Source organism: Squalius cephalus, assembly GCF_949319135.1.
Source record: "Squalius cephalus genome assembly, chromosome: 4".
Classification (NCBI taxonomy): Eukaryota; Metazoa; Chordata; class Actinopteri; order Cypriniformes; family Leuciscidae; genus Squalius; species Squalius cephalus.
This window is the reverse complement of record NC_137125.1, coordinates 46169840-46458197: the sequence shown is the minus strand read 5'-3', so window position 1 is coordinate 46458197 and position 288358 is coordinate 46169840. Positions and strand designations below refer to the sequence as shown.

Sequence of the window (288358 nt, the reverse complement as noted above, 5' to 3'; positions counted from 1 at the left end):
TGAGCCGTTGGTGCCAGTTCCAGTGCCTGAGCCGTTGGTGCCAGTTCCAGTGCCTGAGCCGTTGGTGCCAGTTCCAGTGCCTGAGCCGTTGGTGCCAGTTCCAGTGCTTGAGCCGTTGGTGCCGGTGCCAGTTCCAGTGCCAGTTCCAGTGCCTGAGCCGTTGGAGCCAGTTCCAGTGCCTGAGCCGTTGGAGCCAGTTCCAGTGCCTGAGCCGTTGGTGCCAGTTCCAGTGCCTGAGCCGTTGGTGCCAGTTCCAGTGCCTGAGCCGTTGGTGCCAGTTCCAGTGCCTGAGCCGTTGGTGGTGGTGCCAGTTCCAGTGCCAGTTCCAGTGCCTGAGCCGTTGGAGCCAGTTCCAGTGCCTGAGCCGTTGGAGCCAGTTCCAGTGCCTGAGCCGTTGGAGCCAGTTCCAGTGCCTGAGCCGTTGGTGCCAGTTCCAGTGCCAGTTCCAGTGCCTGAGCCGTTGGTGCCAGTTCCAGTGCCTGAGCCGTTGGTGCCAGTTCCAGTGCCTGAGCCGTTGGTGGTGGTGCCAGTTCCAGTGCCAGAGCCGTTGGTGCCAGTTCCAGTGCCAGAGCCGTTGGTGCCAGTTCCAGTGCCAGAGCCGTTGGTGGTGGTGCCAGTTCCAGTGCCTGAGCCGTTGGTGGTGGTGCCAGTTCCAGTGCCTGAGCCGTTGGTGCCAGTTCCAGTGCCAGAGCCGTTGGTGCCGGTTCCAGTGCCAGTTCCAGTGCCTGAGCCGTTGGTGCCAGTTCCAGTGCCTGAGCCGTTGGTGCCAGTTCCAGTGCTTGAGCCGTTGGTGCCGGTGCCAGTTCCAGTGCCAGTTCCAGTGCCTGAGCCGTTGGTGCCAGTTCCAGTGCCTGAGCCGTTGGTGCCAGTTCCAGTGCCTGAGCCGTTGGTGCCAGTTCCAGTGCCTGAGCCGTTGGTGGTGGTGCCAGTTCCAGTGCCTGAGCCGTTGGTGCCAGTTCCAGTGCCTGAGCCGTTGGTGCCAGTTCCAGTGCCTGAGCCGTTGGTGGTGGTGCCAGTTCCAGTGCCTGAGCCGTTGGTGCCAGTTCCAGTGCCTGAGCCGTTGGTGGTGGTGCCAGTTCCAGTGCCTGAGCCGTTGGTGCCAGTTCCAGTGCCTGAGCCGTTGGTGGTGGTGCCAGTTCCAGTGCCTGAGCCGTTGGTGCCAGTTCCAGTGCCTGAGCCGTTGGTGCCAGTTCCAGTGCCTGAGCCGTTGGTGGTGGTGCCAGTTCCAGTGCCTGAGCCGTTGGTGCCAGTTCCAGTGCCTGAGCCGTTGGTGCCAGTTCCAGTGCCTGAGCCGTTGGTGCCAGTTCCAGTGCCTGAGCCGTTGGTGCCAGTTCCAGTGCCTGAGCCGTTGGTGCCAGTTCCAGTGCGTGAGCCGTTGGTGCCAGTTCCAGTGCCTGAGCCGTTGGTGCCAGTTCCAGTGCCTGAGCCGTTGGTGCCAGTTCCAGTGCCTGAGCCGTTGGTGCCAGTTCCAGTGCCTGAGCCGTTGGTGCCAGTTCCAGTGCCTGAGCCGTTGGTGCCAGTTCCAGTGCTTGAGCCGTTGGTGCCGGTGCCAGTTCCAGTGCCAGTTCCAGTGCCTGAGCCGTTGGAGCCAGTTCCAGTGCCTGAGCCGTTGGAGCCAGTTCCAGTGCCTGAGCCGTTGGTGCCAGTTCCAGTGCCTGAGCCGTTGGTGCCAGTTCCAGTGCCTGAGCCGTTGGTGCCAGTTCCAGTGCCTGAGCCGTTGGTGGTGGTGCCAGTTCCAGTGCCAGTTCCAGTGCCTGAGCCGTTGGAGCCAGTTCCAGTGCCTGAGCCGTTGGAGCCAGTTCCAGTGCCTGAGCCGTTGGAGCCAGTTCCAGTGCCTGAGCCGTTGGTGCCAGTTCCAGTGCCAGTTCCAGTGCCTGAGCCGTTGGTGCCAGTTCCAGTGCCTGAGCCGTTGGTGCCAGTTCCAGTGCCTGAGCCGTTGGTGGTGGTGCCAGTTCCAGTGCCAGAGCCGTTGGTGCCAGTTCCAGTGCCAGAGCCGTTGGTGCCAGTTCCAGTGCCAGAGCCGGTGGTGCCAGTTCCAGTGCCTGAGCCGGTGGTGCCAGTTCCAGTGCCTGAGCCGTTGGTGCCAGTTCCAGTGCCTGAGCCGTTGGAGCCAGTTCCAGTGCCAGTTCCAGTGCCTGAGCCGTTGGTGCCAGTTCCAGTGCCTGAGTTGGTGGTGGTGGTGCCAGTTCCAGTGCCTGAGCCGCCAGTTCCAGTGCCTGAGCCGTTGGTGCCAGTTCCAGTGCCTGAGCCGTTGGTGCCAGTTCCAGTGCCTGAGCCATTGGTGGTGGTGCCAGTTCCAGTGCCAGTTCCAGTGCCTGAGCCGTTGGTGCCAGTTCCAGTGCCTGAGCCGTTGGTGCCAGTTCCAGTGCGTGAGCCGTTGGTGCCAGTTCCAGTGCCTGAGCCGTTGGTGGTGGTGCCAGTTCCAGTGCCAGAGCCGTTGGTGCCAGTTCCAGTGCCAGAGCCGGTGGTGCCAGTTCCAGTGCCTGAGCCGGTGGTGCCAGTTCCAGTGCCTGAGCCGGTGGTGCCAGTTCCAGTGCCTGAGCCGGTGGTGCCAGTTCCAGTGCCTGAGCCGGTGGTGCCAGTTCCAGTGCCTGAGCCGGTGGTGCCAGTTCCAGTGCCTGAGCCGGTGGTGCCAGTTCCAGTGCCTGAGCCGGTGGTGCCAGTTCCAGTGCCTGAGCCGGTGGTGCCAGTTCCAGTGCCTGAGCCGGTGGTGCCAGTTCCAGTGCCTGAGCCGTTGGTGGTGGTGCCAGTTCCAGTGCCTGAGCCGTTGGTGGTGGTGCCAGTTCCAGTGCCTGAGCCGGTGGTGCCAGTTCCAGTGCCTGAGCCGGTGGTGCCAGTTCCAGCGCCTGAGCCGGTGGTGCCAGTTCCAGCGCCTGAGCCGTTGGTGCCAGTTCCAGCGCCTGAGCCGGTGGTGCCAGTGCCAGCGCCTGAGCCGTTGGTGCCAGTTCCAGTGCCTGAGCCGTTGGTGCCAGTTCCAGTGCCTGAGCCGTTGGTGCCGGTTCCAGTGCCTGAGCCGTTGGTGGTGGTGCCGGTTCCAGTGCCAGAGCCGTTGGTGCCAGTTCCAGTGCCAGAGCCGTTGGTGCCAGTTCCAGTGCCTGAGCCGTTGGTGCCAGTTCCAGTGCCTGAGCCGTTGGTGCCAGTTCCAGTGCCTGAGCCGTTGGTGCCAGTTCCAGTGCCTGAGCCGTTGGTGCCAGTTCCAGTGCCTGAGCCGTTGGAGCCAGTTCCAGTGCCAGTTCCAGTGCCTGAGCCGTTGGTGCCAGTTCCAGTGCCTGAGTTGGTGGTGGTGGTGCCAGTTCCAGTGCCTGAGCCGCCAGTTCCAGTGCCTGAGCCGTTGGTGCCAGTTCCAGTGCCTGAGCCATTGGTGGTGGTGCCAGTTCCAGTGCCAGTTCCAGTGCCTGAGCCGGTGGTGCCAGTTCCAGTGCCTGAGCCGTTGGTGCCAGTTCCAGTGCCTGAGCCGTTGGTGCCAGTTCCAGTGCCTGAGCCGTTGGTGCCAGTTCCAGTGCCTGAGCCGTTGGTGCCAGTTCCAGTGCCTGAGCCGTTGGTGGTGGTGCCAGTTCCAGTGCCAGAGCCGTTGGTGCCAGTTCCAGTGCCTGAGCCGGTGGTGCCAGTTCCAGTGCCTGAGCCGGTGGTGCCAGTTCCAGTGCCTGAGCCGGTGGTGCCAGTTCCAGTGCCTGAGCCGGTGGTGCCAGTTCCAGTGCCTGAGCCGGTGGTGCCAGTTCCAGTGCCTGAGCCGGTGGTGCCAGTTCCAGTGCCTGAGCCGGTGGTGCCAGTTCCAGTGCCTGAGCCGGTGGTGCCAGTTCCAGTGCCTGAGCCGGTGGTGCCAGTTCCAGTGCCAGTGCCTGAGCCGGTGGTGCCAGTTCCAGTGCCTGAGCCGTTGGTGCCAGTTCCAGTGCCTGAGCCGTTGGTGGTGGTGCCAGTTCCAGTGCCTGAGCCGTTGGTGGTGGTGCCAGTTCCAGTGCCTGAGCCGTTGGTGGTGGTGCCAGTTCCAGTGCCTGAGCCGGTGGTGCCAGTTCCAGCGCCTGAGCCGGTGGTGCCAGTTCCAGCGCCTGAGCCGGTGGTGCCAGTTCCAGCGCCTGAGCCGGTGGTGCCAGTTCCAGCGCCTGAGCCGGTGGTGCCAGTGCCAGCGCCTGAGCCGTTGGTGCCAGTTCCAGTGCCTGAGCCGTTGGTGCCAGTTCCAGCGCCTGAGCCGTTGGTGCCAGTTCCAGCGCCTGAGCCGGTGGTGCCAGTTCCAGTGCCAGTGCCTGAGCCGTTGGAGCCAGTTCCAGTGCCTGAGCCGTTGGTGCCAGTTCCAGTGCCAGTTCCAGTGCCTGAGCCGTTGGTGCCAGTTCCAGTGCCTGAGCCGGTGGAGCCAGTTCCAGTGCCAGAGCCGTTGGTGCCAGTTCCGTTGGTGCCAGTTCCAGTGCCAGAGCCGGTGGTGCCAGTTCCAGTGCCTGAGCCAGTTCCAGTGCCTGAGCCGGTGGTGCCAGTTCCGTTGGTGCCAGTTCCAGTGCCTGAGCCGTTGGTGCCAGTTCCAGTGCCTGAGCCAGTTCCAGTGCCAGAGCCAGTTCCAGTGCCAGAGCCGTTGGTGGTGGTGCCAGTTCCAGTGCCTGAGCCGGTGGTGCCAGTTCCAGTGCCAGTGCCTGAGCCGTTGGTGCCAGTTCCAGTGCCTGAGCCGTTGGTGCCAGTTCCAGTGCCAGTTCCAGTGCCTGAGCCGTTGGTGCCAGTTCCAGTGCCTGAGCCGTTGGTGCCAGTTCCAGTGCCTGAGCCGGTGGAGCCAGTTCCAGTGCCAGAGCCGGTGGAGCCAGTTCCAGTGCCAGAGCCATTGGTGGTGGTGCCAGTTCCAGTGCCTGAGCCGTTGGTGCCAGTTCCAGTGCCAGTTCCAGTGCCTGAGCCGTTGGTGCCAGTTCCAGTGCCTGAGCCGTTGGTGCCAGTTCCAGTGCCTGAGCCGGTGGAGCCAGTTCCAGTGCCAGAGCCGGTGGAGCCAGTTCCAGTGCCAGAGCCATTGGTGGTGGTGCCAGTTCCAGTGCCTGAGCCGGTGGTGCCAGTTCCAGTGCCAGTGCCTGAGCCGTTGGTGCCAGTTCCAGTGCCTGAGCCGTTGGTGCCAGTTCCAGTGCCTGAGCCGTTGGTGCCAGTTCCAGTGCCAGTTCCAGTGCCTGAGCCATTGGTGCCAGTTCCAGTGCCTGAGCCGTTGGTGCCAGTTCCAGTGCCAGAGCCGTTGGTGGTGGTGCCAGTTCCAGTGCCTGAGCCGGTGGTGCCAGTTCCAGTGCCTGAGCCGGTGGTGCCAGTTCCAGTGCCAGTGCCGTTGGAGCCAGTTCCAGTGCCTGAGCCGTTGGTGCCAGTTCCAGTGCCTGAGCCGTTGGTGCCAGTTCCAGTGCCAGTGCCTGAGCCGTTGGTGCCAGTTCCAGTGCCTGAGCCGTTGGTGCCAGTTCCAGTGCCTGAGCCGGTGGTGCCAGTTCCAGTGCCAGAGCCGTTGGTGCCAGTTCCAGTGCCTGAGCCGGTGGTGCCGGTTCCAGTGCCTGAGCCGGTGGTGGTGCCAGTTCCAGTGCCAGTGCCGGTGGTGCCAGTTCCAGTGCCGTTGGAGCCAGTTCCAGTGCCTGAGCCGTTGGTGCCAGTTCCAGTGCCTGAGCCGGTGGTGCCAGTTCCAGTGCCTGAGCCGTTAGTGCCAGTTCCAGTGCCTGAGCCGTTGGTGCCAGTTCCAGTGCCTGAGCCGTTGGTGCCAGTTCCAGTGCCTGAGCCGGTGGTGCCAGTTCCAGTGCCTGAGCCGGTGGTGCCAGTTCCAGTGCCTGAGCCGGTGGTGCCAGTTCCAGTGCCAGTTCCAGTGCCTGAGCCGGTGGTGCCAGTTCCAGTGCCAGTTCCAGTGCCTGAGCCGTTGGTGCCAGTTCCAGTGCCTGAGCCGTTGGTGCCAGTTCCAGTGCCTGAGCCGTTGGTGCCAGTTCCAGTGCCTGAGCCGTTGGTGCCAGTTCCAGTGCCTGAGTTGGTGGTGGTGGTGCCAGTTCCAGTGCCTGAGTTGGTGGTGGTGGTGCCAGTTCCAGTGCCTGAGCCGTTGGTGCCAGTTCCAGTGCCTGAGCCGTTGGTGCCAGTTCCAGTGCCTGAGCCGTTGGTGCCAGTTCCAGTGCCTGAGCCGTTGGTGCCGTTGGTTCCAGTGCCTGAGCCGTTGGTGCCGTTGGTGCCAGTGCCTGAGCCGTTGGTGCCGTTGGTGCCAGTTCCAGTGCCTGAGCCGTTGGTGCCGTTGGTGCCAGTTCCAGTGCCTGAGCCGTTGGTGCCGTTGGTGCCAGTTCCAGTGCCTGAGCCGTTGGTGCCGTTGGTGCCAGTTCCAGTGCCTGAGCCAGTTCCAGTGCCTGAGCCGTTGGTGCCGTTGGTGCCAGTTCCAGTGCCTGAGCCGTTGGTGCCGTTGGTGCCAGTTCCAGTGCCGGTGCCGTTGGTGCCAGTTCCAGTGCCTGAGCCGTTGGTGCCGTTGGTGCCAGTTCCAGTGCCTGAGCCGTTGGTGCCGTTGGTGCCAGTTCCAGTGCCTGAGCCGTTGGTGCCTTTGGTGCCAGTTCCAGTGCCTGAGCCGTTGGTGCCGTTGGTGCCAGTTCCAGTGCCTGAGCCGTTGGTGCCGTTGGTGCCAGTTCCAGTGCCTGAGCCGTTGGTGCCGTTGGTGCCAGTTCCAGTGCCTGAGCCGTTGGTGCCGTTGGTGCCAGTTCCAGTGCCTGAGCCGTTGGTGCCGTTGGTGCCAGTTCCAGTGCCTGAGCCGTTGGTGCCGTTGGTGCCAGTTCCAGTGCCTGAGCCGTTGGTGCCGTTGGTGCCAGTTCCAGTGCCTGAGCCGTTGGTGCCGTTGGTGCCAGTTCCAGTGCCTGAGCCGTTGGTGCCAGTTCCAGTGCCTGAGCCGTTGGTGCCGTTGGTGCCGGTTCCAGTGCCTGAGCCGTTGGTGCCGGTTCCAGTGCCTGAGCCGTTGGTGCCGGTTCCAGTGCCTGAGCCGTTGGTGCCGTTGGTGCCAGTTCCAGTTCCTCCGCCCTGGCCGCCCGAGGGAGAGTCTCCGCCCTGGCCGCCCGAGGGAGAGTCTCCGCCCCAGATGGACTGACATTTTCGCCATGGCCTCCCGAACTCTGTGGTCCGCCCTGGACTCCCGAACTTTGTGGGCTTCCCTGGATTTCTGAACTGTCCATTCCCCTTGCCCCGCCCTGGTCTGTCCATTCCCCTTGCCCCGCCCTGGTCTGTCCATTCCCCTTGCCCCGCCCTGGTCTGTCCATCTTCTCCGCCCTGGCCGCCAGATGGACTGACATTTTCGCCATGGCCTCCCGAACTCTGTGGTCCGCCCTGGACTCCTGAACTTTGTGGGCTTCCCTGGATTTCTGAACTGTCCATTCCCCTTGCCCCGCCCTGGTCTGTCCCTCCCGGTCTTGTGGAGCGTCTGGTAGCCGCTCCTTAAGGAGGGGGTAATGTCACATGTCTGTCCTGTTTTGTGCTGCACATGGGTGTTTGTTGTTTTGTGCCATGTGCTCTCCTGTCTATTGTCTAGCCCCTCCCATCTTGTTATCTAATTATTGGTTAATTTGTCCCACCTGTCTTTCTCGTTTCCCTCCTTTGTTAATTCCCCTATTTAGCCTCCCTGTGTTTGTAGTCCTGTGCTGGTTCGTTGTCCAAGTTACCTGTCCTCGATGTTCCTGTCTGTTGGATACCTGAGTTCTGAGTTTTTGTACTTCGTCTGTGTTTGTTTATTAAATCTCCTCTGCACTTGAATCCTCGTCTCTCGTTTAGTGTTCCGTGACAGTTATTACTTGTGTATTGTCTGAGAAACAATAAAAAATGCTGTTTATGTTTCTTTGCATGTGTGGTCAAGAAGTAATAGGTATAATAAATATAATAGATAATAATGAAAATTATAATAAATAAAAGTAATACAAAAATTATCATGTTACTTTCATGTTGAGGTAACTGGATACTAGTTACTACTCAGAAATAACTTACTCTCTTGCATATGATTAGATAAGAAGAAAAGAAAAGATGGAATATATTTATAAGTTAAACCTTGTCTTAATGTATGTAATGTGTAGCAAATTAGCTCCAAGCAATATTAATAATCAATAACTATTATAATTGCTTATGAATATTTGGATCAGTTAATAGAATTAACTTAATGTAATACAATTAATATTACAATCAGTTAACCTGTTTGTACCGTGAACACTCAGTGTTAATTGTTTATTAAATGAAATGTACATTTCCAGGGCATGGGAAATGTCTTTTTTACTGTACTATTCAGATCCTGTTGTCAAAATCTTTGATTAGGGACTCCAGATATGAGCTTGAGACACGGACATGAACAAGATTTTATTGACTATTAACTTACTCTAACATACACATACATGCATATACAGTTTACTAAGGGAAAGAGAGCTGAAGCAGAATACAGGAAAGCAAGAAGTTATAGTGTTTGAAATTCATCAGATCAACAGCCTTGAGCAAACCATCAGTTTACTTCTAACATGCCCGTCTTTAAAGGAGAACTCCGGTCAATTTTAACATTGAGCTCATTTTTTTGTACATTTGGAGTGCTGTCAATACAGAGAACAACGACAAAAATCGGTGTTGCCTACACCGAGTTATTCTATTTTTAAAATTTGCACCCTGTTGACTTCAATGGGGCAAGTACTAAACCTGCTTTTAGCCTCTTAACATCCCTGATGTGTCATTACAAGTGCACAGAAAATGTGAGTGATTCCTTCTGAGTGAACACGAGGGAGTCTGACTGCAGTAGATGTGAAAGAAATGTATAAAAATGATGTTATTTAAGCCAGCGCAAATACCTTTGTTTACATCCTGTTTTTCGGTTGAAGTCCAAAGTAGTCGATTGCAGAGTTCACACGCATAGGTTTAATACCTATGATCACTGAGCCGTTGGTGCCGTTGGTGCCGGTTCCAGTGCCTGAGCCGTTGGTGCCGGTTCCAGTGCCTGAGCCGTTGGTGCCGTTGGTGCCGGTTCCAGTGCCTGAGCCGTTGGTGCCGTTGGTGCCAGTTCCAGTTCCTCCGCCCTGGCCGCCCGAGGGAGAGTCTCCGCCCTGGCCGCCCGAGGGAGAGTCTCCGCCCCAGATGGACTGACATTTTCGCCATGGCCTCCCGAACTCTGTGGTCCGCCCTGGACTCCCGAACTTTGTGGGCCAAAGTAGTCGATTGCAGAGTTCACACGCATAGGTTTAATACCTATGATCACGCGCGTGAACTCGGCAATCGACTACTTTGGACTTCAACCGAAAAACAGGATGTAAACAAAGGTATTTGCGCTGGCTTAAATAACATCATTTTTATACATTTCTTTCACATCTACTGCAGTCAGACTCACTCGTGTTCACTCAGAAGGAATCACTCACATTTTCTGTGCACTTGTAATGACACATCAGGGATGTTAAGAGGCTAAAAGCAGGTTTAGTACTTGCCCCATTGAAGTCAACAGGGTGCAAATTTTAAAAATAGAATAACTCGGTGTAGGCAACACCGATTTTTGTCGTTGTTCTCTGTATTGACAGCACTCCAAATGTACAAAAAAATGAGCTCAATGTTAAAATTGACCGGAGTTCTCCTTTAAAAGGGGTAAGGATACTTAATGTATCAGATAATGAGAATAAGTTTGATACTGTCTCGCCCATTTGAATTAAACTGTCCTGATGCAATTTGTTGAGGCTCCAGTTGATCTTTCCTGATTGTCTTGATGAGAGAGAACCAGTGGTAGTCAGAGTATCTCTGGTGAATGGAAAGACAAGGCCGCAGCCTGGCACAAGCTTGGGGGTTGTATGAAGATTCTAGTTCAGCATCATCTTCACATCAGGATTTAAGGGACTAAGAGAGTAAGAGACCAAGAGGCTAAGAGACGTGATCTTGTGATCAGTGATTTTTAAAGCGTGAAGATGTTACACCCTCTGGATGGTTGTGAGCTAATAAGAAGTTTTTTCCTTTTGGAGGGAATTTTCGACTCTTTGTTCAAGCAGGCCTTTGAGCATGTAATTTGACTGGATGTTTAACAAAAGATTCTTATAATACTAATGTGTCACAAAGTTAGCAAAATGTAATGTAATGGGGGATGAAGATTGGAGTTTATAGAGACTAAACATGCCACACATATGATTTTGGTTAAGCGTATAGTGTGCAAGTCTGAAACATTAACCCAAAAGAGTTTAAAAGAGTACATAGGCCAAACCACATACAAGGAAAATCATGAGATGGGAAAATTAGATACATGTTTATACATTTCTCAAGTTTATATATATATATATATATATATATATATATATATATATATATATATATATATATATATATATATATTAAAAGGGTTTATTTCTCCTTCTCAGCAAGAATTAAGTGAGATTCACAACTCTCTGCAAATTCATTTTGGGGTCGTAAAAAGTCTTATCAGTCTTAATGTGTCCTGTAACAGGACACCAGGTTCTGCCAGTGTGTTAGCTTCATTTGTGATGTTAGTTTTGGGGGACGTTTCATAGACCTTTGTTGGGAGAGTGAGTTTGCTGGATTATTCATTAAATATAATGAATAATTTGTGTGTGTCTGATTGGTCCAGATGCTACAAATGTCATGTATATTCAGCAAATCAAAACAAAATCAAATCAAGTATATTTGTATAGCGCTTTTCACAATACAGATTGTATCAAAGCAGCTTCGCAGTATTAAATTAAAATAAAATAATACAACAAGGTTTGTTTCTAGTGGAATTTATTGATTGATAAAATAAAATGAAATATCCCCAAAATATCCCCAACTGAGCAAGCCAAAGGAAACAGTGGCAAGGAACCGAAAAAACTCCATCAAGTGACCTAATGGTGTCCTAAAACTCCATCAGGTGACCTAATGGAGAAAAAAAAAAACCTTGGGAGAACCCAGGCTCAGTCGGGGCCAGTTCTCCTCTGGCATTTATGAACTAGAGGCCGGATTGTAGTTTGAACTGTAAGATTAAAAATATTATATGAATGCCTGGCCGAAAAGATGCGTCTTTAATCTAGTTTTAAACTGGGAGAGCGAGTCAGAGCAACGAACAGTATCGGGAAGGCTATTCCAGAGTTTAGGGACCAAATGTGAAAATGATCTCCCTCCTTTGGTTGATCTGGATATCCTAGGTATGACCAAAAGCCTCGAATTTATTGATCTTAGAGAGCGCGATGGATTATAGGGCGATAGAAGATCCGTTAAATAGACTGGAGCTAAGCCGTTTAGGGCTTTATAAGTCAGTAGCAATACCTTGTAATTAATACGGAACTTTATAGGTAACCAATGCAGTGATGATAAAATCGGTGTTATATGATCATATTTTCTTGATCTAGTAAGAACTCTAGCGGCTGCATTTTGGACTAACTGTAGCTTGTTTATTGAGGATGCAGGACAACCAGCTAATAAAGCATTACAGTAATCTAGTCTCGAGGTCATGAATGCATGAACTAGCTTTTCTGCATCAGCAACTGATAGGATTTTACGTAGCTTAGCAATGTTTCTAAGGTGGAAAAAGGCAGTTTTTGTAACATACGAAATATGATTTTCAAAAGACAGGTTACAATCGAGTATAACACCCAGGTCTTTTACTGTAGAGGATAAAGTAACAGGACATCCTACGATGTCAAAGTTGTATTGTGAGAGGTTCTGTGGGTGTTTTTTTTAACCGATAAGTATTACCTCTGTCTTGTCTGGATTTAATAAAAGAAAATTACGCGTCATCCAATCTTTTATATCTTTAACACACTCTGTCAATTTGGATAATTTAGCGTTTTCATCCGGCCGTGATGAAATATATATTTGAGTGTCATCAGCATAACAATGGAAACTAATTCCATGTTTCCTTATAATATTTTCAAGTGGCATCATATATATTGAGAATAATAGAGGGCCCAACACAGATCCCTGCGGCACTCCATAGTTTACTGAAGTTATGATCGATTTTTCTCCATTCAAATAGACAAAATGGTGGCGGTCAGATAAGTATGATCTAAACCAGCTTAATGCTTGTCATTGAACACCAGTATAATTTTGTAGTCGATCTAAGAGTATTGTGTGATCTATAGTATCGAACGCAGCACTTAGATCAAGTAAAACTAGTATTGAGATACAGCCTTGGTCAGAAGCTAAAAGTAAATCATTTGTGATTTTAACGAGCGCAGTTTCAGTGCTATGATGCGGTCTGAATCCTGACTGAAACTTTTCATAGATATCATTTTCTTGCAAGAAAGAGCCCAGTTGAGCGGACACAACTTTTTGTAGTATTTTAGACATAAATGGTAGATTTGAAATGGGTCTATAATTTGCTAGATTATTATGATCTAATTGTGGTTTCTTAATGAGAGGTTTTATAACTGCCAGTTTAAATGTTCTTGGAACATGACCTAAAGTTAAAGATGAGTTAATAATATTGAGGAGAGGCTCTTCCACTACAGGTAACACTTCTTTCAGTAGTTTAGTTGGTATAGGATCTAATAAACATGTTGTTGTTTTAGATGAAGTGATAAGTTTATTTAACTCTTTTTGTTCTATAGTTGTAAAGCACTGTAATTGTTCTTGCGGGGTGATAATTGAGGCTGAATTATAAGGCGCGATTGAGGATTGAACGTTTACAATTGTGGTTCTGATGTTTTCTATTTTCTCAGTGAAGAAGTTCATGAAATCATTACTACTAAACTGTAACGGGATATTTTGTTCGGGTGACGTCTGTTTATTTGTTAGTCTAGCCACAGTGTTAAATAAAAACCTTGGATTGTTTTGGTTGTTTTCTATTAGTTTGCGGAGGTGCTCAGCCCTGGCCGCTTTTAGGGCCTTTTTATAACGTGACATACTGTCTTTCCACGCGATTCTAAAGACCTCTAAATTAGTTTGTTTCCATTTACGCTCTAAATTACGGGTTTCTCTCTTTAGAACACGCGTAGTATTATTGTACCATGGTGCTTTAATTTTCTCTCTGACCTTTTTTAATTTAATGGGTGCAACAACATCCAAGTTCTAGAGAGAATGGTGCTCATAGTGCTAGTTAGTTCTTCTAGTTCATCTGTTTGTTTGGGTTCAGGCAGCAGCTGAGACAGATTAGATAAGCAATTTGAGAAATTATCTATGGTGGATGGAAGGATTGTTCTGCCTGGTCGATAACGCGGCGCAGCATGACATATTACAGCAGTACGTAATATGCAAGTTACCAAGTAATGTGTTGCGGATGGCACCTCTGGCAACCTTTAGTAATTTACAGTTCGGTAGGCGGACAATTATGGACAGTGATTCCGGTAAGAGAATCAAGCACAGGAGAAGTATCTTCTTCAAACTTCTCTTTAATAACACTTGTCAGGCAGTAATGTGACATCCATTTACATCTCAGGAGGGTAGGAAGTTATGTGATATCACGTTGTGTTGTGGTCTGTAGAATATGTAAATAAAGAAATACAGTAAGAATACAATATAACTGTACACAAATTACCTCACCAAGTATCAACAACTGACTAAACAGTCATCACAATTGAATGCTCAACTGTCAGATAACAATAAACATTAAATGGAGTGGAATCAATTTCACGACAGGGCGTGTGTACAGCTTGCCTTTGACTTGAACTTTAGCTGTCCGAATCCTCCCATCAGCCCCGGAAAAAGTTTCTGTCACGGTACCCACAGGCCATAGTGCTCGCGGGAGTTGATGGTCGATTAGGAGTACCACTTGTCCCACTGCTATCTCTTTACCATCTGATCTCCATTTCTGTCTACCCTGTAGTCCTGGTAAGTAACAGCGAATGAAAGCAGTCCAGAACTGATCAGCCAATACCTGACTGTGTCTCCACCTGCGTTTACCCAAGAGTTCGTCTGGGTCATAAAGGACTTGTGGCAATGAAGCATCATGACGTCCCATGAGTAACAGGTTCGGAGTCACAGGATCAAGGTCTGCAATGTCCGATGAGACATAGCCAAGTGGCTTGGAATTGAGTATGCCCTCAACTTCCACAAGCAATGTTTGCAGAACAGATTCGGGCACGGATTGTTCCCGTAGAATGACTCGCAAGGAAGTCTTAATTGATTTCACCTCTCGCTCCCATGTGCCACCGAAGTGAGGGGCACTCGGTGGGTTAAAGCGAAACTGCATCTGCTGTTTAGCCAGTTGTTCCTGTAGCTCAGGGGCCATGCGACGAAAGGAGTCTTTTAACTCGTGATCGCCTCCAGTAAAGTTAGTGCCATTGTCACATAGAATCTCGAAAGGCTTTCCTCTACGGGCTATAAAGCGTCGTAAAGAAAGGAGGAAGGCGTCCGTATCCAGATGTTCAAGGAGATCGAGATGTAGACATCGGGTCGTCAAGCACTTATATAAGATTCCCCACCTCTTTTCCTGGCGCTGGCCTATCTTTACCTGAAAGGGCCCAAAGCAGTCTACGCCAGTGGAGTAAAATGGTGGCTTGAACAGACGTAGCCTACATGGTGGAAGGTCGGCCATCTGTGGATTCTGTGGCTTGGCGCGCCAAAACTGGCAATTCTGACAGGTATGCTGGTGTTTGCGCACAGCTTCACGGCCTCTAAGCACCCAGTATCTACGACGTAGCTCTGCTAGCACTCGCTCTGCACCTGGATGATGGAGTTGCTGATCTATGTCTTGGATGAGTAGCTTTGTGACCTGATGTTTTAACATATCGTACATTTCAATCGTTAGATTAATAATCTATCTAACAGTCATCGGTCAGATTCTTGTTTATATTGAACATTGTTGAACCGTTTTTCAATATTATTGAAAATAATTGTTAAAAAAAAGCGCTAGTGTTCTCGGCCTCATCAAAGTTCACACAGTTTTCACAGGAGCATACCGACTCTGAAACAAGACTTTGTTTACAAGATTTTGTTTGCATTTCTTCTGAAACACCCTGTTTTGAAATGGTTTAACATCACCAGCGTAACACTTACCGTACTGCCGGTTGTGATGTTTTTGTATGGCGTTTTCTTTATCTCTTTATCTCTTTATATATCTCTTTGTTCATACACGACGGTATTCGCATGAATTGGCTTGATTTGTATCTTGATTTGAGTCTTGATTTGATACGAGAGACATTTATTAGATTATTATACCATAAATAGCGCTAAAATGTATATTTTAATATTTTAATTATATCTCTGGTTCTATGTTTTTAAAGACAAGGACGCCTGTTTCTATAAGCGACCCTCAAAATCTGTGCATACAACAAAATTACTTTTGTTTGAAGAAAAACTCAGCGGGTGCTTGATCACTATTGAATCTATTAAACACCCCTGAATTTGGTAATGATATCACATTTTAATTTCAACTAACTTCAAATAACATCATGTTGGTCAAATTAACTTAAAAATGAAATACATCGTAACTACTTTCTAAATGTTTGTAAATCCAAAAATGTTGTCACTGGATCGAGTGAAAATAATAAACTTGTTCTTTGTGTTTATTCATCAAGTTAAATGTAAATTTGCAAATCCAAATGATAGGAAAACTTTATGATAGGAAAGTACGGACGGCGCCTTTGACCAATCCTCTACATATCGGGCACTTGCTCAGAGAAGGCGCACATTCTTTGCACACAACTAGGTGACCACAGGGGATGAAGACAATGTTCACTTCCTTATCCATGCAAACTTTGCATGTGCGCTCCTCTTGAAGTCTTCTTAACTGTTCCTCCATAGGCAAGTCTGAAAGATCTTGACTCGGGGATGCTGCTTCATTTGTCTGGGTCGTCAGGCCACACTCAAATTCCATCTCTAAAGCAGACTCCACCGCCGCATCTTCTGAACGGTCTTCTCCAGGACCCACAGCTGGATCAACAAATTCTCTCGTGTCTCCATGAGTCAATAGCCGCTCAAATAGTCTTGGAAATCTTGCTTGAATCTGATGAACAAACTCTTGGCCCTTTTCTTGCAGCAGGTATTCACATCTTGGAAACCACTTGGCATGTTCTACCCATGGATCATCACCAGACTCCCAACATCTGAGTCCACCATCGCAAGAAAAGCACTTCACGTCATCATTACGACCAACATAGTAAAAACCAGCCTTAGCCAATTGGTCTGGTCGAACAGTTATTCTTGAGGGCCAGTAGACAAATGTGAGTGACCTTTCTTCACACCGTTGCATTGCCGATACATTGAAAAGGCTAGATAAAGGTACATTATCTGCACGGTCACCTCGAACGAAGGGGCAGTTGGGGTAATGTCTCTGGTGCTCTGATACTGCACAATCTCCCGTTTCCCAGTTGCTAAGCTGGCCTCCACAACTGAAACAAGACACTCTGTCGCCCTGGCCAAGGTAGTAGAAACCAGCTTTGGCAAGCTCGGCCGGAGCTACTGGTGCAAGAGTCCAATTCTGAAAGGTGTCAAGGCGTTCCTGTTCCCGACGCATGCCAGGATTCTGACAAGCCGGAGGCCGCTGGTGCGACATATCCTGGTGAGACATATCCATGTTTAAGTAAACTCCTCCATTTGGCCTGAAACGGGTGTCGCAGGGGCGGAAAGCTCTGTTGCGAAGTGGGGAAAAGGGTGAAGACATAAAAATGGGACCACAGGGCGTGTCCATGACTAGTCGTCGAACAGATAGAATGTCTACGTAGGGGGTATGTGCTTCCTCTTTCTATGATGAATTTTGATGAATTCGAATTTCAACACCACAAAATGTCCTTTCTTCTGTTCTGGGCAAAATAGTTGTATCATTTGATATGATACAACTGTATTGCCGTCTCGGGAATACGGTAATTAAAAAACAAATATTGAAATATTGAATTATTCTAAATATTATGAGCTCAGACATTTTTTACCAGAATTTTATTTCAACCTTATACTTTCATACATTGAAGAAGAAATTTGAGTGAAAGACATTTACAGATGGTCTAACCAGAATAGAAAATCTCTGCAGGCTATCATGTTTTGCTCCAGGGTATAGTTGACCAGACTTTCAACTAATTCCCCAACGTCAGTTTTTGCATTTTTTGACACCAGTGACACACAGAGATCTGTTACAAATGTCCATATAGCGAGTATTTCAATGATTTCGAATTTGTCACAACATTCACGCAACACATCCAGAACTTTTCTGAGGATTACGCCGTTCGGCTCTTTGCCGTCAAAAAACATGGGCGTTACATCAGGCCATGGCTTTGTCAAGCCTCTTACGTCATCCATTTCATTTTTGAGATTTGTCACACGTTTGGTGTCCTGCGCACAATCTTTTTTCATATCACACGCAGCGTCGATGATCCTGTGCATCAAGCCAACCATTTGGCCTCTAAAATAATCTTAAAACATAGAGTCCAGCATAGCTCTTAAACGACACTCTTTGCCCGTGGCACACGGATAATTGTACCCCGTATCGCCAGAACTCAACGGGGAGTTGCTCTCCTTTAGGTTTTGCGTCGACATTTTTTCAGCTTTTCGAAGAGTCTCCTGAATCTCCTGCAATGTTCCTGGAATCTCCCTTGCGGTACAATCGTGCCTTGTGCGTTAATGCGCAGAAGTTTGTGGGTCAGAAGTTTGCGTCAGGTTCAGACAAACAGGACTTTCAACTTTTGTTGCAGTGGCGCAGCAGTCCGAGGCTAGTAGAGCTAGAGTAGAGCGTGTAATGTCCTGAAATATTTATCAGGCTGGGGTCCACCCACGCTGTTGTGTAGAATGTATGGAGGTTGGCCTCAGGAAAGCCATAAATAACTAGTTCCTGCATAACCAACAAGTCCTACATGTCGCCAGAGAGAAGTTTGAATCGTTTGAGTCATACACACAAGTGCAGCGATGGAGCGCGTGAACACGAGCAGTGTGAGAGGATTCCTGAGATCTTGCGACGATCTGACTGAGAAGATTCGCTGTTTAATACAGAAGAAACTCATCAAGAAGTACTTGAGCAGGTATAAAAACCTATTTTATTTGTGGATTAAAGAATAGAATAAAAAATAGCCATTTCTATAATAAAAGTATTTCTCTCTCACTATGGACAACCAATCCCATGCATGCCAAACTATCATTATCAACATATTTTTGATAAAAGAGTTCCAAATGGCACTTATTTTTGACCCCCTAAGTGCTCCAAAGTTCACTTTGTCCACAAAAAAAAGGAACTTAGTCTTAATTTACTTTATGGATGTTAGGTAAATACGTTTAAAGAAATTAGAAACAAGTTGATTATTTTTGTAGTTGTTTAACATTTCTCAAAACATTTGTCAAATATGAAATGTTTAGTTTAGCTACTTGCACCTTATCTCGCACTTTATGACCGTTATCAGCTATTATCAGATACTATTGTCCTAACATAGACTATTGTTTTAACTCTGGTTTAACCTGCTGTGCGTCTGTTCACCGTCCATCATGTGCCTTAACACTGCAGCATCAGCTTGTTCATTGACTTTGAACTGGTGTATGAATGTGTTTATTTTATGTTAACTTTATTTTTGCTGTACATAAATTTGATTCTTCTAACTGCTTGTCTTTGGTTAACACAGCTGGAGAAGAACAACAGGGAGGTTGGAAGACACAGTAGAGGAACTACAGAATAAATATGGAGAGAAAACAGCATTAAAAAGGATCAAGTCCATAGTGAAAAAAATCAGAAAAAAGAATATCAAACGTAGGAAAAGATTTATAATTTTACTTTGTTAGTAGTGAATATGTTTCTCAATCTTCAATCTTCCTAAAATTTTTTTTTTTTAACAGATGGTGACGTTCAGATGCTGAGCATTCAAACACATTCTGGAAACATGACAAACCAACAGCCTAACAACCATCTACAACGACAGCATAATAATACTACTAATAATAATAATTCTACATCATTCGGACGGCTATTAATTCAGATCCCTAATCAGCTTACCTTCACAATTGACCAGAAGAATGGTGGGACAATAGTTGCTCCAATCATGGTAGAAAAGACAATATATGGTGATGTTAACATCAGTGTGGTGAGTGTCTGATAAGTTAGTCCATAGAGTGTGGAACTTTGAATCGCTATGCTGTGTAAAGATACTCCCAAAGATTTAAGCACAACTACTTACATAATTAGGAGAATATCTAACAATGTAGATTGTGAACATTCCATTATCTGTTTATTTGGGGTTAGATGTTAGTTAAAAGATAAAGGTATTAGTTAATAACAAAAACTTTAAATCACCATAATCAATAAAATATGGTTAAATTACAGTTTGAAAATGTTTATTTACAACGTTGTTCGTCGTGAGTGAGATGTTAGAGAAATCTGGTTGCACTACGCCTGAAACTTAATCATCAACATCTAAACTAAACATTATCATGGTGAAAAATGTTTTTTCTTAAAAATTATCTTGTTTAATCGTGTATTCATATTTATCAGGTTTATATTTAGAAATAAGCAAAAAATACATTTATAAAACAAAAAGAACCGGTTAATGGCCTTGTGTCAGAACACAACAGGTTATTCTAACTTTGAAAAGTGTCATAAAGTATTTGATTTTGGGTGAAAATCTGGAAAACTAACTTACACATGCAGTGTTTTCGCCAACGGGCCTAAACCGTTGACCCCTGAAGTTCTGACTTCTGAAGGTCTCTCATGTGTAGATTGAAAAAATGGTATTTTATTAGCTAAAATCATTGTCTTTATTCATAAATATGTCCTCATGGGTGTAAAATGATCTGTGCCAATGATCTGATTTTAAGAAAGATCATTTCTTATCTTTTATTTACATGGGGCGGGTAAGTCCAAGGAGGCTTCCGTGTTGTTCCGCCATCTTGAAACACTATAATACCAGAGAGGTACAAAAAGCACTAGCAGGTTTCATCATCAACACTACTATAGTCAACAACCAAATTATGACTTAAAAAAACGTTTTAAGTATTACATTAAAAAGGCGTCATTGTAATTCTGAATTAAAAAGTTGAAGAAGGCCTCTCATGCGCAGATTCGCTCGGTTGAAAAATGGTAATTTTAATATGTGCTTAATATCTGCTAACTCTTTATTGTGATGCTCCCCAACATATATTTTATTCTAATATTACTTATTCTAACCCTACCAGTCCACTAATACTCTACTAACACTAATGAGAGTTTACTTTACACACTCTGACTCTCACAAGCGAGTTAGTGGACATGCAGGTGCAACACTACTATAGTCAACAACCAAATTATGACTTTAAAACATTAAAAAGGCGTAATTGACAAAAATTGTAATTCTGACATAAAAAATTTAAATTATGACTATGCGTCATGATAATGAGATGAAAAGTTGAAATGATGACGTACTAAATTGAAATTATGATAGATAAAGTATTCCATAGTGAAATTTTCTGAATTCAATATAATTGTATTTGTGAAAATGATTCAGTACCGAATCTTCAAGAAACTGCTTGTTTCTGCAGTTCGTGTAGGCCCCTAAGACTGTGAATAACTAAAAATGATCATTGATGAACTTGAATAACTTGAATTTTGTTGGCAATGTAAAAAATTGTCTTCCCATACCGGGAGTCGAACCCGGGCAGCCTGGATGAAAACCAGGAATCCTAACCGCTAGACCATATGGGAGACGTTGATATTTCCCGCGGCACATTTGAAAGGCTGCACTGCACGGTACAATATAATGCTGGATCATAGTTATGCCGAGCCACAGGAGAAGTTTTAATTAAATTCAAATTTTATTTATCGGTATGTAAATAAATATTGGGATAGCTTTTCCCAGGTGGAAAGAGCTAATGAAGGAGAAAGACTTTGAAAGGGAAGTTGCCTGCTTTCTTCTCGACGGGTAAGTCAAAGGTACGGTCTAAATGACAAGCTTGGTTAATCATTATATAGAACGGTAGAACATGTACGGTAGAACATGTAACAAGTACATCATAACGGTAGAACATGTACAATTAAACTCGATGAAGCGCTATCGGAAGACATGTTGTCATAGATTCTTGACACATTTACCAAAGTTGAAAAAGCGATTAGATGGGAGAACCGCTAGAGAGCACTATTCGTTTAAATGCAAAATAGAATTTCACCGCTAGATGGGAATCTTTTTAAATCTTTAACAAAAAGGCCTGCAAAATCGAGGAGGTCAAAGGGCATGCTTCCTGCTATAGCTCCCCTCCAAAGTCTGTTCATACGGCCACCATCAACAAATGCTAACATTTGAAACTTCTACATGTATTTTGAGTAGATGGCCGGTGGTATATTCTCAGTAAAGGGTTTCACCCTAGTTCGGGAGATACGAGTAAAAATGATCTTATACGATCTTATACTTATACTTTGAATTAAGACGATGTGTGATTTTTACTTTGATTTTCCTAATGATACAACTTTGTCTAAATAAGAGCAATGTAAAGTCCTAGGATTTCTTAAAAAACATTGTGACAAACTTTGACAACATGTTTCATGTTGTATGTTGTATGTAACAATCTAAAGTTTTTGGACAGACGCTGCTTAGTAACAATAATACATAAATCTTCTAAGAAGATATGATTTTAATAAAACTTTAAAGATTTGATTTAAACTTTTAAGGTTATGCTTTTAAATAAAATTAGTGTAAACTATGGATGTAGTATGCTCTGAAACGCAGACTAGACTTACTGCGACATTGTTCGCCGAGACTCATCTGGTTTGTTGCCCTATATCCTGAAGCTTCAGGTCACACTGTAGTTTATCTCTGAAGGGTCTGGGGCTGATATGTTTATGACAACTTAAACTATTTGCTTTTTTGGATCGTTTTTATCATTGCATAAAGAACTACTTCGCCTCTCTGGAAATGTAAGGTGTTTTTATTTAGCTAAAACTTTGTTTACATTTTATTAAATTATTTATTTATTTCGTTTTGAAAATGTAGTTTTCTGTGATGGTCGTGTTTAGGTGTGCGGGATAGCTATGGAAAGCCTCCCACCATAAAAATTGAAACCCCCAGATGGACAAAAAATGCTGATTGAATCTTTTTCATATAAATGAGATTTAAGACGACCAAGTACAGTTTTTGAACAGACATTGTTTAATAACAATTATACTTTAGGTCACCGTTAAGCAAAAAAATAATTTATATCATACATAAGTACAGATAAATAGAAGATGAGTATGTATTGAAACTTTAAAGATTTAATTTAATCAATCTTTTAAAATATCTAATGCAAACTTTTTAAGGTTATACTTTTAAATGAGAGAGAGAACCACTCTGTTATTTTGTATTATATTATATTATTTTAGATTATATAATTTATATTATATAAATTATATAAAAGGATAGAATATAAAGAATATAATGTTTTATGTAAGATGGAATTTATTACTTTTGTTTATCTAAAACAATTGGTTTCAGCAGATATTTTTTATATACTTATAAAGAACAGAATGTTTTTTAACTTTAGTTAGTGTGAGATAGACTTCACAGTGTCACTGTTACCTCTGGAAATGGAAGGAGAGGATGTCAGAATGCAGCATAGACACACAGACACACGCGCGCCCCCGTCGGCCTGCTGACAGACACGAGCGAGGGCCTCTGTTTGAGAGACTTTTTTATTAAGACTTTTAATAATGTATTGAATTTAATTTAAAAACATTTTATAAAGATATCATTTAAACTTTGAAATAAATTTAGCCCTAACACAATGTCTCATTCTGATCGCTGAATAAACCCTAGGAGTCAGAGACGCTGGTGTGAGAGAGAACCACTCTGTGATTTATAGCTCTCAACAGCTTCTTGAACACATAAGTTCAAGAGTCGTAACTCTCTAAACATGTGAGATGAATTTTATTCTTTTTACAAGCATTTCAGTAGATTTCTAGCAAGGTATTTATTTTATATTATTTTTGTGAAATTTAAAACATTATTATCACTTTCACTCAGGAATGCGAAGGAGCAGAGTCAGGAAAAAAACAGTCTTTTCTATTACAACTGCAATCTCATTCATAGGATGTATGGACATCTATATGTTATGAAACAAATATTTTTTAAAAAGATATCATTTAAACTTTGAAATCAATTTAGCCCCAACACAGCATTCAAAATGCCTCATCCCATCACTGAATACAACCCTCTGAGTCAGAGACGCTGGTGTGAGAGAGAACCACTCTGTGATTTATGTTTAACACATGCACACACACACACACACACACACACACACACACACAGAAACGCGCACGGCTCCTTTACTTTTTGACACACATACATTAGACGCGCTATGTTTTGAGACAGTGTGAGGTCATTCAGGAATGACTAGATGAATTCAGTTGTGTAAAACAATTTTGAACCCATTCATACATTGCATTTTTGTGGACATCCATGGTAGGACATACTTTAACTCTCTCTAACATGTAAGATGATTTTTATTTTTAGTAAGATATATTGTATAAGCATTTCATTATATACTTTTAAAGGATAGAATGTTTTTCAACCTTAGTTTAATTGTTTTAGATTATATCATTTATATTATATAAATGATAGAATATAAAGGATAGAATGTTTTATGTAATTTTTATCTAAAACTAAAACAATTGGTTTAGTAAGCCTTTTTAAATGCTTTTAAAGAACAGTATGTTTTTCAACTTTAGTTTAATTTGCAAGATTTCATTTAAACACTTTTAAAGGATAGAATCTTTTTTCAACTTTAATTATTTTAGTGAGATATTATTGTATATTATTTTTATAAACATTTATATACTTTTAAAAAGAACAGAATGTTTTACATATGAATGTGAAATAACTGAATGTGACATATATGAAATAACTGACCCCATTTATATATACTGTTCAGGAATGTGAAGGCAGGAGGGACCTGCAACTCCGTTTCATACATTGCATTTTTATGGACATCCGTGGTATACTTTACCTCTAACATGTAAGATGATTTTTATTTTTAGCAAGCTTTTTTATTTTATATTCTTTTATTCATCTAAAACTAAAATAATTGGATCAATAAGATATTTATATTATACTTTTAAAGGCATGTTTTCAACTTGTTAGTCTGATATAGACTTCACCGTGTTTCAGATGTCAGAGCTCACAGGAATAGGGGGGCGCGCATAGACACACACACACACACAGACACGTGTGTTTTACTTTTTGACACACATACATTAGAAGCGCGCTCCTTATGTTTTGAGAGTGTGAGGTCATTCAGGAATGACTAAGTGAATTCAGTTGTGTAAAACAATTTTGAATCCATTCATACATTGCATTTTTTGTGGACATCAATGGTATACTTCAACTTTCTAAAATAAGGTAAGATGATTTTATTCATCTAAAACTAAAACAATTGGTTTTAGTAAGCTTTTTAAACGCTTTTAAAGGTATGTTTTTCAACTTTAGGGTAATTATTTTTGTGGACGTCAATGGTATGGACATACTTTTCAACTCTCTAAAATAATTGGTTTCAATGTATGTTTTAGATTATATAATTTATATGATATAAATTATATAAAGGATAGAATGTGATTGTGTGACATACGCTTCTCACTTTCACTGCGGAGGGGGCGCAGGTCTCTGACACACGCACACACATATAACTGGGACAAAGTTCAAACAACCGGCAAAAACATCTGTTCTATTAATATAGGACAAAACTACCCGTCAAAATTATGATTTAGTCCTTGCTAGGTCATAGTTCAAAACTAACTGTCAAATAACATGATCGATAGGCTAGCAGGGTCAATAGGTTAATCCCATGACCGCATTCCGGAAGTTCACCCATCAATCATAAAGGTCACCGGAAGTTCAACCTGTCACAAAGGTCAAAGGTCAAAGTCGTAAATCATTTTGACACAAAGTCCCTCATAAGGACTACTAAGGCCAAATTTGAGTCGCTTTACCGTCACCTCGAGAGCCTTCAGGGAGGTGTGGTGGCAAACAAAATTCACTGAATAAGAGACAAACATTTCCAATAGTCTTTGATGAGGTTTATTTTCTTGCAAGAAAAGGCCAGCAGTTGTACAGTCACACAGAGTGGCTGCAGAGTGTGACAGTGAAGGGAGGGCATCCTTTCTCCTTTATAGTCTTGACTCCCAGAATGTTATCTTTCTAGGTAAATGATGGTATTTCAACCATATGTGGAACATTCTTAGACGTGTTCATCATATTGTATCCTTGAGTGGAGGCCCTCCTGTCACGTCCCAACACTCTTTACCATTCCAATACAATTCCATATTAGAATAAGGCTTGTGTGTGCTCTTTTACTGTCATATGATGGTCACACACATCTTAAGTAAATATTAAAAAAAGAAAAAAAAAGTAAAACGGAAAAAAAGTATTTTTTGTTTTGTTGTGTGTGTGTTGTACTGTGTAGAACATGAATGAATAAAAATGTGCCAATGTATCCACTGGTTGTGTCTTTTGTGTTCATCATGTGAAAAGGTTTGTGATGGGGGAACCACAAGCAAAATAACTTACCAGTTTTGGAAATGTTGTTTTGAATTTATTGCACCAGTGTGTTAGACTATGTTGTAGTGTGTGTGATTTTGAGGGCTTGTGTGTCCTGTCTGAGGGCAAAGTTTGGTTTTTCAGCAAGAGTGAATGGTTTTGAGAGTAGAGCTTCATTTTGACCTGAAAATAGGATGTTTGGGGAATTGGGTGAGACGTTATGGATTTGTGTTTGCAGTTTTGAGAATACAAGGCATAGTTTCAAGAAATGTGTTTAAGCAATCGAGAAAAACTGTAATAACAACATTCACTTTTAAATACATAGCATGTATAATGCCAATTAGTAGGAAAATGGCTAAATAAATATCGCAGGTTAGACACTGAACCCCAGCCGCCTACAAGAACATCTCCACTCTCCCAGAACACAGGTGAGACCCGTCCACAAGTCTTGACCTTCTGTAGTTTTTGGTTTCTGATTATATTTACACAACAGAGAACCCTTACGAAAAAGAAGTATACTTCAAGTTAATTTTATGAAGTATACTTAAGTAATGTTCAAGTATATTTTTAAGTATACTTTATGTAGTAAGTATACTAATATCAATGTGTACTTGTAGTAAACTTGTAAGAGTACAATTTCAATACTGCTTTGGACTAAATTGGCCCACTTTTACTAAAAGTATACGTTTAAGTGTACTATAAGTGTAAGAGTAGTAAACTTTAAGTACACAACTAGGTTTCTCATTTGTAATGCATCTGTACTACAAGTGAACTTATAGTAGTTTACTAATTTAATAAGAAGTATTTTTTTAGTTTATTAAAGTACACACTGAAGTGTACTCTCAGTAAATTACAAGTTTAGTTTAAGTTTTAGTTTAGTTTTCTTTAAGTGAACATAACATTATACTTACAGTTTACTATTTATATATTATTTTGCACTTGCAGTATACTACAATGTTCAAATGTAGGCTAGATATTATTTTTTATACCTGAAAAATACCTTTAACTGTACTTTAATTTTAAAAACATTTTATTAGCTTCATGCATCCTTTTTTAACAACACTTGAATGTCGGTAAGTTTGGTAAAGAAAGGCAACATTTTAAACAAAAAAGTTGAGAAAATCTAATTTTTGTACAAAGACTACGCCTTGATCAGATTCAGAACGATGATCAAAACACAGATGGAGGAGATCGAGTCCAACACCCCCAAAGCTTCACAGTCGTTTTCTCTTCATGGGTTACGCTTCATTTTATTTGGTAATATTAAGCCGTTTTGATTTACACGCTTTTTAATGTTTGATGATCACGTTATTTTACATTTGAGTGAGCAATCTTCTATCACTTGTTTCAACTTCTTCTGCTGAGTTTTGATCCGGAGATTCTGTACTAGAATATGTGCCATAGCGCCCCTACCGTATAACAGTGAAAACATGGATAGCTGGAAAATTCAGTGGGGAAAAGTAGAATTAGAGTAAATTCCTATACACTACCAGTGGACTAGCCTACACAAAAATTCAGATACGCAAAATTAGAAATATATCTGTTTTATATCAATATTCTAATCAATATTTTCAAATAATGTAAGTTTCATAAGACTGTATATGAAAAACTAAGTAAAAAAAGTATATTTAATAGGCTACTCGATCAAAAGAGTTAACACAACTACAAGCCAAGTATACTTTGAATACTTAATTATACATTTAAGTATATCTCGATCAAAAGATTGAGTTCAAGTACAGGCCAAATATACTTGGACTTTTCTCTCAGTATAAGTCAAGTACACTTAAGTGTAATTTTAACCCTTTCACGCATAGTGGTCACTACAGTGGACAGCTATTAAAAAAGCATTTTCTTGAATTTGCACGGGTTTTTATGGCAAAGTTGCACATCAATCTCTTCATTGGACCCTGGTGCATCATCCTATAAATTGCAACCAAGTGGCAAGCCTTTGTGTTTCGATTTTTTTCCCCCTCCAAACCAAGATGGCCAAGGGTCAGTCAGACATGCCAACTTGCTCCAGAATATCCATCCATTCCTTCTATCCTAGGAGACTCTTGTAGGTAAAAAAAATATTGCAGCATAAAGCAATATCTAATGAGTCCTATCACAGTAAAATTTTCCCAGTTTTGATTTTAGATTGAGAGAAAACTCTGATTAATCACATGTCCACTGTAGTGGACGTCATGCATGCAATGGCTATATTTCAGCTACAATTCATAATTATAATGTGAATATTGTTTTTGAAATTTAAAACTTAAAAACTTAATATGCATTGACTTTTTCTACTGTAAATAAATGTATTTGTATTATTAGAATGTAATTTTCATTGACATCGAAAAAAGTCATGTGATTACATAATGTATGACACTTGTGATGCATTACTTTACTTGTTAGATCAAAAAGTAATCTGATTTTATAATGCATGTTATTGTAATGCGTTTTTTTTCTAATAACATCAAAAAGTAATCTGATTATGTAATGCATGTTACTTTTAATGCGTTTCTTTACTCATAACATCAAAAAGTAATCTGATTACATAATGCATGTTACTTGTAATGCGTTTCCTTACTCATAACATCAAAAAGTAATCTGATTATGTAATGTGCGTTATTATAATGCGTTTTTTTACTCATAACATCAAAAAGTAATCTGATTACGTAATGCATGTTACTTGTAATGCGTTTCTTTACTCTTTACATCAAAAAGTAATCTGATTAGGTAATGCACATTACATGTAGTAAATTACTTGTTAGATCAAAAAGTAATCTGATTAGGTAATGCATGTTACTTGTAACACATTACTTTACTTGTAACATCAAAAAAGTAATCTGAATGGGTTATGCATGTTACTTGTAATGCGTTACCCCCAACACTGATCATTTCAGATGAGATTGAAAAAACGTATCGCTAGGTTTTCTCAGAGGAGGGCTATGATAGAAATGTGCATGTCCATCTTGGACATAATCAGAATTATCAGCTAATAAGGGTAAATCTCCATACTCTGGTGCACTGGAGGGAGCATCTGAGTGGTTTCCACAGTTGTACCTTGACAGGCTGTAGAAAATTCTGATGGAATCACGTCTGATATCATAGATACGCGAAGTGTAACTTGTATGAAGTTGTATGAAGCCATTGCAATATTTTGCATTTATATTTTTTGTATATATTTTATAGTTTTCACATGATTGTGATATAATTGTATTGATTAGTTTGTTAAATTCACATACTTTATCTGTTTGATTATTGTCTTATATTTAATACAGTATATCTTCAGTTTAAACCAACCGCATGCTGTCCACTCAAGTGGACATCTGAAGATCTCTTTGAAAAATTTGTAAAAAAAATAAATAAAAATCAATTCTTGTTTTTCATGCCCTAAGAGCAATAAAAACACATAGGAAAAAAATCCTGACTGAGGTTATCATAATTCATGCGTGAAAGGGTTAAGTATATTTCTGAGAAGTACATAAAGTATATTTTTGAGAAGTATATAAAATGTAGACTGAAAGTATGCTTTCTTATTTTTAGTTTAAAAGAAGTATACTAATAGCACACTTAAATAAACTGAATGATATGGACATAAAACAATAGTCCTTTCATTAATAATAGATTTTATAAATAAATAAAATGTAGTTGTTAAGACAATAAAATATACTATTCATCAATTAGTTGCTTATGATTTGCTCTGACAACAAATTACATTAAATTACATTAAATTGCTTATAAGATGTTTATCAATGAAAGTCTGATCAGTGATGTATTAACAGAGTGATGTATGGAGCCGCTCACCTGTGCATCTGACTCCAGCATCTTCATCATGACCACAGTTATGAACACCCCATCCGTCTGATCTACAGTTCTTCAGTGTTGACTCTGATCCACTACAGGCCACATAACTCATCCAGATTGGTCCTGATCCTGATCCAAAGCGAGCATTACTCACAGCCTCTAGAGCCTCTCCACATCCCAGCTCTCTACACACCACTGCAGCATCAGTCATATCCCAGCCATCATCACACACTGTTCCCCACTGACCATCATGATGAACCTCCACTCTTCCAGCACAGGGACTGTGACCATCAACTAACCTCACAGTCTCAAAATCTGTACATGAAAGAGAGAAAGGGATCGAATCATGCAAAGTCAATAAACATAAGATGTAATGTAGAAATATACACAAACATTTCGAACTGGACAAGTAAAGCTGGGCATGAGTGTATAACAAATTGATTTCCTGTAAAAGCTCAAATCATTTATAAAATTTAATTGATAATTAATGATCTAGTGTCAAGATCTTAGTTTCTAGATATTACAAAAGCTTCTATTCAGTTTGTAGGGGTATAATGCCATCATAGACAAACTACTTATTTAAAAATGTTAAATTTTACATCTTTAAAATCTATTTTGCACTTACCAGATGTGGTTATAGTGACTATAGAGGAGAGTAAAACGAGTGTCAGAAATCCCTCCATCTTCTTCTGCTCGTCACACTGTTTGTTTGACTCTGTTTCTCCTCTGCTCCCTCAAACACACTGAAGAAATTGGCTCCTGTCAGTCCCCTAAAGAGAGAGAGACTCTCACAGCTGCCAATGACACTCACTGTTCCCTTATTAGACACAACAGAGGAAATCATCAAACACAATCACTGACAAATCACACAGCAGCATTTTTATTTTCTCCATATATATCAATAAAGTGTGAGCGCTGATGAGCGGGACTCCTCCTCCAGTGTGAAGAGACACTTCACAGAGGATAGAATCGTATCTTTCATAAGTCAGGATGGAGAGAAAGTCACACTAAACTAGGAGATTGATAGAGAAACACTGCAGGTTATATTCAGCATCAAAGCCTGTATCTGCACACACAACATACAAGACTGATGACTGACTGCTCACTTACTGAAGCTTCATTTCGCACACAAAAATAGTTTTGCTGTAAATATATGTTTTAATAAGTTTCTTTTTGTGCATAATATTAAGTGTATTTTACTATGTTCTAACCAATAGCACAATAAACTGTGTTAATAATATATAAAATGAACTGGACTGGGTTGTGTACAACAAACAGAGGCTATTCAAATAATATATGTAAATAAACATTGGGTTCTGTTCCAAAGTTATTTCTTTGCCATCATATTATGCATTTGTAGCTGTTATGTGTGTTTAGTGTGTTTGATACTGTAATGCTTGATTCATCCTCCAGATGGAGACACAGAACTTGTTATTGTGAAGAGGAGCAGACAGGAGTCTTGATCTTGTGGACAAATTGACAGACATTTGGACAGAAATTGATCATTACTCTTTTTACAGCTACTAATCTTTTTATTATTAAACATAGAAATTATTTTACTGCACATGTATTTGAGTGATATTTGTATTTTCTTTAGGTTATTATAATAATCATTAACATATAACATATCATTATAAAGCTAATTATATATATATATATATATATATATATATATATATATATATATATATATATATATATATATATATATATATATATATATAAACCTAGTTGACTTCCTTTTGAAGTGTTTTACCTTCCCCAGGATCAGTGGTTCTTAACCAGGGGGTCAGGGCCCACTATAGGGGGCCTCAGCAAACTTCCATATGGGTCCGCAGGATGACTTAAAATATTACAATTAACATTTTATTATTATTCACAATATAATTGATATTAATAATAATATTAATGTGAATTATTTTTATTAAATGCTTGTTTTTATTTTACATTGGAGAAGTATGATTGCAATGGTAATATATTTATTGATTTGTTTGAATTTATAGTTCAAACAATAATAAAATTAATTGTGAATAATAATCATCATTATTATTGTTGTTGTTGTTGTTGTTATTGCAGTTATATTGAATGAGTGAGAAAATGGGGGGTTTCCTTATCAAATGCCTGAATCATAATCCATTTTCCTCATGTTCATATATGATCTTAAATAAGTTGAAGTTGCAGTGAATTGTTAAATACTGAGTTGTTCTGTTTAATAGTGATGTTCTGAACTGGTAAGAGGTTCAGTCACAGTCCTGTTGTATCATCATTTTTTGCCAATTGAGTACATAATTTCTCACAAGCCTCTGAAAGATTGCCCAGTAATATCACTTTGAATTACAAATAATATAGCAAATTAATTTGGCAAATGCAAAGAAAAAGCACACAGATGAAGTTAATAAGAAACATGAAAGCAAAGCATATTCTCTTTCTGTTTAAATGTAGAAAATCGGCTAAATGTAATTGATCTGGTACATTTCAAAACTAAGTGTAACATAAAATATTGATGGATTGCAACTAAAACTTAATAATATGCAGCAATTAAACTCTGCTCATATAAAAGCTGCATATAAAACAATGTGAACAACTCCTCCCTGTTTTCTTGGCTCCTCCCCCAAAAATCATAGTCTGTTGTTAAAAAACAAGAAAATATGAATGTATCAATTTATGTTTATAAAGTAACACATAAGCTCAGCTCTGCTTTGGTTACCGGGAAAACCAATATTATATTTCTTCTGTTCCATAAGCAGCACCTTCTGACAGAGAGTGGATTTACATTTTCATTCAGTCTGTCTGCGTTTTTTGTTTGTGAAACTCACTGAAAGTGTGAAGATCACATTGTTATGCTGTTGTAAATTTAACCATTCATAGAAGAAAAGCTAATGTGCATTTTCAAAATCTAAACAACTCTGATAATAAGGTATCTAGAACTATTCACTGATCTCATAAAATACCTATAATCATTTTGACCCGTGTCTATGTGGTGTTTTATTTTATTTTATTTTTATTGTTTGCCCACAGTTGAAAACTAATATTAACAGTATCATAATAAAGTTCTCTTCATGTTACAGGGTGTACAAAACCTAAAAATAATAATAATAAAACAACAACAACCACAGATAAACAATGTCATTAATTTAGAGCATCCTTTAAATAGGAAATCAAAGGAAATTAGCAGAGATTAAGAGCGTCTGATATGCATGTTAACAGAGTTCCTTTATATAGGCTATTCCTAAAGGGGAGATCATATCAACCATAATTTTAGATTTTTGATGTTAGTTGTAGGTGAGCTTTTTAAGTGGTATAGCGATCTGTGATGTCCACATTTTAAGGGATGGAGCTGTGATGCAGACCAAAGTAACTAAATGCATTTTTCAGCTGAGTATACCAGGACAACAAATAGCTGTAGCTGTATTGCATCTTTTTTAAACAGAGTGTTCACATTAAGATTCAATTAATACAAAGCTGGGGTATCGAAGTGTAGTCTAAGAATATCTTCCATTACACTGTACTTTCTTCCGGTATGACAACATTTTGTCACAGTACCAAAAATAATGCATTAATGTACTTTTATCTTTATTGCACTTAAGCACAGGCCTGTAGCGTTGATAAACATCTTCTTAATACACATTTGTGTAAGATATATCCTATTAAAGAATTTGAAATTGAGCTCATGGATCCCAAGGGAGGTACATTTAGGTTACACGTTATCATGTACAACATCCCAGTCATTCTCTTCAATGGTTTGACCAATGTCCTTCTCCCAGACACCCTTCAGTCCCGGCAAGGCAGAGGCAATTGCTAGACAAGATGTCATATGTCCTTAATATTGTTCCCTTTAAGCAGATTGAATTGAGTAAAAGGTTCAATCTCTGTTATTTCCATTCTTAACTCTCCTTTGTCTATCTTTAGTTTTTTTTTAAAAGTCGCAACTGAAGATATTTGTAAAATTTTGTTTTTGGAACTTTATTTTGTTTCCACAATCTGTTGGAAAGGCTTTAGAGTATCCTCTGAAGCTCTCATATCCCAGCATGCATCACACACTGTGCCCCATTTACTGAAGTACTGACGCTCAACTCGACCAGAACAGACGTCAGGACCGTTGACCAGTCTGAGGTCAGTGTAACCTGGACAAAGAACACAGAGTTTAGTTAAACAGTAAATTCAAATAAATGTTTAAAAAAAAGCTTCTTTGTGATTATCTCAATAAGTTGAAATCTTTTGCTTCATTAGCAAAACATAACATTGTCCAATATCCTTCTCATGGGTACAGTTGTTTTTGAGAGAAGATGATGTTGAACAGAAAGAAGACTCATTTCCTCTGCACTGAATCTCTTGTGTCCACATCTGAGCGTCTCCTTTGCCAAAAGCATCTTCTCCCAGCACCTGTACAGGAGCCCCACAGTCCAGCTCTCTACACACAACCTCTGCATCCTGCTGGTCAAAGGCAGCGTCACACACTGTGTACCAGGTGTTTCCATGAGGAAACTCTAGTCTTCCAGAACAGCGAGAACAACCAGCCTGACTCCTAAAATACAGGAGTGTTGATTAACCATTTAAAATATAACATATATTCCCCAAAATAAAAAAGCATGAGTATATTTCATTATATGGTAGAGGAGAGCATGGCATGTTGGACATTTCCTTTAATGTTTTTAAGTCAGCTTTTCTTTTTCTTTTTTTCAATATTTGATATCCACCAAATGTGTCTGCCACAGATTTACAGTTAAAGTTGTTTTGAAATCTGCTACTTATCCCAAAACAGTTTAAAATAATGTCAAGTACAAAGAGTGTTACAGACTTTAGAGGTGTTGCAACTAATATAACAGCAGTTTGAAATATTTGTATTAAAATGTACTTTTTTTACTTTTTTTTTTTTTACTTTTCAGTGAATGTTGAGTTTCACCAATTCTAATTGGTTAAACTGATCCGTCAGTTCAATTCATAGCACATTCATTTTATTCTTTGTCTGCCTTTATAATGTAGGCTATTGTAATACACAGTACACAGAATGACAATGATGTAAATATAAGCTATATGTAGCAGTGAGAGTGATAAGCTTATTTTATTTTCAGCAGGTTATCTTATCATAATAATAACCTAATAAGAAGAATAGTTTCTAAAGGTTAGTGTTTATTAATGAAACTGTCAAATGAAGCCATAAAGAAAGGGGCAAATTATAAAACGTCTTGTTTTTTTAAATGGGAAAAATAAAATAATACTTTTTAACAGTTAATATCTCCCCCTAGACCAACAAAACATCAAATTATACGTGTGCAGGTCAGTGATTTTATTGTAAATACATTTTATTGAACTCAATTTATCGCGCCTGCTCCACTCCGTCTGAACTTCTCGAGATTCCCGCTACATTACTGAGTTGATTTAGCATTTCAACAGTTCCAACTCAATCCATGTCCACGACTGAAATACAATGTATCCATTCATTACACCGAAACTCACCGTGTTTTATAGCGAACTTGGCATCACATCCATCTATCTTGATGCTGTTTGTTTGAAGGGTTCAATCCCTTCAGGTGTTCTTGCTTTATTATTGAGAGGTGCTCGATCTCTACTTCCAGTCTCTCTGAGTTTGGTCAATACTCCTGTTGGCAAATTGTGTTTTGCTTCACCCAATAAAATAATAATAGATCAGTCCGTAGCGTAGGCCTACAGGACATAACCACCAGTGACCGCTTACTGGAACAAGTTAGAAAGGCCTATATCTGTTGAAATAAAAGTGTGGATGCTTAAATCTCTTTCCTTTTTAACAATCACGAATGTTTTGGCAAGATGTTTCAGGATTTATTTGGAATGAAATTTATAATGAATGTCTGTTGTATTGGAAGGATGTGGTAGGCTCTTTTGATTATGATCAATCTAAAAAAATGCCAATTAAATGTAATTAATCTGATCTTGTTACGCGCTAAATTCCACATTCATAAATCTAAATGCTAAACCTCTCTTTCTTGTTTTTATGAAAGAACTTTAAAAAATACCTCTTTTCAATTATATATTGTCTGAGAACAAAAAAGTCTTAAAAACATTATCTGTTTGCAATTATTGTCTTTTTTCAGTGTCATGTAATTCTCATTATTTGTAATCCCCCCAGTTGTTGTTTTTTGTTTTCTGTTGTTATTTATTACTTTGTTTTGAGAATCAATACAAAAATGCTGTTCGTGTTTCTTTATTTGCATGTCTTGAAGTAATATAGGTATAATAAATAATAATAAAAATTATAATAAAATAATTCAGTATTATCAGTATTTCATGTTGAGGTAACTGGATTAGTTTACTATTTTTAATACGATTATATAAGAAGAAAAGAAAAGATGGAATATATTTATACGTTTACCTTGTCTTAGTGAATGTACTGTATTTAATATCATGTAAACATATTCAGCACCCTGTCAATTCTTTGGCAAATGATTGATGCATGTCTTATTATGTCTGTCTGTATGAATTTTTGAAAGATGAAATTTTGAAATTAAGAATTTTTTTTTAAGTTGTTGAAAAGAAAAAAACAAGAATGGACAGTACAACATCAACCTGCAGATGAGCTAATGCAAAATATTCAGTATCAATCACAAAATAAAACTAAAAAACTTAAAATTATTTAACACATTTAAAATTTAAAATGGACCATCACACAATAAACTGCAGTTGAGATCGGTGTTTAAATGTGTGTTATTTATTTATTGATGACCAAAATTATTCGTACAATTATCTTTGCATACCTTTTTGTTGTTATCACTAAAATGTATTAAATAAAATTGCATTGGGAATTGTTATGCTCTAAACTGATTTGAAATTGTGTCATTGGATAGTGCTGTCAACTGCCTAAAATACTGTAACTAAAAATTATTTCCCTACATTTTCTTTTGTCCACTATCCTGCAAATGTTCTTTAAAAAAAAATGAATTCATTAAGTTCATTCAAATTAATTCATTGATTAAAAAACATATCTTTTGAGTATCCGTTGATATCAATAGAAAAATAACAGAATGAATCTAATTTTGCGGCGCATGTAGCATTTCATACAAAAAGATTTGAAATAGCATAAAAACATAAGGCACTGATGCATTAGAAACAACATAAGAATCTCCCAGTTGCTCCAGAACTGTAATATGATTTGATGAAGAGGCAGTGGGTGTGGTCAGTGAGTCATATGGCTCCTCCCTCTTTATTTGACTCCTCCCCCACATCATCATAGTCTGTTTTTAAAAACAAAAGCAAACTCATATTTTCATTGTTATAAATGCACCAAGATTTAGTTTAAATGAGAAACATAACAAATAAAAATTAAATATGCTATAGAAATGTTCAATAACCTACCCAACAGGTTCTTCTCATCTTCACTGCTGTTCTTCACATCATCATACTCCTCCTGATCTCCCTCTGATTCACATGTGAAATAAAAACCTCACATTGTAGTTTATAAATCAGCTTGTGTCATTAATGATGTCATTGATCTCTTTCACCTCATGACTGTCTGAGATTATTAGATTTACTCCTGATAAAGTCGTGATGATTCATTAATGGTAGAAATGTTCAATATTAGTGGGTGAAGGTGATCATGAAATGCAGTTCTGTGTGACTCACCTGTAACATCTCGAAAGATCTGTCCATTAATGATGACATCATCATAATGCTCTGGTGTGTCCACTACATGAACATATAGACAGAACAAACATTGCAATAGCAAAAACAATACATAATATCATAAATCACTATAAAAGGATTATGGAAAATACACCAATAACATTAAAAAGTAAACACCGTTTTTGATAGAGTTCTGTCCACTTGTCATTACATCATCATAGCTCTCAGGTGTGTATTCTGTAAATTTAACATGAGAAAATATATTATGTATATATATTTCTATATACAGATTTTAATATATTTTAAATATTTCTTCCTATTATAGAATAACCGAACGACACCTGTCTCACGATCTGGTTTCAGTCCATCAGTGATGACATCATCATAGTATCCCGGTGTGATTTCCTTCATCTCTTCTGCATCAACACAGAATATGTTTGGATACAAAAGCCAAAATATGTTCTTGTTGCAGGTCATGAGAGCATTAAGTTATTAATCATCTGGAAATAAATCATGAGATCAATTAAAAAGGTCACTGACCTTTCAGGCCACTGTTGTTGGTGACATCATCATAATATACAGTCTTAAAATCTTTTGCTAAAATGGAGAACAGAATTTCTATCTATTAATAAACAGCAGTGTTTAAAGGGTATTGAGTTAGTCAAATATTTAATAGAATTTGTTAATTACATTTATTTATTTAGGTTGAATTCAATGAAAAAATATTTTGAGTGGAATGAATATGCGCTTCTGCTGTCTAACCTGAGAGAAGCTCATCAGCATCTTCATACCCAGAATGCAGTTCTTCAGAGACGAGACTTCCTGTTAAAGGAGAGAAAAACAGTCAGAAACATGTTCATCATCACAAACAGACTGAATCCTCATTTCCATTGGATCAAAAAGCATTACAGGCAGAAATCCCAAGTTTTAGGCCTATTAGCAAACACACATGTATCCTCACATGAACCCATTCCTCACTGCCTTCCAGAAATACACACAGGAAGAGACAAACACACACACACACACACACACACACACGCACAAACATATGAACTGCTCCTTATTACCCTCTAAAAATACATACAGGAAGAAACACACACACACACACACACACACACACACACACACACACACACACACACACACACACACACACACACACACATAAACATGCACCTGCAGCTCTGTGGTTTTCTGTGAGGAATTCTCTGGTTTGAAGCCGGAGGTTTAACAGGACTAATAATAGATGAACATCAAGTGTCTGACAGACTCTCTTATTAATCATATTAAATAAGATTCACGGCTCATGTCTCACCTCTCTGAGTGAAGTGATTGTGTCTGTGATGAATCTCCTCATAAACGGCCTCAGTCGTCGTCCTGTGTCTCCTCTTAGAGAGAGCTGTGAGTGTAGACAGACAAACCTGCTATCAGTTCACAACACATGACTGATCACACACTGAATAACACACAATATGACAGTCTCTGGATCTCTCCTACCTCTCCTCATCACTCGGTTCTGCTGAATCAGTATAAGCAGTGGCACTAAGAGCAGTAAGAGCAAAACTCCCAGTACAACCACAAGCACAGAGAGAGACACTGGAGGAGTTTGTGGAGGAGTGACTGATGTTGAGCGCACTGTCTGAGAAACTGGAGGAGAAGCTGATGTTGTTGTGGCAGGAGTAGTGGACACTGACTGATCTGTCAAATCTGACAAAACAGACACAGACAGATTAAAAATCATGCAAATACACAGTTAGTAGCACTAAAATGATGTGAAAATGACTGATATTGTTCAGTGTTTTGCTCTGACTTGCACATGTGAGTCCAGCGTGCTCTTTGTGGGAGCAGTCAGTGTGGTTCTTCAGGGAGAGAGGACAGTCCCACAGGTGAATCTCATTCCCTCTGCACTCGACTCTGTTCAGCCACACAACACCTTTACCAGCACCAAAGACTGAATTCCCATCAGCCCTCAGTGCTGCTCCACAACCCAGCTGCCTGCAGACCACCTGAGCATCGCTGATGTCCCACAGATCAGCACAGACTGAACCCCACACAGCGTTATGATACACCTCCAGCCTCCCAGAGCACCGGCCCAAACCTCCCCTCAGTCTGAGAGGAACATGATCTAAATCACACACAGCAACATCACTGACCAGCAATACATTTACAATGCATTTTATTACTATTTAAAGTTGTGACAAATTATGAATGTGGAAGGTGGATTCAGTGTACAAGTGCTCAGATATTATTAATTCAAGATACTGTGAATAAATAAAATACATCCTTATAATTATCTTACTTGAACACTGTCTCTGGTGAGGAGATTCTGAGGTAGAACATGTCAGACGACTCCGAGGAGATTCAAGAGTCTGCTCCTCTAAAATTAAAACATTAAAATTTAACTCAATACTGAATAGAAAAATTATAAATATTAATAATAATTATAATGAAACAAACATGACGTTTTCTTAAATCAGTTAAATATGATCTGACCTGAGCAGGTGATCTTGGCCGCTTCACAGTCATTCTGTCCCCAGGGTGAAGATGGACACTGCCATAGAGTGGAATCATGACGGCGACATTTAAAATAATCAAGCCAATTATGAGACTTCAGTCCCTCTGAAGAACTGGGTTCACTTCCAGATCTTCCACAGTTCAGCTCTTGACAGATCAGACTCGCCGTGTCTCTGTCCATCTTGTTGTAACACACATTACCCCAGGATCCATTGTAGAAAACCTCCACATTCCCTTCACAGCCCTCAGTTAACCTGATCTCTTTAAACTCTAGATGGAAAAGGATGAGATTGAGAATCAATGCATTTAAAACAATTAGCTCTTCTTCTTAATGTCTTTTTATAGAATTGGTCTCAACTTTACATATATAAAATGGAGGACACAAAAAATGTGGAAACATATTTCATGCATTAGTGTATAAATATATAAAACACTAAGTTTTTTCTTTAAATCGCTTGCACAACATTTCTGAAACTTAATTTTTTTAAACTCACAAAACCACAAAACATGAACCCAAGATGTAAAACATCACACATCTCTTGCAAAAGCAAACACTTCATTTAAATCTATATTACAGTTTTTTTTTTTATTGTTTTACACACTTTGTACTTGAGGCCCACTTAGTGTAACCATTCACTCATACACCTAATCTTCAGACCAAGTCTGCAAAACTGCAAGCAGTCAATGTGAAAAATGTAAAACACAGCTCTATTGCATCTTTTGCTTGTTCAGTGCAGTGGAGTGTACAGGAGTTTATCATACTTACATGTATGTGCACAAATACTGTATACAGCATGTATGGTCAATCGATAAACTTTACAGTTATTGAACTGAACTGACTTGAGCTGAATAATGACACTATTGGCTTGTTAGAGCTGCTTTACAGCAGAATTTAAAATTGTTACAATTGTGAAGCTTCTTTGAAACAATCTGTATTATATAAAACGCTACAGAAATAAATGTGAAGTGACTTATTCAGTATATATTTATAAAATAAACAGAAATCCAAGGGTCAAAAGTGTATTTGTTTCTCAAAAATTGAGTTTTAATTTCTAAGTGATCAAATTAGGTATATTTACACTAAAAGAAATGCAAGAGGGTAAAAATCATTTCTTTCTTTCGGAAAAACATTGCGTTTTAAATCCTAAGTGATCAATTTATGTTTTCACACCTGATCATTGGGTGTCGGTAATTGGAAAATGATTGTGGGATTTAAATGGCATGTGTTTTCTAAAATAACACAAGAAAAACACTAGTTTTGAATAATGAGAACTATGTTAAGCATTTTGCAAAAAGTTTGTTTTACAAATGCAAATAAATGAGTGTAAAGCAGATAATGTGTTTCTTTATTTACACTTTGTCTTCTGATCCAGTCAGTAATAGTACTGTACTTTCATTCACTAAAAAGAACCAAACCATTAGAGATCTCTGAGCTCAGAATGTGTCCCGAACCCAGAGTACTCCCCCCGTATCTCTGGTTAGGATAGTAACCAAGTGTGAGGAGACGGGGTGGTGGAGGGATGCAGAAAACACTGTCGAGGAACATAGGTGAGTCGGCTACGTATTTATAGGCCCCGTTTCATGCTGATTGGATAGATCATTTGAACGTGCTCCCCCCGAACTCTGTCAATACAACTTCAGTTAGTGCTGTAGATTTATAGTGTCATACGGCAGCTCAACTTTAGAAAACTCTGTCAGAGTATTTTAGTACAGTACTAGATTTGAAAAATGCACTTGTATTAACATATACACTTGATGTATATTTAACGTGTATAAGTACACCTGATCACATACATAGGTTATTGAAATGTTTAAAATATTGTCAAGTTAGTATTTAACATATTGTTTGCTGTTTACCTGAGCACACGACTCCTACATCCTCCTTGTGTTGACAGTCATGATTCCCCCAGCCTGGAGAAGAGCAGTTCCACAGGGACGTCTCATTCCCCTCACACTCCACCTCATCCAGCCATATGGGTCCAGAACCAGGACCAAACCAGGCTGGTACCTGCTGGTTACTGAGGGCCACTCCACACTGCAGCTGTCTGCACACCACATGGGCATCTTTAATATCCCAGGAGTCATCACACACTGTCCCCCATGAGCCGCTGTGAAAAACCTCCAGCCTCCCTGCACAGTCTCCCCCAGAACCCACCAGCCTGATGGACCCGCGACCTGATATTCAGAGAGAGAGAAAAACAGCACTTGTACATGAACAACTCATTAACAACTAAAGTATCTTCCCAGATGATGATTTTCTCACCACAGTTTTTGATTGACAGCTGTTGTGTGGAGCTGCAGTTGAGAGTTTGTGGAGAGCTGCAGTTCCCCAGATGAGCTTTACTCTCTGGAGAGTATTTATTTGTAATTCAGTATTTATCTAAAACAAATACAACATTTTAATCTGAAACCAATGACTTTATCACAGTGTGAATTTGCTCACCAGAGCAGACGACCCCAACATCTCGTCTATGAGAACATTCAGCTCGACTCCATGAAGAGACGGAACATTCTGAGAGTTGTGTTTCTTTCCCGTCACAATCAAACACATCAGCCCAGATTTCACCACTTCCCTCTCCAAACCAGTCTGATCCCACAACAGACACAGCAATCCCACAATTCAGCTGTCTACAGAGGACACTGGCAGCTCTCATATCCCAGCATGCATCACACACTGTGCCCCATTCATTGAGGAACCGAAGCTCCACTCTTCCAGAACAGGAGTCTGAGCCGTTTACCAGTCTGAGGTCAGTGTAACCTGTGCAGAGAAGTGACAGCTTATTTAAACATGAAACTAGAATAGATTGAGATAATCTATAATACCAGATAATTGAGCAACACAACATCAGTATATTAGAAATGTAATTTATCTAAACAAATGCCAAATGTTTATACTTAACCAGAACAAATCACTCCCACATCATTGTCATGGGAACAGCTGTGTATCTGTGAAGATGATCGTGAACAGTCGTCTATTTGAGACTCATTTCCTCTGCACTGAATCTCCTCTGACCAAACTCGACCCTTTCCTTTTCCAAAAGCATCTTCTCCCAGCACCTGTACAGGAGCCCCACAGTCCAGCTCTCTACACACAACCTCTGCATCCTGCTGGTCAAAGGCAGCGTCACACACTGTGCCCCATCCTTCTGTACGAAACATCTCCACTCTCCCAGAGCACAGGTGAAACCCGTCCACAAGTCGAAGTCGTTGCTCTGAGTCTTTGAATTATAAAGACAGATAATTAATTAAACATCTCTATTCACCTGGAACACTAGAAAAATCTTAATTAAATTTTGGCATTTTGTATTTCATTAATTCATTTAATCTGCACTTATTTTATCTGTAATTTTATTTTTCATCTGTAATTTTATAATCTTCATTAAATAAAGAATGTAAATAAGATCAAATCAGGCTGTGAATAACAAGACATTACATAGGCCTATTTAGTGGGGATTCTCTGCATCATATTTTATTATAAGAAAGAAAATAAGGAATGGGGATAAATATAATATCACGAACAAAATAATTAAACAGATTGCATGTTTCATAAGATTGACTGATGAAGTTTGTCCTCACCAGCATACAGAAATATTACATTGCTTGAGTGAGAATTATGAAAGAGTGATATGATAACAAGTTGAGGGGAAGCTTACCTGAACAGACGACACCAGCATCAAGACCATGATTACAGTTCCGTGCTATATCATATCGGCTATCTGAACTGCAGTCTTTCAGTGCAGTCTCTGATCCACTACAGAGCATAAAACCCATTGAAATTGGTCCTGATCCTTGTCCAAAGTGAGCGTCATATGTTGCTTTTACAGCCGTCCCACAGTCCAGCTCTCTACACACCACTGCAGCATCAGCAATATCCCACAAATACTGACACACTGTTCCCCACTGACCATCATGAAGAACCTCCACTCTTCCAGCACAGGGATTATTGCCATTCACCAACCTCACACTCACACTGTCTACACATGAGCGAAAGGGAGACAACTAGTAAATATACCAATGTAAGTGTAACATTACATGTAAATGATTTCAGCTCATATTAAAGTATAAAGTACATCTTTATGTACCTACCAGAGGTGCTGAGTTTTACCATATAGCACAGAAACATCAGCATCAGACAGCTCTTCATCTTCTGCTCGACACACACTCGTCAGCTCAGAATGCAGCACAAGTTTCTCCTCTGCTCCCTCAAACACACTGAAGAAACTGGCTCCTGTCAGTCCCCTAAAGAGAGAGAGACTCTCACAGCTGCCAATGACACTCACTGTTACCTTATTAGACACAACAGAGGAAATCATCAAACACAATCACTGACAAATCACACAGCAGCATTTTTATTTTCTCCATATATATCAATAAAGTGTGAGCGCTGATGAGCGGGACTCCTCCTCCTCCATGAAAAGACACATGAAAAGTAAAGTCACACTAAACTTAAAGGAGATTTATAGAGAAACACTACAGGTTATATTCAGCATCAAAGCCTGTCACTGCACACAGGAGATACAAGACTGATGACTGATTTTTGTAAGTCTGATCACTTCAAACACTTGTAACTTAGTAGAAAATATTTTTTTCATGAATTATTTGAATAAATGTAGAATTTTAATCTCATTGTTTCTGGATAAATTATGCATAATATTACTAAATGTGGAATATACTGCTTTGTTCTTTTATTCTAAAAATACAATTGTATTACACCATACTACAATTATATTGTTGCTAAGCTATTCAGATGTGTTTTTATTAAATAAATTAAATATTATATATATAGTGTAAACCTATTTAAAAAAATAACAGCAATGAATTTGTGTTTAGTGCTGTATTTGTCCAGTAGATGGCAGCAAAACACCTCTTATTGTAAAGACTATAGTGTTGCACATGAGGGAGAGTGAATCAATGGGTTTTCTTCACTTATAGCAACATTTATAAGTAACTTGTTTCATGCAGTAGAGCTCATTTCACTGCACATTGATTTTACACTTTATCTGCTGTTGGGCCATTCCACCGAATGGGTGACATTTGCTTGTTGTAACTTCAAAATTAAACTTTATTTTTTAATCTTTTTTAACACTGAATCTAATACTACACATATTTAACTCAGGCAACTTTATTTTTCATAAATCTCAGGCAACTTTATTTTTTACAAGGTTTCTAAGCAGAAGATGGACGCATGTTTTCTCAGTCCTGTTGCCGAAACTCATGTGCCGTTTAAAAAGCATGTCAGTTTATTCCTTTGTTTCCCCCACAGTTAAGTGTTTATTTTAAATAAATTGTTTGTTATATTATTAAATAATTAATATTTGTGACAACAACAACAACAACAACAAAAACAAAACAAAAAACACTATTAAGTCAAGGTGTATTTTAATAAAAAATACAAAGCCATTTTTTCATTTTAAAGAAGACCGAAGCCTCAAGTTATCATTTTTTTTAAATAATTTAATTTATTAAACAATTGTATAAATGATGGACCAAACAAAACTGATAAAAACAGTGGTTTACCTTTATTATTTTAGAAAAAGAAAAAAAAAATAGTAACAGAAATGAATGCCTGGTAACAGGAATGAGTGTCCATATGTGTGTGGATGAGAGAGTGTACATGACTGTGTGTGCATGTGTGTTTGAGAGAGTGTACATGACTGTGTGTGCATGTGTGTGTATGAGAGAGTGTACATGACTGTGTGTGCATGTGTGTGTATGAGAGAGTGTACATGACTGTGTGTGCATGTGTGTATGAGAGAGAGTATACATGACTGTGTGTGCATGTGTGTGTATGAGAGAGAGTGTACATGACTGTGTGTGCATGTGTGTGTATGAGAGAGAGTGTACATGACTGTGTGTGCATGATATTTCTGTGTTGAAGTGATGTATGTGCTATAGTACTTCACAGTGAAGGAGGTGGAAAGAGAAAGAAGGAGAGAGAGGAGAAGATCAAGTTTTAAATATAATTCTTTTGAAGCATTGGTGCTTAATGTGAAAATATATAGTGTAAACGATAAATCATGTTTGAGATTTGTGCTGGCTACTGTATACAGGCCACCAGGGCACCATACAGACTTTATCAAAGAATTTGCGGACTTTCTATCAGAATTAATATTGACTGCAGATAAAGTACTAATTGTTGGTGATTTTAATATACACATCGATAATGAAAAAGATGCATTGGGATTGGCATTTAAAGACATTGTAAATTCAATTGGAGTTAGACAACACGTGTCAGGACCTACTCATCGTCGTAATCATACTCTAGATCTAATATTATCACACGGAATAGATGTTGATGCCGTTGAAATTCTGCAGCAGAGCGATGACATCTCAGATCATTACCTAGTCTCGTGTAATTTGCATTTAGCCAAGGCTGCAAAGCCGACTCCGTGTTACAAATATGTGAGACCTATCACTTCTGCTACTAAAGAATGCTTTATTAATAATCTTCCTAATCAGTTTCATCATCTCAGCATCTCAGATAGCTTAGAAGAACTAGATATTACAACAGAAACGTTTAACTCTCTCTTTTCCAGCACTTTAGACACAGTTGCTCCGTTGCGCTTAAAGAAGATTAAAGAAAATAGTCCAATGCCGTGGTACAACGAGCACACTCGGGCCCTTAAGAGAGCAGCCAGAAAAAAAATGGAGCGCAACTGGAAGAAAACAAAACTAGAGGTATTTCGCATTTCATGGAAAGAGAGCTCAATTACTTACAGAGAGGCTTTAAAAGCTGCTAGATCTGCTTATTTTTCAACCCTATTAGAAGAAAATAAACATAATCCTAGGTATTTATTTGAAACGGTGGCTAAACTAACGAAAAATAAAGCTTCAAGCACCGAAGTTTCCAAGCAACACAGCAGTAATGACTTTATGAACTTCTTCACTTATAAGATTGATAATATCAGGGACAAAATTATAACTATGCAACCGTCTACTACAGTATCACATCAGGCAGTGCATTGTAGTCTCCCTGAGGAAAAATTTGATTCATTCGTTGCTATAGGAGAGGAAGAATTTACTAAACTCATTAAATCATCTAAATCTACAACATGTATGTTAGACCCTATACCGACTAAGCTACTGAAAGAAATACTTCCAGAGGTCATAGATCCTCTTCTTAATATCATTAATTCGTCTTTGACTCTAGGATACGTACCAAAAAACTTTAAGCTGGCTATGATTAAACCGCCTGTTAAAAAAACGCAACTTGATCCTACAGAATTAGTCAATTACAGGCCGATCTCGAATCTACCTTTTCTGTCAAAGATATTAGAAAAGGCAGTATCCTCACAACTGTGTTCCTTTCTTGAAAGAAATGATATCTGCGAGGATTTCCAGTCAGGATTTAGACCGTACCATAGTACCGAAACAGCTCTCGTTAGAGTCACAAATGATTTGCTCTTATCATCCGATCGTGGTTGTATCTCTCTATTAGTGTTACTCGATCTTAGTGCTGCATTTGACACCATTGACCACAACGTTCTTTTAAATAGATTAGAACATTATGTTGGCATTACGGGAAATGCACTAGCATGGTTTAAATCATACTTATCTGACCGTTATCAGTTTGTAGCAGTAAATGAAGAGATGTCTTATCGATCACAAGTTCAGTATGGCGTACCACAAGGCTCAGTACTAGGACCGTTGCTGTTCACTCTGTACATGCTACCATTAGGAGATATCATTAGGAAACATGGCATTAGCTTTCACTGTTATGCCGATGATACTCAGCTTTATATTTCTTCAAAACCTAACGAAACTTATCAATTCACAAAATTAACGGAATGCATAGCGGATATAAAAAATTGGATGACTTGGAATTTCCTACTTCTAAATTCTGAAAAAACAGAGTTTCTAATTATTGGACAAAAAACTTCCTCACGTAATAATCTAGAATACTGTCTAACACTTGATGGCTGCTCTGTTAAGTCTTCGTCGTCGGTTAGGAACCTGGGTGTGCTCTTTGATACCAATCTTTCATTTGAAAGTCACGTGTCTAGTATCTGTAAAACAGCATTTTTCCATCTTAAAAATATATCTAAATTACGCCATATGCTCTCATTGACAAATGCGGAACAATTAGTTCATGCGTTCATGACCTCAAGGCTAGATTATTGTAATGCTCTACTGGGTGGTTGCCCTGCACGCTTAATAAACAAACTACAGCTGGTTCAAAACGCAGCAGCTCGAGTTCTTACCAGAACCAGGAAGTATGACCATATTAGCCCAGTTCTGTCAAAACTGCACTGGCTCCCTATTAAACATCGCATCAATTTCAAAATATTGCTGATTACTTAAAGCACTAAATGGTTTAGCTCCGCAGTACTTGAGCGAGCTCTTAACGCATTATAGTCCGTCACGTCTATTGCGATCTCAAAATTCCGGCCAGTTGATAATACCTAGAATATCAAAATCGACTGCTGGCGGTAGATCCTTTTCCTATTTAGCACCAAAACTCTGGAACAGTCTTCCTACCATTGTCCGGGAAGCAGACACACTCTGTCAGTTCAAAGCCAGATTAAAGACACATCTCTTTGACCTAGCTTTCACATAATACATTATAGACTTCTATAATTTAATGTTAGGCTGCATATATTAGGTCAGCCGGAACCGGGAACACTTCCCAAAAATCCTGATGTACTCGTTACATCATGAGAAGAATGGCATCTACGCTAATTTTAGTGTCTGTGTTTATCCCGAGGTTTTCCTGCAGCCTGCCGGATCCAGGCCGTATCCAGATCTGACGAAGGACCTTCGCCTGGACCGATGACAACGCAGTGCTGAAGTGCCAACTAGTCTCTCCCTATGGAGGATCCCACTACCACTCTACAGATAAGGCGTTGTCGGGAAATTTTGTTTCGCGTTCCTACCCCAAAGCAACAAAATAAAATAAAATTCTTTATCAAAATTTACAAGGAAAGACAAGTACTTTGTTTAGGCTTGGCTTGTAGGGAATTCCAAACCTGCGTATATTCAAACGCACATAACTATAGAACCCATTCTAAATGCGCATGTGAACGCCATCAGTGTTTCTCACATCTTCGCGTTTAAAGTCTGTGTAGAGAGAACGGTGTCGTCTTAGCGGCCCCTAATTTAATAACAAATGATCATTGTGACGGAAGCAAATCAATCAAAACTAACTTTAGATGGAAATAACTTAACTCTGCTGTAAAGCCGAAACAATCTCTGTTACCTTAAATTATACGCTTATCTCTGTAAAGCTGCTTTGGAACAATCTACATTGTTAAAAGCGCTATATAAATGAAGATGACTTGACTTGACTAGAAGAGAGAGGGAGGGAGAGAGCGGGAAGTTAAGACAGAAAGGGGGGAAAGAGGGTTGCGGTGTGTTTCGCTCTTTCCCTCGACATGGGTGTGTGTTTCTGACACCTGAATAGTTTGGGTTCTCTCAATCTTCTACAAAATACAAGAAAGACAAAGACAAAAAGTTTAAGTCACTTCGTGGCGGACTGTCTCCCTGGAAGCATGATATTCACATTGTAAAACTAATACTAATTTTAATAAAAAAAATAATTTAGGTGAACAGTATTATATATCAACTAATATTTACGATATTAAATCAACAAAACAGGACTCTCATCACTCCTGTTACTTTAACTCACTCCTGTTATTTTTCACACGAGTAACAGGACTGAAAGTAACAGGATTGAGTTTTTAAGCAAAAAAGTTATCAAATACATGACATATGGCAACACAGCATTCATGCTAATAGCATGAGGACACTGAACAAATAGTGACTTACCAAATTAAAATAAACAAATAACAACTAAGAAATAATTTAGGTAATAGAACAGTACGTTGAGATTGACCTTCACGGTCATATTTACAATTTTATAAAATATACCGAAATTAAAATAAGAGGACTTACTTGTGGTCTTCCCATTGAAAAAAAAGTGCACTTAAGTGTACTTTTATAAAGTGTACTTATTACATAAATAATATACTTTAAATATATACACTTAAGTGTGAATTAAATGCCATCTTTTCGGCGCACTTAATGCACATTAAGTGTAATTAATTTCAAATATATCATATATTAAGTTGAAATAAAATGTAATAAGTTGCCATTAAGAGTGATTTTTTGGAACAACTTAATTGGTACTTTATTACAACTTTATATATACTTTCATAATTGCTTCTAGTGTTTTTAAAATATACTTAAAGTGCACTACAAAATGTAATGACATGCAATTAATGTGATTTAAAATATACTTTAATGTCAGTTAACAATACACTTAAGTGTGAATTAAATGCAATGTTTTCGACACACTGAATGCACATTAAGTGCAATTAATTTCAAATATATCACATATTAAGTTGAAATAAAATGTAATAAGTTGCCATTAAGAGTGATTTTTTGGAACAACTTAATTTGTACTTTATTACAACTTTATATCTACTTTCATAATTGCTTCTAGTGTTTTTAAAATATACTTAAAGTGCACTACACAATATAATGACACGCAATTAATGTGATTTAAAATATACTTTAATGTCAGTTAACAATACACTTAAGTGTGAATTAAATGCAATGTTACAATCAACAAAACTAAATGTAAAACCCTCTAAATTTACTGACAAAATAATCTCTAAAAGAAGTACATAAAAACCTTTCTGTTGATGCACAATAAAACCCCAAGAAACACTATGCATAAACACAAACAGTTTTGGAAAGAGACCTTTGGGTGATGCTTTACAAAAATATATTAGTTACCTACTTCAGTTAACATGAACTAAGAATGAATAATACTTTAAGCATTTATTAGTCTAAGTAAGATAATATTAGTCTTGGTTAGATCATGTTGGCTAAAAAATAAACTCATATTAACAAATGAGACCTAATTAAAAGTTACCGAACCTTGTTATTTAGCTCTTAAAGGGATGTTCAGCAGAAGAAAGAAATTCATACAGGTTTGAAACAACATGAGGGTGAGTATATGATGACAGAATTTTCATTTTAAAGTGGAGTATCCCTTTAAACCTTTACCAGCACCAACATTAAACAGGACCAAATGCTTACTCCAGCATTACAGTGAATCTAAGTTTGTCTAAAAAAAAAAAAAAACACTAAAAAAAAATAAAAAAACATTGAAGAACTCCAAAAGCACAAAAACCAAAATGATTTGTCACCCAATTTTTTAAGTTGTTGGAAAGTGCTGTTTATGTCAATGTCCCAGATGCTCTCCAGAGTATATGTGAATGGAAATGTTTCAAAGATGCAGGAAAGTCAGAAAAAATGCCTTGAGGAAAAAAAAAAAAAAACAGAAAATTTGTTTATAATACAGATCCAGTCCATTATTATATTTGGCTCAATTGAATGAAAGAGATAGATATACAGTTGCGCTTCAAAGTTGATATACACCTTGCAGTATCTGCAAAATGTTAACAATTTTATCAATAATAGGGATCACAAAAATGTGCGTTTTATCTTTATTTAGTACTACCCTGATGAAGCAGTTTATTCTGCAAGGTGTATGTAAACTTTTGACTGTTAACTGTTGATGAATGTGTGATGTGATTGATTACCTCAGTCACCAGGGCCACATCATAGTAGAAAGCTGGGCAAGGTTCCTTCTATTTCCCACAAACAGCAGGATTCCACTGACTACGCCATCTTTACTGACACTGGGCTTAAAGTGATTCAAAATAGAGAACCTTTTTATTGCTACTTTACAGGGAATTAAGCATAACTTTATCAATTACACAAATATAGATATATGACCCATGCAAACCCAAGACCAATGCAAATTAAGAAAGGTATTCTTACATTTTAAGCTTGCCCCACATAGCTATCTTCATGAAGGATGTTCCTGTTGCTGTATTTACCACGGTTGACACAGCAATGCTGCAAGCCTTCTTCCTTTGGTTTGTTACCTATAAAATATATGATGATTATAGGGCAGGTGTAAATGCACAGGTGGGAATTTATTACTTGCACATGCAAAAGATTCAAAGCATTTAAAAGCTATAGGGATAGTTAGAGACTTGAAAGTAGTGTTTTAGCTTGATCAGGATGTGCTGTCATGATAAATCTTGTAACATCACCTCATCAATACAGGTCTGTGATGCACCACCGATGCACTGTATCTCCAATAACAAATATGAACTGATCCTGCAAAATGAATGTTTAAATCCAGATAAACACAAAAATATTACATATTCCAAAACAAATAGTAATTGAACAACTCTTTAAATACAAAATGAAATTGAACACATTACAAGCATTTTTTATAGAGGTGGGTAATATATTAAATATTTATGGTGGTTATAAGATTGATTATTTGTATTAAATGTATATAAACGTCTTCGAGTGTTACAATATTGGATCAGCATTCAGCAAATGTTTAGTAGCTTGTTTAAAATAATTTAAAAAGTCGGTTTAGTTTTAAAAAATAAATCAGCAACCAAATTCCTCGAACACGACCACACACGCTTTCTTCACATTACAATGTAAGACATTATTAGAATGCAATCATATATAAATTATTGAAAACATGATTAATTCACCTCCCGAGTCTATTGAGTTTATAATATATGCGATTAAAATGCACTCAGCAACTGACATGTTACGGTGAAAAAATAATTAACCAAAGAAAGCATCAATATATACTTACTTGACTGATTATTTGCAGCATAACGTCTCATCTGCAAACAAACATCCAAACGTGGTGCTCCTTTTGTTCTCTTGTTTGGCTAGCTTCAGTATCATCACGCATCGCAAACGGATCGCAAAACATAGCGCATTTTTCAAACTCTAGTGAAGTAGAGCGTCATAATGACGTAGTATTTCTCGCGCATGCGCATTAAACAAAATATTCATATATCATGCATGGTTAAATGTTATTTCAGCTTTTCTGTTTAAGTTGAAGTTGTTCTAACTCATTGTGTTGTTAAACTCTGTAAGTTTACAAAACTTTACTCATTAACCTAACTAAAAGTCAATCTTTTTTATCAATGTAGTCTAGTGTGATTAAAATTAAATGTATTTTAACTGAATTTAAATGCAAATTCATTTTGTTTACATTTGTTTAACTTTTGCTCGCAATTAATACAATTTAAATGTGTGTTTAATTGACTTAGAACAACATAATGATATTGAAAGTATTATGTTCACAGATGTAAAGTAGCTACAACACATTACTATTAGACTCCTCTGTAACAACAATGAGAAGGAACCAACCACCGACTCATCTTCTTTTTGAATATTAATTCAAATTCTCTGCTTCTCGATGAATGAGGGGGGGGGGGAGACTTGTTCAGAACGTCTCATGATCCTCATCCATCTTGTCATCGGGGCCAGGCGCCAACCAGTCGGGCTGTTTAAAACTGACCCCCAGCACTAACGAAATAACTGGTCAATACTATCTTTGTTGCCGAAATTACTGATTGGTTAAGAGAAAGACAGAGACCAAGGTCTCACAAGAGTCCTCACGAACCAGAGCCATAAATCATCCAGTCTCCAGAAAGTCTGCTTACCAAAGACATTTTTATTGGTTAACTTAAGGAAAAACTGGTCAACGTTTGATAGTTTTGCAAGACGGATCAGTTCAGAAAATGGTACTGCTGACCCCTGCGGCCAACGGACCCCATCTTGGTCCCATGAGAGATGAACAAAACCTCTCTTCAGCAAGAACTATCCATGACCTCAGATTGGAATGTCTAAACTTTGCACACCAAAAAGACTTTACCTATCAAGATCCATAAAACTCATTCAAGAACAATTTTCAACGGACTTAAAAACATCATACATCATTCTATGTGTTTCTACGATATATATGTGTCCGTTTAATATGCTTTGATCCCATATAATTCATGTAATTGTTATAATTATAATTATTAGACGTGTGAATGTGTGAAGTGCGTACTGTTTCATATCAATGCTATCTTACGAACGCAAATAGCAAGATGACGGGAATTAAATCTGTTTAAAAATGTTCATATTCTGATAATTCGAAATCATGCCTAAACTGCATCTGGTCTTTTAGTTTCATTAGAAAAACCCCTCAGGGAATACATGATTTATGACTTTGAAAACAAAGAACAGTGTCTAATTGGTCCGCTCTCTTCAGAAGGGGAGGACAAATTTTAGTTAAAAACCTTAGACCCAAAACTCTCTAAGTTCTCTCTCGCTGCTCTAAAGGGCTCTCTCTCCAAGTTCGCTCTCGGGAGTCCAAAAGTTAGTTCGTTCAAAATGTTCTGATACAGAAGAGCTCTCAACGAGTGCAGAACAAAGACGGAGACGGCAGACGATGGTTTTAGTAACCATGTAACGTTAACAGACGAGCAGATCAACCCAAATTAAGATCAGATATGGGTTAGATTCAATTTCCAGTCATCTAGCTCCTTTCCGTATCTCATTTTCTTTCTTTCTTTTGTGTTATTCTTCTTTTCCGATTGAAAGTCTCGGTTTTAAGTTAAGTTTTGCTGCAAAGTTTCGTTCCACGATTCACGGCTGCAACGCACGCTTTCAACTTCAAAGACGCATCAACCATCCGCGACCGCCAGCCACACGTGACTGGTCCTCGCCCCATCTCCAGGCACAAGGAGACCACAGCCGACGAACGAACCCGGGGAAACCCTCTGTTACGCAACGAAGGGAATTCCCAAAAAGGAACGCAAAGACAAGCAAGTACCTCCAGACTAAAAGCTGCACTGGTGTATTTACATAAATTTAATAACCTGTCTAAGAAACGATAGAAGGGTTAAATTAATGATTGATGGTTCGTTCCAGGTCATGTCTAAGTGCATATGGAATCGTGAGATTTCATCCTTTCACTCTTAAACCCACTCTTTCCTCACTCTCTTCCTTTCTGCAACTCGTATGTGTGTGTGTGTGTGTGTGTGTGTGTTAGAGATTAGCTGTATGTGTTAGTATATAATCAATAAAGTATTGTTTGTATTTGAAAAGATATTGCTTGTGTATGTGCTTATCAAATTTATTGTCTTGAACTTCGATCAAAAGTTACCTATGCTTTTACCCTATTTCTTAATTTACTGTTAGGGGGTTATTCTTTCTTGGCCAGGAAGATATTATATTTCCTAGAGTTAATAATTGTTTATGCCTTCTGTTCATTGGATGAACTGATAAATGATCATATTATTGATTCTGTTACAGTAAATTTTGAAAATAATTAAATTATTAATTATTGATCATAATTCGTTATGAATAATAATTAATTATATTTATACGTGGGCGTATAAACGCTACACCTCTCATATATTACATTTTATTTTCAAATATTATGTAGAAAGCTGACACTAGTTGAGTTCATAGAGCAAGGGCTGGTGATAAAAATGTCAACAATAAGTTGTACTGGATTATACTGTATAAGCAGATGTATTGGAAAAATACATTTCAACTGCATAATGCACACAGTATATATTATAGACAAAACACATTTAAAATACATTAACAAATTAATTTTGGACAACACACTGTAAGAACAATGGGTCGTACATTAATATTAATATTAATATTAATATTAGCTCAAATGATCTATAGGGAATTTTAATAATTAATCATGAATATGATTAATATTTTGTATGTTACAGTTACATTAATTTATCGCAGCTGAACTAGATTGATATATGAACGATTACCATAACGGGTTATGGTTCGTCATTAATACATCAATTGTTCTTATTTCAGCTCGAAGTTATGGGATAACTTTAATGGAATTAATTTAGTTATCAAACAATCTGTTTGTCCAGCGAACAGATTGTACGTAAGATTAAATTAACTCTCAAGGAAAATTATCCTTCCTACAAACACGAGAAAGAGTATCTTTTCCAGGCCTTGAAAAGACACTCTCGGTGTCTGCAGACTAAAATTAGGTTACTTAAATCGTAGCCTACCAAGATAAAGCATATAGCTAAGATCGAACATTTCAGGGACTAAGTAACATGGGCAATTAAATCAGAGTCAGTCAATATGGAATTTAATAATTGGACCAATACATCGAACTAAGGAATATATCAAACTACACAATACACACGGATTATATGTCTATGTACATAAAATACAGTTAAACAATACAAGATAACGAATAACGAAAATGAGAGAGAGAGAGATAGATAGATAGAGAGAGAGATCGGAAGATGCGAGAGATGGAGAGGATGAGCGAGCGAAAGTGAAAGCAACCTGTGCGATCAGAGAAAGCACAGTTTTAGGCAGACTCACAGACAGCAACCTTTTGACAGACAACAAGGAATCAGATCACCTTGAAAAAGGGAAGATACAACCTTAAACAGCATTTAGATTTCGAGACTTGCATGTGGTCTGTTGTGGTGCTGAGGCAGGCGCGCGCGCATGGGCCTTTGTTCTCTCATGCGTCTTCAGGTGAGCGCGGCCGCGGGATTTTCAAAAGAGTCTTTTCTTTGAGTTGAAGTTGCTTGCTGCGTTTGCTTCGCTGAGTCCGAATACGAAAGAATGCTCCCTAAAAGGGAGCCATGGGTCTTCTGAAGAAGAGGGTTCGTAAAAGCAGGAGAGAGAGTGAGAGGATTTTCTGAGTCGGTCTTTTATGGACAATATGGGTTGACGCCTCTGTTCGCGCGAACAACCAATGAACGTCCAAAGGTCTGAAGCGGGAAAAATGTCTTTGTCTCTGGGGCCACGCCCACTCGGATGAGTCATGAGGAGATGAGCTTTGAGCTGTTCGGCTCCCGAAATATGAAAAAGTGTAAAATAATGCACATTACTTCATTCTGCTATCGAAATTCGACTCTGTTAGATTGAGAGAATTTCAACGATATCACACACGTCATATGAAGATTAAGAAAATCAAGTTACATAAGATATGCATATTTACAAGCATTTTAAAGTTCGTTACATGTCTAGAAATAAGATTTACCCAAAATGTGTTGTACCCTATAGGGTACAAATGGATATGAAGCTTGAGGAACTAAACACGGTACACACCTGATTTGTCTAACCTTATTACCAAAGTTTACCAGAATACACAAACTACACCACGTAAAAGAAAAATTATGAGATGGGAAATTACATCCATGTTTACATTTCTTCGGTGGTTATGCATATAGAAAATGTAGGATTTAAGTAGAAAATGTAGGATTTAAGTAGGAGTAAAGATTACCACGTTAATTCTGCTCCACTCCTAAAAACCCAGTTGACATTCCATTAGGCAATAAAACAGCAAAGTGGGGGGAAGGCAATTGCCAGAGAATATTGTTGAACATTCTCTAACTAAAACACTATTGATTAAAGAATACATTTCAAAACCACACCTTTATTATAAAGCCAAACTAAATCACACATGCCTAATGTAATTGTACATAAATTAAAGTATATTCTATCCTAATTTAAACACAAAGGGATGTTTGTGTGTGTGTGTGTGTGTGTGTGTGTAGAAAGTTTCAAGTTTCGTTATCTCTCTGTGGTCCAGAGAGGGAAAGGGGGGGGTTTGGAGTCCAGAACTTATCCTCCAAGGTGCAATTTAGGTCGTAAAAGTCAATTTGTTCCAGTCTTTATGGAGCCTGGCGTATGATTTGTAATTTCGAAGTCAGGAGGTTACAAGCTCTGATAAGCTTAGCAAAGAACGTTTTGGGCAGGAATGTGCTTAGAAAACACAGAGAGTCCGAATTTGTTAATTCAGAATCAAACGAGCGAATGATTCAAATAGCCAATGTTGTTACACACTTGAGTTGGAATTAAAATCAATTATTTTCCATGTTTTCCATTAAAGGACAAGTTCGGTATTTTACACTTAAAGCCCTGTTTACAGATCGTATCTGATGAAATAGAACGGGTAAGATTAAAATTTGGACACATGCTGCTGTTCCGAGAATTTTAGGTTTATTTCGCTTTCCCCCCCCCCACCCCCACAATGGATGTCTATGTGCACTCGAACATTCATTCCTAAAACACATTAAACTTTCATTTACAAAGACGTGAAACTCACCGAGTGGTCAGGGGTGTTCACTGGTATGTTCACTCAAAAATCGCTGAAAATGATGCATTCCAACAGGTTTTATCGTAGTTTTTGTCCAACTCCATTGACTTGTATTGAAAGAGCTGTGTGAGGTACGGTATTACTCCGCCACTTCTTCTTCTGCTTCTTCTGTGTATTCAATGAAATGCCAGTGGTTTGCTTGCAATTGGCAAAGGTGCATTATCGCCACCAACTGGGCTGGAGTGTCTATTATTCAAGCTCTCAACGGAAGAATTTACGGGTGTGAGACGTTTGGAAAAATAGATCCACAGTTTTACAACGAATGGTAAAACACCTGTTGGAATGCATCATTTTCAGCGATTTTTGAGTGAACATACCAGTGAACACCCCTGACCACTCGGTGAGTTTCACGTCTTTGTAAACGAAAGTTTAATGTGTTTTAGGAATGAATGTTCGAGTGCACATAGACATCCATTGTGGGGGTGGGGGGGAAAGCGAAATAAACCTAAAATTCTCGGAACAGCAGCATGTGTCCAAATTTTAATCTTACCCGTTCTATTTAATCAGATACGATCTGTAAACAGGGCTTTAAGTGTAAAATACCGAACTTGTCCTTTAAAACTGTTATTTTATATATTAGTCAATACATCAAAATAAATTCCCTTTAATAACTTATAACTTTAACTTTAATAAATTTAAAACACTATAAATCATAATTATTTAAAATGTATGTTTAAGTAAAACTTAGTAGACATTGCAAAGTGCATTTTTTAAAACATGCACTTAAGTGTGTTTATAAATATTGTCATGAAAGTGTTCTTTCTTTAAGTTAAGCTTAATTAGACATTATTACAAAGTGCATTTTTAAAAAGTGTACTTAAGTGTGTTAATAAATATTGTGATGAAAGTGTACTTACTTTAAATTAAACTTAATTAGATATTATTACAAAGTGCATTTGTAAAAAGTGCACTTAAGTGTGTTTATAAATATTGTGATGAAAGTGTACTTTCTTTAAGTTAAGCTTAATTAGACATTATTACAAAGTGCATTTTTAAAAATGCACTTAAGTGTGTTTATAAATATTGTGATGAAAGAGTACTTACTTTAAGTTAAACTTAATTAGATATTATTACAAAGTGCATTCGTAAAAAGTGCACTTAAGTGTGTTTATAAATATTATGATAAAAGTGTACTTTCTTTAAGTAAAACTTAATTAGACATTATTACAAAGTGCATTTTTAAAAAGTGTATTTAAGTGTGTTAAGAAATATTGTGATGAAAGTGTACTTACTTTAAATTAGACTTAATTAGATATTATTACAAAGTGCATTTGTAAAAATTGTACTTAAGTGTGTTTATAAATATTGTGATGAAAGTGTACTTTCTTTAAGTTAAGCTTAATTAGACATTATTACAAAGTGCATTTTTTAAAATGCACTTAAGTGTGTTTTTAAATATTGTGATGAAAGTGTACTTACTTTAAGTTAAACTTAATTAGATATTATTACAAAGTGCATTTGTAAAAAGTGCACTTAAGTGTGTTAATAAATATTGTCATTAAAGTGTATTCCCTTTAAGTACACTTAAGTGGTCTTTAATTTTAATTTTATTATATTATCTGCAAGTGCACTTTTCAAAAAGTATACTTTGATTATTTTAAGCACACAAAAAGTACACTTTCAATACAATTAAGCACACTTCTTTTTCACAAGGGTTGCCTTCAGAAGATCCAGATGATGCAACTTCCTGTTGAAAATGTGTCTTGCATGTGCCAAGTTTTTCAGAGGGGGGAATGTGTTAGGGGTAACAGGAGTGAAAACCCGGGGACACGACTAAAATGTGTATTTTATCTAAAATATTACATAAAATATTTTTTTCTCATAAAAAAAACAAACATTTTAAAGCATAGATTGGATATAAAGTCACACAAAAATGCAACAACAAAAAAAGATTTCTGAAGGATTTTAATAATTATATTTCATGGTAAAGTTTAGAGATTGGGGACATGCAACAAATGCTATTTTTTTAGTGTTCCATGTAGTTTTTATGAATGTTTTTAATTATACATTTTAAATTTGCAGTTAGCTTAATGTGCAGGACACTTTTCTTAATAATAAAATGTATTTTAGAGTAAATTTTTATACATATAATGTCGTGGGGACAGAAATGTGGAAGTTATTATTCGGTGGAATGGTTTAATAGCCTCCATAGCCTAGATGTATGGTGACCGAATGTAGGCCTATTCACTCTCTTTAGCAGGATTTTAATATAAGAATTAAGAAAGAATTAATATAAGAATTATGATTTTTCACTGACATTCTTTTAAATTTGCTCTGTAATCTTGATTATTTGGCCTTTTCATATGAGTTTAGCATGTACATGATGATGGTTCATTCTAGAAGAAATGGAAATGGAAACATTTATCACTACATCCGCTCTCCACACTTCACTCATTTACTGGATTTATTAAGTTAATACACTTTTTTTTTTTTTTTTTTTTTTTGGATAGACCTGGAAGAGTAACACTTGTAAGAGCTGTAAACACAGAGGAGGTAAATAATAGGACATGTCAACATTTATCTGTCTGTCAGTCATGTAAAAGTTCATTTTAATTGGTTCTTGCTTAAATAAAACTACTTGATACCCCCTCATTCAAACCTTAGCCAGTTCAACTTGAGTTAAGATCAAACAGGAAATTTCACCACTCTTCTTGTTCCCCTTGACATTGTGGTGGTGGGACATCAACGTAAAGTGACAGTTCTGCTCACCAATAACGTCAGCAGTGATGATGACTAAGACTAATCTGCATTTCACTTCTCAAAGTCTTAACATTCCTAAAGACGAAAAGGATTGCTGATGTGTTGCACTCTCTCTGTTTCTTTCAGCTGGGACCCACAGCAGGCATTCAGTACAAGACAATAAATGATGTTTCCTGAATTAATCAGCATAATTCCCTGTATTGGATCTAGCTTTGGATTGTACATGATCCTGAGCTGTTGAAGGACGGTCAAGGTAAGCAGCGCTGGAATCATGTCAGAGATCGGACACGTTAGAGACACACGGGTCACCAGCAGTGGCTCAGACCAGGATGAGAAGCAGCCGAAACCGCAGCCAAGGAAAAGTGTGAAGAAGAACGCAGGATGGGGACACATTGCTATGTTGGACAAAATAGAGGACTTCTTTCAGATCTGTGACAGCGAGGGAAAAGGCTTCATCACACGCACTGATATGAGGGTAAAGTAGGGGTCCTTAACTTTACTGGTCCTTCACCACTTGATATTTTCATTCTTTCATTATTATTATTTTTATATTATTTATTTTTTTACATCTGCCATACAGCTCTGTATGCAAATTATGTTTTTGTATTTTTTTTAACTTTCTATGGCCACAATTTTTTTATTAAAATATTAAGGGTGCTTATGTTTCTGTTACAGTTCAGGCAAGGAAAGAGGAGCGGAGGACCTAAATTGTAGTAGTCTTATTTACAAAAATGAAAACAAAGATAATCCAAAACACTGGAATCATAGAAATAGATAAATATAACAGTTTCTACTTCTAAAGACAACACTGGATAACTGAACTGAAACAATCTGAGATCTTAAATACACAGGCTAAATTAGGAACCAAACAAGACACAGGTGAACATAATCAATTAACCAATGAGTAACCATAGTAACAAAGGACAAGCAAACAGGAGCTAAACACAGGAAGGAAACACAGAAACCAAAGGAAACACAACATAAGAGTCCACAAACAGAACATAACCATAACAGTTGCATTATTTTCCCTCCTGTTTAAAAGGATTTGTTATTTACAATGTTACAATGTGGGTTCGGGCTATCAGAATATCTAGATGGCTGAAAATAGTGTTAATGATGTCATTTTTCCATCTGTTTCTTGAGTATTTAATCATATACCATCATTCTCTCTATCTTAGAGGCTACACAAAGAATTGCCACTCACTGCTGAGGAACTTGAGAACGTTTTTGACTCACTAGATCTTGACAAAAATGGATACCTGACCATGGGAGAGTTTTCCTCCGGATTCAGTGAGTTTATGATCATCTCCTTTCCAGTCAAGAGGATCTATTCAAAAATAATTTGTTATTTGGTACATATTTATAGCACAGCAAATTACACACTTTTACAAGGTGTATCTGTAACTGTTCCCCAGGTAACTTTCTTTATGGACGAAGAGTTTCCAAGACTGAGGAACTAATGAATACACCCTCTCAGAGCTCAGGGGATGAAGATGATGAAGAGAGACATTTTAGCGTGTTGATGGAGAGCTTGGGTGCTAGCAATGTGTTTGAGGAGTCAGTACTGATGTTTTACACTTGACATTACATGGCATTGCAATAAAACATTAGCTACAAGCAGTAACAGTTCTCTCTTCAATTCAGCCCGAGTGAGGTTCGCAGCCTGTGGACTCGGCTTAGGAAGGAGGAGCCTCACCTCTTGTCCAACTTTGAAGAGTTCCTGGCCCGTGTCACATATCAAATTAAAGAGGCACAACAAGAGAGGAAGGAGATGGAGAGCACCCTCAGAAGGTGACATGATCATTCTTTATGCAACATGAAATGAGAATGAATCTAAAGTCGTCCATGTTTAAGAGCCAATAATCTGCTTTGTTTTCTTAATTTCCCCCCATGTTACTTGTGCATAATCCCCGTTTAGAGGCTTAATGTAATTCCCTATAGAATGCTGTTTTATCCCAGTCCAGTGACCACCAAGCTGAGGAGTTACCCAGGTTTGTACAGTACTTCTGGTGGGAATAAAATGTATTTTGATCAAATCTAGGTCAGAATGATGTGATTTGCAACATGCATTGTTTAAAGATACACATTAAATCAGTGGTTCTCAACTCCAGTCCTCGGGACCCGCTGCTCTGCACATTTTGTATGTCTCTCTTATCTGACACACTCAAATCAGTTCATGGAGTCTCTCCTAACGAGCTGATGATCTGGTTCAGGTGTGTTAAATAAGGGAGACATACAAAATGTGCAGAGCAGTGGGTCCCGAGGACTGGAGTTGAGAACCACTGCATTAAATCTTATGATCCTTTATTATTACCTAACTGGATGTGCAGGTCTGAGCCAGTGTTTTGGAATGTAAATACTGTGAGAATTCGGAAACAATAATGTAATATGAAAGACTTGTTTGTGTTTTATCTTTTGATTGTATTAGGCTAAATGCATGTTTTAACATTGAATGCCATTGTCATTGCACAGGAAAGCAGCCACACATGACAACGAAATTCGCAGATTATATGAGGAAATGGAGCAACAGATCATTAATGAAAAAGATCAAGCAATTCTGAAGGTAAAAACATTCTTTAGAACTGTTGCATGTGCTTTTACACTATACAGTTGAGATTTTTTAAAAAAGAGAAATTAATACTTTTATTCAGCAAGGGTGCATTAAATTAATCAAACGTGTTATAAAGACATTTGAATTTTCTAGAATTATGATTTTTTTTTTACCACAGTTTCCAAGCAACACAACTGTTTTCAACATTGATAATAATAAGAAATGTTTCTTGAGCAGCAAATCAGCATATTAGAATGATTTCTGAAGGATCATGTGACACTGAAGACTCAGCTTCATAAATTTCAGTTATTTCGATTTGTAATAATATTGAAATTGACTCTCTTCCAGGACTCTGAAAATCTGCAGTTGCGCAGTCAGGACCTCCAGCAGCGGCTCCGTAGTAAAGAACAGGATTTGGAGCAGCTTTTCCAAAAACAAAGGAGGGTGAGTGTCACAAATGAACAGGCAGAATCATACAAAATCTTATACTTTTGTGGCACTCACACCTTTTTCAACTCACAGCTTTTTGATATCATTTTTTTTCAGTTAGAGCGCCAATGCCGTGACCTTCACAGCGAACAACAGGAGAGTCGACTGGAGAATGTGAAACTGAAAATGAGCAATGAGGAGTTGTGTCGTGAACTTGAGCACACCTGTCAGGAGCTGGAGTTGGCTCAGGAGCAGCTGGGCGTTCTGCAGGAGCAGGCCTCTCGACTACAGCAGGAGAGAGAGATGTCAGTCTGTGTGTTTATTACGTACACACACAAATCCCACCAGTATCTTTGTGTCTCTCATACACACACATGCTTTTTACCCTCACAGGGAGATGTACAGAATCACAGAAGGCTTGCAGAGAGAAAAACACAGCTTGATGAAACAGTTAGATCTACTCAGGTGAGCTTGGCACATCCTCACATATGCATAGACAAAGACAAACAACAAAAATCTCAAATTAAATGTTGTTCTTTTAGAGAAATGAATAAACATCTACGAGATGAGCGAGACATTAGCTTTCTGGTAAGTTTAACATTTTTAAATACTTTTTTTTTCTTTTTTTTTTTTACTTTTTAATTTTAGTTACTGTTTTTGTAATTTGGTTGTGCGTTTTTGTAATTTTTATTAGAAAAAAAATATATATTATATATAATATGTATATAAAAAAAAAAAATATATATATATATATATATATATATATATAATATAGTTTTCATTAATTTTAGTTTAGTTTTAGTTTAATACTTTAGTAACTTAAACTAAACAAAATGAACAGGAATGTTGCCCTAGCAGCAAGTTAAAAATCATTTAAAATTTAACTTTTATTTTATTTCAATTAACGTAAATGTTTTTCAAATTATTTTTAGTTTAGTTAATGATAACACTTATTCATGCTTCTCATGATCTTAAAAACATTTTGTTCTAAAGTTTAGACATTCTAAATTAATTTAGCAGACATAATTATGCCTACATATGAATTCTCTATGAAACTAAAATTTTATTTTATTATAATTTTTGTGTGTAAGTTTGTGTCAGTTAACATTTATTTTATTTCAATTAACGTAAATGTTTTTAAAATATTTATATTTTTAGTTGATGACAACTTTCCTTGATGATTTATGATTTATGTTTCTCATAATTTTTTTTCCCCTAAAGCTTAGACACTAGAAATAAATTGTATTATAATTTGTGTGTGTATAATATTTAATTTCATTGTTTATATTTTATTTTAATGTTTTACTTTGGTTTAGTTTGAAAAAGCTCAAATAAGACAGCTTGGGCATTTTTTGGTCATATAATAATTCCCATATTTGTGTGTTTTCATAGTTTTGACTTTACTGTTTTTCTAAAATGTGGAAAATATTAATAATCGAAAATGAGTGGGTGTGTCACAACTTTTGACTAATAAGAGCAATTGAAAAACAATATCTCCTTGTAATTTACAACAGAAACGCAGCAATTCAATGAAGAAATCCTCACGCAAGCACAGACTGAGCGCAGCTTCAATAAAATACACGGAGAGGAAACCATCTGTCAAAAAGTGAGACATCTTCACATATTCTCATGCGAATTCCTACGTACATGATTTAATAACATGGAAACATTTACTCTCGCCTCTCACTGTCACTTCAGAGAAGTTGACGAGGAGGAAGTGACTCAGCGCTCTAACAGGAAGACCAACTCTTTAACAAACAGTCAACGTTCACCCTTCACCGCAGGGGATGATGGGAAGCCGGAGGTAGATGTGCAATCTCAGAGGGTGTTTGGGGACTCAGACGGTGTCAATGACAGGGGGGATGTTGAGGATGCGCCACCGGATGGTTGGCCTCTACGCAGAGTCATATCCATCGAGGAGGACCACCTCCCCCACCTGTTACAAGGAGACCCTCACCTTCTTCTGCATCAGCTCAGTGAGGAAGAGGAGCGCGCCGGAGAGGAAGAAGGTCAGGGGGATCTAGAGACGAGCTCCCTCTACCCGTCCAATGCGTCTCTGGCCTCTGCTGACTCTCCACCACCAGTTAGAGTGAAGAAGCCGTCTAAGAAGAAATGGATCAGAGGAAACATGCCCTCATCTGCACGGGGTCAGCCTGTCGGGAAGGAGACCCACCAGCAGGTCAGTGACGGGGACATATAGTACCTCATTTCATATGTATTTGCAGATTAAAGGACAGTTACAAAATAATTCTTGATTTATTCAAAAATCAGAGACAGAGTGAAAGTGCAAGAGACTTTAATACACTTTACATGGGCAAAAGTCTTGAAGTCCATATATTATGTTATTTAGTGTTTTTTACTGTGTGCACTCAACACAACTAGCTGTTAGCTTTACTTTAAAGGTGTCACTGTGTATGTTTGGCTACAGGGTCCTGCAGAAGGTGCTGCCGCATCTCCTCAACGCCTCTTTAAGGTCATTCTGGTGGGAAACTCCAGCGTTGGTAAAACTGCACTGCTGAGACGCTTCTGTGATGGACAGTTTCATTCTGCCACCTCAGCCACTGTGGGTAAGATGCTCTCCCGCTCCATGTGCAATTTACAATTTAACTTCGCACAAGTTGGTGAGTGGACAGGTCAGTTCAAGTGGGTTTAACAGGAGACTTTGCAATGAGGGATTTTCAGTAAATGCAAATTGGTTGCCCTTTTACTGGAGTTTACCTTGAATCAGAAGGATGAATTAGCCTACTACATTTATTTAGTTTGTTATGATTTATATGGCTCTCGAAACTGATTTACCAAGTCTGTGCATTTTTATTGTGAATACATAGTATTACCACTTAAAGGTATTTCAGTGCATTGGGTTTGAATATGTGTGTGAGTGCTAATGAAAACCTACTATGCTATATCTGATGGATTTCTTAAAGCAGGAAACATCACATGAAAGGGCTTGGGAAGTCACACTCTCTGCATTTAAACCCTGCCACACATTGCACAGCAGATTATGTCAAACACCATCAGTTCACTTTATTCAAAGTTTCTAGCCTTTCACCCCTGGACTCTAGTGGGCCATAAACAACCTGGACGCTTAAATTCATTGTATTAGTTACAAGTAAACCAAAATGGCAATTAACGCTGGACTTTTCTTAGCCAGATTAGTTCCTTTCAACCAGCTGGTCCCAAGTTAATTTTTTAGTGAATGTTATTTTTACTTGGTTCGATATTTTGCTTTATAATTAAATGACATTAATAAGCATGTGGCTAAAGTGTTCAAAACGCCTGTATTCCACACAGAAATATTACTCAACAGTGACCTCTAGTGGCCATTATCCCTCACTGCAGGAATGGTTTGCTGTCTGTTTTGATTTCATAAAGTATTTTTTATGCCTTTATTTAGTTGTGTATATTTTTTGTTAACTTTATGTGTGTACTGCACATTTATGTATAACTTCAGTTGTGTTGTGCTGTTCAGGCATTGACTATAGTGTGCGGACACTGAATTTGGGGGACAGTCACGTTGCTCTTCAGCTATGGGACACTGCAGGCCAAGAAAGGTGAGGTCCTGATATGGCATACAGGATAGAGTTTTGCATTTATATCTTCTTATTTAGGATATTTACATTCAGTTTCAGTTTGTATGCTTCATTTTTGTTCCCCAGACTGTGCTGTAATCCTTTTAAGCATCTCTAAAAAGATGTCTAGAGTAGACATCTTGTTGTCTAGAGTAATCTATTGCGCAACCAAATCATGAACTCACTTGTCACTGATGATAAACATCCAGCATGAAAAAACACAATGTCACTGTGCTCTGCAGGTATCGCAGCATTACCAAGCAGTTTTTCCGCAAGGCAGATGGCGTGGTGGTCATCTACGACATAACAATGGAGGACAGTTTCAGATCAGTCCGCCCCTGGCTGGCCAGCATACAGGAGGCCGTAGGCGACCCTATCCCTGTCATGCTCCTGGGCAACAAATCTGACCAGGAGAATGAGCGAGAAGTGCAGACAAAGGAGGCTGATATGCTTGCAGAGGTGCTCTCTCACACACACAGTACATCCTACAATATTTACATCATATGCTTTGCTTTCATGAGTCTACATCACAATATCCAACACATTATGCACAGATTTTTGTTATATTTGGTAGGAAACAAACCTGATGTTCTACGAGTGCAGTGCTTATACTGGAGCTAATGTGTTGGAGGCCATGATACATCTGGCCAGGTAAGAACTGAAAAACACATGAATGCAATGTTACCAAACGTATTAAGTTTAGCTGTGATCTTTGTAACACCTCACCCAGGGGTGCAACCCACAAAAAAGAGACATTTATAAAACTGTGAGACAGCTAACTGTCTGCAAACATTATCAGATGTCGAATGTTGAGATCACATGACCAGCCCAATACTATTAAATACTACACAGTAACCCCACTATAATCACACTTTCAGCTGTCAAACAAATTAAAAATGGTTACATTTAAATGAATGTAAGTAAAATGTATGTAAGTGTTCAGTAATGATAATAAATATCAAAGTTGCATTTACAGAATCCAATAAAATATAAATAATTTTCTTAATGTTTTTGGTTGATTTATCTATCTATAAAATAAAAAATAAGAAGACTTATGTTAAAGAACACTGATGTTTTTGCAGAGTCCTGAGAGAACAGGAGGACAGAGTATGGGTGAACACGGTCATACTTGCAGATCAACCACTGAAGAAGAAATCCTGCTGCAAGTGACCACACACACATACACACTTACGGGTGAAATCACTGTGCTTTATGTATCATCATCAAACCTTATACTCAGTGTAAATAATTTAATGTTGGCTGCAAATTCACTTATACCTGAATCAAGCACTAATAGCGTAATGTGTAAAAAGGTTTATGTCCATTTGTCAAAGAGCATTGTAGCTCTGTGCTCATCTGATATGTGTCCAACTGTAGATTACGTATATCACAGGACAATTTGTCACACCTCATTTAAAATGATCTTTGTACATATTCTATTTTGTCAACAATACCAACCCATTCTTTTTTAATGGAGTGTAGTAAAACAAGTGTAGTGGCACTACATCCAACTAAACACATTCAACCAGGAAAGAACAAGTCATTTAGGAATAAATGTGATTGTTTGTTACTTCCCATTTATTTAGCATTACAATAGCCTCATTCAGTCCACCTAAAGTACTAGCATCATGAAACCTAGATTTCAAAATGGCCAGTAAAACCTCTCTACTAGAACAAGAAGTGTTTTCAGCAACCGTGTGCAGTTCAGTTCAGTTGATGACAACATCAATAAGCACTAAAATCTTCGATGTTATCGAGGGAAGAACATTTGCTGGAGTCGAACATGTCGTGCTTTCTTCTTTGCCTTCATCTGAACTGCTCTGTGACCATCTTGTTTTACACAAAAGAGCAAACTGGTGGTTCAAACAGGTTGTATGTGAGAGGGATCTGACATTTAAACAAGAACTCAAATCTTAAGTTAAAATTCTCACATTAAAGTTACTCTAAAATAATAAATCTTGTATTTGATAAGAATGATTTAATATAGTTTAGCTGCTCTTAGAGGTTCTTTAGAAAAATCTTAGTGAAACCTGAATTAATTGAAATAAAAGCAAAGGCAGAAAACATGCCAGTGGTCACTATATTAAACAACTCAACACTAACCCAATAAATATAACACCGTAAAATGCACTTAAACATAAGCAAAACTCTTCATTTATGCATCCAAACTGAAGCCTTTGTTCTATGAGGCATTGTACGATTTCACATTGGCATATACTGTTCATTAACACTTTTCTATCTTATGTGGTTGAATAAACACAAACTTTGACATTCTCAGACTCTTTAACGGTTACATTCAGAGTGATGTTTTCACAGTCTATTCTTTACGTGCATTTAAGAACGTGACACGCGGTGACTATTGCTTGAGTGCTGGACTCGCACTGATGACATCACAGAAGGGTCCTGTGGTTCGGCAGCCTCTCTTATCCAGACAGAGGCAGAGGAGAGACAGAGCCCATCTCTCTGCCGAATCTCCCTGGGAAACGGTGCCTGACTCAAGATGCCGCTCCAGTTTTACCGCATCTTGTAGTCATGGGAGATGGCTGCGTCACAGAGCTGCCCTTTGAAATCCAGCTCGAAGGTGAAGTCCAAGTCACGCTGAAAGAAATCAAGTTCTTATTTTTGTCATCTTATTTCTTTGAAATCTGCCTCCTACTTGTTTATAAACCAGTGGCTTTCAACAAGGAGGGCGAGAACCACTAGAGGGCACACTGGCTTAAAAAGTATCTAAAAATAAGCTAAAACAGCTCAAATGTATTTTTATTTGTTATACGAGGGAAATTAAAAGTGTGATTTCTATACCTGAGAAAGTCATGGAAGTTAATAAAAAGTCGTGGAAAATTTTGTAATAAATATATATATTTTTCTAGTTATGTCAAGTGCTAAAATATTTTATTGGGTAGAAATTGCTATTTGTGAGTAAAATATAATTTTGAAATCTTAGATTTAAAAAAAATATAATAAAACAAAAATAGAAAAGTCATGTAAATTTACTGGTAAGAAAAAGTGTAAACCACTGTTATTGGTTGAAATTTTATTGAAAATGAAGGAATTCTGGAATTTAATTATTTTATTTGCTGTGATATATTGCTACTAGTGCTGTCAAAGTGCATCTAACATAAAAGTTTGTTTACATATTATATGTGTGTGTGTATATATATATTATATTTAATAGTCATGTCTGTGTATACACACACACACACACACACACATATATATATATATATATATATATATATTTTTTTTTTTTTTTTTTTTTTTTTATGTGTATATGATGTGTATATATACATAGACAAGTACACACACATACAGACATATATTATATAAATGTACTGTATACACACACATATATATTACATAAAAGCAAACTTTTAAGTGAGATGAGATTAACAGATTTGACGCACTAATTGCTACTGCTAGTTTATGTAAATAATTTTGGAAATGAGAAGCTTTGTTATAACAGCAGAAGTAGTCCTACCAGAAATATATTGGGTGGGCTTTTAAATATTGTCTTGCAGTCAAAAATGTTGAGAACCACTGTTCTCCATTTCCCACCCCCACACACACTTCCAGCCTCACCTGGTTATTCTCGTTGGGCTTGACGGTGATGCTGCCCAGGATTTCCTCTCCTCTCCGCACCGTTAAATAATCCTCCAGATAAAACACTGTTTGCTTCCAGTGCGTGCTGGGAGCGTCAGGGGCTGAAAGGGAATGTGCAATGGCTCGGTCAGTACTGGATTTATTTGTAAGAGATAATTAGGTACGGAATAAGTGAAGGCTGAACCTGTAGAAAAGCCCGTCTTCTTGTGACACTTGGTGAACTCGATGTTGAAGTACGTGATGAGAGCGTGAACATAGTCGTTCCTCTGAATCTGCAGGCAGAAGGCTGAGGTGAACGCCAGGTCCTCCGGCTTCACCGTGTAGATGTCCACCTGAAAGCCATATGTCCCGTCTCACACTTAGAGATCATGTTTAAATAGAGATTACGATTGGCCCGCATACTTGCACTAACAAAGTCCTTTGATGATCTGCCATCTGTGATCTAAGCTTGAAGTGTAATGTGCTTTATGTCATATAGCCTTAATCCATACATCATCACAACAGATCCAGTTTCAGACTATATTGTTTAGCTGGGGCTTTATTGCTGAGAAGTTGACACAAGTAACAGCCTTGGTGAACAAAGATCTTCTTACTCTTTGTGTGAACAACAGATCAGTGGCAGCATTGAGCCTTTCATTTGTTCAATTCAGCCTTTCATTTAATAAACCTCACAAAGAGGCTGAAATCATTCTCCTCTTCAAAGAGTTTGATCACGCAGGTGATTCAGAGGCACATTGAAAGCACAGCCTTTCTTTCTTTCTTTCTTTCTTTCTTTCTTTCTTTCTTTCTTTCTTTCTTGCTTTCTTGCTTTCTTGCTTTCTTTCTTGCTTTCTTGCTAGCTCTCTCTGTCACTTACCTTGTCTCTTTTCTTTTGACATTCTTGACATTCAATATGTCTTCACTGACAAACGGATTTTTTTCTTTTTTTTTCTTTTTTCGCATGAAAAATGAAGCCCAATGCTCATAGGTTGCTGTTTTAGAGTTCGGGAGATTTAAATGAGATCTCGGTTCTCTCTCACTTAAGTATCATCTTTATACAGTCATCTTAATACAGTAAGATTATAGCGGTATGGCTATGGAAATATAGATAAGCATAGCATAGCTCAGATACTTTGAGAGTTAATATATTTAGAATTAATATCTAATTTTGATCATTCTTATATTATATTATCAATTTAATCGCATTCCTGTTTAGGTGAAACAACATTACAGTATTAAAGAAATCTTTCCTACTGTATGGGATAATACACTTTTATTAAGGGATAACAAAATATTTATAAATAAGGCTTCATATGACCTACATGATGATATTATTAGCATTATATTTCATGAGGACTTATTTCTGCCCTGCCAATTTAAATGAATGATTTGTGTTTGTGTGTTGAGTTGAACACACGTTACCACGCTGTCATCAGGCGGCACGTTACTGTGAATTATTCTGTTATGTAACACCCACACTACATGTGTTCCATAGTGGCCTATCGCACGGGCCATCAGTATGATTCAAATCTGATCTTGCTCACATATACATACAGATGAGCACATACTCATACCTTAACAAGGCAGGAGTTGGTCACGACTTGTTTAGGATCTACTATGTCCACCAGGGGCTCCATCATAGCAACGTTACGAATGCACGTCATGTCAAAACCATAGACGTTTTCCCACCCTGCAAGCACAGAGAAAATATATTTTTAAGACATTTTTAAATATCACGTGGGTCTGAAAAGTCGAAAATCTGTGTGGCTGTGTCTGGGAGTCTTCGTTTGGCCCTAAAATAGCCTCCTGCCTCCTCTGTGTCTGGCAGCATTTGATTACATCCCATCACATGAGTGTTAGGCCGAGGAGAATCTCATACTTTCATCCAAAACATGAAGGAGGGAGTGAAAGGGATGGAGAAAAAGCCAACGGCTTGCTGCGGGGGAGTAATGGAGCTCAACAGGATTTTTTTTTTTTTCAGCTAAATAAATGTGAGGGAACCAAAGAGATACAGTTTAAATGGTCATTTAATACAGGACATGTAGTTGCCTCATGTCAGTGTGTGTGTGTGTGTGTGTGTGTGTGTGTGTGTGTGTGTGTGTGTGTGTGTGTGTGTGTGTGTGTGTGTGTGCGTGCGTGTGTGTGCTCACAGTGGATTTTGAAGTCTTTGTATTGTCGATCCTCAATGGCGACCACATACAATGTCGCTCTGTCTGGAAACATGAAACCGCCAGGTTTCTGAAAAATGACAGGAAAGAAAATATTCACAAATCACCTATGAAAAATATGAATGGGTTGATGATGGATGCCCAACTTATTTATTTTTTTGTTAAAGTTCAAATATTATTATTAATAGTACAAGTATACTGTCACGATGTAGTTTTGTGTCCTGTCATGTTTAGTGGTTCCCTGTTTGTCTATTAGTCATCCCCGGTGTTTCTGATTAACCACACCCCCTTGTTATCTTGTTTAGCTTGTTTGTCTGTGTATATATACCTCTGTGCTTCAGTTGTTGGGTGTCGGTCGTTGAAGTTGTTTGCTGTTCTTTGTAACCGTTCCTGAGTTCCTTGTTCTGAGTTCTGCTGTTCACCCTGTTTGTTTTCATTAAATTTAGTACTTGCATTTGGATTCTCTGTGCTGTATTCCTGCCTCAGCGTAACAGAACGACCGACCAAAATTATGAATCCAGCAGTACGGATCTCGCCTGATCATAACAGATTGATCCGGGAGTTCGCTGGACAGATCGCAGCCTTGGCCCTGGAGAGCTTCGATCTGTTCCAGTACACATGGGGTTTTGTTCCTCTCGCTGTCTCTTGCTCTCTGGGAGACGAGGCTATTAAGATGTGTTACCGGCTGGGGGCTAAGGAGGTTGACCCGAGGGAGCTCCCCGATCTCTCCGGTCTGGATTGGAGAGAGGCACTCTCCAGATGTCTAGAGAGCTTCCTCCCCAGGCACGCAAGGTCAACACCTGATCTTCACGTCCCGTCCAGCACAGAGCCTTCACCGCTGGTCCCGTCCAGCACAGAGCCTTCACCGCTGGTCCCGTCCAGCACAGAGCCTTCACCGCTGGTCCCGTCCAGCACAGCGCCTTCACCGCTGGTCCCGTCCAGCACAGCGCCTTCACCGCTGGTCCCGTCCAGCACAGCGCCTTCACCGCTGGTCCCGTCCAGCACAGCGCCTTCACCGCTGGTCCCGTCCAGCACAGCGCCTTCACCGCTGGTCCCGACCAGCACAGAGCCTTCACCGCTGGTCCCGTCCAGCACAGAGCCTTCACCGCTGGTCCCGTCCAGCACAGAGCCTTCACCGCTGGTCCCGTCCAGCACAGCGCCTTCATCGCTGGTCCCGTCCAGCACTGCGCCTTCACCGCTGGTCCCGTCCAGCACTGCGCCTTCACCGCTGGTCCCGTCCAGCACAGCGCCTTCACCGCTGGTCCCGTCCAGCACCGAGCCCTCATCGCTGGATCCGCCCAGCACAGAGCCCTCAACGCTGCCCAGCACAGAGCCCTCAACGCTGCCCAGCACAGAGCCCTCAACGCTGCCCAGCACAGAGCCCTCAACGCTGCCCAGCACAGAGCCCTCAACGCTGCCCAGCACAGAGCCCTCAACGCTGCCCAGCACAGAGCCCTCAACGCTGCCCAGCACAGAGCCCTCAACGCTGCCCAGCACAGAGCCCTCTTCATCGCTGGTCCTGTCCAGCTCAGAACCCTCTTCACCGCTGGTTCCATCCAGCTCAGAGCCTGTTCCGGTGGCCCCGAAACGGAGGAGAAGGAAGATGTCCTCCATGACAGTTCCGGTGGTCCCAGTTCCGGTGGTCCCAGTTCCGGTGATCCCGAGTCCGGTGGCTCCTAACACGGAGACCATCCCGGAGGTGACTGCCGTCCCTGACGCGCCGCCCCGGCGGCTTGCTCTGCCCGCGCCGCCCAGGCGTCTTGCTCTGCCCGCGCCGCCCAGGCGTCTTGCTCTGCCCGCGCCTCCCAGGTGTCATGCTCTACTGGCCCCGCCCGAGCTGCTCGCACTGCCTGCACCACCCCAGCGATCCGTCACGTCTACCCAGCCAGAGACTGTTCACGTCACTTCTGCCCATCCAGAGACTGAGCTTCACGTCAATTCTGCCGATCCAGAGACTGAGCTTCACGTCGCTTCTGCTGATCCAGAGACTGTTCACGCCATGTATGCGCCGCCCGAGCCCTCAGTGACCGCGACACTGGCCATTATGGCCACAGCCATGTGGTGTGTGTGGGCTGCGCACACACTTGAGCCGGTGTCTGTTCTGGTGTCTGTTCCTGTTCTGGTGTCTGTTCATGAGCCAGGGTCTGTGTCTGTTCTGGTGTCTGTTCCTGTTCTGGTGTCTGTTCATGAGTCAGGGTCTGTGTCTGTGTCTGTGTCTGTTCCTGAGCCTGAGCCGGTGGTGTCTGTTCCTGAGCCTGAGCCGGTGGTGTCTGTTCTTGAGCCGGTGGTGTCTGTTTCTGAGCCTGAGCCGGTGGTGTCTGTTCCTGAGCCGGTGGTATCTGTTCCTGAACCAGGGGCTCCTCCGTGGCCGCCCGAAGGGTTCTCTCCGCCATGGCCGCCCGAATGGTCTTCTCCGCCGTGGCCGCCCGAAGGTTCTTCACCGCCCTGGCCGCCCGAGGGGTCGTCTCCGCCCTGGCCGCCCGAGGGGTCGTCTCCGCCCTGGCCGCCCGAGGGGTCGTCTCCGCCCTGGCCGCCCGATGGACTGTCTGCTCTGCCCTGGCCGCCCGATGGACTGTCTGCTCCGCCCTGGCCGCCCGATGGACTGTCTGATCCGCCCTGGTCGCCTGCACTGCCTGATCCGCCCTGGTCGCCTGCACTGCCTGATCCGCCCTGGTCGCCTGCACTGCCTGATCCGCCCTGGTCGCCTGCACTGCCTGATCCGCCCTGGACTCCCATCCTTCTGCAGTCTCCAGGTTCTCTGCCGCCCCACGGGCCTGGCCCTCCATCCCGCCCCCAGGTCCGCCTCCGCTCCACCACCCTCCTGAACTATTGTTTTTTGTTTTGAGGGGCGTCAGGAGCCGCCCATAGGGGGGGGGCTATGTCACGATGTAGTTTTGTGTCCTGTCATGTTTAGTGGTTCCCTGTTTGTCTATTAGTCATCCCCGGTGTTTCTGATTAACCACACCCCCTTGTTATCTTGTTTAGCTTGTTTGTCTGTGTATATATACCTCTGTGCTTCAGTTGTTGGGTGTCGGTCGTTGAAGTTGTTTGCTGTTCTTTGTAACCGTTCCTGAGTTCCTTGTTCTGAGTTCTGCTGTTCACCCTGTTTGTTTTCATTAAATTTAGTACTTGCATTTGGATTCTCTGTGCTGTATTCCTGCCTCAGCGTAACATATACATAATAGGTCATAAAACACCATAATAATATTAACCACTATAATATAATATAATTATCTCAAATATTTTAAATACTTTTGTAATATTTTTTATTAGTAGTATAAATCATATCAGGTCAAAAGACAACATTAAAAATAATATAATAGTTATAATAATTATTCATATAATAAACATTTTATGTAATTATTATCTAAAGTAGACACTGCTGAAACTGCTTGAAATTTAAACTCAACTACCCTCATATAACATTTTAATTGACAAAAACGCATTCCTGGCATATGCGTGATTATATTCCTATTATTCCAGTGACTTCACATCATTCTTTCTTTTCCTTCCCGTTCAGTGCACCATACAAATAACTCCAGGCTGAAACAATGTACTGGCACCAACACAATGGTTCTATAAAAATCCCTAACAAGCCACTTGTCCTCTGGACCAAATTGTCATTCAGTGGTAGACATTCATCAGCAGCCCAATGACATGCCACTCATTCCCATTATAAATGATAATTTTCAGCATGGACACACGCTCTTCACATTCTAATTAGTCAAATAACCTTGGCCTTGAGATAGCCAACACACACAGACAAACACACACTGACCAGCCATTTGTCCCTGGCGTAGATGACAGTATTGAGCATAGACTCATAGAAAAGACAGTAGCCCATCCACTCTGAAATGATGATGTCCACCTGATCCACGGGCAGTTCAGTCTCCTCCACCTTCCCTTTAATGATGGTAATAACTGCAAGATGCACAACAAATAGAGAAGAGACAGTGAAGCTTCAATTTAGCTTATTTTATACTATGCAATGTACAATTAAATTATATATATATATATAATATGAATATGTATATTTTGTTCTAAATAAATATATTTATAACAATAAAATTAACAATAAAATTAAAAATATTACAATTCCTGATGGATAAAATCAAGTCTCACCTGACTTTTTTTTTCTTTTTTTTATTCATAAATGTCTGATTACAGAAATCAAATGGGTTAGGAACCCAGCATTTACACACAAGAATGATCAGAATGTCACAAGAATGACAATATAAAGTTACATTTGATTGATGGGTTTCTTCATGGTTTTCTCTCTCTCCTTCTTCTTCTTTTATCTCATCCTCTCATTATAACCATTTTGCAAAAAGCTGGTTGCCAGTCTCCAATTTCCATGCCCGTGTGTGTGTGTGTGTGTGTGTGTGTGTGTGTGTGTGTGTGTGTGTGTGTGTGTGTGTGTGTGTGTGTGTGTGTGTGTGTGTGTGTGACTCCTCTCTCACACTGACTCAGGCTTCTCACCCGCCCGCTGCTCTCCAGTGTTAATGAGAGCTGCTGTGGACAACTAAGCAACAACTTCTGCCATCACACACCACAAGCGGAGAGTGTCAGCTACAGGAAGTGACTATGCTACTTCCTGTGTCATGGAACTCCGCTTGCCTAGAGGAAAATGTATGACTCTTCTATTCCACACAAGAATGAAGATCAGACCTATACACTGTGTAGTGTCCAAACAGGAATGAGCAGCAGAATGTCTTACCATTGTCCAGGTGATTTGATTTGATGATTTTTTCGGAATACTCTGATATACTGGAGCATTCAATCTACAAAACAAAATTAAAATTATATTAGCATATTTAGCAAGAACTGTATAAGAGGTATGCTAGCTGACTCAAGCCAGACGGAACCCTTTTTTATGCATAACATCAAGTTTTATTGGAATGGGGTTTGTATTTCATGAAAAAATATATAATTATAAAGTAATTGTGAAATATCCTGTTTGTATGACTCCACTTGTCTCAGTTTGGCCGTTCCAATGTCACCAGTTACATTGCTTTGCCAGTAGGTGGTGAAAAGTGACTCCCTTAATGAGTGAATCAATGATTCATTCATTCAACTGATTCGTTCAAAAACGTATCCATAAAGGAATAAAACTACTGTTATCTGCCAAATGCATAAATGCACATTTTAAATGTTTATAAACCTGTGATCCGTGGTACTTATATGTATCCGTGCTCTGGACAGAAACAGAAACCTCTTTCGCTTATTGTGGCATATGAAAGATAAGCGACTAGAACTGGACCTAGTGGGTGGATCAATGGAGTGTTATCTAATACAGACCAGAAGCACAGTAACACTACTGATATTATCAGCACACTCTCCCTCTCTGTCTCTCCAGATATACATAGATATAGTTTGGGAGTGTAAAAAAGAGTCAGATTTGCAGTAAAGTAAAGCCTGCATGTTGCCCTCTTACTCAAACCTATTGTATATGACAGTAAACACACTTGTAATGAGTAATTTGAGTCCTCACCCCGTACACATGCTTGGCTCCTGCCTTGGCAGCAAACATGGAGAGGATTCCGGTTCCACTGCCCACATCTAGAACAATCTTATCCTTAAAGATGTGTTTGTTGTGGTACATGGAGTTCCTGTAAGTCAGGGTCCTCACCTCATCCTTTAGCATTTCCTATTGAGAGAAAAAAAGAAGTTATAAACAGTAGCAAATATATATATATATATATATTATTTTGATGGTCCCCTTTAGACATTCTGTTGACTCTAAGTAACGTTGCACATACATGTCAACTAACTCTCATTAGATTATTAGTAAATGTTAGGGGTAGGGTTAGTAGATAAAGGGTTTGCGTTAGTAGAATAAGTTGATGTACTTGCAAAGTTACTTATAGTCAGTAGAATGTCTTTTGGGGGACCATTAAAATTATGTGGTAGCAAATGTTAAGCATACAGTCTAATACTCTAATGAGAGTTAGTTGACATGTAGGTGCAACATTACTTATAGTGAACAGAATGTCTAAAAGGGACCATCAAAATAAAGTGTTACCAAATAGAAAGTTAAAAATAAACTGCATTTAAATAGAATTTTATAACATTATAATTGTCTTTACTTTGACAATCCTTGCTGTATTAATTTTTTATCTTACTACCCCAAACATTTGATCGGTATATTGCTGCACATATTTGACTGAAGCATGTGAGATGTCCTTAGAGTTTGAGTCCATGACTTTTATCCCTCATTTCTGGACCATTTCTCTTGGACTGTGCTATGGAGGACAATATATAGGACACAAAGCGCAGTGTCTCCAGGATTCTTTTTATAGAGACAGGTCTCCATTTAGCCTGCTGGGATTAACTGATAGACATCTTCCCAAGCCCTCCCTCCCCCCGCTCCAATTCTCTTTCCTTTTCTTTCTCTCTTTCTCCATCTTACTCTTGTCCTTCTTCTTCTGTGTGTTATCAAGAACTGTTCTTTTATCTGTAGACAGATCCAATTCGACCCTCATGCTCTAAATGTGCCGGTATCAAAGGTGTTCTCTCACTTCTTCTTCAGTATGGTTAGAAAAGGGTTTCAGTGACAAATTTAAGTATGTTCTTATCATCAGCTGCGAGTGATAAAAGTTCTTTAGCAGAAACAATTTCCTGTACTTGATAGTGAACAAGATAACATTTTCATCTAGCATACTTCACCAACTCCCATACTAATGGTAAAACCATCCGAACAGGACCTTCGATTACCTCATGAATTCCAAAGTGGGCATAGGAGTCAAAGTAGTAGTCCCTTGATGTCATCTCCTCTGGGTTGAGTAGCTTGGCCATTTTGCCTCGTCCCGGACATGCAGACAGTGCAGAGACATGTGGCGTGTGTGGGGGGTGTGGAACATGATGAACGGAGGTCACTGGCTTTGGTAACAGAGAAGGTTGCAAGGCCTGGGACGAGGGAACGCTGGAAATATGCTGCTGATGCTGCTGCTGCTGCTGGCGCTGCTGGTAAAGTCAACAGTAAAATAATCTGCAATGCTCTCTGTCCTACATAAGCACTATTGGATTCAGTGAGTGCAAGTATGCGTTTGGCAGACAGTTTTTATCTAAAACAACTCATAATGTGTTCAAAGTATACATTTAATCAGTTTATGCACTCTTTAGGAATCAAACCCATGACCTTGGTATTGCTATGTCCTACAGTTTGAGCTATAAGAACAATTTATTCATTTATTTATTGAAAGCAATAAAAAATACCTTGAAAAAACACTAAAAATATTTCCTGTAAATACTTTTTTTTATGTTTGATTTGATGATCCAATGTTTTTTTTTTTTCAAAACAGTTTTGTAAAAATAGGCTATGTGTAGATGGACTCAGGAACATAAATGTGTTTCACCTTGTGATTTTTTTTACCTTGCTTTTCAGGGCTTGTAATATTTAGTGCACTAATTATCAACGTCGACGTTTAAATCAGGTATGCAAAGGTGAATATGCTAATTAGCCGGGGAGGGGGGGCGAAATACTGCAGCACCAAGGACAGCGCTCAGCCGTCTCGCGATGACCCAATAGACTATATAAAAGAGGAATTGAGTGCTATTCAGCACGCACACGACAAACTTTCCTGTCTTACTGGTCTACTACCTTACTATCGTATTGGTACAAATTTAGGCTAATTTATTGTGTTCGAGTTTCTAAAATGCATCTTGCATCCGATCCGCTTAATCTTTATGCAACCTACGCGCAGCATACATTTTGATAGCCTATAAACCTATATATGTAGCATTTGGAGTGGTGTGTGATCTCTATTCTTTCAGGACGAGGGAACTGGACGTGTTCTGCTCTGGATTTCGCTGTTCTTTACCCTGCATAGTCACACATCACCGGGCACTGATTTGTTTGACCTCCAAACCAGCGCGTCATTTTACGCGATCATGCACTTAAACACACATATGAGCGACTAGAATTAATCACGTGCGATTTACAAGTGTGCATATGAATGTTTGGACGAACATTGATGTATTATGCATAACTTAAAGAATCTTTGACTTACCTCCGAGCTCTCCGCATCCGCCATCTTTCTCCGCAGGAGCAGGCACCGCGATGAGTGCCTCAGTCCCATGCGAGCCAACGGGATCCGGATTAACTAGATAAGGGCAAGTGTTGGCACTAAATGTCCTATAAAAGTTTTAAAACGTACTGCAATAAGCAATACTCGGTTTGCGCTTTAAAACGACACATTTGTTAATGTGCACAGTTGTGTTAAATAAACAAGAAATAGCTAAAATAAAAACTAATAGGGAATATGTCATAAAGACTTCTTAGATAGTCCCTTAACTCCATGGTTCCGACTCCTACTGAAAGCCCATCGCGCAAAAGTTCTTCCAGAGGTGCTAAGCGCCACTTGGAGACCAGTTGAGCCACGACGCGTCAGCATCCACATCACCTGCCGCTGCGCATCGCCGCGTTACCTATAGTCTGGCAGATCAGAACGCATCTTTTATTTCAGTTTAACACGATGATCCATTGTTTTTCAGTTCGCAATAAGTCATCGAATCCCAGCTGTCCACTTGGTCAGTTTGAGGTCAGTCAAGTGCGTCTGGTTCGCGCTGAAAGTTGGAGTTGAAAGACTGTGCTAACTGAACTCGAGCGCAGCGAGTGCAGAACTGGAGAGATATCAGTATAGCTGAATTAGTGCCTCCCACATAAGTATCGCACCTCCACTTTCTCCAAATAAAGGACACAAGGCTTTCAATTCATTTCAAGGCTGTAATTTTTCAGAAAAACATGTACTTTTGCACTGTACAGGTGCTTTTATTCAAAGCTATTACATTAAGTATACATCTTAACCAATGACCTTGGCGTTGCTAACGCAAGTATTTAGGTTGATGAATATTCCTCGTTTTCAACACAAATTTTTAATTTCAAACTTAATAACGTGATTATTGTTAAATGTTCATTATGAACAATATATTGCATTACTTATTTTGGGGTCTCAAAGACCCAAGATAACTAAATGCAATGAACTTTTCATTTGTCACAATTATTTCAGCCATTTCTTATGAAGCCACAAAGTAGTCATAAAAGTGTTTATGATACTTCATGATTTAAGCTAATCTTATGAGAACTGATAAACATTATTTTAACATTTTATCCTAATTGGATTTGCTTTATACATTGTGCTTTTTTTAACTTACATGTATAATTACACATCCATTATATGGCCATTTGTTTGCTGTACAATACCCTACCTCAATAAATTTTGCAGGAAATCTTTATTCATACGGTTACCACAGACGAAACTTTACCAACAGCTGTTGTCTGTGCCAATCTAAGCTCACATGTGGTTTGAGTTCAAATGTGTCTATAATGTGTGGGATTCTAGTTTTGGAGTCGAACAACGGCCCCCTCGTTGTTTTTACATGCCACCCACTCATCTGCTTGTGTAATCCCTGGAGCTAATGTGGGAGGCAGTCCTGGCCAGAACACACACACACACACACACACTCATGTATGAGTTTAAAGGCCAGTATCCTCTCCATCTAAATATTTGAAAACATGTGGAATTAGCAAGGGTCATCAATGAAAATCATATTTTCCCAGCACTGAAATGTCAACAAGATAAACAAACTCAATCAGAGCACTCACAGTAATGGAGCTCGTGGTGTGATCTACCAGACCGAAATAAAGGTACGCTCTATTGTATCCTGCTGAGAGGACTTCCAACACGGGCTGCTCATGTATAACACTGAAGGACGGATGCCCACGCATGCTGAGTAATACCACACACTCGGCACCACAACACCATACACTGTCAATCACACGCACACACACACACAGGCTTAAAACATATCCAGGAGAAAATGTGGGCAGCGGACAGCAAAACATGAATTCTTCTCTGAATTTCCATAAGCCCAGCACTGTTTCTGCGGCACTGAGACGGTTTGCGTCAAGTGAATATCCTTTCAATCGCACATATTTCTGAGAATAATTTTTTAAAGAAAAAAACAAACACAAATAGTTTGTTTTTTGGTCGAAGGTCTTTATCTGTGTGTTGAAACGGTTCTAAAGCAGCAGGATCGTCCTTGGCCTTGTTGTCGGTCTGCTAAATGAAAGAGACTTTTCTGAGACTTCATGGAGGAAGTGTGTGTGTGTGTTTGTGTGTGTGCGTGTGCATTTATGATCTGTGAGTCAGTGGGTTTCTTTTGTCCTTCTTTTGGTCCTTTTCACTATCCAGTAAGTAATTTTCATGTGCCTGTACGCACATATACACACAAACTCTTGCCGTCCACCATGAAGGTGCCATTTATAGCTCAGAACTGAGGACGATAAGAGGACACAACAATAAAATAACGGGAGCGGCAGAGAAAACCAGACAGAACCAGGCGGGAATCACAATGAGTCAAATTCAAAAGGATAAACAGTTCAATAGGCTGAGTTTCTTTTCAAAGTTCTCTGTCATCTGCTGCATTGTTAATGTCATCTTTTCTTGCCATCTTCCCGATGCTTGCGTGTTTGTTGTCCCTGATGTCTCCGCTTGTATCTGGATTTCCATCTGATCTGGCTCAGATTTGACTCCCTGAATGAAACCTTTGCAGTCAATTGTCAATCAACAGACGTTTTATCAGGAAAAATCGAGATAGAAGATGCAGAACTCAAATCTCATTTTCAATGAGTTTGTGTTCATTTCCATTAGGAGACCTAACAGAGCCAGAATACAGATTAGCGATGACATTTCTCACTTTAAGTGGCTTTGTCGCTCTCTCGGTAGACTCTTTCCATTAATTCAGACATGATGGATAACATTTTCCTCTCTAACGCTGTTACAGCTGGAAAACTGTGTCACTGGCAGGTGACTGCGGCTCATATCCGCTGCCTATGGCGGCGTGTGTTCTCCTAATGGGGTTTTGACTTTATTAGGTTACTGGGATTGAGGTTGGAAAGAGAAAGGCACACAGAGGAACTTCTGTGTGCAAAAGGGCAGAGAGTTCGAACGGAGAGTCAACTGAAAGTCAAGCAGCATGCATCAAGAAATTGTCAGTATTATTTCCATATTGTGAAAGATTATGTGAAAGTGAATAATTGAGATGCATTGGGAAGCGTAATTTACTTTGTCCCTGCTTTGTCCTGGCTTTCATCACAACTGGGGGAAACTGACAGATGTACTTAAAATAATTAAAAGAAGATTTATTACAAATCTATACTTTGCACATGGCTCTAAAATAATGTTATAAACATGAACAACGTAGAAAAATCTTAATTTGTTAAGATTCTACAAAAATAAGAAACATGCAACAAATGTGATTGTTCATGCAGGGAATTCTGGGAATGGCCATTGTTATAAGATGCTTTTTACTTTTACAACTTCTCCATGTAAATTAAGCCCATTTATACTTTCTACTTTCTTTTTTCTACTTTCTTTTCTACTTTCTTTTCTTTTCTACTGTTGACGTTAACCTGACGTCAGGTTCTGACGTCAATCCGACTTTCAATTCCAACCAAAATGCAACCCCTGCAACCAAAATCATCCCCTGACTGACATTACTACTTTCTACTCAAGGACCTTGACAGAAATGTAGTGGAGTAAAAAGTATGATATTTGTCTTTCAAATGTATTGAAGTTAAAGTAAAAAGTTTCCAGAAAAAATAATACTCAAGTAAAATATAGATACTCAAAAAGTGTAGGCCTAGTACTCAAGTAAATGTACTTTGTTACTGTCCACCTCTGTTTATAAGTTATATTTTTGGCAAATGTAAAGGCCCCCCTTTACACTTAAAGTGTAATGAATAAGCTTCCGGCTGAAGGAAATGTGAATTCACATGCACTGGTACAAAAGAGGGCACAGCTCAAACAAACCTTTCAGTTGTGATGCCACTCTGGGTTGCAGAAGAATGTCAGCAGCAAAGACATTAGTTAATAAAGTGAGATTAAATAGGCTACATAAAGTTTATTCAACATATTTTAATTATTGCAGGTTTTGCATTAATTATTTGTATTATTTGTATTCATTTTTAGGAATACAGAATCTGTTTTTGTGCACATGAGATGAGTAAATGCATTCTCATATTTAGTACAATAACCATCATGTTCACATTAGCGCACAACACCTCTGTACTTTTTCCTGATTTCTCTCAACATGGGGACAGGAGTGTCAATAAATTGAAAAACAAAGACACTTCTGTTACTTATTTGAAAAACTAACTTAAGTATTTTGTTGTAAATATAAAATTAATGCGTTACTTTACTTGTTACTTGAAAAAAGTAATCTGATTAAGTAACTCAAATAACTTATGTGTTACTCCTGTTTATTTAAAATATAACACTTAAAAATATGTAGACCTAAATGTACTATTTATGTTTTTAAAGTATAAAACTTTCCATCAATATGAAGCAGTTTTAACATAAACTAATAAACTTAATCTGATGCATATTTACCTGTTTATTTATGCATATCATACATAAATGAAACAAGAAAGAAAAAGATTATTGTTTAGTTTGTTTATGTTAGAACTATAGGCTAATCCAAATGGCTTTAAATTCATGAAATTCAAATTATAGGCTAATTCTTAAATTTAGGCCTAAACATTTTTGAAGTCAACAGGTTTTTACAGTAGAATTCTGTTATAACGACTACGATTATTTACAGTAGCTTATTCAACAGCATTTGCAGTCAACAGAGTCCAGTTCAAATTCAACCCCAGGAGAGAAAAATTATTGATTTTTTCCCAGAGAATGAGACAACTTACTTAAAAGCACTAATAACAGTTATTCAGTCCACGGGCAGCCTTTGAAGATGAACAGCTCGCTGTATTTAATCTCATGAAATGAAGGGGCGGGCTGTAGTTGCATTTCCTCCTCACATCCTGCGCTGACCCTCCGGCTCCGACTGGACACACGCCTCCGGAGTCCGGAGCAACAAGCCTCGCTGGGGAAACAACCGCAATCTGCTGTTACGGTAAGTTTAAACACGATGTTTTCTTTTTAAGCAATGGAAAGTGACTTTGGTGTTTGTCCCAAACACGGCATAAGAGCAGGAGGTTTTATTGAGAAAAAAAAAAAAAAAAAGAAGAAGAAGAAGAAAAAAAAAGCGTAGCATGACACCACGCAGTTTTGATTTGTTTATGTTCATGAGCGCGCAATGCAACAGCGCGATGCGCTTTGCGGAAAGTAGCTTTATGGTCAATGTACGGGGGAGGAAAGAAAGAGAATCGTCTGGATTGAATCAACACTGTCCTCTTTTTTTCGGGACAACCACCATTGCTTTCATTGTGTGTGGGGTGTTGAAGGAGGAGCATAATAACGTGAAGAGGAGTAATTTCATGCGGTATTTAGTCACATCGCATCCGTGGCTTGATTGGCGTGTCAGTTGTTGGAAAGGAAACCACAACAAACTCCCCTGAACACCGTAAGAAAACCGAGCGAAAGTGAAACGCGGTAGAAATAGAAAGGTTTTCAACTTCCTTTCACCTTATACCTGATTATATGTTTAAAAATGTTAGTGTTGAAAAATATTGCCTTACTCTAATATACTTACTCTAATATATGTTGTGTTTAATTGGACAGTGTAGGCCTAGTTTTTGGTAATTAACTGTTTACATTTTTTTTTAAGTAAAACGTATTACCACATAAATAACAGTGAATGTCTACATTATATTCAAGAAGACAGCACCCTGCTTGCCGAAACCCCTTCTACAACCAGCCAGAGACCACCAAAAATATATAAAAAATATCACTTTACAGTTTTCTGCAAAATAATAAAAGGAAGTCCCTGCATGAAACATTACTTTTGATAATATGTTTTATGTTATGTTTTCTCTGATAAATCTTTCAATAATGAAACTTTTTAAGTGAAATTGTATGGTTTCACAATGGAGTAATAATAATTTTTAAAAAATCAGTATGGAGTATATAAGAAGACCAGGCTTACTTAAAATTCTTGAAATACTTTTTTGAATACTTGTAGTAACCCATAACAACACAAAACCTGCATGTGTCTCAAATCCCAGCCAAAGCCACTGGTCTGTCAACAGAGTGGATAAGAGGATAGTTTGTCTTTATCAGGCAGACCTTCACAATGAGGTGAATAATAAATGCAAATGCAATGAATAAAACATTATTTTCTACTATCATAATTCCAATTTAGTGGTATACTTATGTCTTCATTTGGAGTCCTTCAGCATAATAAATAATCTGTATTTACCGCTCAATACAGGTAAATAACCCTTTAAGAAAAAGCACTTTAAGTGATTACTTTACTGACACACAGCGAGGGCTTTCTCCATACATTTACATCACGTGATCAACAAATCAATATGTCCCCACAGTCATTCTGAACAACTTCTTTATGCCTCTGTATCCAAAAGAAATCAATGGGTCCTACAGTGAAAATCAAGGCAAAAAAAGCCCATTAAAGCTGGATTGTTTTATAAACCAAAGTCTGCAGTCAAATGTTGTGTTTTGGAACAGAACATGTCAGTCACCTTTGCAATCAGGTGCTGCATTCGGTGTCCTCAGGATTTCTAAAACCAGCCGAATGGGTTGGATTGTGTGTAGTTTTGTTGTGCTTGCCACCATTTCAAACCAAACACCCTCATTTCATCGGCCATACATGGCTGCTGTTTTGACATGTGACGCCTCCACACTGGGCCCTGAGATGGAGCGTGTCGTCTGTCTGTGGCAGAAACCCATGGGCCACAGCTGTTAATTAACATGTCATGGAAAAGAACAGTGTTTGACTGCCGTCTTTCCAAAAGCCTGTTTACGCTCCTGCCCACCTCCTCCTCTTTGTCCTTTTGACAAAGTGAACATCCACCAATTCATGAGAATTCATTTTGTGTCCCATTTCTTTTCTTCTCTCTTCTCTCTAACAGAAAAGATGGGCAGCATGTATAAGGATGAGCAGGACGATTGGGTCACAGTGTGTCTCAAATACCTCCTCTTTGTTTTCAACTTCCTGTTCTGGGTGAGTCTGAGATCCGCTTTGGTATTTAAACCCCTTTGGATAACTATCATGCAATGTGCAAAATGTGCTGCGTTTAACATGAAACATCAACATCAAATCAAAATGTACTTTCTCAATACACATTTCTGGTCTTATAATGAACAATGCATGTTGTTCAGAGGGAAAAAAAAGTTCAAGCTGTTGTTTCAACTTTGTCATGCATTAAACAATGGTGTTAGGAGAATGTTTCCAGATTCTGTTTTAGGCAGCATTCTTATTAAATATCAGATGTGACGAGAGACGGATAACAAGGCGATGGAAGTGTGTACGTGAATGAAAAAGTGCAGGGAAGATGATTTCATAATAACTTAAATCTGAGTTTTGTCCCATCATTCCTTCTCTCGTTCTCTTCCCCCTCTCATTTCCTCTTCCCACCCACCTGTGCCTGAGCTCAACAAGTACAGCGCCCTCTAGGGTTGAATTTGTTTCTTTCTGAGAGTAAATCTGAATGGAGAAAAATAAACCTGTCTGAAAAAAGCATCACTAGGTAAAAGTATTCTTTCATTGAATGTATCTTTGTAGGTAATTCTCTGCATTAAATAGATAAATCCTGGACAAGAAGAGAAGTTCAGGAAATGAGTCAGAAACCACACCTTTAACCAGAATGCACAATCCTGTGCATTATCCACTTTTTTCCTCATTGTCCTCAGAAATTCTTTCCTCATTTACTATCTTGTGTTGTTCCAAACCTGTATTGCTTGCTTTCTTCTGTAAAACACAAAAAGAGAAATGATGCAATTACAATGCTTCAGAGTTTCAAAAGGAAAAAAAAAACACCATTAAAGGGCTCCATACGTACTTCTGTCTGTATCTTACACACTTTCATTATATCACTTTTTGTGCTCTATGGGAAAAAAAGAGTCACGTGGGTTTAAAACGACATGGTTGAGTAAGTAATGACTCATTTTCATTTTCGGGTGAACTATTACTTTAAAGCATAACCTCTGTAATATATTCAGTATATACTCTAGTGATTCCTTCAATGCAGAACTTTTGTAAAGACACAGTTTCTCTCTCAAACACAAAGTCCTCACTGTGTGTGGTATGCAAGCAGCTCAGGGGGCGTGAAGGACAATGGGAGTCTAAAACATCTGTTGTTTGAGCTTGACACTGGAGAATCTCAAGAAAAGAGCTGGGAGTGTTGAAGGGAAGAGCCTTGTTGGAATTTCCTCTGCTTCTGACTTGGATCAATCTGAAAAAGCGGATAGTGCGGATTAGTTTGTATGTGCATAGATTAATGGAGTGTTTACTTTGCACAGCACCACACAGATGGATAATTAACCTGTGCTGAAATCTCAGGGTAAATGAATGATTATTTGAGTTGGTTAAATAGTGACAAGCCTGTCAAACAACATGAAATAGTTGTTTATCAATTGAAACAGGAGTTTCAGCTTGATATCTATAATTAACTCCATTATTTTCTCACTCCAGCTACTATGACACCACTGTTTGTCCTCAGCCATCTGTCTAATCCTAGAGTTTACATAATTGTTTGTCTTTAATTTGAAGACTTTAAAAAAATGTTTTTGCTGTCATTATTGCTTATCCAAGGGATCACATCATATTTTTTTAATGTAATTTTCCCCCTCAGTTCCACTTTCTACATTGTTAAAAATCAGCCAAAAAGTTTATTACAAATATTTTAATTTTGTTTTGGAGGTCTCTTACAAGAGGTTTACATGCATCCAAGGTCCAAAAACACATTAGCTTTCTCATAACATACATTGCAGCATCACCTCTTTTCTCACTGTGTCTGAAACGTTCGATAAAGGATTCGGTCTCTCTCAATCCTCCTTTCCGAGAGCCCACTCTGCTCTGATTGGTCAGATGGCCCAGTCTTTTGTGATTGGTCGACCACTTACAGCGTGTGCAGGATACCAAATGGCCATTAGGCCTACCATATCTGAATTTCAGCTGAAAGGCTTCATCAGTGTATATACATTGATACGAATAGTACTGTATTTTACTGTATAAATTCGAGCCTCATTCCTTTGGAAGTGAAAGCAAAGTGGATTTGCTTTCGCACACCTTAAGTTCTTCAGGGAGCTTCGTTTAGAATGCCCATCAGAATGTAGAATAACCTTAATAAAAGAGTTCAAAATAATACTTAAAGAGGTTAATGACCCCAGAAAGTCAGAACCTCGGTTTAATATCTCATCCAAAGGGTTGTCCTTCTTTCAGAGTAGTATCAAATCAGTGGTAGCACATCCTGACAGGCTCAATATGCCCATCAGAATGAACTAAAACCTTAATAAATTAGTTCAAATTAATAATTAAAGTCGTAGTTAATGACCCCAGAAACTCAGGACTTCCTGTGTGCCAGATGCCTATAATAAGAATTGATAGGTTACCAGTGCTGCCGACAACACAAACCAAACTCTTCCAGTCCTCAGCTACAACTACAGTGTTTGAGGGCTGGTCAAAGTAGACGTTGTTTGTCAGCAGCCAATGAAGACTATAGGCTGGCATTATGCAAATCTGTTACAAGCGTAGGTATTTGCAGAAAGTAAGATTACAATCCATAATTGGTTCTTTCTTTTGGGAGGCAATAACTCCATTTATCGTGAACTTTGAAACATTCCAGACCTTTTAGATTCACAAACATTATAGAGGCACTTTAGATTATATACATTAATGTTAATGGGAGTTCTAAAAGGTTGATTTCATTTAATTTGTCCCCTTTGAACTCAGTGTATTAGCAGGAGCACTATGATATCCCGTGATGTGTTATTCTCTCTTTCAGATGGGCGGCGGGGTGGTGATGGGTGTTGGGATCTGGACGCTGGTGGATAAAGGAGAGTACCTGAGCCTGCTGGCCTCCAGCACATTCGCCGTGTCCGCCTACATCCTGATCCTGGCCGGGGGGCTGGTGATGGTCACCGGGTTCTTGGGTTGCTGTGCCGTCATACGTGAGCAGAGGAGCTGTCTGTCCACGGTGAGAAGAAGAAATGAATGTGAAAGACCACACTGAAAGGTCGTAATTTTCCCAGTTGCGCCAATTTATCCATTGTGCTTCACTCATTAGATGTAATTGCTTCAGATCCCAGTCTTTTTTTTGGCCCACTCAGTTATTGTTGCCTGTAAGTTGAGGTGGGCGGCACCAAGTGTCCACAGACAAAGTAGAACAGGCTCCATGGCAGCCGTGACTAATGAGCTGACAGGCATGTGCTTTCTCGCCATTTTTTTAAAAAAGATAGTACCTTGTGTTTGTTCGAGGGAGTGAAAGAGACAAGCAAGGTTGTGACTGCCACTGCAGCAGTGCTATTTATAGCCCACACTCGCTTCGACGTATGAATCTACGGAGGAGCGCTAACCTCAGTAGGAATTAGTAATGAGGATACTGCCTTTCTGGTCTGATCTGAATGCATTACATTTTGTGAAAAAAAACAAAAACATATATGCATAAATGACAACATGCGACAGCTGGCGTAAGGTTAACAGCTGTTCATTTGTTTGAATAACCTTGAATAGGTTCATTTCATTTGCTTCAGTGCTCGTGTTGGTGTTTATATAAATTACATTGGACTTCCTGTCCTTTCTTTCGACCTCTAGAAGAGAAGTGTGTATATACAGTATGTGAGTTTATTCATCTCTCACACACGTCCACCTTGACAGGCAATTTATCAATCAGTCCGTGGTTCGGTCTACAGAGTCCTCTGCGCATAATTTGATGTGAACATTTCTGTTGTTTCTTTGCTTACTTTTAATGCTGCTGATTAGTTATGGAAACTAAAGTTGAACAGACTGTTCAGTTCAACTTCAGTACTCACTTGGCAATTATAATAGAAATCAGTGTATGCACAAAGGCTTGGTGAGTATGAGTTATGTATAATCTTGAAAAACATTGTTTTGTTTGTTGGTCGGTTTGTTTTTAATTATGCCACGGAAAATATTTCACTGAAAACATGTTTTGTGACAGATTTGGGGTTGTTATCACCCACTCGCTCTCCCCCCACTGTAAACTGTGACAGCTTCTTCGGTTTAGTCATTTATTTTATTTTCCTCTGTCTTTTATTTTCGTTTGTCAGGCAGACGTCTCCACCTCTGCCAGCTCTAAAAGACATTTCTGAAAAAACAATTTTATTTACTTTATCCTCATGACAGTCCAAATATTGCTATATTTTGAAGCATTTTGAGTGTTGATGTGCTGTTTCTTTTAGAGAAGCCGTTTAAATTGAAATAAGACAAAGGCAAATGAAGATTTTCTGAACCAAAGATCTGTAGTTACTGTAAGTTTGTTGCTTCTAGGTGATGTTGTAGCATTTAGTTAAACAAATTCAAGATGGCTTACATTTATTTATTTGAAAATCTCTTGCATCATTTTCTTTTGATGCTATTATGCTTTTTTGTTAAGTATGTAATTAATTTAATTTGTTTTTACATTTTTACAGTTCATTTTTCTATGAATTAATATGCTTTTTAGTTGTGGAACCACAAACGTCCTCTTGACATTCATGACTTTCTGAAATAATGAGAAAAATAGGAATTATGATATTTTATATGTGCTTCCCATGGATTATTATGACATTGGCATTTTATAATTTGTATAGTATATCTAGAGCGGCAATGACTGGAGTTCCTGTTTTCTGATAAAGATCATTTTGTTTGCATTAACTGTATTTGTATTGCTCACTGGTTCCTGTCTTCTTACAGTACTTCTCCTGTCTGCTTCTGATCTTCATCATTGAGCTGGTGGCTGGTGTTCTGGCTTATGTTTATTACCAGGCGGTGAGTGAAATTTTAGTCAGTATTGCTATAAAACAAAGCTCTAAAGAACTAACTCCCAATTGCTTTTATGATGGATCTAGTTGTTGGGCTGTACCCAACTGGCACAGATGAGACATTTGAGTGATGACACTGCCTTCTGCTCACTCTCTGTTTATTTTTGTTTATTTCTCTCCATTTGTTCTCTTCTCTCTGTGTCTCACAGCTGAGTGAAGAGCTGAAGCAGCACTTGAGCAAGACGATGACAGAGAACTATGCCCAACCTGGAAAAGAGAGCATCACTCAGTCTGTGGACAGACTACAGCAAGATGTGAGAAACTCCAAATTCCAGCCTTTTATTTGGTTAGAATAGAGACTAAAGACAAGAGTATGTGGCTTGGGCAAATACATTTTATATTCTATTACATTTTTGCAATTTTTGTGAAATGGTAACAGAATGTGAATGATCCTAATCAGTTCTAGAAGTAGAAAATTCAGTGCCAGTAGCTTTTTATTTTTTAAGTATTTTATTTTATTTAGCTTTTATTTAATATTTCATATATTTTTATTTTGTTTTAATTTCATATTTTTTTATTTTGTTTTAATTTAATATGTTTATGTTTTTATCTAACATTCTTTAGTTTTAATTTCATATTTTTAAAATAATGTCAAAACAATAATATTCATATTTTTTATTTTGTTTTTATTTAACATAATTTTATTTTAATGTAATAGGTTTTTACTTTATTTTTTTCTATTACATTTGTTTATTTTGTTTTTTATGTTATAACATACATAAAATTAAAGAATTAAACGTATGTAAATTTAATGTTTAATTTATTTTTTGTTAAAAATAAAACAAAGTTAATATTGTTTTAAATTATTATTTTTAATTTATTAGTTTTAATTATTATTATATTCAATTTTTTTTAAACTGAATGAACTACACAATATACTGTCCCTAAACGTCATGTAAAATCACTACTATGAACAAAATAGTGCAGAAATACATTAAATACTGGACAACTTTGTGTACTGATCCTAATTGTAAAATAATCATAACTCCCTCACCTTCACCTTGCAGTTCAAGTGCTGCGGGAGCAACAACTCTTTTGATTGGATGCACAGCGCATACATCATCACGTCTCCGGAGACGGAGAAAAGGTTGGTCCCTGACAGCTGCTGTAAGACCATGACGCGTCTGTGTGGAAAGCGAGACCACCCCTCCAACATCTACAAGGTGGAGGTGGGTCTGACACTGTTAACATCAACTCATCCTCCACATAACATTTATTCAACATGATCATCTGTACTTAATTTCCTTTACAAACACAGAACTCTATTAATGTTCTGTTGTGGTATTGAGGTTTGAGGCAAAGCTGCCACATGCTTAGATGCTTCCTCATTGTCTGTGGGAACTACAATACGCCTGTGAACCATATCATCACACCCCTTGGGAGTAATTTAGACTATGAAAGCACGGCTGTGAGCGAGACAGGTGCGACTGGTAACATATATGAGCTTGTGAAGTGTGAGGTAACACTACAGTGATCTGCTGCCAAGCTCTCTGCATGTGTTCTTTGGGAACAGACCTCCGGTGTGATACATAATACATTACAACACTGGTTTTACAGGCCTATCGAGAGCCATTCGTTTTATTCTATATGCGATATATTGTGGCAGTATTCACAATAATGTCTTGTAAATTAACAATATCTCCCTAGTATCACCCATACATCTGTAAGTCTTTATCAGTCTGCAAAATAAATCGATTTACAAATCCACATATGCATGTTGACACTGAAGAGACAAGCACATGATATGTACATTTATGAACTGAAGTAGTTTATAATGCTTTGGTCTCTCACAGGGCGGCTGTATCACGAAACTGGAGCAGTTCCTGGCGGATCACTTGCTCATCATTGGAGCTGTGGGGATAGGCGTCGCCTGTCTACAGGTAAGCCCCTCCCACTCCCTCAGGTGGGGTGCGCAATTAAAGGGATAGTTCACACAAAAAGTCAAATTCAACTTACCATCATAAGTTGTGTGTGTGTAATAAGTGTGTGTGTGTAATACTATTCAAAAGTGTGTGGTATGGTATTTAATGTTTTTAATGAAGTCTCTTAAGCTAACCAAGGCTGTATTTATTTGATCAAAAATACAGTACAAACAGTAATATTGTGAAATATTATAATTTCCTGAGATGACATACAGTAGCTAAATTGTCAGCAGCCATTACTCCAGTCTTCAGTGTCATCCTAATCTTCCCAATAGGTTGATTTGGGGCTCAAGAAACATTTCTTATTATTATCAAATATTTTTGTTGAAATCGTGATTCTTTTTGACACTGTTAGCTTTTTGATGAATAGAAAGTTCAAAAGAGCAGTATTTATTTGATATAGAAATCTTTTGTTAATATTCTAAATATTTCTTTTGATCTTACATATAAAAAGTCATTTCTTTCTTTTAAAAAAAGAAGAGAATTTACTGACCACAGATTTTTGACCACAAAACATTTTGAACTTGCATACTTTACAGTGATGTTTATGTCCAATTAATGTGAAGCATAACCTCAGAGAAACAGTAGGAACAATGGATCATTGAGGTCTTCTGATGTGGTTCAATAACATGAAAGCCTTTACTAAAATAGCTGATGCACTGACCAGAGGGCAATCGTTTAATGGACTCTGATTTTGCCCTCGACCGATAATGTGCACGGTAGTAACACGGAGCACTGCCCGCTGGGTAAAAATAGGTGGAGACCGCATGCAGGCTTGAGAAAATGAAAGAAAGAGAGATAAGAGCGCTCAGCTTTAAGAGCAGATCTCACAGTGAGCGTGCTGCATTCACTGCAGGGGTGCAGAGGGCCATTGATCTGTTTCCTTTGAATAAACTCTGTATATAAACACCACTGAAATGTGACTCCAGCTAAGACCTCATATTGATTCTCAGAGCTGGGAGTGATGTTTAATGACCATAGATTATGTTTTTAAGAAGTTTATCCCTCTCCTTCTCTTTTTAGTTGGTAGTATATGGCTTAAATGTTTTTATATATTTTTTTAATATGTACACGAATCTAAATGTTTGCTGTCAGACATGTATTGATCTGAAATTCAACAATCGGCATAATATGTGTTAAAGTTCCCTAACCAGACGTGATAAAATCAGTGATAAAATCAATGTATTTCATGTAATATCATTAAGTTTTGGTTCTAACAAGCCGTTAGAACACTGTGTTCTTCTAAAAAGCTATTCGTGTGCATTGTGTACTACGCGTAGTGTATGGGATGTAGTGAACAGGATGCAGTCTGTACTGTGTATCGCATGCTACGTAGTATACTGGATTTTAGTCTCACTTATTAAGTCAAAATTGTTTAATAAATTCCCTAGTTTTAAGTGGATGCCTAAAACTGTAACCGTATAGACTTCATTATGAGCAGAGTTTTCAGCATCAAGGTCTCAGCGGCTGGTCATGTGATCATTTCATCCAATAAATGTGAAGCTCTGGAGTGATTAGGGGACTAAAAATAAGTCCTGTGTTAAATTTAATGTAATGATTTTACTGCAAAAAGCCTCAAAGTGGCTTGAAGCAGCTCTATATAGGGAGCGCTAATTAAATTGATCCTCTTCAATGATCTTTCATTATTACTGTCATTATGGCAGTAAACAGTGCTGCTCCGCAGGGGTCTGGAGCATTAGAGTTCACTTTTATAACATAACAAATTGTTTGTGTTGAAGAAATACTTTAAAGCTGTTGCTATCCAAGCTACAAGCTACTCATCATTTGTAATGCTATATAGTAGTAAACTAGTCAAGCTGCTAACAGAAGTTACTAACAAGCAAAATGCACTGAAATCAAGGGGTCAGTATCTTATAAATCAATATCTATCAATGTATAACTAATAGATGATACGATTTATATCAGTTAGAGTATTTATTTAATATAAAAACATCTTATTTAGAGTGAAAGTCTTCAATTGAGCTTAATTTTGCAATAATACAACCAATAAAACAATGAATTATGTAACTGAGTTAAAACTTATTATTTTACTTAAGAAAAGAATATGCCAGGGTTAAAAAGAATCAGTGCATTGTTTCATCTGAAGCGAACACTGTATTTCAGGGATTTTTTATAATGTTTGTCTTAAATTACAGCGTGTGTCTCTGTTTTGTCTTGGTTTTGTTGGTCTTTCTCTCTGTTTCTTTCTTTTTGTCTATATTTATCTGTGTGTGTGTGTTTGTGTGTCCTGTAGTTAATAGGAGCAGTGCTGACTGCCTGCTTTATATATCTGCTTTATAAAGAAGAGGAAGAGGACTTTTCTGACGTTTGATTGGCTAGTGCCAGTATTTGCGATGAGAAGGTCGGCTGTTTGAGTTTATGCTGTGTGTGTGTTCATGTCGATGTGCCTTGTTCCTGTCACCTCATGTCCACCTCATGCTTTCTGTATGACTTATGTGTATGTGTTTGGCATGACACCAGCACTCTTAAACCACACATGCTGAATGCTGCATGGCAAAAAGGAGCAAAAACTAATGCCACTGAATAACATTTTATGTTAATCATTTGTATTTTGAGATTTTTTTTTTGAAGACATTCAGTTACAAATGCGTTTTTGTGAATCAGCAACTTTCACCTTGGACTGTGCAGACCTGATATAACCTTCTACCTGAAACCTGCTGTGAGACTCCCAGTGTGTCCGATCTATTTCAGACTTCTCTCTTCCTGTCTATTGTATCCCTCCCCGCGGACACAGACTGTTGGAAAGGAGAAGTTTCAAAGGTGTCAACATATCTGCTCAGAAAAAGAGACTGTTTTTCCCTTGGTTTTTTTGTATAGTTCTGCTGATTGCATAGAAGTCTCATCTCACAGTTTGTTGTCTGTCGTGCCTTTCTCCGGTGCAGTTAATCCCACTTTTCATCCGGCTTTATTTTCCCCTAGAGTAGCATTAGAAGTGCTGGCAGAGAGCAGTAATACTGCTTCTCACTCAGTGCTTTATCACATGGAGGAGAGATGCATGAAAGACCAAACTTGTTAAAGCTGAAAATGAAAAATGGACACAAAGGAAGGTATTTTGTAGATTTTCTAAGCTGCTCTTTTCCACACATTAATGCTGTTAAGAGCCAAAAATGTCAAGAGGCATAAAAGCACCATAAAATAGTCTATACATTTTGTTCACTATATTCTACATTTGCTAATGTCATATGACAGCATTTGCTTAAAGATTTTAAAGACATGTTTACACTACTGTTCAAAAGTTTGGGGCCAGATTTATGAAACATATTTACTTTTTTATTCAGCAAGGATGCTTAAATTGATCAAAAGTGACAGTAAAGTAATTTACAACGTTACAAAAGATTTCTAATTCAAATAAATACTATTCTTTAAAACTTTCAAACCAAATCAGCATATTAAAATGATTTCTGAAGGATCATGTGACATTGAAGACTGGAGTAATGATGCTGAAAACTCAGCTTTTTCATTACAAGAATAAATTACAAATGAAAATATATTAAAATAGAAAACAGATATTTTTAATTGTAATAATATAACTGTTTTTACTGTATTTTTGACCAAATAAATGCAGCCTTGGTGAGCATAAGAGACTTCTTTAAAAACAAAAAAACAACCCCAAACTTTTGAACACTAGTCATTATTTGCTGAAAATGTCTATTTTTGTTGTATTTTTTTTTATTTATTGTGTATATTTGCATTATAAAACATTCAATTTTGACCCCGTTGACATCAGACATCATTGGTCCTTTCGTCAATGATTTAAACAGGTTTTTTTTATTGACCCACAAGCACAAATAAAAGTCCCTATTCGTTTTGAATGAAAAAGAGCAGCTTTGACATTCTGTGAAATATCTTCAAAAGACTCTTAGAATTTGTATATAGGTTTAGGATTAGGTTAAGTAAATGACATGATTTTTAAGCGATTATACAATAGTATATTGTAGGGTTTAAATAGAAGAGTTGAAAAAAAGAGTTGATATTACTAAATCTTAACTTTGGTATATTTGAGTCATTTTTGGTTATAAACGAACATATAAATGTACCCCATTATTAGTCCATAAACTACCACACATTGACACCAACATTACAGTTCCCAGAGGTTGATTTGAAACCTCAAAAAACACTCATAAACCAGACTCCAAGATCCTTGCTTGCATGTGCCATGAATGTTCATTTACCCTACAATTAACGCCACATTAACCAATTTAAAGTTTATGGTTTTTCCTATAAAAGTAGAACATTATTAAGAGAAGGAAATACTTGAGTTGAGCTGCACTTCCAGCTCTGGTTTATTTCTGTGTTTGTGGGTAGGATGAGGCTCCATCATTTTTGTAGAAATAATCGCCCACCACAAGCCCTCCCAGGACCTGGCTTCCGATGTGTCTTCGGATTTGCTTTTTCCATAGAGATAGGGGAAAAAAAAAGCCTGGCTAGATGTTGAAATGCTAAATATTTTTAGATTATGTTTTGTAACTTGCAGACTGAGTTTATAGAATTGCAGCCTTATATTTTTATCTCCTAAAGATGTTGTTTTTCCCAGAATTACAACAGCTAGAAGAGCAAACTTTACAACAAGGAATGCGCAGTCTCCCAGAACTCACCTGTGTGAATCTCAAATGTGAAAATGAATGTGTTTGCTCTCTTCATTATGAGAGTTACCACTGTTCTGATTCTGCCTACACACTGTAGCCTCCGTACAAACACGTGCACATACACACACTCCCACACATGCTAATTGACCCAATTACAACAACACTGCTACCGGCTGCCGTACACCTCGGTTTCCATAGTAACTGTACACCTCTTCCCTCTTCCTTCAAGCCTTTTGTAAAGAGAGTTTCAACAATTGCCACAAGGCCACATCGGACCATATCTGTGCTTGAATCAACTGAAAAAAAGAAATACTGAACATCTATTATTGTTGGGGCTCTTTTTATGAAATGTTCTGCTGCTTGATGCCTGCCAGTATCTCATTCTGTTTCAATTATTTTGAGAATTTGACCAGACAGATGTCCACCAGACTCAGAGACATCTTAACTAGGACCAAACTTCATCATTTTAATGTTTTATGTCTGTGTGTGTTTCAGATATGTGGAATGGTGTTCACCTGTTGCCTGCACAGGCGAATTAAACTGGACCCGTACTGATGCTTGGAAACGTATATATGCCTTTCCTGACGCTCCAACACACACATACACGGCCTTACTACTGTGCCCATTTAAAACTGCATGACCAAATGCATTTACATCAACGTGAGGGCTTTATTACCTTTCATTTGCCACATTGTTGTTGCCTCCTTATGATCCTAACAGTTTAAAAGATTGCACTGTGGTCATTTAGATGTCAAGGAGGCAGTTAGAAATGACATTTATTTTTCACTTTAATAAATTATAATATCATATATCAAAATATTTTTTTATGAACCACATATTTGGTTTGATTTGCTCATATTAAATGTGTGTAATGTGCTGCTAGAACTCCAACAGGTGTGGGAACCTGCTTATGGGCACAAAAATACACTGGACCAACATCAAAAATGGGTTGAAGAACATTTATTATTATATTTTCCTAAAAAATATATGTAGCTTGTGGATAGAGCACTGTTTAGCAAGTTTCAGGTATTGTTGGTATTCATATTCTGGGGGAAAAAAATGGTGTCATGTCATAAACAGAGCGGAAAGCATGTCTGTAGTCTTTATGTCATGTTTATATCATGCCAAACAGGAATCAAGTGTCTTATTTTAAATCTGTGGATCTGTTCATTAGTTGTTCCTGAATTGTATATCAGTTTGCAAATACCAAACCATTTAAAGCAAATTCTGCCAATTGTTTTACACTTCATGTTAGATAGGCTATCAGTTAAAAAAAAAAAAAAATGAAGGAGCTTTTTGAACCTTAATGATATCCCTTGGCTGAATATTATGCTTACTGGATTTTACTTTCACTGAATTGATGAACTCCCAGAATGAGCTCTATTCCATTGCATTGCGATACAAATCACAGCTGCAAATTCTTAATGTAGTTGCCACAGCAACGTCTGCCTTTTTGAATTTCAATGTCATTTGGGGAAAAAAATGGTTTGGAAAAAGAAAAAAATGTAATGTAACATTCTTGTTTTCTGTTGTACTGATTACCATATGTAATCAAATTGCTTTATGCTAATGACAGATTATGCATATTTTAAAATGTTGGTAAAAAACATTGTGCAAATTAGTGCAATCTCTCATCAGAGCTGCAAGAAAGTGTAGACTGTGATCTAAAATATGCATTTAACCATCCCATTAGTTGAGATAATATATTTAATAATCATAACGTTACATCACCATTTGCTTTGATAACAATGGGTTCACCTCATAAATTCTTTGCCTTAAGACTATTGCATTCTTTTGTGGGCAGTAGAGCTTTATCTGAAACAGCTGTATGTTCTTTGAATGTTTTTTAAAATGTACTTCTAATAAACGTATTTTGTTGACACATTCTTATTGACTGCTTGTACTGACACACTTTAGCCAGTAGATGGAGACAAACACAAGTGGATAAGCTTTCTTCAAGGACAAGAACTCGACTTCAACTTTAAATTGAAAATCCACCCTGTTCTCATGTGCTTTTCTATTAGCAAAGACCCATTGACATGCAGCCACTCATATCCGGATAGTAACTTTAATATCCGGATAATATCCAGATCCAGATTGTCCTTACATTTGACCACGTATATTTGTCTCTGTTTTCTGTTTCTGTCAGATAAAAATCTGATCTGTAATGCTTTTCCCTTGTTGCAAACAAATCTGAGGAAGCTAATTTCCTGGTGCCTTTTTGTGATGTTGCCACAGAATGTCCTTGTTAAATGGAGTTGCGTGTATTAAAGCAAGACTTTGAGTTATTGGTGCTGTCTTGTTTTTTTCTGCCTATTTAAGAGTTTTAATCTTGTGTTGGCATTGCAGCCGCACGCATTTTTAACTGTTCTGTCATCCATTATGAGTAAGTTACTGACAAATTCAGCTAGGGTGGAGTAATGATGACTTATGCTACTTGAATAAACAGATGTTTTCAGCTCACTCGCATGCACAATGTGTTTCAAACCACTTCTCAGTGAGTGTGCTTTGAGCAATGCAATTGCAATGCATAGATGCAGTTACACTGTCAAGCATCTAACTGATCATTCCAAGATCCATAAATTGGATTATTGTGGCCAAAATCCCCCTCTGCTCCTGTTGTTTCCTCAGGAAGCCATCCATAACCAAGTAAAGCATTTGAGCGAGCTTAGCACCCCCCACCCTACCCCTGTTTAACATTACCAACAAGTGAGAGTGAATGGAAGACAGCTGGTGATACACAACGCTCCGCACACACACACACACACACACACACACACACACACACACACACACACACACACACACACACACACACACACACTGAGCTCAAATCTGAGTAATGCCACACCTATCTGAGCTGGTTAATTTCAGCTAACTGTATCAATGATTTATGGAAAATGGATTGTAAGAGAAATATTATTTTCCTATGTGTATTTCAATATATGATTCATTCTGTTAATCTTACATGAGTTACTTTTAATCATGAAAGATACATTTTGTTTTTGACATACATACGTGTGTAAATCAATATTTTTTTGTAGTGAAAACAGAGACTCTACATTTATTGTTACTCAATACATGATGTTTTTGACAGAGGGATTAGAGAAGGAGAACAAAGTGAGAATGTGAACTGTTTAAGAATGTAGATTTAGGACGAACTGGAGGTTTCAAGCAGGTTCCTGCACCCATGGAGGTTATGGCTTACATACCTGTATAAGGTTTAGATTATGACTGTTAAATATGGGATGTTGTAAGTTATCTGAGGCACTCAAATGCAAGGCCTCAGATAACTACTGAGCACAGGTCCCCTACTTCCATCACTCTTGGTAGAAGACTCAGATATATTGCCCCTTTTATCTCTTTTTTGGGTTTATCTCTCTCATGTTTCAAGTTTTAATCTGCTGCTGAAAACAACTTGTGAATAATGCTTCTTTCTGTAGTCAAGGTCAGTAAGCATGGGAAGAGTCTAGAGAGTCAGATTAACTGTTTCCAATTAAAAAAATATTTATGTACATCAGGTGGGCATATTATGGGATGAGGAAGACCAATGTGGATGAAGATGAACCATAAAGTGTATATATGATAAAAGGAAGTAGAAGCCCTTGTGATAATCTGTTAATTTGCTTATCCAATCAACTTTGAAAGTTTTTGTTCAATGATAAATTAATATATGATTTTACGGAATACTCTTGCTAAGAGCTCATTTTGTAGCTCTCTGAGATATGTTTAGGTTGTAAGAGAGACTCTCTCTCTCTCTCTCTCTCTCTCTCTCTCTCTCTCTACATCCATCCATCTCAAACAATGGCTTACAGCAGAACTGAAACTGACCTGACATGAATATTTAAACGGCATTGTTCTCTGCAGTAAACATGGTGAAATGTTTCATTGCCATGATCAAAGCTTGGATAAGATGGCTGTTTAAACAACAAAAGCTGTGAGTGTCAGCAGGACCAGGACCAGAGGCCCGTCACACAAACTGAAACCGTAGATTGTGTTCCTGTCAGCATGCGGACATGTGTCAGAACCAAAGCAATCGCAGCAAGAGATGAATAGTGCCAGATGTTGCTTCTTGGATCGGAGCCTGGAAAGATGGCCTCCAGACGTCCAGGGAGAAGAGCTTTCAATCAAAGTTAAGTCAGATGACTGAATGTTTTACATCTGTCAGTTCTTCAGTGTTCTGAATGAATTAAATGAAAATAAGTTTGTCATTGTGATTGACAAGCATTAATGCTGCGTAGTGCTAGTGGATTATTCTACTTGCATGGTAAAATTATTTGCTTATACGGTCTCAAATTGTTCAACACGACCCTTGGCCTATACATAATGCAATTTGTGTGTGCCATAGTCTTAAACGTATGTTGATGCATATTTATACACAGACCCATCAGCAAATGCTTTGTTTATCTCAATATTTTGGCCTTTCCAGCATTGGAATGAAATGAGAGAGAAAGATTCTGATGTTTGATGTGATGCCTTACCATAATTTATTAATCTCTTCTCCAATTGTTTACATGAGTTGTTATAACTTTCAGAACAAACTCTGAGCAGAAACAGCCAACAATTTATATTATGCAGAAAGATCAAAACAGAATAGACAGCTAACTAAACATAATATAATGTATTTACAAAACAATCACACACCTCATAATGTTCATATTGTAAAATGCCCACAACTGTAAACATTGTTTTTGTTTTTTTTGCAGTAGGCTACACATTTCACTTGGTTTCATATCTTGTAGCCTATAAATGTATAAATTTAACATGGAAACCAATCAACTACCAGCCAATCATAAAGACCCTCAGCGATTACCTCATTAAATATTCATGAGCGTTCTACAGTCTGAGGAACTTTCTCTCGCTGTGTTGTTTATTTCAACAACAACAACAAAAATCGAACAACGACGGAGAAACCGTTAACTGGAGTGATAAAGACACGTTAATGTTTGCGTTTTGTGTCAAAAGACACCCAGAGTGAATTTACATTACGACATTTTTGGTGTCGCCTAAATATGCAGATAAGAACGGTAAACGGGTCAGTGTTCACAAACGTACAGTATGAAATCGTAAAATCTGAAGGATTAGGCTAATTACTAACTCATGGTAAAGTATGATTAAGAAGTGAGAAGTTGAACTAGTTAAGCAAGGATTACATTAACCCAGAGAGAATTTAAAGTGTGAAGCTTATCTGATACTTTATCTAGTATGCACAAAAGCAATAGGTGTACAATGACTAGAGATACTACACTGATACATTCAGCTCTTTATATTGTTTCAGGTTAAGCAGCTGATTCATCTGGATAAAAGCACATCTGATTTGGTAAGTTACTGTTGAATTATGTATGTGAGAAAGCAAAAAGATTGGCAATGCTCTACATGCTTGCTATATTTTTTTTGTATATTATTTGCTTTGTTGTGTGTGTGGCCCCACTTTTCATTTATACAGATGGGTGTTGCTCATGCTTTATGTTGCATCTGCTAGAAGATATTGTGTCAATATTTGTTCAAATGTCACAGTCCAGTCAGGTATATGTCCTTAACACACTCTCCAAATTTGGATTGCATAAGAAAATAAACAGAAAGTACACTTCTCTTATTCTATGACTGATTATAAAAGTAAAGCCAAGGACTTTTTTTCAATATGCAGGGGAGCAATTGTTCCAAATGAATCATTTCAACTTCAAAAGTAGATTCATTTTTATTGAAACAGCCATAACTCCTTCCTAACCCTTATCACCTGCTACAAATTGCAGATGATATTATGTTTTATATATATCCCGTTTTTCCATTCGAATCACTTGATCGATTTTGACAGTTGTTTGTATCTTAACTGAAAAATAAGTTTAAAATGCAATGGAAATGCAAGATATCGTTTGGCTTGACATACAAACAAAGAAACAGTACAGATTCATCGGTAATATGTCATAGAGTACATGACAAAATTCAGCTTATTCAGATTCAAACATCTCAAAGTTGTGTGATCTCTCGTGTCAAACAGCACACAACAAGACTGCAGAAAATCTATATTGACATGAACACCTGGAACACATTTTCTGTGAGCTAAACAGTTCGCTGTTCAAAGGAAACTTGAGCCTGTTTGTGAGAGTAACACTTCTGGTGCCGGAACAACTATTGCTTTTATTAACATAAATATATTAAAATAAGTTTAGGATGTCATGCACCTGAGGATATATGACATCATATTATACTATATCTAGGTTATTTGTAAGTCGCTTTGGCATCTGTGAAGTGTAAATGTTATTTACAGCACCATAGAGTGTTACATAACAGTTCTCTGTCTGTTTAAGAGAAATTTCCTCAATTCAACCCAAAGTATGTAAATACAGAAAAGGTGGGATGGTTGTATTTTCACTGGAGGCCGTTGAGGTTTAAACCGAGTATATCATGTGCAGTCTGATGTGAGGCCATGACCTTTGTTTGACTTTTGTCGAAATTTGGCCCGAAATTTCTCTACAGTGAAGCACTTACAATGGAAGCAAAAGGGGTATTTTTGTTTTTCTGTAAAGTATATAAAATCTGTAAAGTCTTTAAAGTTATATCCAATTTTATTGTGCTATATCAAATTAGGTATATCCAATTAGGTGTTGGAGACATAGTGTCTTTTTAAAATGTTTTTATTGTTATATGCAGGTGTTAACCCTTGAATATTTCAAGTATTGTTGTGAAGTGAATGTCTACAATATTCAAGGTTCTCTACAAGTTAAATTCAGTTGACAGCATTTGTGGCTTATTGTTGATTACTACCAAACTTAATTTTGCATTGAATATCAATAGGAATCCTCTTGACTTTGAATAATAGTGATCCACACAATCAGGAATTCTGTGTGAGTGCTTTGCATCGGATTCAATTGTTCACGCAAATTCGCACTGTTGACTAACAGACAGGTGCTCGGTTTGAATGTGACCTTGACCTTTTTATTTTTTATTTTTTTTTTTTTTACGAAATCTGGCCCGAAAATGACCAATGGAAGTAAAAGGGGTGTTTTTGGTTTTCTGTGTTAAGTTATATCCAATTTTGTTGCGTTATATCCAATTAGATATATTCAATAAGGTGTTGGATACCATAAAACGACCATAAAAATGACAAGAACAACTTTAAAGCTCAAATAATACAGTTAGCTTTAATCAAATGTTACCAAGATAATTAATATAAGCACTTTTATAAACTTATAATATTCACATTTGTCAATTACTTCAGTTGTAAGTGCCTTACCGTAACCTCAATTGTAGCTTTTTTTTTGTTTAGTTAAAAAAAGCAAGGAATGAGTCAAGACCATTATTTTTTTGTAATAAAGAACATTACTTTAAGTTGAATTTCTGTTTTACAGTAGATACAGCTAGTTGACACACTGTAAAAATTATGATCAATAAGTTATGACCGCATGTTTTTACACTGCTTTAACCCATCAAAATAAGTTAAGCAATTTTTAACTTTTTTTTTAATAAGTTATACAAGTTTCAACTAAGTCTAATGTATTTTAAGTTGAAATGACTTAAACATCCTAGTTGATTGTACTTAAAAATGTAAGGCAACAGCTCTTTTTTTTTTACAATGCAAAGAGCCATCATAATTTTTGCCCAATTCTGTTAGTCGCTAGGAAACGACACACTTCACCTTTAAGCAGTCTTGTCCTATCAGTTGTTTGAGCAGTTGCAACAGAAAGGCCTGCAGACAGAGGTGAACCGCTTCATATCCTCATACTTGATCTGTCATATGTCTTTCCACCCCTTACTGAGAACTGTGGTGAAGTTTTGTTGGCATATCACTCTCTTTCTCTCTGGGGAACAGTAGAAGTGTGTATGTGCGTGTTAGTTGTTTGCGAGTGTGTGTCTGTGGAACTCTGGCTGACTCACAGATCTGCATACCGTAACACACACAGATCCTTTTCCCACTGCACCGCAGTCTTGCCGAGCATTGCAAGACCCTCAGACCCGTCTCACACACACATGCCTCACATTACGGCTGGCGTCTTCACCGTTCGCTGCATGTGTCTGTATGGGATACGGCGGTGGTCGTACAGGGGTCGGAATAATCCGCTTCTTGGAAAGTCTGCTTAACGTCAGTGTGAGTTTTAGTGGTTGTGGCCACGTGTTAAAACTACAAAATGGCTGATCTCAAGTGGTGGGCCAATCGTAATGCTCCCACTGTCCAGCAGAGGGCACTGTTAGTCCAAAATCATCAGGAGTGGATTCAAGAACCAATTTTGTGCGAGTTTCTCTTTTTCTAAATTGAGGGATGTATAATACTATCTATTTATGTTTATTTAATCTTAACAAGTTCATTCTTGTACCTATGGATTGTTACTTTTTATTTTATGCATTTAAAGTGAGATGGTCCTGATTGTTTTGAGAGAAACAAAAATTAGAGCAAAAGAGTGTTAAATTCCCAAAGCCGGTTCTGAATGCTAAATTGTTACCGTTAAATAATTAAGCAGATTATGAGAGAGGGAAGAGAAAGGAAAACAGATGCAGGGGTCTAGGTCGCATGGGCATTAAGACAAATCACCATGACGACAAGCCTTAAAGTGCGTGGATCCAAATGACGCTTGCCAAGTTCCGCTCCGAAACATCTAAGCCATGAGCGTGCCTTCGTTTTGGACAACAGCATGCATCATGAGGGATCTGGGGGACGGAGGCGGACGGAAACCGCTAGGACATTATTGCAATTATTCATATCTCTTGTGTCATTAAATAGATTTAGAGTTGGTGTTCCTTTCAAAGGCCAGATCGCATGCCTTCCATGTGTCGTTTTGTTGTGCACTAAGTTACGTATGGCCATATGTACGGCGTGTTAGGGGTGCCAGTGCAGTGGACCTCAACGGACGTCCATAACTGGATCACGTTCAGCGTTACCCGACTGCTTCTCGCACAGTCCAAAACCTCTCATTTATATCTTATGACTAGAAATCCCATATGGCCCAATGCGGACGGCTCCGTCCTGCTTCCACGGCCTCTCTGATCGAATTTTAAGAGAGTTCTGTGCTTGGCACCAATCATGTGACGTTAACGCCTCACGACCATATTTTCCGCCCCAGAGGAAATACAAGAGGCCTGCAATAAATCTTGCAATTACACAATAGAAAATGCAGAATATGTAAACATAAGTTTTAATTGGAAACACATTTGCTGCTCCGTAGCCGAGGGAAGGCAGCTTTCAGTAACGTCTATACAGACTGTAAATGAGTAATTGCCTCAGCCTCTCTCAGCCTGTCTCCATTTTTTAAATTCTTGACAGCCCGCTAAGGAGAGAGAGGCTGCATTTTGTGCGCGCGGGGTCCGCTCTGACCCCTCTCGCAAGCACAGCCCTCAGGGACGCGGGAGGAAGCCTTATTATTTTCTGTGAGGCTACAGAGAGACGCCGAGAAGGACAGGTGAAGAAAAAGCGAATAAAAATGAGATGGGGGTCCCAGGTTGAAAGGAGACCCAGAGAGGCTGACATCACATGCTTCATCCAGTCTGAGAGGGGCTTTTTGGCCCTTTGCCCCATTCTGTGTTGCAGGCGCTTTACCGATTTATTTCAGCAAATGTGTTTCTGATAAGTCAGCATAGAGATTACATCCACTGAGCTGATATCCTCTCCTGTTTCAAACCCCACCATTCCTCCCATCCAAATCTCGCCAGCAGTCCTGAGTGAAGCTCACAAAAACAGTCCTGGCTGCATTTCATCAGCTGCAAATGATAATGAAAATCTATCAGTATGAAGCAATTTTTTTTTTGTGGCATTGTGACATTAATTTCATGACAGTGAGGCCAGTTTCGCACATCCTGCATAGTTCGTGGTCATTTATTTTTTTTTTATTTTTTTTTTTTGTATTTTTCAATTGTCTTCAGTTATCAGTATAAATGAAAATATATAAAAAAAAAAAAATATATATATATATATATATATATATATATATATATGCAGTATATACCATTCAAAACTTTGGCATCATTAAAAAAAATAGTACTTTTGTTCAGCAAGGATGCAATATTATGTTACAAATAATTTCTATTTTAAATAAATGCTGTTCTTTTGAAAAAAAAAAAAAAAAAACTAGTATTTTAAATTATAATGATATTTTACAATATTTGAGCATAAGAGCATACGAAAAAAAAAAATCTTACTGATCCCAAAACCTTTGACAGTTGTGTCTTTATTTATTTACTCTATTTTATTTGAAAACAATAAAATATTCCAAGGCACTCTCATGGTTAAGCTTAAAAGGCCTTTAATAAATTGGACTAAATCATTACAAAATGAGAAAGTTGTTGATCGATGCGTTTCGACTTAACACAGCCTTCCTCAGGATACACATCCATTGTCCACAAAAGCATTATTTTAACTATTTGCAACCAGTAGAAAACGGTTAACAAGTGGGAGTGGCTGTAATCAACCAACTCAATGAAACAGTGTAATAATTCCCAGTCACTGTCAAAATAAAAATGTATTTATAAATTGTATATATTGGAGTGCTTATAGCTGTCATGAAAATAATGAAACACACACACACTATATCTATGTAAATTAAACCTTAATGACCTTGAACATATTAATTCTCTTCTCTTCATGGGTTAAAATATGACATGGAAATGTTCTTGACAGGTTTTTGTGAGATTCGCTTTTTTACTGTATTCTCCAGCATTCACTGCCTCTGGTGACAGAAAATGAAAGTACGGGGTCAATGTTTCGTTTAGAAGGCTAGATGGTTCTGCCGTTGCTATGGACACAGTGCTTCTGAATGATTTGCCCATTGTATTTGCCTTCTTTAAAAGTGATGGCAATTTTAAGAGCTTTATTGATGTGCTAGAGGTACAGATTCATCTAGCTGCCAATTGAATTATCATTATGAATAGAACTGTGTATATAACATGAATACAGAGGTGGGTTTCATGTGTAGAGAGCCCTTTTTAGGCTCATGCTGTGTCTAGACATACATTTTAGGCTTTGCATAACTCTATTTCTTTTTCATGGCATCACAAACCCGGTTATGTTCGCCAGCACTGTTGCCTTTTGTTACTTCAGCTGTGTGCTCAAAATAAAGACCTGTAAACCAGTTAAAACTTAAACTTAGCAGCAATGGAAATTACCTTGGCATCTGATGGTTTCTCGGCCAAGGGTCACACTCGTCCCCTTGGTGCTTTCAGCCAATCAGATTGACACAAGCAAAGTCACTGGTCGTCAACCTTGTCACTCAAACCTCAAACTCAAGGATGGAACTATATGCAATAATAATTCTTGCATAGTTGGCCAACTTCAAGACATGGAAAATACAACAAGAACCCATTAGTGCGTAACCGATATCATCTCGACCTCTATCAGATCAACCTTTTCACACAGTTCCTAGCGTGCTTCTGTGCTGCAGTCGAGCCCAGTTGTCAATGGGCTGTTTGTGTGCTGATGTCAGATTTCGTTCCTCGAGTGTGAAGGACAGTCTCATTTGTTCTTGTTTATTAGATATCAAATGTAGGAGCACAAATGGCTCAGTAGGTTGCCATTTATATCACACTGGTGTGCTACCATGCGCGAACGCTCTCTCTCTGAGACTAGATTTGCTTGATCGGGCTTTCTCAGCTAGCAATGCGCGTCTGCCCTTTGTATCCATGTGTCCATGTTTCCTCTGTCTGTGTGTCTTTGATTCTAGTGGCAGCTATAGATCCGACCATAAAACCCTTTCCTGTTTTCCCACTCGTACCCCTGCTGCTGCTGCAGTCGGGTCAAATAAAAACGGCCGCACACACACTACCTCAAACCCTGCCAACCCTGGTCCGGTGGGGCGTAAGCCAGAAGACTCCACGAGATCAAGTCACTGAGTGAGGCCTCATAGAGATTAATGTCTTTAATGGGTAAGATGACATTTATGAGAAACAACACGGTTCATCCGTACTTGATGAGGAAGATGAAAGCACTCAACATTGCATTGGATTTCTATTCACTTTGATTTTCTTCCATTGGATCTGATCAATACCATTGATGTGGAACTTGAAGACCAACCAGCTGTTAATGCAACTTAATTGAGCAATTTATCTTTCAAATCTAAACACTTAAAGGGATAGTTCACCCAAAAATGAAAATTCTGTCATTGACTCACCCTCATGTTGTTCCAAAGCTGCATGAGTTTCTTTCTTGTTGAACACAAAAGAAGATATTTTGAAGAATGTTGGTAACCAGACAGTTGACGATATTGACTTATTAGTATTTTTATTCCTACTATGGAAGTCTATACCATCAACTGATTGGTTACCCACATTCTTCACTCCATCTTCTTTTGTGTTCATCATCTTGAGGGTGAGTAAATGATGGCAAAATTTTCATTTTTGAGTGAACTATTCCTTTAACCACTATCTTCTCTGTTGTTGGACAGAAACAATTGGGTTTTTTTTTTACTTAAAGGAATAGTTTATCCAAAAATAAAAATCCAGTCATCATTTATTTACTCTCATTTACAAACTTATGGCTTACGTATGAATTTCTTCTGTGAAACCCAAAAGAAGTAGTTTTGAAGAACGCTGCAGAGTTTAAACAACATTGGACCCATATACATTGACTTTTTCATTTGTGTTACACAGAAGAAAGAAATTCAAACAGGTTTTGAACGAAATGAGGTAAATTATGACTGAATTTTCATTTTTGGGTAACTTTCACTTTAATAAAGATGATTAAAATGCATATAAATGAATCTCATTTTCTATAAGACACATTTTCTGGAAGATAGATGTTGGCGTACAGTGTTAAAGGCCATTTGTTTCTACAAAGCGCCCAGTATTGGAGGTTATCAGGAGAAGGAGCCAAATTAGAATGGATTTGTCACAGATTTAAGCATGTGAACAGCTTTCTTCCAGACCGCAGACCTCCGGGCTTAATGTCCATGATCAATGTCCCTAGACAGCGCTGAGAGATGCTATTCATCGTCATTACTGATGCAGCTGTTTACACGAGTGCATGTTCTAAATGGAGACACATGGAGTCGAAAGGAAGTTTCGTACACTTTTATCGCATTTCGTTCATTTTTGATAATTTCTTATCTAGTGTCATCCTGAAGTTAACTTTATTGGATTTGTCATTTTTACACCACTATAGCAAAAAATAATAGCTGTTCCAAACAGGTCTCCTGAACACTCCTCTCATTCTCATTGGTTGAACAAACAGATGTTCCTGCCCTAAACTCATGCTATTGGTTGAGCCATTGTTGCTATACTGGCCTGGTCAAGATGTCCAAACAGAGCACCAAGGGGATCAATCTACATCTAGGTTATAGTTTTTTTATACTGGGATAGATATGTTTTACAAGTGATTTATTTTTTTCTGAGTTAGAGTTGGCCATATGCAGTGATGATTGGGTCAAATGTTATTCTGTTTGGTAGTAACTGTAGTGAGGCTTTTGTCTTTGGCACTATGAAGAGATTCATTTTTACATGCTATAATTTAATTAGAGAGTATGACCGGCTCTTTTCCATAGAAACTCCATGAATTTTAGATAGAAGACTGAACTCCTGTCAGCCATCCATGGTATCAAATGTTGGATATTTTTAATGGATCAAGGATGAGATTTGGTTTTGGCTCAGCAGTTTTTGTGAATCTATATTTTATGAGTAGAGGGCTTGGGTTCACTAGTCATATCCTCTAAATCTCCTCACAAATGGATAATTCATATATTATTGTATTAAGTTATGCTTAGAACGATCTTTTGAACACTTTTTTTTCTCTCTGATTTTCACACCAACTAAATGAACTGAACTCTAAAGTCAGACTGAATCATTTCTGCTCCAAAAGCTCAGGCGTGAAAATACCCTTAGAGGCATATTAATTTTACAGTGGCACCATTTAGAATTACACTTATAATTCTTCACACCAACATGTGTCCTTTTTCCCATGATCTTCATGTTTAATAAATCCTTGATTTTTGAAGTTCACGGACAAAGGATTAGCTGTAAATCACCTTGAAATCTTTTAAGAGACTGAGAAACATCTCGTCATCTCCACTTCCTCTGTGTGAGATCTCTCGATGCGCATCGCATGCAGTTGCATGGCATGAGCATTATGAAAAACCTTCACTGAAAAGGATTTATGGATCACAGTTGTCTGGAAACCAAAAGTTATGCTGAAAACGAAAGCTGATACTGAGAAATGCCAAGTGTTTTGCTGAGGTGGAGCGATTTTTACCACACCGGAGCGGATCAGCTCTCTGGTTTCATTTGCGCTCACCAGGGACAGGCGATCGTTTAATCCCATTTCGACATTTGCCGGGGAGGAAGTGTGATGTGCTCTTTTGAAGCACGAGCTGTGACAGGAACACAGACAAGAGATTCTTAATGGGCCCATGGGGAGACAGGGATACGAGTTATCAATCAGAGATGAACAGAGAGCCAACACAGTTTAATCATTAACACACACACACACGCTCTTTCAAAGATGCAACTGTATACGTTACTGTGTACCTCAAGCACTGTACTCTTAGTAGTGCACAGACAGGAAATATGCTGCATAGACTGTTATTTAATCACTCTTCTGCAATGGAAGTCCATTATATGAGCTGTTTATGACAGATGTGATATGTGCTCTAAGTGTTGCTGTTTTCTCTGCACATCTAATTCAAATTTAGCATATCAGACCTAATTCTGTATATTACGTTTGTTCATTTAGCAGTCTCGTACTGAATTACTAACTGTAAGAATGAAATACAAAAGAAAAAAAAGCACCCAACAATTCTGAAAAGATAAATTATAAGATAATCAAATGAAGAAAGATATAAAATATAATGAATGATTTGGCAAATTTGACAAATTAATAGACAATAACCGGTATACATTATACAATTGAATGATGAATAAATTATTTATCCATTTTCTTGTATTTTAAATAATTCATTTACTTGAATATTAACCATAATACTATATAACAAATAAATAATTCTATAATTATAAATTGTAATAAAAATTATATAAAAATTCATATTTAAGTAATGCTTAAAATAAATAAATAATACAATTATAATAAACTAATTATGAAATTTGTCAAATTATAAATGATTATGATGAAATCATATTTATAATTAAACATTTTATAAAACAACTCTTTTCTGTTATTTTTAAAGTTCTTAATGCTTTCATTTTTAAATTAATAAATTGATGACTTTTTATTTTTGTTTATTTAAATGGCAAATTAAAATGGATAAATACTTTATCTTACCAAAGGTATTATTTTTTAATTATTTATTTATTTGGCATATTTTTTATCATTAAATTTTAAATAAATTGGCCTATAGTGAATTCCCATTATTTATAAAGTCTAATTATAAATAATAATGATAAAATTATTATTTTCTATGATACGTTCTATGATTTCAGTATTAGGTGGTCTCAGCCCAATGTGAGTTTTAGTAGATGTGGCTTAATTATACATTTTATATCTATTTTTACACATTCTATATTTTTAGACATTTTATTTATTTATATATATATTTATTTAGTTTAATTTATTTTTCTTCGTTTTTTAAAAAGTGATTCATCTATTTATTTTTTAATTAATAAATTGATTTCTAATTTGTAAGTGGCAAATTAGGAAAAATTGTGTAGATTGTTGGCACGTTGAGATTTGCTTTGTAGGTCTCTCTCCTGTAGAGTAACCTCAATGCTCTTCAGATTTAGACAGCGCTGTTAGACCAGGACAGGGCGCTCAACACATGTCCCTCGGGACCCCCGGCTGAATGCAGTGACCTTGTGATGGAATTCAAGAATTTTTAGTTGTATGTGTGTGTGTGGTTTGTCTTTGTTCACAGAGTGTGCTGAATCGACACAGTCGTGTCAGACATAGTGAGCCATCGATCCAGTAGTGACACCCCTGATCCTCAGTATACACACACACACATACTCGGAGGTTGGGGGTATGTGCTGAGAGCTGCAGAGGACTCAAAATCGCTGAGACAGTGAGAGTGCACACTCATGTATGGATAAAACATTGCTTCACGCTGCAGGGAATGAAGCATGTCTCCAGCCTGCCAACGCCCCGCACAAAACCTGCAGTGCTGCTATAGGGCGGCCACAGTGACAAGAAAGCCCTATTAGGATGGGACCGGGTTTCCCTGAGGAGGTCAGGTAGACACATTTTGTGATTTTAACTGTGCTTGTGTCTCACAACCACTGTAAAATTTTACAGAGAAAAGTACCTATTATTTTTTTTATCTAACTGTAGCAGTGTGACTTGGGTTCAGTTTGGGTCAGTTGATGTTCCGGATCCCTTCCTCTCTCTGTCCCACTTCCTTGTTGAATCTTCACTGTCCAATATAAGCAGTGGGACCTAGCAACAGTCTGGGTCAATTAATGTCCTGGTCCCAAAAGTTACGGAGTGTCTATTTACACCAAGTGCAAATAGGCTGCCTTGTTGGCAGAGGCTATTTACACTAACTCCGCCCACCATTGTATGTTTGAGCCAGACAAAATAAACCAATCTGATAACTGGAGCAGTGGTGTGGCAGTAAGGCAGGTGGCGCTAGCTTTTGAGTATGAATATGCCTTTTCCCTAACTCATTATTCTCCCTTTTCCCATTGCATATCAGTTCATATAGAGGCATTTATTTTAAGTTAAATGAACAAAATATTCAAAAAGTGGAAATAAAGTGTTTAACAGGTATTTAATAGTGTGAATAAAGTGTTTCTCGGGTAGGGCAAAGGTTTAGGTGTAGGGGAGGGCTTTACGGACATGAACGAGACAATGTCCCAACAAAGCGGCATCCATTTATGATTTTAACATTACTGAATATGTTGTTATTGCTTAATGTTTTATTATGTACAATACACTGAGGTAAAAACAGCAGCTAACAACTATTTACACTTGTATACTATATTACTATACTGCCATTTTCATTTAGTGTAAATTTAACGCTATTTGCAATTAGTCTCTGCCTAAAAGTTATATCATTAAATTATTATAATATATAAGAATAAATTATTTTATTATAATAAAATGTTTAAAATTATGGCAACACTTCAGTATGGGGAACACATATTCACTATTAATTATGAATTTTGCCTCAAAACCCTCTAACATAATGCTTTATAAGCACTAATAAACAGCTAATATGCTTGCAATATGCATAATAGTGAGAATTGCACCCTAAAATAAAGTGTTACCAAAGTTATTATTAAATTAAATAAATACTTTTTAGCATTTTCATTATTGGTAGTAGTAGTATTTTATAAAGTATTTAAAATAATAATATTATCATAATAACTTTACTGATCCCCTCTTTAGATTTCACATGCCAGTGTGTGTGTGTGTGTATTTTTAGCATTAATGCACCTGCTAAGCCGTCACCTCTGTATTACAGTCCGTTCTCACCTCCCCCGACTCGTACAGCTCTCGTTCCATCTCAACATAAATTTAACACAATTACCCACCACTTCACACACACATACACACACCAGTGCCACATCAGCCTCTCTCCACATGATATGGAGTCATTTTCTCCTACTAGGCAGTAATTACCCCAGATAAGGGGCAATTAGAGCTGGTATTTGGTAATGACCGCCACTGGACATGTTTAATTACAGACTGCTCTAATGCAATGTGTGATTCCTGTAATAAAGGGATCTCGCTTTGAGGCAAGAAGTGAGAGAAAAAGAGAGGGGGAGAAAGTGAAATCACAGGACAAACTCACCTGCTAGGTGAAACCCCAGAAAGGAATGAATTGTTCTGCCACAACAAAAGGACAACCGGGGCAGGTTGACAAACATGAAATTTAATTTTATTAGTATTTTTTTTTGTGTGTGTATGTTTAAATGTTCATGTACAGTAGGGTCCAAAAGTCTGAGACTGGTTTTGAAATCAAATTTAAACCTGAAAATAATCCTACAATTTTAAGAATTTATTTTATAATAATATTATTTGTAATAAAAAAAAAGAAAGAAAAAAGAAGGATTTTAATTAGCGGTCTCAGACCTTTATGTTATAAATGCTATGGCATTGTGAAGCTAAAGGACGCATCAAGTGAGTGGATAAACAAAGTAAGAGCGCATGAGAAGGACAGATGAACTTCTCTGTACAGGTGTATATGTCAGTGCTCAGGATGATTCTCGTGTGCACCCCGTGTTCCGCTCTGGGTCGCGACCTCGAGGGCCGCCATGGTGATGTACTGTGATGTGTGCATCAGCGAGACAAAGGCCAAGGGTCGAGTCACATGAACAGGGAAAGAATCCGAAGCAAGCTTGAAAGAAGACCCCCGTCTACGGACTGTCTCCACGCGTCACCCGGAAAGAGTTGAGAAAATCTCAGCGCACATAAACTGAGCCTCTGCTAGAGTAATCAGACAACTATACTTACATCTCGCTCTATTAATAAATCATTACTCTCACATCAGCACCCGGCTATATAAAATCATTAGGGCTGTGACACTGAATAGGGTGTGTGAATGACACCTCAGCAGGGGACGTTCTATGATTTCAGTCTTAGGGGGTTTCACTCTCAGCCCATCGTGAGCATGAGTAGATGTTGCTCACAGAAAATATTTCTAACCGTAAGTGTGAGAGGTCATGAGTTCGAATTTAGCTTGATAGACAACTTTTTAAAATAATTAATGTACAGTTATTATACAAATAAACTGATATATTTTCATGTTATGGCAGATAACTATTAAATTACCAATTTTAGAATACCATTATTTTTTAAATAAGGTATAAGCTAAGGTAATTTAAAAATGAGAATGCATATTTAAATATCCAGTATCGACCGATAAATTGACGATACCTCTGATTTTATGAAAAAAGACAACATAATTTCAAAAACAGACATTATTATCCTCTGAATCCCCCTAAATGGGGTCCAACACTGTCTATGCACCTCTGTCCATCTGTCAGAGCTGGCTTCTTATCAAGCTCTGTTTGTGCAGTTATTAGTGTTTGTGGACAGTGGGGCCTCTAGCTGTTCTTGTAAAAGGTATAATGTAACCGGACATCTGATGAAGACGTTAGTAGAGAGTGAGGTCACCGTGTGGACTGACGGTAGGCCCCATGACCCTGTGAACTTTAACCTCGCCTAAGTCCCAAGCTCCATATTTAGATCTCTTTTCTGGTAGTTCCCTTGGGAACCTGGTTTGGAGGTATGCGTGTCCAAGCCTCAAACGCTTGTACGGCTTCATCCTATTCCTCATCTCTTCTTTATCTCTCCTTGTGCCTTATCTCTGTCTCTCTCCCTCTCATTAGCATTCATTAATATCTGTCATATTTCAGACAGTTGTGTTTTTCTTGTGACAGGCTGTAATTCGGCCTGTCTTTGTGCACCCGGATCCATCCCCACCCCCAAGATGCTCTCTTCTCCACTTCTCTTAAATCTGCTTTCATCTAGACAGGCAGATAAAACACTTACTGAGATGTAGATCAGTCATTTTAAGTGCTATTAAGGTAATGATGTTATTCTTTGTGACGTGATGTCTGATTTCGACAGAGGATGGAGTTACGATAAACCCCTTGTGCCGTGCCCCCTTGCGGTCACGTCAGGGCTCAGTTTTATCCAAAGCCATGAGTCAACGCTGCAAATGCAATGCCAAAAGACTCGACTTCTGCCCCTGTGGCCTCATTTAACTTTTATTGTGTTAGAATGGCAGGCGACAAATCACAGTCATATGAGTTAAGGACAAGCTAAGGACAGTCCAAAGACCATTCTAGCCTAGGATTGCTATTTCCAGCACATAGTCTCACATTGTATCTTGTTAAAGGAGAGATTCAGTTACCTTATTTGAATAGACATACTCACTAGCATACTGCTGACAGAATTAAGCTGGTTCTACTCTTGATTTCTGTGGTGTGGTTCTTGTTGATTCCTCTTAATAATGCATGTTCCTTTGCGGTTCCATTTAAGTAATTTAAGAATGAATGTCATATGCTTTTTTTAATCACTAAAAAGAAGTTAATTCATTCATTTAATCCAGAATTGGTCTACACTGGTCATACTGTGTGTTTTGGATTCATTTAAAATGAATTGACTCATTAGAGGAAATTGTTTGGAAATACTGTGATTGTGCTGTAAATGTTTGATTCACTTAGAAAGAATTAAATTTTATGTTGTTGGCTTTTAAATGTTTTTGAATAGGTCTACACTGGTCACGCTTTATGGTCGTGCTTTACTGGTCACGCTGTTTGATTTAATTAAGTATTTTAAAAAATGTACTCAATTAGACTATCGATAAGACTAATTTGTTTGGGAATCGGACCACTACACTGATTGTACACTATATGTTTGATTTCACAATTTGTATGTTAAGTGTTTTTGAATCACTAAATAACCTCACTATAGATTTCTTTGATTTAGAATCGGTCTACTCTGGTTACACCGTATGTGATTTCACTTCATTTGGGCTTCAGACTTAAAGGAGAACTCCGGTCAATTTTAACATTGAGGTCATTTTTTTGTACATTTGGAGTGCTGTCAATACAGAGAACAACGACAAAAATTGGTGTTGCCTACACCGAGTTATTCTATTTTTAAAATTTGCACCCTGTTGACTTCAATGGGGCAAGTACTAGACCTGCTTTTAGCCTCTTAACATCCTTGATGTGTCATTACAAGTGCACAGAAAATGTGAGTGATTCCTTCTGAGTGAACACGAGTGAGTCTGACTGCAGTAGATGTGAAAGAAATGTATAAAAATGATGTTATTTAAGCCAGCGCAAATACCTTTGTTTACATCCTGTTTTTCGGTTGAAGTCCAAAGTAGTCGATTGCAGAGTTCACACGCATAGGTTTAATACCTATGATCACGCGCGTGAACTCGGCAATCGACTACTTTGGACTTCAACCGAAAAACAGGATGTAAACAAAGGTATTTGCGCTGGCTTAAATAACATCATTTTTATACATATCTTTCACATCTACTGCAGTCAGATCCACTCGTGTTCACTCAGAAGGAATCACTCACATTTTCTGTGCACTTGTAATGACACATCAAGGATGTTAAGAGGCTAAAAGCAGGTTTAGTACTTGCCCCATTGAAGTCAACAGGGTGCAAATTTTAAAAATAGAATAACTCGGTGTAGGCAACACCGATTTTTGTCGTTGTTCTCTGTATTGACAGCACTCCAAATGTACAAAAAAATGAGCTCAATGTTAAAATTGACTGGAGTTCTCCTTTAATTGGCCCTGTCCCAAATGGCACCCTAAACTTTCGTAGTCTTCAGACTAACATTGATCTTTTTCGTGCTGAAGATTTAATTTGAACATTTGGCTTTTGGAAATGGAACCAGTTCTGAATAAGAACCGGAATGTCATTCCCAAGCAGAGGTGGACGAAGTACACAACTTCCTTACTTGAGTGAAAGTATAGATACTACTGGTCAAATATTACTCCGTTACAAGTAAAAGTTGCAAAGACCTATTTTTACTTAAGTAAAAGTACAGAAGTACTCGTTTTTAAAAGTATCAAAAGTAAAAAGTAAATGTCAATGCATTGTTTTATTATTGTTGCATTGTTGTATGTAATACTTAAAGTACCGTATGCCTCTTAATATATGCCTGCATACCTACCCTCATATCAATATCAAATTTATTTCTAGAACACAGTTCCAGTAGTGGGATTGAATGTGAGATTCAATAAGTGCACTCAATAACGTCCACAATGGTTTTGGACACCCAAATGGCTGTCCCCTTAAATAGTACCCTATTTAAAGTTTTTTGGCTTTTAGTATGACTATGTTAGCCTTACTGTTATCTATAAGCTATTGTGCTCCAAAAAAGTGACAAAATTCGCATTTAGAAAACCAAACCCATCGTTGAAAATGAAAATCAGGTTTATGTCAGAATCCAATGTCAGACTGACGTTGATCTCCAACGTTGGACAGACGTTGTATTGTGGTTGAAAATGAAAATCGGGTTGACGTCAGAAACCAACATCAACATCTTTTATTTTCAATCAATATCCAACGTCAATCTGACGTCAGGTTCTGATGTCAATCAGATGCAGGGTTCTGACGTCAACCCGACTTTCATTTCCAACCAAAATGCAATCCCTGCGACCAAAATCATGCATTGACTGATGTTACTTTCTACTCAAGGACCTTGACAGAATTGTAGTGGAGTAAAAAGTATGATATTTGTCTTTCAAATGTAGTGAAGTTAAAGTAAAAAGTTTCCAGAAAAAATAATACTCAAGTAAAGTACAGATACTCAAAAAGTGTACTTAAGTACAGTACTCAAGTAAATGTACTTTGTTACTGTCCACCTCTGTTCCCACACATACTGTAAATTGCAAAGTGACAAATAACTTCCTAAATATGGATACTCTATTTGATTTTAACTTACATCAGTTGTGTCTATAATCTAAGGGTTGTTTGTTTCGTGATCCCCTGGCTAGCAGAGCAGGTCAGATTTTGTTCTCTGGAATTCATCCCAAAGATGCATCTCAGAGATGAAGGAGGCCAATATCTCATCACCCTGTCCAATTAGAGCCAACAAACAGTACAAACAACTTAAAAATGATTCAGCCCACCTTTTCAGAAGATGTACGAAACCCATCGCTGCAAATTGAGGCTTCATTCCCACTTGAACTTGCTTTAATTCGATTATTTCATCATTGTTGTCCTGATATGATCTGAACCTTCCTTGATTCAGCTGACCTTGTTAACAAACATCATGTTCTTATGAGTAAGACTGCTAATGACCAGTGGTTTGGATTTGGGAAAAGGGAAGAGTACATGAAGTGTTGAGTTAAGCTTCATCCCCTCAGTTGTGCAGTCAGCGTAATAGAGTTGAGCGTGGGATCCCTGGTCACTGAAGCCCAGGATCTAATTGGCTCCTTTGTGCAGCTCATTGAGCTGAAAGGTGTTGAGTTGCCCCTGTTAAAAGTGTGAAGTTTGAAAGTAAGTGTCAAACTCAAGACAGATTGCTCAAGCTTACCTCTGCGTTCTCTGTGGCTATTAAAGGAGTAATGGGTGGATTTGGCGGAAGAAAGTCCTAATGCATTGACCAGATGACAAATTAGGGCCATCCAGGTCTTGCTTTCCAGAGGGGGTTACTACTTTCTGCTTGCGTGTGTGTATCGAATGGATCTTAGTTCTTTTAAGTCCTGTGTTGATGTGTCTGGGATTAGTTAGACGGATGACCTGCATAAAAGTGCTGCTGCAAAGACCATTTGATGTGCTGGTCTGTGAACGCTCAACCATTTGTGACCGTTCAATAGTGTGTCCCCTTTGTTTCCAGGCCCTACTCTTGAACTCTAATGACTGTACTTTTATTTTATTACATTTTTTATATACTAGCGCATACTATATTTCATTTTCTTGGCATACTATTGCTTTTTAAGTCGACAAAGTACTAATTAGCTGGCCCTTGTATCCAAAGCAACTTGAAATACACTTATTACAGGGACAGTCCCTCTGGAGCAACCTAAGGTTAAGTGTTTTGCTCAAGGGCACAATGGTGATTATTCTCGGTTCACCCTTTCTAGGGTTTAAAACTTTTACTAGTCCAGATCAGAACTACTTGGCTTCACCACCCTAAAAGTTAGGGACCAAGTTGCTTTCTTTCCAAGCTAATTGTAAATGTATATATTGTGGTATGCAGATTTTAGGAGGACGCAAATCTAATCAGTTTATGAGCCCAGCAGACCAGGAATTCACTGGCTCCTGTATTTTTGTGGAAGACTGACAGTAAAAGTAAATTGATGGTACGGTTGTCATGGAGATTTGAACACCTGCTGAGTCTTTCCAAACAGGTGGGCATACCACTGTCAGTCAGTATGTCGGCACCATCCCGAATGTACTTTGAATCTTGAATTTGGAAGATTCCACTATCTGACATATCTAAATCAGGAGAGCGTCCGAGCGTGGCTTTTTAGGAGGATGTAATGTTTTTTTAAGTAGTTCATAATCATGCGTACATTATTCTTACGACATGTCATTATGCCTTGATATCTTGTGATTGCATACTACTGTACTGTGCTAATGGATACTTTCCCCATTTATGATGGGAAATTGTTACCCTTCACAGTCGTAATGCTGTTTACAGACATACAGGAGCTAGAAAACCCAATTTCAAATCTGTCATCAGCACGAAAGAATTTTCCATGACAGCTCTATTCCCTGCATGTCAGCATGGCATCTCAGATTGCCATTCAGTTTAATGGTGTAAACTGTTTCCTGGACTGCCATCCGTCTGCTGTGTATTTTATTGGTTGTTTCATGCACTGGCCACGGAAAACAATTCGAGTGGGTCGAACTGAGAATGATGACAAAACTTAGTCAGAACATCTGCCAAATCTTTAGATTTAATCCATTCATGTGAGGTGGAGAATCGTCAGCCAACACATCAGAGCCATTGTTTGGCCATTATGGAGAAACAGAACTAGAGAATGGAGGCAGCCTGAGTCAGTTTCCCTAAACTAACGTCAGACTTGTAGGTTGAATAAAAGGCCAAAGAGTCAAAGACCTTTAAAATGCCTTTGTACTCTGTGGGACGCCATATCAGGGATCCTTCCCCCTCAAAACTGTGTGGTCTGATTTGCTGGCTATCCTTCCCTTCACTCTCTTGACTTTCAGGTGGTTGTCATTGTCCGTCCATCAGAGCTCGGCTTGGGTTGGGTCCGGTTTCTAAAACATTGATTAGGCCTAAGCCTGTAATAATAAACAGTCAGCTGGGCTTCGGTGGACTTGTGTTAGTGTTTCTTCCATATGAGGTAGATAGCAAAGCATGCTGGGTAATAGCTCTCATATGCGCCCTCTCATTCCAGGAGTCCTGCAGTCCTAAAGAAATTGATTAGCGATATTTAGACATAAATATTTGAAACAAATATAAAAATGCAGTTTTGTAACAATTGTGGTGTAAGAAATGCAATACTTTCTAGGTAACATGAATTGTTCATAGTCATTAAATAGTAACGTCAGATTTGCTCTGCAAACGGCGAGCTGATCGTTCCATACCTGGGAAAAGCAAGAACTGATAAAAAAAAGTCTACCTTGAATGCAATGTCGCTTTGGATAAAAGTGTGTGCCAAATGTGGAAATGCAAGTGCTTCTCTAAAATAAGCTGTTAAAAATTTGCCCCATTCACTTCCATTATAAGTGCCTCACTGTAACCTTGGTTTTTGCTTTTGAAATGAGATGAGACACAAAAATATTGTGGCAATCAACATAATATCACAAAGATTGTTGATTGAGCTTAACTGAATCCAGAATATTTATTTAAGATATTAATATTTATATTTATTTATTTTTCCAGTCCACTGGGCCATTAGACATGCATTTAAATAAGGCATTGTACCTGGTTGCATTTTGTCTTATGTATGAACAACTCCTGAGGGTTTTAGAGCTGGCCTCTTATAGCTGTGAATCTGTGATCGTAATTTAAAGCTACATATTTTTATGTGTGAGACAGCCATAAATAACACACAATATGCGTGATCTAAGGCCTTTCACAGTTGCGCTTGAAGTGTTTGCGAAACAATGCAGTAAATAATGTTTGGTTGATCAAGCTTTTTACTGAATGGCTGTGACACAATAGGGATAAACAGAATTAGATCTCCCATCTGGACTACATTTGTTTATCCTGTCATTATGTGTCCAAGCCTATCAAAAAGTTCATATAGGATTACCTATTATGGAGCTAAAGCTTGCATAATTTACAATACCAATGTAAAGCCATTCATTTGGTGCGAAAAGAGAAGTAAACAAGGCTAAGAGCAACACATATTTATATTATCCCTCTAAACTTTTAATTGTCGGCCCCCCAGTGCAAAGAGCCAGATGATTAAAGCCTCCAAGAAATGATTCCTTGGCTTGGGTTGTGTCTGATACTCCAACACTGTTTGTTCCAAGACTGCTAGTCTCTACCGAAAACCATCAAAACCCATTTTAAAGCCTAGTGTGGTGATTTAAAATAACTCTTTTGCGTGTTTATGAGAGCTGACGTGATCTATTTATGGTTTCACAGATATTATTGAACTATTTAAGGGTGACTGCTAAGACTCTAGTGGCTTGCGTGAATGCTTGGACGCGAAGGATCTTAAAATAGGGCTATTTTCTTTTTATCACACGCAAGCGTAATTATGCAGTCATGTAGTTACAGCAGCAAGCCTCGGACAGGACTTTTGGTGACCCATGGGAGAGCGGCATTCTTTTAAGAGGCTTTTTACGGTGAGTGAAATGCCTTTTGGGAGGTGCACCAAACAATACATCATCGAACCCCACAGTGTTTTGAAGTTGGGGGGCCCCTGGTGGTCCCTCGGGCCCTCCCAATACCTGTGAGAACGACGCATCCATTCCCTGAAGTCTTCAGCTTGATTGAGGAGAATGTTTTCGGGTTAAGTGCTCCGAAATGTTTGTGGTTTTTAATTTGGAGTTCTTGACGAGCATCCAAACAATCTTGCGGTGGCCTCAGAATAACTTCCACGCTAGTGAAACCTGGTATGTAGGGAGAGAAGATGTCCCTCCGTTGATTTCCCCGCCGCATGGTTAAGCAATCGCGGCTAGTGTTGAACCATGGGAAAGGTAAACACTTCCACTGAAGTTCCATTATGAGACTTTGGCTTCTGTTATGTCAGCATGGGTTGAGTCAGATGAGACAAAAGCTTTCTCGGTTCATTCGCCATTGTTTTCATTGCTAAATGCTAGGCTAAAAGAGTGTACCCTTGTGAAAAGTACACTTTAGCATACTTAGCATAGTAGTTGTTACTGAAATAATATACTTTAAAACAATATATTTGAGTGCAAATTGAATGTGATGCTTTCTGAATTCAGAATTGCATGTTATTTACAATTGAATAAAAAATGATTGTAGTTTAAATTTATATTAAATGGAATTAGTCGAATTTAAAAGTGCTTTTTAGACCCACGTAAGTAGGACTTAAGTATATTAAGTAAATGTCATTATTTCATAATTACTTCTATTGTCTTTTGAACTATTGTTGAAGTGTACAAATGTTAAAGCCGTACTGACTAGCATTTATGGTAAACTAAAATACAATGTAATGTGTGTCAGGTATTTAAATATATTGGTAATTACACATTTGAAATGATGAAGTTGTAATTTAATACATTTGAAATAGATTAACTTTAAATATAATATGAAATAAGACACTGCAGTTGAAATTATAATCAAGCACTTTACGAATGCTTTAATCAATACATCAAAGTGTACTTCTTTAAACAATATTTTTAAAGCATAATGATTTAAATGGTACTTTTTAAAGGTTTACTTAAGTGTGTTTAGAAACATAGTCATGAAAGTGGCCTTTCATTAATAGATTATATGCAAGTACAGTTTTTAAAAATATATATACTTTTAAGATTTGAGGTACACTACACTCTTAAAATTGTTCTAAACAGTACCAAATTGGGTTATTCGGCTTGTAACAATAGCAGAACCATTTTGGTGCTAAATAGAACCCTTTTTATAAGGTTCCATAAAGAACCATGCTTTGAAAGTGCTATATAGAACCTTAATGGTATTATAAATAACCTTTTCATCAATATTTATTTTATTTCCATTACTATTAGTATATTATCTTCATATTATTAATATTAATATTATTAATATTATTTTTTATAAATTATTTATTAATATAGTTTTTTTTTAGCCCTCTATCTGCCTGGTCTTATATCTTGTTGCCTCTATTTGGGTTTTACATTTGAAAAAAAACCCAGCATGTTCTTGTTCATGCACTTTTATTTTTTATTGACATGGCAGATTGTTGCAAAAATGTCAGTGCTCTAATAAGCTGAATACATTAATAAATAACAATTGACAATGAACATGATATAGATGTAATGAAGAACAAGTTCCAGTGAAATATCTTCACAATCCCCTATGATGTCTTTACGTCCTTAATTGTGTGTGTATTCTGATTGGCAGTTTCTCTCTGCAGATGATGAGGTTATGGTACGGGACAGCATCTGAAATAAACAATTGAGTTTAGGGAGCGTTCAATATTTTTGAAATGGACCACCGGAGGAAAATAGGGGGAGGTCATCCAAGTTTTTTAAGTCTAGGGGGAGGGTCACCCAACTTTGTATTCATGAAAACAGTAAAATTTCAAAGTGGCTTGGCTTGTTTCATATTTTTCCATGTAGCTCAGCTGGCAGATGGGTCTGACCCATGCAACAAAAATCCAGTTTGGCGCTGTTTGATAGTGTGCGCGCTTCGGCCGTACGTGCTCAGAAAAGGTGCATCATGTCAGAACAGAACGCCAATAAAATGTTTACCCGACAAAACTTTAAAGCACAAGCAAATAATGAACTTTTGTGATTGCGAGTAAGTGCAGTGTCCTCTGAGTGTAACTCTACCGCTGCATTAACATGTGATGTGAATGTACATCGAGTTTTACAGTATTGGGACAGAGGTGCCAGAACTGCAGCTGATAGAATGTGCGCTGTAGCACGATACTACCATATTTTAGTTTGTGTTTCCACAACAATGTTAGAGAGTAAATCTACTGAAATGGCCACCATAACTGTGGAGTGTGATGTGTAAAATGAGAAAGCAGAGGTTAAGTCGTTTGTCATGGTTGTAAAAAAAAACCAATGGCTATCTGAACATCTTTGCCAAGCGCAAAGCAGTACAGAAGTAATCAATAAATTATCGGGGAGGGTCATGCCTTTTTTCACAATCATTTTGGAGGTTCATAGAAAAATTTATTGCTGGTGAAGGGAGGGTCAAGTCTATTTTGACTATAGATCTCAAAACTCCTCCGGTAGCCCCTTGAATAAAAAACGAACAGTCTCTTAGAGTTACATTGTGTCTCTTCCATTTGATTATGTAAAAACAATTATGTTCATGAAGGCCAAAATTAGCAAAAATGGACAGAATGAGCCCTTTACCATATTAAAAGGAAAAAGTTATATAAAGTCATTGTATAGCTTTAATGTTTTTTTGTGGCTGGGTATGTTTAGGCATAAAATCATAAAAAAATAAATAAAAAACAATCAAAAAAATCTAACAATACGGATCATAAATTCCATATCTCTGTTATTTACTTTGTGGAGAAGAGAAGATGAGTATCCTTAACTGAACAGAGCTGCTCACACTACATGTTCTGTTAAACTAAAAGAGAAAAATACATGATTGTTAGGAAATGATTGTTACAATTTTTACAGTTATAATTTATAGACATTTTAAGAGAGAAATCATTTACCTGTTGAGAGTATTTTGACAGTCTGTGTAGTAACTAGTTGTATAGCTGAGGTCCAGAAAATCAGTGATAAGGAGACTTTGACAGTTACAGATTTGAAAAACAAAAAGGCGGGAATAAAGAACCCTAAACTCTAACAGAAAGAACCATTTCAGCATATAAAGGGTTCTTGTTCTGGACGATACGGTACTAAATAGAACTGTTACTGCGTGTAAAGAACCTGTAAAGAACCATGTTTTTTTAGAGTGTACAAAGTGCACATTAAATACAATTAACTGCATGCCATTTTCCCAAGGGTAGTCAACATTCTGTGTTATAAAATCTGTTAATAAAAAGAAAGCAATTTAGAGTCACTCTTTCACTTCTGCTAAGTAAGTTAGGTAGTGAGATGAGATAAAAGCTTTCTCGGTTCATTAGCTATTGTGTGCATTACTAAATGCTGGGCTAAGAGACTGTAGTTAGCATTCTGTGCTATAAAATATGTAAATAAACTTGTACAATGGAAAGTAATTCAAAGTCGCTCATTCACTTTACAATTTTTTTATCTTGGCATGCTATCGCGTGTTAATTAAAAAGCTCTCTCAGGTAATCACGGCTAATTTCTACAATGTAATTAAATGCATAAGTACAGCAAAACTAAAAGACATCAGCTTTATGGAAGTAATTATGTTTGCTGTAGTGGCATGCCATGAAAAACAGGAACATGTTTGCAAATCATGGTCGTAATTCATCTTTAATTTAGCTTAAAATGTTTAATAATGAGTGATATGTTATTGTCTTTCTTTCAGTAGGGACTAACATCACTTTTCCTGTTTTCTTTAACAGAGATGTCGCAAAGTTTGTCTTGTGATGCAGAAGAAGTGCGGTTGGCCACACAGCAGATGTGATTGAACTGAGACAAGTAATATATCCAGGTAAGTGAATAAGCTGAGAGCTCTTACACAGCTGGAATTAATATGTCCTTAAGAAGAATCCGACTGAATATATAATTACAGTGGTTGCAGCGTGAGGTAATTACACTTCAGCGTGCCTTTAGAACGACTGGTGTTGAATCCCCAATGCTGTTTAGAAACAAAAAACCTGTAGATCCAGAACTACGGCGCTTAAGAATGTCGGGGCCAGTTTTATTGGACGATGTTTGAAGTTATATGATCACGAGCTGAAGTTGTAAATGTGGGAAAGAAGGCTGATAAAACCAGCCTATATTACACGTTCTTAACCTTTTGCCTTTGACGACAGTGTTGATGTATGCGTTTGTCTTGTTTTCCTTCGGATCCAGAATCAAAGGCTTACAGTGGATTCGGATCATTGACCTGTCAATGGATAAAAAATGAGTCTTTTCTTTTGGCCGACACACTTCTAATTAATCACTTGTTAAAGCTGTGCTTAACACAAATTCTTTGGAGACAATGGCACTGTGTTCCTTGGTGTATGAGCTGCACAATTTCTTTGGAGTTTTCTCAGTATGTTTACGGCGCATTTATCAGTTTTCTTTCTAAATCACAGTACAAACCACAAGCATACAAGAAATGGGAGATTCTCCCAAGGCCGTGTGTTTTTGCTAACTGAGCGTGACTGCCAAGACCCTTAAGCAGAGTGTGAAGGAACTGCGTTGAAGGAAAACAAATGGTGACTGGCAGCCATATGTACTGTACAGTATGTGGTAGCTAAACAAAACTCTTTCCGATTCAGTTCAGCAAAGCCTTCTAGACCTCTTTTCCTGTTTCGTTATGATGCGTTCGCCATGCGATTGTGGAGGCTTTTGTGTGTTTTGCAGTCCCCTGAATGCAGCGTCAGCCGGTGCGGCGTGATTGGGCTGTTGGGGATGGTGATTGAGTTTGAAATGGAGCAGGTCAGCCCCAGGGTATCTGAACAGGCTTAATGGACCTGTTTGAGACCTGCAGGGGCCATGAGCAGTGGGGGTCACCATAGGGTCATGTTTACTCAGAGCCTTCCAGAGCGTGCCGCATGCCAATCCATTTTCCCCCAGCCTGAGCAAGTGCAGCGCCGCATCTGGATGCCATTGGGGGGGTGGACCTATGTTTGGACCTATGCATAATCCTGCCAGGAAAGCGGAGAGGAGGTAGTGGGGTTTCAGTAAAGCTCATTTTGAAACGGGGAAAGTTAGCTTATTTCAATACACTGTGGGGTTTTCGGTACAAACGACCCTCTGCGCTGCTTACCGTCAGATTTCTCCAACGTTCTCGAAAGTGACATATTTATAGCGATGTGTGCTCTGGTTTGAGATTGCTTAGGCCGGCTGTACCACGTTTCATTTTCAAGCCACACCGTATAGCCAGTCACATCTCATTAAGTTTGGGGCAGCTTTCTGAATGTGCTCCAGCAGTTAACAAGAGTAGTGAAGCGAGCCAGAGCGACTGGAACGGCGAGGTGAGGAGAATAGGGCTGAATGTGTGGCGGAGAATGAGAGGAAGGTGAGAAGCTTGGCATGTGGCGAACTGGGTGTCGCTTGGCGGTGGAGCTCTTGGCATCATTAATGAGTGAAAAAAGTGAGCCTGAAACCACTGGACTGTGACTGCGCAGGCATAATCAATTGTTGGAAATGAAACTTGTGTAGATCATAAAAATATGAACAGCGCCATTCACCGACAGTACTTTATGGTGTCCCAGAGAGTGTTAAAAATGTGTAGTTTGTGGTGCAGTTTTACATTTTTGCTAACATACATAAACCTGGATGGCAGACCTCTGGGAATAAGCGGGAAAGGAATGTGTAACGCTACAAACATAAGCTCTCTTTTTTGGGTATTTAATCATTTTAAATACCTGTTTAGAATTCAATACGGGCACAAATCAAGCTCTGTGGGAGTGAGTGGACGGTTATATGTGTAAGTAGAGGTTACAGTTCATCAGTCTATAGCGGGTGCACTTATGGTACTGTATTCTGGTCTAAATTTACAGCATCATTTTCCAGAAATGCACAGAACTTCAGGAACTTCTGTGAGAAGGTAATGCTTAGTAAACTACAGTGATATATCTAGAAGACTTTTCACTTCAGACTGAAAATTATTTAAGCGACTTGAGAGCATATAATGTGTGATTTTGCTTGTCCATTAACATGGCTGTCAGTGTGAGTAGGATCTAAACTACAGTTCATAATTTATTCCTTTTTTAAATGTAATAATTAGATAATTTAAGTAATATTTTTAATCAATGAATTACACATGTAAAATGAGTTTAATTTAAAGATATTTTAGAGTTACATTTTATATATATAAGGTGAGATTTTTGGTTGTCCATCTAAAGTACATTCCATAATTAATGTATTAAAATTTTGGTTTAGATGTTACCATAACTTAATGAATATTTGTATTCATTGAATTAAAATTTTTATATAAAAAAATATTTTATTAACTATTTTTTGTTTTTATTAGTTAAATAGTTTAATTGTTTATATTTTATATATTTATATATTATATATTTTATTATTTTGTTTATTTTTAATTAAGGTTTTTTGAATTTGGTTAGAAGTAAGAAAAAATTATGGCAGTTTTATCCTAGAACAGCAATCATAAGCAGTAGATTAAAAGACATACATGAGTAATTCCACCATGAGACCTCTCGCTATATATCACTATTATTTTTATTTAATTATATGCACATCATATGCATACACCATCTCTAAGCTTCCCCTAGTTCTTACCCACACAGCAAACTTTAGAAGATATAAAACCGTTTCGATTGTGTAAGATCCACAACAGTTTTAAAGGTCAGGATGGCTTGTATCAGCTATGTAGGAATGTGTGGCCATACAGAGAAGATCAGCAGTCTGAAGGGTTTGTTTATGGCGCATTAGCGTGTTGTGTCGGCATAAGTCTAGCTTGAACAAATCAGGTTAATCTTCTCACCCCTTCCTCAGAAGACAAGGCCTGTCCTGTGAGATTTACCTGGGATTAGAGCCGTTTATGCAGCAAATCCTAATTTAGGATTGTACACACAATTCTACTCCCTCAATATAGCCGCCATGTGACCCTTTCAGAAGCACAGAAGACCCCTAAAGGAAGCTGTGATTGACTAAAGGTGAAAATCAGTTAATTCAGACAGGAATGCATTCATATCCGTATCCTGCTGCCTCAGGAGGAGCTCCTGAAAGCTGGAGCACAAGGTGTGTGGTTCATGATCCTCACACTTCTTCTCTCAAGGTGCTGTTGACATGTGAGGGTATTTGAGCATGCTGAGGGTTATATGGTGGAGCTCCAGGGGGACGCCACTCAGGTATCAGGCTCTGATGTGTGTGTGATAGACTGTGAGACTGTTAAACCCTGACCTGGCTGTAGAGAAATGAAAACCAGCTGAGGGGGGCGCCTGCAACGCTCTGCACCGAAGCTGGCGTGAGCTGTCTGTGTGCGAGAGAAAGAAATGAGCACAGGGAGGACAGGCAAAGTGAAGAATATTCAGATGACAGATGGTGCTGGGAGATAGCGGTAACTTTATGAACTGACTTTTTGTTGACTGAGAAAAGGCAGAAAGAGCAAGAGAGGAAAAGCCAATAAACTCCCGAGAGAAGAAGAGCGCTTTGTGATTTGTTCACCCACACTGATAACAGACTAATTTGTCAATCTAATCTTAAAATGTGTCTCAATAATTTGTTAAGTGCCTACATTTGTTAAAATAAATTTGTTAAAGTGTTAATGTCTATTCTTTAGTGGTTGAATAAGTTAAATTACCTTTTCATTGACTTGAAAAAAGAGACCGGCAATTTTATTTAAAATATTCTATTGCTTTAACAAATCAATAAACAAAAAAAAATCTAAATAATTTTCACCGGCCATTCTTACCAGCCAGAAATTTTTATTTTTATTGTAAAACTGTAAAATTGAAAATTGTATCTTAAAATAGTTTTATTAATTATTTTATTCATTGATAATGAGAATATTTTTATGATTAGTTACACTTTTTCTCCTACATTGTTAAAAATGTCTTCTTTTGGGCTTTTATTCATTAATTTTTTTGTCAATTGGGATTGCCCATTAATATTACTGACTGGGCAGGAAATTGTATTTTTGTTAAAAAATATTATATGAAAATGATATTATTATTATTATTTTGGTTTAATGCGAGGAATGATCCACATATGCATCTTCACAAGACATTTTGAAGCTCTGTAAAAAATAACTTTATTAATCAGTATTTTTATCTTTCCATCTAAACATCCATAAAAACAATGTAAATTGACTTAATTACCGGAAATGTGTTGAATAATAAGATTTGTTTTTAGAGAGTATCTAGAATCCAGTTTATTTTTCTTACCCCATTGGCAAATCATTTTTCTTGTTTTACGTGTAAACCTTTCTAAATTTAGTTAGATTTATGCTAAAAACAAGTAACAATTTGTGTTTTCGAGATAAACGAATGATGGCAAATTTTCCACTAATATAAAAGCCATTAGAGAATCACAGCAGATGTTTTGATTTGCTGACAGTTTGTATGTCTTTGAATAGCTTGTCAGATACTGCTTACAAACAGTTCAGTTTCATGTGGTGTTCCTGTTTTCCCCTGTCCCTCTCTGTAAGGTGAAAGGTCACGCTGGTGCTGTTCTGACCTGCTCTCTGTCTTATCAGGTATGTCAGGTTTAATGGCACGTGGGGGCTCGATTCCTTTGGGAATACATTAATTTGGACTTACGAGAAACAGATGAAGACACTGGCAGTGATTCGGATGTTGCATTGCTTCATCCTGTATACATCTACAGCTGTTCGACAGTGTTTTATGCAACATGGGTTTACTGTAATTTAGTGAATTCCTCTTGTGCAAAAACACATCCAGGCAGCTTTCTTAGAGTTTCCTAACAAGTCATTAAAAGCATTCATTTCCCATGGCACAAAGGGGGCTATTGTTCTACTCCAGTCTCCATTTTTACTGTCACAACATTTTCATTTTTTTCATTACTTCAAGATGGGAGTTACACGAGAGCGTCTGTTACTCTGAGAGTGATCTATGGGAGGTCAGGGAGAGAGTCTGTGACCATGTGTGAATTCTCTTTATTTAAAGCTGACTTTAATACTAGTGTATGTTTAATCTAGCTCCCCGCACTGCCCTGGCTCAAGCTATAGGATTTCATTTCATTTCTGGAGAGATGCCCTCAGCATCAAGGATGTAATTTCAGGACTCTGTGCGTTTGGAACTCTCAATCCATCTCACCCTAGATGAAACAGGTTTATTATTACAGCGGGGATGTAATATCAGCCCGAGTGTTTCCACTGGCTGGGAATAATGCCCTGAACATGCTGCTAACCACTCGTACACCACACATGGGGAAGGTGTTTCCGTTGACTCCCAAGATGCCTCAGTCATTTCCGTGATTTTTGCAGGCACGCTTATGTTTGTGCCCTTGTTCTAAGTATGCATGTGTGTCGTGCCAGAGATTAGTCTGGTCAGGGCAGCTGTGAGGGTGGAAATCAGGGATCTCACCCTGTTGGAAAATGCAGCTAATGTGGAACCTAATAGTCTTTTTACTGGTCCAAACTGGTCTGAATGATTGATCAGCTGGACTAACAGTTGGTGGGATTTGGGTTTGACCTGGTAGACCAATGGTTATATCTATACCATCTTGATGGCGTCATCTTAAGGCGTCAATTTTTGAATCTGTGCATAGGATCTATGGTGGATGGAGACTGTGATAGCTATTGGGTCTTTTCTTCACACAAGTCAAACGTTTGGCCTTGGAACTCTTGGAATATTTGAACTTTTTGAATAGATTGTTTCTGTAGTCATATCTGCCTGTTATATCCTGTTTTTATATTATATAATACACAGATGGGTGGGGTTGGGTTACATGTTCAAATGTTACTAAATAGCATAAATAAAAAATAAAATAGAGGTAAATTAGATTATGCTAGTTGATTAAATTGAGAATAACAACCCAACATGCCATAATGGCAAAATTCTAACCCAATATATAATTTCTTCATGATGATAACATTCCCATGCCCGTGTCAAAGGTTTCTCATTGAAAGAGTGCCTTGCATGTCGAAAAATTTCGCTAAAGGGGTTAAAAAGTGACTCCGAGGGGTCCTGACCAAGCATCAATTACTGAGTGAGAACGTGTTGAGCTGACAGTAACAGTAACTCAGAAACTACAAAAAGACTAAAAAGTACCATAAAAACAGATTATTTTAAAATAGTATGAAATGTATGAATCTTACCAAATCAGGTCAGTCCTCATCACTGTCTGGTAAGGGTCAGTCATGAGAGACTGGTACCTAGACACTGGCCCTATAAATCTCTTATCTGATCCAGATGTGCTGCGCGGGTCCGTTTGATCTCTCATTGGGCCTGGTTATGGTTAGCGAAGGCCGCTCGCTCATGGCACAAAAAAAGAAGGGGATTGTAGTGGAGCGGGAATAGAAAGATGATACAAACTCCAAGGAAGTAAAGTACTGTCCAGCTGTTGGACAACATCACTTCACACTTACCTCATCCAGCGAATGAAAATCCACAATATCCCAGGCTCGAGCACGCATATCGTTCACTATGTGTATGTGTGCGCGGTGTGTGTCTGTTTGTGTGTGAATGAATGTTTGTGCCCGTCCATCTGTACGTCCTAATGAATACTCATTTGCCGCTAGCCTGTGTGGCTTCCATTGTGATCCACAATGACTGCTGGAACTAACGACTTGAGGAGATAAAGGAAATTAATTCATTCTGTCTTTCCCTTTCGGAAAAAGGCAGAGGGGGTTCTTCTCAGGAAGCTTGATAAATGATTTTGTCTCATCATCTTAATTGTTCACATTCAGACTGATCTCCTGCGCCACGAAGATTACGCTTCAGTCTGAACCCCTCGGATAAAACGACACGTCTGCTGTTTTTCGCCCCACCGCCCACTCGTTTACCACACTATTGCCTCAAAGTCACCCGCCGGCTGTTTCCTCATCTCCTTTTCCTCTTTCGTAGTTTAATAAACCACAAACTTATCCCGAATCGCACCACCCAGGCTTCAGACCACATACGTGTAGGGATATACATTTACAGTGTGGTTGTAAGCCAACCTCAAATCCCCAGGTTCAGGCATATAAATTGTCGTATGCGTCTGCACTTGTCTTTTCTGTTGCGGCCGCTGCTGTGCATGATCATTTCTGCCTCACATTTGGCAGAGCTTGAGCCGATATCTAATAAAACCTGCACGCGGCATGCATGAGCTGCAGACAGATCGGTGTCGAGAACAAGAGAGACAGATTTGAAAACTGTCACCTCATTGCTGGTTCGGCCCTTGAATGGACTCCCTAATTGAATAATCGAAGATGCTCTTGGAGGAAATTAAAAAATCACTCTTGAGGAATTGGGTTATCTATGTAGAAAATTACTGTATTGATTTTTGTAAAGGCGTTGCATAGCTTGTGGGAGTGAATTCGTATTAGATGCATTCTCCATTTCTCCTGAGGATGAATTATTCTTTATTATTTCACAGGTTTGGATAGGTAGTCTCATGTAGCAAGACATTTAACTGTGCTCTTATTTTAGCAAAGAACTGGAGGAAGGAAGCGGAAGAGATTGCCTGACCGACATAACGCGACCGGTCACCATTTACATCTATCAGTGTTTTTTTTGTGGATATTTAACCAATCAAAAGTATAAAAAAGAGCTTGTGACTAAACCTCGTAACTCAATTGGGTCCTCAAACTGTCTGTAAAACCCCATAACTCCACCCCACCTCCTGTGGTCATAATTTGAATAGAGAATTATTATTTTTCAGACATAGTCATTTTCATGTATTTACAGGTTTATGCCATTCAACAGATCTGATTGCACTAACCTGGAAAATCCTAAATTCATCCTTAATACCGTTTCCAGGCAGACTGATAAAAAACCTGAGTATGAAAGTTGCGTAAAGTCGGCGATCAGATTGAAACCCTTGATTTCATCCAGTACTTGCTGTTTCTGTGTGCGGAATGCATCATCGGTCAGTAAGCGGGCTGTGGGCGGTACGTGGGTGCGCCGGCTGAGACTAGGATCTAGGTGACTAAGGAACCAGTTTTTGATTTAAGACAAACCAACACACCTCTATTTGAACATTCATCATGGAAGATCTTCGAGACAATCCCTCCAAATGTTTTGAATCTGTAAAGGTGGGCCAAAGGTTTGCCTTTTGTGTTGTGTTGATGCGTTAGTTGAGCAGGATTCCCACCTTTAGAGTCTGGTGTCTTGTTTCACGCTTTTAAACGTGTGCAGATGAGTTCGGGAGACATGACAGAGCTGTATTTATCATGTCAAGAGCTTTTCTTTCGAGCTGAATAAAAACGCCTCTGTGTTTGGTTCTCTCCATGGCGACGGGAATGCCAGAGGAGGGCCAGATCTGTCACAGAAGATTATGCCAAGGTGCTGGCAACCAGGAAAACGGTAGTTAGATGAAGAAAGGAGGGGAAAACTCACTGCTATCTTAGAAATATCAAGTTGAAGGTTCGAGTGCTTCGACCTCTGGAGTGGCATCCGTAAGCTCCAGAGTGCCGTTTGAAAAGACAAAAAAAAACAAGCAGAAGCGTAAAGAAAATGAGAGAAGAAAAGATAATTGGCTAATAAATTAGTTGGAAGGGTGGAGAAAATGAAAAACCTGTCTGTTGGGAGAGCTGAATACTGCAAGTGAGAGGGAACAGAGAATGAAATAGATTTGCAAAAATGCAAGGCTGGGTTGTGAGATCAATCCGACTGAAGACAGGAGGCTGATGTAAGGTAATCAGAGTGGAGAATGAGACGCAGCCCTCTCTGCTGAGCCAGCGTTAAAGACCGCCTTCATATGGACCACCAGTCCACAGAGCCACTAGCACAATCACACACAATTCTTTACAGCGCACAGATCGTGTCCTTGTGCTATTTATGAGTGGGACTTCAGGAGACAATGATGGATTTGCCCAGTTTTGATTACTATGCTGATTCACAATGAAAATTGACCAGAAGATTGTTGATGCAAGAACTTTTTGAGGAAGACCGTGAAAAGTGGAGAAACAATGATGCCTTAAAGATCTAAAGATTAAAAAAATGATATAAAATCTAAATATATATATATAGATTGTTAGCTTTTTACCTTTTTATACATATTTCTTTCTCTTATAAAGACACTGTTTAGCATAATGTTTGTGTTTATTGGAAAAGCCACAGTTATTTTGAATTAATGCACTGAAAAAGTATTCTGAAAAGGTATCCTGCTTTTAACACATTGCGTTTTAGTCAGAGGATGTGAAGTTGCAGTGAAGTGCCCATTGTGTTAGCTTCCATTACTCTTATTCAGGTTTAAAGAGCAGAAAAGAAACCCATCCAGAATTAGCTCCACCATGCCAACGGTTTGACTTCTAAAACATCTTGAAACTGCACTAGGTCAAATGTATTTGCAAACCAAGTGCTGAAATGTTGGCTTTTGCTGCTTGTCTGCATTTGATTAATAGTATAATATTTCATTTGTCACAGACATCTCTGCTGGAACAGTTAATGTAAAACATGTATATTGAGGTTATGTTTTAAATGTATGTAGCTAATTTCTTTAAGAATCTAATCTTCAATATGATATTTGATTTCACGTATAAGTACAAAGAAACGGCAAATAACACGTTGAATTAAATGTAAGATTTTGAAATAAAATGTAAGTAAATGTTACTTATTTTTAAATAAATAAATTAGTTATACAGTATATAGCTGAAGGTGTGAACTTCTAATTAATGGGTTTGACGATTTCAGTTACATCACTAGCAGGTGCATAAAATCAACCATACAGCCATGTAATCTCCTTAGACTAACATTTTTAGAAGAATGGGGCCCAGGATCACAATGGCCCTGTGCACAAAGCGATGAAGATAAAGAAATAATTTACAGAGTCTAATGTGAAAGAATTTGACACAAAGCCCAGACCTGAACACCTTTTGGGATACATTAGAATGCAGATTGCAAGCTGGACCCCATCACCCAACATCAGGGCCTGACCTCACTGATGCTTATGTCTGAATGAGAGCGAATCCCCACAGTCATGTTGTAACATCTGGTGGAAAGTCTACGCAGAAGACAGGGTTATAACAGGGTTGTGCAATGTGCACCATTCACAATTAATTTGAGAATGCATTTTAAATTCCAGTTCAGTTTTGGAATTTTAATTGAGGAAATAAACAGGATGCAGAATTTTAAGGACATAGAATTAACATGAAATGAGTTTTGAAAGTTGAAAAGTAGATGGATGGATGAAAGGATGGATGGATAGATGGATAAATGCACTGATTGGCAGATACATAGATTGATGGATGGATGCATAAATCAGTAGATATACTATCAAATCTATTCTTATCATCTAATGGATGGATGGATGCATAAATGGATGGATGGATGGATAGATGTTTACATCCATAGATGCATAGATAGGTGGGTGGATGTATAAATGCATAGATGGGTACATATTGATACATGGATTGATGGAAGGATGGATGAGTAGATACATTGATGGGTAAATAAATACATAGATTGATGCATGGATGAATACATGGATGGACGGATACATAGATGGGTAGATGGTAGATACGTGGATGGGTAGATAGGTAGATAGATACATAGATTGATGCATGGTTGGATGGATGCATAGACGGAAGATACATAGATTGATACATGGATGATTGTATAGATGTTTACATTCATAGATAGATACTTAGATAGGTAGATACATGGATGGATGCATAGCCAACTCTGTATGCTTATTTTTTATTTCTCTTTTTTTTATAATCAATCTTAAATAACATTGGATGAAGATTGCATGCCTGCTGTAATATATATTATAGATATTGGAAGCTCTATATTATTTATGAATATTAGAAGAACCTGCCTTTTTTTCCCTCACAAATTTTTTTTCTTGACTTTTAGGGAGTTTCTGGCTGCTCTCCACAGCAGTCACAGATCTTGCGCGTCTCATTGGGTGTGTGCTTGTTCTGAAGGTCATCCAGACCGTTCTGTTGTTCCATTCCAGGGAACACATTAAGCACTGGAAGGAGTCTCTGCCAGCTCCTGTAGTCACAGACATGTTAACTTCGCTTGCGAAGGGCATTTGTGTTTCATTTCCTCTCGCCCTCTCACTGGCATCAGCCATCGACGCAGCCTCCCGCTGAGAGGAAATTAAAATTGCGATTTATTGAAATTCTTTATATAGGAACAGTAATAAAGAATACACTCAAGTGTAAATCTGTTTTTTTATTATCATTATTTTTTCAAAACTTCTGTTTGGCAGTTTATACATGATTAAAGAGCCATAACTGTTGTAATAAAAAACAAAATTTGAAACATTTCTCTCATTTTCAATGCAAACCAATGCGATTTAAATCATAGCGGCTCTCTCTTGATTTAATACTTTGACAAAGACATCCCTTTAACAACTTTAATCAAAATTAACATGTTGATCAAACATGACCGAGTAAATCTCAAATCTAGAAAGGGCTTGTCGCTGTAAGTGATGCGAGGACTTGCAATGAAAGAGTCTTCAGAGGCATACTGTGTGCTCAGCTTCATGGACTCGTATGTGAAGTATCGGCAGGGGTAATATGTCACAAAGCAATCTCACGCTGAATGGCTTGATCCGGACAGTATTTAATGGAGGTCGATTTCCCAGACTACTTGCCGTTCTACACTCTAGTGGGCCACAATCACCTAACAGCTGTCAATAAATTACAGCAGCCAATACAGTGAGTTGGTCATTAATCTAAAGTGGCCGATATTTCATTCAGTCAATGTTTTGCTTGTGTGTTTTTGTGTTTCGTGCCGTAAAGTTTGTTATTGCCTCTCTGTGCATTATCAGACTTTTCAGCGTAGTATTGAATATTTTGGTAGACAGATTCTTTTTAGATTTTTTTTTTTTTTTAGCTGAACTGAATAAAGTGTTTCACTTTGTTCAGTTTAGGTGGGTTTCTTAGAAACCTGTTTTGAACTGAGCCATAGTTGAAGGCCATTGGTCCTTTGTCCTTGTTCATATATTAGTACAGCACTGCAATGGTCGTCCATTGATTTACAGTCTCTCTGGGTTTATGAAACATATGTCAGAACAATCAGTATAACTGACGCCTGTCAATAAAAACTGATAAACTGAGAGGGATGACATATGTTCTTTATAGGGGGCACTTGAAGGCGTTATAAACCCTACATGAATTCGCACCTCCTGTTTACAGCTCCGAGCTTTGCTTGGTTTTCACACTGCCACTTCTTGCATTCACACACTCACACACACCTGGAACATGTTTGGTTTTCAAATCTGGAGGAATGGTTTTCTTTTAAATGGTTCTTAAATAAAAAAAGAGATCAAAATTTGACCCCCCAAAAAAGTATTAGCTTTTAGCATGTAAAAGCAGTTCGGCTTCCTCCAGTTGAAGGCGTTTTTTGTTGTTGTTGTTGTTGTTGTTGAAGACCTCTGTCAACTTGTCTGATTGTTGTTCTAGTGAAGTGGAAATGGTTTCATCGGCTCTAATGTGTTGCGGCAAACATTTCCAAGCCAGAGTGTGTCGAGTGTAAGTTTTGAAGCTGAGAGTATGTGGCGAAGCGTCTGGGTTATAAGGTCAGCGTTCAGGATGAGTTATAAGAGCTGAAGTTGGGACCTCACCTCGTTAGTGTGATGTGAAGTCGAGATGTCATGATGTGACAGTCCACACCAAACATGGCCCAGCATTCTGCTGTGTCACGGCCTCTCGGATATAAATACTCATGTTTCCATCAGCCCACTTCACTCTTTCTCTTTATTTGCTCAGTGGTTGCTCTCTCCTATCTCTAATAGTCTTCTTTATAAAGTAGTTAAGTGTCAGCTTAATCTCATGTGTTTCTCCTAAACAGAAATAAAAATATAGAGCTATAAAAAGAAAATATATATGAACTCAAATATTTTGGTCTTGAATGAATGTGACAATAATAATAAGTACCAGAGACAGTAAAGTCAGAAATTTGCACACAAATTAAAAAAAAAAAAATATGCAAAATTGTTTTTAATGAAATAAATTGATATATATATATATATATATATATATATATATATATATATATATATATATATATATATAGATATATATAGATATATATAGATATAGATAGCATAGCCTGTGTTTTAATCTCAGAAGAATTTAATAAGAAATATTATATTGAACATTTGACTTCCATTTTGTATGTGTGTGTATATATACACTCACCTAAAGGATTATTAGGAACACCATACTAATACTGTGTTTGACCCCCTTTCGCCTTCAGAACTGCCTTAATTCTACGTGGCATTGATTCAACAAGGTGCTGAAAGCATTCTTTAGAAATGTTGGCCCATATTGATAGGATAGCATCTTGCAGTTGATGGAGATTTGTGGGATGCACATCCAGGGCTCGAAGCTCCCGTTCCACCACATCCCAAAGATGCTCTATTGGGTTGAGATCTGGTGACTGTGGGGGCCATTTTAGTACAGTGAACTCATTGTCATGTTCAAGAAACCAATTTGAAATGATTCGAGCTTTGTGACATGGTGCATTATCCTGCTGGAAGTAGCCTCAGAGGATGGGTACATGGTGGTCATAAAGGGATGGACATGGTCAGAAACAATGCTCAGGTAGGCCGTGGCATTTAAACGATGCCCAATTGGCACTAAGGGGGGCCTAAAGTGTGCCAAGAAAACATCCCCCACACCATTACACCACCACCACCAGCCTGCACAGTGGTAACAAGGCATGATGGATCCATGTTCTCATTCTGTTTACGCCAAATTCTGACTCTACCATCTGAATGTCTCAACAGAAATCGAGACTCATCAGACCAGGCAACATTTTTCCAGTCTTCAACTGTCCAATTTTGGTGAGCTCGTGCAAATTGTAGCCTCTTTTTCCTGTTTGTAGTGGAGATGAGTGGTACCCGGTGGGGTCTTCTGCTGTTGTAGCCCATCCGCCTCAAGGTTGTGCGTGTTGTGGCTTCACAAATGCTTTGCTGCATACCTCGGTTGTAACGAGTGGTTATTTCAGTCAAAGTTGCTCTTCTATCAGCTTGAATCAGTCGGCCCATTCTCCTCTGACCTCTAGCATCAACAAGGCATTTTCGCCCACAGGACTGCCGCATACTGGATGTTTTTCCCTTTTCACACCATTCTTTGTAAACCCTAGAAATGGTTGTGCGTGAAAATCCCAGTAACTGAGCAGATTGTGAAATACTCAGACCGGCCCGTCTGGCACCAACAACCATGCCATTGCTTAAATCACCTTTCTTTCCCATTCTGACATTCAGTTTGGAGTTCAGGAGATTGTCTTGACCAGGACCACACCCCTAAATGCATTGAAGCAACTGCCATGTGATTGGTTGATTAGATAATTGCATTAATGAGAAATTGAACAGGTGTTCCTAATAATCCTTTAGGTGAGTGTATATATGATGGAGGTTGAATGTTCAATATAATGTCTTATTAAATTCTTCTAAAATTAAAACACAAGCTATGCTATTTACATTCATTTTACATTCATTTTATATTCATTTTTGCTACCTTAAGCAAACTCCTCCTCTTGATCTTCACTAGATCTCACTGCTGTCTAGGTGAAACAATTGTGATATTAAAGAGATATTACTTCTATCCTATGCAACTTTGTTTCAAGTCTCTTTTGTATGCAAGTCTTTCTCATTCTCACCTTTACCCACTGTTCTTTTTTTCACCTTGTTTTCGCTCTCTCCAACTCGTTTTCTCTTTCTTCTCATAAAAGAACACAAAATGTTTATGAATCCTGTTTTCCCCTCTCTTTATTCATTTCTTAATTGCACCGACCAAGCTTGTTTTAAAAAACCACACACCCCTTAAAAATCACCATCCAGTCTCTGTCCAGCCAATTTAACCCTCTTTCTCTCTCCACACACACATCTGGTTCAAATTTCTAAACCTTCTATTATTTTCTAACTCCTCAGTAGCTCACAATGGCCTTTTATAAAAACGTCAACCCATTCTACTGTACTACCATTGATTAAATGTTTGCTTTAACGTAATGTGCTTCCAGAGATATCCACTCATCTGGCCGAACAATAATTCAAATTGTGTTTGACGTTGTTTTGATTGGTGTTTATGAGCGATACGTCCTCTCCGGGCCTCTGTATGATGGTGAGTTGAGGAATGGCAAGTTAATATGCTTTTAAAATTTGCAAGCTTGTTGTCCATAATCATCAATCATATTGAATTTCGTCATCTTAAAGTTGCATTACTAGGATAAAAGTGATAGATGATTCCGTTGGAAAGCCATATACCTCAGAACGCCCTATTGAATCCGATAGCGACTAGGAATTTGTGTGATTGGTTGACATTTTATCCTTTTAAAAGTCAATAAATGCCTCACAGCACACAATATTCTGTTTCATTCTGACAGTAAGTGAGTTTAGTGTTTCTTCAATGGTTTAGACATGCATTGGGGTAAAAAAAAATTGCATAATGATAGAAGTACTCTCCACAAGTAGCTCAGTCATTTCTCTGTGTTTACAGTCAATAAGCTCCGGGTGCTATTTCAACCCACAGGGCCAAAGGGCTCTGACCCCATTTTTCAATATCTCTAAGGTATGGAAGGATATTCTTTCTGTCTGTTTTTCCTCTTGTCTTGCCCGCTCGTTCCCAATCGCACGCTCTTTTCGGCGCTCTCGCGCTCAGAGATCAATTAGCGAATCGAACTGGTTGCTGACCCTCCAGCTTTCCTGCCATTGGCTCGGAACATTCCAGAATTGCATGAGGCATTGAGTAATAAGTCAGCAACTTCTGAGGTCAGGGGTCAGAGGTCGCCCAACCAAAAGGATCCCCAGGGCTATTTAAGGGGTGATGGCTTTGCCCGTTTAAAGGGTCACCTGTAAATGTCACCTGTAAGATGTGAAGGAACTGGAATACTTGAATGATTAGATCCCAAAATGAAAATTCTGACATTAGTTACTTGCGCTCATGTCGTTCCAAACTTGTATGACTTTCTTTGATGGAGGACAAAGGAAGAATTTTTAAATAATTGTACACATTATATGAGGAGTACAAATATGGAGTTATATATATATATATATATATATATATATATATATATATATATATATATATATATATATATAATATATTTATTATTATTATTATTATTATTATAATTATTTTATTTATTTATTTATTTTCTTCAAGGCTTGCACTTTGGAACCGATTTCAAGGTTTGCGTTCTAGAGCCGGAGTGCGTTAAGGGTTTTCTGTTAGCGGAAGAACGGAAGTGAATCGATCAAAACTTTAGCTGGACAATAATTTTATTCTAGAGCTGCTGTAAAGCCAAAACAATCTCTGTTACTTAAATTTCCTATAATCACTGTAAATTTGCTTTGAAACATATTGTTAAAAGTGCTATATAAATGAAGGTGACTTGACTTGACAAATATTTTTTTTAAATGCCCAAAAAAGCAATGACAATGAATAGAGAGCCATTAAGTTTTGAAGGGATAGTTCACCCAAAAAACGGAATATTTTGATGAACGTTGGGAACCAATCAACCTTTGTCAATTGACTTCCATTGTATAGAAAAATAAGAGACATTTCTAAGACATTGAGAAGTATCATATTTTATGTTCCACACAATAAAGACAGTCATACAGTTTTGTAATGACATGATGTAAATGAAATCCCTTTTAAAAAGTTGTAAAAGAAACAGAAATGTAGTTCAGACAAGTCATAGATTTGTATGAAAAACAGAAATGTAATTTTTTTTTTTTTTTTTTTGCACTGATAATCTTCCTCTTCAGCGAGTTGTTAAGCAAAAACTCAAGAACCAAATGAGTCTGATTCATGAATGAATCATTCACTGTTTTTGTGAACTGGATTAGCTGATTCATTGAAAAGATCTGACTCAAAACAATGATTTGTTTGTGAATCAGACATTGCTATATACTTTTCTCATGGATTTCAAGAGTTTCAGTAAAAATCAACTTAAATTTAGGGATGTATTTAGGGATTTAAAAAAAAAAAGTTGCATTACTATTGAAAGAAGTGATAGATGATTCATTATGCATGATTCTTTTGGCAAACCACCTGATTACGACTTGAATTTAGGAAGTTTGCATATGAAGAGTTTAGATGCAAAAGCCTCTAAGTGCCATCTGAAATTTTCTTCTAGAATGATCATTTTTATAAAGCTTGTAAAATTTAAGTTCAGTAATTTCACTTAAATGACAATTAATAGGTAATTTTCATTGCCATTTAAGTGAAATTACTGAACTTAAATATACAAGCTTGATAAAAATGATCATTCTAGAAGAAAATTTCAGATGGCACTTAGAGGCTTTTGCATCTGAACTCTTCATATATTTTTGTATTTCTGTTTTGAAGATATAAGATAGAAGTAAGGGCTGAGAGTTTAAACAGGAGTTTAAACAGGTTTTTGAGGAAAAACTGTGTTTGTAATCATATGTGGCTCTGTATATTCCTCCCCGCCTCTGCGCTCTATCTTTCACCCTCCTAATGGAGTAAACTTTGAGAGTGGACTAGTGGTTTATTTAAGTAAAGCGCATATATAACTTTCACAAAGCCAAACCCACAAACCCACATCGATCACCCCCCACTGCACCGTCTCCATATTTACCACAGCCATTTAAAATCGCTTTTTGAGATATTTAATTGTTAAAATTTACTCGCCACCCAGGTAGTGTCTATAGATGTCATATACATTCCTTGTTTTCAAAGCAGAGGGGAAGTCGAGCTGTCAGCGGTGAACTCTCTGACCCTAATAACGATCTGTCAGCTGCCTCTCTGTTCTTTAATGTAGCTCTGGCTGCATTGCTGCTGCTGCAACGCTGCTTTGTTGTGTGTCTGTGTGTTGTAGTCTGCCCGACTGCTGCAGCGTTCTATATTCAGCCACTGCATTGCTGCATCAGCCTGTTTACTGCAACAGCAGCGTCTCTGTTTGTGTGTGCACTTTTCTCTGCCTCATATCATGCACCACATTTATTTGTGCATTCTGAGCTGCAGAGTCTATCTGTGTGATTAAATATTCAGCCCTGGATAGGTTTAAAGGTGTAGTGTAACTTTTTTTTTCTTCTTACCTGTGAACACTGCTAGACAAGTTTTGTTGATTTTTCGTTTTTATGCTTCACACATATGTCTGATGTAAGTGTAGAGTAGCAATTTTTTTAGCTACATTGCAACAATGTCACAGGTGTGCAAGTCTCTTCACAATAAGGTTGGCAAACATTATTCAATACATTACGTATCAACACTTGTTTTTTTAACTAAATATTTACTGAACTTAATTAGGTTAATGTACATATACTGATACATTTTTTTAAATTTCAAGTTGTATAAATTAATACTAATGTAGTATGGGAAAACTTGAAATAACAGTGAACAAGAGTATATCTAAAATTTGATCAGTGTTGTTAAAACATTGTTCATTGTTAGATTGATGATATTATGAATTAACTAATGCTAATTATTGTACTATTGTAAAGTGCTACCTTTGCTTTTAACTGAAGTGCAGATGTTGTACTGATGCCAAACTTCAATAATTATAAAACATTTGGGTGTTAAATTCCATGTAAATATACTATATTGTGTTATAACTCATGCCGTTTGAAATTTTGGTCACGCCGCCCACCTGATGTGACAGTAATACTGCAGATGGACATTGCTTATGTCGTAACATGCATGCGAAATACATGCGAGTTACACAGTTGTTGTTTTTCCTTTTGCTTCCCCTTACTCTATAATTATTGGGAAACCACTGCCAGGACATAATACAGTTTTATTGAGTCGAAGCCCACACATGCTGGCCTGACTGCAGGTGCGTGAGTGAGTGATGGCAGCAGTTCATTAAGGGGACGGCCAGAAGTGGAGAAAGACCCTCAGGAGACACATACCGAATGTTATGATGGATGGTTGTATCAGTCACAACGGACCACTCACTTTTACTGTCAGAGGCTCCTGTTTTAATAGACCCGCTGCAACATATGATAGGGAGACAGAAAGGTAGAAGGGTGTAAGGTGAATTATTCATGAAGAAAAACTCTGAAATCGAACAGCCCCCAATTCTTGTAGAGATCATAATTACTCATAAAACGTGGAGAAAAGATCGGGACGAATTAAAAGAGACCGAGGCAGAGAGACAAGAGATTGCACAGTCAAGCGTTGTTGTTGTCCTAATGATCCTAATGAGCTGGTGGGACTGGCTCTAGAGGTAGATACTTTGAGTGCTAAAATCACAGCCTCCTGTAAACACACACACACATACACAGTTTCCATATAGTGACATTTTGTCCCTAACAGACACTTGAAGAGTCCGTAGAGCAGCACAAATGAGTGTTTTACTGAAGAAAATGCAAGAAGAAATGCCATGAGTGGAGATATTTAGTATCTTAGTTCACAGATAGTTTGTTTCTCTATTGTTTATATAAAAAATGTCGATACAATGTAAAGTATTTGCTCTGGCTCTTGTTTTAAATATTTTTTTTTCTGTTATTATTATTCTTGTTGTTGTCGTCTGTTGACGTTGTACAAGCAGAATGTGGTAGTTGGTCGGTGTTGTATTTGTCCCGCCCCTCCTCCACTGTGATTGGACGGCTGGGTAAAAAGTGACAGTGGTGAGCGCTGCGTTTTACCCAAAGTTGAACATTGTTCAACTCTCTGTGACCAGTAAAAAACGGAGAAGCGCTCGGCGTGAAATAGACTCTCAATGCCTCGTAACGCTGTTGGCATTTTAAAAACGCTGCGCTTCCATTGAAAATGATTTGAAAAATACTCTAGCCTCTGAAAAAAAGAAATGCTTTGGTGGACACATGGCCTTATGCTCATCAAGGCTTTAGTTATTTGATATTTGAAAAACAGTAACATAGCGAAATATTACAATTTAAAATGATTTTATATTGAAATATTTTAACATGTAATTTATTCCTGTGATGACATTTCTTATTACTATCAATGTTGAAAACGGTTGTGGTGCTTAATATTTTTGTGGAAACCATGATACATTTTTCTTTTAGGATTCTTTAATGAATAGCAAGTTCAAAAGAACAGCATTTATTTGAAATATAATTTTTTTATAGCATTAAAAATGTCTTTGTCACATTTGATCAATTTAATGCACTCTTGCTGAATAATTACTGGTAGTGCAATTTTCTTTTTTCAGTGTTGGTTAGCATAAAAATCAGTATAGTAGATAATTTGTCTGATCACTTTCAGAATCAGAAGTGGTGGGACATACTGTTTTCAAGCTATGAGCAGTACTAATGATGAATATGAATGTGAATGAACGACCGGATTGACTGTTTTAAAATGCCGTCAATGTATAAATATTTATGCGTGTGCTCTTAAAGCGTGCTTGTGCATGTGTATACGCCAGTGATCGATAGACTGAAATGCCGCTAGCATGGCCGGGTAATGTGACAGGAAAAGAGGATTTATTCAAGTTCAGAGAACACAGGCCTGCTGCTCCATGAAGAAAAGGTCACAGTCTCATTAAAACAGCCTGTATGTGCAAAACGATGTCCAATCCCACCCGTGCTTTCACACACAGATAAATGACAGTGTCAGTTGTTGGAAAACATGTCAGTGCGGGATGGATGAGCTTTTCGCAAAGCATCCATCGATTGTGCTCTTGTCTTATTGAGTGATGTGCATCTGATAGACGTCTCTGTTTGGCAATGTCGCGCTATTGATTAGTAAGCGATTCTGTGTTAAAACATGTATCACTGTATCGATCAGCTCAGGCCGGGGTCAAAGCAAGCCTCTCGGATACGGATGACCAATGGTAAATGTCGAGCAAGGTCAGATATACTCGCCAAAAGCGTATTTGTGAGTGTGTATGCGGCACTTTTGATGCCGAAATCTGCATTCTCAGAGTTATTTCCCTCTCATTAGGAGTCGTGGTCTTGTTTTTACTCCATTCCCACAGTAAATAAACTCAATATGCTGGATTCTTGTCATCCAAGGCTTGGATTCGGTCCAGGGGGGGGAAAGCGCTTGCGCTCATTCAAAAGTTCCATTCACTGCCATTAAAATGGAACTGTACCGAACCGCTGAATCCATCAAAAAGCGATGTTATTGTCTCCATAAGCACATAAACTGTCAAAGATGTGGTGAGCCTCGCATATCCCAAATAAACATTCTTGACGTCTCTGCAGCGGGATCTCACCCTGCTGCTCTGAAACAACAAATAAGAGCCAACGGAGAAACAACCAGAGAGAGAATGAATTCAGGGAGAGAGATCCAGGCATGCAGAGCGAACGCAGACGGGAGAATGTTACAGGAAATAGTTTTACGGTGGGCTGGTGGGTTGGAGAGAAGGTAGACAAAGCAGAAACAAGTGATATTTTAAAGCGATATACTAAGTCATTCATTTCCTATATCCATTATGTGGGAGATCCAATCAGGAAGTGCATTTCCCTAAAGAGGGTCTGGGTCATGGGTAATAATCTAATCTCCTTATGAGGGTTATTGTTTCATTGTTTATCAAGATTTTATCGGGTTTGCTTAGGGCAGCACTCTGACATGGGAGATCTGACAATCTACTGTTATGAATTATAATCAGATATGTCTTCATAGATTTCATGTTGTTGTTAGCATGTTATTGTTAACTAAAACAAAGCTATTAATAATGATTTTCGGTAATTGAAATACAGCTAAAAAATAAAATAGAATAAAATAATAAAATGAAATGAAATAAAATAAAATAATGAAAATAAATAAATTATAAAATACAATATTGGTACATAAATAATACTAAAATAACACTGATCTGATTATACCGCATGTCTGTGTTCGGGCTCAAAAAAAGTGTCTTGCAGCTATTGAAATATTATGACAGTCATTATAAATCAACTGACCGCATCCCTCATGGGCTTTAAAGAAAAATATGAAATCAATTGAATTACCCTGGCAGCTTTAAAGTCAGACTGGAGTGGAAGTCAAAGGGCTTGAGTGTTTCTCCCGATGCGTCTGACCTCGGAGAGGGTTCATGTTGTATTTAAGTCAAATTAATGTCCAGAGGTGTGACCTCTGCACCTGTGGACTGGAAGAGTATGGGCGTTGGATAGTGTATCTTTCTGTCTCTGTCTGTTTCTCCCTCTCTCTCTCTCTCTCTCTCTCTCTCTCTCTCTCTCTCACACAGACACACACACACACACACACACACACACCTGCGGTGAGAACTAGTAGAGGATGGCAGCGGATCACATGTCTATCTGGCTGTGTGGCAGTAAATTAAAATGAGGAGCAATTTCCTGAGCTCCAATTAGCAGAAAATTGGTCCTGTCTGTTTTCAGCTTCTCCCGCGAGCCCGGTCCAGAGAACGATGTGTGCGTAACTGTGCCAGAGGAGTGTGAAGATAGGGAGAGAGAGAAGCAAAAACAGGGAAAATTGTGGCCAAAATTAACAGCAGAAACAGTTTAGATGCAGCATTTAAAGGATAGAGATGTGGGATAACCAGCACAATGCTGCAAAAATTATAATAAGAGGACAGACACTAACGTCCTTGTTTATTGCAGTTGGAAATATATATATATTAGGGCTGTCAAATGATTAATCGCGATTAATCGCATCCAAAATAAAAGTTTGTGTTTACATAATTTATGTCTGTGTATGGAGTATAATTATTTTCTATATATAAATACACACACATGCATATATATATTTAAGAAAATGTGTTATTTATATATAAAATATTTATATATAATATAAATTATATATAATATAAATATATATACATAGTATATACATGCAAATATTTCTTAAATATATACATGCATGTGTGTGTATTTATATATAGAAAATAATTATACACCGTACACACACATGTATTATGTAAAAACAAACTTTTATTTTGGATGCGATTAATCGCGATTAATCGTTTGACAGCCCTAATATATATATATATATATATATATACATATATGTATATGTATGTGTGTGTGTGTGTGTATACTGTATTAGTACTTTAGTGGTTCAATCTGAATTAATTTGAGACATTGAGAAAGAGGACAAATGAAATGCTAAAAGAATTGAGGAAAAAGGCTATTGGGGAAATTGGATAGATATGCCAGATAAACTGCAGCATTATGGGTAATGAGCTGCATGTGCAGTTTTGTCTCGTATCAGTTCGAACTGGAACGAATGGCTCATCAATGACATTGGCATGTCGGCTAATACAGGCTTCAGGGTTTAGGTCAATGTCGGGCTGGTTTTTATCGACGTGTGATCCTGGCTTTTAATGGAACCTGTGAAGCATTAAAGTTCAGTCATGCAGAGGTCAAATGCATGAGGGACTCTGTGAGATTAAACGGACAATCTTCTTGCAGTTCTTCACAGTCAGCACAAAAACGAAGTTCTTATAGTTGTCAAGTTGTCATGTCATGGTAAAATACTTCATATTATTTGATCAAAACTGTAAGAAAGCCCACTCGGGTCCTTTATTGTATAGTCCACTCATCGGGCCCTTGAATTTAAGCGCTGACCCTGTGCGTTCTCGACAAACCCGTGCCGTTATTGATCTGGTTCAAAGGCATCTGTTGTCATCAACACACATTAGTTTGTGTTGTAGGTTAGTCTGGCTGTGAATGGGGGTTAATGCTATCAGACAGCCTGACTCTGTCAATAAAGCATCAGTGCTGTGACTGACAGCATGCTGTGATTGATTGAACTGGATACCAGTCACGACTGTCATCACTCTATTATCTTCTCCATCACACACCCTGATAAGCAGCAACCTGTCCGCATGCAGCTCCTGTTTGTCTTTATCCTTCCCTCTCTTCCTGGCTCGGTTTCAGAAACGTACCTGGATTCTTTTTTGCCTTTAGTTTTGTACCCTTTCTCTTCTCCCCCTCCTCCATCACAATCTGTCCCACTTATATGTTGATAAGCTTCGGCTTGTCCAAACGTTGGCTCTTTCAACTCTGTCTTTGGCTGCCATTGGCGCTGTGTGTTGTGATATGCCCCAGGCACAGCAAACATGACACTTTGACCCTCGTTCTCTTACCCGTGTCCATTAAGGGACTTTGTGTTCAACTGGTGACCCCTGTTCAAACAGTGCCAAAGGGTTTGAGGGAGAATGTGTTTTCAGTATGGCTGCTCAGCTCTTCTCTTACTGAAATGTGGAATAATTGGCTGCTGGGAGCTTACACATTTAGGGCCTTATCTTGCACCCAGCGCAATTGACTCTGTACACCGACGCATGTATCATTCCTAGTTTGCACCCGACGCACAGTGGACTTTTTAGGGAATAAACTTGCGCTCCCAGGGGCGGTTCAGCGAAAAGAGGAGGCGTGTTCCGGCGTAAACGTTCCCTGGTGCTATTTTGCAGTTTCAGAAAACAATTTTATTCAGATGCTATTTTAATGGCGCATGCTTGGCCATAATGTAGTGTGTGCACAACGCGCATACACTTTGCTTCTCTTATCTACACAGACGCAGCAATTCCAATTTTTGCAAACCATACATAATTACAAGGAAAAATATTACCACACAAGCCTCAGTATACTTAAAGCGAAATCGAAGAACAAAAGTAATTTCTACAAAATCAGGCTAAAATGAAGTTTGTTTCAGGAGTTTAAAAGAGCTTGCAGAAATGTCAGCTGGTAAACACCTTCAAAGTACCATTTGTCCGTGGCGATTACATAACAGGTAGTTGTGCACTGAGGCTCCGCCTTTTTTGACATTTGTAATCTTCTCCAGTTAATTTCTTCTGTTCAGTCCATCGAGGTCAGACTTCCGTGAGGAAAAACATAAACACACTGGATAGCCTATCCGCTTTAGAAATTAAAGCTGCTGCTTTAAAGCAATCTATTGTATAAAGTGCTAAATAAATAAATGTGACGTGACGTGACTTGACTGAAGTGCCAAACATATTTTCTTACAACTTACACCTACATTATGAATGATAAATTAATAAATATGAATAACATTTTGGGGTGTCACACCACATAATATTTTACACCCTAACCTTACCTTGCCGTGCCGTACCATAAAAGGTCAAATTATCTAATATTTTAAGAGACTTATTGACATTGACACAGTCATCAGGGTCTGCTGGGGTCCTCTCTATGATATCACTTCCTTTTATAAAATTTTTAGTTTTTCAAATATTAACAAGCAGTGTAGCTGCAATAGCAAGAAGTTCCCCGGTTTAAGCCCCGGCTGAGCCAGGAGTCCTTTCTGTGTGGAGTTTGTATGTTCTCCCTGTGTCAGCATGGGTTTCCTCCAGGTACTCCGGTTTCCCCCACATTCCAAAGACATGCAGTTTAGGTGAATTGGACAGTCAAAAATTGCCTGTGTGCGTGTGTGCGTGTGTGTGTGTGTGTGTGTGTGTGTGTGTTTGAGAGAGCACTGTGATAGACTGGCCATCTGTCCAGGGTGCTTTCGCCTGCCTCTGGCCTGAGAAACTGGGATAGACTCCAGCCGTATGTCTTGAAAAGGTCGTATGAGAAATAGAGAGAGAGAGTAGCTGCAGTATTATACGTTTTGTATTATATATTTTAGTAGTTTATTTAGGCAAACTACTTAAGGATTTATTTATTATTATTATTAATGAAGCATTTTTCTTCATTATGATATCAGGACAGTTGTATCACCTCTTTTGGACTTTATGCCCTCCAAACAGTATAAAAATGTTTTTAATACATGAATGCACTTCTGTTGTTTTTAATTTAAGTCAATATATGTAAGAATTGCATTTTTATGTAATTGTGAATATTTATTAGTAGGACAAAAATAGACTCAAAGGAAGCATTGACTTTAGTGGATACTTTTTGGATGCAACTGTATGTCTTGGCATTTGGCACTCTGGAATATCATCTATCAGTTTAGTACATGACCATATTAATAGTGTCCGTCTTATTTGGTGACTTGGCGCCAACTTTATTCTCTGTGATGTATGGGAATGTCAATTGATCATCCAGTAGACTCCATTCACACAGCCAGCCGTTGTTAACCTGGGGCTTGAGCCCTTGGGAAAGATGATTTTTAGGGGACACACAGTATTAGTCCAAAGATTTGGAGAGTTGTTGAGGGAGCCTTGGCCCCCAAGACCCCCATGTGTGTCTGAGTATGATGTATGACTCGCCGTCTGCAAGACTACAGAGACACTTCAAAGAACAATAGAGTGTTTATGTGAGCGCAGCCTGATTTAGTATTTATTAATGTCAGACTCTCTACGTTTCCCCCCGACCACACGGGTTTCATCCACTCACACACTCAAGAACACACTCACATGCGTCAGCTCTTAGATTGTTACCGAGGTGGGTTGCACTGGACTTCAGGCCAGACCACATTCCTGAAGTCATTTCCAATGTAAAAAGGTTAATTGATTAAATTACTCCCTACTGAATCCTTAGGAATTTAATTTGATGCTAAACAGAGCGGCATTATTGGCTAAATAGAAAATAGGTGCCAAAGGATTTAGACGTGCTGCTCGGAATTACTGTGAACTTAAAGGATTAGTACATCCAAAAATAAAAATTCCATTATCATTTGCTCACCCTCATGTGATCCCCAGTGTTCTTATTGTCAACTAAAACTTAAACTAAGAAGCTTGAATTTAAAAATAGAAGCACATTTGAAATGTTAATAAATATTTTAATAGTATATAAATAATACTAAAAAAAAAAACTGGTGATCCTGAAGCCATATTAATCTTTCTTCCGTGAAACAAAAGGAGAAGTTGCTAAGTATGTTCACACAGCTCTCTTTTCATGCAATGAAAGTGGATAGGGACCAAAAGCTGTCAAGTTTATATAAGTGGAAAAAAGAACCATAAATGCACAAAAAAACAAATATAAACCTTAATAATTTTATTTTATTTATGTATTTTTTAAATATTGAAATCAAGCTTGACAGCTTTGGTTACCATTTCCTTGTATGGAAAAGAGCAGCTTGGGCATTATTTAAATATATACAGAGCATGTTTGGAAAGGCGTCAGGGCGAGTAGATGATGACATTTCATTTTTTGGTTGAATTATCCCTTTAAAGCCACCTTTCATGTACATAAAGCAGAGAAAGTCTCAGCTGAGATAACATCAGAATCTCTGGAAAACTTCACATTTAGTCTTCTGTGCAAAAAAGAAATAAAATTGAAATAGCCACCAAGTGTGTAATTCCTTGGATAACAGTTTGAGATTCAAATAAGCATGTTAACAAGTTGGATACAGTATTAAGGAGCACACAAAGGCTTTAAGATGTGGTGTGAATTAGGGGTGTTTGTAGAGTTGGGGCTACCTCTCCGTGGGTGATCTCCCCACAGCCAGGGTCCGCACCTCGGAGGTTAACAGCTACACATCATTAGCGGTACCGCACTGGAACACTGCTATTACTGCCGTGGCGCAGTGTGCTTTTCTTCGGCAACCTCTGGCTCTCGGAACAGTAGCGCACAGAGAGAGAGTCAGTGGGAAAGAGACAGTTTGTTGACGGAAAATGAGAAGATTTAGGGGGAAGAATGTGGGCAAACGGGACAGAATAACAAAAAGTTCAAGAGGCAATGTAATGTGTTTTGTAGTCGAAGAAAGAAAAAAAGGACTGAAGTGGGTTAAGCAAGGAAAAGAAGTGAGAGTTGATGGGGAGAAAAAAGCATCAAGTGGCTTAGGCTGAAATAGTGGAAGGTGCCAGGAAAGAAAGAATGAGATTTAAGGGAGCAGAGAAGTGGAAAATCTGATGATACACCTGGAAGCTCTCAGACAGTCATTCAGCTGGAGGTCACAGAGACGGATTACACATTACACTGACTCAGATTACATAGTACACTGATTTCAAATACTGCATCCAGTGCGGTTTAGGTTTCATTTGAACATGAACAGGTTGTGTTGCTTCATATTGTCGGACCGCCCCTGTTTAGCATGCCGGGACGGTCAGGAAAAGGGCTATTGGTACACTCAGGCACGTTTGTAAAGTAGGCCGGGACTGGAATAATCAAACACATTACCTTGATAGAGTGTTGCCTGAGTGTATGACAGTTTTACACACATTATGGCCAGAGGGAAGAGGGTTAGCGCAAACACATTACAGTGATTGAAAGGGAGGGGGTGCGAGTGACATTTCTAAACACATTATGGCGGAAAGGAGATGGTGTGCTTAAACACTCAACGGTGATGGAGAGGAGGAGGAGAGGAAGGTCAAGTGAGACTCTGTTTTAACTCAAGACTAGTTTAGCGAGCTAGCGCAGTGCCTCTTGAATCTTCAGTGCTGACTGAGTTTTGACACAGCCTTACCTTGTGCAAACAAACAAGTTATGCGCAGTTGATTGCCGTCTCCTTCAACTCTACAGTGTCTCTTGTTCTTCCTGTTGGGGAATTTGCGATCATGCAGAGTCTTTGTGAGAATGGCAGGGTTGCCAACTCTCACGCATCTGGCGTGACTCTCACGCTTTCAGCATCAATCTCATGCTCTCACGCACACGCAAGAAATGTCACGCCAAAATCCACGTTTCTCCCCTCTCAATCCGTTAATTTTCTGTTGATGACTACTAGACCACAGCGTATTAATGACAGGAGAGGAGTTTAAGGCACACAGCTGTAGCATCTGCCTACAAAGTTCTCACTGCAGTATTCTCTGATCGTTGATTCGCTGAAACCTGATACGTCAGTTGCGTGTGGAAAGTTCCGAGAGAGTTCGGAGCATAGGTTCGGAGTCGGAGCCACTGATGCGCGTTTGAAAGTTTGGATGACAATCAAGGTAAGCAGATAATAAAATGATGTGCCTTGTCACTACAGACGTAGCCTTGCCTCTACAGACGTAGCCTTGCCTAATCAGTCTGTGTGCCGAGAGTACAGACTTCAACTATAGTTGCAAATGTTGTCTGACGTGCGTTATGTGGGCTAGCTAATTGCTCAATTAAAAATAGGCTCATGGTACAAATTACGTTTTGGCAAATCGGGCAAGTGGCATTTTAAATTCCCCAAATTATCAAAGGTTGCCCAGATTGTGTTGAGTCTGCCACAGTCAAATGCGGATGCTGAGCGAACCTTTTCAGTTATTGGCCTAAACAAGACTGATACCAGGAACAGACTGTCACTTGATGGCACCCTGTGAGTGATGGGAAGTTCGGATCATTTTACTGACTCGCTTGTTCTACCTCTTTCATTAAAATGAACGAATCTTTTTTCGAGTCATTTCGTTCATTTAAGGGGCTTTAAATGTTATACTTTTAACAGCCAAATTCCACGAACACATCCACCTACTCAGTCTTTATCATATTCTGAATTAAGAAATCATTATAATGCAGTTAAATAATTTACAGGGAACATAAATAATTACTTTACCTTCCGAGTCTTTCGTTCATTTGTCACGTGACAGACGCATTACGGTTCATGAACGGATCGAACCCTGCTTCAGATACGAGCCTCCTGCAGAGGTAGTGAAGCAGGCCAAACTGCCACTGTGGCACAACAGGCCTAATGTGTGAAACTTGTGTTGTGGTTTTCTGGGGAGGTGGAGTAACTATTATGTGTCCCAAAAAAAAAAAAAAAAAAAATGTCCCTTTTGTTTTGAGATTTCTTATTTGTTTTGATGTTGTTGTTTTACACGTTTGTTATTTAATCACCTCTATCTTAATTTTTTTATATCAATCGTTCGATCAATAAATTAATTGTACATTTTGAAAACATGTTTCCATTCTATTAGTTTTTTTTCTTTTTTCCCATAAATCAGGGTTTATACTAAGTAAACAAGGACTGACATTTTTAAAATTAGGGTTAGGGTTACCGCGCGCGCACTGAAGTTTTACAGAGTCTCATTCCAGCCAAAGTCCCAAAGTTGGCAACCCTGTTAAACGGGTGGTTTTCTAACTTTAGTTAGTCTTTAATGTTGTTGTTTTAGCATAAACAACATCGCAAAGTTATAATGGTCAAAGTTCAAAGCAAAGGGAGATATTTTCTTTTAAAGAAATTGCTTTTTAAGGACTACAACAAACGGATGGTAGGGACTACACGACATTCCTCCCAGGTTAGTGACATCGCCAACCCTAAAATTTACATAAACCCCGCAAAATTACATAAACAAATGCCCCGGGAACGTGATTTATAGATTATTATGACAGAATATGCTAATCAATGACTAGAAGATAACTACACATTAGCTACATAAAGTCATCAACTAATGTCCTGTTGCATTTTACATGTTGTCACTTCTTCTCTCTCCATCATTGTCTGACTCCGGTTTGAACATAAAAGGCTAAAAGTTTTTGAAATTTTCAGTGCATGTCTGTGTGAGGTAAAAGGACACAAGCTGTTGAAGCTCCGCCCCCTGTGTCGGGAGCAGCAGCTCATTTGCATTTAAAGGGACAACTATGCGTTTTTGCTCACCCTCAAAAAATGATAATTTTAACATGCTATATAAAAATATCTGTGGGGTATTTTGAGCTAAAACTTCACATACACACTCTGGGGACATCAAAGACTTATTTTACATCTTGTGAAAAGGGCATTATACCACCCCTTTAAAATATTATTTGATAAAATATTAAATAATTCAGACTTTTAAAGGATGGAAATCATATTAGGTAGCACAACTGTTTTCAACAGTGATAATAATAAATAATAAAAAAATGTTCTTGAGCACCAAATCATCATATGATTTCTGAAGGATCATGTGACACTGAAGACTGGAATAATGATGCTGAAAATTCAGCTTTGCATCACAGAAATAAATTACATTTGAACATATATTAATAGAACACAGCTTGTACCAAAGTACATTTCTGAAAGTCTGACATCCTTTTCAAGGCTTAAAATTGCAACCATTTTGGTCGTATATGTTCCCAAAATTTAATCTATGCATTTGTGCGAGTGCAAATAATTGTTGTGGTGCGACCTGTTTTAATTTCTCTACAAGACATTTGATCATTACTGCACAGTATGTGCCTGCTGTGAGCTGATACAGTGAGCGGTCCACTGTTACATAACCAATTAAACTTCATCTTTAAATTCTTAACTTTAATGCAGATTTTAGATTTTAACATTAGCTGCCAATCACTCCTTTTCACTGCGCTCCATTGTCACATGACTGGGAGCTAACTAGCGCACAAAATGGAAAGAGCTGAAGATGAAAAGAACACTGAGAGATTTCTTCTTTTGTAAGCTGCCTAAAGTTACAGATAATGTGGATCCACCAGTGGAAAAGAGGGCTCAGAGTTTTTCTATGAAAATTGCTCAAAGGACTGCGTTCACTGTAAAGCCTGTGGTACAGAGGTTGCAGGTAACACTGTGTTCGCCACTGAATCCATACATTTTGAGCGCGAGAGCTTTATTAAATACGGAGAGAGTGCCAAACACACAGACAAAAAAAATGTCATGACAAGTGTGTGGCAAAGAATTCAGGATCAGGTTCGAAGCTTTTAATCGTATGGATGTTGTCGGCCGTTCCGCTTAATTGGCAGAGCTGAACATGAAATTTAACACCGTCTACACCATCTGTTAACATATTTAATATATGTTAAATCTTGTAGACCTATATATATGGGTGCTCCTAAATTTTTGTTGGTGCTCCTTCCTTTTTGAAGTTGGGAGCACCAGTGCTACTGCTAACAAGTAAAAAAGCTCATTTTGAGCCATGCCTTTTTGTAGAATACTTAAATGAATTTAAATTGCAAGCATATCCACTTTTTTAAAAGTTAACGAGTTCATATGGTGCTCCATAACAGGTTTGACCCTAAGCCATGCAACAACAACAAAAAAAGTCTGAGACAATTTAGCAGAGTGCCTGCCATTCACAATAATAGCAAGAAGAGTAGGAATTGACCCCTTCTTCTTTTGTGGCACTACTTGAGTGGATCTTTTTCTTTCCTATTAGTCAGGTTGACTTTAGATGGTTAATTAAGTCCTCAGCTTGACAGGTTGTCAGACTTGTCCAAGCCTCTTATTGGAGGCTTAGCGCCGCAGGGCTGCAGTGATGAAGCTCTGCAAACTCAGACGGATTGGGTGCAGCTGGGACTGGATTAGCTGACGGGTCGGGGGCCTGGAGCTGGTCTTTACTGGAGGGCCCTGGAGTGTTTTGCCTGCGCAGCATGAGTTAATCTCTCACCCTCTGGGCCACCTCCCAACAAGACCCCCCCCCCCCCCCCCCCCCCCCCCCGACTTATTCGAACATGTGGCTAGACCCTGAACATTGTGGATTATTGCGTGTGTAAGTTTATTTGCTTCTGTGACTCGTCAAGCGTGCAAAAAAACTCTCCGATTGTTATTAATGCAATGTGTTGCTACATGCATCAACTCAATCTCCATAACCACAATTTTGTTGATACTGTAGATATTCTCGTTCAAATGAGTCATATCCCTTGATCTCATGCATGTCAGGTTGTCAGGAAGAGATATTGACTTAGGGTGGTCTCCTTAAACAGAGAATTAGACAGGCAGGTGTGTGTGTATTCTGGAAGAGTATCGCATGAATTATATGCTTTTTATGAGTCGATTGGCATTATTTGTGATCGCACGCTGACAGAAATGTATAGATGAAGGGCATGTCTGCTCGTTGCACTGCTGACTGTATGACATATTTCCCTGACAAATGTTGTTTTAGGGTAAATCTTGCATGTATGTCGCAAAGCCTCGATAATCATAAAGGAATTAGCCAAAAAGGTGGAACTTGTTTTCAGCACAAGCAACGTTTACAAAAACGTTTTCTTTGGGTGGCTAAACCCTATTTAAGGGATTACAGTTGCAAGCCAACAAATGCAAAGGTCTGTCTGCGTTTTTCCAAATCTGACTGTTCAAGTTGTAACTTGAGAGACACATCAGGTTTTCTTTTCTTTTTTCTTGTTTTTTTTTTTACGAAAGATGTATGAGGGGAAAATGTTGTGTCATGCAGTTGAATTTATTTGTGAGTAACTGTTAAAGTATATTCCAAAACGTTGCCTTGTTCTCTGAGGCCTCATACGTGTGCTTTAATGTGAGTATAAAAGAATTACATAAGATTTTACAAGGTCTAGATGATGTAACCACAATAGCTGGGAATCAAATGGCATGTTCCCATAACTCTAAAGAGCCTCTCCATCCAACACCAACAATGCTAACAGGGATTCTCTTATCTGGGTATGATAGAAGAACAGGGTTCATTCAAAAGCTACCGAAACAACAGTGAGTCAGGGGCTAATCTCGCCAAAAACACCACTGGGCCAACAGACAATCGGACAAAAAAATCAAAGACCGAGCATGATGGGAGCGCAAACTCACAAAGACAAACACAGAACTGCTGAAGTGACAGATGCCGCTCTGAATGCCTGTTTGGTTTCGTTGCCCTAGGACACTGCTGAATCTCTGCTTGTTGTGTTGTGAGTGAAAAGAGGTGTGTTTTGCCACATTGTCGAGTACAATGACAGGTAATGGATGAAAAGTTGGCCCGGATGCGGCTTTGTAAGTGACAGAGATGACCTGATGAATGCAGCACGCTCTTTGAAAGGGGCTGGGATGATATTTAGACTAAGTGTGTGGGAGACATAAGTTATGCATTCCTGCAGGTACAGTAAATGTTGCCAGTCATAGCGCTAACTGAAAAGGTTATTGATGTGGCTTTCCCGACACCAGCCCCCATGTCTAACTTTACAATCTGCACAGGAGTCACATTAAGGTGATGCTCCTCCCTAAAAGCCACATTTTATCCTGCATAACCATCTTTTTGTTTTTGGTAGTTAGAGTCATTATTGTTTAATAAAACCATTAAAAAAAATCATTACTTTAAATAAAACAAGCATTAACTGCTAGTTGCCAAGGAAACATTTCTCATTTTCATTTAGTTTAAGTTGAAGTATTACAAAAATAACTTGTATAAATCATAAAACTGTGCAGACATATAAAAAACGTAAAACTTATAAAAACCTTACAAAAACATCAAAATATAAAAATTAAAAACTAATTCAAAACATTCATTAACAACTAAATTAACACTGGCTAGGGCTGAAATTATATATATATATATATATATATATACTGAACATATAAAACATGCATCAGATGTCTTCCAAACGGGATGACGCTGAATTATATTTAATAATTTGCTTAAATGCGCCAATACTGAACAAACAGCGATATTTACCTACACACATATATACATTTTAATTAATTGGAAGCTTTTTTGAGAAAACATTTGTGTGTAGTTCATAAGTGATGACATTCAAATGGACAGTTTGTGAGTCAGAAATTAACTGATTTAACCAACTCTAGTATTTTTGCTACTGAAGTAGTTTTAATTCAACAAATCACCCATCCCTACTAGTAGCTATATGTTCACACACACAGCTGTTATGAGACTTTATAAAAGATCCTAGGCAGTGTGCATGTGTGTGTATGTGGATCTGATGAGGTATAATTCACGGTCATTAGCTGATCCTTTAGCTCTGTTCCCACCAGCAGGATAAGGGGTTGTTTTCAAAGTGGAGCACGTCAGTTTTTTGAAGTGTCTCGCTGATGGGAGCGAGAGGATGATATTGTCTGGAAAGGAATGAATGAGACTGATCTCCTGCCAGGGAATTTCTACTGTGGATACATCCAGAAGAGCCATGGCCAACCGATAACTATTTCCAAAATATGTTGAACGGCACATTCTATGCAGAAGCGTTTATGAGATTGTCAGTTTTTGGTTATGATTATGATTGTTATAAATGTGAGTTTTATGTATTTGATTAACTGTCCATCATCATAACAATAGTATACTTGTCGTATCAGCATGTATATTATTATCTCAAAGAGATGTCAGCTCCCAGCCAAGTCTTTATGTCTTGAGCCAAAAGTTATTGTCATGAACGCCAATGCCAACAGTTGAATAGCCCATTAGTGTTTCCCTAAAGCAACCACAGAATGCATACTAGACGTCTCTGATGGATGGCATGTCATAATGGAATGAGGACTGAAAGAAGGCTTATTTATGTACAAAGCCTGCAGACCCAGTGAAATGCATACCGAGGATTGAAAACATCTCATTTCAATTATGAATCTCGGTTAACTGAAGAATTCCCACAGCGTAAATCAATGCTGGCCTCATTCTAATCACTTGACCCTTTCTGCTGTGTGGAAGTGCCCTAAACATGCTTATTATTTGACAATTAAAGATAATGGAGTGTTTCAATTGTGGTAATAAATTGTAATATAAAAAATTTGTTTGTTCACATAATTTCATCAAAGTTCAATGAATGTTTGTCATGGATTGTTCCATGGATGATTTGCAGCATTGAGGACTGAATTTAGAATGTCTTTTTACTGACAATTTGCTGACAGTGTGCACAATAAAGAACATGGAAGTAGGAAGTAGTAGGGATAGGAATAGTAGGGAAAAAAATACTATGGAAGTCAATGGCTACCGTCAACTAACTGGTTACCAACATTCTTTAAAATATCTTCTTTTGTGTTCAACAGAAGATTGAAACTCATACAGGTTTGGAACAACTTAAGTGCGAGTAAATGTTGACAAAGTTTTCATTTTTGGGGAACTATCTCTTTAAGACATGCTTTTTTTGCTGTTAAATAATGGCACAAATACTAGTAAATTGACTAGCACAAAACTTAGTAAATCACCTAACACGATTAAAATACTCTCCTTCCATAAATATTGCGTCTGAAGTGGAAACTCCTACAGATGCATATACGGTAAGGTCAGCCGCAAAAATAACTGTCTACGCCTTTTCAGCACAATTTTTTCACTGTGTGTTTTTAATAAATCCTAACAGGAGTTTTTTATCGCCAAAAGAGGGTTTTGAAAGATGTTTGTAAAACTGGCCCTTGATTTTTCAGAATTCATTGGCTGTATTCAATTTCTTTGAATTGCAATTCAGTAAAATCCATTTCCTGTCATTCCAATTCAGACTCTAAGTGAACATCATTTGGAGCCAGTTCAATTCAAATTCACACTCATTCTTCAACCCAACCCTGATATGAACACAAAAGTGTTTTCCATGCGAAAAACATGGAAAGCACAACATTTCCTTGCATTTCTAGCAAGTGACTGATTTACTGGTTGGGGAAACACTATTTATTTTTTCTGAAAGTTGTTTTAAATTAAATATGCTGCTGGATTACATGTTATATCTATGGCAGTCCCATAAAAATAACCTGTCTTTGAAGTAATTGGCCACACCCAATTTTTTTAATGAAAGTTGAGCTCAAGTCACTTTTTTGAGGAGATCTGCATTGTATCTTGTGGGCCTGTCATTTGTGTTTGATGCACAATTTGGTTGTAAAGCTTGTTTTTTTTTGAGAGCTTGATTGTTTTGGGGGGTGAGGAATGAAAGCAGGACAGTGGCGGTGTGGAGGAGCGTGTGCCAGCATTTCATTTGCATGCGGAAATATCCCTTCATTATCCTAAATGGCAACCGAACAATTTGTCTTGCCCTCCATTATTTCCTGAATAGCTCTTGACTTGCCTTATTCAGTAATGTGTACGTAGCCCAATTGCGGGCAGCATTTAACAAAAGCTTGTGTGCTTTCCAAAAGCGTGTCCCGCATTGCATATAAAGATTTCCTCTGGGTAACATGGAAATGTGTCCATTAGTCTGTTCCAACACAGGTGAAAACTATCACAGACTGTCAATCCTGGAAGAACATTTTAAAGCGGTAACTCGCACAAAAATTCTGTTATCATTTACTCCTCCCTCATGTCATTTCAAACCTGTGTGACTGTGGAACACAAAAGAAGATATTTCGAAGAATTTTTTTAACAGTTTTTGTCCATACAATTAAAGACTATTTGGTTCAAAACAACCCCATTGACTTTTATTGTGTGGACACTTAAATATCAAAATCAGGTGAGACAACAGCTGACAAAAATATGTTCTAAAAACGTTTTGCTAATGTTCCCATTATGTTATGAATGCATTATTTTTTAACTTAAAAAATTAGTTAAAAAATAAAAATAAATTCTAGGTTATGCGAACATTAAGGGAACATTCCAATTGAATAATTGTGCAAACATTATGGAATGTGCTCTGGACATTCTGAAACTAAACTTTTCTGAAAAAAAAAAAAACAATTCCATGGACGATGTTCATTTATTCATAACTTTGAGAGAACCTTGCCATAATGTTAGGCAAGTTCTGAGAGCGTTCCTTGTTGGCTGGTAAAGGTGGGCTGCTAATCTGAACCTGTCCCTGAAGTCGTGTTGTGCGTCATTGTCGTGAAATACATGTTTGTCGCTCTTTGACACTCACAGCTGGATTTCATCACTAGCAGCAAACACTGTGACTCATCGCAACGCCACATTGCATTAACTGCGCTTTCACAGGAAACCTTCAATGTCCAAGAGAAGCAGCTACGTTGAAGAGGATCCGGTTATTTGTGCAATCATCCACCCTCATGCTTCTGTCACAAAGGCCTTTTGCCCCGGTGGCACTGTGATGTTAATGTGTGATGTAAGAGTTTCAAGTTCATAGACAGTCACATAAGGTTACCAAGTCACAGACTGACTCATTATAATTTTGCTTAAACACAAAAACGGTGCATAATAAAGCAAATCGAATCAAGCACTACACCAAAAACACCCCATATAAATGGATTTTACCGCAGATCATCAGGTTTCATTCGAAAGAGGATTACAGTTGCTGTTCTCTCTCTCTTTCTCTCTTTTACACTGATATGTTTTGGCAGTACTTCAGCTCCATATTAAATATGACTCCTCAGCTTGGCTGTAACGTGAGGGCTGGCGGTTAGTTTTTATTCGTTTCACAAGCGTGTAAATGTTTAATGGAGATGCAGGCTGGACTGCAATCTCATTGTGATAGTTTTCCCAAGCTGAAGAGCCCTGTGCCTGACAACAGGGATATCCAAGACCAGAGATTCAGGACGTGCCGGACAGATTTATATTTGCAGATTTTATTTTATTTTATCTTATGATTTTTTATGATTAGTATACAGTATTAGTATACATACTGTACCCAAAAGGGCTGGATTTTACATTTTGGGATTGGGTATAGCATCAGTTTCAGTGATATTTGTGTCAAAAATGCATTTTCAGTCCAGGGATCAGCTGAATGGAACAGAGCACTGCAGTTTTGATTCAACTATGGAAGTTAAAAAACTTTATAAACGGTTTTTAACTTGACACAACTTAAAAATGCTGTGTTCATGGTGCGAGGCACTGAAAATGGTAATGAGATGCAACGCAGCAGCCAAAGATCTCCATCTGGCACTAAATTTCTGAACAGTTGGCTTAGACTCACGGCGGTATAGGTATGTTTGTATGTTTTTTATTTTATTTTGTGAAGCCCACTTACCATTCCCAAACAAGCGGGTCCCAAAACAGTAATTGACCCCTGTAGCTGAAACTCTCCATTTGATTTGGTTACATTTTAATTCCAGAAGCCATGCAAAGAATCTAATGCTCTTTCTGTGTCCTTCTTAACCCCAATTCACCTTGACTGGGGGTTGCAGGAGGATTTTCTGCCAGCTTAAGCCTTCTGATTGGGTTACACAAATGGAATAATGAGCGCTTTTCTGTTGTCTCAGCCGATCTGGAGTTAAGCTCTGTGGACCGACCTATTCACTGACGCCACACAACATTTACATATACATGAGATTTAAAAAGACCTTTTGCCTCCTGGATTAGTTCAGCTTCCTCACAAACTTGACTAGGCCTTTCCACATCACTAGTGCTTTTTAGGAGCACTCCAACGGACAATAAACTCCTGTGATCCGGAGCGGAGACCTGCACATCCATTGAACGCTGATTCAATATCCACCCTGGAACTAGTGTTGTTTGTTCTGATCTGAATAATTCAGTTTAACAGTTTAATGGTGATTCTTTTTAAGTACAGAGTCTATTAAAGCAAGTAATAGGGCTATAATTAAACTTTACACAAACAAATAAGCACGAAAAACTTCCAATTTTTTTTGGTAGCTACTATATCATGTGTGTTCAGTAAGTGAGTCAGATGTTGATTCAGTAACCACTCTGATGTATTCGGTTCAGTGAAAGATTCGTTAGACATCTTTTACTATGCATTAAAACAACTGTAAAACAATCTATATTTTTTTTAGGGATCAGACTCTAAAAAGAACTGATTCGTATGAGTCATAATCAGGCTACACTTGTTATGCTGCATTTTTGATTCACTAAAAATAACTGGTTTAAAAGAATCAGACTACGCTGGTTGTACTATATGTTTTTGATGCACTAAATGGCACTGAAGATTCAGCAGCAGTGGCATAGATCAAAAGCATTCAGTATCATGGTGTATACACTAAAGTACCATGGTACTATCTGATACCATCACTCTATCATGGTACAACCACAAATAAAAGAAAAATCTACAGTGAATGATCCAGGTGCACAAAGTCTTTCCATTTGCACTCATTTTAACTTGAGATTGTCCCACGCCAAACTACACGGTGACATATATCCACCTCATCCTGCTGTCTGCCACTCACATTACATCACCTGTAAGACAAGTCCAGACACTGTCAGACTTTATGAATCAGATGGAAGTTTTTTTCTTCTCTTTCTTCCTCTGTTCTGCTTTGTAAATCACTTCTGAAATTGGAAGACCCCGTTGATGCCCCGCTGGAACGGATGCATCTGTGGCGAAGACGCTGCGGGATGCTTCCTCCACTGTGATAGACAGGAACAAATTACTGAAAAAAAATAATAATTCAGCCCGGTTTCTCAACCATGACGCTCTTTCATGTTTATATGAGGGTGCCATTTCACTCATACATCATAATGTGGTTCGTCACTGTTTATTTACATTCTGGTTACAAACAAAAAGATTTAGTTTTCATGAGATAGTTATCAGAAGTTATCAGAAGCTTTCATGAGGGGAGGTTGTCAAGGTGGGGGCATGTGGAGGGTGGAACGGTAGATTATGAAACTTCTGTCGCTTGCATGGCAAGAACTGTGACCTCTTTTGTGAAATGAAGGCTGACCTCTGACCCTTGCACCTCCGATGAAGCAGAGGAAACACCCCTTTTCCGAAATGGAAGTGGACAGGAGGTACTAAATGAGCCAAACACACCCTCAAGTTCTGAGGAAAACTGACAAATTCAGTGCGGCATCTGTGTGCTCCGTCATGAAGTTCACAGTGCTGTAATGAAACAAGTAGAAAAGGTTTTTAATATTTTCCAAGTATAAAAGAGATTGTTTGCATGTTGTCCTCTATTATAAAAAATGTTGAAAAGTCAGAGTTAACAATTGCCCACAACATCATCAGCGTTCCCTCTCTCTCATCACCTCCTGTCTCCTCTGCTGGTGTAACACCTCTCTATTACATCGAGTAATAGAGTACATGTTCCAGGGGGCTTTGCTGTCCCAGCAGGAATCTCTGGTAAAGTGATTACGTCCTTTCTTTTTGGAGTGTGATAAAGCCCTAGTGTTACTTGCATACTCTCTTGAGAGAGAGAGAAAGAGAAAGAGAGGCTTGTTTTTGGCCCTGTCTGCTTTGGCATTCCCACTTTATCTATCTATCTATCTATCTATCTATCTATCTATCTATCTATCTATCTATCTATCTATCTATCTATCTATCTATCTATCTATCTATCTATCTATCTATCTATCTATCTATCTATCTATCTATCACAGCACTAAATCAGTTCACTTGTGTTGTTCGCTACACAGAATTCCATTATACAGGCTTGTTGTTCATGAGCAGATGTGATGTTTTTTTTGTTTGTTTTTTTACTGCTCTCTCTCTCTCTCTCTCTCTCTCTCTCTCTCTCTCTCTCTCTCTCTCTCTCTCTCTCTCTCTCTCTCTCTCTCTCTCTCTCTCTCTCTCTCTCTCTCTCTCTCTCTCTCTCTCTCTCTCTCTCTCTCTCTCTCTCTCTCTCTCTCTCTCTCTCTCTCTCTCTCTCTCTGCTTCTCTCTCTTTCACTGGACCATGTGTTGATTGAGCAGACCAAGGCGTCTGATCTGTCATCACTGCGAGTGGAGGATGTGGGTAGAGTGGAGACTGACGTCTTATGCCACGCAAACATTACACCTCTCCTCTCTTTCTTTTTCCATCCATCCCTCCTCTCACCTAACCCAACACTCCTTCAGGAGGGTAAGTGCGTGTGGTTCAGTTATATCTGCTGACTTGGTGTACATGGTTTGGAGAGACGTCACTGCTGCGTGTTACTCAGACAGGAAGTGTGACCTTTCAAACAGGAAGTTCCTTCCGGCAGAGTTGAACCTTGAACGTGGCCGGCAGTTATCGTAATAGTCATGACAATGACCTCTAAAGAACAAAATGCAGGAAGGGAACGGCTAGTTAAATGAGAGAGTGAAGGTGAAGGTACAGAAGCGTTCACATACTTAAAACGAATAAATTTTAACTAATTTATATATAGACTTTTTAAATATAGTATCAAACTTTTAAACCTTGAATCTATACATATCTAATATTTTATATAATTTTATTTCAAAGTTTTATATTTAACCATTTATGTAGTGTGTTTAAATAGTATTTATTTATTTAAATTGCAATCTCAAGTATTAATTTTGATTAATCAATTATTTATTTATTTAAATATTGTGTGGTATTTTGATGATCCTAGTTGATAATGTTGATCCTTCTCAAGTAAATAAACTTTGTTTCTAGGATTTTGGGATATTTTATTTGGAAAATCAGACAAAAAAACTAATTTGTAGGCACCAACCATCCCCCTTAAGAGGAACGAAAGAGTGGATGCAGGGAGACGCCTACGTATCATTGATTTTTGCATGCACTTGCATGTACTGTACACGCCAGCAATGTGAACATTTGCCTATAGGCCTATAGTTGTAAGTGACAGAAATGTAATTATTTACATGTGTTATTTATACAGTAGATTGCACAAATCATTCCGCACCAACAGGTGTCAAAGACCCATTGCATTTGCACTAATGATTACAGGAACACTTTACAAACTTATATCCCAACACAAATGGCGTATTTATCGAAGCCTCCCTGACTGACAGGATCCATTCGCTGTGTTTGGAGGAGGCCGCTCCTCTGTGGATCTCATGTTTCGGAGGCTATATTTACCACTTTGCTACTGACAGGCTTCTGGAAACTAGTTGTCAATGAGCTATCTCGTTTTAGTGCACTGCGAGTCGCAATTCATTAAGACATCATTAGTCAAAGCCCCCTTCACATAGCTGTGTACGAGAGAGCAGAGGAAAACCTCCACATGCCAGCGGATCCACCTGGGATGCGGTCTCTGCCGTGGGTTGATGGAGACCAGGCTGCAGGTGTTTTTTTAGCCTTCTGATATGAGGAGGTGTGGAGGTTGTAGGATCTGTCCATCATCCCCACAAGTCTATGTTGTGTAAACACCTAAAGATCATGTTTGATATAGTAAAGGTGATGAGATATTGGCACAGACCCGCTCATGAAAGCAGGAAACACTTACACACTGACATGTTAAAGGCATTGAGAGACCTGTGCCTTTTTTTTTTTTTTTTTTTTTTTTTTTTTTTTTGCACATTTGGAAGGTTGTTAAATACCTTCACACACTCAGCTGGTGTTTGTGAGGCACTTTTGTCTTTAGCACTCAGGGGTGAAAAATCACACATTAACACTTCTGTCTATCAGAGGCTTTGTTGCAACAAGCAGAGAGTGAGTGAGAGAAGAATGCAGGATAGTCTAGCTAGACTGGCTCCATGTTTCACTTTCTGATTTGTTTTCAGGATTATCAGTACGACTGATTTACTTGCCTCATATTTTAGTAGAAAGGCTGAAGTTGGTTTATGGACACCAAAGAGGAACATATTTCTCACAGTGGCAAAAAGAGAAACACCTTAAAATAGCAGAGGATTTATGTATTCATTAATTACTCAATTTTGTAATCTAGGTATTTCTTTAATTTTCATTTTTCATTACTTTATTCTATTAATATTGCATTATTACTCAAATCTGATAGATATATATATATATATATATATATATATATATATATATATATATATAGATAGATAGATAGATAGATAGATAGATAGATAGATAGATAGAAAGATAAAGATAAGATAAGATAAGATAAGATAAGATTTTTTTAGATATACTATTTTACAAAACCCTTCAATTGTGAATCTAGGTATAGCTATCTTATCTTCATTTTTATTTTGCATTATTTTATTATTTCTCAAAAATACTTCAATGTAGGCAAACACACTGGACAGACAGAAATATTTTAGAGGCTAGGAATGTGATGAAATATGAATGTCTGTCAGAAAGCCAAAAAGGAGAGAGCAGCTGGGAAGACAATGCATTGAAGGTGCCGTGTATAAGCAGTGCAGAAAAGAAGGACACAGACAGAGCAAGCAAACCTTTGCAGAAGAGTCTTTCGCATACCTCTCCTTTCAGCTCCGCTCCCTCGTTCAACCCCCTCCTCCCCCTTCAGCTGCTCCCCCTCCCTCTCCTCTCCTCTCCTCCCCTCCTGCGCTCCGGTGGATGGTGTGCTTCTCTCTCTCCCTCTCCTTCTCATTCAGGCTGAGCAGTGGACACAAGCAGAAGCAGTCTGTGAGAGTGTGTGTGAGAAGTGTGTGCGCGCGAAGCCGGAGCGGAGAGAGGGTCTGCCGGATCCCCTTCTGAAACTCTACCTCTCCCACAAACACAGAATCCCACTCTGCCGTCCTCCCCACCAGTGTCCGAGAGCGCATCCCAGAGGAGTACACCTTTACCCCCACGACCGGTGAAACGCCCCCCACATGGAGCCATGTGAACCCCCGACTCCTGTCTCGCTTGGGATCTGATTTCGGATTGCCTCCTTGGGGAGAAGCTCCAGGCGCTGGATCTTTTGAAGTAAGGAGGGACTCGGAAGATCTCGGCTATCCCAGAGGGAAGCCCTTTGCTCTGGGCACTGTGGGCTGCAAGCCCCCCTGGGCTGGAGGCCAGCGCTCCAGCACCATGGATTACCTAGTTGGGATTTTTCTGCTGTTGTGTGGGGTGGCTTTACCTGGAAGAGTTGCACCCCAGCACACCAAAGAGAATGTGCCCAGACTCAAGCTCTCTTACAAGGGTAAGTTTTGCAACCAGACCCATCACCATTTCGTAATGCACACAAGCTTTTTCACCTTTCTTATTCTTACTACCCATCTTATACCTATGTGTGCTCTCAAACTTGACTCTTTTTGTCATTATATGTGTCATTATATATATTTATTTGACTTTCTTTTCTGTCACTGTTGTCTAATTCCTTTTTCTAGTTTCTCTCTCTTTCACTTTCTTGCATTTGATTTATTCAAATTTTGCACTGACAGATTGTTTCCATGTGGTGTTTCTGCATGTATTGGCTCTTCTACATAATTTTTTCCAGTGCACTGTCCTATAGCTCTAAACTCTGCACTGGTTCCCTGTCTTATGGCTTATGAACTCTGAATGAGGTATCGTGGGTAATGACTCTGCAGTTGCGGCCAGAAATCTAATTTATCTTGCCTCTAAATTGATTTTACAGCAATCCTTTAAAGAAATATTGTGGGTTCAGTACAAGTTAAACTCAGTCGACAGTATGTAGATTAGCACTAAAACATTATTTTGACCTACTCCTTGTTTTCTTTAAAGGAAAAAAAAGAATAAACCAAGGTTACAGTGAAGCACTTACAATGTAAGTGAATGAGGCCAATTTTTGGAGTATTTTAAAGCAATAATGTAACGCTTCTAATTTTGTAAAAGCACTAACATTAATTCAAAATTAATTTGAACTGTAAAGCTGTTAAAGTCATTTTCACTGTCATGTTAGGATTTATTGCATTCTATCGTCATGGCAACAAAGTTGTAAAATTAGATGCAATGCACAGAAAAAACTACTAAGTGTTTTTTTTCTCACTGAAATCGTGTTAACATGCATTGTTTATGTTTAGTGGCTATTATATAAAAACAGTTTTTTTTATTGCTTATGGATTGGCCACGTTTCTATTGTAAGTTGCTTATTTATCTAGATGTTTGGCTTTTTAAAAGACAAGGAGAAACAAGTGGAACATTATTTGGGGTTAATAAGCATATGCCACAAATGTGTTTACTAGCTTTGTCCTGATCTTCAATCTTATATTGGCATGTGGACACACTCCAGCAAGCATGCATACTCATACTCGCACACATTGTATATTTTGAAGCATGTACTCTGTGTTGCATTGGAAGGCTCTGGTGATGCTGGCCGCTATGCGTGAATGGTGGTAACAGCAAACATGTTATTCTCCGGGCTGTGCTATTTTATAGGAGACAGCGGAGAGATCCAGACTATAGCAGCCTCTTTGTAACCCAGAGCTTTCATCTCTCACGGAAATAAGAGGCAACATTTTTGGCATATTTTGGGCTGTTTCCCTTTTTAATGTAAGCTTAGCGGGTCTGCTGTGGTTCTTTGTTCAGGAACATGACCAAAAGTATACGCATCAATGTGTGGCGGTGATCTCTCTCTCTCCCTCATTTGGTAAATATAGCCTTCTGTTCTGTCAGTGAATCTGTGCTTCTGGTGTGTCGATTGTAAGGTCTGTGTGTGGCATGGGTTTACCCCACCAGTGTCCGTTTAATGCCCTCTCATTTTTTTTATAGAGACGGAGAATGAAAAAGACGATTTATTTTTGTCTGAGAATGTGTTGTTTAAAAAGAGAGAGCATGCAGAATGGAGAGAGAGAGAGAGAGAGAGAGAGAGAGGGCTTAAGAAACCAATTGTTGCTCTGACCATCAGCGTCTGCTGTTTAACTTTAAGAGGAAAGGAGACTTTAATGTAAAAAAGATGCAAGTCCACCTGCGATCAATCACATGCTTCTCTGAGTTAATACTGTTGTGCTTGGATGGTCCAAAGCATTGTGGGAAAACAGTCTCACATTGCGTCACCACAATGCTTTCCAAACTTATGCCACCTGTGCACTTTATGGCTATGTTTTCTCTGATTCATGTTAGTGTTTTTCGTATGTCGTAATGGATTTGGATTTAGTTTGATTGACATATGCATTCAAAAAAACCAGAGGCTGCACAGCAAAGACAATAGCATACACAAAATAAATTCGGAATGTCAAAATGGTCCCGGCCCATCGGATATTTTTTCCCCCTGAATCCTGTTATGTTGCATCCTAACCAGACATTTCCAATGATTGCGAAAATTCTGTGTGACAATAGATGATAATTGATGTTTAATGAACACTTGTGGAACAGGATTTTGAACCATAGATATTTCTATATGGACAGGGCAGCTACCCAGTGCGACGCTACAGAAATCCGTGACTAAGCATTTGACAAAATGTCCTGTCGCTTGTCGTTAGCTACGGACAAAACGATAACTTTTATCGATTGTTACAGTATTTTATCGCTTTATGCCTGGTTAGGAGACCATGCTAGGTATTTCATTCTGGTGTGTTAAGAATTTCTGTTTTTGGTTTTTGAGTAAATCTTGAGTAAAAATAAAAGGGTAACACTTTAGAATAATTGTATACAATTATATAAAATACTAACCATGGGTAATACATTTGTTCATTTTTGTTAACGTTATGTAATACAAATATAGATGTTCATTTTATGTTCATTTTATGTTCATGTTACATCACTGTGCATTAACTAATGTTAACAAATACAACTTTTGATTTTAATAATCTATTAGAAAATGTTGAAATTAACATTTAACAAAGATTAATAAATGCTTTAGAAGTTGTGTGTGTTTGTGTGTGTGTGTGTGTGTGTGTGTGTGTGTGTGTGTGTGTGTGTGTGTTAGAAAGAAAATGTGTCTGATGTGTTTCTGGCCAGAAAGATGTGTGAGAATGGAGGCAGGCTTAGATAATTGGACACCTGGCCATGGTGATAGAGCTGTGTGTGTATGTATATGTGTCTGTGTGTATGTGTGTAACAGAGAGACATAGTCCACAGGTGCTTGATGGCTCTTTTGATGCTCTGCAGTATGACAGATCGCTGTTCACACCCACACAGTGTCTGAGTGTTAAAACGAGAGAGACGAAGAGAGGAAAGGATGGAGGAAGAGTGGCAAAGAGGGAGCGGGAAGGGAAGAGAGCGGCTGTTTTAATGAAGGCGGTGGGCAGACAGTAGTTGGCCAGGAGAGGATAGTCGTTAAGTGAAGTGTCATTCATTCTCACTCCCCCTGTGAATGCAGCATAGTAATTAAGCCAAATAAACGCGGAGACATGCTCTCCAGAGACGCACACTTGAACGAGCGCCGAGAAGGGGGGACGACATCGCTTTCTCACACACAGATTTATCATGAGTTGCACATAGAGTTTGCAATTCAGGGCCGCTTACAGTCATGCCGCCTCCGGGGAGGCCAGTCTGACGATCACAGACGGAGAGATCCATCTTAGTTGTTAAATGATGGCCGAGTGATAGATTTTCCTCTTCGTTTCCCCTCCCTGTAATTATACCAGCGCTATGCCTTCTCTCTATTCCCCTCGTATGTTTTAAACTACCGTTGGTGAAAATTGCTCTTGTCAGGGCTATCAGCGGCCCTGTTCATCTGTCAGTGCTTGAGGAGGCTTGTGGGATAGGCCTTCACATGCTTGTCAGATGCTGTCGGGTTGCCTTTCGGATCTCAAACTTGTGGTTACGAGGTTGTGAATTCACACTATAGGATTAGCAGTGGGTTACAGGGCCCATGTGTGCCCATAACCCTGCATAAATACCATCTGAGATGCCAGATTAGGGTGGAGGTGGTCGGTGCATATGAAGACACTGCCCCCTGCAGGTGGCAACGTGTGGACTCTTGCCTCTGATAGGGGGTCCCTTCATGAAAAAGGCCATCCCGCCGTCACACACTGATAAAATGGTGCATCGGGACTTTAAAGTGCTTGTGAAACAACCTGATAATTACTCACTACCGCGTAATTACCAGGCTTCCCATTTCATTACCATGCCCCATGGCCTCCTGGGATTGATTGGGATGGGCGACACTGGGACGACGAGAGACTGCGAGTCGTCGGAATTCAGCCTAAATCTTCTGAAATAGACACTCCGCGCCCGACCGCACTGGACGCAGACTGGAGGCATCCTATAATAGCGGGCTGTTCGCTGGCTGCCGGGTGAAGTGCAAGCTGGCGTCGAGCCAGGATTTTGGGCTGGATGGGAATGATTATATGGAGAGGCTGGGAATGATGCTGGTTTCTCTTTCTCTCACGGCCTCATCTGCATCCGTCTCTTGGCTGTCTCTTTTAACCCTCTTCACCAGAAGCAGATCTCTCTCTCATTTTCACATGATGAAGCTACTTTTAAACTGTAGTTTGTCAAGCTACAAGCTATAAGTTACAGTTAAACGATATTTTTTATTATATTATATTATATTATATTATATTATATTATATTATTATACTATATTATGAACTGTATATAAATAGTTTCATTTACACTAAATACCATTCAAAAATAAACCATGAAAATCATTATTTATTAACAGCAACTGACATGTAGGGGGAAACAAGATATCATGGCAATGAATTAAGAATTAGTTCCCACAATATATTATTTCCCTCATTTTAGTTAAATAGTGGTCACATTGTTCTAATTTGTTGCCTTGTTTTAGTTTCATTAAATGTAATTACACTTAGTGGGTATGATAACTAAATGAAAATGAGAGAATGAATTAGTAACCATGTGATAACAATTTAATTTCAATGTTCATTAAAATTAGGGAACAAATGAACAATATTTATTTTTTCTTCCACGTCATGTGTGGAGCTCCGTAATGAACAGCTGCATTTAACTTTTTATTCTTTTCTAATTTATCTATAACAGCGCTATATCAATTTTGTTGTGCTCCACTGCTTGTTGGAAAAAGTAGATTGTAGCTGGAAAAGCTGCTGTCTATCTGATTCTGTGTGTTTTTCTTTATTGTTCATGTCCTTCCTCTTATTCATTCCTTTGCTTTATTTGGCTCTTTCTGTCCAGACTGCTGTAAGGAACTTGAAGGTCACCTGAAGTCTTTCTACTGAATGAATTATTTACTCTGTGGCAGTAGAACGGCTTCGTCCTTATTGACCTTTTTACGCATCACATCCTGTTGTGTTTAGTCTTCTGTTGGCCCTATTAGATGTTAGACTCCTTTAATGACTCTCAGCACCCACTTGGCTGAAGGATTTGCACATTTAGCTTCCTCTTCATAACACAGATGTATTAAGGAGTGTGTTTGAATATTCAGATGCAGTGTGTGTGATATGTTGTGTATTAGATTACTAACTATACTGAGTGTAGTGTGTTGGGAAGTGGTGCACCTGTTATTGAATTTCAATGGTGTCCTTAGACAAGCATTTCCAGACGAGTCAAATTTCGCGTGTGTGTGCATGTTTGCTTGTCAATGCTCCAGACTATATACAATAAAAATATATTTCAATCATGACAACTCTCTGAATATTTTTTGCATGGTAATGGATATGACAATGTTAATGTATTTGGTGGAATAGATCTGCTACGCTGCTGCTGTTGTTGATTATTGCTGCTGTACAGGAACTTGCCACTGCCAATACATATGCCGATACGCTGCTGTGAGTATGTAAGACATATTACTGCTGCACAAATAGCATATATCAATTACCCATAGCAAATCTGTACAGGCGGAGCTGGGGAAGTTGGAGGATTTAGTCGAACTCTGAAAGCGCCCTGCAAACTGCAGTAGTGAATGGTAACCAGCCATTTAAATGTTGAGCAGCAAGCTCATTGGCTGCAGATGCGACATGAACCAATCAGGTTGTGTCAAGTAGTTAACGCTGTAAATATCATCAGCTTGCGTTAAGGACCCATTGGCATGCGAGTTAGAGTTTCATGATAGTTCAGAAGTATTGTAGTTTAACTTTAGCTTTAAAATATTTTTTTTATTTTAATACTCATTTAAACTTTTTTTTTTGTTGAAAATAGTATTCCAATTTCCAATTTTATGCTGTCAGACTAATTTGTGCCACATATTTACATGTCACAATAACAACCAGTCATAAATAGTTCTCACAAACCTAAAGTTTAGTATATTAGGGAAAAGATACTTTCGCAGTTCAGTAATGGAGTAAGTTGTAAACTAAGTAACATCTCTGACTGAGTGAGTCTGATTCAAACTAACTTATGAGCGAGTTTGAAGCTGTTACTTACAGTACATGAATAATTTTTTGATTGACTTATTAAAAAGAACCAGTTCATAAGAGTCACTTGTTCGCAAATCGGACATCACGGCTCACGCTATGTTTTTTGTTGTTGTGAGCATGCAGGAAACACTGACACATTTACACAAAACACGAAGCTTGACTGTCACCAATGGCAACTACATTTTAAAGTATTTTCACACATTTCTGTCACCTATGTGTCAATTTTAGTTGCGTAAGCCCTGCCTGGGATATTTCTGTCCATTTCTGTCAAGTTTTAGAATGATCCTACAAATCGAGTAAGAATTTTACATCACCTCCAAGAAGACTAGAAGTAAATAAAAGATCCGTATAAGAGTTATCTTTCAGCACTTTACCTTGTGCTTTCCCTCTTGTCAAACTCCTCTCTCGGCTATTTATTTGAATGTCACATTATCTTTGGCTGTCACTCTCGCTCTGTGTACATGCGCTGTGTTTTGTATGTCATCTGGAGCTGTGGAGAGTGGATTGTGCTTTCTCTGCACGGTCTGTGGCCGGAGGCCAGTTTTAAACAGACTCTGCGGTTCACCCGTCATGTCGTGAGCAGATTCAGGGGTAATTAAACGGTTCCACATACTCTCCCCTCGCTCTGTGGAACAGGGCAACACAGGAATCTCCTGCGGTCTACAATGGAGGAGATCAGCAAGGATGTTGGATTTTTTTGAAGCGTGCACAAACAGACTTTCAGCTTTAGATTTCAACAACTAAGAAAGCATGAACATGCATTAATGTAACACCACTGCCAATGTGACATTTACATTTTTAGCGCTATATGCTTATGTTTTTAAGCTCAAAATTCATTCAGTTTAATTAGACCTCTTGTATTTTGGAAGAGCTTATTTTTATAAATTATACCCACAATATATGGATAGTTTTAAAGGGATAGTTCACAGAAAAATCAACATCATTAGTCATTATTATCTCAGCTTAATGTTGTTACAGTCCTGTATGATTTTTTTTTTCTTTTGTGGAAGATAAAAAATTTTTTTTTGAATAGAATAGTTTTTTTTTTTTTTTTTTTTACATTCAATTAAAATAAAAGCTTTCAATCTTCAAAAATACCACAAAAGCACTATAAAAGTGTTCTAAAAGTTTTCCATATGATACTTACGCTTTATTCCAAGTCTATATGAACTATATGAAGCCGCACAAAAAACTTTGTGTAACGAACAAACCGAAATATAAGTCTTCCCAATTTTCCCCTCCAGTGGGCTGTTAAACACTGTGACTGGATCATTAAATCAGGGAGTGAATGAATCAGTGAGACCGATTTTGTGAATCTGATAAATTAATGTAAAATGCATGAATTGGAAACTCTCATGAACACGCTAAGGAGAGAGTGAAGATTTTTTTAGTGAAAACGACGGGCTATTCCTCATGCAAAGGTATCTTATGCCTTCAGAATTTCATGCAGGAATCGCCTGCTTTTTGTCTCATTCGCCCTCATTCACAAAGAAAAGAGTCGCCAGGAAAATGGTTTTAGAAAGACATGAGGTTGAGTAAACACCATTTTCATTTTTGGGTGAATTATTCCTTTTAAGCTAAACAAATTCATCTTCATAATTGCCACATGTGTCTTGCAAAAAAGCAGACATCCGTCTTTTCCTCACCGCTTGGCTTTGTTAATGGAAATTTGAGGCAGTTGGCCGTGACATAAAGCATCAGTTCGTACAGAGGCGTCTTTTATTAAAACTAATATGCATAAAGAGATTTGACACAGTGATTATGTTTCCTGTTGGTGTCACAGGAATCAAATGTTGGCCCGCTGGTGTCGGTCCCCTCTCGGCAGCCCTTCACTAGCTGTCAATCGAGCAGGCTGAGCTCTCATAGGCCAAGATCCAGCACGGTTACCGGGGAAACTTACCAAAACCTGCGACCGGTTGCATGCGAGAGCAAGTTAAAATGAAGCGAAACTACAGGCGTATTCATATCCCAGAGCTTAAAGCAATATGCGAAACAGCGTGTTCAGCGAATCGCTGTTTCTAAAATCTAGGTTCTCTCAAGCAAAAAACCGACAAGACCGAACCACACACTTAGCCCATTGAGAGAACATAGAGAGGGAGAACTATTGCCAAAACTGTGTCAAGATCGACGACGTGTGTTTTGAAGCACGCCATTGTTCTGGCTTGAATAAACAGGTAGCGCCCAAAACCATCTGCAGCACTCTTTCACTTTTTATTCCTTCTTTCCTCACTTCCCTCGCTCTCCTGGGGCGGCTGGTAGCCAGAGGCAGAGCTAAAGCACAGTGGCAGCAGCATGCACACACACACACATTTTCCCATCCCTCCAATACACACACCTACACTCACAGATGCAGAGATGCATAACTATACACCCTCACCAAAGTCCAAAACTGGTTTATAGCCTTTAGACTTTGTGTATTATTAGTTCTCCACTCGTTTTCCACTCACCAACACAGGTTGGTTTTCTCTTAAGTCATATGCGTTATGTTGGACATGCTTCTCTTTTACATTTTTTGTCCTTTAAGCAACTCTTATTTTAGGGATGTGTCTCGGGCAACTAATTGATTAGTGAGGACAATGAGTTTATATATTGCAAAAAACATTTAAGTCTGTCTAACATTTTTCAGGTTTCAGGCTCCTGTGTTTAGGTTCAGTAATTTCACTTTAATTACAATGAAAAGGTTGTTAGTCAGTTATTGAAATGCCTTATTTTCGAAAATGTCATTGATAAGAGTAAAATAAAAACATAAAAATGCACATATAAATATATATATATGCATTGCTCACACACACAAACACATTTACTTAGAATAATACCGTATATTATTCCCAAATATAGCCAAACTTAAACTTGCATCGCAGCTCAACATGTTTGATTACTTGCCACGGCTCCAAGATGTACAGTTTCTACGTTTTTTAATTCAAAGTTGTTAGTTTTGCTTTGTAATGCTCTTTGGTTTTCATCTTATTTTGAGTTTTATGTGTTACATCATAAATCTGTTGGAAACAAACAAATGTTGCAGTGTATAAATAAATTGTATGACAGACTTTGCTATGATATATAAAGTGTTGACAGGCCACTTCTCAGTCTGCAGGACGGAGAGAGACTGAGAAAGAGGGAGAAACTTTTGTTAAGCTTCTTTCTCCTTTAAAACTCACCCTTCATTTACTTTAAGCTCTTATCCAGGTTGATGTATCCCCAGATAAAGTGTGTGTGTGTGTCTGTGTGTTCACGGATCATCAGATGACTACCTTTTGTGATGGTCTTGCCAAGGCAGCATTTTAGGGGAAAAAATGCCTTGTCTTCAGAGTTCATGCACCAGTCGCTCACTCTGAGCTGGGGAATCGTGAAACTGCCAGACGTGGCCGTCAGATCTTGAGCCAGAATGGCAGGAGAGTGAGGCTTTGGAGAACTTCACCTAACGGGAGTAATAGAGAGAGTGGCAGGGGAAAAGGAGGCTAAGAATAAGAATATTTGGCAGATGTAGAGATGCAAAGACTAGATGAGTTAATATAATGAGCCAGGGGAGAGAGAAGAAAGATGAGATGAAGTCTCTTTCCAGGATGTCCTCTTATGTTCTCTCAGGCCTCCCCTGAAGTCTGGCAAGATGAAATCAGTGTGGCTTTCAGTTATTTCCTGAATATGCACTATACTTTTGACTGTCAATATTTCTTATTGAATGTTTTAACCACTAGAGTCAACAGGTGGAATTAAAGAATTAGTTTTCAAACTGCTTTCTCAAACACTCTCCCATTTGATGTTAGTTAAAAAAAGACTGACATAGAATAATGACAGTCTGATTTAAAATTATTATTTAAAGTTGTCTTTGCATTTTGCTGTGATAGGAGAAAGCGTTCTGAACCTTTGGAGGTTAAAAAGTTATTGCTGATACATTAATTGGCTCTAAAGATCAGTTTAAAGTCAACATGAAATGAAAATTCACCCTAGTCATGTTATTGATATTGATATTGATTTTCTTGGTTTTTTTACATCACGACTTTCTTTAATGCACCAGTGTAGAGGGTTTTCTGAATAGGCAGTGTTTGGTATTTTACTGACCTATGAAGAATGCTTGGTATTAATTATTAAACAGCTCTCTGGGATACTTGATTCTGATTGGTCAGTTGCAGCATTCTGCTTTTAAATTTTTTTTGTATACAGTTTTGCCACCTTTAGTACAGATTGTTGACCAAGAGAATTAATTTCTTACATAGCTGTGCTATAGTTTCATATCTCTTGTATCACTCGCTCAGTCTTCATCTCCATTTATTTATTTATTTGTTTGGCAAGTACACTACCTTTCAGAAGTTTGGGGTTGGTAAATTTATGCTTACCAAGGCTGCATTTATTTGATAAAAAATATAGATAAAAAAAAAAATAGCTGTTTTCTATTTTAATATAGGCCATTTAAAAAATGTCATTCATTCCTGTGATGGCAAAGCTGATTTTCCAGCGTCATTATCCCAGTCTTCAGTGATACATGATACTTCTGAAATCATTATAATATGCTAATTTGGTGCTTAAGAAACATTCCTTATTATGATCAATGTTGAAAACATTTAGTGCTACTTAATATTTATGTGGAAATAGTGATACATGTTTTCATCTTTTGATCAGTTTAATACATATTTGCTGAAGTATTAAAAATTACTGATCCCAAACTTTTGAATGGTGTTATATATGTTAAACCATATGCAATTTGTCTGAATAAAAGCAATAATCCATGCTGATATTTAGTACAGCAGCTCTTTTTTTGCTTGTGTGATATTGCTTAAAGGAATAGTTCACCCAAAAATAAAAAAATAGTCATTATTTACTCACCCTCAAGCTGTTCCAGACCCGTACGAGTTTCTTTCTTCTGCTGAACACAAAAGAAGTTATTTTAAAGAATATTGGTAATCAAACAATTGACGGTAGCCATTGACTTTAGTAGGAAATAAAATACTATGGAAGTCAATGGCTACTGTCAACTGTCTGGTTAAAAACATTCTTCAACATATCTTCTTTTGTGATCAATCGAAGAAAGAAATTCATACATGTCTGGAACATCTTATCCTTACATGAAAGAGAACATACTCAATATTCTGACTCAGCCGGAGTTTGTCAGACAGGCCTGGCATCTCTATATATATCTGGATATTACTTGTGATTGGTTAATGAAACTCTCGTGTTAGAAGCAGAGACTGAATTCAGCAGGAACGGACGGACTGAACTGTGCCCGTTCTGCGTTCGGTCCTGTGGGAATGCTGCTCTAGATTTGATATGCAGTGTTATTGACACAGGCAAAGGATGGATGGTCTGTTTCTCCTTAACGCTTTTCCTCGCTCGCTCTCTTCCTCTCCCACAACCACACAGATGTCCAGAATCTTAGCGGGGAGAAACGCAGATGGCTACTATAGGAGCGGATTGATCTGGGCTCTGGAGAGGGGTTGCAGTCTTTGCATGTCACTGTTGATTATGATTCGTGTGCTTGTTGCAGAAACGTTGCAGAGATGTTGACCTCACCCTCTCCCATGAGCAGATGTTCTGGCCACTGGCTCCTGCAAGCTCTTTTCCAAACTCATTTCTCTCTTTCACCTCTTCCTTATCATTCTCACTTCATCTCCTCTTCACTTGGATCCCCCCCCCCCCCCCCCCGTTCTGCCTTCCCTTACTTTTATCCGACCTTGTTTCATTGCTCACTGGGAGAGTGACAATTTTGGCAGATTTTGTGTCTCAGGTCATTATATTTTCACAGTGTCTGGTCTAGTGCTGTTGAACAGATAGTTTATTTGGCTGTGTCTATCAAGAGAACAGCCAAAACAAAAGCATTTTTACTTGATTAGTTATTCCTCTGACCCGAGTTATTAAGATTCCAAATAAAGCGGTACTAATTTGCTTGCGCAATCTAACAAACTGTGTGTGGTCGTTTGTGAGTGTATTGTGGATTTACTCTGAATAATTGCGCAAATAAGTCAGACACACCTACTGTATATTTAAAGGAGACTTTTAGTGCTGGTGCTGAAAGACGTAGTTCTCGGCAAACTACGTTAGTCAATCGGATTCTTGTACAATGATGTTGCACAGTTTTTATACACACAAATGTAATCAGGCCCTCTGTCTTAATATAGACTACAGATGTAGATAAAGTGCCAAATGCTAGAACTATAAAATATATTGTATATACCAATATGTTTAAGAGCTGTCCTGTTACCACCTTAAACCCAGTGCACACACAAAAGTGTGGGTTATCCAGCCATGTCTTAACCTCATATAAATGATTACGTGGTTCAGATTAGATCCTTGTGATTGTGTTTTCTTCAGCAATTTTCATGCTATGGTTGAAAAGATACAGATGTGGTCCACTAACCATTGAGGTGATCTTAAAGAAAGTGTAACTAAACACATGACTACTGTTGTTTCTCAAAGATGCTGAAAGTGCCACAAATAACTTTTAATGCAGGTGTACATTTTGTGAACTTTCGACTAAAATGACTCATTAATGAAGGAAATATGAATGTAGCCTATTTTTCGTTCTAGACTTATGTTTCCCTTCTTTTTCTTGTTCTTTCTTTCAGAAATGCTGGAATCCAGTAATCTAGTGACTTTCACTGGATTGGCAAACAGTTCAGGTTACGACACGTTCTTGATGGATGAGGAAAGAGGGAGATTACTGGTCGGAGCGGAGGATCATGTCTTCTCTTTTGACCTGGTCAACATCAACAGAGATGTCAAACAGGTGACACACAACTCTAGGTCACCTTAAAGTCCATATGAATGAATGTTATGTTCCCAGACTTATTGTGAACGGTTCATCTGTGCATGATATTTCAACTAAAACAGTTTGTCTTCATAATCAAATGTATCAATTTAAATCTCCATCAAACCAATTTTCTTTTCCTGATGTCACTTAGAATAATGTTAAATAGTATTAATCATCTAAATTTCAGCTGTCTTTTAAATTCAGCCAGTTTTTTAAAGCAAACTTGTATTCAGCTTGATTTGGAAAGCCCATTTTTCATGATCCAAACACATTCTGCCCTACATTTGTTCTAGTTGAATACCCTACTTCACTTGGAAATCACATTTTAACAGTAAAATAGGTTGGGAACAGGGCTTGACATTAACACTCGCCAAACCGCCAAATGCAGGTGTATTTCAGCATTTAGTCACTCCTACTAGCCACTTTAGCGGGTTGAATTTTATATAAATATTTTTTTCAATTGTAGTCTTTTAAAAAGGCAGTCCAAATAATAAAGTGAAATGTAGTGTTATCAAAAATGTAGATTTTTTTAAAAACATATCGATACTGAAATATCTGAAACACTTACAATACTCATTTTCCGCAGAATAGATACACAATACCAGCTGCGCTTTCTCGCTCTCTCATCTCTCCGACAGCGAGTTGACACACAAACCCGCCTCTTTTCACTCACTCTATTCATTTGCTCGGGATGAATATTGTTGATGTTACAGAGCTTGAGTTTCAGCATGGCATTGCGTGTATTGCGCATAATTTTACTCATTCCTGCCGATTTTGTGTTCACACCTAAAGTGCGTGCACATAAAGCCGCCTCTCAGTACTAAATTGAGTTCTTTTTGCTGCTTATTGCGCTTAAACAGTCAAACGCACAAAAATTGCAACACACACAAAATGCCTGTTCACATAAACACAGTCAGTTTTATTTTAAGTGAACATAAACAGTTGAGAAAGAAAATGCATGTGTAACGCAATTGATCCATGCTTTAGGTCTTGTGACAGCAGCCTAATATGAGATAATATTAAAAATATCTATATGGCAGTTTTCCTTATGGTATCGATGTCAAAATTGTGGCCAGTGAAAATACTGAGTGGCTAGTAACTTTGGAAAACCACCAGTGAGCAAAAAAAGTTAATGTCAAGCTCAGGTTGGGAATCATAATTCATGCTGTTTCCCTCTGTCTACATTTAGCAAGAAAGATTGGTGAGGGATTTTATGGAGTGTGTCATTGAAACCCAGGGTCACCAGAGTCGTCCATCTCGCTCCTATTAACTGCACAACCCAGATCTGAGTTGACTTCCTCCTTCTTTTCCATCTGCCCATTTGATCTCAGCCTGCCTCCCTCTGTTTTTCATTCCCAGATCATATCTGCAGCGTAATGCTTCTCTTTCTCTCTGTCTCAATCGCTCTTTGTTCCTATCTCTGGATTCCATTACTTTGATTTCCTCTTTCTTTCTTTATTCTGTCTTTGTCCTGAAGGCTGCAGACCATTTGCTTTTTATTCAGTCCTCGTAAGGGTTAAAGCTGGCTTTTATTGAACACTCACACAAACATGCATACTTCAGCAATGCCATCGTTTAAAGATAAGAACTTGGCAAATTATCTTAATTTACCAAATTACTTTCGCAGGCAGAATACCTTAGCAGATCTCAGAGGAAGATAAGGCAGGATAAAAAACTTTTTGTGTGCAGGCCTATGTATGTGTGAATGTGCGATTGTCTCTCGTGCTCTCAGGATAAGGGGAATGGTAGTTTTTATCCTCTTGTCTTCATCGTCGTCACAGATGGAGGTGGCAGAAGGACGGCAGGCAGCAGTCGTTGATTATTTTACAGCCAGGTTTCATGCCGAGCGCCTTAGTCAGTCATTTGCAGTTCATTGTGTTCGCTCCGCACACATTCTCACACCTTCTCTCTTTCACTGTTTTATAGATCGCCTGGCCTGCCACACCTTCCAAACGTGATGAATGCAAGTGGGCTGGAAAAGACCTTGTGGTAAGTGTGGGGCGACAACTTCCTTTTACCTCAAAACTACATCGAACCCCAATGAATGTGTGGGTATTTTTAGGATGTCACTCACTTTTAAAAAATATTTAAAAATACACTACCTTTTAAATGTTTGGGGTCAGGAAGATGATTTATGTTACGGAAATATGTTATTTAAAATAAATTCTGTTCTTTTGAACTTTCGATTTATAAAAGAATCCTAAATAAAAGTACATTTCCAAGCAAATATTAAGCAGCACAAATGTTTCAACATTGATAATAATTAGAAATGTTTTTTGAGTGTCAATGAAATCAGCATATTATAATGATTTCTGAAGGATCATGTGACACTGAACAATGGAGTAATGACTACTGAAAATAATTGTAATAATTTTTATTTTTTTTATATATTAACTCTTTCCCCGCTAGCGTTTTTAAAACCACCACCAGCATTTTTAATCATTTTCACAAAAATTTCATGGCCACCAGAATATTTTGTTGTATGAATATCTGAACATGCAATATATCAAAAGAACAGAGCCTCTGCTTTAAAAACAAAACACTTTTATTCTAGCTTCATGCATTCCTTTTTTATCAACACTTGAATGTGGATAAGTTTCATAGAAAAAGCAACATTTTGAACAAAAAGCTGAGAAAATCATGTTTTTTTTCCAAGGAATACAACATGCATAAGCAATGCACCTACTGTATAACAGTGAAACCAGGGAAGCCGGAAAATTTCGTTAATGGCGGGGAACTGTTGTCTCATAAATTACGGAGAGTTAAGAGTTAAAAAATATATATTTTAAATTGTAATAATATTTTGTAATGTTACTATTTTTACAGTATTTTTTTAAATAGATTCTTTATTACTGTGAAAGTAACCTTTTTAAAAAACATTTAAAAGTCTTATCAACCCCATACTTTTGAATGGTAGTGTATAAATAAATATTCTATTATATAAATAAATATTAATTCAGTTCTGTTGATGGAAAAATATTCTGAATTTTGCATATTCTTTTTTTTACCAAAATCTGCAGACAAAATAGATTTAAATTTTGTTACTTTTAACTAGGCCTATCGCTAGAACCAATACACTGATTTGGACAACCATTGTCAAGAACCTTTTAGTAATCTCCAAAGCAACATGAACTTGAAAAATGGTTTGTGATAAGAAAAGTGTTCACTGAAGAACCTTTAGTGTATTTGCGCCTCATGACCTGCATTACTCAGGCCGGGTGTTGCGTGTGCGCTTTGGCTTGATTGATCGCGGTTGCTGTTAGCAATGGAGTTTTGCTTGTGCACACGTTCTTTTGTTCCTCTTGAGAGTTTATATTCTGTGTTTGGCTCCAGCAACCCTTGGCCTTTCTATACAACAGAAATGGTTTATTTATCAACCCGGCTCTCGCCTCCTCTGTACGTGTGTGTGTTGGATCTGATGGTAATTTCACGGCTGGGTTCTCGCTGAGATGGGGGGCAGAAGGGGAGCTGGATTATTACAGATAACTCACCAGACCTACTTCTGAGACGTACACCCTTAAATAAAGTCACCTGATATTGCAATGAGGTACAGGAATCACATGTTTACCACATGCATTCTGAAAGTATCTCAGCTTTTGGCACTGGCTGTGAGGGGTTTATTTGGTGTTACATACACGCAAATTCACCGGTTCAGAATAATGGCGTTTGCGTGCTGTGAAAGTGTTTGTTCTGGATACAGAGTTGTTGAAAGCTTGATTAGGGTATTATCAGTGCATTTCCCTCTCTGCAAACATAAAGCTCTTCATTCTCACATTTGGCTTGGCAAGACGAGGCAAAAACAAGCCCAGAACGGCAGCTGGTACAACTGCCTCGCTGCTCGGTCTAAACTCTTGCTGTGTTTCATGTGAGATGAGGGTTAAACATCTCAGCAGCACATTTCATTACTGTTCATTCAAGTCTCAATACTATACATTTAAATACATCATTTGCAAAGAATTAGTGGGGTTGTGTTTGAAGTGATCAGATGACAATTATACTGTACAAAAAAGTTTAGTGTGAATTAACTGTATATTCCTGGCTACTAGTTGCTGGACTTTCATAGTAATTTCCCAGTAGTTGCTCTACTAATTATTATAATTAAATGACGTCCGAATGATATGTCTTCAGAGCAAACAGGACTGATATACAGTATGAACATTGTGCTGTAGAATCACAATGATTAGCTACAGTAAGTTAAGTCAGTCTCTTTTGTGTATTAATTGTTTGTGTAATTATATCTTGATATCTTGAAATTTGCTTTGCCATTTACCAAACTGTATTTATGCATTTTGTAGTCTAAGTTCTTACTTTTAAATAAATACATTCAATATATTTATTCTGAATTCATTATAAAAAGTCAGATGCAAAGGGAACACAAATCACTATAATCATCTCAGAATGGAGCATAACATGTCTATTTTTTTAATTGTCATCTGTTCTGTTTTAAAGAAAATAAAATAGCTTGCACTGATGTTATAAAGTTCTGAATATTTTATTGTACTATAAAAAAAAAAAATACTGATAAATTATGCATCCTGGCAATATTTCATTATGTTTGCCAGATTCACATGGGTGAATCAATCTGTGCTTTTTAAAAACTGTGCATTAGTTTTGACATTGACAAGCTCTTTACTGTAATTATCTTTTCATGACTTCACTCATGTGTGAATGAAATTAGTCACTACTGTGTTGTTAGTATTACGCATAATTGCAGATGTGTCTAAATCATAATCTCCAACACTCTTCTCTTATCTGAAAGGGTATCATATATCTCTCACTCTTATAAAGGAACGCTCACTTCTCTGCGTCACAGCTTTGGCCACTTCTTTATGGACTTTGAAGATAAAACAGCAGGGTTATATGTGTCTAATTACACAGTAGTTACACTGTAATTACAGTACACCACCCAGTTATTACAACTTGAGGTTTGTATACATAGTAAACTGCAAAGAGTGCCAGATCAGCCACCTCTATCTCACGTGAATGCTGTACTTGGCTCTATCGGAGCAGGCGAGGGCCTTAAAAACAATAACGGCCATGGGAAATTTCAAACATTCCGCCCAGTGCAGGAAGAGATTAATTTTATAGCACAGATGGAATGATTATGTTAGGAATATACACATTTCCTTTAGCTTAGAAAAGCCATTACACTGAAACACTAAAGTTCCTTTGTGTGGGTTGACAGAGATGGGTCACACATATGTGCGAGGGAGTGATCTGATTGGCTGCCGTATGGAAGTTGCAGGTGAGGTAGGTCTTTGGTTTTATAAGAGAACCGAATGTGTTGCCACAAAATCTGCTGATGCAGAGTGCTATACAAGCATTTATTATGTGCTTTGAATAGCCTGTACAAACTGAACTGAACTGGATGTAATCGAGGGAAACAGGCCTGCATTTATCTATTCTTCTGTTTTGCTTTCATCACACACACACATGCGTACAGTGAATAAGAGTGTGTATGTGTCTTTTTGTGGTGAAAACACGCACACACACAGAGATGGCAACACCCTTTCCTGTGCTCTTAAATGACAACTCGCGTTCAGACGGCACACATCGGCCCGAGACCATCAGTGTTTACACAGATGGACCTGCTTTATTTTCTCAATAGCTGTGGAAAGGTGTGTGTGTGCGCACATAGGTGTGTGTTTGTGCATGCACTGTTTATAATGTGTCGGTTTATTATTGTTGAACCTAGCCCTCGCATATTTTGCAATTGAAAGGGAATTAAAGAGCATTCATTCACATAAAACAATTCACTCATCGGCTCTCGCCAACTCACTAAGATGGCCCAAAGACATGTGCTATACATTTCCTTTTCATCAAAACCAGACACACACTAACACTTTCAGCACTAATGAGAGTTGGCTGACAGGATATTGAGATGGATAAAACAGGTGGGATCGTCATCAGTCAACCAGCAGGAACTCAAAGGCATTTTAATGACACTGAAAGCTTAAATATTAGGCTTACATAGAATTTAAATCTCTCGTTAACCTATTTATTACAGATCTCGTGTCAATTTAGAAGCATTCTCAAAATGTACTTGCGGTATAATCTTTCATCGTAAGTTATAAATGTAACACAACTGCATTAGAGGAGTTATACAGAGCCAGAGAGTCTGAAAGTGAGAAATTATTATATTTGCAAAGTATTTTACAAGAAAACTTGTAACATGTGGTATATTATGTTGTGTATATGACACCAAACAAACATTTGTTTTGCTAAAGATGCTATATAATCTACAACATTTGAGTATGATATATATATATATTAACACTGTATATATATATATATATATATATATATATATATATATATATATATATATATATATATATATATATATATATATATATATATATATATACATATATATATATATATATATATATATATATATATACATACATACAGTAAATATATATTATACTCGAATGTTGTATATTATATAGTATCTTTAGTAAAACAAATGTTTGTTTGGTGTCAGTTAATATTTTAATAGGAATGTTTTATAAAATCTGGTTGGTTAACACGTATTTTTTTTGTTATGCCTTTTTCAGAAAGAATGCACAAACTTTGTGCGTGTGCTGCAGTCTTATAACCAGACGCATATTTACATATGTGGCACTGGAGCCTTCCATCCTATCTGTTCTTACCTGGAGATGGGGAAAAGAGCAGAGGTACACACACACACAATCTCTACATCAATAATTAGAAAACTTAATTTTCTTTAATTGAATCTCATCAATGTAACGGCATTAAAACATACTCATGTGCTCATGTGCATGCAGTACATATCTCAAAAGCACTTTCACCAAACTGTTTAAAGGAATGAAAAGGAAATTGATGATTTAACCTGTTAACAATTTCAGCCCAGTGAAGTAGAAAATGAGAGTGTCACAAAGCAGTGAGTGTGTTATTTAGAAGTGCCTCAACTGTGGGAAATGAGATGGCCTTTACATGGTGGAAAAATGTCAGTGAATTTCACCATTTGATCCACGCAAATTAATCATGGCCTAAGTGCACTGAACGCCTCGACGTAACAGAAGATAAGCTGAGTGCTGTTCTTTTTGCGTGAGTTTAGAGAGATCCAAATCTAAAATAGGAGTTGAAGGATTTTGTGTTTTTCTTCAAAAACTGTAACTTTTTTTAATATTGTGTCTCCTGAACAAGATCCTAATGGCACTTTTTTGACATTCACCTCTCCGTTACCTCATCCAATTGCTATTCATGCCTTGCTGTGGTTGGTTAATTCATTATCCCTTTCCACAGGACAACATCTTCAGACTGGATGCCAGCTACTTTGAGAATGGACGTGGGAAAAGTCCCTATGATCCAAAGATGCAGTCCTCATCCCTCCTGATTGGTGAGTCAGTCAGAGATCTTGTTGTTTTATCTTTAAATTGTTAGAATCAGTTATCTGAGGTCTTATTGGAGATTTTATGCTCTTATCTATTTGTCAGATGGAGAACTGTATTCTGGAACATCAGCAGACTTCATGGGACGAGACTTTGCCATTTTCCGAACACTTGGGTCACATCATCCAATCAGAACTGAGCAGCATGATTCCAGATGGCTGAATGGTAAATATTCTGACTGGACAATGTTTTTGTTAGTTTTGCGAAGTATAACGTTACTGTGATATGACTGTTTTAATATGATTCATTCGGGAATGAATCAAGTGATTGTCTTTATGAGTGAGTCACTGAATTAGTCACGTAACCATTTTGTTCAACAACATTGATTCATTTAGGAGTGAAACAACATTGGTGTGTGCTGCTTGAAAAATCAACAACAGATAATTCTGCTTTGAATTCATACCATGATATGAAATACAGTATTAGACATGCCGTTCTCTTGTAACTGAGATATTGTTCAAACTCAAGTCAGTGTGTAAAGTTAGTATAGACACTGCATATACATGTGCTTGCATATATGTGTCTGTCCGTGCATTTTTATAGACTTAGCGCTCAATTTCTATCCATAGCTGGCTGCTGAAGTCATCACACAGTATATGTTACTTTGCTAAGCATGTGTCTGCCAAGGGCAAATGTGTGAAATAAATGTAAATTTATGGGTTTTCTTTTGTGTGCATGAGTTTATGTCCCTGCATGTGTATGTGTGAGAGAAAGAAAGAAACTCTTTGTGAGCGTCTGCAGGAGAGATTAGCTCGACCGGGGTGTTGAGTGTTTCCTCTAACATCCAGCCTGCATTTTTGCAGACTTATGGACACAAAAGGTCAATATCAAGATAGGAGAGCCGGTCAGGGTTTTCCCATGAAGTTAATCCTGTCTCAGCTGTTCCTGCGAGTGGCTCTCGTTTCACCCCTCATACAGGGTCAACGTCCACGGCATCAATACCCCCCTATATTCTCGAGGAAAGGTGCTTTTGAAAACGCTCATCTCACCTTAATCCTCGCTGTCTGTTACCACGGATACATTGGACGTTACTTCCATTTCGCCTCCACTGAAAGCTGTTTCTCTCGCACAAAAGAGCCAGTGTCGTTTAGAGGATTAGTCACATGGATATTCTATCAAGCCCTTATCAATAGAGACACGGGCCTCTTGCTATCCTCAGACAACGTGGCCAATGGCTGTTGATGGTTATTCTTCCTGAACTTCAAAGAGGATCAGTCTTTTTAGAGCAAACATTCGGTTAGAGAATGTTTGGAAGGCTGGAACAAGTTGAATATCTTTGGGAAACAGTCAGTGTATTGAATGACATGGGTGGAACTGTATCATTGGCGTCTCTACAGACACATACACATTTACTGTGCATGAACGCAGTCGGTCTTCGGTAAATGTTTGTTCCGCTGTTTAAACTTCACATTCTGATGGGTCTGTTGCAATGTAATGCAGCACTGCATGTCGCTGTGTGCGTGTGCCGCCCGCGTGGGTGGGGGACGTGTTACGTTTCATTTCTGAGCGGTCACAGCTGGATAGGAGTGATCCCCCTGTAACTGGCGATACTGAGGTCTTGGCTCATTTTGGAAAAGCTAATGAAGTATGCAATCATTTCTGTGTGTTTGAACTTCACTGATTTAAACAGCTCAATTCCTTCTGAATCTTCTTTCAGTACTATGAAACTGAAGTTCTGATGCATTGTGTGTGTGTATTCCAGACCCCAGGTTTCTAGGAATACACCTGATCCCAGAAAGCGATAATCCTGAAGATGACAAGATCTTCCTGTTCTTCAAAGAGAATGCCATGGATGGTGAACATACAGGCAAAGCTACTATCTCCAGGATAGGACAACTGTGTAAGGTATCATCACATACAGAAACATAAAACATGCACACGAAACATAAAACATGCACACGGATAAGCAAACTTTTCCAGTGCCTTTGTACACACAGTGTTATCATATACTAACGTTTAAAACTTTTTTTAAGAACATGGCTAATCTGCTTGATTTTTTTCTAGAATGACATGGGTGGACACAGGAGTCTCGTGAACAAATGGACGACCTTCTTGAAAGCCAAGCTGACCTGCTCAGTGCCTGGTCTCAATGGCATAGACACACATTTTGATGAGCTGCGTAAGTATGTCTATGAACGCTGTAATGTCTAGAAATGTTGTGAGTAAATTACCTGTAAAACACTTACAATGAAGTGAAGTGGGGCAAACTTACAACAATTGGCACATACATTTCCATTGCTACATTCCAGATGCTGTCAGTTTAAGTTTAAGGTACATTTTAACAACTCTATTTTTTTTTTTTTACTTCCAGAGGATGTGTTTCTGATGAGTGCTAAAGACCCAAAGAATCCAGTGATCTACGCTGTGTTTACTACATCCAGGTAATACAGACACATTCAATTAACCTTAACAGATATTTCATAAGAAGTTACATAGGATCCTTTCCTTTCCTTTCCTTTCCTTTCCTTTCCTTTCCTTTCCTTTCCTTTCCTTTCCTTTCCTTTCCTTTCCTTTCCTTTCCTTTCCTTTCCTTTCCTTCTTTATTATCTTAGCTTTTTTCCTTTCTTCCTTTCCTTATTTAATTCCATTGTTTTTTCCTTCCTTCCTTCCTTCCTTCCTTCCTTCCTTCCTTCCTTCCTTCCTTCCTTCCTTCCTCCCTCCCTCCCTCCCTCGCTCATTTCTTTGCTTTTCCCCTTCCCTTTTCTTCATCCCTTCCCTTTTTCTTTCCTTCCTTCCTTTCTTCCTTCCTTCCTTCCTTACCTTCTTTCACTTTTTCCTTCATTTCTTTGCTTTCTTCTTCCTTCCATCCATTCCTTCCTTCTTTCCTTCTCACTTTTTCTTAGCTTTTTTCCTTTCTTCCTTTCCTTATTTAATTCCATTGTTTTTTCCTTCCTTCCTTCCTTCCTTCCTTCCTTCCTTCCTTCCTTCCTTCCTTCCTCCCTCCTTCATTTCTTTGCTTTCCCCCTCCCCTTTTCTTCATCCCTTCCCTTTTTCCTTCCTTCTTTCTTTCCTCCCTTCCTTCCTTCCCTTTTTCCTTCCTTCCTTCCTTCCTTCCTTCCTTCCTTCCTTCCTTCCTTCCTTCCTTCCTTCCTTCCTTCCTCCCTCCCTCCTTCATTTCTTTGCTTTCCCCCTCCCCTTTTCTTCATCCCTTCCCTTTTTCCTTCCTTCCTTCCTTCCTTCCTTCCTCCTTCATTTCTTTGCTTTCCCCCTCCCCTTTTCTTCATCCCTTCCCTTTTTCCTTCCTTCTTTCCTTCCTTCCTTCCTTCCTTCCTTCCTTCCTTCCTTCCTTCCTTCCTTCCTTCCTTCCTTCACTTTTTCCTTCATTTCTTTGCTTTCTTCTTCCTTCCTTCCATCCATCCCTTCCTTCCTTCTTTCCTTCTCACTTTTTCTTTCTACCTTCCTTTATCCTTCTTATTTTCTCTTCTCTTTTATGAGATGGCTGTGATTTTGTGATGCATGATATGTTTGGCGCTTTAGAAGCGTTGCAGTTCGATAATCTGGTTAAACTCAGACAGGCGCTTCACATCGCTGCACTCTGGATGGGAATTTCCTTCTTATCCTGGTCTCTGCCCCCTCTTACCTGTTTCCCCATTCAGCTTAAGCTCAGTGGAAATATGATTAAGGTGGTAACCTGAATCTCACTCCCCAGCCAGCCACACTCTTCTCTGGGCCTGCTGGCGAGGAGCGGAGGGCTAGGGAGGGGTGAAGGCAGGAACAAAAGCAGATAAACGATTTTCAAAAGAGGGGAAGACTTTTAAGATGATGGATGAGCACACTGTGTGTGTGTGTACAGAGGTGTGCGTGCATGTAAACATGAGATGAGGAAGAAGACAAACATATCACGATTAATCACTGTCAAAAAGCGAGAGAGGCAAAAGCGATCGTCCAAACCGTGCACATCCTGCTCATGTGTTCCCAACTCACTGATTTCCTAATGTATGCAGGGAACACAACACTCAAAAATTCAATTACGGGCTTTAAAGAATTAGACTGCTTTAATTGGTTTTCTAAGTGCCCTGTTTCTGAGATGAATAGAAGTGCATTCTAGGAACTTGCTTTTAATATTGCCACTTAATGAGGCCTGAACTCTGCGGTGATGGATCAGTATTTTATCTCTCGCTCTATCTGGGTGTGTATGTGTGTATGAGAGTGTGAAAGCACATGTATGTGTGTGTGTGCGTTTTTATGTCTGGGACCCTGACTGAGTGATAGGGAATTCGTTTATTCATGTGCCCTGTGGTTAATTGATTTTCTCACTAATTAACATTTTACAAATGCTAAGGGCTGATCCACCACAGTGTGTTTGGTTTCATGGCTGTATAGGGGGAATAACGGCTTGGATACACACATATACACTGCAATACAAATGCTAATTTTGTACATCAGCTAACACACATCAAAGTAAGCATGAAATCAGAATCAACCCTGGTTTTATTGTGCTCTATTTATTTTTGCATATCGTCGCTGTCGGCAGTGTTGTGCCTGAACGCGTTCATTGAACTCGTTCATATATTGGGCGAACGTGAACTGAACGTATACTGTATTACTGCCTGATGAACTTTACTGTGAACTCGTTCATTCTGGTGTCTGTGAACGCCACGCTCTCTCAGTTTAACTTCGTTCAATAGAGTGCCAGATTTCTATAGAGCCTTCCAGGCGAAAACCCGGCTAAAACACACCATAACCGGCCTTAATATGTAGCGGAAAAAACACCCAATCTAGCAACACCAGCCACCAGTGTCTACTGACTCTCTTGTTCGATCTCGTTCATCAAAATGAACAAATCTTTTTTCGAGTCATTTCGTTCATTTAAGGGGCTTTAAATGTTATACTATTAACTGGCAAATTCCCAGAACACATCCACCTACGCAATCTTGATCATATTCTGAATTAAGAAATCATTATAATGCAGTCAAAAATCGTTTACAGGGAACATAAATAATTACTTTACCTTCCGAGTCTTTCGTTCATTTGTCATGTGACAGACGCAATGAATGGATCGTTCATGAACAACTCATCACTTACATTACAAATCAAAACAAAAAGCAGCAAGAAGGCGTCGTATGATCATTTAAATGAGTTTTATGACAAGGTCGGTGTGTTAAAATTGATAAAATAATTGCCTGTGGTTCTATATGGGCTGTGGCAATCATTTTGAAAAATAATATCTCACAGCAACATGGAAAAAAAGAACTATGAACTAGTTCATTTTTGGAACTGTGAACTTAGTTCAAAAATTTGAGTATGAACTATGAACTGAACTAGTTAATTTTAAAATTTGTGATCTGAACTTTGAACTAGTTCATGTAGAAAGTGAACTTTCCCAACACTGGCTGTCGGGCTGAAACCTTGTATGTCCAAAATCGCTACTTTTCGGGAAATGGAAAAACACTGTATTTTTTACATATTTGACAACACTAATGTTTACCAAAATCAAGCTTAAATGGAGTTACAAGGTTTTTTTGATATATGTTTTGTCCGTCATTAGAACGGCCACATCTGATGCAGCAAGTGAATCGCATTACGTTTTCATCAACAACCACCTGTCAGATAGAGACCACCTGTCATAAAGCTCCATTTTCAATTTTAACCAATTCCTGATCCATTAAATCCATGCAAACATTTGTCCTTCCCAACATTTTTCTTGTTGAATTCAAATGGATCAATCACTTCTCATATACATGCTTCTGGAAATGTAAGCTTTTGTGTTAAATAAACGATTTAACCTCCATTTTCTTCCCTCTTCTTTCCTCAGTAATATCTTCCGTGGATCAGCTATATGCATGTATAGTATGGCAGACATCCGAAGGGTATTTCTAGGTCCATATGCCCACAGGGACGGGCCAAACTACCAGTGGGTTCCCTTCCAGGGCAGAGTGCCATACCCCCGTCCTGGCACAGTGAGTACTGGCCAATATATTTGGCATTAACACTTTTTTTTTAATGTTTTCTGACAAATTACAACTTTATATCTGTGCATTTTTGTCAAATAATAATACAAAATAATAATAATCACAATAAACTATTCTTCCAACTAATAATATACTGTACTTTATTAGCCTATTTGGAAGCACATTTACCAGAATTTGTCTGATAATTAATTCTTGCAAAAATACTTCTAATACAATAAACACGTTTTTTAATAACACTTCAAAAATAACTAAAACCACACTACATTATTCAGAATTCCATCTTGAGACCTGAACATCTGCATCAGTGAGAAGGTTTAACCCTTTATCTCCCCTCTCTTACCCACTGTAGTGTCCTAGCAAAACGTTTGGAGGTTTTGACTCCACCAAAGACCTTCCCGATGATGTAATAACATTTGCACGCCTGCACCCAGCCATGTATAACCCTGTGCAACCGATGGGTGGGAAGCCCATAGTTGTGCGCACGAACGTGGAGTACCAGTTCACTCAGCTGGTAGTGGACCGTGTGGAAGCTGAGGACGGCCAGTACGAAGTCATGTTCATCGGCACAGGCTAGTAAAACCAACCAACATGTCGTCAATACAGAAATATAACTTCTGAATAAACAAATCAAAGCACATTTGACGCATTCCATCATATAATCCAGGTTTTCCAAGACTAAAATAAGGAATATCTTGATTTTTAATTGTTTTAGCTTATAGTGCAGTTTAGTTAGTAGTTCAATGTACTGGTTGCATTGTCTGATGTTAAAATATTTTAAGTAATTTTATGTCCCGTTGAATGTTTTCTGAGCTCTCTTAGTTCACACAAAACTACAAATGTTTTCTATTTCAATTTTTTATTCACACTCATGATGTTTCAGACCCATATGATTTTTTGTTTTTTTCTGAGAAGAGAAAAAGTTACAATTACTATGAGATATTGTATAAAGCATGATGAATATAAAAAATATTCTAATCCCAAATCAGATTTGGGAACCGTGTTGAAGGTGGTGACCATTCCGAGGGAAAGCTGGCATGATCTGGAGGAAGTGGTGCTGGAAGAGATGACGGTGTTTAGGGTATGAGCTCCAACTGTTCATTACCAAGAGAGCTGTGCGTTTCTGCTTGCTATTGAAATCGAAATCATCCAACTATAATTTTCACCTTAGTACATTTAATTGTTCTCCCATAAATCTGTCTGCACAGCCACAGTATGTCATCAAACAAATATCCTCGGATCTTAAAATGCTGTGTTTTCTCTTTTAGGAGCCAACACCTATTACTGCCATGGAGCTCTCCACTAAACAAGTACGTCTGCTTGAAATGACTCTTCACCAGCCATTAGCAGAGAGTAAACCGTGTCCTAATAGACTTATATGTTCATCTGTCAACAGCAACAGCTGTACCTCGGGTCAGATTTAGGGATTTCCCAGATGCCCCTGCACCGCTGTGAGGTCTACGGGAAGGCCTGTGCCGAGTGTTGCCTGGCAAGAGATCCATATTGTGCCTGGGACGGGACCGAATGCTCTCGATATTTTCCCACTGCTAAGAGGTAAGCACATATTGATGAATTTCTTGTAATTTGATCCAGATTCTAAAATAAAAGCCCTCAAATATTCATGTTCTTAAAGGGACAGTTCACCCAAAAATAAAATCTTTGTCATTATTTATTTACCCTTGTGTCATTCCAAACCAGTATGACTTTCTTTCTTCTGTGGAATGCAAAATAAGATATTTTGAATTGTATTTATCCATACAATGAAAGTCAATGGGGTCCAAAACAATCCCATTTAATTTTTTTGAGACATTTTTCAACATATTGAGTGAGTAAATGACAAAACATAATTTTTCGGTGAACTATCCCTTTAAGTCAATGACATTTTAGCACAAATTTTGGCACCATATTCACTGTTCAGGTGTTAAGTGCACTGCAAATTCTGCATCTCAACACACAATGCACATGCATAGACAAGTACAAACACCTGGATCTAAGTATTCACGCTGCTTTTAAACACACTATAAACGCATGCTCACAATACACCACGTACCACTGTTAATATTTATAGTAAAACACACACACTATCTGTGCCAGCTACACCTTCGCAGAGGAAGAAGAGGGCCATGGATTTGGTCTCGACACACCCTCGTGGCACCAGGATGGTCCACGCCACTCCAAATATTTTCACTGTGCCTAAAATGCAAAACAGACGTCCTTACCGCACCTCCCGCACGTGCCGAGACAGCCAGAGTCAAGGAATGTGTGTGTGTGTGCACGCCTTAGCAAAACGAGAGATACACTGAAATACAAGAACAGAACAGGAAAAGAAAATTAAGAAGATCATGGGGAAATGACAACGAAGCTGTTTCAAACACGTTTTGCACAGAATCTCAGCAGGTTTTCATATTTCACTTATCATTCTCCAAGATGTACTGCAGCTAAACCTCAGCTACAGGCAGCCTTCAAACCAGATTCTGAATGTTTTCAGTTCGACACAGGAAATCTTCTCAGCCTTTCAGTACAGTTGTGAATGGATAAGAGTGCCAGCCTTGGCTCAATCCCTGGCCCATGTTAGCATTTAAGAGGTGAAGCTGTTCTCTTAAAGTGGTTGTAAATGCTTTAATGGAGAATGAAAGACTCTTTTAGATGAGGATGATGTGCAGAGCTGTTGTTACAATATATTTCAAGAACATATATTTGAACATTATGAAATAGCTCTCCATTAATCAAAGGCACCAACACATCAAGCACATGTCCCTCCTTCATGCACCTAAATTTCCGTCATGAAACCACATGGATTTGCAAGTTTTCCCAAACACTTTCCCCATCTGCCTTTGTGATGACAAACAGATTGTATTGGATGGATCAGTGTTGCCGTGTTGGTCAATGTTGGAGGAACGTTGTTTACACAAATAGTTCAATTATTGTCTTTGTGCATTAACCTGGAATAGTATAAAGTATTTTACCATCTAAAAAAAAATCACACATCATGTTTAAGTCTAGAGGGCAATATGGTACAATGTAGGTGTTTGAAACAACAGTGCACTCTAGTGGCCTGAGTGTAGTAGTGTTGCAAATGATAAACACTAAGTTAAATTTTTCTTAATGTTTGCGTAACCAAGAAAAATGTATGTTATATCTGAACGTTCAGAGAACAAAGTTTTGATTTTGAACTTAATGGGTATGTTAGCAAAACGATCTTAGACCATATTTTTGTTAGCTGGGAAGATCTACATCACATGATCACGTGTCTTATTCAATCATTTTTATTTAACAGGAGAACAAGACGTCAGGACATCAGAAATGGGGATCCTCTTTCCCAGTGCTCTGATCTGCAACATAATGGTAAGAATAAACACAGTACATGTACTACATCTCTGGCTATTTATCCATGATCATGCACAATCAATCATTTGCCTAAACCAACGTGAGGAAATGCACAAATATCCAAATGTCACAAATTCAAGAAAAAACATATAACAACGTTCATCGATTGGCCTAAAATAGGTGCATTTAATCTTACACATCTTTTATAATCTAATGTACTGAATATTGTGACCTACCTGTGTTCCTAAAAAGCAACTTCCAATAATTCAATGAAATGAATGGTACTCTTTAATACAGGTGATCAACAACACATTAGAATTAAATCTGAACAATGAAGTTCGCTTGAGAAGAATTTATGCACTATAATCTTTAATTTGTGCAGATGCCACTGATACATTCTTCTATTTCAGTACTCTGGGCATTACTGAACATTACCTCCTCATGTGTCTGTGTGTGTGTGTGTTAGATGATCTGGAAGGTTACAGCAGTGTGGAGGAGAGAAGTGTGTATGGCGTAGAGAACAGCAGTATGTTTCTGGAATGCAGCCCAAAGTCTCAGAGAGCTCTAATCTACTGGCAGCTACAGAGACCCAACGACGAGCGGAAACATGAGGTACATGCATATACACTTAATAACAAGAACATAAGCCAGCAAGGCTATTCTGTCTAGTCTATCTAATGCACCAGTCATTATTTAGGAATACTTAATACTTAATTTTCAATGTAAAAAAATACATTTGAAAGATAATTTCTGTGTCAAAAGCTTTAGCAAATGGAATCACTTATCTCTGCCATTGCTTGGCCAAATGGAAAACTCCGCCCCCCAACTCACGCCATTGGTTGAGTCATTGTTGTGTTATGATCTCAACAAGGCTGCATTTATTTGATCAAAAATAACTGTTTTCTAGTTTAATATATTTTAAAATGTAATTAATTCCTGTGGTGGCAAAGCTGAATTTTCAGCATCCATTTCTTCAGTCGATGATTTGCTGCTCAAAAAAATTTTATTTTATTTTTTACTATCAATGTTGAAAACAGTTGGGCTGCCTAATATTTTTGTGTAACCGTAATATATTTTTTCAGGATTATTTGATGAATAGTTCAAAAGAACAGCATTTATTTGAAATAGAAATATGTATTCTTTGCTGTCACTTTTGATCAATTTAAAGTCCTTGCTGAATAAAAGTATTAATTTCTTTTTACTGACCACAAAAAATATTATTATCATTAAGTAAAATGTTGCTGTTTTACAAAGGTTAAGGGGAATGTTGTGACTAGTAAATTAAGGGATTTTAATGAACAGGATATGACATAATGACCCTCCTTCCCTCCCTTACCACCCAACACCACACATACACCAGCTGTGTTTCTCTTTCTGATATGATCAGGCAAAAAATAGCGCTAAAGTAACACCTCAGCCCAGACGGTCATCATGTTAATATAATAACGGTCAAATTTCAGCCTTCCTGCTGTGTAAGAAAATCCCCAAACTGTGCTGTAGTTTATCCTTGCACCCCAGATGTGACCCTTAGCATTTAAGTCCTGGTCTGGGACCATTTTTAAAAAACGAGCAGTCCTAACTCAGTCTCTTTTTCTCCATGTCAGATTGTGATTGATGAAAGGGTGAGTCTTACGGGCCAAGGTTTACTGATCCGAAGTCTAACCCAGGCCGATTCAGGAGTGTACCTCTGCCACGCCGTAGAGCACGGCTTCATCCAGCCCTTGAGGCGTATCAATCTCCAGGTCATCCCATCTCAGCGCGTGGGTGAGCTGCTTCTCCGGGCGGGAGCCAATGATAAGGATCCCTCCCCAAAACACAAACTCTGGTACCGGGATTTCATGAGCCTGCTGGAGCACCCTGATCTCAACAGTGTGGACGAGTTCTGCGAGCGGGTTTGGAAGCGAGAGAAGAAGCCAAAGGGTAAAAAAGCCCCCAAAGTCAATACCGGAGCAGGTGTGGGTATAAAAACCGAGAAAACCTCTCAAATGACGGCTCTGAGCTCGCAAAACCCGACGCAGAGAGCCCAAAACACACCCAAAGTGCCGAACAACCCGAGTGTTCAGATTCTTCCCAAATCCACCGGCTTGCAGAGAAGTCAAGTCCCGGGAAGTACCATGAGCACAGAGATCCAAAGCACCAAACCGGACACTCAGAGCGCGCAGAAGGTCCAGAGTGCTCCCGAGAGCCAAAGAGCACAGCCGAACCAGGGGAAAAGAGGTGCCCAGACCCCTCAGAGAGGACCTCCTAACACAGCCAAGTGGAAACAGCTCCAGGAGAACAAGAGGGGGCGCAACCGCAGGACCCACGAACAGCAGAGACCACCACGCAGCGTGTGAGACACACACGCACACCCAGTCGACGACACACACTTGTAAACATCTGCATCAGTCACTCATATGTGCAGTGCGGCCATAATCGATAGCACAAAACTCAAAAACGGTGAACTCAACTGGAATCCTGCTCATGTCACCCGTTCACCAGGGGAAGCACATTCTCTTTGTTGTTGTGATGTGACAGCAAAGACCTTTTACACTACTAGTGTTCCAGATCCGACGTCATACACGTGATGGTTTTCATCAAAGCACGCATTTCTAAGACAGTCGTTTGCCAAAAAACCTTTGTGATTAAAAGGGAAAGTGCCAACGGGAAAAGAAGATGCATTTGGTGTCAAAGGAAACTTATTTGTCGATGTGACAAAATACGGTCTGTGATTGTGGAAAAGACGTGGTGGAGCGAAAACTGGAAGCCAGTTGCTCTGATTTGTAAAGACTGTAATATATGAGCAAGCATTGTACTGTACATAGAACAACACTAAGTAATTATGGACACAATTGGTCAAAGGTGAAAATAAGGCATGTCTTAGTAACAGCTTGTCTAACCTCTGATCCTCAGAAGCGTTTTGATGTTCGTGTTAATTGTTTCAGATAATCAAGTGGGCCTGACTGACTAAAAAAAAGGTCTAACTGTGGTGACCATTTCTGCCAAAATTTAGGTTTCAAAAACAATGTGCATGAGTTGAATGAATAAGCTCTTCCAAACCAGTTGCATAGTCAAACTATCTGCGGATTACAGCCGTATAGATGATCGTTCTAAATGTCGGTTGCGTAAAAATGAAAGAACATCTTTTTAGATATTTCCATAATGTCTGTAGTGTATTTCTAAATTATTATTACTCATATTTCATAAGTTTACGTCATTCATTTGCCAGTTCGGTCTATGTTAGGCTGAATGCTGAGTGACCCTAGTATATGTACATATATACAGCGGAACACCACTTGATTATTTATTGCTGGTTATTGTTTATTGTTCAAAAGGTTGCATTTATTTTTGATATTTTTTTCTATTCAGTTGTAAACGTGGCCGACGGGCCGCAGTACCCATAGACGGACCAATTATTTGTTTTTAGGCTAAGATTCTTGTTACGTGTTTGCAGATGAGGCTGTTTTCAGATCTCTTCTGTACCTTTAATCTCAGTTTTACGTTTTTTTCTTTTTCTGTCTCTTAAGGTTATCTTTAGGTCTTTCTTGTATTAACTTCATTCATTGTGCAAAACTAACAAGAAATCATAAATCATGATTAGCTGTGAATCTCCCTAAAAAAAAATGTGTGGGTTCGGTCAGATTAGATGCCGTGGAGAACACACTGCATGTGAATTCTGCCTTTGTGCATCTTTATTTTTATTGTCGGTGTGTTGTGCGAGAGGTCATTTCTGTGCCATGCAAGATGTACGAGATGTGAATAATATTTTTGCCGTTTGCAAAGATTACACCGTCTAAACATACTCTGTCCCTTTTTATGTATTATAGGTCCATAGTCTTTTCACTCATACAGGTTTCCCCCAACTTTTCTGCAATTGTCATTTCAATGCGATACAGAGGTATATCCACCAGATGGCTCTCCCATCCACTCCCTGCCCCAGAAGGAGTTGATTTGGAGCTGGCTGGTGAAGCGAGGGAGGAGAAGGGAGCTGTCAGTTATGTAAAATTGGTGTTTCTGGCATGCATTTGGTTGTCTAAATAAATATTTCCTCTATAATTTCAGGGTGGTCGTGGGTTGATTATTTGTATAATCCTGTGATGTGTTTTTGGCAGTATTTGGAGGACACATGTAGGCTATCTGTGAATGTTGTTGACTCTCGTATTGTGTTTGATGAGAGGTGAGGTTATCACATCATGTAGTTTACGGTCTCATTTTTTAAATAATCACAATAATTACTCGAGTTGCCAATTTTGGTACATTCCAGTTGCTTTTTATTTCTAGATCATAGGCCTACATTTGTTAGTTATTTAGTCAGATTTTTGCACAAAAAAAAACAAAAAAAACACCTATTGCCTGATACATTAACTCTGGCTGGACTTGGAGCGTCTCAGATATGCCCAAAATGATGGAAAATTGAATAAATATAAACAATGTATGCCATCAGAAAATTACTAATTTACTCATTTTTAAAAGCATCTCATCTCTCTCTGTATGTCTATGATAAAATTGGCTTATTTTATTGCACACCTTCCAGCCAATCAGAATCGAGTATTCAGACAGACCATGCATAAATAAAAATGAACCATGGCTGTTTCGAAGATTCAGAAAGTTTCTCTCATCCAAATAAGTTTTGTGTCCGAAATAGCTCCCTAAACTAGTTTTCTGCAATTTTGTGTTGTCTGTATTCTGAGTGAACAATATTCATTCTCTATGTTGGAAAGTAGGCGGGGCGAAAGAAAATTTGCTCAAATTTAATTTGTTCTCGCGAAGCTCGTGACGCGCCAGGTTTAAATATACGGAAGCTGGACGAAAGAAGCTGATGTATTCTGCAAATAAAGACTTAAATTTCGGCTTGTTCCTAACACAAAGCTATCATATGATTTTAGAAGACCTTAAATACAGCGGACTGCAGCAGCTTTTATGACACTTTTGTGGATGACAGCCGCAGAAAAGCTTGGACGTGCGCTTTTGGAGTGACATGAGGGTGAGACGGACCATAACAGAAATTTCACGGTTAGGGTTAGGTCAAGGTTCATTTTAATTTTAATGTCTCATTTAGATGAGATGTTTAGTTTTTTCCCACTGTGTATAATAAATTGTGACTGTTATGAAATAACAATAGGCTAATAAAGCACATTAACCCTTTCACGCATAGTGGTCACTACAGTGGACAGCTACAGTATTAAAAAAGCATTTTCTTGAATTTGCACGGGTTTTTATGGCAAAGTTGCACATCAGCCTCTTCATTGGACCCTGGTGCATCATCCTATAAATTGCAACCAAGTGGCAAGCCTTTGTGTTTCGATTTTTCCCCCTCCAAACCAAGATGGCCAAGGGTCAGTCAGACATGCCAAGTTGCTCCGGAATATCCACCCATTCCTTCTATCCTAGGAGACTCTTGTAGGTAAAAAAAAATATTGCAGCATCAAGCAATATCTAATGAGTCATATCACAGTAAAATTTTCCAAGTTTTGATTTTAGATTGAGAGAAAACTCTGATTAATCACATGTCCACTGTAGTGGACGTCATCCATCAATTGCTATATTTCAGCTACAATTCATAATTATAATGTGAATATTGTTTTTGAAACTTAAAACTTAAAAACTTAATCTGCAGTGACTGTTTTACTGTAAATAAATGTAATTGTATTATTAGAATGTAATTTTCATTGACATCGAAAAAAGTCATGTGATTACATAATGACACTTGTAATGCATTACTTTACTTGTTAGATCAAAAAGTAATCTGATTAGGTCATGCATGTTACTTGTAACACATTACTTTACTTGTAACATCAAAAAAGTAATCTGAATGCGTTATGCATGTTACTTGTAATGCATTACCCCCAACACTGATCATTTCAGATGAGATTGAAAAAACATATCGCTAGGTTTTCTCAGAGGAGGGCTATGATAGAAATGTGCATGTCCATCTTGAACATAATCAGAATTATCAGCTAATAAGGGTAAATCTCATACTCTGGTGCACTGGAGGGAGCATCTGAGTGGTTTCCACAGTTGTACCTTGACAGACTGTAGAAAATTCTGATGGAATCATGTCCTCATGTTCTGATATCAAAGATATGCGAAGTGCAACTTGTATGAAGTTGTATGAAGCCTTTGCAATATTTTGCATTTATATTTTTTGTATATATTTTATAGTTTTCACATGATTTGATATAATTGTATTGATTAGTTTGTTAAATTCACATACTTTATCTGTTTGATTATTGTCTTATATTTAATATAGTATATCTTAAGTTTAAACCGTAACCGCATGCTGTCCACTCAAGTGGACATCTGAAGATCTCTTTGAAAAATTTGTAAAAAAATAAAATAAAAATCGATTCTTGTTTTTCATGCCCTAAGAGCAATAAAAACACATAGGAAAAAACCCTGACTGAGGTTATCATAATTCATGCATGAAAGGGTTACAAACTTATAGGCGTTGATCATCTTGTCTTGTAAATATGCCTTGCAGAATACAGATAGCCTAATTTGTTTATATATATATATATATATATATATATATATATATATATATATATATATATATATATATATATATATATATATATATATATATATATATATGTTTTGTTGCATATATGATTCATTACGCATTTTAAACTTAAGCTTCTTTGTCATCTGCATAATGTATGAAGGTCACAGTTTGTACTTATTACCACTAGATGGCGTGCTACCTCTTTTTTTCTAAAACTCAGCATTAATACTCAATGAATCAGGAATGGGTTTTATTAAAATGTGAACTGCATACTGCAAGATATTCTATATAACATATTGCTCTATATCTTATGGTTCCTTTACTATGTTCTTCCAAATCTCTATGATGAAGAGAGAAAAATTGCTTTAATAGCAAAGCACTAAGCACTGTTCATTGATTCTGTGCCCAATTAAGGTTTGAAATGAGTGTGCGCATGTAAGTGTTTGTGAGAACAGCAACAGAAATGAAGCTGCCCTCGACACATCCATCATCCCCGCCACATCAAAAGTGTCCTCAGAAAGCAAGTGTGTCACTCTGTATCCTGGAGATTTGTGTGTGAGTTTTATGTGTCATAAGCACACATTTATGAGCGCACAAGGCATGTGTGTGCAAGTGTTTGCCTACTCATGAATCAGAGGTCTCTTCACATTGTCTGACTCACACGCATACACCACGGCCCTGAGGTTTCTGGGTAGAAAGGAGATTCAGGTCAGAGCCAAGGCAAAAAGTCTCTCTCTTGCTCTCTGTTAGTAAATGTAATTACTAGAGCACATTTTGTCTTGGATTTATTGCTGGAAAATTAATTTAGCTTTCTAGAATAGTTCAAATTAATTAGATTCTGACTAACAATTCACACACACGTGCAAACATTTACCTAGAGTTGTCTGAATCAGTATTATTAAGATTAATCAAAACTAAAACTATTCAAAATTGTTTTCAGTAATTGAAATAAAGCTGATATAAAATATAAAGTCCGTTAATAATTATAAAAGCTTAAACTATAATTAGAAATGTTGTCCTGGAAACTAACTGAGATAAATACGTTTCATTTGAAATACTAAAGTAAAACTGCAACTGAAATAAAAATGAATTAAGGGTCTGTTTACACGACACCATTTTCAACAAAACTTTTTATGCATTTTGGCCGTTCATTTACATGACAGTGGCGTTTTGGGGGCCTGTGTCGTGTAAACAGCCCTAGAATGAAAACTAATTCAAAATATTAATAAAAACTGTAATAGTAAACAAACAATACTAAAATAACTGATATATATATATATATATATATATATATATATATATATATATATATATATATGGCCTGGCCTGATAATCACAAGGAGTCAGAACTGCAGCCATAAAGTGTTTCTGACAAGAAGCTACATCTTTATTTTTACTACATAATAAAAAAGACTCCCTACTGCCTCTGTGCATTTATATTTAGCATCACAGCAAGTGATGAAGTCAGCAGTCAGTCACCAGGCACAACCCCCCTTAGCCCCTAATCTCAGGCTCATTATAGAGTTAAAATGAGCTCTGCCCTTGATGAGAACGGTACACTTCACCACACCTAATGAATTTCCCTCTCTTCCTCCCCCTCCTTCCTTCCTTCCTCCTTACATCCTTCTCTATCGCTCTCGTTTACAGTTTGGAGGCATAAACCCTTGGAGCATGATAGAGGCGATATCATCTACAATTTGCATTCGTTAGAATATGATGCCTTTTTACTTTTCAACAGCCTGAATAATTTTCACTTTCACATAATATCATGGTTCCATTTGCTAGAAACCTTTGGTCACAGATTTGGTTTTTCATTTCAAGTATCAAAAAGGAAAAAGGAAGCTTCAATGTTTATGCTGCTCATTTCTATACAGTGAACTTGCATATAGTATAGGGCATAATATGGGACAAACTTAACAGCATGAAAGAACCTGAAAAACAGCCCATATTAATTTTGTGCATGAAACAGACCAAAATTACAATCATTCACTTAAAATCTCATTGGTGTATATGCATGGTGCATTTGTGTTTCACAGAAGAAAGTGAGTCATACAGGTTTGGAATGCCATAAGGGTGAGTAAATAATTCTATTTAAATTTTTTGGTGAACTATTCCTTTATTAGACAATCTTAGGGAACCTTCTTTTAAACCAGTGGGAAGTGAGCTGAATAGAGCTGGCAGACATGAGCATCTGCATCTCAGAAACAACCTGAAGATCCCATTAAAAGAGAAAGCGACAATATGCCCTTCAATATTCTTTAACCTTAATCTGAGTCTGGACTGAAGAAAATACCCTCCCCACTCTCACACAGGGAATAAGAGATACTCTGAGCCTTATTATGTCTTATTATGTAATGATTTGGCAAAGCTGTGTTGTTAAACTTAAGCCTAGAGAAGTTAAACTGTCATTGATCATGTCTTTTAACATGGTCAATTTATGCAACATTTTTAACAATTTATGCTGACGAATGTATTAACATGACGATATTGGTTTTACAGGAATTCATATTTTCCTTGCCAGCTGTACAGCGACTCATGACTTGTTTCAAGGTAAGACTTTTATAACAATATTCCCTGCATAAAAACAGTAAATCTTGATTTGTATTACTGTAACACATTTTTAGAAATTGAAATCAGCATAAATGAATGAGTGTACAACAAATACTGACATGATATTTAATTATATCATATTAAAATCATGTTTATTTTTTATTTTTTATTTTTTTGTATTGTATTGTAGTACAAAGAATTGGGCAAAATGTTAATGAAAGTAATGGCACAATCTGAACAGTTCATCGGTTAATCATATCGGATATGCTTAATTTTCTTAATGCAAAATATAATTTCTGTTTTTTCCCTTTTGTTTATGTGTGTGCGCGTGTTTGCATGTGTGCATGTGCGTGTGTGTGTTTATGCAGTGGGGTCCAAAAGTCTCTTTTCAGATATTTTAATATACAACTTTTTCCAATGTTGTAAATAAAACATTATTACACAAGATTATTAGAGTACATTTTACAAGATAATACAATTTCAGTTCGTCTATTCAAAATTAGTTTCTTTGTAATTTTACATTTAAATTTAAAGTTATATTATCATCATTCATCACAATTTGAGACCTATAAAATATTGAAATCTTCAATTTGTCCTTATTCATTTTACTTAATAATGTGTCTTCTGTCCATCTTTAAATTATATTTAGGTTCACAGAGTTTCAATGTGGCTTTGACCCCAGTTTATACACGTGTGCTTGTTGTAAGTGCATGTTCCCGTGACTTATTCTGTGAGTGTGTCTTATCCCAGACCGTGCGATTGGCCGATGGCTCCTAAGAAAGCTGATTAGAGGTGTGTGTAAATTAAAGGGGGTGTGCTTTCTGTCGAGGCAGATGCAGGGTGCAGCCAGAGAGGGGAAAGACACCGTCCCTTTAAGAGAGTATTTTTAGCCAGGCATTTATTAGTTCTCATTGGGAGGGAAAACGGGGTGTTAAGGGTGGAATTAGGGACATGCACTCTGTCTAAGAAGGATGTGGAGATCAGGACGGCTAAAATACCACAAATGAAACGTCGTCCCCAGGGAACAAAGTGCACAAGGACCTGTCCAACTCACGAGTACTGCAGCCAACAACAGACAGTCAGCTTGTAGTGCAGGTATGTGACCCTTTGCTCTCTTCTGGATCCATTTTAAAATCTCTTTGTCACTCTTTTCTCACTTCCTCTTGCAACTCAGCAGCACTTATAAACTCTTGTCACCTGTCTAAGTTGTGTTTTTCAATAAGTGTATATATATATATATATATATATATATGCACTGTATATCGTCTAGACAGGAATAGTATTGAGTTCATAGGTAGAAATTATTGTTCATGTATGCATTTAAAACTACAATGTCTTGTTTTGTAGATTAGTCATGGTTCATATGAAGCTCATAACCTGTGTATGTGTATCTTTTATTGGCGATGTTTTATCTATCTTATATTCATCTGAAGGGTCATGCCAGGCATATTTCTGTAAGCCCATATTCAATTTTAATGAGCCACGCACTGTGTGTGATTAGGTTTCAGGCTTCAGTTACACTTTTCTGCTTCTCTGTGCGCTGTAAGTCACCCATACACACCGGCATACATACAATACATGTCGCACAGCAACACACACTTACACATTGTAAAGCATAATCAATGCCTTCAGTGTTTGTATATGAGTGTGTGTATTCATAAGAGAGACAGGGCTACAGGAAGTCAAAAACAGGTGGGTGAGCATATGTGGCTATAGAATATAGGATATGCATTACTGTTCAAAAGTTTGAGTAAATGAATGCATTTATTCAACAAGGAAGCATTCAATTGATCAAAAGTAATTTTTAAAGTTACAAAGGATTTCTATTTCAAATACATGCTGTTATTTTTAACTTTTCTTTTCTATAAAAAAAATTACAGTTTCATTATTAACATTGATAATAATAAAAATATTTTCTGAGCAGCAAATCAGCATATTAGAATGATTTCTGAAGGATCATGTGACACTGAAGACTGGAGTAATGATGCTGAAAATTCAGCTTTGCCATCATATAAATAAATTACCTTTGAAAATATATTAAAATTGAAAATGGTTATTTTAATTATTAATAATATTTCATAATATTACTGTTTTATTGTATTTTTGATCAAATAAATGAAGCCTTGTTACATTTAAACATAAAACCCTTTTGAATAGCACTGTATATATTTATAGTTTGGCCAGGTTTCATAGCTATATTTACAGGACTGTGTGGTGTGTGTGTGTGTGTACTTCCGCTTCAGAGCGTTGAGGTCATTAGAGTACGCTCCAGTGATCAGCCCTGTGTGGGAAAGGCTATCTGTTCTGGGCCGCCGTTCATCACTGTAGACAAGAGGAACAGAAAAAGAGGGAATAAGGGCAGGACAACCCCATAACAACAATAATCGTAATCTGTGACTCTCCTGTCATTGTAGTTATCCTGATTGTGGTGCCAACAGCAGATAGTCGTGATAGAGAGCTTAACTTACCGCTAATTCTCTTTGATCTCATTAATTGATGTGTGGAGATCGTTAGAGCATCTGTGGATCTTGATAAGAGTCCATCTCCTCGATATAGCCCAGGGACAACAGCTGGTCGCACAGAGGACGAATTCCCCCCAGAGCTCTGGACTGGGCTGAATAAGCCCCCCTGTCACATCATGCAGTCTTCACTCTGATGTTAAGCAGGGTGGAGAGGATAACACGTAAACGGTTATACGGAAGCCGGAAACAGCATTGAAGGAATCTGATATCCTTATAGGACTAAGATGCACAGCATGACTGATTCTGTGTCTGAGTGTTGAATGATAATGCCAAGTTTTGCAGGAGTGTGTGCAAAACTGTTGCCTTATTTTCATTATTAGTGATGCATGTGGAAGTGGGGTACCACAGTGTGTGTGTGTGCGTGTGCGTGTGCGTGTGTGTGTGTGTGTGTTTTACTACAACTAATATAAAGTAAAACTTACAGGCCTGGTTTCACAGACGGGTCGTAGAATAAGCCAGGATTAGGCCTTAGTTTAATTAGGATATTTAAGTAGCTTTTATAAATGTGCCTTAGAGAAAAACATTACTGGTGTGCATCTTGAGACAAAAAAAAAATATATCGCTGATATATTTTAAGATAAAAACAGCTCAAACATGCGTTTTAGTCAGGACTATGCTTAAGTCTTGTCTGTGAAACCAGGGGGTTTAGTATTAATTTGTTTTTTTCTTAAAATGAAGCTGAAATTAGTCAAATATAAAAATATAAAGTTAAAAATGTAAGTTAAAAATGTTGCCTTAGCAACATTAGACATAAAATAAGTTAAAGTACTAAAATTACTAAAACTAAAATAAATATAAATGAAAGCTAAATAGATATATTAAAACATAACAGAAGCACATAAATGACTAAATATTCATTTAAAATGAAAAGTGAAAATATCAAAATAAATATATACAATTATATTTTATTAATAAATACTAAAATAACACTTTGGGGTACAGTCTGTGATTAAGCGTGTTGGTTGGTTGAACCCTGTGAATGAACAAATTATAGGTCTGAATTTTACAGGAGGTGTTCATTTTCTTTGCCTAATCAGTTTCAGTCATGGAGATGATGTATTGTTAAAACCATAGCTGAAGATAAATCGATGCTCAGTCCTGCTCCTGGAGATCTTCCTTCCTGCTGAGTTTGGTTCATACCCTGCTGTTACACACCTGTCTATGATTTTCAAGAGATCCGGAAGACCTTAATTAGCTGGTACAGGGTTTTCCCTGTGGTCTTTTTGTCAATGTGCTATAGAAAGCACTTAAAATGATTAGGAGAAGAGGGGAAAACCTCTTCATCAGGAAATCACCATGGCCCAAAACGTCAGTTGCATGTCTGCTAACTGCTAGACTATGGTTCAGACAGTGTTTGAAACACATCTGGTTTAAATTTCAGCAGTGATTCTAGGGTTATCAAATCTCCGTATCAGATTGAGCAATGAAAATGGATGCTTCCTGTAAAATATTATCTGTTTTTGGACTCTTCACAAGTTCAGAATGACTCATATGTGTTTCTGCATTTAATTTGGGTGCTGCTGCTTCAGGCTTAATTGCATTATTTGATATGAACAGTTTAAGAACTGTACTTTAGGAAATGGATGTATGCAGCCCTGGATAACACCCTAATGTTTTATTTCAGTGTTTTGTTCAGGATTGGTTCAGTGCTGTGTTGATCTGGTTACACTGGTGAGAGTGATCCTGCAGTCAGCTTCATCTCTGCACGCAAGTGGGAATCAATAAAGGTTGCTAATGGAGACAGGATTTTCTTCCGTCAATCCTCAAGGCTGCTCAGACTTGAACGTCTGGGGCTGTCTGGGTTTCAGTTCATAGAACATGCAGTGCAAAATTAAAATACTAAATCTGTCGTTTGATTTTGTGTCTGTGTGTTCCTGTAGATTCTCCCTCTGACTCTGTCAAAGTCACTGCTGACAAGCTCCTTCAGTATCTCCTTCTGTTTTCAGGCCATTGGCAAAGCTATGAGCCAAGGACATATTGATGACTTATGGACATATTGAGGCAGTGACTCATGATTCCTATTCAGCAGGAGATCTGTGAGCAGGATGACTGTGAATGGATGTGTTTGTGAGTGTGTGATCTTTGCATTGGTTGAATGGCAAAATCTTATGGCAAGTACTCTTTTGCACAATATTAATTATAGGGTAAAGCACTGTTTCAACTTTATTTAAAATAATATTAATTCAATATATATTGTAGCCTTATTTTAAGTGTCCCTTTGGCTCTTAGTAGTACACTTTAAAAAATGTATATATATATATATATATTAATAAAAAAAGTTTATGGACATGTAATCTGTCAACCACTCAATTAAAAAATATTTAGAAATAACAGGTCTGTGTAACATGCTTCATGTAATGTAAAGTGTTACCACGTCTTGTTACTACAGTTGCTCTCCACCAAATCAGTTCGCTAATTAGGCTCGACTTGAGAGCAAAATAAACAGGATAATTATGAGAAGATTTGTTAATTCTAAGGTGCTTTGTCCCTTTAATTCCGTTTTTTTCATACGGCGACGTCTTATGATCACCTGTGAGGGGCGGGACATGCGCGTTGGATGGATGGAGGAGGGAGGCGCACAACTCTAGATCTACACCCGCACGGAGAGGCTCCGCTCTCGGGGTGTGCGTTAACGCCACAGAGACCCTCGAATAAAATGGAGAAATAAAACGCCATGCATCCAAAACAACCGCGGATACCTACGCTGTCGCCTTATTCCGTACATTAAGATCCGTATCGCCGTGTAATTAGCTGGAGGGAGGGGGATTAAAAGGAAAAGGGGGTCGATCATGGGGAACGAAGCGAGCCTGGAAGGCGGTGAAGGGGCGCTCACTGGATTACCAGCGGGACTCGCACCTGACGGAAAGGGTGGCTTCATCCAGATGCCCGCAGGGGTGGAGGCAGACCTCAGCAATCTGTCTGAGGAGGAAAGAAAGCAGCTTGTGGCCGCTATGGCCAAAGCGCAGTCCAGGCAAGTTGAAGTGTCTATAAATGTATGCCCGTAATGATGATGATGTCCATCCCTCCAGTGACCGAGCGCTTGTGTTGATGGGTATGATGGGCTTGTGTTTTGATCAAGGCACTGCAGGTTGGCACATCACGACAGCATCACCGATGCAAAATATGATCACACCCATTCACGCTCTTGCTTCATGTTTACGGTCGTTTTATAGCGAGATATTTATTCCAGCCCAATTTTCGGACGTGCATATGATTGCAATTCAATACCTACTTGGTGCACTTCTGTTTTACAGCTATACGTATTGAGAAAATTACCGCCGCTTTGCACAAAACGGTTTTTTTCATAATTGGTATCATCATCGTTAATATGGTGGGTCACTATGTATGTGTGCACAGTGGATGTGCATAGTGTTTTAATGAATGTAGTTTTCATTAAACCGCTTTATTCAGTCCATGAGATACACCAGGGTAACTGGTACACTGTTTTTTTTTTTTTTTTATAAAATTTCCTTGAAAAATATGAATGATCCTCTCTAATAAATATCCGTCCTCTGTGTATCCAGATCGACGTTGCGTTCTCCATTCTCCATCTTCTTCCTATGGGCTGTGTAGGTGATGTCATGAGCTGGTTTGGAAAACACTGCCTGAGAATAACACAAGTCCATGAAAATTCGATCACTTGAAAGCACGCGATCGACATCCTCTTTGACATGATCTAATTCGTAAACTGATTGAATTGTGTCTATAAAGTTGCTTAGGTGTAAATGTGTTATTTTTACCCAAGCGCAAATGGGATGGGGGGAGGGGGGTGCATAAATATTAATATGACTAAATATAGCACCACAAGAATAAATGCTATCATGCTCATTGATCGCTTTGCTTTTTGGGGAGCGTGCGGGTAGTATTACACCTGAGAACAAGGACCGCGTTACAGTTTAAGCGATTATTATATTTGGTTCGCTGTCCTTGGTGCTGAAACGCGCACAGCAAAGAGCGCCACTCGATCAGAAACAATACGCATCTTGGACGTGGCGTGATTATCTTCTTTGGGTGAATGAATGACAGAACACCCAAATACATGTTAAAGAACGCCCACGAAAACAACCAGCAGTTCAGGCTGCTGTGCTGAACAGCCACTGTGTTAATAGTGGAGATGCACTGAAATGAAATGATTGTGACAATGTGCCAAAAACGAACAATGTGTATTTTAAATAAGTTTTTGTTTGGAATAAATAGTTTAATATTAATATTATCATATTTTTCTAAAACGATTATATAGGCTAGAGCAACTTGTATAATATTGTATAATATTTTAAGAATTTTGAGAGTAAAATGTCTTAACACCTTTACAGATGTAAAGGGAATTGTGGGAAAATTCTGATTAATAATGCACTGGGTAACTTTAGGAATATCTAGGATTTTTTTAATACCATTTTATATTTTTATACCACAATATAATTTGGGTTTTTGGCTTCTTCTTTTTTTTTTCTTCTTCTTTTTTTTTTTTTTTTTTTGGTGGCCCGAAAGTCGCATCCTTAGTTAGAAGTTTATATTCTCTTCTTTCACATTAAAATTGTAGCAAAACAATTACTATTTTTACTAGTTTTGTGTAGTTTGTTGCTGCAGTTTTCTGATTAGAAGGAATAATTTACATTATTTACTGACATCAATAATAAAATATATATTATCAGCGGTGTCGTTCTTTTTTGTAACGACAGTTTAGTGTGACCGTGGTGCCCTTATATGTAATTTTTCTGCTGTATAAATTTTGCTTTTATTGATTGATTGTCTGAATAATTTGCAATGCCCCTTGAAATGTAGTTTTGAAATTTATCCAGAATAGTTATTAAGTATATAAAGCACATATCTGTTAATTTTCTTTCTTTGAAAAATATATGTTTACTTGAGACTAATGAATGAGAAGTTGACCTTATGTATGTTCACTCCACAGGCCACCAGAGACTCAAGCTGGTGGCACCAGAGTTTCAGCTGGTCTCAGTAAGAGTCGGACTGTAGATGCATTTGGAGAGGGGCCACCTCCCAAGCCAAAGCCTGGACGGAGCCCCTCTTCCCTCAGCCTCCTTGAGTCACGTTTCCGGCAGGAGCCTAAAGACCCAGAACAACCACGAACCGGCATGTTCTCGTCTGGCTTCCTGAGTGGGGCCAACCCCCTGAGTGCAGTCTCTTCTGCTGTCTCCTCTGCCAGCATTCCAAAGTTTAGTTTGTTTGGTGATGATGAGGAGGAGCAGCCTGCAAAGCAGGAAGGAAAGCCTCCTGGACCACAGAGTGGAGCGGGGAAGGGTCCTCCGCAGCAAGGGGGTAAGCCACCTCAGCAAGGTCCCCCTAAAGGACAGGGACCTTCTCAGCAAAGACAGGGGCCTGAAAGCAAGCCTGGAGGTCCTGGTCCCCAACCACAAGGACCCCAACAGGGACCCAGGCCTGGGGGACCTGGACCTCAACAGCAAGGGCCTAAACCTGGAGGACCTGGACCTCAACAGCAAGGGCCTAAACCTGGAGGACCTGGACCTCAACAGCAAGGACCCAAACCTGGAGGACCAGGACCTCAGCAGCAAGGGCCTAAACCAGGTGGACAAGGACCTCAGCAGCAAGGACCCAAACCTGGAGGAACAGGAGCCCAACAGCAGGGACCTAAACCTGGAGGACCAGGACCTCCGCAGCAAGGGCCTAAACCTGGAGGACCAGGACCTCAACAGCAAGGACCCAAACCTGGAGGACCGGGACCTCAACAGCAAGGACCCAAACCTGGAGGACCAGGCCCGCAGCAACAAGGGCCTGTGAAACCCGGCACAGGAGTTGCAGGAAAACCCAGTGGACCTCAACAGCAGGGCAAACCTGGGCCGGGGGATCAATCAGAAGGGTCTGTTAAAACTGGGCCTGCTCAGGGGAAAGCAATGTGTCCTCTTTGTAAGTCTACAGAGCTGAATGTGAAGGCCAAAGACCAGCCACCCAACTACAACACCTGCACTCAGTGCAAACAGCAGGTGTGCAGCCTGTGCGGCTTCAGTCCACCAGATTCAGCGGTAAGAGACAAATATGCTCCCCTTAGTACATCATTGACATAGATTTTACACTGGTCTAAATTATTATCCAGATATAGATAAGAGGAATGTCATGTGATGAGACATTTTTTTATACAGAAGATACAAGGCTTCGTTTTTTTTTCAGTCTTTCATTGAAGACTTAATTCAGTTCATACCTGCTATTTAAAGCTGTGCAGGGTTTGTTTTAATAACTCTTATTTGGTTCTGCTTGAGAGTCACCCTGCACTAATTCCTCTCATCCTGAGTTTAGGTGAAAAGTATTTGCACAGTAGGTGGAAGATTATCAAGGTTACTTGCGTCACCCAGACAGGAGGTGGAGGAAGTTGTTTTTCACTGTGTTTAGAAACTGAATTCATGAGTTATAAAGGCAGTGATTATACATACATTTGGCAAGAGGGAATAACACTATTAGTCACACAATGTTAAAGGGATACTTCACCGATTAGCATTAAGCTTTGTATCAGTAGAAACCCGGTAGTATTTTCGATGACCGTGCTTCCCTCCCTCATGTCCCCCTGAGACGAGAGATTTCTGTATTGTGTGTTTGGAAAAAAACCTCTGATGAGGCAAAAATTGTCATTTTGCATCATCGGATGCTTTTTTGGCCAGAGGCTAGAGACTACAAGTAAGAGCTCATTCTGCATATTTTCAACCCGCCCATAGGGGGTGGGGTCTCACAACAAAATGGCGTCTTTTAAGTTTCGAGTCAACTAGTAGCCTAGTTGTATCATTTCTTCCGATACTGCCCTCTGTAACCGGTAGGCGTGGCTTGGGAGTGGCCTCGTAGGGCAGCGAAGCAAGTGCATTCTGGGAGTTGTTGTCTTTCATCCACATGAGCCAAAAATACATTTTCTGGCTTTTCTCAGTCTAGAAGGCACCAACTTCTAAAATAATTTCACATTTCTACTACATAAATGACCCAATTTAAATACACATTCATCTTTCCAGTGGTGAAATATCCCTTTAAGTGTACAGTGTTTTTTATTGTTTTTTATTGTATTTTGTTTTGTATGAAGGATTTCAAAATGTGCATTACAATAAATGACTCAACCAAACTAACAATAAAAGTAAATGAAATAAAATTAGTGTAATTAAATCATACATTTGTGGCTTTCAGGGTTTACTAATAAACCCAATAAGTATGAAGAGATTTTAATAACAGCAAGTTCGCTGCAAATGAATTTTTTTATATACAATGAGCTTGAGGAAAACAATTGCAAATCAATATTCTAACAGAAATAATATTGTGCTCATGTGTCTTGACTTTCTCTGCTTGTTTCCACAGGGTAAGGAATGGCTGTGTCTGAACTGTCAGATGCAACGGGCGGTGGGGGGAATGGAGCCTCCTGGACCTCCAATGATGAAACAGCCACCCAAGCAGGGCTCAGCAACTCCTTCCCCACAAAGGATAGAGCCACCTTCTGGGTCTCCCTCAAAGGATGAGCCAGGGAAGAAGCCCCCAATGCTGACTAAACAACAGAGTATTTCTGATACAGGGAAAGGAAGTACACCTCCAGCAACACCAAAACCAGGACCACATCAGGGACCTCACCCTGATCAACTAGGGGCCAAACGTGGGCTGCCTCCTCCTCTTCAAAAACCTTCACAGAGCCCAAAAGGTAGTCCCCAGCCTTCTCCAGCAAAAACTACCCCGAAACAGGATGGAGGGGGCTTTTTTGGGGGATTTGGTCTTGGAGGTTTGACAGAGGTGACAAAACCTTCTGCAGGCGCCCAGGCTACAGAGTCAGTCACAGGGAAACTCTTTAGTGGTTTTGGTGGGTCGTCCAAACCTCAGGCTGGCTCCGCAGCTCAGGCTAGCGAGTCGGTCACTGGAAAACTTTTCAGCGGGTTCAGTGGGCTCACTGACTCAGCAAAGCCTCCGGCAGCAACTCCTCAGGCTGCCGAGAGTGTTTCTGGAAAGATGTTTGGTTTTGGCTCATCCTTCCTAAGCTCTGCCACCAATCTCATCTCTGGGGAGGAATCAAAGTCTCCCCCCGAATCTCCTATGGGATCGCCCCCTGATTCCCCCATTGGGTCCGACGTAGACTCTCCTCCTGGATCCCTCCCTGACTCAGGCTCAGATTCACCTCCCGACACGCCACCTGCTTATTCCAAAGACCCAGTATCTCCAAAACCAACTGCTGAAGGAAAAGCATCAGCGGACACATCACCTCCAAAATCTAAAGAAGTAGAGGAGCCTCCAGTTCAAGATTCAGGCTCTGACACCCAGTCCTGCTGTCCACTTTGCAAAGTGAAGCTGAATGTAGGATCAGGAGAATCGCCCAACTACAGCATGTGTACAGAGTGCCAGAAGACTGTGTGCAACCTGTGTGGATTTAATCCTACTCCACATCTCTCAGAGGTAAGAGTTCTGCTGCAACTCCTTGTTAAAGTGTTTGAGTTAAAGTTATTTCCTATTGAAACAGGAACACCTCAAAGGGATTGTTCTGTTTTTAGCTGGTAGGAGCTTTTAGTTTTTCGTCACAGCCTGCGACACCAAAAGAGTACTTTTGCTACTTTATTTTGCTTGCCGTTGGCAGGTGGTATTTATAATTTAGGAGGACGGGACATTCTGATTCTAGAGGGCATTTTATTGGACAAGAATTTGCCGTATGTGCCTCTGAACGAGATGAGTCGTCAGTTTTTTTGGTCATTTGATTTTTCAAGGAAGAGAAAGTCTGAGAGAGAAAGTGTGTAAATGTACTAAAGTGGGATTTTTGTCAACTTCATGAAGTAAATTGGCATGTAGACAGCATCAAAGCTAACAGCTAACTCATTTTTAGATCACCTCTGGTGATCAGAGGTGTGCTTTAAAATGGGTTTGGGTGAGCTACAGTTCATGTATTTTTCTGGAGATTGACCATTTGCTCTTGCTTTTTGAACATTGATTGTTCTGTTGCATTATACACAAGTCTCATCATTCTTGTCCGGGTTTACTTAAAAAGCTTGACTGTGTAATCAAATGCGTTCTGAGCCTCTTTGAGTGAATTTGTTTAGGAATGTGTGTGCACTAAGGACAAGGAGAGTCATAGTCTGATCCCATCTCAGATGACTCACCAACTCGCTTCCTGTTTGGAAATTAGCCTTTGCTTTTTATTTTTAACATAGTTGCGAGGTAAAAATCTGCAACTTATTTGTTAATCACTTTCTGTATTTACTACACTGGATTTTTTTTTTTATTAATGAGCAAGGGGATATATTTAAAGGGATAGTTCACCACTTTATCTTCCATTATGTTAACATCAGTTGCCTAGATGAAGGATCTAGACCTCTGGGACTTTTGTTGATTAATGGTTTCTATGATTAGCTGCTATATATTATAAAGTTAACTACTGAATTATGTTATACAGTAGCTGATTACAGTAGCTAATTACAGGGTTCCCACAGTCATTGAATGCCTGGAAATATATGAGAGTTTTTTTAAAAAAAATCCCAGACCTGGTAAAGTAAAAAAAAACCTGCTTAGTCTCTTTGTGATTTGATTGTGTAGAATAACACTTGCACACAGTGTGTTCACATCAGTGTGTCAACATCAGTCTGTCCGTTGAGGGTAACTGCTTGTGTGACTCAAAGCTAATAATTGTCTCCTAAGGGACACAAAGTTGTCTTCCTCGAGCTGCATACATGTATCAAATCTCACAATGCTTTTTTTGTCTTATTGAAGGCATTTCTACACTTAAATTATTTCTTTAAATGAACACAAACTATCTGACATACCAACTTTTTCAAATGGAAAGAAGCCACTAAATTGATCTGGTAACCAAATCAATTGTTGCATAATAAGGCTTATCAGGTATATTCTGGTACATTTTGTTGTTGTTATTCTATTCATTATTAATTTTATTATACTCGGTGCATAGTTTCTTTTGTGTGAAATAAAATGTTCTCCATACTGTGGTAAATAATTACAAAATTTTACTAAAATAAAACAACTATAATTGGTATTCTAAGTGTGTGAGCATATTTCAACAAATCATAACATTCCTCCAAGGAAATTCACATGTTCCTCTGTCCGTATGAATAGGTTATGCTAAACTGACATGCTCTGACCTGTGCACCACGGCATTTGATGGCTCTCACGTGTAAACCACCCTGTGTGTTTGATAGTGGATCTGCACACCAGGTTGCTCAAGCTCTCTGTAATCCCGTGAGACTATTTCAGGTTTTCCAAACAGATTAGCCAGAGCATGTGCGTCCGGTTCCACCTCACATGGTACAGCTAATGACTTCACTCATCATTATTCCGTCAAGAGTACCCTACAAAGATGGCTGACAACACTGATCCCAGTTTAGCCTGGACCAGAACTAAAAAGCAAAGACAGTCCTGTCATTTTTATCTGTAGACTGGCCTTATTATTGTAGACATTAATGCGTGTGACTACATGCCTTTGCTGTGTGTTGTTTATTCGCCAGATTGTCCTGATCAAAACGGCTCAAGGCTGTAGAAAATTGCTTTATCAGGATCAGTGCTGAAGTGCTTCCATTTGAGTAACATCCTCACTTGAAATTAGATTTAGTCTCTCTCTCTTCCGAGGTTTCAACACTACTTTTGCTACTGTGACAACGTTGGGGCGTGTGCATATGAGAGTTTATGTGCAAGTGTGTGTAGTAATCTGTTTTTGATAACAGGATTTAAAGGGCAACAATTGAGTTTTTTCTGAAGGCCACTAAAGGGCCATATTTTAAAATCTCTCAATATGTACAAGATTTTAATATGACAGACTTTTACCTTCAAAGATTATCTCTGTTTTTGTTCATTATTTCTCTTTCCTCTGTCTCTCCAATGGCAACACACCTTCTCCATCTGGCTTTTCACTTATTCATGTGACTGGAATTCCTTGTGGTGCTGCTCCTCTGCCTCATTCCACCCTCCTCTATAGATTTATATGACTTGCATTAGAATCTCCCGTAACTCCCATTTCATCTCTCTTCTTTCTTCATTCTCATTCTTGGCATTTCTTGCTGGTTGTTTTGAAGAAGGTTGGAAATGTTACCTTTTTAATTTTTGATTTGTCTGTTCTTTTCTTCAAAAAAGCGAATATTCTGGGTCATAATGATGCACAGTGGAAGTAAATGTGGTCAATCCATTGACATTAAAATACTGACTGTTGCAATATGCATCTTAACATAATTTAGTGAAAAAAAGCTTTTCTGTGTCCAGTTTTACAACTTTAAACACCTTAAACCCTAAAACAGTGATAAAATGATAAGAACAATTTGTACAAAAGACCCCCCCCCCCCCCCCTTTTTGTTTTAAAGAAAATGAGGGACATCTCAATTCATTTTTGTGGAAACCAACATTATACTACAAATGCTTTCAATTCAGCTTAACTTGTTTTGAATCTGAAATACTCTTTTAACTTAATAGTATTTAACCTGGGTGTACCCACTTTCTGTATATATACAGTATTATGTTGTCTAGAGTCTAGAATAAATATTAAATATCAATGTGTTTAGTCACCCAAACTCGTAATTGGCAGATCTGTGCTTAGTTGCACATGTCCTGTTAGCTAATTAGCTATATAAAATTGTCCTTTTATGGCTAATGACGTAGGTATTATTTGACAAATCAGGTGTGATGTTTTTTCCATGTAGCACAGTGTTGACAGTTTCACAACGGTCCAACAGAGAACTGGACCAGGGATTAGATTTCACACTCTGGGGTTTTTTTTTTGTTTGTTTTGTTTTTTTTTGGTTGGCCATCTGCCTTAGGCTTTGAGTCAGTTGCCAGCCACCTGATGTATCGTCCCTTCTCACAGTGAGCCCCCACCTCAAAGATAACCCATTCATTCCATGCATACAGTCACAAACAGCCCTGTGTAACATTAAAATCAAGTGCATGTTGTTTGTTTGTCTGAGATTGTGTAAGATCTTGTCTCTGGTTTTGCCATGCCTCTATCCTCCAGGGCTCCCACGCGCTTACACTTACTGTGACCCATCCACCTCCCTCTCCACCAGCCTAAAAGATTTAGCTGACTCCCCTTCCACAGTATTTCCACCCTGGGGTCAGATACAGCACTGCCTGGCCTACCTCAGAGCAGAACTCCAGTTTTACATAATCCACCACCTCCCTGAATCTGAGCATCCAACAGCCAGAACTGCTGTATGTTATTGTGCTGTCTCTCTATAGCTGTAGAGCAGGCGTGATCGCATTCTGCATTTGACCTGATTTGAATCAGGCTTGATAAAAAGGATGCATTTAAGTTTCAGCAGAGAATAATATTGCCACTACACATCTTAAAATCTTAAAATGTGCATTTTTTTTGTTCACATTTGACCGGATTGCTTTCGTAGTGTAAACGCTCACCTACTCTCCGCCTGCTGAACTAACGCACAAACATTATGGGAAGCGCGCTAGCCAGACGGAATTTTAACTTTGTTGGCTGAAGACGCAAATTTGGTTTGAAGACGAAAAACATCAAGCACAGTGTTCTTTCACCATACCTGATTTCTAACACACACTCACAGTGTTCGGCGTGGTCTTGCGTCTATCAGAGCAGAAACGAAGGCTGATGCTCTCCATGTGTTTTTCTGTTGTCTCTGGGTGCCTTCATATGTAAATTGCACAAGCTTATTTTGTCCATTAGATCAAAATATCTAAAAGTAAAACATACATTTACCCACCCATAGACCCTCCTCTCGAAGAAATCAGGACAGAAGTGATTGAAAGTGAACAAAATTAAAACACCAGGTGTAAACGGGTATGTGTCTGCCTCGTCTACTTGTGATCCGATCGACCAAAATGCATCTTAAAGGGTTAGTTAACCCAAAAATGAAAATTCTGTCAGTAATTACTCACCCTCATGTTGTTCCATGTTGTTTGATGATGTAAGCTCGCGCTAAATCGGCCCAAAGTCCGATGCCCGATCAGAGCGGAAGGTCTTAAAGTGTTACTGTCCTTTTCTCGAGGCAAAGTATTTTTTGATTAAATGCAATACATTAATATGTATTTACTCGTTATTTCATCTGACTCCATAAATGAAAGGTTTTAATAATATCTGTGCCTCACTAAAAGTGAGTGAATGTTTGACTATTCCTTTTAACCATTAAATGAATAATGTCAAAATCAGTTAGAATAATCACATGTAACAATTTAATATTTCAGATATCAGAGATCAATTCCACAATCAATTCAAATATCTAGAACATGGTTATACATTGGTTACACCAAATAATCTTACCCAGCTTGTTTCTGAGATAGAGAGAGAGAAAGAGAGAGAGAGAGAGAGAGAGAAAGAGAGATAGAGAGAGAGAGACCACCTATTCAATCCACGTCCAGCCAAAAAGAACCTTCCTTTATCCTGTTTGACCAGGTGACATGGGGGATGGGGGAGACCACCCTCAAATGACTTCTATCCAACAGAAGGGGGGTTGCCTTATCTGGCCTTATCTCTGAAACAGTTTTCTCTAAACTTCTATAAACCTTATTTCCTTTTATTTAATCTATCTGGATATGAGATATCTGTACCACTCACTTTGAGACATTTCAAATGACACCAAAAACATAACAGTCAATGATAAACATTCACATTCAGCCATGTTCTTGTGTGAGTTCTTAGTTGTTTCTGAGAGGAAGTGAGGTTGTAAGGGGGAGGTCGAATGTTAATTAGCCAGCAGGGCCCTTTTGTCTCAGACCAGGCCTCAACCAGTATTTTCAGTCTTACAATGTGAAAGGTAAGCCATTCATTTTGCAGCATTGGTAAGGCACTTTTACGTTTTCTCGTTGGTTTCTCACGATTCGGACATCCAGGAAATGCACACTTTAGAACCATTTTAAACACTACATCGAGACCCATCTGCGTCATCTTCTCAGTTCTCGCGCATGCGTCGTGGCGGTCTCGTGAACTCACGTCAGAGGCCCACATAGAAGAAAATGAATAGTTGAACAAAGTCGTTATTTTTGTGTTTTTGCGGACAAAAAGTATTCTCGTCGCTTGATAAACTTAAGGCTAAGCCACTATAGTCACTTGGACTATTTTAACGATGTTAACATCTTGCCTTGAAAGACTTCATATCAAGCTTTCCTCTGTCTGCTTGTTCTGTTCCCATAGCTACAGCGCCTTCTCCCTATCTGTCTATTTGATCACTTTATATAATGTGTACAGACGTGTGTGTCTGTGTGCCTTCCATCACCATGGAGATCTGTCTGCTTGTCTGTTTGATTATGATGTTTGCTTTGTTTATCTTTAGCTATCTTCTGATTTCTAGCATGCATTTCTAGCAGAAACTCTGGGTCTTTTAATCTACAGGACGATTTGTCCTCATGAATGTCCGAGTAATGGCCTGTCACTGAGGGACCAAATATTTGTTCTCTTCATTTTTATCTGGTGTTTCAGATATTAATTATTTATTCTTGGTTTAATCATACTGTGCGACTTAAATTGCATGTTTTCTCAGTCCTATCTATCTGTCCGTTATTCCACTTGTCTGTCTGTCTCACAGACAAAGCTTTGCCTCTCAATACATTAAGGCAAAAATAGCCAGAGTGGCAAAAGAGTGGTAGAGGCAGAACCAAGAATGACTACAGAGCATTATGGGAGATGGTCCTCTTTATGGCAGCAAGTTTTTATTGCTGTGTATGTGACTGTGTGTGTTTTCCTTTGAGCTTGAAAGGCTCGTTTTAGGCCAGATGCATTCCTGCAGTGTCCACCACGTGCCATCCTCTCCCTGATGGTTTGAAAGCAGTCGTATTTTTAGATGTGAAGGTGTTTTGTGTGTGCTTGCATGGCGGAGAGACAGCCACTAGGCACTCTGTCCATTAAACCAAGCTCTTGGTGTACAAAGACAGCAATCTCGCCATTGAGAAATACATTTATGTTTCATCTGTCATGCTGTGTAGTCTCAACCTCAGACGTCACGCCCACGGACCGTTGGCTGAACATCTGATGCATAAGTCACTCAAAATTGGAAGCACTTCAGGAGTTTCGAAGTCATCGTCTGATTTGTTGAATTCTATTGAATTTCAGAGAGACGCATGTAGCATTCTATAACGATTTGCCTGGAAACAAAGCCGTTGGGATGCCAAACCCCCTCATGGAGGAAGAAAGCCGTCATGTTCACAACTGTGACAATGAGCTCTTATCAGGATCAACTAAATGATGGATTTTCAAAAGTATGTGAAGTTCGCAGCATAGACTTGTTTTTTTAAATATGTCCAAGAGTTTTACCAAAGTCCCTTTCAAGAAAAGTCTGTTCACTCTGCGGGCATATTTTCAACACCTCTAGGCAGCTTTTTCGGACATCCAAGACCATGTCCTGCTATCTATTTTAATGGGGGAATCCTGAAATCTCAAAAACTGCTTGCCGAACTCGCAATTAAATAACATATTTCAAATTAGCAACAAAAACTGACTTGAACTGTCAAATGTTGTTTCTAATGCTCTAATAGCGTTAAAAAAGCTTAGTTTTCAGGCTAGACCAGCCAATGCGCATGTGCAGTCCTAAGCACGAGTTTCAGGTTTCTTCTAACGGCAGCTACAGTGATGCAATGACTTTACCAATCAGCAATTGGCTCTTTTACTTAGAAGGTGGGACGTATTCCGCCAGATTGCGCATTGCAGTTTATCCCATTCATAAGTAATAGGAGTGAACCGTCTTTCTATATAAATAGTCTTTGGTTTTACACCCAGGTCTGTTATTGAAAGGAGATCGACATTATATTTTCACGCCTCTAAACATGATGCTGAACAAAACTGTGATTGGTTGCTTTTAAGTGTCAGTCAGTGTCCACTTTGATGGCCCCTTGGCCAATAAAAGCAGCGATGAAGTCCAGACCTGCCGCCGTCAGTCTGAAGGTCTTGCTATGCAAGACTATCTAGACTGTGTCTTTTATTTATTTTATTTTACTATGTGTTAAGGTGTTAGTCTCAATATACATCAGATGCTTAGTATAATCATTTCTGTTAGGACCACTATCGTCAAATACGATTGACAATTAGCATACAGTTTGGATTGGCGGTATGGTTCCGTTCTGGGATAGCCTGGGTTTTCCCATGCTGCCTTGCGCGCAGCGCGATTTTATTCACGCTGCTAGGCAGCCTGGACACCATGGACCAGATTTTCCCCTCAAAAAGGGAACCAATCACAGAACGGGGAGGGAGCAGCAAGACGATGACGACGTCTATGCGTCACACCGAAGCAGTTTGTTTATATCCATGTCCATATATAAACGGTAATAGTCAATAGTCACAAACGGCAATAGTCGCTGAACGCCATCGTGTACACATAAATCTCTGACCCATCGTCTTCTTCCTCATCGAATTTCTGTCGCTCTATATACGTCATCTGGTATAATTGAAACGATTGGCTATGAGCTACGTACAGGTGCATTTGATAGACATTCGTAGCGCCCAATAAACGGCTCTGGGCATTCGTAAACCACGCCTCAAATACGAGAAAATTAACGTGGTTCCCAGACCATGTCTCAATGAGACGAGGTCTGACGTTAGCCAGGCTAGTTCTGGGCGAGAACTCCCTGCGCATACATGCAGCCTAGCATGGATAAGAGCAGGGAAAGCAGCAATAACCCCCCTTAGGGTAAACAGAACAGAACCGACATGAATGTATGCAGATATCATTAATTCAAGATTTTAAAGTACAACATGATTCGAGAATTTATTCTGATTCAGGGGGAATCAGAATGCCATACTGACTGGATGAGAGGAGGAGCTGGGGATGGAGGAGGGTAATTAGCTCCTGAGAAACGCCATAATTGCTGATAATACTGAAGGAGCTTATATATGTATACAGTGATAGGCGTTATAGGCGTCAGCTGATGCGAGCTTGACTAACGTGACCTGCCAGAACTGACGCTACGCTTGATAACTGGCACAGTTTACCCATGCAGACAGCACCAAGAAATCAGTATGATGCCAACACAGAGTCTAACAGGAAGTATGAACCTCACACACAGACCTACTGTAGCTAATAAGGAGAGGAAGAGGGGTAGCGGATGTGAGAGGAGGAGAGAAAGAAAGAGAGTTGAGAGTGTGAGAGGAGGCGGTGAATGATATTAGACTTTGGAGGAGGAAGTGTGTGGAAAGGTTATTGAGAAAATATGACTTCATATCTGTTTGCTTTTTCTGTGTGTACAACAGAAGTACAAACAAATTGACTTGAATACTTAATTTGGTCACATTAAAAAATATATAAATTAAGAAAGGCTAATTCCGTTTATCCCAGTCTAGATATATTTACAGTACAACTGGAGTATCTATGTTTTGTGTGTACTGTGTACTGATAACTGATCATTTAGATAATTCTACATGGTAACCACTGATTTCACCAAAACGCTGTTATTGTCACGGCAGTAAAACTGTGGTAAATTTGTATTAGGGCCACTGGCATCAAAAAATAATTTAAATTGACAAAGATTTGGAAAGCATTTTATACTGATTATATGTTTATACTGAGGGTATTACTTTAATATTCTTTTACAGTTGTAAAAAATAACTGTAAAGAATAATTTTTGACAGAAACTATAATTGACATGCTACATTTTGTAAGGGAGTGTATTACATTAGCAAAATAAGCTTGTCGTACTCTTTGGGCTTTTAGTAAATTTAGCTCTGTTTCACACCTTTATTGACGGATTTCACACATACACAAATTCTGGCTTTGAGAGTGAGCACACCCACCTCTCCTGTGCTCACTGGATAAGGATTTTCAAGCACAGTTTTCTTGAATTAGTGAGGTTTCTTGTGCCATAGAAGGAATAGCCTAATTTGATGTGGGAAAACCTTTTTTGCAGCTTTTGTAATTAAGCAGTTAAAATCCCTGTTGAAGTGGCATCACATTACAAAAGAGAGATGGATTTCTTCGAAAGGATAGGATGGTTATTTTTTTCTTACTGTACTTTTTGAAATTTTCATTTTCATGAATACTGCTCTGTTGTAGTAGTTATTTTATCAAATTGGTCTGTGCTGTGATTGCATTTTTTTATTCAAACTTCATGGGATATAATTACACTTTAAAAAAAATATATAAAATTATGATGTGCAATTGCATTAACATGCATTTTTCTTCCATACCCATTTTTATCTGCTGTACATCCAGTGTGGTAAATATCCCTTTCAAATAATCTGTAATAAATCTGAGACACAATCCCTTATCAGCAGCCTGAGGTGCTCTAAAGCTCTGAAATATATTATATAGATCCTCATAAAAACTTCATTTAGCTGTGTCTGATATCCCTGTCTACAAACTCAGCAAATATGAAAGAATGAGTGGTGAGGAGACAAGCAGTGTTTTCAGCCCAAGCCACAAATCATGTGACTGCCTGAGCTCTCATTATTTTGCATCAGTCACATTCTCTTCACCTCTAAGGCTGCTGGATTTAATGCCTCAGTTTGTGAGGCATGATGAGTATGCTAGCCAGATCATGCAGAGGTGTTTAGTGGCCAGAGATTAAACAAAATGACTAAAAATTGCCTCCATCTGATCTGTAATTTGTAATTTATTTGGCACATGGGCAGATTGCTTTGTTGCTGATAAATTACATGAAAAGGAGTTGAGTGCAACTTTTTTTTAATTTTCAAGTCCATGTTTTATTTTCAAGCTGCATTAGAAGCGAGAGCAGACATCTGTTTTTGCTCATAATTTTTATGACTGGCAATGATGCGATTCAGGGCATATTAATCAACCCTTCAACATCAGAAGTAAAAAAACAGAAAACAAATTAACTTAACATTCCATCTCCTTGCTCTTTAATTGTTGGGCATGTTTCCTTAGATAGGATAAGAATAATATTTCCTTCTCTTCTGATGTACCTTACCACATAATGCTGAAATACAAGTTACAATCACATCTATCTTTCATCTTATATGGTTTCATTAGGATTGTGTTTTTGCCCTTGAACTGTCTTTGTACACGACAACATACAGTATTGCCTTATTGTGTGTGGAATGAAATATCCTTTTCTCAGAGTGTCTTTGCCCTCGCATGGCACAGGGATCCCAGACCTCCTCTAGAATTAGACTAAACCCTGCAGCTAAGCCACTGAAGCACCACAACGTAGCTAAGCATGCCTCAGCACTGAAGCCTAACATACATCGCTCTGGATTTACGTCAGCCAGTGGGGCATGATTCCTCATGAGAGGACTGCCTGCATGTGGCATCTACATCCCCCACGAACATGTAATATTCATCTCTGACGTTATCATTTGTGGTGCATCCAGTGTTAAGGAGTGCTCTTCTTGACGTCACAAGGTTCAGTGTTTTTCTTTAGAAAATATATCTTTGAAATCTTTCTAAATAAATTCCCGTGGGTTGCAATATTTTGGGGAAACAGCCATTATAAACAGTTGTTTAGTTTTAATTGAGCTGTGTTCAAAACACAGTCATGGCTTAAGTGGGGGATGGAATTTTTTCCCATGTGGTCTCTCAAAGTAAATTAAGGTGAAAGGATGGTAGTTTCCACAAACAACTATAGACCGCATTTCCTTTATTGCATTTTCAAATGTGTTTTGTAGAAGATTTAATTAGCTTCAAATAGACACATTTACTGTAAATCTTTTCCACCAGAAACTGCATCAACTTTGTCAATCCTAAATTAGAGAATTACCATATATCCCCACAGCACTGCCTAAACCTGCTTAATCTTTTAGCTTGTTTTACTCCACAATATCAATGGGTATTTGCCTAAACAGAAAGACAAATACACCCACCTCCACACATACAAAATGTATATGTGTTCACCTCACACATTCATTGGCATCTTTAAACTGTAGTTGAGGTGCAGTTTTTTGCTGAACAAGTTTTTTCTGACATTGAGCTGATAAAGCTTCATCCCATTACTATTAATAATAAATGAACAATCTCTTAAGTTACATAAATTTAAAAAGCACTCCAGAAATAGAATGAGTTATCCTTCTGCTGTAGCATTAGAGGTTTATTAGTTAACTGTGTTGTTCAACATGGAAAAATCACTGAATCAGAGGATGGAAATAGCAGTTCATCTTCAATACTTCATCTCAAATATGCTGTTATTCCTTCTTTTTTTACAGAAAGAATGGCTCTGCCTAAACTGCCAGACACAAAGGGCTCTCTCTGGGCAACTTGGGGATATGCCACCTCCACCTTCTCCATCCAAGCTACCAGCCAAACATGAACCCACCCCTCCCTCCTCCCCAGCCCGTGCCGTATCCTCCACGCCTTCCTCTCCTGCCCCCACTGCCACCCCTGCCAAAGGGCTAACACGGATGCCCAGCATTACTCAGGCCCTGGATGACAAGTCTGAGCCAGTCTCAGCCAAAGTTGATGCTAAAGATGTCAAAAATACAGAGACAAAACAAGGGGTTACAGCAGAGCCAATACCGAAGAGTACACAGGTAGTACCAGAAGAGAGCAAAAAACAAGCTCCTGGCACCCTGACTGAAAATGCAGAGGGCATAACGACTCCACCTGAGCAAATAGTTAGGGAAGATGCCACTCCCTTACATTATGTTTCAGAAGAGACTGCAGATGTTAAAGGGGCAAATGTAGAACAGGCTGAAACTGTACAACAAATTGAGGCCCCTGCAGAGGTACAGAAAGCAGAGAAAAGTGAGCCAGAGCAGTGCCAGGTCCAAGAGCCAGAATATGCTAGCAGAGTTGAAACGGAGCCTGAAAACAGTCAGGAAGTCCCTATATTTAATAATGTTACTCAGACCCTTCTGGTTAGTGACATGGAAGCTATTCCAGAGAAAGAAATAGAGACACAATCCACTGAGACATCAGAGACAGCCCCACAGACTGAAATGACAGAGCCCAATGCATGCTCTCCTATAAGCAAGGAACCACACAGTCAGACTCGAGAGAAACAATCTGAAGAGCTCATACTACCCTCAAATGTAGATGCTGTAGATAACAAGTCTGTTAAGGAAAGCTCTATCGAAACAGCAACTACTGATCCTGATCAGAGTAGCATAGGGAATGTGCCAGAGAGGAAACCTGAGGCCTCTGTACAAATTGAGGCACCAAGGATTGAGTGCAGTGATGATCACCTATCCCATAATTTTACCAATCAAGAAGAATCTACAGAGCTGAAAAATAAAGCAGTACAACTTAAAAATATGGAAAATGTGTTCATAGAGGAGGCCAATTTAGCAAACAAATTAACAGCCGAGCAGTTTAAAGACCATACAGAGTTAACCCCCCAAAACAATTTAAATGTATGTGACACAGAAGAGCTTATTGTACAAATGCAAGAGATGAAAGACCCATTCAAGAAGTCAGAAGTCACTAGCAAAGATTCTAGTCTTATGGAAAATGATATTTCTGTAAATAAAAATGATGAAATCTCTGAAAAAAGTCTAATAGAAGATAAGATAGAGGTAGAGGACACATCACAGATACAGTTAGATATGCCCTCACCATCTCCAGTTACTGAGATCAACTTCACAGAAAAACTATTGGCAAAGGATCAGTGCAATAAAGAGCTATTTGTAGAAAAAGAGGATACGCTACTGGAAAAGGAACAGATGAGCACAGATAAAACAAAGCTGGAAAAACGTATGCCAGATCAAGCAGGTGGAGATTTAGAGATGCCCAAGAATGCAGAACAGAAAGTCACTATCAAGACTGTTTGTGACAACATTTCTGAATTTGATCCTGAAAGCACTTTCTCTGAACAAGGTATTAGTCCAGATACAAACAGAGAAGAGAAAAAGATGGGGGATACATGCTCTCCAGCCTCTCAAGAGGCTGATCCCAAACCAGACAAAAAAACATCAGAAAGAGATAAAGTCTATGAGTCATATGCTGTTATTACAGAGAATAAGAAAGAATGTATAGTCATTAGAGATGAACTGTCCTCTGTTAATAATAATAATAAAAATGTTTCAGAGATGGTAGAACAATTATTGCCTGAACAGAAGGAAATTAAGCAGATTCCATACACTCTAGAACAGGCTTTAGAACAGTCTTCCATATCAAGTGGTCTTACTGACCAAAAAAAAGAAGTCCCCTCATCCCCCGTGGTTAGTAAGAGTGAAGATGCACAAGCAGTAATTGAGATTAAGCCTGAAGAGATGCAGTCTACACAACAAACCCAAATTCCTTCTGTAACTGAGGTGGTAGAAAGAGTATTGCCAGAACAGAAGGATAATGGGCAAATTCCAGACCCTATGACTGAAAAGGCTCTAGAACAGTCTGCCATACCAAAGGGTCTTACTGACCAGCAAATAGTCATCTCATCCCCTGTGTTTAGTAAGAAGGAAGACATAAAAGCAGTAATTGAAATTAAGTCTGAAGAGATGCAGTCTACACAACAAACCCAAACTCCTTCTGTAACTGAGGTGGTAGAAAGAGTATTGCCAGAACAGCAGGATAATGGGCAAATTCCAGACTCTATGACTGAAAAGGCTTTAGAACAATCTGCCATACCAAAGGGTCTTACTGACCAGCAAATAGTCATCTCATCCCCTGTGTTTAGTAAGAAGGAAGACATAAAAGCAGTAATTGAAATTAAGTCTGAAGAGATGCAGTCTACACAACAAGCCCAAACCCCTGCTGTAACATTTACCATATCTATAGAGAAAGATAAATTACCCAGTGAGGAGCTGATGGAAAAAGCACTGGTTGTAACTGACCAGGATATTACCAAAAAAACTAAACTTGAATTTACAGCTGAATGTGTGCCCCATAGTCTAGAACATGATGTAGAACTAGCCTCCCCATCCTCTACATTTAGCCAACAGGAAAGAAACAAATCAGAGGAGGGGAAGTTGACTTCTGAAGCACAAGAGAAACAGGATGATGTGCTACAGCCATTAATAAAGCCTAGTAAAATTGATGAATCTGGAGAGGTAACTGTACATGTAGCTGTAGAGGTATTTCTTGTACATATTGTAGGATCAGTGTCTAGATAGTACCCCAAAGTTTATTTTAATGTAGTTATTTTTCATTTCTCCTTTTTAATAAAATTTGTTTTTATTATGCCTTGAAAACAGCTCAAATTCTAATTAATTTTCTGTTTTGTAGAAAAAAGAAGAGGCTGCTGTCTCAATAAAAGACTATGAGCTACTGAAGGAGCCTAGCGAGAAAGATAGAGAAAGCAGCCCCACGAGTCCTTCAGACCTGGCCAAGTTGGAAAGTACTGTCCTTCAAATCCTAGAGGCTCAGACATCATCTAAAGAGGAATCACAAACTGAAACTCCAAAGGTCAAGCGTCGACTGGAGGTGTTGCCAATGTCTCCAGTATCACCCAGCTCGGAGGATGACCAACATGAAGAAACTAAAGAGCAAAGGAACGATGCTCTAAAAAAAGAGCGGAAAAAGCTTCTGGTTCCAACTGATATTCAGGGTGATTCTTTTGAGGAAAGTAGTGAGGGAGAACCTTCACCTAAACTACAAAGCAAAAATACTTTTGGAGATAAGGAAGTAGAAATGGAGAGTCCAATGGATGAAGAGGATTTTATCAGGAAGCAGATCATAGAGATGAGCGCAGATGAAGATGCATCTCCGTCTGATGAAGAAAACCTTGCCAGACGTAAAATCAAAGATCAAGAGAAGAAGCAAATGGAACAGAATGCACAAAAAGATGTAAAGGACAAAAGTGAATCAGGCAAGGCCAGACGTCTTCTCAAAAAGAGCAGTATCAGTCCAGAAGATGAGCCTGAACAAAAGAGTATTATCTCTGTAACTAAAATTGAGGAACTAGCTAAAGGAGAACAACCTTCAGTAGACAGTGGAGCTGGCATACGGCATTTCAAAACAATTGAGCTTAACAGTACAGCAACTGTACGTCAGACATCAGATGACGGTGAGCTAGAGAGCCTAACAGACTCTCCTGATGACAGGTCAAGAGGTGAAGGCTCTTCCAGTTTACATGCATCCAGTTTTACCCCAGGAACATCTCCAACATCTTTGTCTTCTCTTGATGAAGACAGTGACAGCAGCAGCCCAAGTCATGTTCGGTCTAGTGGTGAGGGCAAGCAGCAGAGAAAAGCAAAGCACCGGCAGCCAGGTCAGACGCTTCCTACCATTGAGGATTCATCAGAGGAAGAGGAGCTGCGAGAAGAGGAGGAGCTTCTGAGAGAACAGGAGAAGCAAAAGGGCACAGGAAAAAAATCAAAGAAAGACAAAGAAGAGATACGTGCACAGAGAAGAAGAGAAAGGCCCAAAACTCCACCAAGCAACCTCTCCCCTATTGAGGATGCTTCTCCCACAGAAGAGCTACGACAGGAAGCAGAGATGGAGGAAATCCGCAGGTCTTCCTGCTCAGACCTCTCCCCAAGCATGGAGTCAGAACCAGAGAGCTTTGAGATACTCCCAGAGAAGATTGTTGCTGTCCAAAAAGTGTATCAGTTACCAACTTCAGTTTCGCTGTATTCTCCAACAGATGAGCAACATGTTGATAATCAGTTCAAAGAAAGGGGAAAGCATTCATTAAAAAGTGCAGATGAGGTATATGAAGAGATAATGCTCAAAGCCAAATCTCCAACTAACGAGGGAAACAAACCCCCACCTGGTAAAGAATCTCTTTATGGAGGCATGCTGATAGAAGATTATGCATATGAGTCTCTTGTAGATGATGCATCCTGTGAGCAAGAACCAGACAAGCTTTTTGTGTCAGAGAAACCAAAAAAAAAACTGAGATCACCTGATGAGGTTTATGAGGACATGATGCAAAGAAAGAAAGAGATAATGCTTAAAGAACAGGAGCAAACACACAATAAGCCAGAAGAAGATATTTCTAAACCAGAAACTGTGTTACCCGATACTGACTCAAGCAAAGACACTATGTCATCAAGCAACACAGGCCAGTCTAGGAAGGATGGAAAACCATTATTAGATGCAGAGGCAGCCTATGAAGAACTTCTGAAGAAGCAAAGAGCAGTGCTGACTCCAGGAACCAGTCCAACTCAAGCAGGTCCTGATCTGACTGGCATGGCACAAGGGTCAACAGTAGCCCAAGTTGAGAAAACTGAGACGGCACCCCTACGAAGAATACTGCCTATACCTGATCTAAAAGTGACACAGTGTTCATCAGGTGAAGAGGAATCTGGTGAAGAGAGCATTTCTGATCAAACACAGGACTCTGAGAAAGTTACAGTTTCAGCTACAAAGACTGAACCACAACCACTTGTGGATGAGGCTTTCCAGAAAACATCAGTCTCAGAGACAGTTGTAGATGATTTGTCACTACAAAGAGAAGTAGAATTGCCTGCCATATCAAGTGACTCACTGGATGCCACAGAGAAAGATGTAGAAATTGAGCAAACAGGTGTTGTTGACTTGTCCAAGTCATCAGTCCCTACTCAAATTGACTCTGTTACAGCACCAGTTCCTAGTGTAATTTCAAGACAGTCAGCCCCAGTAATTGTAAGTGTATCACCCTTGTCCACTGTACCGCAATATACAGTATCTACTATACCTGGTGTCGTATCAACTGCTCCACCAGTTCCTCCCAAACCCATAGTACTGCGCAGGGCTGCGTCTCTGGAAAAAGCAGACATCCCAGTTCCTCCACCCCTCCCTCCTCCAACACTGCCCAAACCCTCTGTGTATCCCAAAAAAACTCCACCTCAGGTCCCCCCAAGAACTACTCCAGTTGGCATGCCAACCACAGGGGACAGTGTACCAGTTAGACAACCGCTTGCTCCAGCCTACAAGCCCCATGTTCCTCCTCCTGTACCACCAAAGCCATCCTCCATCCCTGCAGGCCTAACCTTTAGTCACAAACCAGGAGAGACTATTAAACCTCCCATAGCTCCTAAACCCATAGCTGGTGTTCAGCCACCTTTTACAGGCCACACCCCTTCAAGACCTACCATACTGAGTACAAGCAGTGCAGACAGTGTCCTTAATCTGAGTCCTTCTGCAGAGAGTAGAATGGGAACCACATCTCCCCTCAAGTCCCCTACATCACCCAGGTTTGGAAAGGTTTTACGTGACACTTATGTTGTTATTACTTTGCCATCTCAGCCCGGTTCACCTACAGAAAGTATCACAACTCAAGCCTCAATAAGTCCTAGCCAAGAATCCCCTCAGAAACTGCCTCCTACACCACCTCAACCACCTCCACAGTCACAAACAACAAAAGTACCTTTGGCATTCACACGAATTACTGAATCTATTGAAAGTCAAGAAATATGTGGTCCAGAGAAGGTAGTTTCTAGCATGAGTCACGTATATGAGGCTATTTCAGCCTCAACGCAGCCTCAATCAATTACTCCAAATGTTGGTGTTCAGGTAGTTACCACTGAAGTCCAAAGAACCACAGTGTCTGTTGTGCATGAAAGAACACCCCCTCCACATCCCAATCTAAGAGCCACTGGCATCTCTGTTGTTCAAGAAAACACAAAACCCGAACCAGTTCAAGCACAGAATGGCCATGCCTACCATCCTGGTGAGATTGTGGATCTCCGAACCCCAAAGATAGATGTAGAGACATCCATGAAAGGTGTGGATCTGTCTTCCTCTGAGTCAAGACGACAGTCCCTTGTTATTGATGGTGGTGGACGTCAGCAAAGTGCTGTGCAGCCATCTGTAGTAAACCTAAGCACTGATGCTTCCTTAGTCTCAGTGGTTACTGACAACATCACCATCCTCACATGCACAGCCACTGTAGCTTATGGTAGTGATGCATCTCTGTCTACATCAATGCCTCTCCAACTTACAACAGCGAAATCCTTTGAGCCTGTGACTCAAATTATTTACAAGCCTGTGGATTATCAACCAGAAAAACCCATAAATCTCTCTACCACAATGGGTAAAACTCACTCTGTTCCTGTAACAATAGCTCCTACGATTGCAAACAATAGCATTGGTGCAACTTTACCTCCTCGCCTAGAAACAGGCTTATCAGGTGCAGTTGATCTCACCACAGTAAAACCTGCACAGACCATGGTTGCAATGAATGGATCCTCTACAGAGGTGGTCACTGCTGTAATTACAGAGGAAGATGGAAAACCAGTTGATCTTACTGCTGGAAGAAGAGCAGTCTGCTGTGATGTAGTCTATAAGCTTCCTTTTGCAAGTAGCTGTACAACTCAGCAGCCTTCAGCTCCTTTACCAGAGGATCGTTTTGGCTACAGAGATGACCATTATCAATACGATCGTACTCCTTATGGTATGAGAGGTCTTGGTGGCATTAAACCCTCTATGTCTGACACAAACTTGGCAGAGGCTGGTCTCTTCCTATATAAAAGTAAGCATAGCTTTGATTACAAGGAGGCCATTGAAGGTGCTGTAGACCTGACATCTGGAAAAATGTTAGTGACAGGTCAGTACGACATTGAAGATCTTTCTTCTCAATTTCATTTTGAGTTACCTCTACTTATTCCCAGCTGATGTTTTTGTATCCCTGTTTTTTTCTCTATCTTGTTTTGGGAAGAGATTTTGCATGCTCTCTCTTTTTTGGGTTGGTGTGTCTGCATGTTGCTGCATGCTTTTCAATACCTTTTGCTGTTTTAATTTTTCATCCCTTGGATGGTGCATGGATGCCTTGATGCTGTTACCATTGCACTATTTTAATGTGCTGAGCTTTAATCTAACAAAATGAACTTTTAACAGGTGAAGCTGTGGACTATTCAAGCAAATCAATGGGAGTGTGCACTGGAATGACAGTTCCACAGTACACACAAGCCAGGATTACTTCAGCAGTTGGAACCCACTATGGGATTTCTAGTGTCCTAAGATCTTCCAATGGCATTGTCTATTCTTCTGTAGCAGCACCAGTTCCTTCTACTTATGCCATAACCACCCAGCCTGGTTCTATCTTCAGTACATCCTACAATTCTCTATCAGGCATGCACACAAGTGATACTATGCCATCATTGTCAACTCTACAGAATCAACCTCTTACTAGATCACACAGCTTTCTTTCAACCATTGCTGTAACCACAGCAGAAGAACAAAGCAACTTACCCTTAAATCTGGAGACTGGTGTTTCAATGGCTGGCCTTTCCACAACTCTCTCAGATGTAGTTTCTACAGTCACCACAGTGGCAGCACTGGACACCTACACAAATGCTTCACTTGAGGCAATTGCAGCCTCTTTAGAAGCTCTGTCTTCACCTGTTGTTCCAGGAGATGGACAGTACCAGATGGAACGTGAGCTTCTTGAGCTAGAGAAGATGAAGCAGCAGCGCTTGGCTGAAGAACTTGAGTGGGAGAGGCATGAGATACAGCGGTTTCGTGAGCAGGAACAGCTTCTTGTGCAGAAGGAGCTGGAAGAACTCCAGGCCATGAAACAGCAAATACTATGTCAGCAAGAAGAGGAGAGACAGGCCCACCTGATGATGCAAAAGGAGACTTATGCTCAGCAACAGGAACAGTTAGAGCAGATCCAAAGACTCCAAGAACAGCTCAGACAACAGTTGGAGGAACAGAAGTTCAGGCAAATGTATCCAAGTGAAGTCCTGCCAGAGGCTCTTGTTGTGGTGGGAGAAAGAAAGATGGATAGTGGCTGTCAGACTGATGAAGAGGATAACACTGAAAAGGTCTACACTGCAGGAAGGAAGAAGAAAAGTACAAAGAAAAGTGTTGACAGCTGTGTACAGACAGATGATGAAGACCAGGATGATTGGGAAGTTCCTACTCGAGGCAGGCGCAGTAGACCACGTGGTGGTAAAAATGGCATAGGCGAAAGAGGAGCTGTTTCAGTTCAGGCCCTTACTGAAATCTCTGTACAAACAGACTCCTCTGGAACACTAAGGGGACACTCTGTCCAGGTAGATGCTAGAGTAGATTATCCTGACTCTGATAGAACTTCCTCTCCAAAGAGACGCCCCACTCCACTTGATATAAGCCAGTCCCCTCACCTCAAAGCAGATGCCTCCACTCTCCAGGTTGTGCCAGGTCCTCCCAAATCCCCAAAAGTTCTGTACTCTCCGATTTCCCCTTGTGTATCCCCTAGCAAATCCCTTGAGTATTTGTCCTATGAGAAATCCCTTGGAGACACAAGCCCACAGAGAATACGCTCTGCCACAGATCTATCCAAAGGTCCACCAACAAGTCCTAGGGCACCCAAGGTCATACAAAGGTCAATGTCTGACCCCAAACCCTTGAGCCCAACTGCAGAAGAGAGGGCAGCAGCAAATTTCCAGTTTTCTGAGGGTTATTCTGTGAGTATACATGATTTTATACATTTTTATATGATTCATCTCTGCTTCATCTCAACTCTGAAAAAATGCTGAAATTTCATTGAATATTTGCTTGCTTTTTTCAGTAATTGTTTCTCAATTTGTGGTTTCAAATTTTGAATTCCATGAAGTAGTTTGATAAATTGTATAAATTGATTTTGATTTATTGTTTTATTGCCCTATTGTCAGGCCTGATTGTCATGGCCTGATTGACATGCTAGCTGTCTTGTTTAATATTTTCAGTGTTTACTGAATGCCCTTTTAAAGGCATTGCAGCAGCACTGCAGATATAGTGTGTGTGTGTGTGTGTGTGTGTGTGTGTGTGTGTGTGTGTGTGTGTGTGTGTGTGTGTGTGTGTGTGTGTGTGTGTGTGTGTGTGTGTGTGTGTGTGTGTGTTTCCATCCTCAAGGCCTATCTGTCATGAGTGAACAATATTCCCCAGATACTTTTTTTTTTAATATTCTCCTTTATTCTCAGTCAAACTGTAAAACACAAGTGTTGTGTGTTTACTTGTTTTTATAGTGCTTCTATGAAACCATCTTTAAGGCATTTAATTCATTATATTTGTTCCTATGAACAATTCAGCTTAAAAATGAGTTAGTCTGAATAAAAAAACTGTTTTATCATTTAACACTATTTTTATTTGTCCTCCAAAGGCAAAGGGATCTCCAAGTGGAACTCCATCTGGCACCCAAAAGAAAGTTAAAAGAACCCTTCCTAACCCACCTTCTGAGGAAGAATCTGTCAATGCTGGACAAACAGCCTACACCTCTGGCTCAGCTCGTCGGCGTCTCTGCCGGAGCACAAACATGGCACGGGCAAAAATTCTGCAGGATATTGACCGTGAGCTTGACCTGGTTGAGAGAGAGTCCTCCAAACTGCGTAAAAAGCAAGCTGAACTGGATGAGGAAGAAAAGGAGATTGATGCCAAGCTGCGATACCTGGAGATGGGAATTAACCGACGAAAGGATGCATTGCTCAAAGAAAGGGAGAAGAGGGAAAGGGCCTATCTGCAGAGTGTTGCAGAGGACCGTGACTACATGTCTGACAGTGAGGTGAGTAACATTCGTGAGACGAGAAGTGGAGAGGAGGCCAGTGGACATGGGCTTGAGAGACCACGCACTGCACCACAGTCAGAACTTGATGAGTTTGTTCCTCCACAGACCAAGCACGACCAGTACGGAAAGTATTCCCAGTACCAGTACCCACAGTACCAGCAGTCCCTGTACCAGCCTCAGTCGCCATACCAATCCCAGTCCATCTACTCTTCTGTTCCTTCTCTGACTGCCTCACAACAACAGAGCTACCACCAAATGCTCTTGCTCCAGCAGAAAGCCAGACAACAAGCTGCTCTTCTCTCTGAATTAGATTCTACCAAGATTGCCACCAACTATGACACCTCATCTTACTTGGGAGGAAAATATGGCAACCACCTTGATATGCATAGCTTAGAAGAGCGTGCTGACAGCATGGCAGTCAGTCCAATGTCCAATGTATCTGCTGACTCCTTCTATGCGGACTTAGATCCACATCAAACACCAAGGAGCTACATGCTTTTAGAAGATGCAGCAGAACTTGCAAAGGGCACTGGTAGCCTTTCATCCACCAGCTATGGCATAGCTGAGAGGGAGCTGGCTAAAGCAGAGCGTCTTCTGAGACATGCTGCTGCAGATGTTGGTACAGACTACTTGGGAAGCTCCTCCAGACTTCATTCCTATGGTAAGGCCCAGGATGAAGAGGACCCAATGGAAGAGCCATTTGAACTGAAGCTTTTAAAACAGCAACTGAAGCAGGAATTCAGGAGAAGCACAGGGGGCACTGATAGCTTAGAGCAGCTTGCTGGACTCTCACATCACTACACCCCCAGCACTGGAGTGTCTAGTGGAGGCTACAGGGCCTACCCTAAAACTGAGAAGTACAGCATCAGTAGACTGACTTTAGAAAAACAGGCTGCCAAGCAACTGCCAACATCTATGCTCTACCAGAAACACAAAAACACCAGCAACATTGGCAAGTATTCCTCAATCCAGGATTGCAGGGGTCTAGAAACAGACTATAGTAGTTACTTGGGGTCCAGTAGTGCTTCTCCCAGGTCAAGCAGACTTCTACAGGATGAAATCACCTTTGGGCTTCGCAAGAATATTGCTGAACAGCAAAAATACCTGGGCTCCACACTTGGAGCTAATTTGGCAGGTTCACTTAATCTGGGCCAAAGCCTGAATCTGAGCCCAGGCATGAGGACCTCTTTGGGTGAAGACTCTGCTTACCCCAGTGGAAGCAGGTCACGGCCTTCTTCTAGACCCTCCTCTGTTTATGGCCTTGACCTGTCCATTAAAAGGGACATCTCAAGTTCTTCTCTGAGGCTCAAAGCAGAAGGTGACCCTTCCTCAGAGACCTCAGCTTTCCAGACTCCATCAGGGAGGACAAAACCTACAAGCCTGCCCATTGTACAAGGTGGGCGTGGACGCATCCCTATTGTGGCACAGAACTCAGAGGAAGAGAGCCCATTGAGTCCGGTGGGTCAGCCAATGGGTATGGCACGGGCATCTGCAGGTCCGCTCCCACCCATATCTGCCGACTCCCGTGATCAGTTTGGGTCATGTATGTCCCTCCAAGACCCTCAACAGCAACATCTCAGAGAAGATACTTCAAGAGGACGTGGCTATGTGCTAATGGATGATCTGCAGGGCACCATGTCTGATAGTGAAGGTAATTTGTTTGTCCACAGACTGTCTACTTGGAGTGACTCTTTATACACTGTTCCAACTTTTTATTTTTCTGTGTCTCATCCTGTAAGTGCCCGTTCCTGTCTATATGAAGGCATCAATTCTCTAAATATTTATGTTTTTCTGTCTTGTTCAAGCTTCATTGCCCTATGCTTAATCAATGAAAAAATCACAATGTCCCAGTTGTCTTTCTATAGTAACATTTCTATGGTTCAGTAACAGTTGAAGTAAACATTTTGCATGTGATTTCTTCGCAGACTGACTTTTTGTTTCTGTGTGAATACTTATAGTGCATGCTTTCAGTCTCTGCAAGTTCAGTTTATATGTACATGTGCTGTCTGAGTGGTATAAATGAGAAAAAAATGATCTATTATAAATCTCTCTTTTCAGTAGCAGAGGAATAGCCTTATGACCCTCAACATTTCTAGTTAAGCTGCTTGTTAACAATTTAGCTGCATATGTTTATGATTTAGTCATCTTTTTAGCCATCTTAAAGTGCCTTCTAGCAAAAGCTTCTTAGCATTATTCATAATTTAACTAAACAGAATATCTCTTCCTCTTGTTTGCTTTATAGATATGTCAAATTTCATTTAAAACTTCAACCATAATATACTATTGATGAGATATTTTTATTTTGCTCTGTATAATGTCAGGCATGAATTTTTTTGATTATTTTTTAAAAAGTTTTAATTTCCTTCCATAGTGAAAATGTTATAGCCTAAGCCTATATACAAAATGTCATAGCTCATACATCTATTTATCCATGGTAGATGATACTCTTCATGCATGTTGCTAGTATTTCCTGGAGTAATTATCATGCCAGTTTGTGTTTGCATGTTTGATGTTAATTTAATAAATAGCACAAGTGATTTGCATGTCTCTTCCTGTCTGGTTTTAAATAAACTTGTTAACTTTTCTGCATGTTGATCTGCTTTCTTTTGCTCTCCAGGAACTAATAAATGCCTTCAAATAGAAAGGGCTATGCTTTTTCTCAGCTTTGTGTTAATATTTGTCTTTTGATTTCTGTCTATAATGAAATTTAAAGTATTTTTAAGACTGATGAGATCAAAACATAGTAGTTGATATGCATTGCATGCCCCTTCCCCTCATTAACTGCTAAATGGATGAAATTACATGAACTTAAGTGCACTGTACGTTGCAAAAGAACATGAATATTATAATTTATACACAATATATGGTTTAACAAACACATAACCACAAAACTGAAGCTCATACCGAAAATACTCACCAATTTTATAGTGTTTTTTTTTTTTTTTCTTCGTTTATCTATGTAGTAACTAACCCCAAACATGTAACAGCATATGATGTGTTCATCATATGTGCCATCTGGAAGTAAATGCATTTGCCTTGGTTGCAGCACTAAGTGAATCCCTGGTGGGTTTGTGCAGAGACGATCCAGGAAACTCACATGAGAATGTCACAAACGGTAGAGTATAACCACCTTAGACTCCTGCACGTCTCCCGTCTCCCCCACACCCCTGCTACCATGACCACCTACCTGCCAATCACCCATGAGCTGTTAGGCAACCAAACTGACCACAAATTCATCTCCATAACAACATGTTGCAGGAAGTATGATGAATTTGCACAATAACGTAATGCTGTGTTAGTGAATACAGCTCTTGCATCCGTGATTAAATTGGAATTTCACACTCCTTTCTCTCCAAAAATAACAAATTTTCACAGTTAAAGCTGCTGCAATTTTGCCAGTTTGGTGAACAAAAAATCATTAATTTAATACTAGTAATAGTTTGCATATCAAAGTATTAACTTCCTGTTGAAACTGGTTGTGCTCATAAAGCAAAATGACCACAGATACTGTATACTGTACACAATAATAGAACCGTGTTAGTGAGTGTTTTATCATGTAACAGGATCTACATCTGTCATATCATTTACATCTGAATGTCAGGTCTGTAAACACCAGAATTGTCTTCTGTTAAATGTTGATTCCTCTTGAAAACCTGAGGTCAGTTATTTACTTGTCCATGACAAAATACATCTAATATAGCCTTCGAATGTTCCCAAAAAAATAAATGCTCCCTATATACCCGACCCCCCCCCCCCCCCCCCCCCCCCCCCATGATAGTATGGCAAAATATTTCCTAGTACCCATGTCTGTCTTTAACCCCTATTCATGAAAACTTAAGATGTTTAGGGGTAGGTACAGCAGCCAGCAGACTTGCTCTAAATCTTTTTACAGAATTATGGTGAATTATGTATAGAAAAAAACTGAAGAATTGTGTCCTCCGGGTTTGTTTTAGTTTTAGGTTTGCATGCAAAAATAACTGCTCTACTTTGTATAACCATTTCCTTTTCTGCCCCAGATGGCTCTATATTGTTAAAATTTGAGACCGCATACGTACCTTAGCTGTCTCTAGTACCTGATATCACCGGAGTGTCTTTTTTGGTTTGTTGTAACAGACTGGCAAGCAAGACTTTAACGTTATAATTTCCATCTGTTTATCTGAAGCGTACCACCTGCGACGGGAGGAAACTGACTGGTTTGATAAACCACGAGATGGACGCACAGAAAATGGACAAGGGGTGGATAGAAGACAGGTATCTTCTATCACAGTATTTTAGAAACATATCATTGCATGTGTTATGAAAATGAATTCTGATTGCTTATTTTATGTCCCTTTAGGGAAAGTCAGCACACTACCCATTTCCTCATACCAGAATAAAGCTACAGAGGGATCCCAAAGATCGTAGTGTATCAGGTAAGACGTGCAACCTCTCAAATACTTAATGCTTTGCTGCTTGGCTTCCTGACATACTCCAACAATGTAGACAGACGTTTAGGACAGCTGCCCCTGGTAAAAGAGGATCTGTTCACTTACCAGGCCATCATGGAGAGATGCCCGAGGCTTATGTCTATGCAAACATTAGTTTCTCCATGCTGAGATTGCATTGGCACAGTTTTATTTTATGCCTACTACTAAACAACACATTATCTCTCCTCTAATTTCCCTTTAGCGTCCTCTTGTGGTGCTCTATTTTGCCACATCATTGCACACAAAATGTCAACAGACAAAACCGCTGAGCAAAAGCACATCAGCGGTCTAGCCCATCCTCGTGCTTTGGCATTTCACATAGGTTTGGTTGATTCTCTTTGATCTCCTGTGTCACTGTTCCTTTAAGTATTAGAAAAGGGCAGACATTACGCAGCAATGTGGCAGATTGGCATCCCTCCAGTTTCGTCAGTCATCAAAGCTCAAAATGGCGTGTAATGCACAAATTGGATTATCTTCTTAATTAGAAACTGATGAACAAACAAGCGACTTAAAAAAGACAATGAATAAGGCTATAGTGAGTGTACTGTGGTGTGACTGGTGGATTTGCGTGTACATTGGTAGTTAGTCCGATGGAAGGGTCTGTGATTCTGAATACGGGATGTATGTCACAGAACAAACGCTGTCCTAGACAGATTGGAAATTTAAGGAAATGTAAATTTGGGAGTTGCAATACAAATTAATACAATCTTAAAGGGATAGTTCACTCAAAAAATATTTTTATTTTTTTATTTTTGGATAAACTATCCTTTTAAAAGCCAAAAGGTTATTAAAGAGGGTCTAGTTGTCACATTTTGCTCCAGTGAATATTTCTTAGGGTAGTTTTATTTTTGAATGCCAGTTTCTGTATAGACATCATAAGTCACATCATAACCATGATTTGAAGTGTGGGTTTTATTTTACTGAACTTTTTACCCAACATATATAGCAAAATGTGATGATATTGGTATTTTAGTTTGATTAGTTTCACAATAATTATTTTACACTCTTAAAATCGAAGGTTCTTTATTGGCATCTATGGTTCCTAGAATATCCTTTAACATCCATGGAACCTTTCCATTGCACAAAAGGTTTTTAGTGGAAAAATCATTCTTCAGAAGTTCTTCAAATTATTAAAATGTTCTTCACACTAAGAATTATTTTTTTTTTTTGTTAATCATTCTTAGGGGAACCCAAAATGTTTTTTTCTATGGCATTGCTGTGAAGCACCCTTTTGAAACCTTAATTTTTAATTAAGTGTAATATAAAAGAGTGATATCAAATGAGGAGAGGGTCTGGAAAACAATATGCAATATGCACACATTTTTTGAGTAACGTTACTGGGATATAGCCCATGTGACAGCTAGCCCCATTCCAAAGATTGGTACGTCAGAAACAAATGGAGATGTATTGATTTGAAATAAACTGTAATAAAATGAGCCAGTCTTCCAGGCTTGTTATCCTCTAGTGTTGGTGTTTGTGCCACCTTATGTTAATACAAAACTCTTTCCTCACAGGAAACGGACTGGGCATCCGTGTGGTTGGAGGAAAAGAGGTCCCGGGAAGCAATGGGGACATTGGTGCGTATGTTGCCAAAGTGTTACCAGGAGGAGCTGCAGAACAGACGGGGAAGATTGTGGAAGGTAGGCACGGTTACTGCTTTAAGTCCTGTCTCTGAGTGGGTTCACTGGTTTGGTTAAGCTGAAGAGGTGTATCAATGTTCACTGTCTCTTAGAGCAGGGAGAGACGCACATCTGTTGACGTTAAAGTGCACAAAGTGACGTGATAGGAGACAGGAAAAACAAATGATGCTAATCTGCACGGTTCTTCGCCTCCAAGCTCCGGGAATGACTCATTCTTGATGTGAGAGATAAAGATAGAAAAGAAGAAAATGAAGTTGAAGTTTCAGGTTCATCATGACTGTGTTTCCTCTGCGGTGTACACCGGCGGCGTAGGTGTTGTGCAGATCAAATGAGAGTTGAATGTTAAATTTAAATCAAAACTTTGACTGAGATGTCTCTGGATAGTTCAGCTGAAAAAAGTTTGAGGTTTTACTGCTTTAACACAGTTTCTTTTCTTTTTTTTCAGTGCAGTTATGTTAATGTGCACTTTACACAGTCAGAATTGACCTCATTGTGACAGATTTGCCCAATGATTGCTGAAGGCTAGAGTTTCTCGTTGACTTGGAAGAATCCTCACAGACTTTTGGAATAAAACCCAGAGTGAAATCAGAATATTATGACTGCTTTGGACTGTCTTGATGGACTATTTCAGCCAATTTGATGTAGCTGAATTTTACAAGCCCTATTGATCTCAGTTGTGACTGAGACGTTAATGCTTTCTCTTTCTCCAGGGATGAGGGTGAGCACGGAACATTGTAAATTAGGTCTGCTTGGGCTCTGGCTTTTGTGCTGCTTTCTCGCGGTCATAATTTACGAGGGGCCAGAATAGGTGGCGAGGGGGAAAGTGAAGCCGGAGGGAGTGGATCTGTCTGTGCACAGGCTTATTTATGAGGCGATATACTACAGCTGGGCCTTGTGAAAGAACATTCTGAGCTTTGACTGGGACTGACACTTCACATCTGTCTTCTTCCTCCTCCTTCTCTCACACTCGATCATATAACTTGTGTATTTAGACATCTGATTACTTAGCTGTGTCCTCTTCTCTTTTCTTCTCTTCTCTTCTCTTTTTGTTTCTTCTTGTATCTACTCTCTTTTTATCTTAACATGCCTCTACTTTCTTCTTGTTTTGTCTCATCTCACCTTTTCTCTTTAATCTTGTCCTTTCTCTTCTCTTTTGATCTTGTCTTCTCATATCGAACTCTTATTTCATGAAATGTAGTCTCTTCTAGTATCATCTTCTCTCTTCTTCTGATCTTATTTCTTCTTGTCTCTACTCTCATTTTCCCTTTTCTTCTCTTCTCTATGCTTTTTTGTCTCATCTCAGCTCACTTTTTCTCTTCTCTTTCCATCTTATCTCTTCTCATATCAATCTCATTTCATTTAGTCTCATCTAATCTCTTCTGATCTTCTTTATTCCTGTATCTACTCTTTCATTCCATCTTATCATGTCTCTACTCTTTTCTTTTTTCTCATCTCACATTTTCTCTTCGCTTCGGGTGTCATAGTCTCCTTGTTTTGTCTCGTCTCATCTTGTCTCTTCTTCTCTTCTCGTATTGTATCGTATTGTATTGTCTCTTTCCAACATAATGACCCACTAGCAGATGAAACTTCTTAAGGGAGAAATGTCAAATGTTTCTATGGCGTAAATGTGATTATGAATGCGGTCGGCATGGTTACAAAAGCAGTGTGAAAGCACACATGTAGTAACACCAACAGAACATGCTGGTGTTAAGCAGTGGAGTAATGCGAGTCTGCTGTTCAGCCTTCTCATATTAAAGTATAAAATCTGTGAGTGTGTACATATACAGTACATGACATTATTGAGCACACATTCACCTCCAGGGACCCCAAGCATCCACCGTAAAGTGGGAACTTCGAAACGCCCAAAGAGGGCATACCTGGCCTACCTGAAGACACGCTTTCATCTGTGTAAGTGCACCAACAGAGTGGTTTCAGTTTGCTGTGACTTGGAGTGAACTCTGCTGCATGTGTTCCTCTCCTTTCTCACAGGGTTTCTACAGCACGGTTCGTTTAATTGAAAGAGATCACGTGTGTCATTGCAGTGTTGTTTACAGCGTATTTGGTCTCTCAGATAGTGAATAAAATGTATCCAGTGGCTGATTTTGTGTGTCTGTGTGTGTGTGTTTTCATAGGAATGCAAGTTCTGGAGTGGAACAGCGTTTGCTTGTCTGGTAAGACGTACGAGGAAGTGCAGGGTCTGGTTGGTCACCAGGTTGGAGAGGCGGAGTTATGTATCAGACTGTGAGTGCCAGATTTGCATAGCTACTAATTATTTCAAATTTATTTAGGTAAGTTTTACTTTTACTATCTATCTAGAAAGATACAATTAAAGAAAAACTAGGAAGGGTTTGTGAATTTAACCAAATAGGAGAGCCAAAAAAGTACATTATTTTTCAAAGGAACATTAAGTACAGGAATGTACATTAAGCAAGCAAATGGGGTACATTTTGATTCCATGCTGGCTTAACTGAACTTTTTGTCCTTTGACCATAATTTATCTCTTATCTGTCATTTTCAGAGACCTAAATATGCTGTCTGATTCTGAAATCTCCCACCTAGACCTTCAAGACCAGAACAAAGGTGGGAACCATCAGTCAGTGGAGAAGACAATCAAATGATAATGTCCTAATTAACCTCAAAGACACTTGACCACTAACTTGCACTTATTATTCAGGAGACAGACCTCCGCGGTCACCAGGTGTAGACCCTAAGCAACTGGCTGCAGAGCTGCAGAAAGTGTCCCAGCAGCAGCTGCCGTCCTCCTCTGCGTCAACACTGGATAAAGCCTCAGCGTCCGCTAGCTCCAGTGCAGTTCCCAGCCCTGGCCAGCCTGGTTCACCCTCTGTCAGCAAGAAACGCCACAGCAAGGTATGTGTATGTCATGCACACACACACACTATTATTTTGTGTACAAAGAGTCAAATGCAAAACTATGTCTTTTCTTACTGCTGATGTTTTGTTTCTTAGACCTCTGAGGCTGCAAAAACTCAGTCCCACCCAGTGTCAGGAGAGATCCAGGTAGATTTCAGCTCTCATTAACTCAGCTATATGTGTAGCTTATCCAGGCCACGGGAAACCTGGAAACCAGGGAATTTTAAAATTGCGATTTACAGACCTGCAAATGTGGAAATTTCCATAGTCAGTATGAACTTTTCTACTTATGCTCTAAAATATTTCATCAGCTAGAATTTGCTCTTTATAAGTGCGATCTCTATAAAAAGATAGCAAACTGGCAAAATCGTGCGAATCGTGTCAAAACCCTGCTTATTAATTAACAAAATGTATTTATGCCATATTCATTCACCTTTTCATCATTAGAGAGTAGAACAACCATTTCTTTCTTGCTTCAATTTTGCAGCTTCAAATAAATTACGACAAACAGCTGGGAAATCTCATCGTCCATGTTCTTCAAGCTCGAAATCTGGCACCCCGGGACAATAACGGCTACTCGGATCCATTCGTTAAAGTTTACTTGCTGCCGGGTAGAGGGTAAGTAGCTTGTAAAACTCAACTAACTGGAACTGAGTTGTCTCTCATGGATTCAGCTTCAGTGTGAACCATTAGGCGCTGATTCCGTGGGTGCTCGGGGGCTCGAAATGGTCGAGCACCTACAAAAAAACATGAGATTTCATATAAATAAATATAAATACATTTTCAGTTTATTTTAACCAATTAAAAAATCGATTGAGATTTGAGAACCACTCTGATTGAGATTTGAGAACCTCTGATTGGTGGATCTCACATCAGGTTCCAGCGGGTCGTAATACACACAATTCTACCGTTATATTTAGCCTTGCAACATAACAACCTGGCACAAAATCTTGTGCTTTCTGTTTGTTTTTTTGCACAATGATAAACTGCATTTTAAGTAATTTACTCTATAATCATCAGCAGTGATTGCTGATGAGCGTACATGCTCAAACTTTGTCATGCGCACTCGCGAATCTCTACGTGCTCTTTCTTTAGAATTCTCTTCTCTCCTGACAGACTTCCAAGACTGACTGATGAAATAACACTTTTAAATTGTAAAGAAATTAAGGATCCATCTCTGTATGTTGAATAATTCCATGTACAAATTCAGTCCTCTAGTTGTATATTTGATTATTTAATAGTTATTTGAGTTAAGTGCTTATTGTAAAATGGCATTTATTAAATTATTTTATTTAGTGGACCGCTACTGATCATCAGGTATATCAGCAATAGAGCGACTCGCAACAACACTCATTGAAATAATAAGTGTTTTTGTTTGGTTGGTAATGTATTTGCAGTCCATTTGTTTCTCTTAGCGAGACATGTGTAACGAATTCATTAAGCGCACCTTTTAATGGAGAAAAAGACAGTAGCTACTCTTAAAAAACTAACACACAACTGTAATTGGTCACTTTGCATGTCATTCAGTCGGCCTGCCTAAATAGCTACAGTATGTGAGACGACAGAAAGTGTTAATTTAATATCTGGATTCTTGACTTAAACTAGATAAATTCCTTTTTCACCTTTGGCACTGGAAATTAAGACTGTTATTCAATCCTAGCTGCTACTTTCAAAGAGTTAACGAAACAGAAAATCACTTATCTAGCTGTAATTAGCACCAGGTCCATGGGAAAGACCTGGAAAGGATTATGCATATTCTAGTTTTTAGCTGTTTTTTAAAAAAATGATTTTGTGTGTGTGTGTGTGTTTGTGAATGCATTTATGAGTGCAGTAAGTGACTCAGCAAAAGAGGAAAATCAATGGCAGCTCAATTTGTGTGTAAAATGATAGCGCTGATTGATGGTTGTAGGTTGGTGTGTGTGTGTGTGTGCATCGGATCATTTCTGGCTCTCATCTGATCATGCAGTACTTGGATTGAACCTACAGAAACAGGAGCTCTCCATTTCTCTGCTCCATATGGGCATGAATGCATGAGCTACTACAAAAACACAAACAAACACACACACTTTTGCAATCTCGCACTCATCACTGATTGTTGTCTGTTTTTGCTGCATGCTGGATCTTCACAGTCAGGTCATGGTTGTGCAGAATGCCAGGTATGTGATTCTTTCCTACAGAACATTATACAAGACTTGGCCATGCTTGGACATGAATGGCTTAATAATGTAGGGTTTTGCTCTTTTTACATTTTTATCATTGTTGCTCATTTGATCATTTTCTCAATGTAGTATGTGGTCACAGCAGCAACACAAGTTGACCTATACTAGATGTCCTCCATTGTGCAAACCATTTTCCACCAGTGTGGGTTGTTTCATGTTTCGGTCACTGATGGTTTGTGCCACACTGATCTAACTGTACCTCATGGTGACCCCTTGTGGTATGTTATCTAATTGTAGTGCTGAAAACAAAAGAAGGTCCAAACACGTTCAGAAGACCCTGAACCCAGAGTGGAACCAGACTGTCATCTACAAAAATATCCACCTAGAACAGGTGAACTACAAACTCACAGGCATTTGCATACATCTAGGTTGCGTTTCAGATGTCTGAAAAACCAAAAGAAAAATCTGATTTTACTTTAATGGAATATGCCATGTCAGTTTTGAGATTTCAATTATATGAAAGCTCTTCAGAGAGAATCTCAGGCTTTAGGTGCAAACAGCGAAAAGTCTGTTGTCTCCCAGAAGTACTTTAGTCTAATTAAGACCAAAGAGCTTCTTGAGTTTGTTGAGCTCTCTGAGGCAGTTGCTGACAGATGTGATTGATATGTTTTTACTGGACTATTGAAGCGAGGCAAACAGCTCTTAATTGAGAGAGAAAGGAAGAATGTAGGGAGGTGAGGCTTGTATTGAAAACCATCTGGATTAAATCCTGTAGTGCTGCATATCGTGTTTGATGTGTTTGCTGGTTTAACAGAAAAGATATATTTTATTAATCAGTATTTTTGTTTTGCTTTCCAGTAAAAATATCTAAAAACAAAATCAATTTACTTCAGAAGCAAAGTTCAGTTTTCTGAACAAACTGACTTTATTTGTATGAAATGTAGTTAAATCCATACCTAAAACAAGTGAATATGTTATGAATTGTATATACTACCAAGCAAAAGATTGAGGTCTGTAAGATTTTTGTATGTTTTTGAAAGAAGTTTCTTATGCTGACCAAGGCTGTATTTATCAAAACAGTAATTTGGGGGAATATATTTGGGTTTTATATTTTCATATATTTAAAAATGGTAAAGCTGAATTTTCAGCATCATCACTCCAGTCTTCAGTGTCACGTGATTCTTCAGAAATCTTTCTAATATTCTGATTTGGTGCTCAAGAAACATATTTTTGTCAGATGCAAAACCTTGTGCAAAACCATTATACATCTTTACTTTGATTAACAGAAAGCTTAAAAGTACAGCATTTATTTAAAATATATATTTTTGTAACATTATAAATGTCTTTGCTGTCACATTTGATCAATTTAATAATCCTTGCTGAATAAAAGTATCAATTTCTTTAAAAAAGAAAAATCGTATTGACCCCACGTTTATTTGAAATATTGATCCTCATGTAAGTGTATCTTGTTTAAGGATCTTTAAAATATGTTTTTACTGGAAAACATGGCAAAATACTAATGTAGAAAATATTTTTGGAGTGTTTATGAGGTGTCTCCTTCCCCTAATCTGGAGATCAATGGAAGTTGCAGAGTTCCATAGAATGACAACATTAAAATAATGTATAGTGATAGAGTCACAAAATAAATAATCTTGCCACTGAATCTGCTCAATCTAATCTTCCACTCTGTGTTTATGTGGTGTGTGTTTAGCTAAGAAAGAAGACACTGGAGGTCAGTGTGTGGGACTACGACAAGAGCTCTGCCAATGACTTCTTGGGAGAGGTGAGGAGCTACAAGTTCTTTAAACACACTTTGAAAAATTAAACACCAGGTTCAGTGTGTCTAAGCGATACAGAAGTGTGTATATATACTGTATATTCAGGTGTCTGAACTTTAAAAAAATGTTTCAGGTGTGAATATCTGGTGCAAAAAATAAATAAATAATGAAATTATGCATGTATGGGGCTAGGTACTAATCGACCTGTCCAATACGGCCCAACTGGACAACGTCCCACGATGGCTGCCTCTAAAGGAGCAGAGCGAGGGCGAGCATCACCGGCGTTCTCACTCGGGACAGGGCCGCCAGCACTCGCCCAAACCCCACGGAGGACACGGGACCCAGCATTCCCCAAAAACCTCCGGCCACAGCAAGGAGGACTCACCCAAATCCTCGGTCATCAAGAGCCGTAGTCACGGAATCTTCCCTGACCCTGCCAAGGGTAGGACCGCAAGTCGCATGCCACTTCCGCCACTTCTTTCATTTCCAGTCGTGATGTCTTTTCCATTCTTCTATTGCTGTCACTACTATACATTCTGTCTTCTCTTCCTCTCTCTGTATTGTTCTTGCTTTCACTTGATCTTTCCATCCTGTATTTCTCGAGCTTCCTAGCTTTGGCTTCTTGCTCTCCATATATATGTGTTCAGTTCACAACGGCGCTGAGCTCACCAGCGCTTCACTCCAGCCACCTCACGCAGGGTGTGACAGGGCCGCTCAGACAGGAAGCAGCCTGCTTAGATGCTAACTAGGGCACAATAGTTGGACCTTAAGTATCACATAAGTTGTGTCAGAAGGACACAAGTAACCTAACAAAATAATAATTGTAGTTTATGTAGAATATAAATTAGAATGGGTTTTTGAAGAATTAAAATGAGTAAATAGGCAAAAGTAGGGAATGAAATGGTAATTTGGTTCTGGTTGTTTTAGACACGCAGGTCCCCACTATTGAGAAATCTCACAGTAGCCCCAGCACGTCGAAGCCGTCCCTCTCCGAGGGCCAATCCCGCCCCCACGGAGGCCCTCGTGCTCATGGCAAAAGTGGCACGGCCCGGGCACACCTTGACGATGCCTCATCAACGGCCGAAGCTGCCGGCCAGCAGCCCCGTCTCCAACCAAGTAAACGACGCAAATAAAACCTCCACAGCATGGCTGCCTTCGCTCTCATCTGTTCCTCCTCCTGTTCTTTTTCATTGCCCTCTTTTGTTTTTTTCCTCCCGTTGTTGTTTTCTGGTTTCTCCCTTTTTTATTTTTCTGGTCCCCTTGTGGTCACAGTCTGTCACTTCACTCCCTCGCCTGTGTGTTCTCACCAGTGTGTTGGGAACACGTCACGTCGTACACACACATATAGGAACAGTATTATTCTTTTTCCAATTTTTTTTAACACTTTTAACTACTTAGTGTTTTAAATAATAAATAAAGGTATATAAGTATATGATAATTTTAAGTAACAGAGCTAAACTATAAACCATCTATTGGTAAATGTGTGAAATAAAAAATATATTTTTCTATAGCATCCTTAAAATGGATGCTTTAAACCTTGAAAGTGTTCCTGCAGTGCAGCTAGCATGGTGCTAGCCATAGTCATGTTTGATTGCCAGGAAACACAATATGCATATGCATAAAATAATGTAGAGTCCATCTTAAAAAAGTGATGGAACAAAAACAGCCTTCCACAGGATGTTAACTAAGATTACTAAGACCTGTCAATCACTGTGAGGAGATCTGACTGCACACGTCAGGCACCTAGTCATGCAGACTTGTCCATTTACCCCACAGGGACAAGCTAGAACCTTGCTTCTGGGGTTATTTTAGGTAAATCTGACTTAACTTACCACTTTATTAAAGTTAGAGAGCAAATAATCATCCCTGATCAACACATAGCACCATGTTTTGCCCACTTGAGCCATTCACGGCAGCCCAACAACCTTTCTTTTAACTCCTCTTTTATTTATCCCATTGAGTTGTTTTCTGTCCCAGACGGCCGGCTTTTCAGCAGCTACCCCAGTCCACCAAGATGGCCGTGCATGTGGCTGCCCGCTCCTTAAAGCACCATCCCACCCTGCCTCCACTCTCTCTGCGTCTCTCGCTGGCCTACACTGCACCTCAGTCGACGCTGTAAGCCCGAGCCGGGCCGTGCGCACTGTGGCTGCATGTGACTATGACCTACAGTAAAAGCTGGTGGTGTCCATGTTGTGACGAGTTCATACTCTGAGTCTCCATCTCGCCCCCCTTCTCCCCTCTTCAAACCTCCCCTCCTTCTTGCCCCCCCCCCACCCCATGGCTGATATATGGCCCCAGCCCAAAATGGCCGCCTCGACCCGAGGCACCACCGGCACAGCGTAATTGGTGTGCTCACCATTCAGAGAGCCCCGTCCGAGTCGCCGGCCAATGAGATCCCTGAAGGCCGACACCTGACCCTCAGGAAAGCCATGTCTGAAGAGAGGCCACAGCCGGACGGAGGTGAGAGTTGTCTCGTATGATTGCCAATAACAGCAAGAGAGAGAGAGAGCGAGAGGATGTTGAGTTACTAACGCACATCTAACTAGAGGAACTAGCTGAGGACACTGAAAATAGAAAAGGGCGTAGCCTATTTGAGCCAGCAAAAGGCACTGCGGGAAGGAAACGCTATCCGAAGGGTCGTTCCGAACGAAAGTGAGCAACTGGATCCCTTTACACAACACCGTTACAGAATTTGCAGTTTATGATAATGTGAACCTTGGTGGTGTATCTTCACGATTTGTTTTGAAACCTGAAGAAATGTATTTATTTTAAAACCCTCAGTTGCTCTCAGACACCCCAGGACTAAATATTTCTTTACATATTTAAGTAGAAGTTTTATTGCACACAAGTTGAAAAATACACATTTGAATTAAAGACTCAAAGTAACAATATTTGAGGTTTTATCAGCAATCTTAACAGACATTAGCATTTTTTATCAAGTTAAAACCCTATTCAATAAACAGCAGGTAATTCATCTGTTCAGACCATCATGAACATTTACCTGGGACATTTTTATGGAGAGGTGTTCTGATCCCTTTTCATTTGCACTTTGAATAAAATTGGCCAACCAATAAGAGTTACAATTTTGTCATGTGCTTGGAGATGCTGCTGTAAATATCAGTGGAAGAATCTGGGCCCGGCTCTCTTTACTTTTATATTTGATGTTGTTTATTAACATCATAGTGCATACAAAATCTGAACGGCTGTTTAAAATCTGAATTGACTTGTTTCTTCTCTGTGACAAGTGGGTGTCAGAAATGAAAAGTTGCAAATAAGAAATCAAATACTGAGACAAACAAAAGAATATTAAAAAAAAAAAAAAGCTTTTCCGTAAGCGCCATCTATTTTTGTACCAAACATTTCTGTTGATGAACAGGCTTTCAGAGTGAGTAGGGCCTAGTGATGCTCACTTCCGACTGGAATTCGCCCTTTGCCACTTCACAGGAAATTCATGCAGCGAGTCTCAGTCTCATTCAACAGTTCAGCAACGTGCTTCCCTAAAACCAGGGGACAAAACAGTAACGTCGACTGTGATAGAAAACTCTAGAAAGGAGCACTGACCCCCTGACCATCCCAAAAGAGTCTCGTAAGATGCCTGGTGTTAGCGTTACCGTTGCTGAATCTGTTTGAAAAAGACTGTGTGCATGAATTACGTGCCAAAATCATGCATCCCACGTCACACCATCGCCATCACTCTCAGTCGAACACTCCGAAATGCAACAACAGTAAAAGAATCGAATTTGATTAAATGGAAGTAACTATTAAAATAAACTTAGCATAACGCTAACAGAATTAGCATAATGTAGTTACTCGGGCAAAATACTTAATGTGCAAAATTCAAACACACAATTTACTAATGAACAGTTTATTTGTTCTGTCTGTGCTTTTGCTTCTGTCATCTGATGTCTGCTTAGCATATCTCTGTCTGTGATATTTCCTTTCATTTATGGAGTGCTGTCATGCTTTCTTTAAATGTTGCCAGCAGTGCCAGTATATATTTGTGTGTATGTGTGAGTATGTGTTTTTGAGTGGATATGTGGACATCTACCCCATAATTGATAGTTGCCAGTCGTAAGTAGTGTATGTGACTTGTGCAACTCACATAGTCCACTTCAAAAACAGCATCCCGCAGCCATAGATCTGGTGATGCTCCTGTTACTGCAGCCTCATTGGACAGCGGTCTGAGTGGCAGTGCCTTTAGCCTATTGGATGAAGAGGGCGGGACCAATGCAGTGGATAGCGCCATCTTCCAGGTTCCAAGATTGTGAGTGCTTTTCTGTATGACTCTTATAATAATTGCTAATCGATCAAGTTTTGTTTAAGAAAATCTCATTTCTTGGTTTTATTTTGCAGTATATCTAGAGCACTTTTATCTATGATTTTTTTTTAAATCTTGACACTCCATGTGTACTCTGACCTGATGTTGTTTATTATTTAGTGGAAAGATTCCAAATGGCACAGAAGCTGAGAAATCTGCTCATGGAGATACAGAGGGTAATGTTTGCATGGGATGTTGTGTGGTTTGGAGATTATTTGTGCATGTTTGTATCAATAGCACATTTGAGCCTATAATACTGCAGCAAAGAAATTTAATTACTTCTATATTATATATAATATAATAATTATATATATATATATATATATATATATATATATATATATATATATATATATATATATATATATATATATATATATATATATATATTAGATTGTTTTAACTACAGTTCAAGAGTTTTAGGGTCTGTACATTTTTTTAAAAATTTAGAAAGAAGCCAATTTTGCGCACCAAGGCTGTATTTTATTATTTATTTAATCAAAATCTTAAATGATCTTTCAAAAATGATCTGTTTTCTATTTTAATATATTTTAAAATGTAGTTTATTACTGTGATGAGAACAGAAGTTTTTAAATAAAATCTTTTGTAACATTATTAATGCTTTACTGACACTTTTGATCAATTTATTGGATCATTGCTGAGCAAAAGTATCATTGCTGAACAAAAGTATTAATTTATTCATTTAAATGTAACAAAAAATCTTACTGGCCCCAAACTTTTGAATAGCATTACATTATATTGTATTATATTATTCTTTTATCTATGCCTTATCTAAGTGTAGAATAATATAGTTCCTCGTGGCTTAATCTATTTCCTGTGCCATGTTATTTATTCACAGAATGTGGAAAGAAAAGATACAGAGATAAGAAATGGGAAGAAGAACTGAGATATTGACGTGTCTGTGTATGTGTGCGCTTAGGTAAGACTCAGGTGATGGGGGAAATAAAGATCGCCCTGAAGAAGGAGATGAAGACAGAGGGAGAACACCTGGTGCTTGAGATCCTCCAGTGCAGAAACATCACCTACAAATTTAAATCTCCCGACCACCTCCCGGGTAACAAGACACATGACAGCAAACACGTTCACTCACGCTTATTATAACACGAGTCAATTTGATATACAGTTGATATACGCATTTCTTCATTGATATAAACTAAACTAGGCTTTAGTTTACACCATTAGCCCAGCAAAAACTAGATTTGCTACTTGCTATTGCTTATCGATAGCTGATGGCATTAGGGGGAGGGACTGACTAACCCTAGCGAGCCTTTGATTGGACAGAAACTTGTCAACGCCTGTGGGTGCAACATGAGTCATCAGTATGTTTGGCCCATTTTCCCTGTGCATATTTACATAATGTTTATTTTGTTGGGGAATATACTAGCATGATGCTACATTATAGCATTAGCCTCAAAGCTAACAGGCAGGAATTTAATTTCTGTCAGAATTAACCCAATTAACCCAAATAAATTTTGGATGCAGATTTTAATGCAGTCCTGCATGCATTTGCTTAATCTCAAAGTATCATTTGCTTGATTATACAGTACAATTAACTGTTTCTTATATTTTGGGTTGGAAAATATAAGAAACTAAATATTGAGCTATATTTAGAACGTAAAGTTCTAAAGGACAGCTTCCCTTGCACTTCCAGAGATGTCACAACGCATAATGATGATAAATTACAACTTTATAATAAAGAAATAAGCATTCATAGATGTAATGAAAGCTCAGTACTTACTGTTGATGTTCTTTTACAGACCTGTATGTGAAACTATATGTGGTGAATGTGGCCACTCAGAAAAGAATCATCAAGAAGAAGACCAGAGTGTGTCGTCATGATCGCGAACCGTCTTTCAACGAAACTTTCCGCTTCTGCATGAACCCCACAGGTCATTCCATTCAGGTACGGCATCGATGCACCCTGTGCACATGCATAAAATGTGATCCAACCTAAAGTAGTGAATGGTAATTCATTTATATTTATTCCCATCCTTGCAGCTATTTCTTGTTTCAAATGGAGGCAAGTTTGTAAAGAAGACCCTAATTGGCGAAGCCTACGTGTGGCTGGATAAGGTAGACCTGCGGAAACGGGTGGTGAGCTGGCACAAGCTGCTGGCCAGCACAGCTCAGATACACTCCTAAAGACGGCGGTCAGATGAGGCGCGAGGACATAACAGGCAGTGGAGTCGCACATCTCTGCCACACTCTTTGGGACTAAACTGAGCTGAATTTGGAGGGCCTACACAGGGAGCTTCCCGATTGCACTGGCACGTGTGATTGTGTTAACCCAAGCCAAGGAGAAACAGGTGTATAATGGTGTTTACAGGAAAGATCTGACCTTTAGTGACAAGATGCAGATCTCTACGTTGGGAAAAGCTCGAAAAATTGAGCAGGAGATTGACACAATGTTCATACGTGTATGAGTACATGCACTTTCACAATCACTCACACATATTTATACTGGTGTATGTATAATAATATGTGTACATTGGTCCACAACAGACAGTTAGATGATAGAGTGAACATTTCCAGTAACTTTCCCGTTTGTGCATTATTCATATGAGAACATTATGATTATTTACAGATAGATATCATATACATTATTTTTGTACGATAGAGACAAATTCAGTTTAGATATTTATCGTTATTTTACATTCCCTCCCAGATATTATTATGTGTTGAAAGAACTGATATTTAAAGCATATTATCGATGGATTAGAAGAGTATTTTATGGTATATTATAGACAGAATGAAATGAATGAAATAGGATTTATTGGGTGTTGTGATGACTCGTTGTGTCAGTAAGGTTATTTCCACTCACAGAAGTAACACTTTTGTCTTTCGCTGTGCGACACTGAATTCAGAAATACAGTTTCAGAGCCCTAAGACTCTATGAATCAAAAAGTGGATAATAACAAAGAATTTAAATGTTTAAGAAAACTGCCGGTCTCTAATGACTCACACAGAAATGAATAGAAAGTGTTTGCTGATTTTTATGATTTGCTCATTTGATGAATGTTTCAAGACGAAATATCACCAATATGCAGCAGCATCAGTTGAAAATGTCAAATCCAGCACTGTTATATGATTTGCACTTTGTGTCTAGCATTTTACGAATGTAGGTTGATAGTTTTTTTCTGAGTTTTCGTCAAAAAAGCGGAACATCCTGCCATTTACAGCAGTCAAACACTGTCAACCCCCCACACAAACACGTACGCATCGGTCTCTCTTGATTACTCGAGGATTAGAGTTTGAATGGGTCAATGTAGTGTCTGTCCAGATGTTGAAGTCATCATATTGCTGATACAATGCTGATATTATGTTTTATTTAAAAAATTAAAAAAACTCCTAAACACTCAGGTTTTCGATGAAAAGGCCTTGCTTAAATGTTATTGACTTATCTTTGATCAAGTAAGTTCAGCTTAAGGCGATAACAATGAGGATCAGGGTGATGATATCACAAAGTGTTCATTTTTAATTTTACTGATCATTTTGGCTAACTGCAATTATCTTCTCGGTTTACATGTCTTAAAGGAGACATTGAGACGCTGAGCGCACCATCTCGTACTTTCAGAAGAGTGTGGCCACCTCGCAATGCAGACACTTAAATCAAATGCCATTAGTGTTATTTTTATGTTGTTTTTTTTTTATGTTTTTATGCCTTGAAACTTACGATATGTGGATACAACCTTTACAACACATAACCCAGCCATTTTACAGGTCGAGCACTTACAGATATTTCACTCAAACGTCCAGCGTTAAGGGTTAAGTCGACCTTTAACCTGTGCCAAACTACCAAAATCCGCAGGTTCTGTGTATGTTATTCTATGCAACCGAAAATGCATCTGGTGTACTTATTGTTTAGTGGTCGGAGGACAGATAAAGCATTACGAATGAGGACTTTTTTATTTTTGTATGTTTTTTTTCACATGGTAAATATGTTTGTTTATATATAATAATAATAATAATATATTGGTTGTATCTTTTGCTTGATGCTTGTTTTATTCATTTTTTTTATGCTATATTGAGGTCATGTAACAATGAGTTTGCAAAAACCTAGGGTAGTTATCCTACTCAACTATTTAACTGCTAGTTATGTACATGCTATGTACGTGTTTACAAGATCATAGCAGACTGGTTCGTCATTCTCGTCCCTTCAAACACAGTGTCTGGAAACACAACTATCTCACTGCACTCAGCTTTATATACAATACTCAGCTTTCATTACATATTCTGATCTCCCAGAATGTGTGTGTGTTTTTTTTATTATATATATATATATATATATGTTTACAAATTAGATGAGGAAAAAAAAAAAGCATCATATAACAAATTGTCACATGAATTCATACGCAGCCTCCTTTGAATAATTCATGCATGCTCTTAATTTCACGTCGCCTCACTAATTCTTTCACCTCTGCAAAACAAAGAAAAATAAACAAAAAGAAGCCATGTAAATAAAAATAATAATTTTCTTTTTGTACAAATATGATCTTGTATTAGTTTTCTGGTTCAACGAAGAGCATGTGTGAGGGAAAGGAGCAGAGCGATTGTGTTTTGATCTGTGTGTTACATGTTGTACATGCACTAGGGTAAAAGCTTTCCCCATGCTTGCCTCTGATGGACTGGACTTGACCTGCACAACAGACACCAGTTTAACCCTGTATAATATAGAACAGATGTTGACCTTACTGACTCAAAAGTAGAATCAGGAAACGTATGGTGTTTTCACTTTGGATGTTGCATGTTTTGTTGGTGGTTTGTTCATACTATTTTTGTGTCCAGATTCTATTTACAAAAAGAGAAAAAGATTATGAAAAATTAATCAAATCTAAATATGTATGCTGACTGTACAAAGATATGCTTGTATAATCCATCTGGTTTTCCACTTAATGTAAACTGATGAAAAAAAAAAATCAAACTGTCATGGTTTTTGTGGTTGTACACAAACGGTATTGATAAATTATGCAAATTGTGCTGTAATAAAAGGCTAATGCCCCAAGTCAAAATATTAAATAATATATGTACAATTATCCTGGAGGTGAATTCATTTGTAAGCCACTTTCACACCTTTTTATCTTTCTATCACATAAATCTGTCCGTCTGCCTGTCTCTATCTGTCTGTCTATCTATGCCTGTCTGTCTGTCTGTCTATCTATCTATCTATCTATCTATCTATCTATCTATCTATCTATCTATCTATCTATCTATCTATCTATCTATCTATCTATCTATCTATCTATCTATCTATCACTGTCACAATGCTTTGCTATTGTACTTTATATTTTTCTGTGCGAATATTGTATTTTACAAAGATAAAAACAACATTTTAAAAAATATAAATAAAGGGACTTTTATTTTGAAGAAAATGTCAATGTTCGTCTCGTCACAATTTAACCGACCGACCACGCAGTAATCACGCTGGAGGTCTCTGTTGTTATATTTTCACCAGTAATTAACCACTGTCGTGTGTATTTTTAACCTTTAAAGTAGTCTATTTAACAGGATTTGATTGAGCCAAATGGAGGAAGAAAGCACATTAAAACACTTAATCAAAGCAATTCAACATGGAGAGCTGTGCACAGTTAAACAGCAACTCAATGAGCACGTAAACAAGCAGTCTGTCATCTGTACTCATTTTGGAAAATCTGGAGATACTTTGCTGCACTATGCTGCCAGACATGGACACATGGACATTTTGCGTTATTTGGTCGAGGAGCTCAACATGGACATTGATGTGTACAATAACGACTACAAGAGAGCTCTGCATGAGGCTTCTTCCATGGGTCATTGTGAGTGTGTGCGGTATCTCATTGCCAGGGGAGCACAAATAGACAGTTTGAAGAAAGCAGACTGGTACGTCAAAAAAAAATAAAAAATAATTTGCTCGAATTTGCATGTAGGAGTGTATGTAATATCGAATCAGGAAGCGGAGTGGATTTCAACGCCTTCGATAGCTCAGTTGGTAGAGCGGAGGACTGTAGAGGTTTAACGCTGTCATCCTTAGGTCGCTGGTTCGAATCCGGCTCGAAGGAAATGTTTTTATCCTAATTCACAAAACACATGCCTGCCGCAGTTTATATAGCCTACGTAACATTACATTTGTGTGGCATTTAATAATATCGTTGTTGTTATTGTTAAGTAAAACAAAACAAAAAATATTAAGGATTGTTCTGATTCATTGAAATAAAGTATAACGATTAGAAAGTATTATAAAAAATACGTTGAAGTACTAACATTACTAAAATTGAAATAAAAATAAATGAAAGCTAAATAGAAATGTTTACATAAGCATATAACGAAATTAATCAAATTTAAAATAAAAACTAAAATGCAAAATTACCATAGTAGAATATAAATATTTTATCGTACTTATTTTTATTTGAAACAGATTAAATAAAAATGAAATATACAATGAAAAGTAGGCTACTTAAGGAATATGCAGTTTTTAGATTTAAAGAATAGCTCAAATGTGTCAAAAAATGAAAAGTAAATATATAAATTAATTAGAATAACTGTTTTTTGTAAATTTGCGCTCAAAGTATAAATTGTTTAGAGCACATATATTTATGGGAAGTGAAGTCTATTTTTGAGTGATTATGTTTATACTCTTTACGTACATCAGTATTATTTTAGTATTATTTATATTGTAGTATTTATTTATATTTTAAATTTGAGCAGTTTCTCGTTTCTCATTTTCATCTGTTTTTTTAAGTTGAAGTTTTTATCTAATATGTATTATTTATTATTATTTCATCTTAATTTCAACTAACGAAAAAAGTTCAAAAGTATTTTTTTAAAATAGTTTTACGGTAGTTTTAATTTTAGTTAACAATAACAACACTGCTCTTTGTTCTTGTTCAGCTTTGCTGAGTTTGAACAAAACTGACTTTTAACCTCTCTAGGACCCCTCTTATGATGGCCTGTACCCGACGAAACCTTGAAGTCGTCCTGGAGCTGCTGGCTCACGGTGCTGACCCAATGCTGCAGAACAAGGATGGATGGAACTCATTCCACATTGCATGCAGAGAAGGAGATCCAGCCATCATACACCACCTCCTACTGGCCAAACCTGAGGTCTGGAAGACAAAGAGCAAGACTGGCAGGACGCCCCTCCACACGGCTGGTATGGAAGCACAGGAATTTATGTGTTTTCAAATTGCCATATGATGCGTTTATGTATCTTTTTTCCATGCCATTTTCTCACCCAAGCTATGCACGGCTGTGAGGATGCAGTGAAGATTCTGCTTAAAAGGTAACATTGAGTCTGAGTGTGTTTTGTGAATAGCACAGGTCCTTATTATCTACTGTAGCTCACATGGTTTGCATGTTAATTCAGTTGTTGCTATGAGCCTGATGGGAAGGACAGTTGTGGAGTCACACCATTTATGGATGCCATAAGGAATGGACACATAGCTATTGCGAAATTGCTCCTTGAGAATCACCAGGTACGCACATATTTTGCACATATCATTAACTCATGTCGTTTTTCTTTTATTAGAAGTGAGCATATTTTTGCACTCGTTTATCTGGTTTAGGTATGTCCCTCAGCAGGAGATATTCTCGGAGCGCAGCCCCTTCACCAGGCCTCTGTTACTGCTCAAGAAGAAGCACTTTCTTTCCTTGTGCGTCACCTTGGTATCGATATAAACTCAAGAGCCACAAAACTGGATCTGACTGCATTGCACTATGCTGCTAAGGTTGTATCGGTTGCATTAAACATGAACCACAGTTAAGATAACACTTTCAGAAAGCTTCCTCTTCTGATCTGGCTTTAATCTCGATGCTCACTTTTCAGGAAGGTCACACGAGCACCATAAAAACACTGCTTTCCCTGGGCGCTGATCTTCATGCAAGAGACACAAAAGGAAGATCAGGTAGGAGGAGGACACTTTACAGTGTATTCCACTGCGTGCCACCTTAAGGAGATGCCATAATTGGGATCTTTTTAATTAGAAAGCAAAGTGAAAATATTTTTGAAATGTTTGCAGCTCTACATGTGGCCTGCATTGGCCAGCATGCGGACGCCGTTAAGACACTACTGCAGCTGGGACTCAGAGATACTGAAGACAACACCGGCAATACAGCAAGACAGTATGCCATAAAAACTAACATTAAAGAAGTGTTTGAAAGTCTTGAAATGTAATCGCTGTGTCAAATGAATAAATAATTGCTTTGAATGAACATTAAGCAAAAGTGGAGATACAAAGTTACAAAATAAATGCTTTTTATGAAAGTCATTTATGTATTTATTTATTTTAAAAAGGGACAGTGTACAATAATCTATATGAAAAGAAAAAAAAGACAAGGTATTGTTATGGATTAAATAATAATAAAAATGAAATGATCAGTTTGAATAATAGAGGTAGCAACCACTTAAATGATGTGCATTCTCTAATTGATTGCGGTGTAGGATTCCACTGATTTGATGCTCTGAATGAAAAAAACAGCTTGACCAAAGAAGTTTTCCTACGTTGAATTATGCAATCCGCTCTAGTTGCACTTCTAGTTACTCTGTTTTCAATAGTTTTAAAATGAATTAAATCAGCCAGAGGAGGAGGAGCTAAACCATACATAATCTTATGAACAAACATCCAACTTAATGAGCTTTTCCCAGCCAGGTAAGCTATTATTTCAAATGTTTAAGTGCTTGTTTGTATAATATTGTTTTAGAGCTATGAAATGTGTATTAGACCAGCTTGTCAAACAATATGTGAAACGAGAAAGAATCATAGAGTGAAAATATATCTTTGCAGCCTCATTTGATAAAGAATTTCTAAATAAACCTAAAATTATTAGAAATTTAAATTTGGTTAAATATAGGTTGAATTTGACCTATCAAGTCATGTGGTATTTTAATTATTTATTTGTGCCTTTTCATATGACATGAAACCTATGAACTTGGCTTTACAGCTATTTGGTAGCCTTAATTTACACATTATGGTAACTTTTGTTTCATTTATAAATGAACGATTTCATGACTCACTAAAACGCCAAGTAGTCGTCACCTACTGGCGTAACGAGTTTTCAACAAGGGAAATCAGTTACAAAGCATATACATCCATATTCGCATAATTTAGGTATGCCTCTTATATTTTACAACAACAAGATATCGTGCATTTATTGTCTTAGCTTTATTAACATAAGTCAATAGAAAACAATCAAATGCCTGGTACAATTTAAATATATTTTACTTTACGTATATGATATATTTTTGTGAACGAATCAAAAGATTCGAGTCACTGGGATGAATCGATCAGGGGCGCGCATTCACTCTCGGTGATTGACAACACAGTCCACCAATCGCATCTCAGAACGCGTAAACTCGCACGCCCTGCCCACTTCAGCCACACCCTCTGTGAGTGACGTGACAGCGCACTTCTTTCATTTCCAGCTTTGCAAGATCTCCATTTTCTTCGCGCCGACGCATAGGAAAAGGGGATTAAAGACGAGGAAAAATGAATGAAGAATACGACGTTATCGTTTTGGGAACCGGGCTAACGGTATCAGAATATCATCTAATCCAAATACGCACGCTTACTTGATGTAAAGATGTGTAGAAAAGCAACAGAGTCTGTTTCGATCTTGCTAGGCGTTGCTCTGAATGTACCGCTCACTTTAGGAGGCTAATTACTAACATGCTAAAATTAGCATCATGCTAATCAGCAGCCAGTCTTGTTCTATCGGATATGCTAATTAGCTACACTGCTAATGTTAGCCTTGAGCTAAGAGACATTCATTAGAACTGTGCGTGATGTGCTTATCTGCTTCTATGCTAACTTTAACATCAGTTATAGTTCTCCATTGGCGCTCAGAGCCGCGGCTAATGCTATCTCACAGGCCTCGGTTACAAATTTGACGGTGGCTTGTGACTACACAAGAGTATTTTATATCGCTTTTCATGTTATTTAATATCATGCTAATAACGCACCAAGATTCTTCTTGTGTTTTGTTATTTTAGTGTGATATTTGAGACCAGATAGCGTGCTTGTGTTGAGGCTTTCATGTTTTGACAGTGCCAACAAGACAGCTTGCGCTGTGTCTAGCTAATAAATGATCACTAATTACTTATGTAGAGTGTTTTTATTATTCTTTTAAGTTAATAGAAAATAGTTTGCATGCAGTATTTTCCTCTACTTTTCAAAACGTAGCGTATGATGTTACCAATGGCTTCCTCAATGTTGAGGTGTTATTTTTTTTTACACGAGGTTGATTTCATGGTTATTTTAAGGGTTGAGGGTTATTTCATATTTTCCTTCGAAATGAAATGATAGAATAAACCGACTTTGGGATTACTTACTGCGTCAATAATGGTCAGTTAACAACCACACCCTCAAGTCAAACAGAAAACCCTTATTGCATATTCAATTACAATGCTTTAAAGGCCTGTTTATTCGTCAGGAAGTTATTTTATGCTTATAATACAGACGACATGATGTATGCTTTATGATAAAACAGATCTGTTGGGCTTTTAGCTGCAAAATTACACTATTCATAGTATACATTGTTGTAAATAATTATCTAGATATTATTCATCAGGGGGGAAACTCATGATGAAAATGATTGTTTGGTGGGACTGTCCCTGAATATTTTGCTTCCTTTTGGTTTAAGCAAGTAAACAGTTTTGTTTATTTCGCTTCTAAAAGTCACCATGAAATAAAAATGGACAATTTCTATATAATTTAGCCATACAGTGCACACAATTTTTTTATTCCTGTGCCTTTGTAATCATTAATCAAAATAACTTTCCCTCGCAGTGACATCTCTTTTCTAATGTTTTTGGTGCAACAACCTGTCACTCACATGAGATCACTGCAATAGCAAACCACAACCATCCAATTAATTCTTTATAAACTTAATCAAGTCCCACCATACATTTTTTCTTGTTCGATAAGCCATTTCATTTTAATATACGTCACAATGGGCAAAAAAGGGGCATCTTCTGTTTCATGCCTTCAGTTAATTTGTAGTCTCATTAAATTTTTATTGATTTTGAACTGTGATGTGATCCATACTAATCCTGCCAGACTCAAGTGTGCACCAAAAAAACGATTTATTGATTGTGGATATTGAATATGCACATTTTATTGGTTTGGATTCGTGTAATGAGTTTAAAGTGGTTCCCCTAAAACAGGAAATATGGGAAGTGAACAGAGGACGTTTTTGTTCAGAGGTGCTTTAGGCTATCAGTAAAGCAACAGATAGGCGTTGGTTTGCTTTGTAGAGGAACCGAGACTGACGTCGTATGTTTAAGTTCTGCAAATCGGACACGAATGGTAAGCTGAGGGTGGCATATGAGCGATAAAAAAGCAACAATGCTCCCGTCTCGGATGTTTTATAAGGAATTCCTCACAGTTCCTGTGGCTACAGTCTCTGAGCACAGTACAGCTCTGGTATTACATGGCTTATTGCATAATCCATTTAGCCTGAGCAGGCCGGTGTAGTGGCTGGAAGTTAGGAGCGTTGATGCTTAAACCGCTCCGAGATTTAATAGAACAAATGTCACAGGGTTCTTGTCCATTTTATCAAATGCAATAATAGGAATTCTTATACCGGCGTCTTATTGTAATAGTAAATTTATAGTAAAACACTTGTTACATTTTGTCACTGTCTTTGCACTGTTTTCTTCTCTTGTTATTGGCAGCTATACTGTCTCATATTGTGTAGACACATCTTTCTCTGCTAAATCAATTGTGATGAATCATCTACAGTGGATTTACTGGCAAAGGCGGCAAACAAAAGGGACATCAATTACTGGATGATTGAGTTTGCTTTTGCAGGAATAGTGGGAGAAGTGTTTAACTGGAGCGTGATGATTTTTAAAATGATAACAGCGTTATGCTGGATCTCAGCAGGTGTTCAATGCCATGAAAGAGGGATACAATAAAAATGTTATGAGCGTTTCTTAGGGCCTTTCATGTGACTGCAGCCTGATTCTTTAGTAAGGAGAAGGTGTTCACTCATGCGGCTGAACCATACACTTTACAGTGGATGTTAACATTTAACCCTTACTGCTGCTGAAAGTCATTTTGTTTTAAGATTTTCCTTTTTAAATGACTCATCCTTTGAGCTGAGAGCAGTTGAGTCATGGACATTGATTTTGTGGGCATGAGAAACTGCCTTTTGTGTTAAACAGCATTTTTATTATCCTCCAAGACCAAAAAAAAGCTGAAAAGCAAGCCTTTTTTAACAACTATCTTGGCGTGCACTGACTGGGTGATTTTCGAAGACATTTTTGCTAGTTAGGGTTTGTGTCAGGCATGCATTTTCCTTCATAGAGCAAGGGGTTTGTGAATTAAAAATGATGTAAACATTACATAAACGTTTTCTGCTTCTAGTAGTATAATGCCATCATGTATTCAACTACTTTGATTAGCTGAAATGTAGGTTCTATTGTGTGTAGCCCATCCTAACCTGTCTTAGCAGCATGATGCAGAGCAGCCGTTGTCTTGTTTAGGTTTTTGCTTGCATATTTGTAATGCTAAGACCTTGGCTCGGATAGGTGTCTCATGCAATATCAGAACATTTTAAGTCAAATTATTTGTAGCTCGTAATGAAGAAAACAATGTTATTGCTTGCCAGAAAATGAGTTACTGTTGTTAATCGTCTTGAGAGTACATGTCATTGTCAACTGTCATTCATTGGCCTGCGTTGCGGGTAAAGTCCACACCATCACATGATCCGTTGGTTCGCTGCTTCTAAATGTTTATGGCCTTTGGGAGAAAAATGTTTTAGCATATCTTTAAACCTCCATGTTTGTCATCTTTCTATAGCATTTCTATACAAAGCTCTATGTGATGTGCGTTGTTAAGATGTTTTGAACAGTGTTGTTATTGATAACTTTTTACGTTACTTGAAATAAAGCTGAAATAAAAAATATTAGATGAAGGACCTAAATGAGAATTAAAAATGTAGTCTTGACAACTAACTAAAATGATTTAAAGTTGACCTACTAAAATTACTTGAACTAAAACTGAAAAAACTAAATAAATAGAAATATATAAAAAGTATCTAACATTCAAAAGTACATAACAAAACTTCTAAAATTTTAATTAATCAAATGAAATGAAAAATAAAAGCTACTTAAAAATATTAATAAATATTGTAATAATATAAACATAATACCAAAATAACAACCCTTAAATGGGTTGATGTTTATCCTGTTGTAAATAGCTCAAATCTTATTTGTTGGGAGTGTTCACTGGGAGCTGCTCAGTTTATTTCTACACTTCTGTGTAATTTATACTGCTGTAACTAGGTTAAGTTGTTTTTGCAACAGTGTTCTACAGGTTATGTTGAGTAAAGCTGTCTGTTCCAGTTGTGGAATTCTTGTAAAGCTTAGGTTCCTCTGTTGTGGAGTTCACCTACTCCACACTGCCACTGAAAAGAAGTAAAAAAAAAAAAAAAAAGTGCTAGGCTTGTTTTAAAGGCATGTCTACTGGATGTTAACCTGCTTGGATTGGTTCTGTAAAACAAATAATGCACGCTTTGTCTAAGTAAGACGGATAGTAATTTATATTTTGATTTAATATGGAGATACAGCCTGCTTCAAAACCACTAGAATACTGCTATTCATTATATTATGAAAACCATGACTACATTTTGAAATGCCTGGGGTCATTGTGGTCTCATGTCTGAGATATGTTGTACTGAAGCTGCATTCATGCGTTTCCTCTAGGAATGCATCCTGTCCGGGATCATGTCCGTGAAGGGGAAGAAGGTGCTGCACATGGACAGGAACTCCTACTATGGAGGGGATAGTGCCTCCATCACCCCTCTGGAGGATGTAAGTCGCCGTTTGACCTCTGACCCCACAGCTCTTCTCTATATCTCCACAGATGCTAACATTTGTCTCTTGGTTTGCTCACAGTTGTACAAGCGTTTCAGCCTTCCTGGCAGCCCCCCTGAGTCCATGGGAAAGGGCCGCGACTGGAACGTGGACCTCATTCCCAAGTTTCTAATGGCCAACGGTAAGAAGCAACAACAACATCCCACTCTAAATTTACACTTCAGTCTTCACTTCTTGGAATCTGTAATCTCGGCCAAATACACAGCACGTTCTGGATCGCTCTGCACCAGGCGCTGCTGGATCCCTCGGCCACACTTATCCTGTTGCTTAGCAGTTTTCTGTCTCACTTGAAATACCTCAAGAATACAAAACATCAATGGACGGAAAGAAGTCAGCATTGCCGTTTTGATCAGTTTGTTTGCCATTTGTGTCTTTTTCGCATTCATAGGTCAGCTGGTGCGTATGCTGCTGATCACACAGGTGACACGTTACCTAGACTTCAAAGTGATTGAGGGCAGCTTTGTCTACAAAAAGGGCAGCATCTACAAAGTGCCCTCCACGGAGACTGAAGCTCTGGCATCGAGTAAGTGACATTTGTACGGTTCTGATAATCTAAAGTTAAGAACAAATAAGATTTAAGGCCCAACACTTTGCAAATGCAGCAGAGATTTTTCTTCTGGGTTTTCTTCTTTTTTCCTGTTTGACTGCCAAAAGGATCCCATTGAAACTGGTGATTTTAAGCCAGCTCTTGCCATTTTTGTATTCAATGTTCATCCGAAGGTCAGTGAACAGGCTGTGGGCGGCCCATGGTCCTGCCGTCTGAGGCAGAGACTATAGCCAACTTGGGCTGGAGTGTTTTATTATCTGAACCAAACCACCGTGGCCTGAATGGATGACATGGTGTTAATATAAGTGCAAGAGGAATTACAGTGAAGTGCAGATTTTGGGTGTCTCGCCCTACTTCCCTTTTAATTAATTTTATACCATGATGTAATTGTAGCATGTATAACAATTCTGTAGTTCCTCTTATATTTTTGCAAAACTGAGAGATGCTAGCATGTTTTTCATCCACCCAAACATAGTGTGTGCTGTCATGGAGCTGATGGAGAAAATTTAATTTTTTTTATAAAAATATTTTAACATGTATTAATTCTCTCAGGCCTCATGGGGCTTTTCGAGAAAAGGCGATTCAGGAAGTTCCTCGTGTTTGTTGCCAACTTCGATGAAAACGACCCAAAGACCTTGGAGGGAGTTGACCCTAAAAAGACCACCATGCGAGATGTGTACAAAAAGTTCGACCTCGGACAGGATGTTGTCGACTTCACCGGCCACGCTCTCGCACTCTACCGCACAGACGAGTGAGTCAAAAACTCATTTTACTTTTTGCCAAAAGTTCACTTACAACACTGAGAGAACCTTGCAGGCTTGTCTGTCCCTTGAAGTTAAAGCTGTGGTGTTTGTGTTTGTGTCCAGCTACCTGGATCAGCCCTGCATGGAGACGATAAACAGGATTAAGTTGTACAGTGAGTCTTTGGCGAGGTATGGAAAGAGTCCATACCTGTACCCTCTGTATGGCCTGGGAGAGCTGCCCCAAGGCTTCGCCAGGTGAGTTTCTCCAACTACTTATTCTACCACTGATATTTTCACTAATTTCATTAATAGATTCACAGCATTGTAAATGTGTCTGTGTGTAGTGTGCTTAGATTACTCTGTACGTGCACTAGTAGTTTATTTTTGTCACTCACAGATTAAGTGCCATTTATGGAGGAACCTACATGCTGAACAAACCCATTGAGGAAATTGTTGTAGAGAACGGCAAAGTGGTGGGCGTCAAATCCGAGGGAGAGGTGAGTCTGTTGCAAGTTGTGTGAAATCTGATTTATCTTTAAAATGTGCTGTGACTTAATGTTGTTTGTTCTTCACGGTCAGATCGCTCGCTGCAAGCAGCTGATTTGCGACCCCAGCTATGTCATGGACCGAGTCAACAAGGTGGGTCAGGTGATGCGGGTCATCTGCATCATGAGCCACCCTATCAAGAACACCAGCGATGCTAACTCCTGCCAGATCATCATCCCTCAGAACCAGGTCAACAGGAAGCACGGTTAGTCTGACAGGAAGCCTTTTTCAATGCAATTTTATTTCCACAATTAAAAAAAGATTCTGGTGTGAACAGTCTTTTAGTTTAAAAGTGACATTTATTAAGATATTACCGAATTTAAAATGAAGGCATGCAGCGTTCAAAAATGTCTTAAGTAAAAAAAAATATTTTTTCCAATTAATTAAAAAAACAAGCAACAAAGAATGAAGTGCATTTATAAAAGGCCTAATGCACTTTTTCTTAAAATAAATTAATTGAAAATAAATTAATAAATGTATAAAAAATGCATAGTAAAGACATTTATACACTTCTATTTCAAATAAATGCTATGATTTTTCTATTTATAAAAGTATCCTGAAAAATGTTTCAAAGTTCCCACAAAAATATTACTCAGCACAACTGTTTTCAACATTAATAATAAGAAATGTTTCTTAAGCAGCAAATCGGCACATTAGAATGATTTTTGCAGGATCATGTGACTGAAGACTGGAGTAATGATGCTGATAATTCTGCTTTGTCAGCACATGAATCAATTACATTTTAACATATATTTGAAATTGACAAGTTATTTTAAATTGTACTAATAAATTTGCTGTTTTTGATCAAATGGCGTCTTGGTGAGAATAAAAATAACTGACTTCAAACATTAAACAATAAATTATTGTACATTCAATTCTTCTTTTAGATATCTATGTGTGCATGATCTCTTACGCACACAACGTGGCAGCCCAGGGTAAATACGTAGCCATCGTCAGCACCACTGTGGAGACCAACGACCCTGAGAAAGAGATCAAACCAGCCCTGGACCTTTTGGAACCAGTTGAGCAGAAGTACGTTTGCATGAGTCTGCGTGCGCTCGCTGACATCTAAAGCTTACTTTGATGTAAAAGCAATCAAATAAAAAATAATAATTTTGCTGTATGTGATCTTTTTGCAGATTTGTGAGCATTAGTGATCAGTATGCACCAACTGACTTGGGATCTGACAGCCAGGTAAGTGTTTACATTGTGTTCACTTGAAATACGAAGAGGGATTACAGTACTTTGAAGATACATTTGTATTTACCCAGGTCTTCATCTCTCGCTCCTACGATGCTACGACTCACTTCGAGACGACCTGTGACGATATCAAAGACATCTACAAGCGAATGACGGGCACAGAGTTTGACTTTGCTGAAATGGAGCGCAAGAAGAATGACATCTTCGGTGACGCTGCTGACCAGTAAACTAGCTCCAGCTGCTCTTGAATATCAGATATTCAGATGATCATTATCTTAATGTTAAAAAAAAAAAGAAAAGAAAAAAATGGCAACCAAATTGGGCGAGCTGGCTATACAACTGTATGTTTTGCCCATAATGGAATTTCATGTAAACCGTTATACAAATTTAGCGTTTTTGGGGGGAGAAGGGGGGAAGGTTCTGCCAGTCTGCTTTTTATAATCAGGAAGCAAGATCCATTTTGCACTGATTGTTTATCAATGCCCTGTATTTAGATTCCATCATGTGATCTTTATCAACCTGCTTAGACATGGGATATGAAAAGTCCAAAGATGCCAAATTAACAGATGTATTCAAGTGATGAAGAAATGCATATTTTTAAAATGTATTGGTGTTGGCTGTAAAGAAGATAACCTTAAAGCAGAGGGGGGCTGGGTTTGCAAAATTGCGAATTGATCTGTTTCGAGTTTGGTCCGGTTTAACAGCACGTTTTTATTTTTAAAAGAAGCTATTTACTTCTGAGATAACTTCCAGGGATTATTCATTATTCTATTTTCCTACAAATTACAACTGGTGCTTATATTAGTATCCTGAGTTGGCTATATTTCTCCAATTTCCTGTGTTTACAGATCGAAGGGAAGTATCAAGCACACAAAGTTTAGATAATCTTTTATGTAATCCGTGTCCAACCACACAGTATTCGTTTTGCAATATGCTCATGTGATTTGACATAACTGACCCCCCTATTAGCTGTAAATTGTGCTACTTGTTGGAAGGCCCGGGTTTTCTTTCAGCTTTGCCTTGCATCTCTTTTCTGATGGGTTATCCGTGATTCTAAGGCCACTACACGGAGGTTATCACACATCAGCAGGAAAAGCTGCTTAACTGTAAGTCTGGAATCTGCTTGTCTAGTGTGTGTTAGGGAGCTCTCCTTCTCCCTCACTTCAGAGCAGAGAGAGGAGCAGTGCCAGTGTCTGCTGAGTTCTTCTCAACGGCTCTGACATGTTAGCAAGGACCAAAATGTCTATGGCAGTATTGACATGACCGGGGCCCTGTGCAAAATGTCACCAATGTTTTAAAAAAACAAACAAATGCTCAACGGATGGGGCTCAAATGATTTCTGTACTGCAAAGTAAAAATGTTAACTTGTGGAAAACTGACTGTGTGTTTTTATTGTTACCAAATACATCATGAAGCAAAATACCTAATATCACTCCAAAATCCATTATATTCATTGTTTTATTTTTATAAAAATGTTAAAGATGAATGGTAATCCATATTTAAAAAGCATACGAAGAATAATGATATAAAATGTAAGGGTTTTTGTGAGCCGTTTTTTTATTAACATTAAAGACATTGCAGAAGGGTTATTTGATAGTCAAAAAGTTTTAATATCGGGTGAGTTTATGCTATTTTATGTGACGGAGTGAGTGGTAACGGTGGCGGAACTACATCTCCCAGCATTCTTTGCCGTATTCGATCCGTAGTGTCGCAAATCATAACAAACCACAGATGCGGCTTCTCTAAATATAGCTCAAGTTTTACCTTGTCAGCATGTTGTTCGCGTGCTTTATAAATAACATTTGTTGAATTTCAGGTAAGTTTATGCAATTATGGAAATTACCGCTGCCAGATCAACGTTCTATGGTGACATCGGTGAGTATGTGTCGTATAGCGTCTGACACATAACTTAGTCCCTGTCCTTGTAATTGCTTACATTTTTTTGTAATAGAGTGTGAAATTATATTTACTTTAAGATCTATTGACACACCTAAGGTAAAATAAATGACAACGAAGTGCATGTCTAGGTCACTGGGCTGACCGTACGCCGGTACATGAGGCTGCGTCTCTGGGTCGAGCTCTGCAGTTAAAGCAGCTGATAGAAGCAGGAGCATCAGTTAATATCGTAACTGTGGATAACTTCACACCTCTGCACGATGCTTGCATCCAAGCCCATCCAAACTGTGTTCAAATACTGCTGGAGGCAGGAGCTCAGGTGGGTTGAGCTCCAATTTCCAGAAAACGATACAGCTGTCTGTTTGTTTAAATTGTATTTAATAATTAAAATGGCACCAATGTTTTAAAAACAAATGTTCGAACGTCGACGGATGGGCCACAAATGATTTCGGTACTGCGAAGTAAAAATGTTAACTTGTGGAAAATTTACTGTTTTGTTTTTATTTTAACTTTTTACCAAATAGTCAGCTAGAAAACACCTAATATCACTCCAACATTTATTTATATTCACTAACTTTTTATAGATTAACACCAGGTGTATTCTAATCTTAATGAGCGCATACATGTATATCCGGGCATGCCCTTATTTGGAAAAACGATTCATAAACAATTACAAAATAAAGCTTCCTTATTTATTTATTCATTCATTCGTTTATCTATTTGGATTCTAAAAATGCTAAAGCTTTCTTTTACTGATAGGTTTACATTTATAGGAATTAAAATTAACTTTTAAAATAATTATAAAAAAGTGTAGCATTTAGCCACATAAAAGCATGTGTGTGTGTGTAGGTGGATGTGCGCACCATCCATGGAAGTACTCCTCTCTGTCACGCCTGCGCTGCTGGCAGCATAGAAAGTGTCAAGATACTGGTAGATCACGGAGCGTCTGTCAACCCTTCCCTGACCGCCCTCACAGCATCCCCCCTCCATGAGGCCTGTATTCGAGGTCAGGAGGAGGATTGCTTTGTGTTTAGACTTGTGTGTTTTGTCATGATGGTTACGGAGAGTGTATCTCTGTGCAGGTAACCCAGACTGTGTGAAGCTTATGATAGCTAAGGGAGCACTGCTGGAGGCCTTTGACATTTATTTTGGGACGCCATTACATGCTGCCTGTGCTAAAGCTCACTTCGACTGTGCCCTACTGTTGCTCAATGCAGGTGAGGCTCTTTTTTATTGGTTTATTTTATTTTGCACAATTTTAGATCATTCAGCATGGTTATTATCCTAACTCTTAAAGGTGCAAAGGTGAATGCCACCAAGTTCCATGAGACGGCACTGCATCATGCGGCGAGAGCCGAGAGAGAGGACCTGGTGGAGCTGCTGGTGGAGTTCGGTGGAGATGTCAACATAAGCGATAACATTGGTCACAAACCTAGAGACTACACAAAACACGAATCTCCTGCTAATCTCTGTCTGCTGCACTATGAGAGTATGTAACAATCTGCATAGACACTAATATATGACTGTTGTTATATCGTATTGTTAATCTGCTGTTCTCTGTGTTTCTGCAGATAACCCTCTGTCTCTGCAGCAGCTGTGCCGTATCGTCTTGAGGACTGTGTTGGGCACCAGAGCTCTAGAGCTGGTCACCAAACTGGACATTTCACAGCGCATCATTGATTACCTCACTTATAAATCATAAATGTATTCCCCAGAGACCCATTTTATTAAAAAAAAAAAAAAAAAAGCCTATAATGGACTGTTGTTTGAAAAGTCTTAAGTTCGTGAGTTGAGTGACGCATTTAACTTTGTGTGTGTGTGTGTCTAAGTCTAATTGTGTTAATAATGATGAATGTGCTACATTGTCTTGAAATATTTTGAAATGTAAATGTACTATTAATATAGTCATATTGCCTTCGATTATCAAGCAGGGCCCCTGAAAGTGGATCCTATTAAAACCTTTAGCTATTAATTTCTGTCTAATAAGCATTGTTAATGTTCTTAATTATTGTAAAGAGTTATCTGGTATGCCGTGCCCCTTGGTCTGTAAAGGTTAAAAACTCATGTTCTAATGAACTGACATTGATATATTTGTGTCCAAATACTTTTGTGGGCCTCTCTACATTTCCAATGAACTACAACTCCCAGCATTCACAGTAAAACGTCACAGCAAGTGCCAAAACAGAACAGACCACGTGATGTATGTACCGCATTTCTAAAGAGCATGATTCCTGCTTTAATTTGTTGGCTAGCGAACTGTTAAGTTTAAATTTTACTGTCCACCAGTGTACTAAAGCAGAGATGGAAGTAGAGACAGCACGACCATATTTTTTCGGTGACATCGGTAAGTCCACAAGGAAAGCGTGTATGCCGCAGTGTCTATACAGCGTGTCGTCCTGTTGACAATTATTATATTTATTTTACACCGTAGTGTTATTCTTGATATATATATATATATATATATATATATATATATATATATATATATATATATATATATGCAGTAAGAAATTAAGGAATGAATATCTTAATTATTGAGCCATGTCACACCACTTCACCTGTCATGTTTTTTTACATGAAGGTGTTTTCTCCATATAGCCTATGACCAATATATTAATGCTTAATATTTAAGTTTTAGCACATTAACTGAAAATAGGACCATAACAATATATCATCCATCAATAGAATATGAGAGTTGAAGTGATCTGTTGAGTGACTTGACTCTTGTGGTAACAGTTTTATTTGATACATGTGTGTGGATCTATAGGTTTCTGGGCAGAGAGGACAGAGGTTCATAAGGCTGCGTATCAGGGTCAGGTGTCAGAGCTGCAGAGTTTGATTCAGAGTGGAGCTTCAGTGAATATTGTGGCTGTGGACTCCATCACTCCCCTCCATGAGGCAGCTGCACGAGGACAGACCCAGTGTGTGAGATTGCTGCTGGACGCAGGGGCTCAGGTACCAGGCACACACATACAGTTCTTATTGAAGGCCTGGGAGACAAACAAGTGTATTGTAAGTACTGCCATCTGAAAGGTTCCCTCTGTCTGGGGTTGTGTTGCAGGTTGATGCAAGGAACGTGGACGGTAGCACTCCTCTATGTGAAGCTTGCTCTATCGGGAACTTCGAGTGTGTGATGCTTCTTTTGGAGTATGGAGCAAAAATCAACCCCACCCTTACCTCACGTACCACCTCCCCTCTACATGAGGCCTGCATGGGAGGTGTGGTGGTTTGGTGTGAATTGTAGTGTATTTAAAGTTTATTTCATTTCATTTATATTTTATTTTAAAGTGTATAGTTCTGACTATCAAAAACATTTTTTATATTAGATTTTGACTTTTTTTCTGTAGTATTACTGCAGAATCTGTCAGGTAATTTTACAAATTCATAGAGTAACAATTATTTTGTCGATTTTGTGTTTTTGTGTTTTATTGACCTTATATATAATCTCTGTAGTATTACAGAATGTGTAAAGTCATTTTAAACACTACCTGTCAAACGTTTGGAATAATTTGTACTTTTAATGTTTTTGAAAGTCTCATGTTAGAATGATTTCTGAAGGATAGCTTTGCCATCACAGAAATAAATGACATTTAAAAAATATTTTAAAATGTAAATACAATATAAACAACAATTGTTTTAAAATCAAAAAATATTTCACAACCTTACTGTTTTACTATATTTTTGATCAAATAAATACAGCCTTGGTGAGCATAAGAGACTTTAAAACATGAATTATTCCAAACTTTGTGTAAATTCATAGAGTAAGCATTATTTTGATGATTTTTCTCTATATATATTATATATATATAAATCATCAAAATAATGCCCTCATATATATTATATAATGCTTATATAATTTGATATATTATATTGACCTTTTACTATTTATCTAGTATCAAAGAATCATTAAGATAATTTTATACATTCACAGAGGAAGAATTGTTTTGATAAACTAAACTTTCTTAGTGATATAATTGTCTATCCATCATATAATGTAAGCATATTTTGTATTTTGCAGGTAATGCAGATTGTGTGAGGTTAATGATTTCGAAAGGAGCCAGTCTTGAGGCTTATGACCTGTACTATGGTACTCCTCTACATGTGGCGTGTGCCAAACAACACCTGGAGTGTGTCAAGGTGCTACTGAATGCAGGTAAAACCAGATCCCACGAGCTGTGAGACTGTGAAGAGCTCTGTCATGTGTGCAAACATTGAAGAATGTGCTACTATAGAAGGTAGTTTAAATCTGAAATCACCAAAGTGAAGCTTTTCATGAACAGTGGTACGGTGTGTTGAAATTTTTATGAAAAAAGTCAGAAGAGCAGTCCTGTGTGATATGCCTGTGTGCAGGTGTGCGAGTGAACGCCGCTAGGCTACACAAGACGCCTCTGCATCACGCCGCCAAGTCCAACAATGTGGACATGATTGAGCTGCTGGTGGAGTTCGGAGCCAACATTTATGCCAGAGACAAATATGATAGGAAGCCAGTCGACTACACAAGCCCAGATACGCCCTCAGCACACTGCCTTCAGCTTTATGAGAGTGAGTTCAAATCAAAACAGCTATGTTATGCTATTTTGAAGGTTCAGGTCTGTTGTGATTGGTTGACCACCTACAGCATGTGCCGGAAACGAAACGCCCATTACCGTATCTGATTTTAAGCCCCTGAAGCTGTGATACAAACAGTAACAATGGCATCCTTGTTCATGGGCAGCCAATAAAGACCATACCCTGGCATTATGCAAATTTGTTGCAAACATACTTGGGTTCAAGCAGTAAGTAAGACTGGAATTACTGACAACTCGTTTCAGGCAGTTCAGAATAGGTTCTTTCTTTTGGGAGACAATAACTCCATTTACCATTTAAATTGTCTCCATTTGGGAGACAATTTAACTCCATTTGAAACTTCTGCAGACATTTACTTTCACAAACAGCTATATTACACATTACATGAAAGGTAATATCTGAAAAAGCATAATAGGGGCACTTCAAATTGCATTTTGAAATGGATTACATTCGTTGTAGGATATGTTATATGGTTTACATTCATTACTTTATAAGACAGGCTGACTGAATATACAGGATTGAAAAAAAAGAATAAATATGGAAATAAAACTTCTAAAATGTATACATTTACAAATAAAAAAAACTAAATGTTTTGACATAAAATGTAATATTCTGCTCTATTCTGGTCACTATATATATATATATATATGTTATTATATATGGGATTTTTTAAAAAGGCAAAATAAAACCAGTAGTGAAAGTGACCAGCAGATGGTGCTCATGGCTTAATATAAAAGCAAAAACTGCCTTTGTGTTGCAAAGTTTATTAGTTTGGTATGTTCACTTTGCTTTCAATGATCTTTAAAATGTTGCCTAAAAATAAAATCTGTTATGTTAATGTTAAGTGTTGTGGATGCAGTGATCCACTGCCAGGTCTGCTGCCTAGGTGCTGCTCAGGATGTTTTTGGTTTGTGATGTAAACAAGTACATGAAGTTTATGATGATGAGATTAAAAGTTGGATTCTGATGTTGGCCTGGAATCCATCATTAGTCTCATCCGCAAGGTTCATTCGCAACACCGTCCATACACGACATGCCATTGCCCCTCTTCAGAATGTAAACCACATTAATGAGAATCCGTGGCCTAGGAGCATATAAATATTTTCCTGGCCACTTAGAGACTGAAATAAAAGAATTTGAGAATGCAAACATTCAGAAATGATATGACAGGAGGTCCTGATTTTGAATGCTCATAGTTTGAATGTTATCAAGCAAGGTTTTATCTTCTAGAATGCTCTCTTTTATCTGTCCCTTTTTGTTTGGTTTCTATGGAAGGCAATGTCAACATACATGGGATGTTATGTGGTAGTGAAAGGGTGGCCACCCAATATTATATTCACCCAAAAAGGGTCTATCATTATCTATCACTATCATTATCATTATTTACTCATATACACACTCATGATGTTCGAAACCTTCTTCATGCGTAAATTAATGGTATTGCCAGAGACCGTCTACGGAGAGCCTGGCCACTCCCTATTAAGTCCTATTGTACCGAATTTTGGTTGTAGTTCCACCAGAGTTCCACTGGGGGCGATCGCCCATGAGTGCAAAATGAATGGGAGTCTATGGAGCTTTGTCTCTTTCACCCGATTGCCGTTGAGAAATCTCAGATTTGATTGTAGGTTTTGCAAGTTCAACATGGGTTATAGGTCGAAAGTTGAATGAACGAGTACTTATGTCCTTTCGATTTCTTACAGGTTGAGTTGTTGTTGCCCATAACACGCTAGCATTCTGCTAATGAACGCTGATTGGTCAGTGAAGGACTGATTACGACCAGAGATACCGCTTGATGGCATCGTGGCATTCAATATGGGACCAGAAACAAACAAAACAAAAACTCTTCTAGCACGTGTATTTACCTGTGTCAGCTGTGTTGTCGATGCCTCGAGAGAAAAGAAAGTGCAGAGTGCGAAAGCACAAAAGTGACTGAAGGATTGCCGTAAAGCAGTATCTCTGGTCGTACGATGTGTATGACGTCATTGACATTTTAAAAGACTTTTTAAAGCAAATAAGTGACTAAAAAATCTAACACCCAGCAATGTGTAATTTCTTTGCATCTCCTTTCGAATACAACATTCAAATTACTAGACAAAAAATGATATCCTGAGAAAAGTGGATTTTGAGGGGTATAGCTCCATAGACCTCCATTCATTCTGCACTCGTCCTGTGAGCGCCCTCATATGGAACCAGAGTGGAACTGCAACTAGTTCAGAAGCCGGAAGTTTACTGAGAGTGGAACTTCTCCCCTTATTAGACATTCTCTGGTATTGCATTGAAATGTAATTGATTTAAGTGTTAAATGTTGCATTGCATTGTGTGTTTTTGCAGGTAACCCTCTTTCCCTGCAGCAGCTGAGCCGTATCAGCCTGAGGACCGTCCTGGGCACCAAAGCTGTGGACGTGGTGACCAAACTGGATATTCCCAACCGTATTATCCGTTATCTCTTATACCAATGAACTCCTTCCGTAGAGGTCCGCAGATGCAGTGGAAAGATGGACTTTTTACCTCAAATGTGCAAAAACTTGAAACATTAAGAACTCTCCAACAACAAATATGAGTTATATCAGTACTGTCGAGCATTAAAGGTGAAGTGTGTAACCTATCACTCACATGAGATCGACCAATAGCAAACCACAACCATCCAACGATCCAATCAATTCCCGATGGACAAATTCAAGTCCTGCTCTACATTTTTTCTTGTTTGTGAAGCCATTTCACGTCACAATAGGGAAGAAAAGACTATCGACTGTCTTTAAAAATGTATCCTAATCATTATTCTTACAATTTTGTACGGTGCAACTATTGGCACAGAAATTACACACTTCACCTTTAAAAGAATAGTTCACTCAAAAATAAAAATTCTGTCATTATTAACTCATTCCAAACCTGTATGACTTTATTTCTTCATGTTTTTCTTTTCCTTTTTTTCTTAATGTTTTTGTCCATACAATGAGAGTCAATGGGGCACAAAATAACCTTTGGTCCCCATTGACTTTCATTGTATGGAGAGATAAAAACTCATTTTAAACAATATCTTTGTAGGGAGTAAATGATGACAGAATTTACATTTTTTGGTGGACTGTCCTTTTTAATGAACAGAAGCACAGCGGATTACAGTAAATAGGGAGCACTTCATTATAGCACTTCTCATCACAACACTCTGGCCTTGGCTGTAAAAGATGATGTCTTATTGTGTGTGAGGTCAATTTAGGACTGATGTAAACCATTAAATGCATGCAAGATATTGCCAGAGAGAAAGAGCGGGAGACGGAGACACAGAAAAAGAGGAAACGCTTAATCTGGCAGCTGTCTACATTCAGGAACTCCTCTGGCCACTGAATGAAGTCCAGGGAAACAGCAGCACATTTAGTCACTATGCTTTGCTGGATTGCTGGATAGTAGCGTGTGAACATCCTCATGCTCTTATTAGAGATTCATTATAGGGGAACACAACGGCTTGAACAAAGTGTTATTGCACAGGCCTGAGGGAAGCATGGGCATTCATATTATGACATGAGCAGCTTGAGTTATACCACCGTTCTGCCACATTCGTTGTCTGTGTTCCGTTATAGTGGCGCCACGCTGACACTGACAGAAACCAGTTTAAGCCGTGTTGGATTTTAGTACCGTTGTATTAGTACACCGGTCATTATATTTCAGAATTCCTCTAAAGGATTTGCTATAATCTGTATATATTCTTAATTGCTGTTCTTACAGGTCAGATTTTGTCTGAAGTGAGGAAAAGATATTAAAGAGAATATGAAACGACTTTTATTGCAGTGCCATAATGTAACATATTTTTTAATTAATCAGAATATTCCATTAGGCTGGACTTGATATGATCCATCAGGATTTGAATGGATCATGAAATGTAAAATTTTTAGTTATTAATAGTATTTTTCTTGAATTAGGGTACCTCACAAAGAGGTAAACATGGTAATATTTTCATAGAAGATTATTTTTTGAAAGAAATGAATACTTCAATTCAGCAAGGATGCATTAAATTGATAAAAAGTGACAGTAAATACATTTATAATGGTGCAAAAGATTTATATTTCAAATGAATGCTGTTCTTTTGAACTTTCTATTCATCAGAGAATCCTGAAAACAAAAATATTAGGCAGCTCAACTGTTTTTGAACATTGATGATGATCAGAAATGTTTCTTGAGCAGCAAACCAGCATATTAGAAGGATCATGTGACACTGAAGACTGAAGTGATGATGCTGAAAAATCACCTTTGCAATCAATTACATTTTAAA

The 288358-nt window shown here is 38.7% G+C and overlaps 9 protein-coding genes and 1 pseudogene across 16 annotated transcripts; 7 read left to right on the top strand and 3 right to left on the bottom strand.

Moving 5' to 3' along the window:
• Positions 1-15433: 15433 nt before the first annotated feature.
• On the bottom strand, positions 15434-16393 carry LOC307157709 (putative inhibitor of apoptosis; the record flags this gene model as incomplete). The annotated part of the gene is made up of 1 exon (XM_079869634.1): positions 15434-16393. The coding sequence occupies one exon, from the start codon at positions 16391-16393 to the stop codon at positions 15434-15436; it is 960 nt and encodes a 319-aa protein (XP_079725760.1).
• A 19323-nt stretch (positions 16394-35716) lies between these two features.
• LOC307157501 (scavenger receptor cysteine-rich type 1 protein M130) lies at positions 35717-43468 on the bottom strand. The gene is made up of 18 exons (XM_079869416.1): positions 43248-43468; positions 42815-43135; positions 42062-42379; positions 41605-41919; positions 41425-41508; positions 41019-41336; positions 39141-39431; positions 38947-39024; positions 38458-38772; positions 38145-38354; positions 37963-38046; positions 37410-37469; positions 37188-37244; positions 36989-37063; positions 36825-36884; positions 36648-36710; positions 36381-36443; positions 35717-36259 (listed from the first exon to the last, which is right to left on the bottom strand). The coding sequence occupies exons 1-18, from the start codon at positions 43303-43305 to the stop codon at positions 36210-36212; spliced, it is 2820 nt and encodes a 939-aa protein (XP_079725542.1). The 5' UTR covers positions 43306-43468; the 3' UTR covers positions 35717-36209.
• Positions 43469-59924: 16456 nt separating this feature from the next.
• On the top strand, positions 59925-67967 carry cracr2ab (calcium release activated channel regulator 2Ab). Its single transcript, XM_079870278.1, has 16 exons — positions 59925-60328; positions 61032-61143; positions 61269-61410; positions 61498-61644; positions 62326-62416; positions 62753-62848; positions 62951-63138; positions 63227-63298; positions 63376-63421; positions 64348-64439; positions 64532-65012; positions 65262-65400; positions 66303-66384; positions 66645-66861; positions 66977-67053; positions 67485-67967. Exons 1-16 carry the CDS (start codon positions 60125-60127, stop codon positions 67570-67572), a joined length of 2274 nt encoding a protein of 757 aa, XP_079726404.1. The 5' UTR covers positions 59925-60124; the 3' UTR covers positions 67573-67967.
• Positions 67961-80761, bottom strand: prmt8b (protein arginine methyltransferase 8b). 4 transcript variants are annotated; one of them, XM_079870282.1, is made up of 10 exons: positions 80159-80761; positions 78864-79109; positions 77641-77796; positions 76867-76930; positions 75928-76070; positions 72132-72219; positions 71556-71671; positions 70187-70334; positions 69982-70103; positions 67961-69000 (listed from the first exon to the last, which is right to left on the bottom strand). In XM_079870282.1, the coding sequence occupies exons 1-10, from the start codon at positions 80225-80227 to the stop codon at positions 68917-68919; spliced, it is 1236 nt and encodes a 411-aa protein (XP_079726408.1). In that variant the 5' UTR covers positions 80228-80761; the 3' UTR covers positions 67961-68916. The 4 variants fall into 4 exon arrangements, with proteins under 4 accessions (XP_079726408.1, XP_079726407.1, XP_079726405.1 ...); XM_079870281.1 differs by having other exon boundaries at positions 67972-69000; positions 78864-79112; positions 80159-80588; XM_079870279.1 differs by having other exon boundaries at positions 68663-69000; positions 70187-70336; positions 71555-71671; positions 78864-79103; positions 80159-80309.
• A 4206-nt stretch (positions 80762-84967) lies between these two features.
• tspan11 (tetraspanin 11) lies at positions 84968-100704 on the top strand. 2 transcript variants are annotated; one of them, XM_079869735.1, is made up of 9 exons: positions 84968-85061; positions 86977-87068; positions 89851-90042; positions 91761-91835; positions 92038-92142; positions 92896-93057; positions 93682-93768; positions 96065-96172; positions 98913-100704. In XM_079869735.1, exons 2-8 carry the CDS (start codon positions 86982-86984, stop codon positions 96140-96142), a joined length of 786 nt encoding a protein of 261 aa, XP_079725861.1. In that variant the 5' UTR covers positions 84968-85061; positions 86977-86981; the 3' UTR covers positions 96143-96172; positions 98913-100704. The 2 variants fall into 2 exon arrangements, with proteins under 2 accessions (XP_079725861.1, XP_079725862.1); XM_079869736.1 differs by lacking the exon at positions 96065-96172 and having other exon boundaries at positions 84988-85061.
• Positions 100705-103694: 2990 nt separating this feature from the next.
• On the top strand, positions 103695-205826 carry sema3aa (sema domain, immunoglobulin domain (Ig), short basic domain, secreted, (semaphorin) 3Aa). 3 transcript variants are annotated; one of them, XM_079869418.1, is made up of 18 exons: positions 103695-103737; positions 128350-128438; positions 184953-185113; positions 187064-187126; positions 191698-191817; positions 192410-192503; positions 192601-192720; positions 194258-194400; positions 194560-194674; positions 194867-194936; positions 198311-198455; positions 198817-199036; positions 199454-199545; positions 199733-199774; positions 199861-200018; positions 201742-201809; positions 202258-202403; positions 203396-205826. In XM_079869418.1, exons 3-18 carry the CDS (start codon positions 184955-184957, stop codon positions 204125-204127), a joined length of 2487 nt encoding a protein of 828 aa, XP_079725544.1. In that variant the 5' UTR covers positions 103695-103737; positions 128350-128438; positions 184953-184954; the 3' UTR covers positions 204128-205826. The 3 variants fall into 3 exon arrangements, with proteins under 3 accessions (XP_079725544.1, XP_079725543.1, XP_079725545.1); XM_079869417.1 differs by lacking the exons at positions 103695-103737; positions 128350-128438 and adding an exon at positions 171825-172355; XM_079869419.1 differs by lacking the exons at positions 103695-103737; positions 128350-128438 and adding an exon at positions 190323-190387 and having other exon boundaries at positions 184978-185113.
• A 10097-nt stretch (positions 205827-215923) lies between these two features.
• Positions 215924-264670, top strand: pcloa (piccolo presynaptic cytomatrix protein a). The gene is made up of 27 exons (XM_079869414.1): positions 215924-216318; positions 218260-219349; positions 220656-221732; positions 233374-236154; positions 236330-240575; positions 240866-242418; positions 243093-245145; positions 246541-246609; positions 247657-247745; positions 247831-247906; positions 249475-249600; positions 251733-251841; positions 252119-252180; positions 252275-252468; positions 252568-252618; positions 252959-253089; positions 254601-254627; positions 254928-255021; positions 256342-256413; positions 256601-256850; positions 257336-257524; positions 258707-258868; positions 260573-260672; positions 260847-260902; positions 261667-261801; positions 262505-262650; positions 262746-264670. The coding sequence occupies exons 1-27, from the start codon at positions 216137-216139 to the stop codon at positions 262887-262889; spliced, it is 15264 nt and encodes a 5087-aa protein (XP_079725540.1). The 5' UTR covers positions 215924-216136; the 3' UTR covers positions 262890-264670.
• A 1460-nt stretch (positions 264671-266130) lies between these two features.
• ankrd16 (ankyrin repeat domain 16) lies at positions 266131-268986 on the top strand. Its single transcript, XM_079869516.1, has 7 exons — positions 266131-266603; positions 267653-267873; positions 267960-268002; positions 268087-268195; positions 268286-268447; positions 268546-268624; positions 268739-268986. The coding sequence occupies exons 1-7, from the start codon at positions 266269-266271 to the stop codon at positions 268891-268893; spliced, it is 1104 nt and encodes a 367-aa protein (XP_079725642.1). The 5' UTR covers positions 266131-266268; the 3' UTR covers positions 268894-268986.
• Positions 268987-270098: 1112 nt separating this feature from the next.
• gdi2 (GDP dissociation inhibitor 2) lies at positions 270099-279007 on the top strand. The gene is made up of 11 exons (XM_079868186.1): positions 270099-270250; positions 274426-274533; positions 274618-274717; positions 274985-275119; positions 275696-275894; positions 276010-276141; positions 276284-276383; positions 276466-276637; positions 277320-277464; positions 277572-277626; positions 277704-279007. The coding sequence occupies exons 1-11, from the start codon at positions 270206-270208 to the stop codon at positions 277857-277859; spliced, it is 1347 nt and encodes a 448-aa protein (XP_079724312.1). The 5' UTR covers positions 270099-270205; the 3' UTR covers positions 277860-279007.
• Positions 279008-279306: 299 nt separating this feature from the next.
• Positions 279307-287864, top strand: LOC307157708 (annotated as a pseudogene). The gene is made up of 11 exons (XR_013824055.1): positions 279307-279507; positions 279660-279847; positions 280378-280745; positions 280826-281017; positions 281100-281225; positions 281732-281872; positions 282296-282483; positions 282590-282746; positions 283547-283681; positions 283879-284070; positions 286426-287864. The product of XR_013824055.1 is annotated as an uncharacterized misc_RNA (transcript).
• The last annotated feature ends 494 nt before the right edge of the window (positions 287865-288358 follow it).

Coding starts and splice junctions, on each gene's coding strand:
- LOC307157501 (XM_079869416.1), bottom strand. CDS start 43,305: ATGAAGAGCTGTCTGATGCTGATGTTTCTGTGCTATATGGTAAAACTC. Junction 38,355..38,457: donor CGCTGGACTCACATGTGCAA/GTCAGAGCAAAA, acceptor CTGTTTTGTCAG/ATTTGACAGATCAGTCAGTG. Junction 36,885..36,988: donor GAAACCAGATCGTGAGACAG/GTGTCGTTCGGT, acceptor TTAAATTTACAG/AATACACACCTGAGAGCTAT.
- prmt8b (XM_079870281.1), bottom strand. CDS start 80,227: ATGGGACTGAGGCACTCATCGCGGTGCCTGCTCCTGCGGAGAAAGATG. Junction 79,113..80,158: donor CGGATGCGGAGAGCTCGGAG/GTAAGTCAAAGA, acceptor TGACTTTACCAG/CAGCGCCAGCAGCAGCAGCA. Junction 71,672..72,131: donor CAAAGACTTCAAAATCCACT/GTGAGCACACAC, acceptor CTGTGCTTGCAG/GGTGGGAAAACGTCTATGGT.
- sema3aa (XM_079869417.1), top strand. CDS start 172,244: ATGGATTACCTAGTTGGGATTTTTCTGCTGTTGTGTGGGGTGGCTTTA. Junction 192,504..192,600: donor GTCCTCATCCCTCCTGATTG/GTGAGTCAGTCA, acceptor TCTATTTGTCAG/ATGGAGAACTGTATTCTGGA. Junction 194,675..194,866: donor CACACATTTTGATGAGCTGC/GTAAGTATGTCT, acceptor TTTTACTTCCAG/AGGATGTGTTTCTGATGAGT.
- tspan11 (XM_079869735.1), top strand. CDS start 86,982: ATGGGCAGCATGTATAAGGATGAGCAGGACGATTGGGTCACAGTGTGT. Junction 93,058..93,681: donor CCAACATCTACAAGGTGGAG/GTGGGTCTGACA, acceptor GGTCTCTCACAG/GGCGGCTGTATCACGAAACT. Junction 93,769..96,064: donor TAGGCGTCGCCTGTCTACAG/GTAAGCCCCTCC, acceptor TGTGTCCTGTAG/TTAATAGGAGCAGTGCTGAC.
- cracr2ab (XM_079870278.1), top strand. CDS start 60,125: ATGTCAGAGATCGGACACGTTAGAGACACACGGGTCACCAGCAGTGGC. Junction 64,440..64,531: donor AGGAAACCATCTGTCAAAAA/GTGAGACATCTT, acceptor CTGTCACTTCAG/AGAAGTTGACGAGGAGGAAG. Junction 65,401..66,302: donor TGCCACCTCAGCCACTGTGG/GTAAGATGCTCT, acceptor TGTGCTGTTCAG/GCATTGACTATAGTGTGCGG.
- gdi2 (XM_079868186.1), top strand. CDS start 270,206: ATGAATGAAGAATACGACGTTATCGTTTTGGGAACCGGGCTAACG. Junction 274,534..274,617: donor CCATCACCCCTCTGGAGGAT/GTAAGTCGCCGT, acceptor GTTTGCTCACAG/TTGTACAAGCGTTTCAGCCT. Junction 275,895..276,009: donor GCACTCTACCGCACAGACGA/GTGAGTCAAAAA, acceptor GTTTGTGTCCAG/CTACCTGGATCAGCCCTGCA.
- pcloa (XM_079869414.1), top strand. CDS start 216,137: ATGGGGAACGAAGCGAGCCTGGAAGGCGGTGAAGGGGCGCTCACTGGA. Junction 256,851..257,335: donor CTTCCCTGACCCTGCCAAGG/GTAGGACCGCAA, acceptor TGGTTGTTTTAG/ACACGCAGGTCCCCACTATT. Junction 258,869..260,572: donor GAGGCCACAGCCGGACGGAG/GTGAGAGTTGTC, acceptor CTGTTACTGCAG/CCTCATTGGACAGCGGTCTG.
- ankrd16 (XM_079869516.1), top strand. CDS start 266,269: ATGGAGGAAGAAAGCACATTAAAACACTTAATCAAAGCAATTCAACAT. Junction 268,003..268,086: donor GTGAAGATTCTGCTTAAAAG/GTAACATTGAGT, acceptor ATGTTAATTCAG/TTGTTGCTATGAGCCTGATG. Junction 268,448..268,545: donor CATTGCACTATGCTGCTAAG/GTTGTATCGGTT, acceptor CTCACTTTTCAG/GAAGGTCACACGAGCACCAT.